We start from the raw sequence: 288,358 nt of genomic DNA on the forward strand, positions 1-288,358 counted from the left end.
GCTGCCTCCTGTATGCTCCACACTGCGGATCCAGCTAGGGCGTAGGCATCCTCCCTGACTGTGAATGGAACCCTGACTTCCAGGTTCACATGTTTAAACTAGAGGCCCGGTAAACAAAATTCATGCACTCAGGGGGATCCCTCAGGCCAGCCTTTGCCCTCTCGCAGTCCAGGAGCCCTCCGGGGATGTCTGACTGACAAAAGTAAATAACACTTATATCCACAGAAAGAATTATACAGAAATGTTTGTACCAGCTTTATTAGAAATAACCAAGTATTTATTAAAATGGACAACATGATCGTGATATATTCAAAGATAAGAATATCTACCAGATCCCTAGCTGGTTTGGCTCTGAATAGAGCATAGGCCTGCAGACTAAAGGGTCCCTGGTTCAATTCTAGTCAAAGACACATACCTTAGTTAAAGACTCCTTCCCAGCCTGGTCACGGCTGATGCAGGAGGCAACCAATCGATGTGTTTCCTTCACATCAATGTTTCTCTCTGTCTTTCCCTCTCTCTTCCACTCTCCGAAAAAAATCAATGGAAAAATATCCTCAGGTGAGGATTAACAACAACAAAAAGAATATCTATGAAAAAAAAAAAGCCGAAACCGGTTTGGCTCAGTGGATAGAGTGTCGGCCTGCTGACTGAAAGGTCCCAGGTTCGATTCCGGTCAAGGGCATGTACCTGGGTTGTGGGCACATCCCCAATAGGAGATGTGCAGGAGGCAGCTGATCGATGTTTCTCTCTCATCGATGTTTCTAACTCTATCTCTCTCCCTTCCTGTCTGTAAAAAATCAATAAAATATATATTTTTAAAAAAATGAGTTACTAATATATCTTTAAAATGTCTCCAAGAATTCATGAAATAAAAATTAAAGTAGAAAAATAATTAGAAAAAGCGAAGTTCTCTATTAAAATGGAATGTAAATCCATGGTTACTAGGAAAGGTGTGAAGAACAGGGACAGATTAAACGAAGTCATGAAGTAACTACAGTCACAGATATGGTCAGTATTGAGTATAATGATTGTTTCAGTTTCATGCACATGTCAAGATTCATGAAACACTATACTTAACTCGTGCAATTTACTCATTATAGCTTTTCAAAAATGGTTCAAGATAAAACCAATGTACGTTCACCTATTTTGGAACAACAGGTTTTTCAACTCTATATTCAATCCATATTCTTCTGCCCTGTGTGGAAGAGTATCATCTCAGTGACAGAAAATGTAACGAACAATGAAGAACTTTCACCCAAACCCACTGGAATGTTGACTGGGTCACAAAAGCCACATCTCTGGCCTAAAGACAGCCTTTGTTTTACTCTTAGTTTTGCTGCCAGGGCACCAGTGGCTCTAGTGGGAACATCTAAGAGGATACAGGAAGCCATAAAACCTCTTGATTATAATCAATGACAATGACTGCTCCACAGAAGATAAACAAGCCTGGAGTCCCGGAGATTTGTGTATCCACGGCTCTTATATTCTTTTCCTCGAAAAAATTTCTCGGTGAAGGTTTAGATGAAGATCATTCCATCCAATGGGCTGCAGTCTGGTCCAACAAGAATTAGGTCAGTGATTCTGCAGTGAATGGGTCCCCCTCACTGTGATGGTCCTCCATCGAGTGCCCATCACCCATGCTATTGAAGACATTAGGCACATGGCCCTCTGCAACACCTGGGGAAAAGAATCCCTTCAAATGTCTTAGCATCCCTTGAGAACAAGAACAAAATTCACACTACTCCCAGACATACTTGAGGTTGTCACAGCTACCACCTCTGTGGAGTGATCTCTGTGTCTGAAAGCATCCAGCTTCACATGAGGATCAGAGAATCCAGTGTTTACTGGGAAATTATGGGCAACAATGTAAATTTAGCAAAAACTGCTGAGGTAATTTCTGTACCATAGTCTTCCCTCAAGGGCAAAAATGTTTGAGACCTCATAAAAGTTTTTCACCTCATCATACTTGGAGAACCATGATCTCCTTGTAAACTAACCCATAGAATCAATACAACACCCAACATTAAAGAAGTCTTAGGAAAAAGCCTTCAGTATTTTCCAAAGACAGAGACCTCAGACTGGCAGTTCTCCATTGATGACTTAGGTACTCAAGAAATTCATCATTAGCATCTAGGGAACATGTGTCCCTGAATATGGCAGTTCTTCTGGAACATTATGTTCACTGCGGCCAACAGTATTCAGTCCTATTTGGCAACTTATGACAGGGAAACAAGGAAAAACTAAGGGCTGAGGTATTCCTAATTTTCTTCATCAAATTAGACAAGAGATTTAGCTTCCCTGGGCACATGAGGATGGTGATTGATGGCATCTGTAGGGGCCTTATACATGGTTCAGGTGAAATACCTTCAGCAACAGAAATAGGAAGTGACATACACCTGATAACACGTCTCTGTATGTTTGAAAGTGCAACATATATACATATGGATCCAATAGAAATACTAACAAACACAAGTACAAAAACAGTTGGAGGACTTTACCTAATGTAGGTGATTAAATGTATGAGACATAATTCAGACTGAGACTTCACATATTTTCTTATAAAATTGTTAAGTCCTAACTAAGAAACTATATTTACTACACACCTAAGAAATTTTTCACAGTTGGACTCTTTTATGCAGAGGGAATTTACAAATTTGGCTGAGAGGTATCTCACATTAATTGCACTTATAATGGCTTTCTCTAGTATGAACTCTCAGATGATTCTGAAGACCTTTGATACTTGTAAAAGATTTCCCACATTCACTGCATTTGTCAGGCTTTTCTCTTGTGTGAACTCTCTGATGATATTGGAGACCACTGATACTTTGAAAAGACTTTTCACATTCAGTGCATTTATAAGGCTTTTCTCCTGTATGAAGTCTCTTATGTTTATGAAGGTCAGAGTGATTGCTAAAAGATTTCCCACATTCACTGCATTTATAAGGCTTCTCTCCTGTGTGAACTCTCTGATGACGACAAAGTTTACTGTTACAGATAAAAGATTTCCCACATTCATGGCATTTATAAGGCTTTTCTCCAGTGTGAACTCTCTGATGAATACGAAGATTGGTGCTGTTGGAAAAACATTTTCCACATTGATTGCACTCATAAGACCTTTCTCCAGTGTGAACTCTCTGGTGATAATGAAGTAAAGTGCTAGTGATAAAAGATTTCCCACAATCATTGCAGTGATAAGGCCTCTCTCCAGTGTGCACTCTCTGATGACGACGAAGATCACTGTTCCAGGTAAAAGATTTCCCACATTCACTGCATTGAAAAGGCTTTTCTCCTGTGTGAACTCTCTGATGACAGTGGAGACCACTGATTCTTGGAAAAGACTTTCCACATTCAGTGCATTTATAAGGCTTTTCTCCTGTATGAAGTCTCTTATGATAATGAAGGTGAGAGTAATATGTAAAACATTTTCCACATTCACTGCACGCATAAGGCCTTTCTCCAGTGTGAACTCTCTTATGAGAATGAAGGTTAGTGCTGGTGATAAAAGACTTCCCACAATCATTGCAGTGATAAGGCCTCTCTCCAGTGTGCATTCTCTGATGACGACGAAGTTTACTGTTCAAGGTAAAAGATTTCCCACATTCACTGCATTGAAAAGGCTTTTCTCCTGTGTGAACTCTCTGATGATAGTGGAGACCACTGATTCTTGGAAAAGACTTTCCACATTCAGTGCATTTATAAGGCTTTTCTCCTGTATGAAGTCTCTTATGATAATGAAGGTGAGAGTAACATGTAAAACATTTTCCACATTCACTGCACGCATAAGGCTTTTCTCCAGTATGAAGTCTCTGATGACGACGAAGGTTAGAGTTACTGGTAAGAGTTTTCCCACATTCACTGCATTGATAGTGTTTTTCTCCTGTGTGAACTCCCTGATGATATTGGAGACCAGTGCTACTTGTAAAAGACTTTCCACATTCACTGCATTTATATGGATTTTCTCCAGTGTGAACTCTCTTATGATGACAAAGGGCAGTGCTGCAGGTAAAAGATTTCCCACATTCACTGCATTTATAAGGCTTTTCTCCTGTATGAACGCTCTGATGATTGTGAAGGAGAGAGTTAGTTATAAAAGATTTTTCACATTCACTGCATTCATAAGGCTTTTCTCTTGTGTGAACTCTCTGATGAAAATGAATGGCAGTGTTTCTTTGAAACGTCATCCCACGTCTCGAAATAGCACTTGGACTGTCCCTGGTCTGAGTAGCCTTTAGGTGGAGATGTCCTAACCTTGTAAGGACACCCTGTCCAACCTCCTCACATGTGAAAAGATTCTGGGACACATTGAAATTGCAGCTGTTTGCAAGTGAATTCCTTTCCACACCCCTAATGAAAGTCTTCTCTCTAACATGCTGCTGGTGAAAGTTTGCATTGAAATAAAACCATTTTGCACACGATCCACACCTCAACGGTATCTGTCCGTATTGGGTGCCCTGTCCCTCCATCAAGTGGAAAATGTTTCCCAAGACTAGCCCACAACTGTCACAAGGATGGTTCTTCTGGGAAGACAAGGCTACCTTGGGATTCCTTGCCTGTGACACTCTTACAGTAACCTTCTGTTCAGTCAGTGCCTCCGCTTTCTTTGCTCTACAACAGCAACCTGAACAAAAGAAAATGAAGGTGAAGTACATGTTGACCTGATAAAATTAGAATATCTTCACCACAAATGTTTAGTTGTCATGACTAGGCCTGATGCCATAGAAAGATTTTGAAGATGAATGAGTTAGACTCTGAGGAAGATGCTATTATACATAACATGGCCCCAAAAGACAGTCGATGATGATAATCTCACCAAGTGAGGGAAAGAAGCACAAGATGGGACACAAAGAAGAAAGGAAGGCTCTACTCATTGTTCTTGCACAAACGGTTTCCTTAAGGACTTTACATGCTGGCCATGTGAGTCTGTGTAGAATAATTTAAAGCTGCTCAAAGCCATAAAAATTAATTGTATTAGAGCACATGATGTTGAACGTCAATAGTACAACAGGCTTGCACTATAAGGTACTGCAGGCATGGACCCACATTGGTATGCATTAAAGAGAGACCTGTGAAAGAGGCAGAGGTGCAATGTCCAGAGAGGTGAAGGTTATCCGTGGGCTGGGAATCTGAGTAGAAATGATCACGATTAATAACACATTGTATGCGGGAAACGTATTTATACGTTTTGTCCTTTTTTTCAAAATATTTTCAATACATCGGAATTTTTACATATTTTATTACTTTTATTTCAATTTCTAGTGAGTTTTTCAGTATTTGTCTGTTTAAAATTTAAGAAAAATAATTGAGTATACATTTTATAGTAAATCACAAAAAGTTTCATTGGAAAAAAATATGTAAAACTAAAGTTATCGTAATTTTACTGAACGTTGCCATTTGCGCAAAAAATTAGCAAAAATGACCCGCGCCACCTGTTAGCGCGCAATAAAAACTACCTGCAAACAATGTGTTAAAACTGAGTAGTTGGCAAAGTATCAACAATAAACACAAAATAGCATAACTGGGTGAGGAATGGGAAACTATAATAAAACAGAAAAGTTTTATGGTCAACACTGTGGTAGAACAACAAAGGACAAATGAGATCACAGGCAAAAGATCTATATGAGTGACATCAGCAAGATGGCAGGATCAGAGCTATGAGCATCTTCCCTATCCCACTGTAAGTAGACAGCGTTCCATGAACAAGGACCCCATAGGAAAATGGGAATAAGAGTACCAAGAAGACAAATAGTATTATAGACACAAATAAAGGAGAACTGTACAGAAAGGATGATTGGAAAAGAATGCATGAACAAAAATATTTGAAGACACAGAAAGTGAAAAAAAAGGGTCAGAGTTACCTCCAGCAACCACTGTGCGTCTGCAATCACCGACCATAATGGTCTGTTTTTCAAAAAAAATACTGGAAATTTTTGTGTTTAAAAACCACAGAATGCCTTGACCAGTATGACTCATTTGGTTGGAGCATCGTCCTGTGTACCAAAGGGTCAAGGATTCAATTCCCAAACAAGGCACATATCAGCATGTGGGTTCCATTTCCAGTTAGCTTGTGTGCTGAAGTCAGCCGAATGATGTTTCTCCCTCACACTGATGTTTCTCTCTCTCGCTCTCTGTCTCTCTCTCTTTCCATCTCTTTTCCACTCTATCTGAAATCAATAATAAATAAATAGAAAAGAATATCAAGGTAGCCAAACATAAAAAAGAACTCAAAAAAGTGTAGACACAGCCCTGACCTGTTTGGCTCAGTGGATGGAGCATCAAACTGTGGACTCCAGGGTCCCAGGTTAGATTCCAGTCAAGGGCATGTACCTTGGTTGCGGGCACATCCCTGGTGGGGCGTGTGCAGGAGGCAGCTGGTCAATGTTTCTGACTCTCTATCCCTCTCCCTTCCTCTCTGTAAAAGTCAATAAAATATATTTTTTAAAAAGTTTTAAAAAAAGTCTAGAGACAAAGTAAATAAGAAGACAACTTATCAAAAATCATGTAAAAAAATTCAGAAAATGCAAATCTAAGAGGAAATTTTATATGGATAAATGACTACATTATGAAAAAAGATCTCAAAAGACCTAACCTGCCATCTCAGGAATCTAGAAACAAAACAAGAAAGTAAAACAAAAGGTAGGAAAGGAATGAAACTATAAATATTTGAACAAGCATCAATAAAAGGGACATAAGACAAAATAAAAGAACACCCAACAGGTACTTTTCTAAAAAATACAAAAATTGGCAAATCTTGAGCTAGAATAAAGCAAATAAACACACAAACAAAAATAAGCCTCAAAGAAATGAAGAAAGAAGTGAAAGATAAACATTACACGTGACACTATGAACCACAAAGCTTCGTGATAGATGTTGATGATAGGAGCCAAGATTACCCTCCAGAGAGAAATTTGTCAAGATCCCATATGAGCTTCTGAAATTAATAAACAAATTTAGAGCCCTGACCAGGTAGCTCTCTTGTTGAGTGTGTGGTCCTGATGCACCACGGCTGTGGGTTTGATCCCCCATCAGGGCACATGTAGGGGACAGTTAATAAATGCTTAGATGGGTAGAACAGCAGATCAATGTTTCCTACTCTTTCTCTGTCTCCCTTCCTGTCTCTAAAATCAATAAATAAAGGCTGCCCAATACGGCTCAGTGATTGAGCATTGCATCGACCTATAACATAGGCGATCACAATTCCATTCCTTGTCAGGGGACATGCACAGGTTTCCAGCCCAATGTCCAGTTGGGGTGTGCAGGAAGCACCTGATCAATGACTCTCTCTCATTATTCATGTTCTATCGCTGTCTCCTTCTTTTCCTCTCTGAAATCAATAAAATATATTTTTAAAATTAATTAATTAAAGAATAAATAAATAGCCATGGCCGGTGTCACTCAGTGCTGAGAGTGCCTGCGTATACACTGGAAGGCCATGAGTTCAATTCCCAATAAGATGCAGGTATGTGAGTTTCAGGTTCTATCACCCCTCTTAGTGGGGGCACATGTGGGAGGCAACCAATCAATGCTTCTCTCTCTCTCTCTCAGCCTCTCCTCTCTCTGCCTCTCCCTTTCTCTCTCTCTCTCTAAGGAAAAAAAATCACTGCAAAAAATATTCTCACTATTTAGATGAAGATAAAAGAAGAATAAAAAATTGAGTTCAGAAAAGTTACAGAAAGATCCAAGATGGCGGTGTAGCAAAGGCCTATACTCGCTGCCTCCCACAACCACATCAAAATTACAACTAAAATACAGAACAACCATCCGCCAGAACCGCTGGAAAGCTGGCTGAATGGAAGTCTTAGAACTAGATAAGTGGTAGAAAGTAAAGAGGCTTGGAAGGTGCTGGTCCTGTACCGATGTGGGCCACTTTTTTAATTGGGAGGGAGGTCGTCTCTGCAGAGGTCACCTGGAGGAGCAAGGGGTCCCAGTACCACACAAGACACCCAGCACAGGGTCCCAGAGGTGGGGAAAAAATGTCCCTACTGGCAGTAAGAAATACAGGCTATAAAAACCAGTGCGGACTGGGCCTGCATGACACAGACGCTGCAGGAGACCCAGCTGCTGCTCTTACAATGCCAGCAGCACAAACTGAACTTACAAGCTCCGGCTTCTTCTGACCTCCAGGGCCTGGCCAGCCTCGGGGGGTGGGGCGGATCAAGACACCTATGAGGAGAAACTGGACTGACTGGCAACAGTGGCAGGAATTCAGGGCGGCTTTCTCCCAGACTGAGGTGCTCGCAGAGGTCATTAGACCTATGCTGGGACATCCTAGGTCTCAGGTCTGTCTGACAACCATTTCTGTTTGCTCCGCCCTGGTGATTCTCTGAGACCTCACCCCATCCAATTTACAACCCCACCCAAGCTGTGTGCAACAGCTTTGGTATAAATGGCCTGTCCTTGCTCAAGTAAAACCTGTCAAACAAGTTGTAGTTAGGTCAGGGAGCCCCAAGCCTATCAATAAAGGGCCAAGATGTGGCACCAGCACTAGCCTTCCTTGCTTCACAGCTGAGCTTCTTGGGGGCACTTCCAAACCTGATACAAAGAGGAGAATCTGCAGATCTCTCTGTAGATCTTGCTCAGTGGCTCCAGGTAGAGGCTGACTTTACACCTCCTTGGAGACTTAAGAGCCAGTGTACCCAGTGGTCAGGTTCATACCATACCAGCTTACAACACTTCAAATCTATAAGCGCCACAGTCAAGGGGAAGACTCACTGAGCACCAAAAGCCCCACTGAAGCCAGTTCTGCTCCACAGGGGTGTCTCCTGCACAGCAGATCTCCCAATGTAGTCACAGTGACCCCCATAGATGCTAAAATCCTCAACATAATTCTGGCAAATAGAATCCAGCATTACATTAGAAAGATCATACAGCATGACCAAGTGGGATTTATTCTGGGGATGAATGCATGAGATACAATACCTGCAAATCAATAAATATGATATATCATATGAACAAACAGAAAGAGAAAAATCACATAATCATACTAATTGACACAGAAAAAAGCATTTGACAAAAATCCAACACCCTTTCTTGATAATAAAAACTCTCAGCAAAGTGAGGGTACAGGGGTCTACCTCAACATAATAAAAGCCTTATATATATTACAAACCTACAGCTAACATCATAGTCAACAGGCAAAAGCTAATATCATTTTCTCTAAGAACAGGAACAAGACAGGAATGCCCACCTTAAACATCCCTGTTTGATATACTGGAGTGCTAGCCATAGCGATCAGACAAGAAGAAGAAATGAAAGGCATCCAAATTGGAAAAGAAGAAGTAAAACTGTCATTATGACAGTTTTCGTGAAAAACTACTAAATATAATAAATGCATTCAGCAATGTAGCAGGATACAAAATTAACACCCAGAAATCTATGGCTTTTTTATACACCAATAATGAACTCACAGAAAGACAAACAAACAATTATATCTACCACTGCAACAAAAATACTAAGATACGTAGGAAGAAACTTAACTAAGGAGGTAATAGACCTGTACTCCGAAAACTACAGGAAATTGAAAAAAGAGATAGAAGACATTAAACAAATGGAAAAATATACCGTGTTAATGTATTGTTAAAATCAATATTTTAAAATGTCCATACTACCCAAAGCAATCTATATATTCCATGCAATCCCCATTAAGATACCAACAGCATATTTCAGAGACCTATAATAAACTCTCAAAAATTCATATGGAATTTAAAAAAAAATAGTCGAAGCAATCTTGAGAAAGACGAACAAAGCTGGTACTGGCACAACAAGAGACATATAGAACACGGCAACAAAACAGAGAACCCAGAAATCGACCCAAGACATTTTGCTCACTATGTGACAAAGGAGGGAACAGCACACAATGGAGTCAAGACAGTCTCTTCAATAAATAGTGCTGGAAAATAGGACAGATACATGCAAAAAAATGAAACTAGACCACCAACTTATACCATACATAAAAATAAACTCAAAATGGATAAATGACTTAAACCTAAGATATGAAACTGTAAAAATCTTAGAAGTATCCACAGGCAGCAAAATAACAGACATATGTCCTAGCAATATCTTTATTGATACAGCTCTGAGGGCAATGTAAAGTAAGGAAAAAATAAACAAATGGCACTACATCAAAATAAAAAGCTTCTGCACAGCAAAAGAAACCATCAACAAAACAACAAGAAAGCCCACTGCATGGGAGAACATATTTGCCAATTACATTTCAGATAAGGGTTTCAACTCCAAAATTTACACAGAACTCATACAACTTAACAAAAGGAAGATAAACAATCCAGTCAAAAAATGGGCAAAGGACCTAAATAGACACTTTTCGAAAGAGGACATACAGAAGGCCGAGAGAAATATAAAAACATGCTCAAAGTCACTAATCATCCGAGAGATGCAAATCAAAACAACAATGCGGTATCATCTCACACCTGTCAGAATGGCTACTATCAACAAATCAACAAACAACTGCTGGTGAGGATGGTGAGAAAAAGGAACCCTCATGCACTGCTGCTGGGAATGCAGACAAGTGCAGCCACTTGGAAGACAGTATGAAGTTTCCTCAAAAAGTTAAAAATGGAACTCCCCTGTGATCCAATAATCCCACTTCTAGGACTATATCCCAAGAAACCAGAAATACCGATCAGAAAGGGTATATGGACCCCTATGTTCATAGCAGAACAATTTACAATAGCTAAGATTTAGAAACATCCTAAGTGCCCATCAGCTGACGAGTGCATTAAAAAACTGGTACAGCTACACAATGGAGTACTATGCTGCTGTGAAAAAGAAGGAACTCTTACCATTTGCAACAGCATGGATGGACATGGAGAGCATTATGCTAAGCGAAATAAGCCAGTCGGAGAAAGATAAATATCACATGATCTCACTTATTTGTGATCAATGTGGGGAAAAGGAGGCATATGTACTGCAATAGGTAATACTTTAAACAATACAGAATTTTTAAAAAAGAAATACGTTGAAAATATCCATAGTACACAACGCAGTCCATAGTACAGAATAAATGCAATCCTGAGGATAATTCCTATGTTATTTTACAAAGAAATGAAAATAGAATCTTGAAATGTATGGAATTAAAAAACTCGAACAGCAAAGGAAATCTTGAACGAAAACAAAGCTGGTGGTATCACACTTTCTGACTTCAATTTATTACAAAGGGAAAGCAAGCGCCCTGTCTGGTTTGGCTCAGTGGACAGAGCACCAGTCTGGGAACTGAAAGGTCCCAGGTTCGATTCCAGTCAAGGGCACATGCCCAGGTTGTGGGCTCGGCCCCCAGTGGAGGACTTGCAGGAGGCAGCTGATCCATGATTCTCTCTCATCATGGATGTTTCGATCTCTCTCTCCCTCTTCCTTCCTCTCTGAAATCAATAAAAATATATTTAGAAAAAAAAAGAGAGAGAGAAAGCAAGCAAACAGTGTGTTGCAGGAGAAACATAGACACATATATCAACAGAACAGAACAGAAAACAGAAATAAAACCAGGCACATACTTTCAAGTAATTTCTAAGAAAGCTGAAAGTCACAGAAGAAAGCAAAGACAGTTTCTTCAATGAATGGTGCTGCTAAAAATCAGGATTTTCTGAATGTGACACCAACCACCAGAAAAAATAGAAAACATAAACAGTCCAGATTGCAATAAATAAAGAAAAAAAGCTTCTTCACAGCACAACAGCAATAATGAAATGAAAGGAAATCTAGAGAACAGAAGGAAATACTCCCAAATCATATGAAGGAATAGCTTGGAGAGATTGTGGATTCAGTTCTGATCAGCACAATAAAGAGAACATTGCAATATAGACAGAAATTCACACAAATAGGTATAGTTCCCAAGGAATAATAAAGGTATGTTAATACCATTCTGCAAGCTAATAACAATGCAATGACTGTCTGAAAAGCAAACTCTATATAATTTCATTAAAAATACTTTATTTCTGCCCTAACTGGTTTGGCTCAGCAGATAGAGCGTTGGACTGAAGACTGAGGGGTCCCGAGTTTGATTCCGGTCAAGGGCATGTACCTGGGTTGTGGGCACATTACTAGTGGGGGGTGTGCTGGAGGCAGCTGATCGATGTTTCTAACTCATCAATGTTTCTAACTCTCTATCCCTCTCCTTTCCTATCTGTGAAAAATCAATAAAATATATTTAAAAAAACCTCCCTTCTTCTCTGTAAAAAAAATAAATTGAATATATTTTTAAAAAATAAATAAAGTATTTTTTTAAAATATATTTTACTGATTTTTTACAGAGAGGAAAGGAGAGGGATAGAGTTAGAAACATTGATGAGAGAGAAACATCAATCAGCTGCCTCCTGCACACCCCCCCCTAGTGATGTGCCCAGAACCAAGGTACATGCCCTTGACCGGAATCAAACCTGGGACCCCTCAGTCCGCAGTCCGACGCTCTATCCACTGAGCCAAACCAGTCAGGGGAAAAAATACTTTATTTCTAAGCAGTTGTAACAAGCATCTGAGCTTGCTAGAAACATGGTGGGAGTAGACCTGCTGAATGCAGGGTTGCCAAAAACATGGAATTTGTAGAAAAGCAGGTGTGGGGGACTAATATTTGCAAAGGACAATTAAGCACATGCAAAAATATGTGTTCCTGTATGTCATAAGCAATTAGTATATAAAATATACAAGGTAGTCATAAGAATGTTTAACCAAAAAATACACTTAGTAAATAGGATAAGGAAGTAGAGACAATTCTTCGAAAACTATGTACAAATGACCAACAGGAATATAGAAAAAGCTTTCCTCACTGATCAAAGTGGAATCCCTTAGGCTTCTTGCAACATTACCAACCACAAGTCCTTCCCTGTGAATTTAGTACAGAGGGGAGTATTGGGACTTCAGGAATAGAAGGGAGCAGCAGAAACAGACCAACCCTCCCCAGGACAGCAACTACCCAGGAAACTGGAATAATTAAGCAGTACCACAGTCTACATGGGAGGACAGAGCACACCCTGGGGGATGGGGCCTGGGAAATAGAAAAGCCAAGTGCAGTTCACTGGTGAGAGTGAGGGTCTTACCCAGGGAAGATAGAAGTTCAAAGTTCTCCAGCATCACATTCAGGTACAGCTGTCTCTGACCCTCATCAAGGAGGCTCCATTCCTCCCTGGAGAAGTACAGGGCAATGTCCTCAAAGGTCACGCCAACCTGTCAGGATGGAGACAATTGAAAGCAGAGCTGTCTCTTTGAGAACCTGCCATCCTACTCCTTACACACCTTCCCCCCCTCAACCTCCTCCAGGGCATCCGGTTACTGTGGACACCAAGACCTAACGCCAGTGGAGGCTGCTCTCTCATCACAGTCCCATTACTCACTATATGGCCCGCAGCAGAGCAGCCTGATTGGGTTGGAAAGTTTGGAGGAAGGGAGGGGAGCAAGCAATGCCATTTAAGGTCTGGGCGATGCCTGCAGGGCCCCAGCCTTCCTGCCAAGCAACACCACTGCAGTCTCCTAGATCCTGCCTCCAATACAAAGCCAAGCGTTGGTTTATGCTTCACCTTTAAGTCCCCACAGCTGATCCCGAGGACCATCAGCTCACACTTCCTCCAGATGTGCTCACCACTGGGTAATGTTCATCCCCTTCCCATGTTCAGACCCCAGGTTCACTCCCTCAGCTCTGCCCACTTCCGGCTCCAATGCCACTGGATCTCGCTGGACTCACCCATGAACCTGGCATATGGCGTGTAGAGAGCTTGTAGTCCAGCCGGATCCAGGACCACCCCAGGCCCCTGACGGACCCACAGCCGGGAAAGCCCCGAATGAGGCTGTGCCGTCCTCCCTGCAGCCTCTGCTCTTTCCGTCAATACTCACAGCCACATCCTCAGGGACCTTCAGATGCAAGTCACCCCCGTCCGCTCTGCCCTGCACTTGCTGTGTCCTCAGAAGCCACAACAGTCCTCTCTCCCCTCCACCTTCCTCACGGTCCTCCACGCGGGACTGAGCTGCAGGACGGGACAGGCGCCCTCCCCAGGCTGTGGTGTCTGTGTGAGGAGGCGGTGAGGGCCTGGGGGACTCGAACTCACCTCAGCCCGTCTCCTCAGCGGGGGCGCCGCCATTGCGCTCTGTGAGCTGAGCGGGGCGGAAGCGGCGGGAGTAGAAGCCGCTGCAGGAATGGCGGTCCCTGTCTCGGCCCTGGCGTGGGTCCGGGTGGCCTCTCGATGCTCCAATCCCACGTGTGAACTGTGAGCACCACTGCGGCCTCTCACCATTAGCTGTGAGGCGGGGAACACCACTCTCGAGCCTTCTCCAGGGGACTCTGCACCCAGAAATGCCTCACCGCCTGAAACAAAAACCTGTGAAGACAAAATCCCGCCAAGAGCACGACCAGTCCCGCCCTACGGAAGCAGCCAACCGGAAATGCCTTCTCTGAGCCCCCATTGGTTCAGCCTGATGGCATTCAATGCTTCGTCTTGTGGGTAACGTAGTTTCTAGGCTCCAAGGCCAGGAACCTGTTACAAGAGTGGATTTAGGGGCAAATAGCCCCAAAACACACCAAGTAAACTAGGTGTCCTCTAGCGCTTTCATGAGAGGTGATTTCTAGAGCAAGTTTGTTTCTCGTGCACCTGCTTGGCTTCCTTTAGCTGATAGTTTTGCATATCTTTCTTCAGTACCAGCTCTTTCTGAATGGCAGGCGTTGTTTCTTCATTCAGAGCATTTGGCATGTGTCTCCTTCAGGACTTATGTAGCTGGGGAAGGTTGCTCAAGTCTCGAGCTGGCTCTAACCTGCTTCCATTGAATCCATTATACAAAGTTAATGCCAAAAAATAGACACTCATACATAAGACCATCTGCTTCTGATGTCATCTGAAGTATCACCTCTGCCTGGACTGCAGTGAGGATAAGATGGCCAAGAGACAAGTGAAAAAATGCTCCAAGTGACTGATCATCAGAGAGATGCAAATTAAAGCAACAATTAGGTATCACTTCACCACTTTCAGAATGGCTGCCATCAACAAACCAACAAAGGACAAGTGCTGGCAAGGATGTGGAAAAAAGGCACCCCTAGTTCACTGCTGGTGGGAATGCAAACTGGTGTAGCCATTATGGAAATCAGTATGGAGTTTTCACAAAAAATTTAGTATGGAACTGCCACTTAATTCAGCGATTCCACATCTAGGAATATAGCCTAAGAAACCTGAAACAATCATATAGAAAGTATGCACCCCTATGTTCATAGCAGCACAATTTACTATAGCAAAGGTCTGGAAACTGCCCAAGTGCCCATCAATAGATGGGTGGATAGAAAACTGTGGTACATTGATACCATGGAATACTATGCAGCAGTGAAAAATGAAGACTCTCTTACCCTTTCACACAGCATGTAGGGACCTGGAGACATCATGCTAAGTCAGTCAGAGAAAGACAAGTATCACTTCATATCACTCATCTATGGAATCTAATTAACAAAAAACTGATGAGTGGAGTGAATTCAGGGACATGGAAGCATGGAATTGACTATGGAATCTCAGAGGGTAAGTGGGGAAGGGTGAAAAAAAAATCCTCAGGTGAGGATTAAACACACATGCACACAAACAATAAAAACAGAGTCAGCTGAGACTCGACCATTCTCTCCTGGTCTCTGAACGCAACTGGAAAGCTCTAGCTTGCTGGGTTCTGGGTCTGCTCTACATTTGTGTTTATAAATCTGTCTTCTGTCCGTTGAGTCCCTGGAAATGCTGATACCCCTCCATGGAACCTTCTCCTGCTTCACATGAGTGAACTGCTTTTGGTGTAGTTGTAAGGAATGTCCAAACCTGTGGAGAATTTTTATAAGTTTATCTGACCCAAGTAGGTGACATTTGACAGGATGGAAAATAACAACAGTTTGAGTAATACGCGGGAGAATGGCAGTTTTGCACCTTTTTTATACGTTAGATTCTAAGGAGTAGATATAAGGGGGTTAAATAAAATTGACCTTTGCAACACACAGACACACACACACACACACACTCACTCTCACAGGTAGGACATAACTACCCCTGAGACTCACATTTACTTAGAATTTTTTAACTTCAAATCATCCTATATGGTTCCTTTTGGCCTCTGAGTTTGTAAGATTCACCATGCCATGCCAGGCTCCCTGAGCTTGCTAAGTTTAGTATCTGCCATCATTTTTGTCCATACCGGGGTTAGAACCTGTGGGTTGAGGAGAAAATTCAATGAGTGGTTTATTCATTCTGGGACCCATTGCTGACGTCCTTCAGAACACAATGCTCCTACTATTGCTAGTGTCACTTTATTTGGTCTCCCTGAAGTAGTCACTCTTTAGGTCAATAGAGCCTTAGGTTCTACATGTGGTCGAGGCATTTGTAAGGACAAGAAACAGATCTGTTTCTTTGCTGTGGCCTTCCACAATTTATGAGAAGCACTTGCTAATTAAACCCCAAGATTGTTGGCTCCTCTGATTCAAACAGCTCCTCTGAATAAACTGCTGAACAAGATTAGCTACTTTCAAGGCTAAATTCTTACATACCCCTCCTTCCTGCTGTTGTCACGCCTCAGGGATAATCTGCACCAAGGGGTCTCTAGTTAATAGAAAGTTTCCTTCCCTCCACCTCTTCAAGCAAGCCTCTTTTGAACTCTTCATAACTTTTTCTCTAGTCATATTTTATAGGCTTGGGAAAAATACTGATAAGACACCTCCCTATACATCTGCCAGACTGTCTCCTGGAAAGCAAACTGTAATTTTTTTTAAAGACAGCCCCTCATATCTACTCAACTTCAGCAAAGCCCCAGGCCCCTGCATTCCTTCTCTCTTAGAGCCACTGATGAAAAGCAGAACCCAGCCTTTCTCCCTTGCCCTGTATTGACAACCAATACTTGGCCCTTTCTTCTCTTGGAGAGGAAAACAGACTTCCTCCCAGCACGGCTTCTTTTAGGTGTAAATTCTTCCACAGCCCGCACCACCTGCCAAACCCTAGCAGTGTTCCTTTTTTCTAAGGAGTTAAATGGGTGAAAATGAGGGAAATGACATTGTAGAGGCAAAATAATATTTCCTTCTTGTTTTCTAGGCTCTTTGGTCGGCCTCGTAATTACATTGATACAATACAGGTTAACAGGGGAAAACAATCAACAAGTTATTAACATTTATAGCGCCCATATACATGGAAACGACTCAGAAAAACAGAAACTGGCCAAAATGGCAAACACCATCATCTGAAAAGTCACCTTCACCTACAGTCAAAAAATATTGTGTGTGGAGAGTCAGTTAGGGTGGACTGTCAGGAAAAGCACAGTAAGGACCTCAGTTTTGGCCCAGTGTGCTGTGCACTGCGGTGAGGGCTTGTACTCAAAGGGACTCTGTTCCAACCCAAAGACCGAGGGTGTAGACACAGGAGGCTGGGAAGGAGGACGGGGGCCCAGAACATGATCCGGGCTGCAGGGAAAGCATGGTGAGAGCCATTGTCTCATTCAGCCCGTAGGGATATACAGGATGGAATCACATGGCAGTGGCTCCTATGCATGAACAGGAGGTGAGCACCCGTCTAATGAGACCAGGATCATGTAGGACTCCAGCATCACTTCCGAATATTAGGTCCCCAAATACATGTCCATATTCTCATCTCCTGCAGGGTGAATATCAGTGTCACATAGGAACACCATTTGAAGGGTCAAACTGAGGCATGAAATTCATCACAGTGGATGGGATCACAGCATGACACCCAACATGTGGACAAAGGTGCAGAGACAAAGCCCTAAATACCAAGGTCTCCTGAGGGTCATAGTCTGTGCTGGGATCACAGGGGAGGCAGACAAACAGCAGCTCACTCTGAAAGCAGGTTCCCCTGGAGAAACCACTGCAGCTGAGAAATGATGGCGTTCCCCTGAACACGGGGAGGCCAAGGGTAAGTGCTCTGAGGTGTAAAGGGAATGGGTGGAAACGCATAACTGCAACCATGGAAACAGGAGCTGCAGCTGAGCCACCCTGGTCCTCAGACTGTACCTGCTCCAGTGAGGGCTGCACATCAGTGGTAGAGACTGTGTCCGATGCTGGAGAAAATAATGGTTAAAATCCAGCTCCTTGAATCTGACACTTGTCTGTGGTGTAAACGAGGGGAGCTGACTTCATTTCTCAGATACTGAATTTTTTTTAGTAATTTGATATGAGTTTCCACTTGCCTAGGTTGTTGTGAGAAAAGAGAAAACCCTCAAAAATCTAACCCCTGGAACCCTGGCAATAAGTACTCAACTTGTTACTTTTATTGATCTGGGAAGGCCAAAGTAAGCGCCATCAATCATCTGCATGTCACATTCAGCCAACTGAGACTCAGGGAGCTCTAGGGAGTCTGCTGGACATTCCCAGGTGGGGCCACCACAATGACACCTGAGTGCCCACAGAACCCGCCTCCCTGTAGCAGAGTCAGGGCTTCTTATAGGTCCCATCTTATACAATAAAAGCCTAATATGCAAATTATCTGCTGAGGCAGTCATTGACCTTGTCCCCTCAGGCAGTCATTGACCAGGAGTTCAACTGTCCAGGAGTTCAACTGCTTGATATGACGTGTGCTGACCACTAGTAGGCAGCACAGAACATATTGGGTGGCAATGGAGGCACTGACAGCCTCAATGGACACTGACAGGGGGACCCCAGTGGGATGGTGGAACAGGCGGAGCAGGGAGCGCGTGGCTCCAGGCCAAGGCCAAGTACCAGGCGGGCTGCAGGGCTGCAAGGCTGGAGGTGGGAGGTGGAGCTGAGGCTGGGGGTGCAAGCTAGGGCCCAATCTCCACAGGCCACCCCTAGGGACCCCACTTGTAGAAATATTTCGTGCACTGGGCCTTTAGTTTCTTATAAAATGCACTCAAAGACCAAAGTGCGTGTGGACATTGGGGGAGTAAGAAGTACCTGGCCTGAGAATGTCTCTGCAGGGAAAGGCTGGAGTTGCCAGGAGAGAAAGAGATAGAAACATCCCTAGCCAGTTTGGCTCAGTGTATAGCATCAGCCTGCAGACTGAAGGGTCCCAGGTTTGATTCCGGTCACGGGCACATGCCTGGTTATGGGTTCAGTCCCCAGTATGGTGCATGAAGGAGGTAGCCAAGCAATGATTCTCTCTAATCATTGATGCTTCTATCTCTCCCTCTCTAAAATGAGTAAAATAATATTTTTTAAAAAGAGACAAAATATAAACATCAATGATGAGAGAAAATCATTGATTAGCTGCCTCCTGCATGCCCCACATTGGGTATCTAGCCCGGGGTGCAGCCATGTTCCCTGACTGAATGGAACCGTGACCTCCTGGTTCATAGGTCCACATGGAACCACTGAACCATGATGCCGTGCTCTCAACATTCATGTTTCTATCTCTCAGCCCCTCTCCCTTGCTCAATGAAATCAATAAAAATTGTTTAAGTAAATTAATATATTTATTAAAAAAGAAAAAATATTAAAACATATTCCAATACAAAAAAAAGTTTACTTCATAAAATGAAAAAGGAACAAAATAAGTAAAATTCCAATATCCATCTCTATTGTTTGACTGTGTTTTATCTGAAGAAAATTGCCAAAACTCACAGCACATTATACGCAGAACATACAGTAAGGTATTTTAACAAATATACAGACTCAACAAATACACATCGGAAAAAGGCTCACCATAAATTCCTAGAAAACATACAATAAAAAGTGATGTAGAATGACAAAATTACAGAATATGTTTATATAAAAAATGCTTGATCGAACAAAATACTTTCTAGCATGTGAACACCTCACACACTAGTGGAAAAATGCAAAAAGGTACAATCAGTTTATTTTTAAATAGTTTATGGATTTTTAAACATATATATTTATTGACTATTAGAGAGAGATAGAAAGAAGCACAAGTGATGAGAGAGAATCATAGATTGGCTGCCTCCTGCACATGTCACACTGGGGTTTGAGCCGGCAACTTGGGAATGTGCCCTGACTTGGAATCGACCCATGACCGCCTGGTTCATAGGTCAAAGCTCAACGAATGAGCCAGGCAAGATGGGCACTTTTATTAATATTTGGAGAAAGGGCAAAAAAAAAAAAAAATTTGGAGAAAGGGAGAGAAACACGATACGAGAGTACAACATCGACAAGGCTGCCTCCTGCACACCCCATTCTGGGGAGCTAGCACACAATCCACACACAAGCCCAGTAATCCAAAGTAGTAACTCTGCTGTGCATGGCATCACACCTAAACACATAAGCTACAGCATCCACGATGGCATATTCAGTTTAGATCACACAATGTTAATCTTTGTAAATTTTAACATTTATATACAGATCAGGCACAGAATTTTTGGTAAAGGTAAATGAAACTTATATCCATATATAAAATTATACAGTAATGTTTGTACCAGCTTTATTAGAAATGACCAAATATTCATAAAAAATGGATAAACTATTGGTGATATATTCAAAGGCAAGAATACTTATCAGGAAAAAGATGACTTACTAATATATCTTTAATACATCTCCAAGAATTTATGAAACATAAAACATAAAAATCCTTAGAAAAATGCAAAGTGACCTATTAAAATGGAATGTCAATCAATGGTTACTTAAGCTGTGAAGCCCAGAGGCACATTTAAGAAAGTCATGAACCAAGTTCACAGTGACAAATATGGTCAATATTATGATTACAGTGATGGTTTTAGTTACATTAACACATCATGATTTATGAAACAGTATACCTAACCTGTACTTTACTCATTATACCTTTTTAAAAATGATTCAAAATTTGAGAATGTGTATTTTCAACTATATTGGAAAAACAGGTTTGGCAAATCTATATGCAATCCACCTTCTTATGCCCTCTGGGACAGGAAATGTAATAAACAATGAAGAACTGTCACCCAAACCAACAAGAATGCTGTCTGGGTCACAAAAGCCACATCGCTGGACTAGACACCCTTTGTCTTTGTCTTTGTTTTTCTGCCAGCGCACCAATGGCTCTGATGGGAACATCTGAGAAGCTATAGGAAGCCACAAAACCTACTGATTATACTGAATGACAATGTCTGTGTTCGAAGAAGATAAACATGCCTGGAGATCCTCAGATCTGTGTACACACCGCTCCTATAGTCTTTTTCTCAGAACCATTCTTGCATGCAAGTCAAGAAGAGGAACATTCCATCTAATGGGCTGTAATCCCCTACAAACTCATCAGGTCAATGTTTCTGTAGTGAAATGGTTTCCCCTAACTGCTAGCGTACTCCAATCAGTGACCATTAGCCATGAAATTGTAGGCTTTAGGGCACATGACCCTCTGCAAGACCTGGGCAAGTGTATGGGCATCCCTTGAGAAACAAGAAAAAATTTCACGCTGCTAGGAGATATACCTGAACTTGTCACAGCTACCTCCTTTTTAGAGTGATCTCTGTGTCTCAAAGCATCCATCTTCACATCAGGACTAGAAAGTCCAAAGAGTTTCCTAGAAAAATATGGGCATCAATGTACATTTGGCAAACACTGCTGTGGAAATTTCTATACCATACCTTTCCTTCAACGTCAAAGAATATTTGAGACTCCATAAGTTTTTCACCTCATCATGCTAGGAGAGTTCAGATCCCGATATAAACTAATCCATAGAGTCATTAGAACACCCAAAATTAAGGAAGTCCTAGGAAAAAGCCTTCATTATTTTGCAAAGAGTCCGAAGACTGGCAGTTCTTCCACTGATGACTTAGGAACTCAATAAATTCATCACTGGCATTTAGGGAATGTGTGTCCCTGAAAATGGCAGGCCCTCTGCCACATTATGTTTACTGGGGCCAACAGTAATTAGTCCTATGTGGCAACACAAGACAGGGAGACAAGAAAGAACTAAGGGCTCAGGTATTCCTCATTTTCATCAACAAATTAGACAACAGACATAGCTTCGCTGGGCCCATGAGGATGGTGATGGATACCATCTGTAGGGGTCTTATACGTGGTTCAGGTGAAATACCTTCAGCAACAGAAATATGCAGTGACATAGATCTGGCAACATGTCTCTGTATGTCAGAAAGTGCAACATAGATACATATGGTTCCAGCATAAAAACAAATACAATAGCAAAAACATAAGGGAATTTTACATATGTAGGTGATTAAATGCATGAGATACAATTCAGACAAATGAGACTTCACAAATTTTCTTATACTATTGTTAAGACCTAAGAAACTACATTTCCTACACATCTAAGTAATTACTCACATTTGGACTCATATGTGCAGAGCAAATTTAGAAATTTGGCTGAGATATCTCTGTCATTTGCAAGCATAATGGCTTTCTCCAGTTTGAACTCTCTGATGATAGTGGAGACCATTGCTACTTTTGAAAGATTTCCCACATTCATTGCATTTATAAGGCTTTTCTCCACTATGAACTCTCCGATGACGATGAAGGGCAGTGTTCCAGGTAAAAGATTTCCCACATTCACTGCACACATACGGCCTTTCTCCAGTGTGAACTCTCCAATGAGAAGAGAGCTCACTGCTCCGGGTAAAACATTTCCCACATTCACTGCATTTATAAGGCTTTTCTCCAGTGTGAAAACTTTGATGATAATGGAGGCTACTGCTATTGGTAAAACATTTCCCACATTCACTGCATTTATGAGGTTTTTCTCCAGTGTGACCTCTCTGATGTCGATGAAGGAGAGAGCTCGTGATAAAAGATTTCGCACATACACTGCATTTGTAAGGCTTTTCTCCATTGTGAACTCTCTGATGATAATGAAGGTAACTGCTAGTGGTAAAAGATTTCCCACATTCATTGCATTTATAAGGGATTTCTCCAGTGTGAACTCTCTGATGACGATGAAGGTGAGAGGTCGTGAGAAAAGATTTCCCACATTCACTGCATTTATAGGGCTTTTCTCCGGTGTGAACTCTGTGATGACGATGAAGGTAACTGTTACTGGTGAAAGATTTCCCACACTCACTGCATTTATAAGGCTTTTCTCCGGTGTGAACTCTCTGATGACAATGAAGGTCACTGTTACTGGTAAAAGATTTCCCACATTCACTGCATTTATAAGGCTTTTCTCCAGTGTGAAAACTCTGATGATAATGGAGGCTACTCCAATTGGTAAAAGATTTCTGACATTCACCGCATTTATAAGGCTTTTCTCCAGTGTGAACTCTCTGATGACGACAAAGGTCACTGATGGTGATAAAAGATTTTCCACATTCACTGCATTTATAAGGCTTCTCTCCAGTGTGAAAACTTTGATGATAATGGAGGACACTGCTACTGGTGAAAGATTTCCCACATTCACTGCATTTATAAGCCTTTTCTCCAGTGTGAAAACTTTGATGATAATGGAGGCTACTCCAATTGGTAAAAGATTTCTGACATTCACTGCATTTGTAAGGCTTTTCTCCAGTGTGAACTCTCTGATGACGACAAAGGTGACTGATGGTGATAAAAGATTTCCCACATTCACTGCATTTATAAGGCTTTTCTCCAGTCCAAACTCTCTGATGATGATGAAGATTACTGCTGCCAATGTCTTCCTCACATTCTTTTCTGGTGTAAAAATTTTTTCTCCTTTGAAACATCAAACCACCCACAGGAATATCATTTAGACTGTCCCTGGTCTGATCAGCCTTTAGGTGGAGATGCCCTGACAAGGAAAGTGTGCCCTGCCCAGCCTCCCCACAGGTGAAATGATTCTGGGACACACTGAAATTGCAGCCATTTGAACGTGACATCCTCTCCACACCCCTAATAAAAGTGTTCTCTCTCACATGTTGGTGGTGAAATTTTGTACTGAAATAAAATAGTTCTGTACATGCCCCACACCTCAACAGTATCTGTCCATGGTGTGTTCCCTGCAGCTCAGTCAATTGGAAAATCTTTCTCAAGACCAGCCCACAACTCTCACAGGGGTGGCTCTTCTGGGAAGACAAGGCTAACTTGGGATTCCTTGCCTGTGACACTCTTACAGAAACCTTCTGTTCTGTCGGGGCCTCCACATTCTCTGCTCCACAGCAGCAACCTGAACAAAGGAAACACTGGTGAAGTACACGCTGTCCTTACGAAATCAGAATATCTTTAAGAAAAGTGTTTCTCTGTCATGACTAGGCATGATTCCATAGAATGATTTCCAAGACAAGTGAGTTGAACTCTAATGAAATAGCTGTTATATATTACCTGGTCAATGATGAAAATCTCACCAAAACAGGAACAAAAGCTTAGGGTGGGAAACAAAAAAGAGAGGAAGGCTCTACTCATTGTTCTTCCACAAACGGGTCCTTTTAGGACCTTTCATGCTGGAGACCTGTGTCTGTGTAGGATAATTTGAATGTGCTCAAACCCATACAACACAATTGTATTGAAGCACAAGGTGTTCAAGGTCAATATAATAATACGTGTGTACTCCAAAGCTCTGCAGGCATGGACCTATGTTGCTTTGCAGTAATGAGGGACCTGTGAAAGGGGTACAGGTGCAACATCTAGAGAGGTTAAAGTTATCTGTGGGCTTGGAATCTAAGTAGAAATGGTCATCATTACCTCTGAGGAGTTCGCAAAGTGTCCACAATAAGCCAGTAGAAGGAGAATTGGGTGAGAAATGGGTCATGGAAACAAAATACTTTTGAACAAAATGGGTTCCTAGTTATGACTTTAACAAAGCCCTGGTGTCAAAACCTTTCCCACTGGCCTTCACTAAGGCCAGACTGCCTCTGGGTCCACCCTGCCATTCATCAGGTCATGTTTCTTCTGTGATGTACCAATGATTCTTCCCCATGAATCCCAACGGAGTCGAACATGGGATTCAGATGATATAAATCCAAAAGAAAAAAACCAAAGAGATGTATGGTGAGCATTGTGGAAGAACTACAAAGCGCAACAGATCACAGGGAAAAAAATCTGTGTGAGTGACATCAGCAAGATGGCTGAGTAAGAAATGTGATAATCCTTTCCGCTCTCAGAACAAGTAGACAGCTATCCATGAACAAAAACAACTACAAGGGGTTAAGAATACAGTGAAACCCTGGCTGCTTTTGCTCAATGGTTGGAGCGTTGGCCTGCAACCAGAAGGGTCAAGGGTTTGATTCCGTGTCAAGGTTACACACTTGGGCTCAGTTTAGCTCCTTGCCCCGCCTGGTGGGTGCGAGAGGCAACCAGTCAATGTGTCTCTCTCACATCAATGTTCCCCACTCTGTCCCTGCTCCCTCCTTTCCACTCTCTCTGAAATGCACCGTGGTTAAAAAAACAAAACAAAAAACAGCCTCGCCCTAACCGGTTTGGCTCAGCGGATAGAGCGTCGGCCTGTGGACTGAAAGGTCCCAGGTTCGATTCCGGCCAAGGGCATGTACCTTGGTTGCGGTCACATCCCCAGTAGGAGGTGTGCAAGAGGCAGCTGATCGATGTTTCTCTCTCATCGATGTTTCTAACTCTCTATCCCCTCTCCCTTCCTCTCTGTAAAAAATCAATAAAATATATTTTTAAAAAAACACACACAAAAAAACAGCCCTGACTGGTTTGGCTCAGTGGATAGAGAGTCAGCCCGTGGACCTAAGGGTCCCAGGTTTGATTCCGGTCAAGGGCATGTACCTTGGTTTCAGGCACATCCCCAGTGGGTGTGTGCAGGGGGCAGCTGATCGATGTTTCTTTCTCATCAATGTTTCTAACTCTCTATCCCTCTCCTTTCCTCTCTGTGAAAAATCAATAAAAAATATATATCAAAACAAAATAACCAAACAAACAAGTGAGGATTAAAAAAAAAATGAGTGCAATTAAGACCAAAAAGAATTGAGTAGGACCCCCCCCCCCCCCCAAAAAAAAGGCTGAATTACAAAGAGATGACCAGAGTGGGTTACCAAACATATTTAGCAAAGGTCAATGTGGGTGCCCTGTCCAGAGGCCATGGGATGTTCAAGGCCAATCTGAGCTTGGGAATCTTTTTCAGAGTGTTCAAGGCTAATTTGCTATACACAGTCACAAAAGCAAGGACATAGCAAGCTATTCTAGTCACAGTGCAGGCATGCGCATCTATAACCCAAAGACTAAGTCACTATTTGGAAAGAAGCCTCTTTTGTCTAAGTTGATACATAGTATGTTACTGACCAGCCAGTAGGTAGCTGCTTGGTTGGATTACTGTGTTTTCAATGGTTGGATTACTATGTTAGCAGGGGCCCCTTAGTATGGCTCTTAGGCTGGGTCCTATGTTGGGGGCTGCTTTGTAGGAAAGATGTATTGTTAACTAGCCAGTGTGCAGCTCACTACTTTATAGACTACTTCGCCGGACTTTACTTGGAAGAACTGTTTTGTCTAGCAGTGGTTCTCAACCTTCCTAATGCCGCGACCCTTTAATACAGTTCCTCATGTTGTGGTGACCCCCAACCATAAAATTATTTTCGTTGCTATTTCGTAACTGTAATTTTGCTACTGTTATGAATCGTAATGTAAATATCTGATATGGAGGATGTATTTTCATTGTTCGCGACCCACATATTGAGAACCACTGGAGTGGCTCCTTGGTAGCAATGGCTACTTGGACTGCAATAAAGACTCTCTTATATACCCACGACTTCTCATATCTTCTTCTCCATCTAATACCCGGCGTCCATAAAGGTCCAGTTCCTGGCAGAGAAGGACCTGTGCTCTCACAGTCAAAACAAGGGTCAGAGTTTCCTCTATCAACCACTGCACTTGCACTAATGCTGACCCTAGTGGCCTGCTCTGTGAAAAACCCTGGATATTTTTGTATTTACGAATCACAGAATTCTGTGAACTCCCCAAGGTCTACTTAATCAGCGGACCCCATAATATTTATCAGCATGCATCCCCAGAAGAAATCCCTTTGACAACAACCTATCCCAGCAATAAAATAAAAAAACAATATGTCCCCAAAGTATCTGCCACCAAAGACTCTAAAACCGTCACTTGTCATTAAAAAAAATAATAATTTGCTGCCGTTGTCGGTTTGGCTCAGTGGATAGAGCGTCAGCCTGCGGACTGAAGGGTCCCAGGTTCGATTCCGGCCAAGGGCACGTGCCTGGGTTGTGGGCTCGATCTCCAGTGGGGGACTTGCAGGAGGCAGCCAATCAATGATTCGTTCTCATCATTGATGTTTCTATCTATTCCTCTCCCTTCCTCTCTAAAATCAATAAAAATATATTTTAAAAATAATAATAATTTGCTGCCAAAGCCACTGTGGACCCATAGACTTTTTGTTATTCTAACCTCAGCTCATGGAGCTTCAAGGGGACTAGGCTACTGGGATTTTCTCAAACCTGAAACAACACTCCACCCTGTCAAAACCCTTGATTCCATATGCCGATGAATGTATTTCTTGAGCTAGAATTGGTCCTAGAGTTCAAAGGAGTAACTGCTTCATCGAATGTGTAGACATCAACACCAGACGAAAAACAAGGACACCATCTACTAACCAATACCAAATAAATGGAGAGCACATACAGTGCTGATAAAGATGCCAAAATATTTACCTTTAAAAATGTTTGCGAGCTACAAGAGAACACAAATGGCAAAAACATAATGAAGAAATGAACACAGAACAAAAGGAGACTATCAGATAGACAGAAATCATAAAAACGAATGAAAGAGAAATGTTGCTGTTGCACAATTACAATGAATAGAATGAAAAATGCAATAAAGAGTATCAAAAGCAGGCATAAAGAATATGTGCTGTCCACGACAGGTCACTAGAAATCATCCAGATGGAAAGAAGAACAATAAATTTAAAGAATTCAGCAAATTAAATTAAGTAAAACCATAAAGTTTACCTGTAATTAGCATTATGGGAATCCCAGGAAACACTAAGGGTGTTTGTCATGGAACGAGACAGAGAGAGAGAAAAGTGGGAAAAGAAGAGGGTAGAAAATTTATTTTTTAAAAATAAGCTGAAACCGACTTCCATAATCTGAAAAAACAAATGTTAACAATCAAGAACATGCACTCTCACAGGTCCCTGTGTGAATTCAATGCAAACTGTACTTCCTCAAGAAATGTTATAGTAAGATGGGAAACCATAAAAATCTTAGAAGAATCCATAGGGAGCAAAACAGCAGACATATGACCCAGGCAGTGGTTCTCAACCTTCTGGCCCTTTAAATACAGTTCCTCATGTTGTGACCCAACCATAAAATTATTTTCGTTGCTCCTTCATCACTGTAATGTTGCTACTGTTATGAATCGTAATGTAAATATCTGATATGCAGGATGGTCTTAGGCGACCCCTGTGAAAGGGTCGTTCGACTGCCAAAGGGGTCTCGACCCACAGGTTGAGAACTGCTTCCTTAGAGGTTTGGCTCAGTGAGTAGAACATCCGCCTGCAGACAGAACAGTCCCAGATTCGATTCAGGTCAAGGGCACATGCCCAACTTACCGGCTCGATGCCCAGTAGGGGGCATACAGGAGGCAGTCAATCAATGATTCTCATCATTGATGTCTCTCTCCCTCTCTCTCTCTTTCTCTCTCTCCTTTCCTCTCTGAAATCAATAAAAATATATATTTTTAAAATAACATTAAAAAAAATTGCAGGCATATGTCGAACCATTATCTTTACCAATACAACTCCTAGGGCAATGGAAACAAAAGAGAAAATAAACATATGTGACTACATCAAAATAAAAAGCTTCTACACAGCAAAAGAAACCATCAACAAAACAACAAGAAAGCCCACTGCATGGGAGTACATATTTGCCAATGTTATCTCCGATAAGGGTTTAATCTCCAAAATTTATAGGGAACTCACACTACTTAACAAAAAGAAGATAAACAATCCAATCAAAAAATGGGCAAAGGACCCAAATACATATTTTTTGAAAGAAGACATAAAGAAGGCCAAGAGATATATGAAAACATGCTCAAAGTCACTAATCATCGAGAGATGCAAATCAAAAGAACAATGCGGTACCGTCGCACACCTGTCAGAATGGCTATCGTCAGCAAACGACAAGTGCTGGCGAGGATGTGGAGAAAAGGACCTCTTTTGCACTGATGGTGGGAATTCAGATTGGTGCAACCACTGTGGAAAATAGTATAGAGTTTCCTCAAAAAATTAAAAATGGAACTCCCATTTGACCCAATAATCCCACTCCTAGGAATATATTCCAAGAAATCAGAAACACCAATCAGAAAGGATATATGCACCCCTATGTTCATAGCAGCACAATTTACAATAGCTAAATTTGGAAACAGCCTAAGTGCCCATCAGCAGATGACTGGATTAGAAAACAGTGGTACATCTACATGATGGAATACTATGCTGCTGTAAAAAAGAAGGAACTTTTACCATTTGCAACAGCATGGATGGACCTGGAGAGCATTATGCTAAGCGAAATAAGTCAGTCGGAGAAAGATAAATAGCACATGATTTCACTCATTTGTGGTGTCTAATGAACAACATAAACTGATGAATAAAACTAGAGCCAGAGGAAAAAAAGTATTTTAGAATATAAGAGAAGTAATCCTATTAGTTGCAGATTTTTAATATTTCCTACAACTTTTATGATATCATACTCTGTTAGTACAGTTTTGGTAATATTATTATACTTAAAATCCTTTATTTCTTGAAATTTTAACTTTCATTGCATGTAATATTATATGTAAGATCATCTTTCTTAAATAATTGGTGTTTATTGCATGTAATATTATTATATTTTAGATCGTTTTTTGAGATATTAACGTTTACTGCAAGTAACATCATTATATTTAAGATCATTTTTCTTGAAATACTAGGGTTTATTGCATGGAAAAAAAAAAGACACGTTAACATGCAAGGGTCAAAAATCAAAAGGCAAAGAGAATTGTGAAAACACAAAGAAAACGGGAACTCCTCTCACACAGGGAAACAACACAGGAAGGGTATCAGTAGATTCCTCTGAAGAAACCTTGCCTACTGGGAGAAAATAAGACGATGTATTCAAAACACTCAATCAAAACCATCAACAATTTATCTACAGAACCTGATCTTCAGAAATAAGTATTTTCCAAGAAACACAAAAGCTAAGGAAGTTCATTGCCACTCAACCTGACTTTTAGGCATGCTGACAAAAGTTCTTCAAGATGAAAAAAAAAAATACTAAGTAGAAACATGAATACATAGGAAACTATAAATCTCACTAATAAAGGTTGAGAACAGAAGAAATTCACAATACTGCAACACTGCATGGGTGGAATGAATGCACATTATGTAACTCTATTAAAAAGTTAAAAATTTAAACTAGTAAAAATAACAAAGTTGGCATTGTGTACCATAATACCTACACGACATGAAAAGATTTGACTTGAGACGTCATAAATCTATAAAGGAGTGTGTGGTGGAGAGTTCAAGGGGAGTTTTATATGCAATTGAAGGTGTTATTAAGATGAAATGGACTGCAAAGAGTATGACTTGTTTTATGTTGGTGTCTTGAAAAACACAAACACTATGCAATAGATATACAAAAGAGAGAGGGGCCAAATCACTGTACAAAATCATCAAATCACAAAGGACGACCATAAGACAGGAAGACAAACAAAGGAACTACAAAAGAGCCAGAAAGGATGTAGAAGTGGCAACATCTGCTCCATAAACAATTTCCTCATTCAAAATGCAGAGAGTCACTGAAGGGATTTAAAAAAGGGGAAACCGGATGCAATATACGCCGAATACAACCGGCACTAAACCTTTATGGACCCAAATAGGTTGAAAATAAAGAGACGAAAAAACCCAGAGCTGCAATTCTGGGAACCTAAGATCCTGCTCCTTACACATCTTCCCCTCACTCAACCTCCCCCAGGGCTCCCCATGTTTGTGCTGTCTCTAGGCCCTAATGCCAGTGCTGCTCTCTCATCACAGTCCCATTAGTCGCTGTTATGGCCCTCAGCACAGCAGATGGGTTAGGTTGTGACACCAACCACCAGGCAAAAAAAAGAGAATATCAACAGTCCAGACTAAAACAAAGGAAACACCATCTAAGCTCTGGTCCATGCCGTAGGGCCCCAGCGTTCCTGCCAAATCACGCCACGAAGACAAAGCCAGACCTGGGTTTATACTTCACCCATTAGTCCCCACACCAGCCCTAGCTGGTTTGGCTCAGTGGATAGAGCGTTGGCCTGTAGACGGAAGGATCCCGGGTTCGATTCTAATCAAGGGCACATGCTCGGGTAGCAGATGCCATGGGGGCGTGCAGGAGGCAGCCGATGGATGATTCGCTCTCATCATCGATGTTTCTATGTCTCTCTCTCCCTCTCCCTTCCTCTGAAATCAATAAAAATATATATTTTTTAAAAGTCCCAATACCAGGTCTCCGGGACCATCCGCTCACACTTCCTCCAGATGTGTACACCACTGTGTAATGTCTAACCCCTTCCCATCTTCAGACCCCAGGTTCACGCCTCAGCCAACACCTTCCTGCTCCACAGCACAGGACCGCTCTGGACTCACCCATGAACTTGGCACATGGCACCCAGAGAGAGCTTGTGAGGGTTCAGAAGGATCTACCACAACCCAATTCCTGGTGGACCCCACAGTCTGGGGAAAGCAGGGCATGCGGCTCTGAAATCCTCCCTGCCCGCCTCGGACCTTGGTTTCTACACTCAGCACCCACATCCGCAGGGGGATTTCAGATACGAGTCACCCCTGTCCACTGAGCCCTGCATTTCCTGTGTCCTCAGAAGCCACAACACTCCTCTCTCCCCTCCTCCTCCCTCAGGGTCCTTGGCGGGGACCTGAGCTGCAGGACGGGACAGGCGCCCTGAGCCCAGGCTGCAGGGTTGAGAATAAGGAGGCGGTGAGAGCAGGTGTGGGGGGCGGGGGCCGCGAACTCACCTCAGCTGAGCAACTGGGCAAGGCCATTGCCATTGGACGCCGTGCGCGGACCCAGGCAGGAGAGGCCAGAGAGGTGAGTAAGAAGCAGGGGCATCGGAAGGGGATAAAGGGGCCTCTGTTCCGTCACGTACGTGGGTAACCCGGTGGCGTCCGAGAATTTCACTCCCACGTACGGACTGAGCCGGTGAGGACTCGGGCCTCCTCCCTCCCAGTATCCGCCACTGTCCCCGCCACCTGGAACCTTCCGCCCCGACCTGGAGTAGATTCTGGGTGAAGACCAATAGCCGCCTAGAGAGCACCGGAAGCCCCGCCCCTGCGCGTTGTGACGCAGGGGAACGCCTTTTCTGACCCTTCATTGGCTAAGCTGGTGGTAGTCCTCACAAGGCCTTCTGGGTAATGTGGGTTCCAGAGTCCCAAGGTGGTGGTCAAGGGTTTTCTCACATCAGGCCAAGGGAAAACGTGGACATGGGCTGGTAGGGACCCGGGAAATGACCGTCTGATGGATTTAAAAAGGTGTCATTTTTTCCTCGTGAAGGGACTGGAGTCCTTGTTTAGGAAAACACATTATCTGTGAGCCCAATACAGTGCGTCATAATAAAGACATGTGGCTGCATTAGAGTCTGATAAGTTTTATCACACAAAACACCTTCTTACACCATCGTATACGTACGTGACAAATATAACACAAGAATGTAGGTCAGCCCTATTCACTTTATTTTTTTTATTATTATTTTTTTAAAATATATTTTATTGGTTTTTTACAGAGAGGAAGGGAGAGGGATAGTTAGAAACAGTGCTCAGCTGCCTCCTGCACACCCCCCACTGGGGATGTGCCCGCAACCAAGGCACATGCCCTTGACCGGAATAGAACCTGGGACCTTTTGGGCTGCAGGCAGATGCTCTATCCACTGAGCCAAACCGGTTAGGGCAGCCCTATTCACTTTAACTCAGTGTTTAGAGTGTGGACCTGCAGACTGAAGGGTCCTGGACTCGATTTCAGCCAGTGTTTGTACCTCGGTTGCCGGCTCTATCGGGATGTGGTCTTGGTGAGTGGTGGAGGCTACCAATCTATGTGTCTGTCTCTCATTACCAATGTTTCTCTCTCTGTCTCTCACTCTTCTATTCTCTCTAAAGAAACAAAGGGGGAAAAAGAACGTAGGACATATCTTTGAAATAAAAAAGAACTAATGTGTATAATATAAACTTTGAATAAAAATACTGTTTAATTTTTACTTGAACATCACTTAAGATAAACTTTTGAAATAGTGTGAGAATTGAATAGGTTTTTTTCTTTTTCTTTTTTCTTTTTTTTTAAATATATTTTATTGATTTTTTACAGAGAGGAAGGGAGAGAGATAGAGAGTCAGAAACATCGATGAGAGAGAAACATCGACCAGCTGCCTCCTGCACATCTCCCACTGGGGATGTGCCCGCAACCCAGGTACATGCCCTTGACCGGAATCGAACCTGGGACCCTTCAGTCCGCAGGCCAACGCTCCATCCACTGAGCCAAACCGGTTTCGGCTAGGTTTTTTTCTTAATGTGAAAATGTCACTGTAATTATCATAGTGAAAGATAATTTTCCCTTACAGACATATTAAAGATGTCAGCTAAGTTGATATGAGGCATTCTCAATATGTTAAGATTACACAAATATTCACAAATTATACTTAGAGTAAATGAAAGACATATTCATCATGAAAGGTGATCTATGTATATATAGCTCAAAAACCTTAAAATCACATGAAAGTCCCAGCTGGCTTGGCTCAGTGGACAGAACGTTGGCCTGCAGACTGAAGGGTCCTGGGTTCAATTCCCCTTCAGTAAGGGGCGTGTAGGAGGCAGAAGATGAGAATCATTGACTGGCTGCCTCCTGCACGCCCCCTACTGGGGATCACACCCACAACCCAGGCATGTGCCCATACTGGGAATCTAACTGTGACCTCCTGGTTGGGTCATGGGTTGAAGCTCAATCACTGAGCACACTGGCCAGGCATAACTAAAAAATTTCAATTTCTACTGTGGTATTCGTTACAAGAACCTAGATAGGTGGTAAAATTTGTTAAAACTATATGTAAAAAGAAACCATAAATGATAAAACTGGAAATTTAGAGATAAAGATGAAGGCCAGCAGGACCAGGAGTGAGGGGGTGTGAGTAAGGGAGTGAAAGGGGAGTGTGTAGACCTGTGGTGTGTGTGTGTGCGCATGTGTGTGTGCGTGACAGTTACTAGTAGATCTCGTCAGAGTCTAAGGGGCTGGCAGACCACGCTCTCCTAGACAAGGAAGACCTGTTACCGCCACAGGCACTCCCCGGGCTGTGCAGCTCTGGCACAGAAACCACGCCATCTTAAAGGGGAAGCTGTTGCAACTAGGCACCCAGCCTCACCACCAACCAGACTGGCCTTGGACACCCTGCAGCCAGTCAGGCCAAAGTCGTGCTGCCTTACCTGCAGACCCCGGGACTCCCACCTCCCCAGCTCCAGGGCCCCTCAGTGAGTTGCTGAGTGCATGCCTATCTGACCAAGGTCGCGCTGCTTCAACCACAGATTCCCGGGACTCCCGCATCCACGGCTGCTGGCTCCTGGACCCCATTGTGATACTCAGAGTGAAACCACCCAAGCCAGAGTCCCGCTGCCTCACCAGCAGACTCTGGGACACCCGTCTTCCCCGGCTACCAGTTCTAGAACCTACAGGGAACTCATACAACTTAACAAAAGGAAGACAATCCAATTAAAAAATGGGCAAAGGATCTAAGTAGATACTTCTCCAAAATGCACATAAAGAAGGCCAACAGGCATATGACAAAACGCTGTCACAAATCATCCAAGAGATGCACATTAAAAGAACAATGAGGTACCACCTCACACCTGTTGGAATGGCTATCATCAACAAATCAACGAATGACAAGTGTTGGCAGGGATCTGGAAAAAAGGGAACCCTAGTACATTGCTGGAGGAAATGCAAACTAATGCAGCCTCTGTGCAAAACAGTTTTGAATTTCCTCAAAAAATCAAAAATGGAACTACCATTTGACCCAGTGATTCCACTTCTAGGAACATATCCCAAGAATTCAGAAACACCCATCAGAAAGGACATATGCACCCCTATGTTCATAGTAGCACAATTACAATACCTCAGATTTGGAAAAAGCCTAAGTGCCCATTAGCAGATTAATGGATTAAAAAGCTGTGGTACATCTATACAATGGAATACTACGCAGCTGTAAAAAGAAAGAAAGAAAGAAAAAAAGAACGCTGACCATTTGCAACAGCATGGATGGACCTAGAGAACATCATGCTAAGCAAAATAAGCCAGTCAGAAAAAGCTAAGTATCACATGAGCTCACTCTTATGTGGAATCTAATGAACATAAACTGATAAACAAAAATATAACCAGAGACTTGGAAACATTGAACAAACTGTCAAACCTCAGAGGGCATGCAGGGGAGGCTGGAGAGGGGCGGGCAGCTCAGGGGAGAAATCAACCAATGAACTCATATGTGTATATGCATAACCCATTGACACAAACTATAGGGTGGTGAAGGCTTGGGGTCCGGGGAAGAGTAATGGGGATAAAGGGACATATGTAATACTTTCAACAATAAAGGTTTATAATTAAATTTTTCAAAAGGCATATGGGAACCTTTAAGTAAAGGGTAATAAATGGAGATATTGTGGTAATCATTAAAAAATAAAAGCAGAATAGTGTTATTTGAATGGAAATTGAATTTCTAAACTCTACATATTTGAAGCAGACTAGAATTATCCAATTCAATATAAAATTTTTATCTTTGTCAACGTAACTAGGGCTACAAAAATTCAATTAAAGGTGAGATTTGCCCTAGCTGGTTTGGCTCAGTGGATAGAGCGTTGGCCTGAAGATGGAAAGGTCCCAGGTTTGATTCCAGTCAAGGGCACATGTCCAGGTTGTGGGCTCGATCCTCAGTAGGGGGCATGGAGGAGGCAGCTGATCAACTATTCTCTCTCATCACTGATGTTTCTCTCTTTCTCTCTCTCTCTCCTTCCTCTCTGAAATCAATAAAAATATATTTTCCAAAAAAGGGGATAAGATTTTACTATGGGTTGAAACAGAAGCAAAAAGAAACAGGACATCAGGTTCTGCTGTATATGAGTGGAGTAAAGCTCTAGGACCACCTCCAATGGAATTATCTAAGAACTGTGAAGATTCAATAAAAATGATCTGTGAAAGAAAACAAACAAAAAAAACCCCTGGAGATTCAGCCCTGGCGGGTGTGACTTGGTTGGTTGGAGCATCATCCAGTACACCGAAAGGTCACAGGTTCAATTCCCAGTTAGGACACACACCCAAGTTGTGGACAGGGTGCCTATGGGATGCAACGTTCTCTACTCACATCAATTTTTCTCTCTAAAAAAATCAATTTAAAAACCATATCTTTGCCCTGGCCGGTCTGGCTCAGTGGACAGAACGTCGGCCTGTGGACTCAAGGGTCCCAGATTCGATTCCGGTCAAGGGCATGTACCTTGGTTGGGGGCACATCCCCAGTGGGGAGTGTGCAGGAGGCGGCTGATCAATGTTTCTCTCTCATCAATGTTTCTAACTCTCTATCCCTCTCCCTTCCTCTCTGTAAAAAATCAATAAAACATATTTTTGAAAAAACAACAAACCATCTCCTCAGGTGAGGACTAAAAAACATACAAACAAATGCCCTGGCTGGTGTGGTTCAGTTGGTTGGGCATTGTCCCATTCTCCAAAAGGTCACCAGTGGGATTCCTAGTCAGGGCACATGAAGGAGGGAACTGAGTGATGTTTTTCTCTTTCCCTCACACAATAAATAAAAATATATTTAATAATATAGATTTGTTTTTTAATCCTCACCTGAGGATATTTTGTCTGACTTTCAGACAAAGTGGAAGGGGAAAGAGAGACATCAACCTGAGAGAAACACATTGATTTATTGCTTACCACCCAGGCCCCAACTGGGACTGGGTATCGAACCCGCAACCTAAGTACAAGCCATTGACTGAAAATAGAACCCATGACACAGGGCCTCAGCTGATGCTCCAATCATTGCACACACTGGGAAGGGCAGCAACTCATTCCTTTTATTTTTATTGACTGGATATAACTGATACATTACATTGTGTAAGATATTTTTAAAATTTTTAAATCTTTTTTTATTTTCGTTTTTTCATTGTGTAAGTTTAAGGTGTACAATGTGTTGCTTTGATACACTTATACATTGCAGTACGATTGCCACTGTAATGTTAGCTGACACGGCCATCACCTTACATAATTACCATTTTTTGGTGGCAGGCACATTTCATATCTACTCTTTTAAAAATTTCTAAATACATAATATATTATTAATTATAATTACTATGTTGTTCATTAAATCCTCAGGACTAAGAGGAAGTTTGTATCCTTTGACCAACATCTTGCCATTTCCCTCACCCTCAGCCCCTGGTAACCCCATTCTACGCTTTGTTTCTATGAGCTGAGCAAACTGGCCAGCGCCCAAAAATTGTTTTAATTTTGTGCCCCAGAGACTTTTGCCCTCTAGGGCAATGTCCGTAGTTTTACACATGTCAGTTTGGCAGTTTCTTACAAAACAAAACAAAACAAAAAGTATAAAATCCAACCACCACATTCTTTGGTATTTACCAAAATGAGTTGAAAATGTAAGTGCGTTCAGAATTCTGATTACAGATGTTTATAGCAGCCACAGACAATGGAATATTATTCAGCACTCAAAAGAAATGACCTATCAAGCAATGTAAAGGAGAAATCATAAATGCCTATTATTAAGTGAAAAAAGCCGATATCGTAAGCCAATATTCCAACTGTATGACATTCTAGAAAGGCAAAAGTAAGAATACAGTATGCGTGACTGGCATGGCTCAGTGGTTGAGCATTGACCTATGAACCTGGAGGTCACAGTTTGATTCCCAGTTGGGGCACATGCTCAGGTTGTGAGCTTGATCCACAGTGTGGGGTGTGCAGGAGGCAGATGATCAATGCCTCTACGTTTCTCTCTCCCTTCCTTTCTGAAATCAATAAAAATATTTTGAAAAATAATAATCACTGGTTGCCAGGAGTTGTGGGGAAGGGACAGATGTATCAGAACCAAGAGGCTTTTTAGAGCAGCCAAACTAGTCTATGTGATTCTAAATGGTGGCTATGTCATTATACATTTGTAAAAAGCCACAGAATGCACAACACCAAGAGTGAACACAATAATCCAATTCTGCACTTTGGGTGCTAATGCTCGAATATGTTAACTCATTGTAACAAATGCAGCATTCTGGTGCAGGAGGTGGACATGGGGGAGTTTTGCATGAAAAGGACAAATAGGAGGCTTAGGGTATTTCTAAATACTTTGCACTCAATGTAGCTGTAAATCTAAAATTGCTCTAAAATACAGTCAAATCTATAGTTACACACACACACACACACAATTTAGCAGAAAACAATCATTAGAGACATTTCTTGTAACCTTGGGTTAGGCAAAGAATTCTTAGACTTGTAACCAGACCAGGAAAGAATTAAAGTAAAATGATAAATTAGACTTGTATCAAATTTTCCACATCAAAAGACATGATAAACCAAAAAAATAAAAATAAAACTCAGCCACAGGTGAAGAGAATATATTTGCAAGTCATAATCTGATACAGGAGTTCTATACAGAATACATAAATAACTTCCAAAATAATTTAAGAAAACAAACAACCCATTCACAAAACGAGGACAGACTTGAATACACAGTAAAGAAAACAAATGACTGTCTATAAGCACGTGAAAAAATTGTCCTATGCACACATAGGAGACTGGGAAGCATGTGGGTCCAGAACAAGGTCCGATATGCAGGGAAAACATGGTGAGCACCGCTGTCTCAAAGGAGGTGCAGAAGTAGAAGACAGAATCACATGGGCAGTGGGTCCTTAGCTTGAAAAAAGAGGTGAGCACTTGCCAATGAGACCAGGATCCTGTAGGTCTCCTTATCACTTTCGAATATTACGTCCCAGAATTCCCGTCCAGGTGTCCCCTTGCCTGTAAGGTGTCAGTGCCAGCTACAAGCATCACGTGAAGAGTGGAACTAAGGCATGAAATTCATCACGGCGGATGGGATTAGAGCCTGACACCCGAAGCGGGTGAAAGAGCGGACTCGACTCAAGTTACCGAGGTCTCCTGTGGGTCAAACTCTGTGCTGGGATCAAAGGAGAGGCAAACTGCAGCTCACTCTGAAAGAAGGTTCCGCTGGAGAAACCCCTGGAGCTGAGAGATGCTGCTCCACTGAAAGACTGAGGTGCTCCGACATTTTAGGAGAATAATCCTAACTGCAACCATGGCAACAGCAGCTCCAGTTGAGCCTCCCTAGTCCTAACAGCGTACCTGCCCCCGTGGTAGAACTTGTCCCTGGTTCTGGAGCCAGAATCCCGGGTTGGAATCCAGCCTCTATTTCTGACACTGGTCTGTGGAATAAACTTTGGAGAACCGACTTCATTTCTCTAATCCTGGATTTTCCAGCAACTCGGTATTAGTTTCACACAAGGTTGTTGTGAGAATCAAGAGAGGAAATGCTCCAAAAGCTAACCTCGGAATCCTGGTATCGACAAGTACTCACTTTGTCACTTTTATTTCTAATATTTGATTATTTACAATAAAGCTGCTACAAACATTTCTGAGAGAGGAATGGAGAGGGAGAGACAGAAACATTGATTGGTGGGGATCAGTGAACGTGAGACATTGGTGGGGATCTCTAGATACTTTGCACTTAATGTTGCTGTAAATCCGAAATTGCTCTAAAAAAAGAGTCATACCTATAGTCACACACACACACACACACACACACACGCGCACACAATTTTGCAGAAAACAAACACTGGAGATATTTCTTGTGACCTTGTGTTGGGCCAAGAATCCTTAGACATGTAACCAAACCAGTAAAGAATTTAAGAAAAATGATAAATTGGACTCCCAAAGGCCAAGGTAAGTGCTATCATAACCTTCATGTCAAATTCAGTAAACTGAAATTCAGGGAGCGCTGGTGAGTCACCTGGAGAGAACCTCAGGGCCTACGGCACCTGCCTCTCTGCTGGTGGGTCAGCAGGTTGTCTTGAGCTCCATTTCTTTCTCAAACACACCGCAAAGTAACGGTGCTCCTCAGTACTGGAGGAGTGAGTGACGCCCAGCCTGAAAGGTCTTAGCAGTCAGAGGCTGAAGTTGCCAGAGCCCAGCTGGCTGCAGGCAGATGTCAGACTGTGAATGGGCACCTTCGCAGCTGACCGCCTCTAACGGCTCAGGAGGAGGCCACAGACCTTATGGGTATAAGAGGAGAAGACTGAGGCCCACAGAGAAGAGGACATGTCCCAATGATATTCGGGAATTTGGGATTCAAATCCAAAATGAATGACCCAGGGCATGGGGAGTCTGATCACTGCCCCCCTATTTCCTTCTGCAGTGGCTTTGGGACTCCCAAAATACCCTGCCCACCCTGATGCCACCTGGTCCTCCTGAGAGACCTGTTCCAGTGAAAGAAGCCCCATGACAGGAGACCAGGAAAAAGGGGGGATTCTATAAAGCAACAGGTTATTACATTATCAAGAGACTGGACTTCTGAAAGTGTGATTAAAAAGTGTCCACTGCAAGTGAGTCGGTGTGGCTGTGTTTGTGTGTCGACCCACGCACCAGGAGGTAACGGGTTCGATTTCCAGTCAAGGCACACGTAGGCTGAAACCATAGTAGGGAGCATTCAGGAAGCAGCCAATGGATGTTTCTCTTTCTCATCCATGTTTCTCTCTCCCTCTCCATTCCTACACTTGATCTTGGCCAAAAGGCTGAGAAGCGATCCCCTCTCCATTCCTTTCTCAGAAATGTTTGTAGCAGCTTTATTACAAATAGTCAAAAATTAGAAGTAACCATATTTAATAAACGAATATAGCAAATTAAAAATTAAAACAAAAAAAGAAAAAGAGGGAGCAAGGGCATTCCTTCATTTTGCTCATGACTTCAAGAGATTGCTTGTCTCCTTGGCTCCTACCCAACAGTACTGCTGTGATTCCCTTTCTGACAAGTGGCCTCAGCGCCTGGGCTGTGGTATAAATCTCCAAACAATTATGCAACATAAATAAAAGCTGAAAAAAATGCTGATTCCCATCATATGAAACTTAGAAATTGCAAAGATATCTATTAAAATGGAGTATAAATCTATGGTTACTCGGAAAGCTGTGAAGGGCAGAGAGATTGATAAAGAACATGAAGTAAATTCAGAGACAGATATGGTTGGTATTGTGACTATGGTACTGGTTTCAGTTGCATGCATGCGAAGACTCATCAAATATACCTGACATTGCATTTACTAATTAGACCTTCTTCAAATTGGCGCACGATTTTCTTTTTAATTGTATGTCCAACATTTTTTGAAAAAAACCGGTCTGCCAACTTGATATTCAATCTCTGTTCTCATGCCCCGTCAAAGAGTCTTGCCTAAGTAATAGCAAATATAGCCAACCTAAAGGACTTTGACCCAAACCATCACAAATACTGGCTGGAACACAAAACTATATCCCTGGGACTATATATACACATGTCCTATCTTTCTTTTTCTGCCAGGGCACCAACGGCTCTGACATGAATGTCTGAGAAGCTACAGAAACACACAGAAACGTTTGATTATATTCAATGACAATGACTGCATCCACAGAAGATAAACATGCGTGGAGAACCTCAGATCTGTGTACATGCCCCCCTGCAGTCTTTTCCTCAGAACATTTCTGGATGCACGTTTACAAGAGGCAAATTCCATCTAGTTGACAGCACTCTTTTCCAACAGAGTGTAGGCCAGTGGTTCTGTAGCAGTCATGGGTCCCCTCTCCCCTATGGTCCTCCAACCAGTGACCATCACCCACAGAATTGTAGATACTAGGGCAAAAAACCCTTTACAAGACCTGGGCAAGAAATTCCCATCAAAAGTATTGGCAGCCTCTGAAAAAAACAAGAAAAAATTAATGCTGCTTCCAGGCGTAGTTGAAGTTGTCACAGCTATCCCCTCTTTGGAGTGATCTTTGGTTGTCTAGACTCACGGAATCCAGGCTTCACATGAGGACTGGAGAGTCCACAGTCTTTCCTAGGAAAGTATGAGCAGCAATGCAAATTGGACAAAAATTGCAGAGCTAATTTCTGCACCATATTGTTCATAGGGAAAGTTAGAAACTCCCATAAAAGTTGTTCACCTCGTATGCTTGTAGAGCCCAAATATGCTTATAAACTAGCTGACAGAATAAAGAGAACACCAAGATTAAAGACTTAGAAAAAAAGGCCTTCAATATTTTTTAAAAAATATTTTTATTGAGTACTAGCCAACTTGGCTCAGTGGATAGAGCGTCAGCCTGCAGCCTGAAGGGTCCCAGGTTCGATTCTGGTCAAGGGCACTTGCCTGAGTTGCGGGCTCAATCCCCAGTAGGGGGGTGTGCAGGAGGCAGCCAATCGGCGATTTTCTCTCATCACTGATGTTTCTGTCTCTCCCTTCCTCTCCCTCCCTCTCTGAAATCAATAAAAATATATTTAAAAATATATATATATGCATATGTGTGTGTGTGTGTGTATATATATATATATATATATATATATATATATATTGATTTCAGAGAGGAAAGGAGATAGAAACATTGATGAGAGAGAATCACTGACTGGCTGCCTTCTGCACACCGCACAATGGGGATGGAGTCAGCAACCCAGGCATGTGCCCTGATGGGAATCGAACCCTGACCTCCTGGATCACAGGTTGATGTTCAATCACTGATCCATACTGGCGGGGCGTGGCCTTCAATATTTTACTAACGAAATGAACATGAGTCTGGCAGTTCTTTCATGGGTGACTTGGACACTCAAAAAGTTCATCACTGTTAAATGGAAAAAGTACGTTATTGGGAAAGGCAGTATTTGCTAGCTGAACTCAGGGGATGTTCTTTGGGGACAACACTGAGTCAGGTTCATATGCCAACTAGTCAGAGTGAAAGCAATGCCCCAGATGGTATGGCTCAGCAGCTGAGTGTCTTCCTAGGAACCAAGAAGTCCCCCTTTTGATTTCCAGTAATAGACATCCTGGGCTGCGCGCTGAATCCCCAATGGGGGTGTGCAGGAAGCAGCCAATTGATGATGTTCCTTTCTTATTGTTGTTTCTCTCTCTCTAAACCTCTTCCTTCCTCTCTAAAAATCAATGAAAACATTTAAATAATTTTTTTTAAAAAGCCCAGGCCTGTTTGGCTCCGTGGATAGAGCGTACACCTTCGGACCGAAGGGTGCCAGGTTCAATTATGGTCAAGGGCACGTAGCTCGGTTGAAGGTTTGATCCCCCTCCCTAGTAGAACTGCATGCAGGAGGCAACCAATTGGTGTGTCTCTCTCACATGAATGGTTCTGTCTCTTCCCCCTCCCTTCCATTCTCTCTTTAAAAAAAAAAAAAAAAAAATCAATGGCAAAATAGCCTCGGGTGAGGATTAAAAAAAAAAAAAAAAAAAAAAAAAAGAATGAGACCTTCTAAGCCAGCCACGGGCAAACTATGGCCCTCCGGCAGTTTGAAATGAATAAAACTAAAAAAAAAAAAAAAAAGACCGTACCCTTTTATGTAATGATGTTTACTTTGAATTTATATTAGTTCACACAAACACTCCATCCATGCTTTTGTTCCGGCCCTCCGGTCCAGTTTAAGAACCCATTGTGGCCCTCCAGTCAAAAAGTTTGCCCACCCCTGTAAGCTCAGGCAGCTCCTAATTTTCTCAAATCAAAGAAGTTACCTCCCCAAATACACTAATATGATGACTCATGCAATCTCTGGGTACCGGTGAAATAGCTTCAGCAACAGAAATATGCAGTGACATAGATCTGGCAAGACATATCTGGCTAAATTACAAAATGCAACCTGGACTCACGTTTTTTCACATGAGCAAAATTCATAGTGAATCTCCCTACAGTTGATGGTTGGATATATGAGAAAAATAAGGCTTCATGAAGAGTTTCATACAAAATTGTTAAGACTGAACTAAAAATCTGTACATTTCCTACAAATCTAAGACCTCCCTTTCATTGAACTCTTTAGTGCAGAGAAAGATTAGAATTTTGGCTAAATGATTTCACACATTCACTGCACTCATAAGGCCTTTCTCCAGTTGAACTCTGATGATCACAAAAGCCATGGATCCAGGTAAAAGATTTCCCATATTAACTGGACTCATAAAGCCTTTCTCCACTGTGAGATTTCTGATGATAACGGAGGCCATTTCTACTGGCAAAAGATTTTCCACATTCACTGCACTGGTAAGGCTTTTCCCCGCTGTGAATTCTCTGATGACAACGAAGGGTATAGATCCTGGAAAAAGACTTCCCACATTCACTGCACTCATAAGGCCTTTCTCCTGTGTGAAATCTCAGATGATAACGAAGGCCAGTGCTACTGGTAAAAGATTTCCCACATTCACTGCACTTATAAGGCTTTTCTCCTGTGTGAAATCTCCGATGATAACGGAGGCCAGTGCCACTGGTAAAAGCTTTACCACATTCACTGCATTCATAAGGCCTTTCTCCAGTGTGAACTCTCTGATGATGATGAAGACCAGTGAACCCAGTAAAAACTTTTCCACATTTACTGCATTCATAAGGCCTTTCTCCTGTGTGAAATCTCTGATGGTAACGGAGGCCATTGCTACTGGTAAAAGATTTACCACATTCATGACACTCATAAGGCCTTTCTCCAGTGTGAACTCTCTGATGATAACGGAGGTAGTAGATCCTGGTAAAAGATTTCCCACATTCATTGCACTCATACGGCCTTTCTCCTGTGTGAAATAAATGATGATAACGGAGGCCAGTGCTACTCATAAAAGTTTTCCCACATTCACTGCACTTATAAGGCCTTTCTCCATTATGAACTCTCTGATGATAATGAAGGCCAGTGACCCCGATAAAAAACTTCTTACATTTATTGCACTCAAAAGGCCTTTCTCCTGTATGAAATCTCTGATGATAACGGAGGCCATTGCTACTGGTAAAAGATTTTTCACATTCATGGCACTTATAAGGCCTTTCTCCAGTGTGAATTCTCTGATGACAACGAAGGTAATATATCCTGCTAAAAGATTTCCCACATTCACTGCACTTATAAGGCCTTTCTCCTGTGTGAAATATCTGATGATAACGGAGTCCAGTGCTACTGGTAAAAGATTTCCCACATTCACGGCACTTATAAGGCTTTTCTCCAGTGTGAAATCTCTGATGATAATGGAGTCCAGTGCTACTGGTAAAAGATTTCCCACATTCACTGCACTCATAAGGCCTTTCTCTACTGTGAAATCTCTGATGATAACAAAAACTAGAAATTCTGCTAAAATATTTTCCACATTCACGGCACACAAAACCCACTCTTCCAGTATGAACATTCCTATCCTGAACAAACACGCGGTTGCAGCCAATGGCTTTCTTATACTCTTTCCTAATGTAATAATTTTTAGTCCTTTGGAGGGTCACCTCACATGTTGAGATTTCATTTGGCCTGTCCCTGGTCTGAGCAGCCTTTGGGGGGAGATGTCCTGACCCAGTAAGGATGCCTTGCCCAACTTGCACACAGGTTACATGCTTCTGGGACACGTTGAAACTGCAGCTCTTTGCAAGTGAGATCCTGTCCACACCTCTAATAAAAGGCTTCTCTCTAAAGTGCTTCTCCTGGTGCTGGTGAAATGTTGCACTGAAAAAAAATCGTTTTGCACATGCCCCACACCTCAATAGTACATGGATCTGCTGAGTTTCCTGCAGCTCAATCAAGTGGAAAATGTTCCTCAAGACTAGTCCACAACTCTCACAGGGGTGGCTCTTCAAGGAAGACAAGGCTAACTTGGGATTCCTTGCCTGTGACACTCTTACAGAAATGTTCTGTTCAGTCAGTGCCTCCACATTCTCTGCTCCACAGCAGCAACCTGAACAAAAGGAAACGCTGGTGAGGTATATGTTGACCTTAGAAAAAAAATAGTATCTTCACCATAATTGTTTATCTGTCATGACCATGATTCCATAGAATGATTTTTAAGAAAAGTGAGTTAGACGCTGAGGAAATGGCTGGTATACATTACTTGGCCCCAAAGGTCAGTCAATGGTGAAAATCTCACCAAGGGAGAAACAGAAGCACAGGATGGGATACAAATAAGAGAGGAAGGCTCTACTCATCGATCCTCCACAAACAACTTTCTTTAGGACTTTTCATGCTGGGGACCTGAGTTTGTGTAGAATAATTTGAATGTGCTCAAACCCATAAAAGTCAATTTTACCAGAGCACATGATGCTCAAGGAGAATACAATAATATGTGTGCACTCTGAAGCTCTGTAGGCATGGACCAACGTTGGTTTGCAGTTAAGAGAGACCCGTGAAAGAGGTAGCAGTGCAGTGTAGAGAGGTTAAGGTTATCAATAGGCTGGGAATCCAAGTAGAAATGATCACTATTAGAACTGAGTAGTTGGCAAAGTGTTAACGATAAGCAAGAACAAGTAGAATGGGGTGAGGAATGGGCAATTGCAACAAAATACTGTTGAACAAAATGGGTCCCTACTTATGACCTTAATAAGCTCTGCCATCGAACCCTTTCTAATAGCCCTTCATCAAGGAAAAACATGCCTCTGAGTTCAACCTGACATTCTTAAAGCCATGTTTCTTCTGTGATGCATAAATGATTCTTGCCCTTAAATCCCAGTTGAGCCATTACATGGGATAAAGACAATAGGAATCTTAAAAGAAACACTGAAAAGGATGGTCAACACTGTGGTAGAACAACAAAGCACAAAATAGACCACAGCAAAAAGACCTATGTGAGTGACATCAACAAGAGGGCAGAATCAGAGATATGAGAATCGTTCCCCATCCCAGTGTAAGTAGACAGCTATCCATGAACAAAAACCCCACAGGAAACGGGAATAATAGTACAATGAGTACGTACAAACAGTAATACAGAATACAAATAAAGGAGAACTAAACAGAAAGGATGAGGGGAAAGACTGGGTGAACCAATATATTTAAAGATACTTATGGTCAAAAACAAGGTCAGAGTTGAATCTATCAGCTACTGTGTTTATGCTATAATTGACCCTAGTAGCCTATTCTTTGAAAAATACTGGAAATTTTGTTTCTAAAAACCACAGAAAAGGCCCTAGCCAGTTTGGCTCGGTGGATAGAGTGTCAGCCTACGGAATGAACAGTCCCAGGTCCTATTCCAGTCAAGGGCACATGCCCCGGTTGCAGGTTCAATCCCCAGTAGGGGGCATGCCCCTCTCTCATCATTGATGTTTCTAACTCACTCGCCCTCTCCCTTCCTCTCTTAAGTCAATAAAAATAAACTTTAAAACACACACACACACACACACACACAGGAAGCCCTGGCCGGTGTCACTTAGTTGGTTGTAGTATTGTCTTGCGTACAGAAGGGTCTGGGGTTCAATTCCCGGTCTGGGCACATATCAGGATATGGGTTCCATTTCTAGTTTGGGTGCGTGAAGAAGGTAGCCAACTGATATATCTCCTCACACTGATGTTTCTCTATCTCTCTCTCTCTCTGTCTCCCTATCTCTATTCCGCTTTATCAGAAATCAATAATAAATAAATAGGAGTTTCAGGATAGCCAATTACATTACATCTGACACTATGAACCACAATACATCATAAGAGATGTTGGCAGATGACATGACCTTACATAGAGAAAATTATCAAGATCCTACTATAAAATTCTGAAATTAATAAGCAAATACAGAGCCTTGGCAAGGTGACTCAGTTGGTGAAAATATGTTCCCAATGCATCAAGGTTGTGGATTCAATCCCCCATCAGGGCACATGCAGGGGGACAGCCAGTGAATGAATAGAAGGGTAGAACAGCAGATCAATGTTTCCCTCTTTCTCTCTGTCTCCCTTCCTATGTCTGAAATCAATAAATAAAGCCCAGAGATGAAAAATGGCGGCAGAGAAGGAGGATGCTGCACGGACATGCTCCCAGGAACAAGCTGGAATTACAACTGAAATATGGAAAGGCTTCCTGAATAATCAATAGAAAACTCGCAGGAGAGAACCCTGATACCCAAGGGCCGAAGGTGGAGAACACACAGAGACTGCAGGAAGGGCAGAGACGCAAAAGTGCTGGCTGGGCATCCACAAACTGTAACTGAAGTCCCAGAGAGATATCTCAGCTGTGGGGGGATGCCACTGAGAACTCTGGGATCTAATCCCTAAGCTGGGCTCCCCAGCAGAGAGCACCAAAACTGAGGAGGGTACCCACATATAACATCTAGCTGTGAAAAGCAGTGGGGTGGTGTCTGCCAGGAAGTTACAGCTGAAAACTCAGGCATCCTCTTAAAGGACCAACACACAAAAATTCCCTGTGGAGCCACCCACCTAGTGCTCTGGCAGAGGGCATGTGCAGTGGACTGGAGCTGTGAGAGCAGAAGCCAGGCCTGGGGACTCAGAGGATAGAGCTCAGAAGGCATACAGACCAAGTTCCCTGGACTGAGTCACTCCCTCACTCAGGGAACGACATCTTTCCCACACAGACATTTGCCTTGCCTGGGGGGAAGACAATAACAGTTAGCTCTAGCCAGTTTGGCTCAGTGAACAGAGCGTTGGCCTGAGGACCAAAGGGTCCTGGTTCAATTCCCAGTGAAGGGCACATGCCCGGGTTGTGGGCTCGACCCCCAGTAGGGGATGTGCAAGAGGCAGCCAAGCCATGATTCTCTCTCATCATGGATGTTTCTTTCTCTCTCGCTCCCTTCTTTTCTGAAAGCAATAAAAATATTATTTTAAAAAAGAAGTAACAGCCTCCAGGCTGAAGCAACTGCCCCACCCTGTTGAAAAAAACTCTCACCACACCTGAAGGACAATTGCCTGTTGGCAATTCAAGTCAGAATCCTATCAGTCTGAAGGCAGAGGCATTTCTGGAGGCTTTGAGTCTTTGCCTGATCCAATTAGTCAGAAACAGCCTGCACTGTCCTGCACTAGAGATTGAGAGAAATAGAGGATCTACCTAAAACATAGTCACAAACCCAAACAGACAACCAACATGAGGAAACAAAGAAACAACCCACAAATGAAAGAACTAGTGAATTCTTCAGAAGAAGAGATAAATGAAGCAGAGATAAGAAATTTATCGGAAACAGAATTGAGAGTAATGATGTTAAAAATGCTCAACAGTATGAAAAAAGATATAGTAACTATGAAAAAAGAACAGTCTGAGATAAAGAATGACATAACGCAAATAAAGAACACATTGGAAGGAATACATAGCAGATTAGGGGAAGCTGAGGATCGAATCAGTGAATTAGAAGACAGTTGAAAATATCACTCAATTAGAGAACCAAAAAGAAAAAACAACTAAAAAACAGGAGGACAGGTTAAAGGAGCTGTGGGACAATGTGAAACATAACAATATTAGAATAGTAGGTGTGCCAGAAGAGGCAGAAAGGGAGAAAGGAATAGAGAAGGTGTTTGAAGAAATAATCGTAGAAAACTTCCATATCCTGGTAAAGGAAAAAGTCACACAAGTTCAGGAGGCAGAGAGAACCCCAGGCAAGAAGACCAAAACAAACCCATGCCCAGACACATCATAATTAAAATGCCAAAAATTAAAGACAAAGAGAGAATCTTAAAGGCAGCAAGAGAAAAGAAAATTGTTACCTACAAAGGCTGACACCTGATTTCTCATCAGAAACTCCTCAGGCCAGAAGGGAATGGCATGAAGTACTCAAGGTAATGGAAAGCAAGGATCTGAGACCAAGTTTACTATATCTAGCAAGGCTATCATTCAAAATAGACAGTCAAATAAAGAGCTTCCCAGACAAAAAAAGGCTCAAGGAGTTCATCAACACCAAACTAGCATTACAAGAGATTCTAAAGGGATTGCTGAGAAGAAGAAACACAGAGAGAAACCTAGCCATACAGAATTAAAATGGCTATAAGGTACCTTTCAATAATAACCCTAAATTTAAATGGAATAAATGCTCCAATCAAAAGGTGTAGGGTAACTGAACGGATACAAAAACATGACCCAACTATATGCTGTCTACAAAAGACCCACCTCAAAACAAAAGACACACACAGGATGGAAGTGAAGGGAAAGAAAAAAATTTTTCCATGCAAATGGAAAAGAAAAAAAAAATCTGGAGTAGCAATACTCATATCCGACAAAATAAACTTTAAAGCATCATGCTAAGCAAAATAACCCAGTTGGAGAAAGATAAATATCATATGATCTCACTCATTTGTGGAATATAATGAACACCTAAATTGATGAACAAAAATAGAACCAGAGGGGGAAAAATATACTAGAATATAATAGAAGTAATCCTGTTATTTGCAGATTTTTAATATTTCCTACAACTTTTGTGATACCATACTATGTTAGTACAGTTCAGGTAATATTATTATACTTAAAATTCTTTTGTTCTTGAAATATGTTTATTGCATGTAATATTACTATATGTAAGACCATTTTTCTTAAATAATTTGTTTATTGCATGTAACATCATATTTAAAATCGTTTTTCTTGAAATATTAAGGTTTATTGCATGTGACTTTATATTTAAAATTGTTCTTCTTGAAATCAAAAAAATTGGAAATAAATAAATAAAGGCCAACCAGTATGGCTTGGTGATTGAGCATCAACTCATAAACTAGGAGGTCACTGTTGGATTTCTCGTCAGGGCACATGCACAAGTTGTGGGCTTGGTCACCAGAGGTGTATAGGAGGCAGCCAATCAATTATTTTCTCTCTTAATTGATGTTTCTCTCTCTCTTTCCCTTCCTTCCACTCTGAAATCAATTAAAATATATTTTAAATATAAATAAATAAATAAGAAAAAAATTTAAAGAATAAATAGCCCTGGCCATTGTGGCTCAGTGGTGAGAGTGTCGGCCTGCGCACTGGAGAGTCATAGGTTCAATTTCCAGTCAAGGGCAGGTACCTGGATTGCACGTTGGATCCCTGCTCCCAATAAGGGCACCTGTGGGAGGCAACCAATCGATGTGTCTCGGTCACATCAATGTTCCTCCTTCTCCCCCCGCCCCCCTACCTCCTCTTCCTTTCACTCTCTCTCTTTAAAAAAAATAATAAAAAAAAATCAATGGTAAAAATATTTTCACTATTCCAGTGTGAATTAAAAAATAATTAAATTCAGCCCTAACCAGTTTGGCTCAGTGGATAGAGCATTGGCCTGCGGACTCAAGGATCTTGGGTTCAATTCTGGTCAAGGGCATGTACCTTGGTTGCGGGCACATCCCCAGTGGGGAGTGTGCAGGAGGCAGCTGATCGATGTCTCTCTCTCATCGATGTTTCTCTCTATCCCTCGCCCTTCCTCTCTCTAAAAAATCAATAAAATATATATTTAACTAAATAATTGATTAAATTCAGAAGTTTCACAATGCAAAAATCAACATGCACACATTAGTTCCACTTCTACAAACGCACAATAAAATCTTATGATAGAGAAATGAAGATATTCAAATTTACAATAGCACTGAAAACAATGAGATACTCAGGAATAAATTCAACCAAAATGATGAAACGTCTGTATATTGAACACTGTATGACAATGACGGAAGAAACAGAAGAAAATCCAAATAAGTGGAAAGACATCTTGTGTTCATGGATTTGAAAATGAAGTATCTTGCTCTAGCTGGTTTAGGTCAGTGGAGAGAGCATCAGCCTGAGGACTGAAGGGTCCCGGGTTCGATTCCAGTCAAAGGCACATGCCTTGGTTTCAGGCTCGATCCCCAGTGGGGGGTGTGCAGGAGGCAATTGATCAATGAATCTCTCTTATCAATGTTTCTATCTCTCTCTCCCACCCTCTCTATTCCTCTCTAAAATCAATAAAAATATATGGGGAAAAAAAGGAAATGAAGTATCATGAAGATTTCTACAATATGCAAGCAATCTACATATTAAATGCAATCCTGATGATAACTCCAATGGTATTTTACAAAGAAATGAAAAGAGAATGTTGAAATGTATAGAACCAAAAGACCTCGAATAGCAAAAGCAATCCTGAGGAAGAACAAAGCTGGTAGCATCACACTTCCTGAATTCAATTTATTTCAAAGGAAAAATAAAGAAACAGTGTGTTACTGGAAAAACATAGACACAGAGATCAATAGAACAGAACAGATAGCCCTACTAACCAGCTTGGCTCAGTGGATAGAGCGTCAGCCTGCGGACTGAAGGGTCCCAGGTTCGATTCCGGCCAAGGGCACATGCCTAGGTTGCGGACTTGATCCCCAGTAAGGGGTGTGCAGGAGGCAGCCGATCAATGATTCTCCCTCATCATTGATGTTTCTCTCTCTCTCCTTCTCCCTTCCTCTCTGAAATAAATAAAGAAATAAAAAAGAAATAGAACAGATAACACAGAAATAAATCCAGGCACATAGGTTCCAGTAATCTTTGTCAAAGCTGCAAGACATAGAAGAAAGGAAAGATAGTTTCTTCAATGAATGGTGATGGTAAAAATGGATATTCATATGTAAAACAACAAAACTTGACACCACTGATAAAATTTAACTCAACCTACATGACAGAATTAAATGTCAGCCCTAAAACTTAAAACTCCTCAGGACAACCTAGAGAATACATTTTGGAGATATGTTTTGGACAGGATTTTCTGAATGTGACACCAACCACCAGGCAAAATAGAAAAAATAAACAGTCCAGATTGCAAAAAAAAAAAGCTTCACAGCACAACAGCAATAAACAAAATGAAATAAAGGCAATCTAGAGGATGGGGGAAAATACTCCAAATCCTATTAAGGAATCACTTGGAGATATTGTGCATTGAGTTCAGATCAGCACAATAAAGTGAATATTGCAATACAGACAGAAATTCACACAAATAGTTGAAATTTCCAGTGAATAATAAAGATATGCTAACACTATACTACAGGTTAGTAACAACACACTAAATGTTTCAAAAACAACAACTCTATATAACTTAAAACATACCTGATTGCTAAACACTGGCAACCAGCATTTGAGCTTGTTAGAAAAATGGTGGCACTAGACCTGCTGAATGCAGGTTTTCCAATAACATGGAATTTGCAAAAAAGAGAAGAGGGGGTGGGCAATATCTACAAACCACAATTAGGCACATGCAGAAATATGTGTTCCTATGTGTAATAAGCAATTAACATATAAAATATACAAGATAATCAAAAGACTCTTTAACCAAAAACTATAGTTAATAAACACGATAAGGATGTAGAGACAATTCTTCAAAAAATATGTACAAATGACCAACAGGAATATAGAAAATGCTTTCCTCACTGATCAAGGTGGAATCTTTGAGGCTTCCTGTAACACTACCAACAATAAGTCCTTCCCTGTGAATTTAGTGCAGCGGGGACTATTGGGACTTCAGGAATAGAACGGAGCAGTGGAAACAGACACACCCTCCCCAGGACAGCAACTACCCAGGAAACTGGAAAATCAAGCAGTACCACAGTCTACCTGGGGGGACAGAGCACACCCTGGGGGATGGGGCCTGGGAAATCTCAAACCGAAGTCCAGGTCACTGGTGACAGTGAGGGTCTTACCCTGCGAGGATAGAAGTTCAAAGTTCTCCAGCATCACATTCAGGTACAGCTGTCTCTGACCCTCATCAAGGAGGCTCCATTCCTCCCTGGAGAAGTACAGGGCAATGTCCTCAAAGGTCACGCCAACCTGTCAGAATGGAGACAATTGAAACCAGAGCTGTGTTTTCTGAGAAGCTGCCATCCTACTCCTTACACACCTTCTACACCTTCAACCTCTTCCAGGGCCTAACTCTAAGGCTGGCTGATCTCGGGTCAAGTCCCATTAATCACTATTACTGCCCTCAGCAAGAACAGCTAGGCTGGGTGGGAAGAACTGGGAGACAGGAGGGGAGGGAGCAATGCCATTTAAGGTCTGGGCGATGCCTGCAGGGCCCCAGCCTTCCTGCCAAGCAACACCACTGCAGTCTCCTAGATCCTGCCTCCAAGACAAAGCCAAGTGTCGGTTTATGCTTCACCTTTAAGTCCCCACAGCAGGTCCCGGGACCATCAGCTCACACTTCCTCCAGATGTGCACACCACTGGGTAATGTTTATCCCCTTCCCATGTTCAGATCCCAGGTTCACTCCCTCAGCTCTGCCCCCTTCCTGCTCCAATGCCACTGGGTCTCGCTGGACTCACCCATGAACTTGGCATAAGGCGTGTAGAGAGCTTGTAGTCCAGCCGGATCCAGGCCCACCCCAGGCCCCTGATGGACCCACAGCCGGGAAAGCCCCGAGTCTGTGCCGTCCTCCCTGCAGCCTCTGATCTTTCCGTCAATACTCACAGCCACATCCTCAGGGACCTTCAGATGCAAGTCACCCCCGTCCTCTCTGCCCTGCACTTGCTGTGTCCTCAGAAGCCACAACACTCCTCTCTCCCCTCCGCCTTCCTCACGGTCCTCCACGCGGGACTGAGCTGCAGGGCGGGACAGGCGCCCGCACCCGGACTGTCCTGTTCGGTGTGAGGACGCGGTGGGGGCTCGGGGGACACAAACTCACCTCGGCCCCGCGCCTCAGCGCCGGCGCCGCCATTGCGCTCTGTGGGCGGATCGGGGCGGGAGCAGCGGGAGCAGCAGCGGCTGCGGGCAGGGCGGTTCCTGCCCCGGCCCTGGCGCAGGCCCCCAGGGAATCGAGGCGGAGTTTAAAATCCTTGTTTGTGCTGTGAGGATCGGGACTCTACCGCCTTCTCCGTTGGGATATCTTCACCCGGACTCAGCAACCCGGAGGCTGATTCTCGGGAGAAAATAGGCCGCAGTGAGGAAGACGCCGGAAGTCCCGCCTCTGCGTCTGAGCTGCATAGGAAACGCCTTTTCTGACCGCTCATTGGATAAGCTCGGGTGCCACTCGTGGCGTTCCTGGTAACTTGCCTAATAAGAATCCAAGGCGGTGATCTAGGGTTTTTCCATCCAACTCCAGGAGGAAAAAAACGGAGGGCCTAAGAAATGGCATCTCCTGCCCTAGCCAGTTTGGCTCAGTGGATAGAGCCTCGGCCTGCGGACCGCAGGGTCCCGGTTGGATTCCGGGCAAGGGCAGGTAGGTACCTAGGTTGCAGGTTCCTCCCTGGCGGGTTCCAGGTCTGGACAAATGCAGGAAGCAACCAATCCATGTGTTCCTCACACATTGATGTTTCTCTCTTTTTTTCCCTCTCTCTTCCACGCTTTCTAAAAATCAATGGAAAAATATCCTCAGATGAGGATAAAAAAGAAAGAAAGCAATGTCATATCCTATGAAAGAGACATCTTGAAAATGCCTAAAGAAAGTTGTCATTTTTTTTAAATTGATTTTTTAGAGAGGAAGGGAGATGGAGGGAGAGAAACATCAATGATAAGAATCACCAATCAGCTGCCTCACTCACTCCCCCTACTGGGGATGGAGCCCACAACCTGGGCATGTGCCCTTGACCAGAATCGACCCTTCGGTCTGCAGGACTATGCTCTATCCACCAAGCAAAACCGGCCAGGGCAGTTGTCATTTTTTTCGTGGTGAAGGACTGGAGTCTGTGTTAGTGAAAACACATTATCTGTGAGCCCAATACAGCCACTCACAATAAAAGAGGTATGCCTGCATTGCAGTCTGGAATAATTTGTCACATAAATAACCTACTTACATCATCAAATATGTGACAAATATAACACAAGAATGTAGGACCAGCCTTTCAACTGAGATGTATAATATAAACTTTAATTGAAAATCTATAATTTAGTTATAATTTGAACTTCAATTACAATAAATAAATTTTGGCTCTGGCTAGTGTAGCTCAGTTGGCATTTTCTCATTTCATTGATGCTGGAATAGCAAAAGCTCTCTCTCGCAGGCACCTATAAAATATTGTAAAATACAAAGAGCAAAATAGTAAGTAAAAAATCTCAAAGCTGCCCTAATAGGTTTGGCTCAGTAGATGGAGCCTCAGCCTGCAGACTGAAGGGTCCCAGGTTCGATTCCGGCCCACGTCACATGCCTGGGTTGCGGGCTTAATCCCCAGTAGGGGGTGTGCAGGAGGCAGCCAGTCAGTCATTCTCTCTCATCATTGATATTTCTTTTTTTTTTTCTTTTTTTTTAAAAATATATTTTATTGATTTTTCACAGAGAGGAGGGAGAGGGATAGAGAGCCAGAAACATCGATGAGATCGATCAGCTGCCTCTTGCACACCCCCAATTGGGGATGTGCCCGCAACCAAGGTACATGCCCTTGACCGGAATCGAACCTGGGACCTCTCAGTCCGCAGGCGGACGCTTTATCCACTGAGCCAAACCGGTTCGGCAATCATTGATATTTCTATCTCTCTCTCCTCCCTACCTCTCTGAAATCAATAAAGAAATATATTATTTTTTTAAAAAGTGTGGGAACACACATCTGTGCCAAGAGGAAGTGAGAGGAGCTGAGCAATGCCCTTGCAGCCATGAGGAAGGCAGCAGCTAAGAAGGACTGAGCTCCACCCCTGTGTGTATAAAAGCTGTTCAGAAAAAGAAATCATAGGCTGAGGATTACAAAAAAAAAAAGCAAGTGTTCATTTTTTTGGGCACAGCATGAAAAATTGAAAAAATATTAGAACTATCCCAATATAAAAAATATTTATTGCATAAAGAAAAAAAAGGCCACATGATCTCACTCATTTATGGATAATAAAGACCATTATAAAGTTATGAACAAAAATAGATACAGAGGCAGAGCAGCCTCGAACCGACTGTCAAACTACAGCGGGAAGGCCGGGGAGGGTTGGAGGGCAGGAGGGGAGGGTAAGAGATCAACCGAAGGACTTGTATGCATGCATATATAAGCATAATCAATGGACGTAAGACACTGGGGGGTAGGCGAGGCTAGGGGATTGTCAAGGGCGGGGAAAAAAGGAGACACATGTAATACTCTTTGTAATACTTTAAGCAATAAAACAATTTTAAAAAAATAAAAAGAAAAAAAAGGCACGAAATGAGTGAAATTCCAACACACATTTTTGTTGTTTCCCTGTCCCTTTGATTAAAAAAAAATGCCAGCATCCATCGATTAGGCAGAAATGGGACCAGACTTTTTACCAAAGAGACAGTGACAACAAGTGCACATATAAACGTCCATCATTGAGGTTACAGATGAACAGGCAAATAGAGATACACTGTGCGAGGTCTGGGAGAGGCCCAAGCACAGGAGCGTCTGTCCCCATGAAGTTAGGGTGCACCACCCTCCCCACACTCAGATGTATTCACTCACCTGAGAGATCTCTGAATAGCCTCCTATTGGAAGGTTTATGAATCCTTCCTCAATAGGTATTATTGATCATGAACTCTATTTCTAAACCCTATTACCTGTTATCGCTTGGAAATTTACAAGAGTTCCAGGTGCTTTGTACCAAGAGATCAGTATGTATTGTCTATATCTCACATTGTCAAATAGCCTATCTCAAAAGGATACATGCTAAATGACTCAATTTTTCTAATATTCCAGAAATGACAAAAATTATGGGTACAAAGAGAACTGTGACACCAAAAACTAGGGTTAGGGCAAGGATGTGACTATGAAAAAGAAGCCGGGCCTGCGTGGCACAGTGGTTGAGCATCAACCCATGAACCAGGTCACGATTCGATTTCCAGTCAGGGCATATGCCTGTGTTTCAGGCTCGATCCTCAGTAGGGGGTGTAGGAGGCAGCCTATCAATGATTCTCTTTCATCATTGATGTTTCTATCTCCCTCTTCCTCACTCTGAAATCAATAAAAACATATTTAAAAGAAGAGGTAGCCCTAATTGGTTTGGCCCAGTGAAGATAGCGCCGACCTGCAGATGAAAGGTCCCAGGTTCAATTTTGGTCAAGGGCATGTACCTTGGTTGCGGGCACATCACCAGTATGAGATGTGCAAGAGGCAGCTGATCGATGTTTCTAACTCTCTATCCCTCTCCCTTCCTCTGCAAAAAATCAATAAAATATATTTTAAAAAAGAAAGGAAAAAAGAAAAAGGTAGTCTGAGGGAGTTTGTGATAGCAACATTTTCTGAATTTTGCTGTGGTTACAAGAATCTACGTGTGATAAAAACCAAATAAAAATGAGTGATAAAACTGGAGATACAAATCAATCCTATAGTTAAGAGCACTGTAACAATTTCACTTTACTCTACTTGAGAATGAACTGTGACTATGTAAGGTTTTACCTTTGAGAGTAGATAGTTATATGTGGGTCTTTTTTGTTTTTGGTTGATTTCAGAGAGGAAGGGAGAAGGGGAGAGAGATAGAAACATCAATGATGAGAAAGACTCATTGATTGGCTGCCTCCTGCATGCCCCTACTGGGGATCAAGCCCGAAACCCAGGTATGTGCCCTTTCTGAGAATCGAACCCAGGACCTCTTGGTCCATGGGACGATGCTCAATCCACCAAGCCACCACAGCCAGGCCAAGAATGGATAGTTATATGAAAGGCATGCAGGAAATCTCAAGAGATAACCAAGATGGCGGCATAGGTAAACACCGGAGACTGCTGCCACAAACAACCACTTCAAAAATACAACTAAAAGACGGAACAGACATCACCCAGAACCACAGGAAAGCTGGCTGAGGAGAGACTCTTCAACTAGAAGGAAAGAGAACAGCATACCGAGGCTCAGAGGAGGCGCAGTGTGGAAAATTTAAAGGTGCGGAGGTGCGCGCCCAAAGCAGGCTGGTGGCTGAGGGCACAGTTGTCGTTTTCAATCAGGAGGGAGTCTCAGACTCTGGGCTCCAAATCCGGGCGAGTCTCTAGGGACTCAGACTCAAGATGGGAGAAGCGGGATTGTCCAGCATCAGTTGGAATCTGAGGGCAGCCTTCTCTCCGAGGTTTGCAGTGGCGGCCGGGGTTCTGAGAAGCAGAGCCTCTGGGAACGGGACTGAGAGCAGCCATAACTGCTCCCTCCACCCGCCCTGTTGATCCCGCCCCGCCCAAGCCCTGCGCAGAGCCATTTGCTGGATCGCCTCAGGCAAAGGCTAGATTAGCACCTTCCCAGAGGACAGAAGTTTTCCACACAGCTGATTCTCACAGCCGGTCAGCCTGGTGGTCAAATCCCTCTAGTATTAACAACAACAATCAGGGCTTAACTACAACAAGACTGAGCACAAAGACTACTTAGGGGGTGTACCAAGAAAGCGTAAGAAATGCGGAGACAAAAAAACAGGACAAAACTATCAAGGGAGGATATTGAGTTCAGAACCACACTTTTGAGGTCTCTCAAGAGGCTTCTAGAGTCTGTCGATAAACTTGATGAGATGTACAGGAAATCTAATGAGACCCTCGATGGTATGATAAAGGACCATCTAGAAAGTAAGGAAATCTCAAGAAAATTTCAGTTTTTGTGATTCTAAATTTATAGTTATAAAAACTGACATCTATATTAATTTTATAAACCACTTTGTTACTTATAAACTTGGTCAAACACAATATGTTGTTATCCTTATAAATGAATATATTCATTTTGTTTTCAGTTATTCTGAAATAACCCAAACATAGAACTAAAGAAGTGCAAAATTTAGTTACATAATGAAACAGGCACAGAACACACCAATGTTGTATTTATTAAAATTTTACTCATGCTGAGAGGAATTGTCACTGTTTAAAACTTATATAATCAAAGGCAAGGTGAGTAGAACTATTGCTGATGGTGTCCTGCCCACAATGGCTTGTGAAGTATATTTTCTGTTCAGACTTGTGACAGAATGCTTTTTCATTCAAGGCTTCTCTTCTTCATTTGCGAAAGACCACCAAATTGAATGTGTTCATGAGTTATTTCTGCATGGATTTGTGGCAAATAAGGCAACATGAATTATGCAATCTATGCCACGTTCCTGCCAGAGAAAAGTATTTCTCTAGTGTAAACTGACATCTATTGAGGTCTTACTTTGGGGCAGATGCTTTCAAACAATTTGAAATATTCATACATTCGTCTTGATAGGGACTACTTCCCAGTAAGAATTTCCTACTGTCATTCACAGGATTTATGTCAAGATAACTTTTATAGACATATAATGTGCTAAAATATTTTCATCAAGGCTGATTGTATCACTTGTTTTGTAAAATTTTTTCCCTATAAAATATGAGGTAATTGACCAAGAAAGACAGTACCACATTCTTTGCAGTAACATATTCTTTTTTCCCTATCTCTCTTTTTGCATCAAGTTATTCTTCATTGCATACTATTATCTTGAGGGCCTACAACTGACAACAGGCTTACCCCAAAGCAACTACCTATGAAATCTCTTATGTTTAACAACTGACAAGTGGTCAAAAGCTGTCCCACAATTGCTACACTCTTAGGGCCTCCCGACTGTGTTTTCTTTGATGAACATAGAATCCTGAGTTTGTAGTGAAAGTTTTACCACATTAATTACATTCATAGGATTTCTCTCCCATGTGAATTCTCTGATGGATGAGATCATTGTTAATAAAAGAGAATTTTGTACATTTAGTACATGCAAAGGAAGTGTTTCCTGAGTGAAATCTCTGATGTTTTACAAGGCATGTCTTTCTTCTAAAGCAGTGGTTCTCAACCTTCCTAATGCCGTGACCTTTTAATACAGTTCCTCATGTTGTGGTGACCCCCAACCATAAAATTAATTTCATTGCTACTTCATAATTGTAATTTTGCTACTGTTATGAATCGTAATGTAAATATCTGATATGCAGGATGTATTTTCATTGTTACAAATTGAACATAATTAAAGCATAGTGATTAATCACAAAAACAATATGTAATTAGCCCTGACCGATTTGGCTCAGTGGATGGATCGTCGGCCTGCGGACTCAAGGGTCCCGGGTTCGATTCCGGTCAGGGGCATGTGCCTTGGTTGCGGGCGCATCCCCGGTCGGGGGTGTGCAGGAGGCAGCTGATTGATGTTTCTCTCTCATCGATGTTTCTGGCTCTCTCTCCCTTTCCCTTCCTCTCTGTAGAAAATCAATAAAATATATTTAAAAAAAAAAAAAAAACAATATGTAATTATATATGGGTTTTCCAATGGTCTTAGGCGACCCCTGTGAAACGGTCATTCGACCCCCAAAGGGGTGACCCACAGGTTGAGAACCACTGTCCTAAAGCCTTCACCACAATTATTACATGTGTGTAGGGCTGCTCTGTAGCATGAGTTTTGCTCATGTACACACAGAATCTATATATACTAGAGGCCCGTTGCAGGAAGATTCCTGCAAGAATAGGGCTTACTGTGGCTGGAGAAAAGCAGAGAAGGGAGCAAAACCCACTGAGGCGGGCTTTGCTCCCGCCCCCAGCCGCTCCAGCTTGGTGGGTTTGCACAACCCGCCCCCAGCCGCTCAGTCTTGGTGGGTTTGCCCAACCCGCCCCCAGCCACTGCTGCTGGGTGGGTTTGCCCAACCGGCCCCCAGCCACTGCTGCTGGGTGGGTTTGCCCAACCAGCCCCCAGCCGCTCAGTCTTGGTGGGTTTTCCCAACCGGCCCCCAGCCGCTCAGTCTTGGTGGGATTTCCCAACCGGCCCCCAGCCGCTCAGTCTTGGTGGGTTTTCCCAACCGGCCCCCAGCCGCTCAGTCTTGGTGGGATTTCCCAACCGGCCCCCAGCCGCTCAGTCTTGGTGGGATTTCCCAACCCGACCCCAGCCGCTCAGTCTTGGTGGGTTTTCCCAACCGGCCCCCAGCCGCTCAGTCTTGGTGGGATTTCCCAACCCGACCCCAGCCGCTCAGTCTTGGTGGGTTTTCCCAACCGGCCCCCAGCCGCTCAGTCTTCGTGGGTTTGCCCAACCCGACCCCAGCCGCTCAGTCTTGGTGGGTTTTCCCAACCGGCCCCCAGCCGCTCAGTCTTCGTGGGTTTGCCCAACCCGCCCCCAGCCGCTCAGTCTTGGTGGGATTTCCCAACTGGCCCCCAGCTGCTCAGTCTTCGTGGGTTTGCCCAACCCGCACCCAGCCTCTCAGTCTTCGTGGGTTTGCCCAACCCGCACCCAGCCTCTCAGTCTTGGTGGGTTTTCCCAACCTGCTCCCAGCTGCTGCGGCTTGGTGGGTATGCCCAACCCGATCCCAGCCACTGCTGCTGGGTTTCTCCATCTGCCTCCAGCCGCTGTGGCTGGGTGGGTATGCCCAACCCACCCCCAGCTGCTCAGGCTTGGTGGGATTTCCCAACCCGCCCCCAGCCGCTCAGTCTTGGTGGGTTTTCCCAACCCGCCCCCAGCCGCTCAGTCTTGGTGGGATTTCCCAACCTGCCCCCAGCCGCTCAGTCTTGGTGGGTTTTCCCAACCCGCCCCCAGCCACTCCATCTTGGTGGGTTTGCCCAACCCGCCCCCAGCCACTCCATCTTGGTGGGTTTGCCCAACCCGCACCCAGCCTCTCAGTCTTGGTGGGATTTCCCAACCCGCCCCCAGCAGCCCCATCTGGATGGGTTTTCCCAACCGGCCCCGAGCCGCTCAGTCTTGGTGGGTATGCCCAACCCGCCCCCAGCCGCTGCTGCTGGGTTTTCCCAACCCGCCCCCAGCCTCTCAGTCTTGGTGGATTTGCCCAACCTGCCCCCAGCCGCTCCATCTTGGTGGGTTTTCCCAATCCGCCCCCAGCCGCTGCTGCTGGGTTTTCCCAACCCACCCCATCTTGGTGGGTTTTCCCAACCCACCCCCAGCCGCTCCATCTTGGTGGGTTTGCCCAACCCGCCCCAAGCCGCTGCTGCCTGGTTTTCCCTCCCACTCCCAGCCGCTGTGGCTGGGTTTTCCCAACCCACCCCATCTTGGTGGGTTTTCCCAACCCGCCCCCAGCCGCTCCATCTTGGTGGGTTTTCCCAACCCGCCCCCAGCCGCTCAGTCTTGGTGGGATTTCCCAACCTGCCCCCAGCTGCTCAGTCTTGGTGGGATTTCCCAACCTGCCCCCAGCCGCTCAGTCTTGGTGGGATTTCCCAACCCGCCCCCAGCCGCTCAGTCTTGGTGGGTTTTCCCAACCCGCCCCCAGCCGCTCAGTCTTGGTGGGATTTCCCAACCCGCCCCCAGCAGCCCCATCTGGATGGGTTTTCCCAACCGGCCCCGAGCCGCTCAGTCTTGGTGGGTATGCCCAACCCGCCCCCAGCCACTGCTGCTGGGTTTTCCCAACCCGCCCCCAGCCTCTCAGTCTTGGTGGATTTGCCCAACCTGCCCCCAGCCGCTCCATCTTGGTGGGTTTTCCCAATCCGCCCCCAGCCGCTGCTGCTGGGTTTTCCCAACCCACCCCATCTTGGTGGGTTTTCCCAACCCGCCCCAAGCCGCTGCTGCCTGGTTTCCCCTCCCACTCCCAGCCGCTGTGGCTGGGTTTCCCCTCCCGCCTCCTGCCTCTGCAGCCTTGGCTCCTTTACTGTGTCCGCGGTCTCTACTTTGCTCCCTTCTATAGCCCTTGGCTTCCATGTTGTCTTCAGTCTTCGCTCAGAGCCGGTATTTGCAAATTAACCGCCATCTTGGCTGACAGTTAATTTGCATATACTCACTGATTAGCCAATGGAAAGGGTAGTGGTTGTATGCTAATTACCATGTTTTTCTTTTATTAGTGTAGATAGAAAAGCCTAAGTAACTGAACGATCGGTTGCTATGATGTGCACTGACCACCAGAGGGTAGATGCTCAACGCAGGACTGCGCCCTGGTGGTCAATGAGCTCCCACAGCCAACCTCCCGCAGCCCCAAAAGGCCCTGATCACCGACCATGCCGAGGGACTCCACCTGAGCAGGAATTCGTGCACCAGGCCTCTAGTATTTTTCATAATGAAGCCTTTCATACATTCATTGCACATAATTTCTCTTAAGTATGAGTTTGCTGATGTAAAGTGAGGTCAGTCTTCATGGTGAAGCCTTTTCCACACAAATTACATATATAGGGATACTCTCCTGTATGTTTCAGCTGATGTCTAATGAGATTTTGCTTCGCTGTGAAACCTTTCCAGCACACACTACATACATACGGTTTCTCTCCTGTATGAGTTCGTTGATGTACAATCAATTGCATTTTCACTGGGAAGCCTTTTCCACATTCACTGCATACATAGGGCTTCTCTCCCGTGTGCATTTGCTGATGTACAATCAGACAACTCTTCACAATAAAGCCCTTTCCACATTCATTGCACGCATACGGTTTTTCTGAAGTATGACTTCGCTGATGTACAGTGAGATCACGCTTCATGGTGAAACCTTTTTCACACACAACACATACATAGGGTTTCTCTCCAGAATGCGTTCGCTGATGTCCAATAAGACAGTGCTTCATTGAGAAGCCTTTCCCATATTCACTGCATAAAAAAGGCTTCTCTCCCGTGTGAGTTCTCTGATGTGTAGTGAGATTAAACTTTGTAGAGAAGGTTTTTCCACACAGATTGCAACCATAGGGTTTCTCTCCTGTATGAGTTCGCTGATGTGCAATAAGACAACTCTTCTCAATAAAGCCTTTTCCACATTCAGGGCATGTATAAGGTTTCTCTCCTGTATGGGTTTTCTGATGTATAGTGAGACTAAACTTTGTAGAGAAGGTCTTCCCACATAGACTGCATCCATGGGGTTTCTCTCCTGTATGAGTTCGTTGATGATAAATGAGCCGAGACTGTTTGAGGAATGCTTTTCCACATTCACTACACATAAAAGGTTTCTCTTTCATGTGCATTTTCTGATGTCTATTGAACTGGGATGTCTTGAGGAAGGTTTTGTCACATTCAGTATATTCATACTGTTTGAGTCCCCGGTGTATTTTCTGATGTTCAGTAAGCCTGGATTTTCTGAGAAAGGCTTTCCCACACAGACTGCACCCATAAAATTTCTGTCTAGTATGAACTCTCTGATGATCAGTGAGCTGAGACATCTTCAGAAAGACTTTCCCACTTTCAATGCACACATGGGCTTTCTCTACATTGTGAGTTTTCTGTTGCTGAATGACCCAGGATTGATTATTAATGAGTTTGATACTAACTGGCAACATGATTTCAGTGTAAAATTGTTCATGGTTAGCATGAAGAATACATATTCCATCTCCCTTCAACTCCACAGAATTCTTTAAGTTACAGCTTCTATTTTGGCTTTCAAAATTTTCATTTGATTTTAAAGGCTTTTCACTTATCTCAAACAAATCATTGCAATTTTGCTTGAATAGAGAATGATCTTCACTCTGATTAACAATATCTGCTAACATACCATGTTCACAGCCTCGGTCCACACTCTTCTGAAGGTTTCGGATTTGCAAGTGATGCTGCAGAAGATCATCAACCTTCCTGAGTTCTAGGACAGAAGAGAACAGGGAATCATTCTGGAATCCCTCACAATCCTTGTTTGAAATAAAACTGTTTTGTAAAAAGCCGTCATGTGAAGTAACTATTTAGTGACAATCCTATATGATATAAAATAAAAAATATATTTGATCTTTATACATAGTTCTTCACATTGAGGTGGTGAAACCACTACAAATTCCTAAGTGACAGAAGTATCTTTTGTTCTACAATAAAAACAGCTGAGTTTATGCTAATGAGATGAGAGCACAGGGCTCCTACATACTCTCAGGATAGAGTTAGTCACTAGAAAGACCAAGTGATTTAATGGTTGGACTTCCAGCCCTACTAACTGACCTCATAGAAGGGAGAAAAGGCCTAGAGATTAAGGCTCTATGAAAATTCTTAACTAGATCAGTTTCTGGGTTAGTGAATACATCCTTGTGCCCACTGGGTGGTTGGTTCACCTTAGCTCAATAAAGACAGAACCTCCTATATTCAGAAATATTTCAAACCTTGTCCCATGTACCTATTCATCTGTATCTTTTATTAAAAAAACCCACTAAACCTAAGTATTTCTCAGAGTTCTGTGAGCTGCTCTAGCAAATTAATTTAATCCAAGGATGGGACTCATGACACCTCCAATTTATAGCCAGTTGGTCAGAAGCACAGGTGACAAAATGGACTTGTCACTGACATCTGAAGTGGGACTTGACTTATGGCACGGAAGTCACAACTTGTAGTGTCTGATCCCATTTCTAGGTAGATAGTGTCAGAACTGAGTTAAATTTGTAGGAAACCCAGGTTTAATAATTCTAGGTACAGACACATGAAGCAAAGTAACAAAGGCAATCATAGTCTGTGTGACATGGTGAAAGGAACAATGGAGATGGGGGAGGTGGGTGAAATCAGGATTTACAGGGTAGAGCAAAAGTAGGTTTACAGTTGTTCCTATGTGAAATGAAACAGTATTCTACAATAATAACATAAGAATAAACTCTGTGTTTCGCTTAGTCGCCACTGTACACCTACTTTTGCCTACCGTGTATTTAAAGAGAAGACAACGCCTTAGCTGGATTGGCTCAGTGGACAGACCATCGGCCTGCAGACTGAAGGGTCCTGGGTTTGATTCTGGTCAAGGGTTCATGCCCAGGCTGCGGGTTCGATCCCCAGTAGGGGGCGTGCAGCAGGCAACTGATCCATGATTCTCTCTCATCACTGATGTTTCTCTCTCTCTCTCCCTTTCCCTTCTTCTCCGAAATCAATAAAAAAATATATTTTTAAAAATAAAAAATAATAAATAAATAAAAGACATCGATGTTTCCTTCTGTTTCTCCCCCTCTCTTCCTCTATCTCTGAAAACCAATGGAAAAATATCCTCAGGTGAGGATTAACAGCAACAACAATTAAAAAAAAAGCGGAATAAAGGGAAGATGATTTCTGCTCTCTCACAAATTGGGAAATCAGAGACCAGCCTCCATGATGATGATTAAAATACACAAAAAGAAAGTGTACATTACACTGAAACCAGTTCAGCTCAGTGGATAGAGCATCAGCCTGCAGACTGAAGGGTCTCAGATTTGATTCTGGTCAAGGGCATGGACCTGGGTTGCGGGCACATCCCCAGTGGGAGATGTGCAGGGGGCAGCTGATCGACGTTTCTCTCTCGTCGATGTTTCTAACTCTCTGTCTCTCTCCCTTCCTCTCTGTAAAAAATCAATAAAATATATATAAAGAAGAAAAAAGAAAGAAAAAAAAAAGAAAGTATACATTAGACAATATTGAGGGAGAAGTCCATTTGGGAGCCCATGTCACAGAACAGAAAAAGGTTCACTCATGCGAATAGAGGAAATCTTAAGAGTGAGGAGAACTGAAAATTAAGAACCTTGGAGGCAGCGGAGTGAAGAACATGAATGAGCCGTGAAGAGCAGGTTATCACGGGGACACAGCATCCAAGGTGGACTGGATGTTACGGAGGGAAATCACTATTCCCATCCAGGGCACGAAGGCCCAGTAGCAAGAAAAAAACGATGAATTCCAAATTCCATCTTTCTGGAGAGGCCTGGAAACTAGGATTTCATAGCAAGAGAGGTGCTAACACAGGCAGAGACACCCTGACCATGGACAAAAAGGAGGAAGATCTGAGAATCCCTGGAGGAAGAAAACTATGCAAACAAAAACAAGAGGAATATAAAATAAGCTTTTTATCAGACAATAAAAAAAGGGTATGTTTTCCTCTAAACTTCTACAAAGAACAAGGGTTCTCATATGTGGAGGGGAGGTTTGAGTTTCCTCATTCACTGTCACAGCTCTGACGCGGCCTCTGACCGGAATGTGACTTCCTGGCCGCCCGCCTTGCTGGTTCTCACCCCCTCACCTGGAGAGACTGGACACTGGCGTCCACGCTGTACTGTCCACGGTTCTTCCCCTCGTTCCAGCTTGGAGAGCGTGTCTGGTTTGCTGGCTCGATACCCTGCTTGTGGACAAGGACAGAGACTTAGACATGTTATCTCGGGGTGACGTATGTCAAGAAGGGAGAATGAGCCCTGGCTGGTGTGGCTCAGTTGATAGAAGGGGTCCCAGGTTCAATTCCAGTCAAGGGCATGTACATGGGTTGTAAGCTCCATACACGGTCCGGTCAGGGTACATGCAGGAGGCAACCAATCGATGTCTCTTTCACGTCGATGTTTCTCTCTCTCTGTCTTCTCCCCTCCTTGCCACTCTCTCTAAAAAATATCCTCGATGCTCTAACCGGTTTGGCTCAGTGGATAGAGCGTCGGCCTGCGGACTGAAGGGTCCCAGGTTCGATTCCGGTCAAGGGCATGTACCTTGGTTGTGGGCACATCCCCAGTGGGGGGTATGCAGGGGGCAGCTGATTGATGTTTCTCTCTCATCGATGTTTCTAACTCTCTATCCCTTTCCTTTCTTCTCTGTAAAAAATCAATAAAATATATATAAAAAATAATAATAATAAATAAATAAATAAATAAATCCTCGGGTGAGGATTAACAAAAAAGAATAAATAAGGGAGAATGGTACGTTGCAGGGAATGAACAGGCTTTCCATCAGTAACACAAAGACTTTTCTCTCAGGAGAAGGGACATAATACCCTCCTGTCTGCAGCAAGAGAAGGATCTGCGATCACACCATGTCAGTGAACTGGAGTCATTCTGAGCAGTTAAGCAGCTGAGAAAGGAAAAACAGGGCACCAGCTGAGTGACACAGGGGAGCTGTCCTCACCCACTGACACCAGGTGGCTGTAGGTCTCCATCATCACGTCCCTGTACAGGTCCTTCTGCTCGGGGCCCAGGAGCTGCCACTCCTCCCAAGTAAAGTCCACGGCCACATCGTGAAATGCCAGGGGTTCCTGTAACAACACCGTGCTGTTTAATGGGGTGATGTCCTTTAAAATCTCAAGCAGGGGTGGGGCCTGGCCGGCCCTCCAGCCATATAAGACCCGAGAAATCATTTAGTCAGGCCTTGCAAGGCATTAGGAGCGAGTTAAGTAAAAGTGTGACCAAATATAGCAGGCTAATTTTTAAATTGACAATTAACGGAGGCCCCTGAATGATGTTATAAATATCCAAAAGGCCCTCAGCAAAAAACAACATTCCCCACCCCCGACTTAGATGCTATGGGCGAAATGATAGTTTTCTTGCTCATTTTCACTCTATAAGCTGCATCTATTCAGCAAGTGGGGCTTTATTTTCTGTACAGTTGGATAATCACATTCCTAGTAAAATACAGGGTGGGGGAAAGTTAGGTTTACAGTTGTTCACATGAAAAATAATACAATAATTAATAAATAATAGCACAGGAATAAACTGTGTTTTCTGCACGCACAACTGTAAACCTAACTTGGCCCCATCCTGTGTTTTGTAATTGTGCATTCAGATATTCATGCATTCAACCAGTTATGTTTCTATAATGTGACATAAAATATTCTTGTGAACCTAGAAACACCACAATCACATATTTTTTTTAAAATGTTTTTTATTGATTTTTAGACAGAGAGAAAGGGAGGAGAGAGAAACATCGATGTGAGAACCATACACGGATCCACTGCCTCCTGCACCCCCGCTTCTGAGGATCCAGACTGAAACCTGGGCATGTTCCCCGACTGTGAATCGAACCGGCAACCTTTCTGTGCATGGGATGCCGCCCAACCAACTGAGCCACACCGGCCAGGGCCACATTCACATATTTGAGAGACAAGATATACACATATACGTATACTTCTCAGATTAACGGAGGTGGTTTTTATAGATTTCTACAAATTCTTTAATGAAGAATGGAAAGGATTAAAAAAAACCCAATCACCTGAGCCTGGAGCATTTCCTTCTGTTCTCTGAAAAGAGCTGGCAAGGGCGAGGCCCTGCCTTAGTGTGTTTGGGGTCTGCTCTGTATTTCTGTAGAGAAATCCGTCTGCAGTCAGGGGTGTCACGGAAATGCTGATACCAACCCTGCAGCCTCCTCCTGCTTCACATGGTTCTATTGCTCCCGGGGAGTCAGGCCTGTGGACGGAGGAGAGAATCCCACGGGTGGTACATTTCCTCTGGGCCACGATGCTACACTGCTCGGAGCACTCACCTCACACAAGGCCACAGTATCGCTATTGTCCCTTTATTTATTTATTTATCCTCACCTGCGGATATTTTTCCATTGATTTTTTAGGGAGAGTGGAAGAGAGAGGGAAGGACAGAAACATCCATGTGAGAGAAACACATCAATTCCTTGCCTCCTGCACGTGCCCTGACCAGGGCCCGGGCCAGGGAGGAACCTGCAACCAAGGTACATGTCCTTGGTCAGAATCGATCCTGGAGGGTAAGTGGGAGACCTGGGAAGTGACATCCATGCCCGCACCAGGCCTCAGGATCAGGTGACCGTCAGGAAAATCACTGACACAGAGCAGAGCATGTGGATGGAGAGGGTCTGGGCACTGTTTCCCTTGAAAGCAAGAAATATTGAGAAAAAACTTTAATAGTCTTAATTAAAGTCTATTTAGGAGTTTATTAATTAAATAAACGGAAAGATGGACTGTGAAGATGACTCAGAAAACCAAACAGATTAAAGATGTCACGTCCCCCAAATGTATATAAAGACCCGACGAAATCCCAATTAAAATCCCTGACAGCTATATACATCTTTAAAAACAGGTGAGCCCTAGCTGTAGCTGGTTTGGCTCAGTGCTTAGAGCATTGGCCTGCAGACTGAAGGGTCCCAGGTTCAATTCCGGTCAAGGGCACATACCCAGGTTGCAGGCTCCATCCCCAGTATGGAGTGTGCAGGAGGCAGTCAATGATTCTCTCTCATCATTGATATTTCTCTCTCTAACTCTCCCTTCCTCTCTGAATTCAATAAAAATATTTTTTTTTAAAAAACAGTTGAAAGAGTTGCTCTATCAGTTATGAGGGCTTCAAGTCACTTTAATTACGACAGCACCATGTTAGCACAATAGACAAATCAGCCAAAGAACAGAATGAAATGCCTGTGAACAGACAGACTCACATACAGATAGAGACATAATGACACAGGAGAGGAGGGCAGGGATGTCTTTTTAAAAAACATCTCAGGGACAATCAGATATCCACGCTGGAAGTGGGGAGAGACTGAACCCCGCTTTGGAAAACACACAAAAATAACTTTGTAGGCCCTGACTGGTTTGACTCAGTGGGATAGAGCGTCGGCCAGCCGACTGACGGGTCCCAGGTTCGATTCCGGTCAAAGGCGTGTACCTTGTTTGCAGGCACATCCCCAGTAGGGGGCGTGCTGATCGATGTTTCTCTCTCATCGATGTTTCTAACTCTCTATCCCTCTCCCTTTCTCTCTGTAAAAAATCAATAAATTTTTTTAAAAAAATCACTTTGTAGACAACTATCAGTCTCAAGAGGAGAGGCACATCGTAGGCCTTTACCAGTAAGATACAGGAAAATTTCTCAATGTGTTAAGCTATGGAAAGATTTCAAACAGGCCGTGTAAAGTGCGCTATAGAGCTAATTACAGTCACTGGAATGTAAAAGGTATGACTTTGGAAAACATTTCAGCATCATCTCTTTAGACTGAAGTTACACACAGCATTTTCACACTGAGGTAAACATCTAAGATATTTTCTTCCTCCCATCCCACCCCCCAGAACAAAGTAAGGGCACCTCTGAACCAGAAGCCATGTACTAGGATTTTCAAGGCAGCAGTATTCCTAACAATGCAGACTGCAAATAACAGGGCTCTAATGAACAGTAAGAAAAGCTGCCATCCACTCAGACGAAGGCAGGCCATGGGGGTAAGACAACCTTGGCCCAGCTTTGTAAGCTAAGAATGCTTTCAATGTTTTTAGGTTTTATTTTACATGTTTTTGATATTTTTAAGGAGAGTTTATTTAGGATGCCACACAGATAAAAAAAAAAAAAATTGCCAAACCGGTTTGGCTCAGTGGATGGAGCGTCGGCCTGCGGACTGAAGGGTCCCGGGTTCGGTTCCGGTCAAGGGCATGTACCTTGGTTGTGGGCACATCCCCAGTGGGAGGTGTGCAGGAGGCGGCTGGTCGATGTTTCTCTCTCATCGATGTTTCTAACTCTCTATCTCTCTCCCTTCCTCTCTGTAAGAAAATCAATAAAATATATATTATAAAAAAAAAAAAAAAAAAAAAAATTGAGCCAGTTGAGCTGTGTGGGCTCAGAAACAAGTCATAGAGGCCAAAGGAAGGGCCCTTGGGCTTAGGAGAGAAAGAAAGGCACAGGGAGCTCCAAGGAGGAAAAGCCTAGGGGTGCTCCCCAGAGAGAAAGCACCTAATGGTGTTTTTAAATGATAAAAAGAAAAATAAACAAACAAAAACCACACCTTTTTGTGAAGTATATATGAGAGACAGTCTGTGGCTTGTAGCTCCTAAAACAATTACTGTGTAAATATTGTAGAATAGGGTATCCTGACCCTCATTACAGAGCAAAAAAATATACACCTGTGTACTGAGCAAAAGAAGGCTGACATTGAAAAATGCATAATGGCCTGGCCTGGCCTGGCCTGGGTGGGTCAGTGGTTGAGCACTGAACTATGAACCAGAAGGTCAGGGTTAGATTCCCAGTCAGGGCACGTGCCTGGGTTGCAGGCTGGATCCCAAGTGTGGGGCATGCGGGAGGCAGTTAATCAGTGATTCTCTTTCATTATTAATGTTTGAATGTCTCTCTCCATCTCCCTTCCTCTCTGAAATCAATAAACGGTATATTTTTTAAAAATGCATAATGTAAGATTGATGGATACAGTTAAAAATGGGTAAACTAAATAAACTATAAAGATCAAAGATCAGGAATGATTAATTACATGATAAAATTATAAAGAAAAGCTTAAAGTGCTTGGTATGGAGAAGCAAATGGTAATTACCTGTGGGCGAGAAGATGTAATATAATTGGGGGGGGGGGGGGTCTCACAGAACACGGCTAGGGTGTTAGAGTGCTGTTTCTTACATATGCAAACAGTACACATATACATACAGGTAAATATTGCTTTTACACTTTTTAAGTTGCAGATTTTTTAAGTTAGCAGTTCAGTGGAAGAGCTCAATACCAAAATCTGGTCCTTAAAAGAATAAACAATCTAGACTACAAATGACAGTTTAATGAACAGTAAGAAAAATTGCCATAAGGCAGTTTTTAGTGAGAAGGGCGGAAAGAAAACTGGCGCTAACAAAGAATATAAACAATTAATGGGAGACATAAAACACATTTAAGAGGTTTCTTGAGTCTTAAAGAAGAATATAAACATATATACTGATGTCATTAAATTTGAAATCCTGGATGAATCATGATTTCATGATCTTACCCTCCTAGAAAGTGTTAACTCCAGACACAGTGGCAGGTGAATTTTCTGGATAGACAACAGGGCACCGTTGTTCACTACAACACCAATTTCCTGTTTTGTATTGGAGAGGTGAGCAAATGCATTGAGATAAAAATAAATTATAAACATTAAGAAGGAGGACAGAAAATTGATCTTCAGATGATATAAAAAAATATATATTTAAAATAATAAATAAATAAATCTATACTAATAAAAGAGTAATATGGTAATTAGGCCGGGAGACCTTCTGGACGTCCTTCCGGAAAAAAGCCATGATGGCGGGGCCAAGGCAGAGGTGGATAGGGGCAATCAGGCCATCAGGGGAGGGCAGTTGGGAGCAATCAGGCTGGCAGGAGGGGTATTTGGGGCAAGCAGGCTGATGGGGCGGGGGGGGGGGGGGGGGGGGGGGGGGGGGACAGGTGGAGTTGAGCTGGCTGTTTAGGGAGAGGGAGTTGGGGGCAATCATTCCGGCAGGGGCAGGCAATTAGGGGTAATCAGGCTGGAAGGGGGGGTGGCAGTTGGGGTTGATCAGGCCAGCAGGCGGAGTGGTTAGGGGCGGTCAGGTAGGCAGGCAGGTGAGTGGTTAGGAACCAGCGGTCCCGGATTGAGAGAGGGATGTCCTACTGCTGGCAGTAGGACATCCCCCGAGGGGTCCCAGGTTGGAGAGGGTGCAGGCCCAGCTGAGGGACTCCCCCCCCCCCCCCCCGCCCCGCCACCCCCTGCATGAATTTCATGCACCGAGCCACTGGTAAATGAATAAATAAAAAGAGAAAATGTCCCCCAGAGACCACCAGGCACATTTTCACTTACACAGTTGGCTAGAACGACATGCACCATGTACTCCAGTTCATTTCACAGTAACTCAGTCACTAGCGATGGGAACTGGAGCCACTGCGGTTGGCCGAGACCGACCAGGACTTACTAATACACTGGGATGCGGGTCACCTTGCCAGCGGGATGGGCATAACATTCAATGAAAATCCTGTCAGCAAAGCAGGAAGTGTGAGTGTGTGTCAGGCAAAGAGGCAACAGGTGGAAGCAGGTGCAGGTGAGCAGCGTGCACAGGGACGGACAGGTAGTCCCGGCTTTTGAGGGTCCCCGGTCTGGGGGTGTCCAGGACTCGGTTCTGCGCTTGTAGCTCAAAAGCGACCACAAAGGACGAGTGTCCCATGGACGAGGCTGGATTAGCCAAACTCCCCGCAGCTGTGAGCCAACCCCTGGATAATGGACTAAATAAAACGCAGGGCTTCTAGCTACCTGCCTGGGCTCTGCCGCCTTCTCTGCGGTTCACATCTAAGCTACATACCCCCTACAGTAAGGGCACATCGGAGCCGGAACACACGGACAAGAATGGTCACAGCAGCCCTGACCGGTGTGGCTCAGTGGATAGAGCGTCAGCCTGCGGACTGAAGGATCCCGGGTTCGATTCTGGTCAAGGGCATGTACCTTTGTTGCAGGCACATCCCCAGTAGGGGGCGTGCAAGAGGCAGCTGATCCATGTTTCTAACTCTATTCCTCCCCTTCCTCTCTGTAAAAAGCCAATAAAATATATTAAAAAAAAAAAAAAGAAAGAAAAGAATGTGTCCATACAACACACGTTCATCAACAACAGGAAACGGCCTCAACCTCCAGCCGGGACGAACCTCCACCCGCACCAGCCCGGGTCCTGGGCGACCACAGCTCCGCCTCCCCCGACGCTCGGGAAAGACACGCACCCCCCCTTCCCCCCCATTAAACCCAAACCCGGACCCGACGCCCCCACACGGCGACTCACACGCCGGCCCCCACTTCACGGAGCCCCTCGGGAAACCCCGCGCCGGAACCTGACTCCGGGATCAGCCGAAACGCCAGCCACGTCCCTCACAGAGGGACCCGCAAAGGCCACGGCGGTCGGGACACGGCCGTCCATCTCTCCCGACCCCCGAATCGCCGGGGGACCCCAAAGGGACCCCCACCGCAGGGGGGGGCGTCACACCTGCTTCCTCACAAACACCTGGGCGCTCCCCCCACCCCACCCCCGCCGGGAATCCCACGGGTCTGGCCACACCCCTTCCACGCTGTGACGTCACGTGCTCGGTGAGAGACAAACCTCACAGGAGACAAACATTTTTTTATAAACTTCAAAGGACGGGAGCTCACTGACCTGTTTTCCTCCAGCCCCACGGGAGCGTCCGAACCTTATATTCCCGCCATCGGATTTGTCCGCTGCAGGCGGCGCTCAGCTATTGCGTCATCCAGCGGCGGCGACGAGCGGGGAGCTGAGGCCTTGGCAGAACCGCGAGCCACTTCCGCGTTCCCCTCCCGGCAATATGGCGGCGCCCTGTGGCCGCGACGCCGCAGCATGGGGGCCGCCATGTTGGGAGGCCTGACTGCCGTACAGAAGGCAAAGCCAGGACCTTGGAGCCAGGGGCCAGGGATGGCGGGCAGGTGAGGAGCTCACGAATTTAATCTCGTTCCCAGGCACTTCGACTGTTGTGGAAAGTGAGTGTATTTTCGGAGACTCAAGCTTGGGAGGCAAATTGCGTTGGGCGGTCTGAGCAAAGAAGTGATTATCACCGCAGCTTTCTTCTTTCTCTCTCTCTCTCTCTTTCTCTCTCTCTCTCTCTCTTCCTTTTTTTTTTGAGAGAGAGAAAGAAACATTGATGAGAGAGAGGTCGAAAGATGGGTTGCCTCCCGTACGCCCCCACCAGGATTGCACTCACAGGAACCCAAGCCCCACCTTTCCTGGTGCTCTGGACCCTGCTCCACCTGAGCAGCCCCATCCAGGTCATGCCTGCAGGTTCGGGAGGGGCCTTTGTAGCTGTCTTGACAGGCGAGCATCATTGGCTGGCCGGGTGCATGTTTAAAGCTTGTTCGTAAATATATTTTTTTTTAAAAAAAAAAAAAAGCCCTAACCGGTTTGGCTCAGTGGATAGAGCGTCAGCCTGCGGACTGAAGGGTCCCGGGTTCGATTCCAGTCAAGGGCATGTACCTTGGTTGCGGGCAAATCCCCAGTAGGGAGTGTGCAGGAGGCAGCTGATCAATGTTTCTCTCTCATCGATGTTTCTCTCTATCCCTCTCCCTTCCTCTCTGTAAAAAATCATTAAAAATATATTTTAAAAAAATAGTTTGGCCAAACCGGTTTGGCTCAGTGGATAGAGCGTCAGCCTGCGGACTGAAAGGTCCCAGGTTCGATTCCGGTCAAGGGCATGTACCTTGGTTGCGGGGCACATCCCCAATAGGAGGTGTGCAGGAGGCAGCTGGTCGATGTTTCTCTCTCATCGATGTTTCTAACTCTCTATCCCTCTCCCTTCCTCTCTGTAAAAAAATCAATAAAATATATATTAAAAAAAAAAAAAAGTTTGTTCGTACCCGCAGCAGCTCAGGTGGCTATCAATGATAGACGTCAGTGCATAGGTATTCATCTCCAACAAGGCGAGGGGGACAAGGAGAGTATGGCATTCACGCTAGTGTTTGTCTTGATAAGTCGCTCTGAGTTGTTTACTGAAGTTCAAATCCTTATCTATGAGGGACACACGCTTCAGGGCAGTGGGGAATGTGTTTTTAATATCATACTTTAAATTTCAAGGAAAGTTAGCTCAAACATTTTAAAACTTGTCTAACATTCTTTAAGCAGTTTTAAACATTTCTATATTTTACTACAAGTTTGTGCAACATTTTTCTAAAAACAACAACAACGTAAAAAACCACACAAGTAGCCCTGGCTGGGTTTTGCTCAATGACTGGAGCGCGGGTCTGCAGACCAAAGCGTGATGGGTCTCTATTCCTGGTCAAGAGCACCTGGGTGGCAGGTTCCAAGCCAGGGGAGCGTGGGAGGCAACCAATGGATGTGTCTCTCATGTGGACATTTCTCTCCCCCTCCTCCCTCCCTCCCACTCTCTCAAGAAATCATTGGGTGAGGATTTTTTAAAAAAACACAAAATATCCTCGGGTGAGGATTTCAAAACATGCCAAAAACCAAACAAACAAAAAACATTTCCAAACAACAGAGAATAAAATCCTGTAAAGAGAAAAAGTCTGGTATATACAATTATCCAGTAAATGCAAACCAACAGGAAGCTTGTGGTGGGAAATTTCTTGCAGGAGGTGATTTTTAAAACTGAAACATACTTCATGATTATGTGAATACATAACTTAAAAAAAATACATTTTTATTTATTTCAGAGAGGAAGGGAGAGGGAGAGGGAGATAGAAACATCAATGATGAGAAAGAATCATTGATCAGCTACCTCTTGCACGCCCACCACCTGGGCATTTGCCCTTGACTGGAATCAAACCCGGGGGATTCTTCAGTCAGTGGGCCTACTCACTGTACACTGAGCCAAAGCGGCCAGGGTTTAAGCATAACTTTTATGCTACTCTAGTTGTTATCTTTCTAGTATCCAAGATGCTATTATAGCAACTTAATATTTTTAAAATATATTTTATTGATTTTCCACAGAGAGGACGGGAGAGGGACAGAGAGTTAGAAACATTTATGAGAGAGAATCATCAATCAGCTGCCTCCTGCACACTCCCTACTGGGTATGTGCCCACAACAAGGTACATGCCCTTGCCCGGAATCGAACCTGGGACCTTTCAGTCTGCAGGCTGACGCTCTATCCATTGAGCCAAACCAGTTAGGGCACAACTTAATATTAATTACATATACCAGAAGGCATCCGTAAAAAATTTATAATATGGAAACATGTTTATGAGAAATTAAAATAAGATTAGATCAAATCTGTTTCATCCCATATAATAAAAGGCTAATATACACATTGTCCCCTCAGGTGGGAGTTCGATTGCTTGCTATAACATGTGCTGACCACCAAGAAGGCCCCAGATAATGGCTGGCAACCAGAGAAGGTAGGCCCTGGCCGGTGGCAGGCAACCACTAGGGACCCTACCTGTGCACGAATTTGATGCACTCAAGCATGGGGCTCTAGTTATACTATAATTGACACAAATTAGACCTATTTTTAACAAACATTTTATTTTTGCAAATCCTATCTAATAAAGTGGGGAATATGCTAATTGATCATCACACCATCACAAATATGGCAGTGCCCATGGCCAATAAGGAGGGAATATGCTAATTGCTGTCACACCCTCAAAAGATGGTGGCACCCACAGCCAATAAGGAGGAAATATGCTAATTGACTGTCATACCCTCAAAAGATGTCGGCACCCACAGCCACAAGATGGGGCAGGCATGTGGCAAGGCCAGGCCCACCTGCTTCGGGAGTCCCCCAGTCCCCTCAGCCTGCCAGCCACCCAGGGCTGGCCTGAGGCACAGGCAAGCCTTGGATGGTGACTGTCCAGTTGAACAGGGTCTGCCGAGGCTGAGGTAACCAGGGCTGGCCAAGGCTGAGGCTGTCAGCAGTGGCAGCAGCAGAAGTGTGGTGGGGGCATCACCTTCCCCTGATCCCTCCTGCCCCTGAGGGCTCCCAGACTGTGAGAGGGGGCAGGCCAGGCTGAGGGCCACCCGCCTCAAGTGCATGAATTTTCATGCACCGGTCCTCTAGTTTTTATATAAAATTCACAAGGTACTTCTTTTTCTTTTTTCTTTTTAAAAAAATATATTTTATTGATTTTTACAGAGAGAAAGGGAGAGGGACAGAGTCAGAAACATTAATGAGAGAGAAACATTGATCAGCTGCCTCCTGCACACCCCCCCACTGGGGATGTGCCCACAACCAAGGTACATGCCCTTGACTGGAATCGAACCTGGGACCCTTCAGTCCTCAGGCTGACGTTCTACCCACTGAGCCAAACCGGTCAGGGCCATAAGGTACTTCTGCAAAGAGTTCCCATATAACTTCATTTGTCTTCCTGTCATGTGAACATTTAATAGAACCATGCTCCATTTGTCAAATTGAAAAATTAGCTGGTATCATATACAACCAAATTACAGTCTATTCGGATTTCACAAGTTTTTCCAGTTCAATCCTTTATGTGTCCCAGGATTCAATCCAAAACACAATATTGCATTTAGAAGTTGTTTCCTTAATTATCTGTCCTGTGACCATTTCTCAGTCTTTTTCTCACTTATGACCTCAATTATTTTGAGGATTACTAACCAGGTATTTTGTCTATTCATCCATCCTTTGGGTTGGTCTAAGGTTCCCTCACTAAACAGGGGATATGCATTTTGGAATTGAAGTCTCTTTCTCATACCATATTCAAGGGTAGAAAACATCAAAATGACTTAACATTGATCTCCTGGTAAAGGTAATATTTGTCAGGCTGGAAATAGGAAACCAATTCTGACTAAAAAAAAAAAAACCATCATACAGCCGAAGCCGGTTTGGCTCAGTGGATGGAGCGTCGGCCTGCGGACTGGAAGGTCCCAGGTTCGATTCCGGTCAAGGGCATGTGCCTTGGTTGCGGGCACATCCCCAGTGGGGGATGTGCGGGAGGCAGCTGATCGATGTTTCTCTCTCTTCGATGTTTCTAGCTCTCTGTCTCTCTCCCTTCCTCTCTGTGAAAAATCAATAAAATATATTTTTTAAAAAACCATCATACAGGGCTGCTATCAACAGGTTTCAACACTTGTATATTGTATTGGTATTGATAATATTTGCGAAAGGATGAACATATATGTACGTGAAGCAGAATAGAGATCCGACAAAGAAAAACTAACACGCATCAAACATACTCAACTGTTTGACAAAGGTACAAAGTCTATTCAATGGAGGAAGAATACACTTTCCAACAAATGATGCTGGAACACTCAGAGGTCCATAGGCATAAGTAGGTACATAAATACTTGGAGTCTGAACAGATTCATCAGGCAAGTTTTATCTCATTAAAGACTGGTACCAACGCTCTCTTTTCCACCACCAGTCCGCCGCCATCATGGGTCGCACGCACGCTCCCGGGAAGGGCCTGTCCCAGTTGGCTCTGCCCTAAGGCCGCAGCGTCCCCACCTGGCTGAAATTGACCTCTGAAGGAGCAGATCTACAAACTGGCCAAGAAGGGCCTGACTCCCTCAGAAATCGGTGTGATCCTGGGAGACTCGCATGGCGTTGCACTAGTACGTTTTGTGACGGGCAGTAAGATCCTGAGAATTCTTAAGTCTAAAGGGCTTGCTCCTGACCTTCCTGAGGATCTCTACCATTTAATTAAGAAAGCAGTTGCAGTTCGAAAGCATCTTGAGGGGAACAGAAAGGATGAGGATGCTAAATTCTGTCCGATTCTGATTGAGAGCCGTATTCACCGATTGGCTCGATATTATAAGACCAAACGAGTCCTGCCCCCCCCCCCCAATTGGAAATACGAGTCATCCACAGCCTCTGCACTGGTTGCATAAAATATCTATGTACTCGAGCAATTAAATCGTTGTTTAACTAGAAAAAAAATAAAGACTGGTACCAAGGACATAGAATTCTTAAAAGTCAGCAATTTTTAAAAATGAGCAAAGACCTTGAACAGACATTCTTTTAAAAATAAGCAGACGGGACTCGGCCAGCGTGCCTCAGTTATTGAGCATTGACCTATGAACCAGGAGGTCACAGTTCAATTCCTGGTCAGGGCACATGCCTGGTTTGTGAGCTGGGTCCCCAGTGTGGGGTGTGCAGGAGGCAGCCTATCAATGATTCTCTCTCAATATTGATGTGTCTAACTCTCTCTCCTCTGAAATCAATGAAAATACATATTTTTAAAAGCAGATGGGAGCCCGGCCAGTGTAGCACAGTGGTTGAGTATCCACCTATGAACCAGGAGGTCACGGTTCGATTCCCAGTCAGGGTACCTGCCTGGGTTTCAGGCTCAATCCCAAATAGGGGGCTTATAGGAGGTAGCTGATCAATGATTCCCATCACTCATGTTTCCATATCTCTAGCTCCCTTCCTAAGATCAATAAAAATATGTACTTTTTAAAAAGCAGATGGGAATTAAGCATAAGAAAAGATGTTCAACATAATTTGCTATTAGGAAATTACAGGTTAGCACTGCGAGTGATATAAGTACCCAGATATTTGAATGGCTAAAATTAAAAAACAGAAAATATGAAATGCTGGTGATATGGTAAAGAAACAGGAACTTTTATTTGTCAGAGACAATGCAAAAAAATACAGCCATTTTAGAAGATAGGCAGACTTTTGAATGTATGTTCATAGAAGATTTCAATTTTTAGAAAAGCAGTCTAAATTTTTTTTAATGAAATGGACTGACGCGAAGAATTTTAAGAAATCGTTGTGTTTACTTGTGTCCAATAAACATGAAAGCAAACATCCAAGAGTAAACTTTGTGGTAAGATTTTTTTTAAATGCAATCTTTACTCATAGACACAATACTTAATCAAGTTGAACTACTCTGATTTGTGAGAACATTGAGAAGAGTAGATGTAGGAGACAAAAAAAAATATTTTTGAGAGAGCGGTGGGGGGAGACTTCAGTTTGTTCCATTTATTTATGCAGTTATTGGTTGATTTTGGTATGTGCCCTGACCAGGGATTAAACCCTCAACTTTGGCATATTGGGACAATGCTCTATTTGGGATACCCAGCCGGGACAAGACAAAAAAAAAAATTTATAGGAGTTTACTTGATCCAAATTAACATCAGATGCCATGGAGCAAGATCCCAAATGGTCTAGGACAGTGGCCGGCAAACCGTGGCTCGCGAGCCACATGCGGTTCTTTGGCCCCTTGAGTGTGGCTCTTCCACAAAATACCGACTTCTGCGCATGGGCCACGAAGTTTCAATCGCACTGTACATGCGCGCCCACACGTGGTATTTTGTGCAAGATCCACGCTCAAGGGGCCAAAGAGCCACATGTGGCTCACGAGCTGCAGTTTGCCGACCACTGGTCTAGGAGTCACATTTTTAATAGGAACCTTGATAAAGGACTTGGACTTGAGCAACTGCAGATGTTTCCAACATCCAAAAGCTGAGCTTCAAACCATCCACTAGCCTGGGGCTATGGGTCTCAGAACTTCAGACTCCTTTGTTCTCAAACCCGGAGACACCCTGTACTCCCCAAACAGCAACCTCACATTCAATCAGAAATTTTTCACAGAAACTGTTGTCCAATGATATTCCTCCCTGCTTAGATCCGTTTGGATTTAAATAGCTACCAGTCTTCCAGGATGAGCGTTTTTTGGCAGCTATTTCATACTAGTAGCCCTGCACACGAATCCGTGCGTGAGTAGCTCCCTGCTGACAAAATGGCTCATTGGTTCACATTTTCCAGTTTTCCTTCACCAAGCCTAGCAGGGTTGACATAAAAGACCTTAAGCCCTGAGTATCAGACCTTTTTTTTTTTTTTTTTTTTTAAATATATTTTATTGATTTTTCACAGAGAGGGAGAGAGATAGAGAGAAACATCCATCAGCTGCCTCCTGCACATCTCCCACCGGGGACGTGCCCACAACCCAGGTACATGCCCCCGACCGGAATCGAACCCGGGACCCCTCAGTCCGCAGGCCAACGCTCCATCCACTGAGCCAAACCGGTTTCGGCAAGACCTTTAGTTGTTAATCTCTTCAGACTAAGATTTAACCAAAAACCCCCACACTGATGCTCAGATTCTTCAGTGACTGATTAAAATGAAACTCCCAAACACCAACATTCACACGCATTCCTGCTTCACTGACTTCACAGGCCCCTCACTCCGGATTCACATAGAATCAGGCTCACGAGACCTAAAGCCTGGGAGACTCCACCCCCAGCTGCCAAAGGCTGAACCCAGGCACCAAACTATTTCCAATTCGGTGCTCTCTCCCCAAGTACTTCTTTAGCTGTTGCTAGGGACACCAACGGGCCAGGAGATGTGGATGTCCAGGGCTCTGAATCATTTCTGGAAGTCTGAATTCTGACCTCCCACAGGTTCTAGGTCCTCATCCAGCAAAATCTGAAATTTCTGATGGGAGTGGCCATAACTGTTGGTATGCCTCTGCCCAGTGGGAGGAAGGAGAGATGTCTTATGACCATGCCAGTGCCTTTCTCTCTACAAGACATGGTCTCAAGTGCAGAGCTACTACTTAAGTTTTTAGAGGCTGGAACCTATTGAAGGCCAACTAGACATGGGATGCATTGTATTCATCAATTTCAACAGAACACAGAGTTTATGTGGGCCGCAAAAAAACCCAAAAGTTCAACTTTCATAGAAAAGTAGGTTTATTTCGCTAGAGACATGCTGAAAACAAAGGGCTGAAATAATCGTTAAAATAATAGAACATTGTAATAACAATTAGTATTTTCTCTTGAACATGAACTTACCATTCACTGAATAACTGCACAAATTAATAAGCATAATGCAAATACTCCTATTTTTCTTGTTCTCCGAAAGCAAAATATTTCCTGTTGCGCACACCAAACAAGTCAGTACAAGACTAATGACGTGGCAGTTGGCTGCTGAAATATTCGTTGCTAGTATTAGTGGAGAGAAATGGTGCACCTGCATGTAAGGTGCATAAGGGAAGTGAATGCAACATGATTATAGTAATCAGTCATTAGGGAATGTTGTAGTTCGTTATTAATAATTATGTATAACAGGATATTGTAAAAATTAATTTATGAAATTTTTATTAAAACGTTTCTTACATACCATTATATTGGCTGGGCCGCAAAAACATTCGTTATGGGCCATATGTGGCCCAAAGGCTGCGAGTCTGACATGCTTGCCTTAGAGAGCTTGGGGCTGGATCTTAGGTTGAATTCACTTGGTTTTGGAAAAACCTGCAATTCCATCTTGTGCCTCTCCTGTTCTCTCACTATTGCTACCATCACAACACGGTGGTCACTAGGAGAATGTGTGTATTAAAGAGGGGAGTTCCCTGAATCAGGAATTCTCCACACCAACTGATATCCAACATGTTAGCTCAATTTGGACACAATAGGGTCAGTTGCCACAGCAGTGGTTCTCAACCTTCCTAGTGCCATGACCCTTTAATACAGTTCCTCATGTTGTGGTGACCCCAAATTTCATTCTTTCAAATTGAACATAATGAAAGCATAATGATTAATCACAAAAATAATATGTAATTATATGTTTTCCGATGGTCTTAGGCGACCCCTGTGAAAGGGTCGTTTGATCCCCAAAGGGGTCGCAACCCACAGGTTGAGAACCGCTGGGGTAAGGGCTCAGTACCACAAAAAGCTCCCTCGCCATTTCATATGTAGTAGTAGCTCTCCAGGTTATCTACAACTTCTGACTTGGCTTCAAATGAAGGTTCCCACAAACCCTCAGGGAAAAATGTACTTACATTTACAACTTTACTAAAGGATATCTTTTCTTTTCTTTTAAAACATATTTTATTGATTTTTCACAGAAGGGAAGGGAGAGGGATAGAGAGCAAGAAACATCAATGAGAAACATCGATCAGCTGCCTCCTGCACACCTCCTACTGGGGATGTGCCCGCAAGCAAGGTACATGCCCTTAGCAGGAATCGAACCTGGGACCTTTCAGTCCGCAGGCAGACACTCTATCCACTGAACCAAACTGGTTAGGGCTAAAAAATATCTTTAATCCCTGGCCGTTTTGGCTCAGTGATAGAGTGTCGGCCTGAGGACTGAAAGGTCCCGGGTTCAATTCCCCGTCAGGGCACATGCCTGGGTTTTGGGCTCAATCCCCAGTGTGGGGCGTGCAGGAAGCAGCCCATCAATGACTCTCTCTCATCATTGATGTTTCTCTCTCTCACACACTCCCTTCCTCTCTGAAGTCAATAAAAATATACTTTTAAAAAAAGAATAATTTAATTTACAGATGAACAACCACATGAAGAGATACACTGTGAGGTCTGGAAGGGTCTCAAGCACAGGAGCTTCTGTCCTCATGAAGTTATGGTGCATCACCCTCTTCATACTTGGATATCTTCACCCACCTGGAAGTTTTCCAAACCCCTCCTATTGGGATTTTCATGGAGACTTTCTTAAGTATGCATGATTGATCATTAACTCCATTTCCATACACTCACCCTTCTCTGGATGTGTGGGGCGGAGATGAAATTTCCAACCAGAGTAGCCTCAATAAAACAAAAGATGCTCCTGGTCTATTATCACTTGTGATCTACAAGGGTTTCAGGAGCTCCATGCCAGGAACACATATGTAAATATGTATTTTCTATATCAGACAAGGTCAAATAGCCAATCTCAAAAGTGTACTGCTGAATGTCTCCATTTTTCTAATAGTCTATAAATGACAAAAGTATTGATACAAAGAGAGCTGTGATTCCAGAAGTTAGGGTTGTGAAAAGGATGTGATGGTGGGGTCTGTGACAACAAAAATTCTGAATTTGCCGAAACCGGTTTGGCTCAGTGGATAGAGCGTCGGCCTGCGGACTGAAAGGTCCCGGGTTCGATTCCGGTCAAGGGCATGTACGTTGGTTGCGGGCACATCCCCAGTAGGAGTGTGCAGGAGGCAGCTGGTCGATGTTTCTCTCTCATCGATGTTTCTAACTCTCTATCCCTCTCCCTTTCTCTCTGTAAAAAATCAATAAAATATATTTAAAAAAAAAAAATTCTGAATTTCTACTGTGGTATTGGTTACAAGAATGTACATAGGTGATAAAGTTTCTCAAAACTATATATACCCCTAGCCAGTTTGGCTCATTGGATAGAGCATCAGCCCCTGGAATTAAGGGTCTTGGGTTCAATTCCAGTCAAGGGAATGTACCCTCGTTCCAGGTTCGATCCCCGGCCCTAGTTGAACACATGCATGTCTCTCTAAAATCTATGTTTCTCTCTTTCTGTCTCTTTCTCTGCCTTCCACTCCCTAAAAATCAATGGAAAAATATCCTCAGGTGAGGATTAACAACAACAAAAATAATAAAATTTGTAACAAAGCAAAAAAACTATAAATAAAAACAAGCAGAAAGGAGTGCAGGTTAAAAGTGGAGATACAAATAAATCCTGTAGTTAACAACACTGTAACATTTTCACTTTACTTGATAATGAACTGTGAATATGTAAGGTTTTACCTTTGGGAATAGATACATGAAGAGAATTTAGACAATCTCTAGAAAATAGCAGTTATTCAAATGGGACTACATCAAAATAAAAACCTGCACAGCAAAAGAAAACATCAAGAAAACGAAAATGGAGCCCACTGTATGGGAAAACATATTTAGCAATGATACATCTGATAAAGGGTTAATATCCAAAATATATAAGCAACTCATACAACTTAACAAAAGAAAGACATACAATCCAATTAAAAAATGGACAAAGGACCTAAATAGACGCTTCTCCAAAGTGGACATATAGACAGCCAAGAGACATATGAAAAAATGCTCAAAGTCACTGATCATCAGAGACATGCAAAGTAAAACAATAAAGTATCACCTCATACCTGCCAGAATGGCTACCATCAACAAATCAACAAATGACAGGTGCTGGTGAGGATGTGAAAAGGGAAGCCTAGTACACTGCTGGTGGGAATGCAGACTGGTGCAGACATTATGGAAAATAGTATGGAGTTTCTTAAAAAAATTAAGTATGGAACTGCTATTTGATCCAGTGATCCCACTTCTAGGAATATATCCTAAGAAACCTGAAACACCAATCAGAAAGACTGTATGTACCCCTATGTTCATAGCAGCACAATTTACAATAGCTAAGATATAGAAACAGCCCAAATGCCCATCAGAGGATGAGTGGATAAAAAATCTGTGGTACATTTACACCATGGAATACTATGCAGCAATAAAAAAGAACAATCTCTTACCCTTTGAGACAGCATTGAGGGACCTAGAGAGTATCATGCTAAGTGAAATCAGTCAGTCAGAGAAAGTGTCACATGATCTCACTCATATGTGGAATCTAAGTAACAAAATAAACTGATGAGCAGAGTAGATCCAGAGACATGGAAGCAGAGAACAGAGTGCAGAATCTCAGAGGGAAGGCGAGTGGGTGGGAGGTAATCAACCAAAGACCTTGTATTTATATATGCATAACCCAAAGACACAGATAACTAGGTGATAAAAGCCTGGGACGGGGTTGGGGGCAAGCTGAAGGGGTTTAATGCGTGGTGGGGGAAAGGGACATATGTAATAGAGTACCTTTTGTGATTCCATTTATTTGAAATTCTAAAACATATAATACTATGGTTTTAAAAATAAAAAAGGAAAGAAAATGGCAGTTTGGATTTTGAACTTAATTCAAAATTAAAAGTTATAAATAACATCATGTTTATATTAATTTTATAAACCTCTTGATATTACTTATATACTTGGTCAAACACATTAAAATGTTATCCTTAAAAATGAATATCAGGCCATAACCGGTTTGGCTCAGTGGTAGAGCGTCGGCCTGAGGACTGAAAGGCCCCAGGTTCAATTCTGGTCAGGGGCATGTACCTTGGTTGCGGGCACATCCCCAGTAGCGGGTGTGCAGGAGGCAGCTGATCGGTTTCTCTCTCATCGATGTGTCAAACTCTCTGTCCCTCTCCCTTCCTCTCTGTAAAAAATCAATAAAAATATATATTTTTAAAAAAATGAATGTTTCATTTTTAAGTGCTTCATGTATTTTGAAATAACTGATAGAACTTAGGAAGTGCAAAATTTCATAACATAATGAAACAGGCATAGACCACTCCTGCGTTGTATACATTAACATTTTTATTCATGTTGACAATAATTGTAACTGTTTAAAAGTTATAAAGTCAATGGCAAGGCAACTGAAATTATGGCTGAAGAGCTCAGGGCACATGCCTGGAATGTGGGCTCAACTCCTAGTAGGGGGCTGTATGGGGAGCAGCCGATCAATGCTTCTCTCTCATTACTGATGTTTCTATCTCTCTCTTCCTCTCCGAATATATATATAATGTATTTAGAAATTATAGCTGAAGGTATCCTGTCCCTAATTGCATGTGTGGTTTAGACTTGTGATAGAATGCTTTTTCACTCAAGGATTCTTTTCTTCATTAAGTTATTGGAAGTTTTGCTAAAGTCCACCAATTGAATGTGTTCATGAGTTATTTCTGCATGAATTTCTGGCAAATGATAAGGGAACATGAGTTACTGCAAACCATGCCATATCCCTACCAGAGAAAATTAGTTGTCTAGTGTAAAATGACATCTATTGAGGTTTTACTTTGGGGAAGATGCTTTTCCATACTTAGAAATATTCAGTCATGATTTCTGATGATCACATATCGTAAGTTCTACTTCCCACTAAAGAATTTCCTATTCTGTCACATTCATAGGACTTATATCAAGATAAACATTTTAGACATATAATGACTGAAAATATTTTCATGAAGGCTGATTGTATCCAAATTGTTTTGTAATTTCCTTATATAAAATCAGGAAAATGACCAAGGAAGATAGTACCAGATTCTTTGCAGTAAGTTATTCATTTTCCCCCCAACTTTCCTGTTGTACTAAGTTATTCTTTATTGCATAATATTTTTTGTATACTATTATCTTGAGGGCCTACAACTGGCAACAGGCTTACCCAAAAGCAACTACCTCTGAAATCTTACGTTTAACAATTGACAAGTGGTCAGAAGCTTTTCCACAATTGCTGCACTCTTAGGGCCTCCTTCCTGTATGTTTTCTTTGATGAACATAGTCCTGAGTTTGTAGTGAAGTCTTTCCCATATTAAATTCATTCATAGGGCTTCTCTCCCATGTGGATTCTGATGGGTAATGAGATCATTTTTGCTGAATGCAAATTTTCCACATTCAGTACATGCACACGAAGTCCTTCTTGAGTGAAATCTCTGATGGTGCATGAGGCATGTCTTCTTCCTAAAGCCTTAACCACTTTTATTACATGTGTATGGCTTCTCTACAGTATGAGTTTGCTGAAGAATACCCCCAGTATCCTCTTTTCACATTCATTACATATATACAGTTCCTCTCCATATGAATTCACATTTGTGCAATGAGCATGTTTTTCCCAGTTAAGCCTTTGCCATACTTCTTGCACATAGAAACGTTATCTCCCATCTGAGTGTGCTGATGTACACTGACATGAGTCTTTGGGGTAAAGATTTTCCCCAATTCATTGAACATACACAGTTTTGCTTAAGTATAACTTTGCTAATGTAAAGTAAGATCAGTTTTCATGGTGAAGCCTCTTCCACTACATTCCTGAGGCTTGTTTCTTGTGTTTTAGGTGATGATTGATTAGATTACGTTTTACTGTGAAATCTTTCCCACATTCACTACATATATAAGGTTTCTGTCCTGTATGAGTCCACTGATGTACAATCAGTTGCCTTTTCTGTGGGAAGCCTTTCCCACAATCACTGCATACATAGGGTTTCTCTCCTGTGTGTATTCGCTGATGTACAATCAGACGACTCTTCACGATGAAGCCCTTTCCACATTCACTACATGTATATGGTTTTTCTGAAGTATGACCCCGCTGATGTATAGTGAGATCACGCTTCATGGTGAAGGATTTTCCACACACACTGCATACAAAGGGCTTCTCTCCAGTATGAGTTCGTAGATGTCCTATAAGGCAGTGCTTCATTGAGAAGCTTTTCCCACATTCACTACATAAAAAGGGTTTCTCTCCTGTATGAGTTCTCTGATGTACAATCAGCTGTATTTTCACCGAGAAGGCTTTTCCGCATTCGTTACACACGTAGGGTTTCTCTCCTGTGTGTATTCTCTGATGTATAACGAGAGCACGCTTCACAATAAAGCCCTTTCCACATTCATTGCACATATACGGTTTATCTGAACTATGACTTCGCTGATGTACGGTGAGATCACGCTTTGCAATGAAGCCTTTACCACACACACTACATACATAGGGCTTCTGTTCAGCATGAGTTCGCTGATGTCCTATAAGGTACTGCTTCAATGTGAATCCTTTCCCACATTCGCTGCATGTAAAAGGTTTCTCTCCTGTGTGAATTCGGTGATGCCCTATCAGATGACTCTTCTTGACAAAGCCTTTCCCACATTCACTGCATGTATAAGGTTTCACTCCTGTATGAGTTCTCTCATGTACTGTGAGACTAAACTTTGTAGCGAAGGTCTTCCCACATAGATTGCATCCATGGGGTTTCTCTCCTGTATGAGTTCGATGATGTACAATAAGACGCTTCTTCTCAATAAAGCCTTTTCCACATACACTGCATTTATAAGGCTTTTCTCCTGTATGGATTTTTGTATGTTTATTCAGAATAGATTTTGTACGGAAGGTCTTCCCACATAGATGGCATTCATGGGGTCTCTCTCCTGTATGAGTTAGATGATGGGCAATAAGATGGTTTCTCTCAACATACGCTTTTCCACATTCACTGCATTTGTAAGGTTTCTCTCCTGTATGCATTTTTTTATGTTTATTTAGATTAGACTTTGTACAGAAGGTCTTCTCACATAGACTGCACCAATAGGGTTTCTCCCCTGTATGAGTTCTCTGATGACAAATGAGCCAAAACTTTTTGATGAACTCTTTCCCACATTCACTGCACATATAAGGTTTCTCTCCCATGTGAGTTTTCTGATGTCTACTGAACTGTGATTTTTTGAGGAAGGTTTTGTCACATTCAGTGCATTCATACTGTTTGAGTCCCGAATGAATTCTCTGATGTTCGGTGAGCCTGGATTTTCTGCTGAAAGTTTTCCCACACTGACTGCACCCATAAGGTTTCTCTCTTGTGTGAACTCTGTGGTGATCAGTGAGCTGAGACATCTTCACAAAGGCTTTCCCACATTCAGTGCATACATGTACTCTCTCTAGGGTGATCTGGGACTTCTTATTAATGGGTTTGGTACTGCCAGGCAATGTGATTTCAGTGTAAAATTGTTCTTGGTTAGCATGCACAATGCATGTCCTATTTCCATTCAACTCAATGGAATTTCTTAACTTACAGCTTTTGTTTTGGTTTTCAAAATTTAAATTTGATTCTATAAGTTTTTCACTCATCTCAGACATATCATGATTTTGCTTTAATAGGTAATGACCTCCGCTCTGATTAATACTTGCAGACATATTATATTCACAGCATCGTTCCACATTCTTCTGAATGCTTCGACTGCGCAGGTGATATGGCAGAGGATGATGGATCTTCCTGCGTTCTAGGACAGAACAGAAGTGAATCATTCTGTAATCTCTCATAATCCTGGTTAGAAATAAAACTGTTTTAAAAAAGCCTTCATGTCAAGTAACTATGTAGTGACAATTTTATGTTATGTAAAATAAGAAATATACTTGTCTTCATTCATAGTTCTTGACATTGAGGTTGTAAAACCCTTGTAATTTCCTAAGTGATAAAAGTATCTTTTGTTCTCCATTAAAAACATCTGAGTTTATGTTGATGAGGTGACAGCACAGAGGCCCTACATACTCTCAGGATGGAGCTAATCACTATAAAGACCAATTGATTAGATGGTTGGACTTTCAGCTCCTGCTACTGACGTCTGGAATAAAAGGGCCTAGATATCAAAGCAAGATAAAAACTCTTACCCAAATCTGATAAGCTTCGGGGTAGTGGCATACCCATGTGCCCAGTGAGTGGTTCACCTTAGCTCAATGGGGACAGAAACTCTTATATTAACCGTTTGAGTCCCAAGCAGCGCGATCGCGCTGCTTGGTATTTCTCGACATAAAATAAAACAAGCGCTATCACGCTGTTTGGGTCTTTTCGTACTCATTTAGAGAAAGCGCGGTTGAGCTGTTTGGGATTCTTTGACAGTGTTTTTTCAATACCCCCTGGGACTCAAACGAATCGTATGTTTTCTCAACATAAAATCTCAGCAGCGCAATCGCGCTGCTTGGGACTCAAACGGGTAAGGAATCCTTCAGAACTTGCCGTATGTTCCTATTCATCTGTATCCTTTATAATAAACTAGTAAATATAAGTATTTCTCAGAGTTCTGTGAGCCACACTAACAAAGTAACTGCATCCAAGGAGGGCTCATGAGAACCTCCAATTTAGAGTCAGTTGTTCAGTAACACAGGTGATAGTCTGGACGTGCAATTGACATCTGAAGTGGAGACAGTCTTAATGAGACTGAACTCTTAATGTGTAGGATCTGACACTATCTCTAGGTGGATAGTGTCAGAATTGAGTTAAATTTGGAGGAAACAAAGGTGTAATAATTGAATGCATAGACTTCTAAAGCAAAGAAATAAAGGCAACCACAGCCTGTAAAAAAATGGTGAAAGGAATAATGGAGATGTAAGTGATGAATGAAATCAGGATTAGCAGGCTGCAGCAAAAGCAGGTTTACAGTTGTTCATACTGAAAAATGATACAATTATTAATAAATAATAATACAAGTTTACCCAGGGGTCCTCAAACTTTTTAAACAGGGGGCCAGTTCACTGTCCCTCAGACCGTTGGAGGGCCAGACTATAGTTTTAAAAAAAAAACTATGAAAAATTCCTATGCACACTGCACATATCTTATTTTGAAGTAAAAAAACAAAACGGGAATACAATATTTGTATTTGCATGTGGCCCGCGGGCCGTAGTTTGAGGACCCCTGAGTTTACCATTATAAACCCACTTTTGCCCCACCCTGTATTTAAAGAGAAGACAAGGTTCACTGATGGACTGAATGGGAGAAGCAGGAAGACATTAATGACAATCTGGACTAAAAAATGACTCCAGCCCTAACTGGTATTGCTCAGTGGATAGAGCATTGGCCTGCAGACTAAAGGGTCCCAGGCTCGATTCCTGTCAAGGGCATGTACCGTGGTTGCGGGCACATCCCCAGTAGGGGGTGTGCAGGAGCTGGCTGATTGATGTTTCTCTCTCATCGATGTTTCTAACTCTCTATCCCTCTCCCTTCCTCTCTGTAAAAATTCAATAAAATATATTTTTAAAAAAGTGAGTCCAGCCCTGGCTAGGGTGGCTCACTTGGGTGGGTTGTAGGTTCATTTCCTAAGCTGGGCATATGCCTGAGTTGTGGGTTCCATCCCCGGTAAGGGACGTGCAGGAGGCAGCCAATCAATGTTTCGCTCTCACATGGATGTTTCTCTCTCTCCCTCTCTACCTCAAAACAAAACAAAACAAAAAATCAAAATGTTTTTAAAAGAATGGCTCCAGGAATTATGTGGCCTGAGCTACTGGGAAGACGGAATGCCCATTAAAGAAATGAGGAATATGATTGAAGTGCAGAATGAGGGGCAAATCTAGAGTGCATGGTGAAACAAATTTTAAGATGATGATTACATATCCAAGTACAAACATGTCCTATCTCCATTCAACTCAATGGAATTCCTTAAGTTACAGCTTTTGTTTTGGTTTTCAAAACTTAAATTTGATTCTATAAGTTTTTCACTCATCTCAGACATATCATGATTTTGCTTTAGTAGGTAATGACCTTCGCTCTGATTAATATTTGCAGACATATTATATTCACAGCATCGTTCCACATCCTTCTGAATGCTTCGACTGTGCAGGTGACGTGGCAGAGGATGATGGATCTTCCTGCGTTCTAGGACAGAACAGAAGTGAATCATTCGGTAATCTCTCATAATCCTAGTTAGAAATAAAACTGCTTTAAAAAAGCCTTCATGTGAAGTAACTATGTAGTGACAATCTTATGTTATGTAAAATAAGAAATATACTTGTCTTCATTCACAGTTCTTGACGTTGAGGTTAACATGAAAATGTTAAAGGCCTTATCTAGCCCAACCAGCATGGCTCAGTGGTTCAGCATCCGCCTATGAGCCAGGAGGTCACCATTTGATTCGTCAGGGCACATGCCCGGGTTGTAGGCTCCTTACCCACTGAGGGCATGCAGGTGGCAACTAATCAATGATTCTCTCTCATCACTGATGTTTCTAACTCTCTCTCCCTCTCTCTTCCTCTCTGAAATCAATAAAATATGTATTTTTTAAAAAGGTCTTATCGGAAAATAGCAGTGTGGATCCCATCAATATATACAAGTTCTTCAAAGAAAGAGTCCTAAATGAGACTGTGTTTCAAAACATGTAGAATAAAAGGTGAAAGCACAGGTAGTGCTTTGGAATTCTGCTCCTATGGTTGTAGGACTGAGGCCCTCAGCTCCCAGAGTCCACATGCTCTTTCCTCTTTGCTTTAAAGCTAATGGGAAACCATCTCTGCTATTTCTTCTTGTCTCTTAACTTTAAAAAGATCACAGATGAGGTCAGGTGATTTTGCACATTTCTGATGTTGTCAATCCTCACTGGAAGATATTTTTCCATTGATTTTTAGAGAGTGTGGATGGAAGGGGGGCGGGGAGAGAGGGGGAGGGGGAGAGAGAGAGAGAGAGAGAGAGAGAGAGAGAAATATCCATGTGACAGAGACACATTGATTGGTGGGTCCTGCACCCACCCTAGAGGGCAGGGGATTAAATCTGCAACCCAGGTATATGTCCCTTGGGAATCCACCATGACCCTTCGGTGCAAGGGCCAAAGCTGTAACCACTGGGCTCCACCAGCCAGAGCTGATTTAGCTCTTTCCATGAGACACCTGGATTCTTTCCTGTGTACCTTTTATTTTTGATAATATTAATATGTACTGTTGTACTGTCACATATTGTAACCATGAATATAACAGTACATTACTCTCCCTGATAATTTCTACCTTCTGTACTATAGGCAAGGTTGTCCATTTAAAAAGTTAGCCCCACCTGGTTTAGCTCAGTGGCTACAGCGTCGGCCTGCAGACTGAAGGGTCCCAGGTTCGATTCCAGTCAAGGGCACATGCCCAGGTTGTGGGCTCAATTCCCTGGTAGGTGTGCAGGAGACAGCCAATCAATGATTCTCATCATTGATGTTTCTATCTCTCTCTCCCTCTTCCTCTCTGAAATCAATAAAAATATTTATAAATAAATAAATAATTAGTGAACTGACCAGTGTAGCTTAGTTGGTTGAGCATCATCCTTTGCACCAAATGGTCACCAGTTCAACTCCCGGTCAGGGCACACACACATGTTGTGGGTTTGATCCCCAGTGCACATAGGAGGCAACCAAATGATGTTTCTCTCTCACATCGATGTTCTTTCTCTCTCTCTCCCCCTTCCTTTCTCTCTATCTAAAATCAACAAGAAATATATTTTTTAAAAATTCAAAAATTAGTTAAATAATGCTATTCCTCTACTCGAAAGTTCTCACGGGTGTCTCAACTTATTTGGAATGAAAGCAAGGTCTTAAATGGTCTCCCAAGGCAATGCGTGACCAGTATCTCAGAACTTCCAGCTGCCACACCACTGTCATTATCTCCAGTCATTTTCCCTCTTGCTCATTACTGGCTATGCAGACAAGTTTCTAGAACAGCCGTGGGCAAACTACGGCCCGTGGGCCGTTTGAAATCAATAAAACTAAAAAAAAAAAAAAAAAAGACCGTACCCTTTTATGTAATGACTAGAGGCCTGGTGCACAAAAATCTGTGCACTCGGGGGGGAGAGGGGTCCCTCAGCCCGGCCTGTGCCCTCTCGCAGTCTGGGACCCCTCAGGAGATAATGACTTGCTGGCTTAGGCCCGCTACCGGGTGGCAGAGGGCAGGCCCAATTCCTAGGTGCAGCCCTTGGTCGGGCTCAGAGCAGGGCCGATTGGGGAATTGGGGCGCCACCCCATCATGCACAGAGCAGGGCGGATCGAGAGGTTGCGATGCCACCCCTAGTCACACTCAGGGTAGGATCGATTGGGGAGTTGGGGCACCGCCCCCTGCCACACTCAAGGCAGGGTCGATAGGGAGTTGCGGCGCCACCCCCGTCACGAACACAGCAGGGCCCATCAGGGGGATTGGGGCTCCGTACCCTGTCACACACAGAGCAGGGCCAATCAGGGGGTTGGGGAGCTCTCCCCTATCAGGCACAGAGCAGGGCTGATCAGGGGGTTGGGGCACCTTCCCTTGTCACAAACAGAGTAGGGCAGATAGCGAGGTTGTGGCCCCGCCCCCTGTCACACACAGAGCCACAGGGCGATCGGGGGGGGGTTTGGGCGCGCTGCCCTGTCATGCTGATCCCGGTGCCGGGAGGCCTCGTGGCTCCGCTGATCCTGGTGCTGGGAGGAACATTACCCTTTTACTATATAGGATAGAGGCTTGGTGCACGGGTGGGGGCCGGCTGGTTTGCCCAGAAGGGTGTCCTGGATCTGGGTGGGGGTCCCCACTGGGATGCCTGGCCAGCCTGGATGAGGAGATGATGGTTGTTTGCATATGGTCACACCCCCTTCAGGGTGGGGGTCCCCACTGGGTTGCCTGGCCAGTCTGGGTGAGGGGCTGAGGGTCGTTTTCAGGCTGGAGGGTGACTGAAGCTCCCAACCGCTCCTTTTTTCCTTTTCTTTTTTATTCTGGGCCAGCTTTAGCTCTGCGGCCTTGGCTGCTGAAGCAGGTTTCTGGCCTTTGTTTACCTTCTGTATTTGATACAATGTTGCGGTCCTGCTGGCTGAAGCCTGGCTGACTAAAGCAGATTTCTGGGGTTTGGTTTAGCTTCTATATTTGTTACAATGTTTCTTAGAGTTGCAGCTCAGAGGCCAGCAAGGCAGGCGGGGAACCTGGCTTCCTCCATCACTAAAGCAAGCAAGCCTCCCTGTTCGCTTCAAGCTGCCTGGCTGCCGGCCGCCATCTTGGTTGGCAGTTAATTTGCATATCTCCCTGGTTAGCCAATGGGAAGGGTAGCGGCTGTACGGCTAATTACCATGTTTCCCTTTTATTAGATACGATGTTTACTTTGAATTTATATTAGTTCACACAAACACTCCATCCATGCTTTTGTTCCCGCCCTCCGGTCCAGTTTAAGAACCCATTGTGGCCCTCGAGTCAAAAAGTTTGCCCACCCCTGTTCTAGAAGCTCCTCACACAAATCCAGATATAACTCCTTGAATGTCCCATAGTCTCATATTTGAAAATCTCCAGGGAGCTGACTCACATCCCTCATCCATGTGCTTAAAGGCAACCTATCAAAGAGCCATTCCACTGCTAACAGCCCAGTAGTAAGAAAAAAGTGATGTCGAAAGAGGACATAAGGAAGGCCAAGAGACATGAAAACATGATCAAAGTCACTAATCATCTGAGAGATGCCAATCAAAACGACAACGGAAAAAAAGAACAACGACAATGAGGTACCATCTCACACCTGTCAGAATAACTATCATCAACAAATCAACAGCCCTGATCGGTTTGGCTCAGTGGATAGAGCGTTGGCCTGCGGACTGAAGGGTCCCAGGTTCGATTCCAGTCAAGGGCATGTACCTTGGTTGCGGGCACATCCCCAGTGCGGGGTGTGCAGGAGGCAGCTGGTTGATGTTTCTCTCTCATTGATGTTTCTAACTCTGTATCCCTCTCCCTTCCTCTGTAAAAAATCAATAAAATTTAAAAAAAAATCAACAAACAACAAGTGCTGGCGAGGATGCGGAGAAAAAGGAACCCTCGTGCACTGCTGGTGGGAATGCAGACTGGTGCAGCCACTTGGAAGACAGTAGGGAGTTCCCTCAAAAAACTAAAAATGGAACTGCCATTTGACCCAATGATCCCACTTCTAGGAATATGTCCGAAGAAACTAGAAACACCAGTGAGAAAGGATATATGCATGCCTATGTTCATAGCGGCACAATTAACAATAAGTAAGATTTGGAAACAGTCTAAGTGCCCATTAGCAGATGAATGGATTAAAAAACTGTGGTATAGCTACACAATGGAATACTAAGCTGCTATAAAAATGAAGGAACTCCTAGCATTTGCAACAGCTTGGATAGACCTGGAGAGCATTTTGCTAAGCGAAATAAGTCAGTCAGAGAAAGATAAATATCACATGATCTCACTCATTTGTGAATTATAATGAACATAAATTGATGAACAAAAACAGATCCAGAGACAGAGAAGCATTGAGCAGATGCTCAAACCTTGGAGGGAAGGCAGGGGAGGGTGGGGGTAGGTGGAGAGATCAACCAAAGGACTTGTATGCAAGCATATAAGCATAACCCATGGAGGCAGACACCAGGGTGGGTGAGGGCATGAATGGGAGTGGGGTGGGGGAGCAATGGGGGGATAAGAACACATATGTAATACCTTGGTCAATAAAGAAAAAAAAATGAATTCAAAGTTCTGTCTTTCCAGAGAGGCATAGAAAGTGGAATTGCATAGCAGGAGAGGTAATAACACAAGCAGACACTATGACTGAAACAAAAAGGAGGAAGATCTGAGAATCCCTGGAGGAAGAAAACTACATAAACAATAACACGAGGTGGATAAAATAAGCTTTTTTAGCAGAAAATAATAAAGGGGTATATTTTCCCCTAAACTTCTAGAAAGAAAAAGGGTTCTCATGGGTAGAGAGGTAGTTTGAGTTTCCTCATTCACTGTCACAGATCTGACGCGGCCTCTGACTGGAATGTGACTTCCTGCCTCCCACCTTGCTGGTTCTCACCCTCTCACCTGGAGAAACTGGACAGTGGCGTCCACGCTGCATTGTCCACGGTTCTTCCCCTCGTTCCAGCTTGAAGAGCACGTCTGGTGTGCTGGCTTGACACCCTGCTTGTGAACAAGGACAGAGACTTAGACATATTATCTTGGGCTGGGCTCTGTCAAGAAGAGAGAATGTAACATTTCAAGGAATGAACAGGTTTCCCATCTGTAACACAAAGACTTTTCTCTCAAGAGAAGTGACATAACATCCTCCTGTCTGCAGCAAGAGAAGTACCTGAGATTCCACCATCTCGGAGAACTGGAGTTATTCTGAGCAGTTACGCAGCTGAGAAAGGAAAAGCCACTAACAGGGCACCCGCTGAGTGACCCAGGGGAGCTGTCCTCACCCACTGACACCAGGTGGCTGTAGGTCTCCATCATCACGTCCCTGTACAGGTCCTTCTGCTCAGGGCCCAGGAGCTGCCACTCCTCCCTGGTGAAGTCCATGGCCACATCGTGAAACGTCAGGGATTCCGGTAACAACTCCATGTTGTGTAATGGGGTGATGACCTTTAGATGATATGGAAGAAATGTTAGTTTTTCTGCGAATGTCACTCTATAAACTGCATCTATGTAGCAACTGGGGTTTTATTTTATATATAGTAGAATAATTACATGCCTAGTAAAACACAGGGTGGGGCAAAAGTAGGTTTACCGTTACTCAAGTGAAAAATCTACACTAATAAAAGAGAAACATGGTAATTGGCATACGACCGCTACCCTTCCCATTGGCTAATCAGCGTATCCTTATGCAAATTAACTGTCAGCCAAGATGGCGGCCGGCAGCCAGGCAGCTGGAAGCTAACAGGAGGCTTGCTTGCTGTGGACTCCAACGTTCCCCACCGGCCTCTGAGCTTCAGTTGGAAACATAGTAACATTTATAGAAGATAAACAAAACTCCAGAAACCTCCTGTCAGTCAGCCGGGATCTCAGAGCTGGAGCCACAACATTGTTTCGAATACAGAAAAACAAAGGCCAGAAACCTGCTTTCAGCCGAGCCTCAGAGAGAAAGCCGGCTCTCAGCTCCAGTGACAGCCATAGAAGGTAAATAAATGCCAGAATTAAAAAAAAAGAAAAAAAGGAGAGGTTTGGAGCTTCAGTCGCCCGCCAGCCTGAAAACAGCCCTCAGCCCCTCACTCAGGCTGGCCAGGCACCCCAGTGGGGACCCCCACCCTGAAGCAACAAGATGGCGGCTAATTTGCATACTGAAGGCAGGCGGCAGCAGGCAAGGCTGTCTGCGGTCTGGGACCCGGATCTGTGACCCTGCCGGGCGGGATCAGCGGAGCCGAGAGGCCTCCCGGCACCAGGATCAGCGTGACAAGGGGCCAGCGCCCAAACCCCCTGATCAGCCCTGCGGCTCTGTGGGTGATAGAGGGCGGCACCCCAACCCCGATTGCCCTGAGGCTCTGTGTGTGACAGTGGCGGCGCCCCAACCCCCCGACGGGCCCTGCTCTATGTGAGATGGGGTAGAGCCATACCTCCCCATTGGCCCTGCCCTGAGTGTGACAGGGTGTGGCGCCTCAACTACCACCCCCCCCCCCACGGGCCCTGCTCTGTATGTGACAGGGGGCGGTGCCCCAGCTCTCCTATTGGCCCTACTCTGTGCGTGACAGGGGGGAGCTCCTCAACCCCCTGATTGGCCCTGCTCTGTGTGTGACAGGGGGCAGCTCCCCAACCCCCTGATCAGCCCTGCTCTGTGCATGACAGGGGGGAGCTCCCAAAACCCCTGATTGACCCTGCTCTGTGTGTGACAGGGGGCAGCTCCCCAACCCCCTGATCGGCCCTGCTCTGTGTGTGACAAGGGGGAGCTCCCCAAACCCCTGATGGGCCCTGCTCTGTGTGTGACAGAGTACGGAGCCCCAACCCCCGATGGTCCCTGATCTGTGTGTGACAGGGGGCAGCAGCCCAACCCCCTGATCGGCCCTGCTCTGTGCATGACAGGGGGTGGCACCGCAACTTCCCTATCGACCCTGCCTTGAGTGTGACAGAGGGCGGTGCCCCAACCCCCCAATCGGCCCTACCCTGAGCGTGACTAGGGGTGGCATCACAACCTCCCCATCCGCCCTGCTCTGTGCATGACGGGGCGGCGCCCCAACTCCCCAATCGGCCCTGCTCTGAGCCCGACCAGGGGCTGCACCTAGGGATTGGGCCTGCCATCTGCCACCCAGGAGCAGGCCTAAGCCAGCAGGTCATTATCTCCTGAGGGGTCCCAGACTGCCAGAGGGCACAGGATGAGCTGAGGGACCCCCTCTCCCCCCGAGTGCACAAATTTTTGTGCACCGGGCCTCTAGTTTATATATATAAAACCCCAAGTGACAGGAATGACCAGAACGACAGGTCGTTATGAGGCGTACAGCGGGGGGTGGGGCCAGCAGCCAACCTCCTGTGGCCCCCTTCCCCCGGCTGGCCATGCCCACATTGGCCCCTATCCGGGCAGGGCTGTCCGGACCCCAACCACACACAAATTCATGCACCAGGCCTCTGGTAATTCTATAATTGCTCTGGCCAGTAGTTTGATAAGCTTCATTTTCCATGCAAGGAGAGGCCAGAGGTTCAATTCCCTGCCAAGGTACATGACTGGTTGAGGGCCTGATCCCCTGTAGGGACATGCAGGAGGCAACTGATAAATGGTTCTCCCTCATGGATGTTTTTTTCTCTCTCTCTCTGATCAATGAAAACATAGCTTAAAAATATTGCCAAAACCGGTTTGGCTCAGTGGATAGAGCGTCGGCCTGCGGACTGAGGGGTCCCAGGTTCGATTCCGGTCAAGGGCATGTACCTGGGTTGCGGGCACATCCCCAGTGGGAGATGTGCAGGAGGCAGCTGATCGATGTTTCTCTCTCATCGATGTTTCTCACTCTCTATCTCTCTCCCTTCCTCTCTGTAAAAAATCAATAAAATATATTTAAAAAAAAAAAAAAAAAAAAAAAAAAAAAAAAAATGATACCATAATCCTATCTAATAATAGACAAATAGGGTAATTAACTGTACCTCTGCTACGCTTCCCATTGGCTAATCAGGGCAATATGCAAATTAACTGCCAACCCAGATGGCGGCCAGCAGCCACGCAGCTGAAGCGAACATGAGGCTTGGTTGCTCCAGTGATGGAGGAAGCCAAGGTTCCCCACCTGCTGCGTCCCGGCTCTGAGCTCCTGAAGCAAAAGCTCCAAAAGCAACACTCTTTCAATTATAGAAGCTAAACAAACCCCAGATACCTGCTTTCAGCAGGCCGTGGCCTCAGAGCTGGAGCCGGCTCTCAGCTCCAGTGACAGCTATAGAAGGTAAATAAATCCCAGAATAAAAACAAAAAGAAAAAAAGGAGAGACTGGGAGCTTCAGTCGCCTGCCAGCCTGAAAACGGCCCTCAGCCCTTCACCCAGACTGGACAGGCACACCAGTGGGGACCCCCACCCTGAAGGGGGTGTGACCAACCTGAAAACAGCCATCAGCCCCTCATCCAGGCTGGCCAGGCACCCCAGTGGGGACCTCCACCCTGAAGGGGGTGTGACCCAAGCGGGACCCCTACCCTGATCCGGGACACCCTTCAGGGCAAACCAGCTGGCCCCCACCCTTGCACCAGGCCTCTATCCTATATAGTAAAAGGGTAATATGCAAACTGACCCTAACAGCAAAAAGACTGGGAATGACTGGTCACTATGACACACAATGACCACCAGGGGGCAGACGCTCAATGCAGGAGCTGCCCTCTGGTGATCAGTGTGCTCTCACAGGGGGGAGCTCTGCTCAGCCACAAGCCAGGCTGATGGCTGCCAGTACAGCGGTGGTGGTGGGAGCCTCTCCTGCCTCCTCAGCAGTGCTAAGGATGTCCGACTGCAGCTTAGGTCTGCTCCCCGCAAGCAAGTGGACATCCCTGGAGGGCTGTAGGGCTGCCAGAGGGATGTCTGATTGCTATCTTAGGCCAAATCCCTCTGGGGAGCAGGCCTAATGCAGCAAGTGGCCTATGGATGGAGAAGAGAATCCCAGGGGTGGTGCACTTCTTCTGGGCCCCGATGCTACGCTGCTCTGAGCACTCACCTCACACAAGGCCACAGGATCGCTAGTGCCCTTCAAATGGTGTCAGGAAGTAGGTATTCTTCTGGCCAGGAGAGCCTTAGGTCCCACCTGTGTGGCGGCACTCCTTTATCCTGTGGAGGGTAAGTGGGGTGCGTGTCACAGGAGACCTGGGAGATGACATCCATGCCCGCACCAGGCCTTAGGAGCAGGTGAGCGTCAGGAAAATCACTAACACAGAGCAGAGCATGTGGACGGAGAGGTTCTGGGCACTGTTTCCCTTGAAAGTTTGTGTGCCTCTTCAAACATTTCTGCACACATTTCAGCCGGAAACCCAGTTCACTGGGCAAGCTCTCAGCTCTCTCTCATAAGCAAAAATGTTACTATCTTAGGGGTTTTGAATATAAACAAAAGTACCCAAGATGGTAAACGAACTGGAAGGCGGTAAATGAATTTGAAGTTCTTTAAGATCCTGTATTGTTAGAAGAGAGAATAAAGTACAAATTAAAACAAGAATTTAACAAAGTTCCAGGTTGTATGCAGTCTCTAATGTCAGAATAAAAACTAACAGTTGTCTTAAAGTACATAATTTACATGCTAGAGGATGGGGGAAATATAATTTTAAAACAACACCTGAGCCCTGGACAGTGTGGCTCAGTTAGTTGAGCATTATCCCTAGGTGGGGTTTTCCTTCCCCTCACTCTCATACACGACTGGGAAGCAGAGTGAGAATTCAGGATCTCCACTAGCTTCAGCTTCTCTTATCGCCCTTTGAAATTTAGACCTGGAGCTCATAGGAGCCGGAGGACTTGGTTTAGGCTTCCTTTCTAATTTAGGGAGCCTGTTTTGAATGGGAGGGCTTTTCTCCTCTCTACTAACTGGAAAGGACCAAGGGTCATGTTGATGATATTCATTCTCCTTTCGATCAGTAGGTATAGCAAAATTGCTCTTAGATTGACCTGGAGACAATAATGATGTGTCCTCTAGGTGGAACCGAGGGACTATTTAAAGTTTGAGAAAGTTCAACCGTTTCTGCCTCTGGTGCCAAGGTGTCACGAATTAAATTCCAGAGGTAAAAAAGGGACCTTCTCAGATCTATGGAATCTGTAATAAGTCTTTTTTTTTTTTTTAATATATTTTATTGATTTTTTACAGAGAGGAAGGGAGAGAGATAGAGAGTTAGAAACATCGATTCAGCTGCCTCCTGCACATCTCCCACTGGGGATATGCCCTTGACCGGAATCAAACCTGGGACCTTTCAGTCCGCAGGCCGATGCTCTATCCACTGAGCCAAACCGGTTTCGGCTGTAATAAGTCTTTAATTGCTCTCCTACTTCAGTCCAAGTTTCTAAACAGTTCCTTCCTCAGGAAACCATGAACAGACTTCTTGTATAAAACGTTCTGTCTGACTGGAAGTAACCTAAACTCTTCTGGTAGCAAACATATGTTTTAAAAGATCAATACAGAGTCTTCTTTCTTTTGACTCAGTATGGCCCACCTTCTCAATCTAGGTTCTGTACTATCTATCCTCTATAGGGGGGTCTGCAGCATCCGACGATGGAGTCCTATCAATCCTGAGTGTGGGGGGGGCTTACCTAGGGGAATCCTGTTCGGATGCCAGATGTTGGGGTCCTGCCCCAGCAGGTCGAGGGGTTCCCAAAGGTGTGGGCGAGTCCGGGAAGAAAGAAGGACACGGAGACAGCCTTCAGTTGATAAGCAGCTTAGCCAGGTTCTAGCCAGGTTCTCTAGCCAGGTTTGGTCTTTATTCTCCTGTTACATCTGTATTTATACAAGTTGATTTTAATCCTATCCATTCTATTCCAAAGTTTAGGGCATTTCTTATCTCCATTCCAAGGTTACTCTATTGTTCTGTTAAGCTACAAGGAAATAACTGAAGGAGATTATCCTAAGTAAAGATTATGTAGCTGAAGCATGATTGTTCCTAGTTAAAGTGATTAACTACCAGCCTGGCACTTAGTTAAGGGATTTTACGGATTTATTCCCTTCCTTAGTCCTGTTAATCCCTAACTCCAGGGAAAAAATTCCCACCTGGGGAAACAACCTTTCTCAGAGAGGTGACCTTGGTTAAAACACATAGTGCTAAGAAGGGGAGCACACATATTAAGAACAGTGTGCCATATACGCCAGGTCCCTTGAAAGAGCTGTGCAGATGTTTCTTCCCTGCAGCAACTGTGTGAAGCAGCAAGGATGGACCAGCTTCCGGCAATTGATATTTCAATCGCTCTCTCTCCTGCTCCCTTCCTTTCTGAAATCAAAGAATATTTTTTAAATAGTAAAACAAAACACTTTTTTTTGTGAAGCATATGTGAGAGACATTCTGTGGCTTGCAACTTCTAAAATAATTACTGTGTAAACATTATAGAATAGGGTTACCTGACCTTCATTACACAGCAAAAAAGTATACACCTGTTTTTTAAAATATATATATATATTATTGATTTTTTACAGAGAGGAGGGAGAGGGATAGAGAGAAACATCAATGAGAGAAAAACATCAATCAGCTGCCTCCTGCACACCCCCTACTGGGGACGTTCCTGCAACCAAGGTACATGCCCTTAGCCGGAATCGAACCTGGGACCTTTCAGTCCGCAGGCCATCGTCTATCCACTGAGCCAAACCGGTTACTGCATACACCTGCTTTTTAGGAAGATGCTGAAAGCTAAGAAGGAAGCCCCTGCCCCTCCCAAAGCCAAAGCCAAAGCAAAGGCTTTGAAGGCAAAGAAAGTAGTGTTGAAAGGCGTCCACAGTCACACAAAAAAGGAGATCTACACATCACCCACCTTCCGACAGCCAAAGACACTAAGGCTCTGGAGGCAGCCGAAATATCCTCAGAAGAGCGCGCCCAGGAGAAACAAGCTTGATCACTACGCCATCATCAAATTCCCCATGACTACTAAGTCAGCCATGAAGAAGATAGAAGACAATAATACACTAGTGTTCATTGTGGATGTCCAGGCCAACAAGCACCAGATCAAACGGGCTGCGAAGAAGCTCTATGACATTGATGTGGCCAAGGTCAAGACCCTGATCAGGCCTGATGGCGAGAAGGCATATGTTCGACTGGCTCCTGACTATGATGCTTTGGATGTTGCCAACAAAATAGGAATCATTTAAATGGAGTCCAGCTGCCTAATTCTAAATATAAAAATTTCACACTGTAAAAAAAAAAAAGTATACACCTATGTACTGAGCAAAAGAAGCCTGACATTAAAAAATGCATAATATAAGATGACTGATACAGTCAAAAATAGGTAAACTTGGAGAGACCAAGATGGCGGCATAGGTAAACACCGGAGATTGCTGCCGCAAACAACCACTTGAAAAATACAACTAAAAGATGGAACGGACATCACCGAGAACCACAGGAAGGCTGGCTGAGGAGAGACTCTTCAACTAGAAGGAAAGAGAACAGCATACTGAGGCTCAGGGGAGGCGCAGTGTGGAAAATACAAAGGTACGGAGGTGCGCGTGGAGCCGGCTGGTGGCTGAGGGCGCGGTTGTCGTTTTCAATCAGGAGGGAGTCTCAGGCTCTGAGCTCCAGATCCAGACGAGTCTCTAGGGACTCAGACTCAAACAGGAGAGGCGGGATTGTCTGGCATCAGTTGGAATGTGAGGGCAGTTTTCTCTCCGAGGTTTGCAGCGGTTGCTGGGGTTCTGAGAAGCAGAGCCTCTGGGAACAGGACTGAGAGCAGCCATAACTGCTCCCTCCACCCGCCCTGTTGATCCAGTGCGACCCGCCCCGCCCAAGCCTTGCGCAGAGCCATTTGCCGGATAGCCTCAGGCAAAGGCTAGATTAGCACGTCTCCAGAGGACAGAATTTTCCCCACTGCAGATACAGGTGATTCTCACAGCCAGTCGGCCTGGTGGTCAAATCCCTCTAGTATTAACTACAACAATCAAGGCTTAACTACAACAAGACTGCGCACAAAGACCCCAAAGGGGTGCACCAAGAAAGCATAAAAAATGCGGAGACAAAAAAACATGACAGAAATGGAGGATATAGAGCTAAAAAATGCAATTTTGAGGGCTTGCAATAATGTGCTACAAGGTGCCAATAAATTTGATGAGAGTCTCACGAAATCTAATGAGACCCTCGATGCTGTGATAAAGAACCAACTAGAAATTAAGCATACACTGACTGAAATAAAGAATATTATACAGACACCCAATAGCAGACCAGAGGAGCACAAGAATCAAGTCAAAGATTTGAAATGCGAAGAAGCAAAAAACACCCAACCGGAAAAGCAAAATGAAAAAAGAATCCAAAAATACAAAGATAGTGTAAGGAGCCTCTGGGACAGCTTCAAGCATACAAACATCAGAATTATAGGGGTGCCAGAAGATGAGAGACAGCAAGATATTGAAAACCTATTTGAAGAAATAATGACAGAAAACTTCCCCCACCTGGTGAAAGAAATGGACTTACAGGTCCAAGAAGCGCAGAGAACCCCAAACAAAAGGAATCCAAAGAGGACCACACCAAGACACATCATCATTAAAATGCCAAGAGCAGCCGAAACCAGTTTGGCTCAGTGGATAGAGCGTCAGCCTGCGGACTGGGGGGTCCCAGGTTTCATTCCGGTCAAGGGCACGTGCCTGAGTTGCGGGCACGTCCCTGGTGGGAGGTGTGCAGGAGGCAGCTGGTCGATGTTTCTCTCTCATCGATGTTTCTAACTCTCTATCTCTCTCTCCCTTCCTCTCTGTAGAAAATCAATAAAATATATTAAAAAAAAATAAAATAAATAAAATGCCAAGAGCAAAAGACAAAGAGAGAATCTTAAAAGCAGCAAGAGAAAGAGACTCAATTACCTAGGGAATACCCATACGACTGTCAGCTGATTTCTCAATAGAAACTTTGCAGGCCAGAAGGGAGTGGCAAGAAATATTCAAAGTGATGAATACCAAGAACCTACAACCAAGATTACTTTATCCAGCAAAGCTATCATTCAGAATTGAAGGTCAGATAAAGAGCTTCACAGATAAGGAAAACCTAAAGGAGTTCATCACCACCAAGACAGTATTATACGAAATGCTGAACGGTATTCTTTAAGAAGAGGAAGAAGAAAAAGGTAAAGATACAAATTATGAACAACAAACATGCATCTATCAACAAGTGAATCTAAGAATCAAGTGAATAAATAATCTGATGTACAGAATGAACTGGTGATTATAATAGAATCAGGGACATAGAAAGGGAATGGACTTTCTTGGGGGGGAAAGGTGTGTGGGAGATGCGGGAAGAGACTGGACAAAAATCGTGCACCTATGGATGAGGACAGTGGGTGGGGAGTGAGGGCGGAGGGTGGGGCGGGAACTGGGAGGAGGGGAGTTATGGGGGGAAAAAAGAGGAACAAATGTAATAATCTGAACAAAGATTTAATTAAAAAAATAAAAAATGCATAATATGACTGATACAGTTAAAAATAGATAAACTTAAACTATAAGGATTGGGGGTGATTAATAACATGACAAAACTATAAAGGCCTTAAAGTGCTTGGTGTGGAGAGCAATAGTAATTACCTGGGGGTGAGAGGATGTAATATAATCAGAGGGCACACAGAACACCACGGGGTGCTGGAGTGTTGTTTCATGAACATGCATGTCAATACGGCTTTCATACTAAGTTATGAGTGAGGCTGGGTTCGTCTCTCCGCTGCTGTCAGCCAACCCCTAGATAAGGAGCTAAGAAACAGGGCTTCTGCCCTAACCGGGTCGGCTCATTGGATAGAGGGTTGGCCTGTGGACTGAAGGGTCCTGGGTTCGATTCCGGTCAAGGGCACGCACTTGGTTTCCGGCACATCCCCAGTGGGAGTGTGCAGGAGGCAGCTGATGGATGTTTCTCTCACATTGATGTTTCTAACTCTCTATCCCTCCCCTTCCCCTCTTTAAAAAGCCAATAAAATGTATTTAAAAAAAAAAAAAAAAAGAATGCTCACAGCAGCGTCCTTCATAGGGGACCCCTGTCTCCCCCGATCACCAGCTCCTCCCTCGCCCAGGCCTGACGCCTCAGCGTTGGCGCGCGGTCCAGAGCACCGGGAAGGTGGCAGTTTCTATTGGGAGTGAGGACACATGCCCTGTTTCGGGTTCGATCGTGGGCCTACAGGAGGGAAGCCACCAGTGGGTCTCTCTCACAGCAATGTCTCTCTCTCTCTCAAAATGAATGAATGAATGAATGAATGAATGACAAAATCTATACTAATTAAAGGGTAATATGCTAAATAGACCGGGTATCTAGGCAGTTATAGGCAATCAGGCCGGCTGCGAACCACAGGTTCATCAGCAGCAGGAAGCGGCCTCAGCCTTCAGCCGGGAGGAACCTCCACCGGCACCAGCCGGGGTCCTGGGCGACCACAGCTCCGCCTCCCCCAAACTCCGGAAAGACACGCACCCCTCTCCCCCTCATTAACCCCAAACCCGGGCCCGACGCCCCCACACGGCGACCCCCACCTCACGGAGCCCCGCGGAAAACCCCGGATGAGCCAAACGCCAGCCGCGTCCCTCACAGAGGGACCCGCAAAGGCCACGGCGGGCGGGACACGGCCGTCCATCTCTCCCGACCCCGAACCGCCGGGGGACCCCAAAGGGACCCCAACCGCAGGCGGGAGCGACATACCTGCTTCCTCCCAAACACTTTGGCGCTCCCCCTCCCCCCCGCCACGCGACCCGACCGCCGCCGGGAAACCCGCGGATCCCGCTGCACCCCTCCCACCCTCTGGCGAACCTCACAAGGAGGCAAAACATTTTCTATAAACTTGAAAGGACAAGAGCTCACTGACCTGCTTTCTGCGAACCACCGGGTGGGCCCAGGCCGTTATACTTCCGCGAACGGATTCGGCTGCTGCAAGCGGCGCTCAGATATTGCGTCATCCGGCGGCGGCGGGCGGGGACCTGAGGCCTTCGCAGAACCGTATTCCCCTCCCGGCAAAATGGCGGCGCCCTGTGGTTGCGCCGCCGCATGGGGGCCGCCATGTTTGGAGGCCTGATTGCCGTACAGAAGGCAAAGCCTGGGACTTAGGGTCCAGTAGCCAGGGATGGAGGGAAGGTGAGAAACTCAGGAATTGTATCTTGTTTCCTAGCACTTTGACAGTTATGTAAAGTGAGGAATATTTTCAGAGCTTGGGGAGGCAAATACGAAATGAGATAAATTGTCTTGCGTGGTCTAGGCAAAGAAGTCATGTGACTGCAGCTTTTTATGTTATGTTATTTATTTATTTACTAGGGGCCTGGTGCACGAAATTCGTGTCGGGGAGGGGGGCTCTTCAGCCTGGCCTACACCCTCTCCAATCCAGGACCCCTCAGGGGATGTCTGACTGCCGGTTTAGGCCAGATCCCTCTGGCAATCTGGGACTGCTGGCTCCTAACCACTCACCTGCCTGCTGGCCTGATCGCCCCTAACTGCTCTCCCCTGCCAACCTGATCACCCCTAACTGCTCTCCCCTGCCAACCTGATCATCCCTAACTGCTCTCCCCTGCCGGCCTGATCATCCCTAACTGCTCTCCCCTGCCAACCTGATCATCCCTAACTGCTCTCCCCTGCCGGCCTGATCACCCCTAACTGCTCTCCCCTGCCGGCCTGATCACCCCTAACTGCTCTCCCCTGCCGGCCTGATCACCCCTAACTGCTCTCCCCTGCCGGCCTGATCACCCCTAACTGCTCTCCCCTGCCTGCCTGATCACTCCTAACTGCTCTCCCCTGCCTGCCTGATCACCCCTAACTGCTCTCCCCTGCCTGCCTGATCACTCCTAACTGCTCTCCCCTGCCTGCCTGATCGCCCCTAACTGCTCTCCCTTGCCAGCCTCATTGCCTTTAACTGCCTCTGACTTGACCCACCGTAGCTTTGTCCAGGAAATACCCAGTTTATTTAGCATATTACCCTTTAATTAGTATAGATTTTGTCATTCATTTTGAGAGAGAAATTGCTGTGAGAGAGATCCACTGATGGGTTGCCTCCTGTATGCCCCCCACAGGAATCAAACCTGAAACAGGGCATGTGTCCTCACCCAGAATCAAAACTGCCACTTTCCCGGTGCACTGGACAGCACGCCAACAAAGCCACTATACAGGCCATGGCTGCAGATTTTGTTTTCCAGTTTGTACAACAGATTTCTAAAAAAAAAAAAAACCACAAGTTGCCCTGGCCAGGTTCTTCAGTGGTTAGAGTGTGGGCCTGCAGACCAAAGGTGGTGGGGGTTCCATTCCTCGTCAAGGGCAGGTCCCTGGGTTGCAGATTCCCCAGCCCTGGTAAGGGGGACATGTGGGCGGCAATCAATGGATGGGTCTCTCACATGGATGTTTCTCTCCCCATCCCCCTCCCGCTCCATTGCACTCTCTCTAGAAATCATTGGGTGAGGATTTAAAAAAACACAAAGCCCTAACCGGTTTGGCTCAGTGGATAGAGCGTCGGCCTGGGGACTCAAGGAGCCCAGGTTCGATTCTGGCCAAGGGCATGTACCTTGGTAGCGGGCACATCCCCAGTAGGGGGTGTGCAGGAGGCAGCTGATCGATGTTTCTCTCTCATCAATGTTTCTAACTCTCTATCCCTCTCCCTTCCTCTCTGTAAAAAATCAATAAAATATATTTTATAAAAAAAATTTAAAAAAATAAAAATAAAAAAATAAAAAAACACAAAATATCCTTGGGCGAGGATTTAAAAACCCACACACAAAAAAACCCCCAAGTTTTCAAACGACAGATAATAAAATCCTGCCAAGAAGAAAGGTTATACATCAGGTAAATGCAGACCAACAGGCAGCTTGTAGTGGGAAATTTCTTGCAAGAATTGGTTTTTAAGAACTGAAACATATTTCAAGATTACATTAATGCATAACCTCTATGTGACTCTAGTTACCATCCTTTTAGTTCACTCAGGATGTTATTATAGCCACTTAATATTAATTACAAATATGTATACATAAAAAATGTATAATATAGCTCTAGCTGGTTTGGCTCAGTGGATAGAGCATCAGCCTACAGACTAAAGGGTCCCGGGTTTGATTCCGGTCAAGGGTACATGCCAGGGTTGTGGCTTAATCCTCAATAGGAGGCATGCAGGAGGCAGTCAGTCAATGATTCTCTCTCATCATTGATGTTTCTATCTCACTCTCCCCCTCCTTTCCTCTCTGAAATCAATAAAAATATATCTTAAGAAATGTATAATATAGAAATACATTTGAGAAATGAAAAGAAAATTACATCTACCTATTTCATCCAGTTTTATTGTATTATAATTGCCACAAATTAGACCTATTTTTAAGAAGCTTCTTATTTTGTCAAAATTTTATATTTACACAAAGGCCACAAGGTACTTCTGCAAAGAGTTCCCCTATAACTTCATTTGTCTTCCCGTCATGTGAACATTTTAGATAACCATGCTACATTTGTCAAATTGAGATATGAACTGGCATAATGCACAACCAAATTACAGATTCTACTCGGATTTCACAAGTTTTTCCAGTTCAACCCTTTATCTGTCCCAGGATTCAATCCAAAACACAATATTGCATTTAGAGACTGTTCCTTAATTACTAGTATCTCTGCTCTGTAACCATTTCTCAGTCCTTTCCTCATTTATGGCCTCAATTATTTAGAGGATTACTATCCAGGTATTTTGTATATTCATCCGTCCTTTAAGTTGGTATAAGGTTGTTACGGCCAAAGGTGATCCTGAGTTGGGGGGGTGAAAGGATTGAGAAAAGACAGACAAGAGAATGAAAGCTGGGTCTCGGTGGGACGCTGCTCCCCAATGAGGAGACAGCGCCAGCACCCACAAGCCCTGTCTTTATTTTATAGCAGATGCCACGAGGCGAAGTAGGGGTGTGAGCAAGTTGTTGACAGCATTCTCGTGAGTTCCAACCCTACTCAACTACATGCACCTGAACTCTAGCACAAGGCACGTGGGGCCACGTGTTTGGACCATAGGTTCAAGCTTACAACCACAGCTGTTGGGTATAATTGTGCTGGGAGGGCCCTGCCCTCCAGCTGGGACTTGCACGTGGCAATGAGAGGACCCTGTCCTTTCATTAGTCCTGAGGATTGAACCTGGCCAAAATACTGTAGCCGCGCCCCACAAAGGTTCCCTCACTAAACAGGGGTTATGCGTTTGGGAATTGAAGTCTCTCATCATACTATATTCAGGGATAGAAAATACCAAAATGACTTAACATGGATCTCCTGGTAAAGGTAATATTTGTCAGGTTCCTAGACTGAAAATAGGAAAACAATTCTGACTAAAAAGAACCATCATACAGGGCTGTTATCAACGTATTTCAACACTGGTATGTTGCTTTGGTATTGATAGTATTTGTGAAAAGATGAACATATATGTAGGAGGAACAGAATAGAGAGATCCAACAAAAAAAAACAACATACATCAAACATACTCAGCTGTGTATGCAAAGGTGCAAAGGCTACTCAATAGAGGGAAGGTCGAGCAAAATGGCCTCCTAAGCCCTGTCCTGTTTGTAATGGAAACTACGGGAAGTCCCAGGGAACCAAACCAATGACCCAACTGGTCCAGCAGGACTGACAGGCCCTGGAGCCTCCCTATCTGGCTCCCCATAGGACTCTGAACTCCTCCTAGGAGCCCCAGGTAATCCGCCTCCATACTGGAGCCACTTTCTCAGCACTCTCGAACCCCGGTCAAACAGCCTCAGAGGCTGTGATCTTCACCGGTGTGTCTGGAAAGCCGATAAAGAGCTATTTTTCTGAGCCTTTAGGGTGTAGCTGGGGTGAGCTGTTCTTTTCCCAGGCCTTCCTGATTATGCCAGAAAGCCCTGCGTCCCTCCTGGGCAAGATACCTTAGCTGCCTGGGGATGACATCTAAAGACCTTGCAGAAAGCTTAGAAGAAATTGCCCAGAGTATTGACGCATTACAAGACCAGATGGACTCTAGCGAATTTTGGTTACCCTCCAAAATTAGAGAGGACTTGACCTTCTCACAGCTGAGAAAGGGGGGACTATGCCTATTCCTAGAGGAAGAATGCAGTTTTTATGCCAACCAGTCTCCCATAGTAAGGGATGGAGCTAAGGAGTTAGTCGATAGAGCCTCAAAGGTCTGACAACTTTCAGAATCTTGAGGCACCTGGCTACAGAATATTAACTGGGCCTCCTGGCTTTTACCTCTAGCTGGATCCCCTCTTTATGCTCGTCCTGACACTCAACTTTGGGTCTTTCTTGTTAAACCCTCTAATACACATTTTTTCTTCTTGCATAGAGGCTAAAAAGCTCTAAATGGTCCTGCAGATGGAGCCGCAGATAAAAGTCACATCCTTCTTCCCTGCACCTCTAGGTCGCTCACCTCCCATGGGACCCTGACAGCTGCTTCCACTTAACGCCCCTACTCAGCAGGAAGCAGCCAGAATCATTGTCGACCCTGTTCCCAACAGCAGTTGGGGTTTCCTAATCAAAGGGGGAACTGAGAGGAGTTGGAGACCAGATAGGCAGTGAAGGTAGGACATATAGGAAAACAAATGTGTACATGACTGTAAAGCCGAGCTCCAAACCACTAGGATGTTTATCTTGCAAGTGCAGAATACTGTGGAAAGGTCAAAAGAAGGGGGAGGAAAAAAGAAAATACGGGGATCAGTGAGTGGGCTTTGAAACTGTTCCTAGGCAAGGCAGATAGAAGGAGCCAATCAGAGAGTGACACGGATAAACAAAGAGTGAGTCTATGGTGGATAAAAACCCGTGGACAAGTGAGCTTCAGTGGGTACCCTTTCTTGGGTCCCCTCCCTGTGCAGGGAGTTTATGTCTGCTTGAATAAATCCTACACCCCTTGCTTAAATCTTCTGGTCTGCAATTTTATTCTTCAACTTTGTGAGACACGAACCCAGGACGAACATCAGCTCATCATTCAGTTATCAGCATGAAAAATGGAAAAATATTTGAACTATCACAATATGAAGACTTGTTGCATAGAAAAAGGCATGAAATTAGTGAAATTCCAACATATATCTTTGTTGTTTCCCTGCTCCTTTAATTAAAAAATTGCCAGAAGTCATAGACAGTTACAAGTGATCATTTTACCATGGTTAAAGTAATAACAAATACACCTCTAACTACACATTCATCATTGAGGTTACAGATGAACAGACAGATTTACACTCTTCGAGGTCTGGGAGTCCCAAGCACAGCATCTGTCCCCATGAAATTAGGGTGCATCACCCTCCCCATAACTGGATGTCTTTACCCACCTGGAAGATCTCAGAATATCCAGCTATAGGGATGTTTATGAATCCTTCCTCAAATAGGCATGATTGACCATGAATTGTACTTCCAGACCCTCTCCCCTGTTATCACTGAGAAATTTACAAGGGTTCCAGGCGATTTGTACAGGGAACCAGAGGCAGAGACCAATATGTATTCTTACAAGTTCAAATAGCCCATCTCAAAAGGATACATGTCAAATGACTCAATTTTTCTAATATTCCACACATGACAAAATTAGATACAAAGAGAGTGATGATGCCAAAAACTAAGCGCAGGACAAGGATGTGACTATGAAAAGGTAGTTGGGCCAGTGTTACTCAGTGGTTGAGTATCAACCCATGAACCAGGTCACGTTGATTCCCGGTCAGGGCACTTGCCTGGGTTTAGGCATGATCCTCAGTAGGGGGTGTGCAGGAGGCAGCCAATGAATGATTCTCTCTCATCATTGATGTTTCTATCTCCCTCTCCCTTCTGTTCTCTGAAATCAATAAAAACCTTTAAAAAAAAAAAAAAAGAATGAAAGATAGCCTGAAGGAGTTTGTGATAGCAAAACTTTCTGAATTTCTACTATGGTTACAAGAATCTACATGTGATAAGATTTCCTTAAATTTATACATTAAAAACAGACAAAAAGGAGTGTTTGCTAAAACTGGAGATACAAATAAATCCTATAGTTAAGAGCACTGTAACAATTTCACTTTACTTGAGAATGAACTGTGACTAAGGTTTTACCTTTGGGAGTAAATAGATAGATGAAGGACATTTGGAAATCTCAAGAAAATTTCAGTTTTTGTGATTCTAAGCTTATTTCAGAACTAAGTTTTTTTTTCAAAATTAAGTTTTAAAAACTGTCACATTTATATTAATTTTGTAAACCACTTTATACTACTTATAAACTTTATCAAACACATTAAAATGTTATCCTTATAAATGAATATATTCATTTACATGTACTTCAAGTATTCTGAAATAACCCAAAAATAGAAAGAAGTGCAATATTTAATTACAGATTTAAACAGGCATAGACCACTCATGTGTTGTATATATTAAAATTTAATTCACAATGAGAGTAATTGTCACTGTTTAAAATTTATAAAGTCAAAGGCAAGGTGAGTAGAAATATTGCAGAAGGTATCCTGTCCACAATGGCTTGTGAGGTATATTTACTGTTCAGACTTGTGACAGAATGCTTTTTCATTCAAGTCTTCTCTTCTTCATTAAGTTATCAGAAGTTTTGCTCAAGTCCACCAAATTGAATGTGTTCATGAGTTGTTCATGGATTGATGGCAAATGATAAGGCAACATGAATTACTGCAAACCATGCCATATTCCTGCCAGAGAAAAGCATTTCTCTAGTGTAAACTGACATCTATTGAAGTTTTACGTTTGGGGAAGATGCTTTCAAACAATTAGAAATATTCATTCGTTCATGATCTCTGATCACATACGATAGGGTTTACTTCCCACTAAAGAATTTCCTACTGTCACATTCATAGGATTTATATCAGGATAAACTTTTTCGACATATAATGTCCTAAAATGTTTTAATCAAGGCTGACTGTATTTAATTTGTTTTGTAATTTCTTGATATAAAATATGAGGTAATTGATCAAGACAGTACCACATTCTTTACAGTAACTTAATTCTTTTTTCCCCCCATCTCTGCTTTTGCATTAAGTTATTCTTCATTGCATACTATTATCTTGAGACCCTAAAGTTGGAAACAGGCTTTCCCCAAAGCAAACACCTATGAAATCTCTTGTTTAAAAATGACAAGTGGTCAAAAGCTTTTCCACGATTACTGCATTCTTAGGGCCTCCCTCCTGTATGTGTTCTTTGATGAATATAAAAGTCTTGAGTTTGTAGTGAAGGCTTTCCCACATTCATTACACCAATAGGGGTTCTCTCCCATGTGATTTCTCTGGTAGGTAATAAGATCATTTTTGCTGAATGAGAATTTTCCACATTCAGTACATGCAAAGCAAGTATTTCCTGAGTGAAATTTCTGATGTTGTACAAAGCATATCTTCTTCCTAAAGCCTTCATCACAATTCTTGCGTGTAGGGCTTCTCTGCAGCATGAGTTTTGCTGATGTATATCTAGTATACTCTTCATAATGAAGCCTTCCTCATATGTACTGCACATACAGTTTCTCTTAAGTATGAGTTTGCTGATGTAAAGTGAGGTCAGTTATCATAGTGAAGCTTTTTCCACACAAATTACATACAAAGGGCTTCTCTCCTGTATGTTTCAGCTGATGTCTAATGAGATTTTGCTTCGCTGTGAAACCTTTCCAGCATACACTACATACATAAGGTTTCTCTCCTGTATGAGTCCGTTGATGTACCGTCAGGTACATTTTCACTGGGAAGCCTTTTCCACATTCACTGCATACATAGGGCTTCTCTCCCGTGTGCATTCGCTGATGTACAATCAGACAACTCTTCACAGTGAAGCCTTTCCCACATTCATTGCACACATACGGTTTATCTGAAGTATGACTTCGCTGATGTACAGTGAGATCACGCTTCATGGTGAAGCCTTTTCCACACACGACACATACATAGGGTTTCTCTCCAGTATGCGTTCGCTGATGTCCAACAAGGCCCTGCTTCAATGAGAAGCTTTTCCCACATTCACTGCATAAAAAAGGCTTTTCTCCCGTGTGCATTCGCTGATGTACAATCAGACGACTCTTCACGGTGAAGCCCTTTCCACATTCGTTGCATGTATACGGTTTCTCTGAGGTATGGCTTCGCTGATGTACAGTGAGATCGCCCCTCCTGGGGAAGCCTTTTTCACACACAACGCATACGTAGGGTTTCTCTCCAGTATGAATTCGCTGATGTCCAATAAGGCACTGCTTCATTGAGAAGCGTTTCCCACATTCACTGCATAAAAAAGGTTTTTCTCCCGTGTGAGTTCTCTGATGTTTAGTGAGATTAAACTTTATAGAGAAGGTTTTGCCACATAGTTTGCAGCTATAGGGTTTCTCTCCTGTATGAGTTCGCTGATGTCCTATGAGGCGGTGCTTCACAGAGAATCCTTTCCCACATTCACGGCATGTATAAGGTTTCTCTCCTGTATGAGTTCTGTGATGCTCAATAAGATTACTCTTGTTGATAAAGCCCTTCTCACATTCACGGCATGTATAAGGTTTCTCTCCTGTGTGAGTTCGGTGATGCTCAATAAGATGACACTTCTTGGTAAAACCTCTTCCACATTCACTGCATATATAAGGCTTCTCTCCAGTGTGAGTTCTTTGATGATAAACGAGAAGAGACTTTTTGATGAACGCTTTCCCACATTCACTACACGTATAAGGTTTCTCTTTCATGTGACTTTTCTGATGTTTATTGAACTGGGATGCCTTGAGGAAGGTTTTGTCGCATTCAGTGCATTCATTCTGTTTGAGTCCCGTATGTATTTTCTGATGTTTAGTGAGCCTGGATTTTCTGTTAAAGGCTTTTCCACACAGACTGCACCCATAGGGTTTCTCACTAGTATGAACTCTCTGATGATCAGTGAGCTGAGACCTCTTCATGAAGGCTTCCCCGCATCCAACACATACATGGGCTTTCTTTACATTGTGAGATTTCTGTTGCTGAGTGACCTGGGATTGATTATTAATGGGTTTGGTACTGACAGGCAACATGATCTCCAAATTAAATTGTTCATGGTTAGCATGAAGAACAGATATCCCATCTCCCTTCAACTCCACAGAATTCTTTAAGTTACAACTTCTGTTTTGGTTTTCAAAATTTAAATTTGATCTTAAAGGTTTTTCACTTGTCTCAAACATATCACAATTTTGCTTGAATAGAGAATGATCTTCACTCTGATTAGTATCTGCTAACATACTATGTTCACAGCCTCGGTCCACTCTCTTCTGAAGGCTTCGGATTTGCACGTGATGCTGCAGAAGATCATCAACCTTCCTGAGTTCTAGGACAGAAGAGAACAGGGAATCATTCTGGAATCTCTCACAATCTTTGTTTGAAATAAAACTGTTTTGTAAAAAAGCCGTCACATGAAGTAACTATTTAGTGACAATCCTATATGATGCAAAATAAAAAATATATTTTGTCTTCATGCATAGTTCTTTTTTAAAAAAAATACATTTTATTGATTTTTTACAGAGAGGAAGGGAGAGGGCTAAAGAGTTAGAAACATTGATGAGAGAGAAACATCCATCAGCTGCCTCCTGCACATCTCCTACTGGGGATGTGCCCGCAACCAAGGTACATGCCCTTGACCGGAATTGAACCTGGGACCTTTCAGTCTGCAGGCCGACGGTCTATCCACTGAGCCAAATCGGTTAGGGCGAAATGTCCAATTCTTGACCACGGTGCCGAATTGATGTCCCTGGACTCTCAGCAACACTCTCACGAACTGCTTCGATGTTTTGTGTTGAACGACTTGTTGAAGGACAGCCAGAGTGTTTAAGATCACTAATTGATCCAGTTTCCCTAAATTTTTAAATTAATCTCTTCACAGTTGATGAAGTTAAATCACTATTCCGACCATATTTTGCATGAAAATTGCAAACTGTAGCTGCCAAACCTTCATTATTTATTTATTTTTTTTTAAATATATTTTATTGATTTTTTACAGAGAGGAAGGGAGAGAGATAGAGAGTTAGAAACATCGATGAGAGAGAAACATCGATCAGCTGCCTCCTGCACACCTCCCATTGGGGATGTGCCCGCAACCCAGGTACATGCCCTTGACCGGAATCGAACCTGGGACCTTTCAGTCCGCAGGCCGACGCTCTATCCACTGAGCCAAACCGGTTTCGGCACCTTCATTATTTTTAAAATGTTGCTCAACAATGAAAACGCGTTGTTCTTTCGTGTAGCGCTCCATTTTTAAAAAAATATATTTTATTGATTTTTTCCAGAGAGGAAGGGAGAGGGATAGAGAGTTAGAAACATTGATCAGCTGCCTCCTGCACACCCCTCACTGGGGATGTGCCCGCTATCAAGGTACATGCCCTTGACCGGAATCGAACCTGGGACCTTTCAGTCCGCAGGCTGATGCTCTATCCACTGAGCCAAACCGGTTAGGACTAAATGTGTATATATATATTAAAAAAATAATTGTAACTGTAAGTATAACACTCCGCTCCCCTCCCTGCGAATGCTTACCTTCCACACCACAGGCAAAGTGGTACATTTTAAGAATTAGTGAAATAAAGCCACTCTGGCAAAAGTCCCCACTGGTTTCTCAACTCATGTGGAATGAAAGCAAGGTCTTAAATGACCTCCCCAGGCAATGCGTGACCAATATTTCAGAACTTCCAGCTGCTGCCCCATTTTCCATTTTTCCCTCTTGCTCATTAGAGCCTAGGCAGACAAATTTTCAGAATTTCCACAACCACATTCCAGGTGCAACTCTTTGAACTTCCCACGGTCTCACATTTGGAAAACTCCATAGACCTGACCTATATCCCTCATCTATGTGCTTAAAGGCACCTTACCATAGAGCCATTCCGTCTGGTAACTGCTCAGTTCCAGGATGAACACCCTCTGTGTCACCAAGTGTGTTAATTTTCCTTAGAGCCATGGTTCCCTAAATATATGTTAACTACTGATTACATAGTACTTCTACTGAGAACAAAAGCCATGGGGAGAATAGGGACAAGGTCTGTTTATTTCTATCTTTTCCTTTAGTGTTCTTAGCTTCAAAAACATTTGGCTATCAGAATGCAAGCTTTAAAAAAAATAAAGCAGCCCTGACTGGTTTGGCTCAGCAGATAGAGCGTCGGCCTGTGGACTGAGGGGTCCCAGGTTCGATTCCGGTCAAGGGCATGTACCTGGGTTGCAGGCACATCCCCAATAGGGGGCGTGCAAGAGGCAGCTGAATCGATGTTTCTCTCTCATCGATGTTTCTAACTCTGTATCCCTCTCCCTCTCCCTTCCTCTCTGTAAAAAAATCAATAAAATATATTAAAAAAAAAAAAAAGCAATCACATCAATTGCAGGACACAATCATAGGTATGGAACACATTAAAGAGAGTTTAGAAATAGGACAGAAACTTTCTGATCAAGATAATAGCAGATCCCAGAGGTCACTAAAAGAGAAACTGCAATTTCATGTGATAGGAAAGTTGGTTATCTGCAACTAAGAGTCATCAGAAAATGATGGGAAAGCAATCAATTCTATTTTCACATCCTGGAAATGAATAATTGGAAAATGCAATCAAGAAACCAATTCCAGCCGAAGCCGGTTTGGCTCAGTGGATAGAGCATCGGCCTGCGGACTGAAAGTTCCCAGGTTCGATTCCGGTCAAGGGCATGTACCTGGGTTGCGGGCACATTCCCAGTGGGAGATGTGCAGGAGGCAGCTGATCAATGTTTCTCTCTCATCGATGTTTCTAACTCTCTATCTCTCTCCCTTCCTCTCTGTAAAAAATCAATAAAATATATTAAAAAAAAGAAAAAAGAAACCAATTCCATTCACTACATAAGAAAAAAGAATATTATATATAGGAACAAATTTAAGAAAGGCCAGTGTCAAACTTTTATTCTGAAACTTATGAAATGTTGTTGGAAGAAATTAAAGATCAAATTAGATAGAAAAACAACCAATTACCCTAATTAGGATGCAGAATATGCTTAAGATAAAATTACTACCCAACTCAGATATAGATTTAATGTAATCCCTATCAAAATACCAGCTGCTTTTTTTTGCAGAAATTTACAAGCTGATTCTAATATTACAATGGAAACTAAAGGGTTCAGATGTTAAAACTGTCTTGAAAGAGAAGAACAGAGTTGGAGAATTCACTCTTTGCAATTTCCAAAATTACTACAACGCTGTAGGAATCAAAACCACGATTAGAATATATACATATAAAATGTTCCAAAATTGATTGTGGTAATAACCATCACCAACTATATAAATATACTAAAATCTAGTCACCTATATATATGTTATATATATATTTTTCTAATTCTCACCTAAGGATATGTTATTATTGATGTGAGAGAGAGAGAGAGAGAGAGAGAAATATCAATGTGAGAGAAACATCGATTGGTTGCTTCCCATTCTGAGCCCCAACCAGTGGTCTAAACCTCAACTTTTTTTGGTGTACAGGGTAATGCTCCAGTCAACTGAGCAGCCCATCCAGGGCTGACTGTATATTTTAAATGGGTATATTGTATCCTATATAAATTAAATCTAAGTAAAGCCATTAAAATATGATATAGAAGCAAAAGTTTTAGGAAGGTTAATAGAGTGATAACATCTAAGAATAAAGACAAATCTAAATTAGGAAAAATAAAATGGAAGTCACTTGAAGCAGACAGAAGTTATGACCTAGTTTGGGCTGTAACTCACATAGGATGATAAGGTTTTTTTTGTCATCAAATGAAGGAGTAGAGACCTTTAAGAAGGGAGCTCAGCTCAGCACATAGGGAACAAGCCAGGTGATGCCAGGATGGACAGAATTACTGGTAAAAATGTCTAGTGCTGAAAGAGAAACTAGACTTAAAAAAAGGAATAAAGGGAAGATGATTCCTGCTCTCCCACAAAATGGGAAATCAGAGGCCAGCTGCCATGACGATGAGTAAAATACTTAAAAAGAAAGTATACATTAGACCAGGGGTGGGCAAACTTTTTGACTCGAGGGCCACAATGGGTTCTTAAACTGGACCGGAGGGCCGGAACAAAAGCATGGATGGAGTGTTTGTGTGAACTAATATAAATTCAAAGTAAACATCATTACATAAAAGGGTATGGTCTTTTTTTTTTTTAGTTTTATTCATTTCAAACAGGCCAGATCCGGCCCGCGGGCCGTAGTTTGCCCACGGCTGGGTTAGACAATATTGAGGGAGAAGTCGATTTGGGAGTCCATGTCACAGAACAGAAAGAGGTCACTCATGGGAATAGAGGACATTTTAAGAGAGAGGAGAACAGGGTGTGAAGAACCTTGGAGGGAGAGGAGTGAAGAATGACATGAGCCCTGACCGGTTTGGCTCAGTGGATAGAGCGTCGGCCTGCGGACTGAAAGGTCCCAGGTTCACAACCCAGGTCAGGTTGAAACGGCCCCGGTGTGGTAGGGACGACCCCGGTGAGGTTGAAACGGCCCCCGTGAGGTAGGGACGATCCCGGTGAGGTCGAAACGGCCCCCGTGAGGTAGGGACGATCCCGGTGAGGTCGAAACGGCCCCCGTGAGGTAGGGACGACCCCGGTGAGGTTGAAACGGCCCTGGTGAGGCTCAGACGGCCCTGGTGAGGTTGAGACTACTCCAGTGATGTTGGAACAAATAAAGGGGACCAGTATGGACTGATGAACAGGGGTAGATACAGAAGCAGAGCAACATTGAACAGAATGTTAAACTACAGTGGGAAGCCTGGGGAGGGTTGGGGGGGGGATTAAGAGACCAACTGAAGGACTTATATGCATGCATATGGGATTAACCAATGGACACAAGACATGGGGCGGGGGGGGGCGGGGGGTAGGGGCTGGGGGAATGTCAAGGGGGGGGAAAAAGGAGACATATGTAATACTCTTTGTAATACTTTAAGAAATAAAAATTATTAAAATAAAAAATAAAAAAAATAAAAAAGAAAGGTCCCAGGTTCAATTCCGGCCAAGGGCATGTACCTGGGTTGCAGGCACGTCCCCAGTAGGGAGTGTGCAGGAGGCGGCTGATCGATGTTTCTCTCTCATCGATGTTTCTAACTCTATTCCTCTTCCTTTCTCGTTGTAAAAAAAATCAATAAAGTATATTGAAAAACAAAATCAAAACAAAATCACAATTGTTAGAAACAAACAAACAAACGACATGAATGCGCCGTGAAAAGCACATGATCACGGGGACCCAGCATCTAAGGTGGATTGGACGTTATGGAGGGAAACAGGGCACAAAGGCCCAGTAGCAAGAGAAAAGCAATGAATTCCAAGTTCCGTCTTTCCGGAGAGGCCTGGGAAGTGGGATTTCATAGCAAGAGAGGTGCTAACACAGGCAGAGACACGCTCACCGTGGACACAACAGGAGGAAGATCTGAGAATACCAGCGGGGAGAAAACTACATAAAAACAAGCGGAAGATAAAATAAATAGGGGTCAGAACTCGAGAGCGACAAAAGGCGTATGTTTTCCTCTAAAATTCTACAAAGAACAAGGGTTCTCCTATGTGGAGGGGAGGTTTGAGTTTCCTCATTCACTGTCACAGCTCTGAAGCGGCCTCTGACCGGAATGTGACTTCCCACCCGCCCGCCTTGCTGGCTCTCACCCCCTCACCTGGAGAGACTGGACAGTGGTGTCCATGCTGTACTGTCCACGGTTCTTCCCCTCGTTCCAGCTTGGAGAGCGCATCTGGTTTGCTGGCTCGAAACCCTGCTTGTGAACAAGGACAGAGACTTAGACATGTTATGTCGGGCTGGGCTCTGTCAAGAAGGGAGAATGGTCCATTTCAGGGAATGAACAGGTTTCCCATATTATACTGGGCAGGGATCTGTCAAGAAGAGAGAATGAGCCCAGGCTGTTTTAGCTCAGTGGATAGAATGTCAACCTACAGACTGCAGGGACTCGAGTTCGATTCAGGTCAAGGGCACGTACCTGGGTTGCGGGCTCGATCCCCAGTAGGGGGTGTGCAGGAGGCAGCCGATCAATGATTCTCTCTCATCGATGTTTCTAGCTCTCTATCCCTCTCCTTTCCTCTCTGTAAAAAAATCAATAAAATAAAATAAAAAAAATATAAAACAGGGGTCCTCAAACTACGGCCTGCGGGCCACATGCAAATACAAATATTGTATTTGTTCTCGTTTTGTTTTTTTTTACTTCAAAATAAGATATGTGCAGTGTTCAGAGGAATTTGTTCATAGTTTTTTTTTAAACTATAGTCCGGCCCTCCAACGGTCTGAGGGACAGTGAACTGGCCCCCTGTTTAAAAAGTTTGAGGACCCCTGCTCTAAAAAATATCCTCCCACCAGGCTGATGTGGCTCAGTGGTTGATTGTTGACCTATGAACCAGGAGGCCACGGTTTGATTTCCAGTCAGGGCACATGCCCGGGTTGAGGGCTCGATTCCCAGTAGGGGATGTGCAGGAAGCAGCCAATTGATGTTTCTTTCTCATTGATGTTTCTACCTCTCTCTTCCTCTCCTTCCCTCTCACTCAAATAAAATAATAAAATAAAATAAATAAAATAAAATGATAAAATAAATAATAAATAAATAAATAAAATATAAAATATAAATAAAATAAATAAATAAATAAATAAAATAAAAAACAAAATAAAATAAAAAATATTTTTAAAAAAATCCATCCTTGCATGAGGAATAACCAAAATGAGAAAAAAGAAGGGAGAATGTAACATTATAGGTTCCCCATCAATAACACAAATATTTTTCTCTCAGGAGGGGGGACATAATACCCTCCTGTCTGCAGCAAGAGAAGTACCTGAGATTCCACCATCTCGGAGAACTGGAGTTATTCTGAGCAGTTACGCAGCTGAGAAAGGAAAAGCCACTAACAGGGCACCCGCTGAGTGACCCAGGGGAGCTGTCCTCACCCACTGACACCAGGTGGCTGTAGGTCTCCATCGTCACGTCCCTGTACAGGTCCTTCTGCTCGGGGCCCAGGAGCTGCCACTCCTCCCAGGTGAAGTCCACGGCCACATCGTGAAACGTCAGGGATTCCGGTAACAACTCCATGCTGTGTAATGGGTGACGTCCTTTAAAATCTAAAGCAGGTGTGGGGCCTGGGTAGCGTGGCTCAGTGATTGAACCTCGACCTATGAACCAAGAGGTCAGGATTCAATTCCCAGTTGGGGCACATAAACTGGCTAAGGGTTCAGTCCCCAGGGAGGAGCGTGCGGGAGGCAGCTCATCCATGATTCTCTCTCATCATTTCTCTCTCTCTCCCTCTCCCTCTCTCTGAAATCAATTTTGTACGGCCCAGGAATGATGTTATAAATATCCAAAAGGCCCTTGGCAGAAAAAGGCTCCCCACCCCTGCTACAGGTGATATGGATGAAATGTTAATTTTTCTGCTCATTTTCACTCTATAAGCTTCATCTCTTCAGCAAGTGGGGTTTTATTTTATGTACAGTTGGATAATCACATTCCCAGTAAAATACAGGGTGGGGCCAAGTTAGGTTTACAGTTGTTCACATGAAAAATAACGTATTAATAAATAATAACACAGGAATAAACTATGTTTTCTGCACGCACAACTGTAAACCTAACTTGGCCCCATCCTGTATTTTGTAATTGTGCATTATACATTCATGCATTCAACCAGTTATAAGTTTCTATAATGTGACATAAAATATTCTTGTGAACCTAGAAACACCACAATCACATATTTTTAAAAAATATTTTTTGCCCTAGCCGGTTTGGCTCAATGGATAGAGCGTCAGCCTGCGGACTAGGGGGTCCCGGGTTCGATTCCGGTCAAGGGCATGTGCCTTGGTTGCCCAAACATCCCCAGTGGGGGGTGTGCGGGAGGCAGTTGATCGATGTTTCTCTCTCATCGATGTTTCTAACTCTCTATTCCTCTCCCTTCCTCTCTGTAAAAAATCAATAAAATATATTTTTAAAAAATTTATTGATTTTTAGACAGAGAGAAAGGGAGAAGGAGAGAGAGAGAAACATTGATGTGAGAGCTATACCTAGATCCACTGCCTCCTGCACCCCACTTCTGAGGATCCAGCCTGAAACCTGGGCATGTGCCCTGACCGTGAATGGAAATCCCAACATATCTGTGCACAGAAAGCCGCCCAACCAACTAAGCCACACCGGCCAGGGCCACATTCACATATTTGAGAGACAAAACATATACATACATATGTATACTTTTCAGATTAACGGAGGTGGTTTTTATAGGTCTCTACAAATTCTTTAATGAAGAAAGGGAAGGTTAGCACTGGCTGGTTTGGCTCAGCGGATAGCGTGTCGGCCTGTGGACTGAAGGGTCCCAGGTTCAATTCCCGTCAAGGGCACATGCCAGGGTTGTGGGCTCGATCCACAGAAGGGGGTGTGCAGGAAGACAGTCGATCAATGATTCTCTCTCATCGTTGATTTTTCTCTCTCTCTCTGCCTCTCCCTTCTTCTCTGAAATCAATAAAAAAAAATATATATATATATATATATATATATATATATATATATTTTTTTTTTCAAAAAGGGAAAGGATGAAACAAATGCAATCACCTGAGCCTGGAGCATTTCCTTCTGTTCTCTGAAAAGAGCTGCAAGGGTGAGGCCCTGCCTTGGTGCGTTCGGGGTCTGCTCTGTATTTCTGTAGAGAAATCTGTCTGCAGTTAGAGGTGTCACGGAAATGCTGATACCCAACCCCGCAGCCTCCTCCTGCTTCACATGGTTCTATTGTTCCTAGGGAGTCAGGCCTGTGGACGGAGGAGAGAATCCCACGGGTGGTACATTTCCTCTGGGCCCCGACGCTACGCTGCTCGGAGCCCTCACCTCACACAAGGCCACAGGATCGCTAGTGTCCCTTCAAATGGTGTCGGGAAGTACGTATTCTTCTGGCCATGAGAGCCTCAGGTCCCACCTGTGTGGCGGCACTCCTTTATCCTGTGGAGGGTAAGTGGGGTGCGTGTCACAGGAGACCTGGGAAGTGACATCCATGCCCGTACCAGGCCTCAGGAGCAGGGGAGCCTCAGGAAAATCACTGACACAGAGCAGAGCATGTGGACGGAGACGGTGTGGGCACCGCTTCCCTTGAAAGCAAGAAACGTTGAGAAAAAACTTCAATAGTCCTAATTAAATAAACAGAAAGATGGACTGTGAAGATGACTCAGGAAAGCAAACAGTTTAAAGTGCTATGTCTCCCAAATGTATAGAAAGACCCAATGAAATCCCAATCAAAATCCCTTACTGAGAGCTCTACACACCTTTCAAAACAGGTGAAAGAGTTGCTCCATCAGTTATGAGGGCAAGTCACTTTAATTACGACAGCACCACGTTAGCACAATAGACAAGTCAGCCAAAGAACAGAATGAAATGCTGTGAACAGACAGACTCACGTACACATCGAGACGTGGTGACACAGGAAGCTCTGCAGAGAGGAGGGTGAGGCTGTCTTTTTAAAAAAAACGGCTCGGGGACAATCAGATATCCACGCCAGGAGTGGGGGGGATGGGGAGAAGAAGATCGAACCCCACCTCAGAACACACACACCAATCACTTTGTAAACAACTCTCAATCTCAACGGGAGGGGCACATCACAGGCCTTTAAGATACAGGGAAATTGCCGAAACCGGTTTGGCTCATGAATAGAGCGTCGGCCTGCGGACTGAGAGGTCCCGGGTTCGATTCCGGTCAAGGGCATGTACCTAGGTTGCGGGCACATCCCCAGTAGGAGATGTGCAGGAGGCGGCTGATCGATGTTTCTCTCTCATCGATGTTTCTGACTCTCTATCTCTCTCCTTTCCTCTCTGTAAAAAATCAATAAAAAAAATATTAAAAATAAAAAGATACAGGGAAATTTCTCAAGGTGTTAAGTCTGTGGTCGGCAAACTGTGGCTCGAGAGCCACATGTGGCTCTTTGGCCCCTTGAGTGTGGCTCTTCCACAAAATACCACGTTTTTTAGCAAAGGCCAGCTTAGGAGTACCCTAATTAAGTTAATAACAATGTACCTACCTATATAGTTTAAGTTTAAAAAATTTGGCTCTCAAAAGAAATTTCAATCGTCGTACTGTTGATATTTGGCTCTCTTGACTAATGAGTTTGCCGACCACTGTGTTAAGCTATGGAAGGATTTCAAACAGGCCACGTGCAGTGCGCTGGAGAGCTCATTACAGTCGCTGGAGGAAATGCAAAAGGTACAACCACTTTGGAAATCATTTCAGCATCATCTATTTAGACTGAAGTTACACCCACCCTAGGCCAGTGATGGCGAACCTTTTGAGCTCGGCGTGTCAGCATTTGGAAAAACCCTAACTTAACTCTAGTGCCGTGTCACATATAGAAATTTTTTGATCTTTGCAACCATAGTAAAACAAAGACATATATTTGATATTTATTTTATATATTTAAGTGCCATTTAACAAAGAAAAATCAACCAAAAAATGAGTTCGCGTGTCACCTCTGACTGGGAATTGAACCAGGATCACCTTTGAGTCACGCTGGTAAAGCTGTTTGTACATGTACATGCATGTCAATACTGCTTTCATACTGAGTAAGTTGTAGATTTTAAGTTAACAATTGAATGGAAGAGCTCAACAATACCAAAAGCTTGTCTTCCAAAAGAACCAGTAAAATATAAGCATTTGTAGTGAGACGGATGAAGAGAAAACTAGTGCACGCAGAGTATTTAGAAATTCAACAGGAGACATAAACCCCATTAAAGAAGCTTTTTTAGTTTTAAAGACTACTATAAATGCATTTACTTCATCAAATTTTGAAATCATGGGTGAATTGTAATTTTATGATCCTACAGAAACTGTTAACTCCCGACAACGTAGCAGGTGAATTTTCTGGATAAGCAACAGGGCACAGATTTCCCAAGACAACCCCAATTTCCTAATTTGTACTTGACAGCTGAGCCAATGCTTTGAGACAAGAATAAATGATACACATGAGAAAGGAGGGCAGAAAAGGAATGTTATATTCAGATACTATTTCATCCACATGGAAAAAAAGAGATTCAAGGAATTACTTATTTAAAAGAGAAAATGGCCCTGGCCGGTGTTGCTCAGTGGCTGGCCAGCGCCTGGAGGGTCCTGGGTTCGATTTCCACTGCAGGGCAGGTATCCAGGTTGCAGGCTTGACCCTGTCCCTGGTCCAGGGTGCCTCCCACAGTGATATATCTCTTCCCCCTCACCCCCCACTCTCTTCCTCGTCACCTTCCCTTCCACTCTCTCTAAAAATCAATGGAAAGTATTTCCTCACTTCTTGGGTGAGCGTTAAAAAAGAGAGAGGCCCCAATCGGTTTGGCTCAGTGGATAGAGCATCGGCCTTCGGACTGAAGGGTCCCGGGTTCGATTCCGGTCAAGGGCACATGCCTGGGTTGCAGGCTCGGTCCCCAGTGGGGGGCGTGCAGGAGGCAGCCGATCCATGATTCCCTCTCATCATTGATGTTTCCATCTCTCCCTTCCTCTCTGAAATCAATAAGTATATTTTAAGCCCTAACCGCTTTGGCTCAGTGGATAGAGCGTTGGCCTGAGGACTCAAGGGTCCCGGGTTCGATTCCGGTCAAGGGCATGTATCTTGGTTGCAGGCACATCCCCAGTAGGGAGCGTGCAGGAGGCAGCTGATGGATGTTTCTAACTCTCTATCCCTCTCCCTTCCCGTCTGTAAAAAATCAATAAAATATATTTTATATATTTAAAAAGAGAGAGAGAAAATATTCGCCCCAAATAAGCAGATTTTTACATTCATACACTTCAAAGTGTTAGGGTCACAGGAGGAGGACCGCCCGAGGCCAAAGGGGTAAGGGATTAGGAGGTTATGACGTCACCTGCATAACCAGATGGGCTGAGCCCAAAAATGGCGCCAAAGACGGGGAGTCGGAGGTTTTCAAAGGACCCTGGGCGGGTCGCAGGGGAGAGGTGATGTGGTCTCAGCGGCCTGAAGGTCGGTCCCCGGGGAGGCATCCATGCAATTATTATTATCTTCTTTTCCATGCAATTATTTGATCGGCCTTCACACAAAGGACAGGAGCTCACTGACCTGGCAGCCGCACGGGAGCGTCCAGATGTGACACTTCCGGGAACGGACTCGGCTGCTGCAAGCGGCGCTCAGATATTGCGTCATCCGGCGGCGGCAGGCGGGGTCCTGAGGCCTAAGCCGAACCACGAGCCACTTCCGCGTTCCCCGCCCGGCAATATGGCGGCGCCCTGTGGCCGCGCCCCCGCCGCACGGGGGCCGCCATGTTGGGAGGCCTGACTGCCGTACAGAAGGCAAAGCCGGGACCACGGAGCCAGGAGCCAGGATGGCGGGCAGGTGAGCAGCTGGCAGGTGAGCAGCTCGCGAATTTAATCTCGTTTCCTGGCACTTCGACTGTTGTGGAAAGTGAGTGTTTTTTCAGAGATTCAAGCTTGGGGAGGCAAATAAGCGAGTTAAATTGCGTTGGGCGGTCTGGGCAAAGGAGGCTTAGGACAGCAACTTTTTTTTCTTTTTTTTTCCCCAGAGAGGGAAGGAGGGAGGGGTAGAGAGGGAGAGAAGAGGGGAGAGCAGGGGAGGAGGAGGGAGGGGAGAGAAACACGGATGAGAGAGAGAGCGCGGACCCTGTACCTCTGCACAGGGGCTCAAACCCCAAACCAACCTGCTCAGGTGCCCTCACCGGGAATCGAACCCAGGACCTGTCCTGCGCCCTGGATGGTGCTCCAACCGGTGGAGCCACACCAGTCAGGGCATGAATGCAGCTTTTATTTTACAGTTTGTACATTTTTTAAGTTTAAATTCTTTTATTGTTTATTCCATGAGTCCCCCATTGACCTCTCCCCGGCCACCCCCGACAACATTAAAAAACAAACAAAAAAACAAGTTTCTTGAGCTCAGTTGTTGCTATAGCAGCAGAGAATAAAATTCTGCAAAGAGGAAAAAGGTCATACGTCTAGTAAATAGACACCAACAGGAAGCTTCTGGGGGAAATTTTCTTGCAGGAAGTGGTTTTTAAGAACAGAAGAAGATTTCGAGAAACTGGCACAGAGTGAGGCCGGCCGTCACCGCCCAGGGAAAAAGCTGCTGGGAGGGGGGCCTCGGAGACAGGCCTCCAACAGTGAGGCCAGCAAAGGTCTGGAGCCCATGAGAAAGGCACAACCAGGTTTGAGAATCCAGAAATAATGTCTGTTGTGTTTTGGCCAAGGTCCCAAGATAAGCCAAAGGGAGAAGTCTTTCTAGCAAAAGGTGCTGGGATAATTGTGTCTCTATTTCCAGAAAAAGAAAATTGAGACCCTGACTCCAACCGTAAACATAAATGAACTCAGAATAGATCGTAGATTCAGCGGAACAGCTGAAACTATGAAATTTAGAAAAGCAGACGGGAGGGAGGCAATCTTCCTGAACCCAAGTTAGCAAAAGAATTCTGAGAGAAGACAGTAATAGATGAGCCATGAAATAAAAGTAAAACTTGATTAAAATGTAAAATGTTTGTATTTCTAAGCACAAAGTTTAAGAAAGTGAAGAATGGAGCCAGAGATTGGGAGAAAAAAATTTCCACATCACACATCCGGTGAAGGACTTGCATTCAAAATATATAAAGAATTTGCCAAACTCAATAACAGCCAACAACCATCCAATTAGTTCCTGTATGAGGTCATGACATTTTCTAATAACTCAATTGTGGTGATGATGGCACAGCTCTGACCTTCCTAAATGTTAGTAAATTGTACAATTACTACACGAATATTATATATATCTCAAAATGGTGAATCTTGGTTCATGGGTCAACACTCAACCACTGAGCCACACCAGCCAGGACAATTAATTTTTTTCAAAAAAAAAATAATTTGAATAATAAGAGGATCATAATATAAACTGAACATAATTTTCCCTGGCTGATTTGGCTCAGTGGATAGAGTGTCAGCCTGCGGACTGAAGGGTCCCAGGTTCAGTTCTGGTCAAGGGCACATGCCTGGGTTGTGGGCTCAGTCACTAGTGGGGGTGCAGGAGGCAGCCAATCAATGGAAGCAGCCAATCAAAGGTTCTCTCTCATCATTGATGTTTCTATCTCTCCCTCTCCCTTCTCTGAAATATATATATATATATATATAGAGAGAGAGAGAGAGAGAGAGAGAAATAAACTGAACTGTAATTGAATTTAGTTTTTCATGTATATTCCATGTTTTTTTATTTTTTGTTTTTTTAAAAATATATTTTATTGATTTTTTTACAGAGAGGAAGGGAGAGAGATAGAGAGTTAGAAACACCAATGAGAGAGAAACATCGATCAGCTGCCTCCTGCACATCTCCTACTGGGGATGTGCCGGAAACCTAGGTACATGCCCTTGACCGGAATCGAACCTGGGACCCTTCAGTCCGCAGGCCGACGCTCTATCCACTGAGCCAAACCGGTTTCGGCTATTCCATGTTTTTTTAAATAAAAAGTTTATTTAGAGACATAGAGGTAGAAGTAGTGAGCTGTGGAAGAAATAGGCTTCAGGAAACAAATTACAGAAGCATAGGGGGCCCATGGAGTTTAGGAGACCAGAGAGAGAGCTATGCGTTGAGAGAAGAAAGTGGGGGGGGGGGGGGGGGGGGCGGGGAGAAGGCATAGCATGCTCCAGAGAGTCACCATGATACTTTACATTTATGTGACTCTAGTTACCATCCCACTAGTTCACCCATGACTTTATTATATTATAGCCACTTTTATATTAATTACATGTAGATATACATAAACATTTTGTAATATGGAAATATGTGTGTGAAAAATTACAGTAAAAGTATATTCTATCTGTTTTCCCCAGTTTTACTGTAATATAATAAACATGAATTAGACTTTAATAACTTTATTTTGGGAAAATTTATATTTACATAAAAATCACAAAGTACTACTACAAAGAGATCACATATAACTTCATTTGACTTCCCCTCATGTGAACATTTTGGATAACCATGGTACCTTTGTCAAACTGAGAAATTAACATTGGTATAATACACAACCAAATTACAGATGCTACTCGTATTTCACAAGTTTTTCCACTACCATCCTTTTTCTGACCCAGGATTCAACCCGAAACACAATATTGCATTGAAACACCATGTTTCCTTAATTATCTCTATTCTGTGACCATTTCTCCATCTTTTACTCACTGACGTCCTCAATCATTTTGAGGAATACTAGTCAGGTATCCTATATAATAAAAGGCTAATATGTAAATCGACGGAACGACCAGTGGCTATGACACGCACTGACCACCAGGAGGCAGATGCTCAACGCAGGAGCTGCCCTCTGGTGGTCAGTGCAGTCCCACAGTTCCCGCTCGGCTAGAATCCAGGCTGACTGCTGGTGAGTGCAGTGATTGGTGCAGGCTTCTCCACCTCCCCCTGCTCCTGAGGGGCAATCCATAGGGGCAGCAGCCACCTCTCTCACCTGTTGTTGGCACTGTCCCCAATCACTGCTGTGCTGCCGTCAGTGGGTCAGCATGTGGGAGCAGTGGTGGGAGCGGGATTGCCTTCAGATGGGGGGTTGCCACAGCAGGAGGGGCAGGGGGCATGGGGAATGGGCCGAGACCCACCCCTGAGACCCGCCCCTGTGCCCACTGCAGCCTCAGCCTTGAGGCCCACATTTTCCATTCAAGCTGCATGAATCCGTGCACTGGGCCCCTAGTTATTAATAACTAATTACAATGGTATCACACACAGGCAGGCCCAGGTGTCAGGGCCTCCAAAGGATCAGCCCATATGTGCATGGAACCCCAGATGCTTCCTCCCGTTACCCCAGTACATTGACCCCCCCAAAAGTTCATCCATCATTTAACCCCCAAACAAACCCGAGTCACATAGAAAATTCACCGACTAACACCACTCTGCAGTTTGAAATTGCGCAGCCCCACAGAGAGTTAGCAGCAAAAAAATGGCAAAATGTGCCCTCGGGACTAAGACATTTATATCTGAAGGTTTTTAACCACAAGAGCAGGTCCTGACTGAGGCCACAGGCACCCTAGTCTCACAATACACCCTATTGTGGACACCTTAGGGCTCCCCTGCAATGCCACTCGCATCACCCAACTTGGACAGGCCCTCTCTCCCCTCTGTGCACCCAGAGACCCAGACACTGACCTGACTCCACAGATCACCAGGACCCACCAACAACTGCACTAAATTTACGGAACTCTGCTCCTTTCCTCATTACCCGCCAAAGGTCTCAGGCATTTTTGCAGACAATAAGACAACTGCATTTCCGGGTTTTCCACAGGTAGGGGAGGGCAGTTGGGGACGATCAGGCCGACAGGGGAGCAGTTTAGGCCGCGGGATCGGGGCCTAAACTGGCAGTCGGACATCCCCCAAGGGGTCCCAGATTGGAGAGGGTGCAGGCCAGGCTGAGGGACACCCCCCTCCCATGCACAAATGTCGTGTACCAGGCCACCAGTGGAAACATAAAAAAATGAGATTGTAAAATTTATGCAGCAACTCTGGGAAACAGTACAGATTCCTTAAAAATTAAAGAAGAGATCTACCATACAGCCCAGCAATTCCACTTATGGTATTTATCTAAAGAAAACAAAATAGCCGAGACCAGTTTGGCTCAGTGGATAGAGCGTCGGCCTGCGGACTCAAGGGTCCCAGGTTCGATTCCAGTCAAGGGCTTGTACCTGGGTTGCGGGCACATCCCCAGTGGGAGATGTGTAGGACGCGGCTGATCGATGTTTCTCTCTCATCGATGTTTCTGGCTCTCTATCTCTCTCCCTTCCTCTCTGTAAAAAACCAATAAAATATATTTAATAAAAAAAAAAAAAGAAAACAAAATATCTCAAAAAGATATCTGCATAACTGTGTTCATTACAGAACTATTTACAATAGACAAGAAAAGGAAACAACCTAAGTGTTAATCGATGGACTAACGGACAAAGGTGTGTTATGTATGTATGTTATATATACACTAGAGGTCCAATGTATGAAATTTGTGCAAGAGTAGGCCTTCCTTCCCATGGCTGCCAGCACCTGGGACCTGGGACCCGGGACCCAGCACTGCCCACCCGCTGCAGCCTGCTGGTCAGTGGCCTGAACCTCCCTCTTTGGGGCAGTCGTGGAGCTCCCCCCACCCCCTGATTGATCACCCTGTCGGCTGGTGGCCTGGGCCTCCCTCTGTGGAGCAATCATGGGGTGATGGCCGGGCCCCCAACCAATTGCATTGCACCCACCTTGGCTGGCCTGGCACCAGTCAGTGGGTATCATAGTGTGGTTCCAGATGGTCGTCTGGACGGTCGTCCTGCTGTTGGGCCATTCAGTCGATTTACATATTACACTTTTATTATATAGGATTATATACCTATGTACATAATGGGATATTATTCAGCCATGAGAAAGCAGGATATCCTGACATTTGCAACTCATGCTTGGACCTTGAGGATATTATGCTAAGTGAGATAAGTCAGAGAAAGACAAATACTGCCCTGACTGGTTTGGCTCAGTGGATAGAGCGTCGGCCTGCAGACTCAAGGGTACCAGGTTCGATTCCAGTCAAGGGCATGTACCTTGGTTGCAGGCACATACCCAGTGCGGGGTATGCAGGAGGCTGCTGATCGATGTTTCTCTCTCATCGATGTTTCTAACTCTCCATCCCTCTCCCTTCCTCTCTGTAAAAAATCAATAAAATATATTTAAAGAAAAGACAAATACTGTATGATCTCACTTATATGTAGAATCTAAAACAAAACAAACTCACTGATACAGAGAAAAGATTGCTGGTTGCCAGAGGAGTAGGGATGGTGGGGATGGTCAAAAGGTACAAACTTCCACTTAAAAATAACTCCAAAAATAACAACAAAAACAATAATAATATAATGTTGATCATCATTAGCCATTAGGAAAATACAGTTAAGCTCAAGATCAAATACTACTACATGCCTATTGGAATGGTTAATGTAAAATGTAACGACAACACCAAGTGCTGGGAAGGATGAAGAGCAATTAAATCTCACATATGTGGCCCTAACTGGTTTGGCTCAGTGGATAGAGCGTCGGCCTGCGGACTGGGTGTCCCAGGTTCGATTCTGGTCAAGGGCATGTACCTTGGTTGCAGGCATACCCCCACTGGGAGGTGTGTGGGAGGCAGCTGATCGATGTTTCTAACTCTCTATCCCGCTCCCTTCCTCTCTGTAAAAAATCAATAAAATATATATATTTTAAAAAATCTCACATATGTGGCTAGTAGAATGGCCAAAGTAGAAGACACTGAACATACCAAGTGGTGGAGAGGATGTTGAGCAACTCAGACTTCACACATTGCTGGGAAGAATGTAAAATAGTACAGCCATTCTGGAAGAGTTTGGTAATTTCTTATAAAGCTAAATATAACTTAGCAAATATCCCAATAATCATTACCTGTATATGTATTGTAGAAGAATAGACGTTTACATTCACACAAAACACTGTACGCAGACTTCATAGCATCATTATGATTTATAACAGCTGAAACCAGGAAACAATACAAATCTTTCACGAGTTTGAATGGCTAAACAAACTGGTATATCCAGTGTATGTATGTACTCACTAATAAAAAGAAAACTATTCTCAACTCAATTAAGAGCAATTTGCCAAGTGACAAAAACACGAAATGCTTACATGATCCCCATTAGTAAAACATTATAAATTTGTATAAATAAATACAATTGATTTATATAAAACGTATAAAATCCAATTATAAAAATGATTCCTATAACATTCATGAAATAACAAAATTAAACTGATGGAAAACAGGTCAAGTGCTTGCCAGAGGTAGGTTTAGATAGAGGATATGAGCCTAAAAAACATTAGGACGGGGGAGTCTGTGGATTAAGCAATTTTCCATCATGATTGTGGTTATGTGGCTCTATATAAGGTAATAAAGCTTAGAATTACAAACTTAAAAAAAAATACATGTAAAGTCTAATAGAATCCAAATAAGGTTAAGAGTTTCATTTACAGTATACTACCAATGTCATTTTTCTGGATTCAATAAAAAATGGTTTTATCAGATGTTTTTACTGGGAGTAGCTTGGTAAAGAATACTAGGAAAGTCTATGGACTGTTTTGCAATTTCTTGTAAGTTAAAATAATTTCGTAAACATTTTATAAAAATAACTTTGAAGGTGGTTTTATAAAATATTTGGCCATACTTATAAACTTGATTGGGTAAGTATAAATATGTTATATTTATAAATTTAAAATGTTTTCTTTTAAACTATTGCTGTTTGATAAATTTTCAATTAACTTTCAAGCCAAAGAAAGGTGAGAGCTAATCGTATGAGGTCATAGAACACTCCTATGTTGCATTTAACACTAAAAATTAATCAGGAGTGAGGAAAGCACACTAGTTTTTATCAGGTGAATTATCTAATGTAAAATGAAATGAAGTTAGACTTATATCAGAGAACACTCAGCCCAGCTGATGTTGCTCAGTGGTTGAGTGTTGAACTATGAACCAGGTCATGGTTTGATTCTCATTGTTGTGCCACCTCGATTCCAGGTAGGGGGCGTGCAGGAGGCAGCTGATCAATGATTCTCACTCATCATTGATGTTTCTCTCTCTCTCTCTCCCTTCCTCTCTGAAATCAATGAAAAAAATATTTAAAAGAAACGAAGCATGCTGAAGTTTGAGGACCATTGGTACAGATTCAAAATAGAAACCACCACCACCAGTGGTGTAGCACAGTTTGGTCTTTAAAAAACAAAAACAAAAACCCACTCAAACATTATCCCTTTTCATAGAACTTCTTTCTTTTGTAAGTTCTCTGATATTTACTAAAAGTGCTCTAAATTTAGCATGTTCATAAAGCCTTAACTTCTATATGATTTTCAAACAATGGGTTAGAATGCATCAGTGAAATTGTCAATACAATGCAGTTCTCTTAAAGTTTGTGTCCAGTGTGAACTGTGACTCTCACTGAGGTCTTCTTTCTGGGTAGAGGCTTTCCCATGGTTACCACATTTCTTTGTTTTTTATCGTTTGTCTGTTTTTCATACTTCTACGAACAATGAACACACCGATGATCTATGACAATCCCTGATAATAAAGTCTATCTTCCCACGGAAAGCTTTCCTCGTCTCTGTATACACAGAATTTGTCTCAATATGCACTTTTCATACGTATATTGAAGCCAGAAAGTTTTGTTGAGGCATATAACGAAGCTGGAAAGGCATCTTCACACTGGACGTATCAGAGTTTTTCCAACATGTTTTCACTGACAGAAAATGTGAGGTAAGGATCACTCAAGGCACTACCACAGTCACTGTCCTCACCAAGCTAATCTCCCGGGTAAATTCCTTAATCTCCTCAGGGCACACGTTTGACAACAGGCATTACCATGTTTGCATTCTGATCTGCTGGAAACACTGATGTTTAATGAGGTCCCGGTTGTCCCAGAAGGCATTCCACAGAAATTGCATGAATAGGTGTGTTGTTCCGCATGACTTCCCTCACAGGTAGTGACCGTGACCCTCCATTAGAAGAATTTTCAGCTTGAGTGAATCTACCCATTTCTCGGGTGTGCGTCTTCTGATGTTTAACAAGGTGTGACAATTGGGAGAAGGCTTTCTCACAGATGCTGCACTCGTAGGGTCTCTCTCCTGTGCGAGTTCTTTGGTGGACACTGAGGACTGACTTTGTGGCGAAGGCTTTCCCACACGCCTTGCACTCGTAAGGTTTCTCTCCTGTGTGACTTCTCTGATGGGTCATGAGGCCATACTTGTGAGAATATTGTTTTCCACACTCACCACATACAAAGGGTGTCTTTCCCGTGTGACATCGCTCATGTTGCCTGAGGCTTATCTTCTGGCTGAAGGCCTTCCCACACTCACTGCATCCGTAGGGTTTTTCTCCTGTGTGAGTCCGCTGATGTATGATGAGGGTGCACTTAGTGGTGAAGCCTTTTCCACATTCCTCACATATGTACAATTTCTCTCCTGTATGAGTTCGCTGGTGTATAGTAAGCTTGCGCTTCACGGCGAAGCCTTTTCCACACTCACTGCACACGTAAGATTTTTCCCCCGTGTGAGATCTTTGATGGACAATGAGGTTACTCTTCACAGCGAAGTCTCTTCCACATTCATCACATACGTAGGGTTTCTCTCCAGTGTGTGTGCGCTGATGTACAACAAGATAGTGCTGCATGGTGAAGCCTTTCCCACACTCGCTGCACACGTAGGGTTTCTCCCCTGTGTGGGTTCGCTGATGCACAATTAGATTGCTCTTCACAGTGAAGCCTTTCCCACACTCGTTGCAAACATAAGGCTTCTCTCCACTATGTGTTCGCTGATGTGCCATGAGGTAGCGCTTCACGGTGAACCCTTTCCCGCAGTCACTGCATATGTAGGATTTCTCTCCTGAATGGGTTTGCTGATGTCTGGTGAGACCAGCGTTCACAGGAGAGCCCTTTCTGTATTCGTTGGTTATAGAGAGTTGGTCTCGTGTTTGAGTTTTCTGATGTTGAGTGAGAATGACATTTCTGGAGGATTTCCATGAATCACACCCATGGCTTTTCTCCCCTGTATGAATGCCCCCATGGTTAATGAGCTGAGATGTCCTGATGCAGGCTTTCTCACCTTGGATGCATGCTTGGGATTTCTCTATTTTATGAGTCTTCTGATGCTTAGAGACTTGTAATTCAGTGCTGATGTGTTTTTCACTCTTAGGGATTTCCGTTCCAGTGTACAACTGTTCATGATTATCATGTAGAAAGGATTTCTCATCTCCATTAAACTCAACGGGGTTCTTTACTTCATATCTTTGCTTCTGGTTAATTAAACTTGATTTCAAAGCGTTCCTACATAATTCCAACATACGATTACGCATTATGGCTATATTGGTTCTGCTCAGATGAAAAGTATTTCTAAGTGCATTCCTTTCATGGCATTGTTGGATGCTCCTCAGAACTATTTGGTTGTGAGAGTGCTCTTGCAGACAACTGTCAACTTTCCTGATTCCTAGTAGAGAGAGAATAACAAATTTCTTAGAATAAAAGTGCTTGGCCCTGGCCAGTGCTTCTCAGTGGTTAGATTCAGCCTGTGCACCGAAGGGTTGCAGGTTCGATTCCCAGTCAAGGGCTGGTACCTGGGTTGCAGGTTCAATCCCCAGCCCCAGTCGGGGTGCATGTGGGAGGCAACCAATCTAGGTGTCTGTCTCACATCGATGTCTTTCTCTCTCTCTCTCTCTCTCCTTCCCTTCCTCCACTCTCTATAAATCATGGAAAAAATATCCTCGGGTGAGCATTAACAAAAACAAACCAACAAAAGAATAAAAGTGCTTAAAAGATGATGTGGTGGGGACTGGCTCTTCATTGTCGACCATCCTGTCCCATAAAGATGTTAAGGTGAAGAAGTATCAGATCCAAGAAGAAAAAAAGAGTATGTTTAAAGCAAAACAACCACAAAGAGAAAGAGTTCGCCGAAACCGGTTTGGCTCGGTGGATAGAGCGTTGGCCTGCAGACTGAGGGGTCCCGGGTTCGATTCCGGTCAAGGGCATGTACCTGGGTTGCGGGAACATCCCCAGTAGGAGGTGTGCAGGAGGCACCTGATCGATGTTTCTCTCTCATCGATGTTTCTAACTCTCTATCTCTCTCCCTTCCTCTCTGTAAAAAATCAATAAAATATATTTAAAAAAAAAAAAAGAGAAAGAGTTCTTATCTCGGGAGATCCCTATGTGGAGGAGCTATTTAGCTATCCTCAGACACCCTCAGAGCTGTAAGCACTTCTCTTTTTTTTCTCTCTTTTAAAAAAAAAAAAATTTTTATTGATTTCAGAGAGGAAGGGAGAGGGAGAGAGATAGAAACATCAATGATGAGAGAGAATCATTGATTGGCTGCCTCCTACACGCTCCACACTGAGGATCAAGCCCGCAACTTGGGCATATGCCCTGACCGGGAATCGAACCTTGACCTCCTTGTTCATAGGTCGACACTCAACCACTGAGCCATGCTGGCTGGCCTTCTCCTACAGTGGTTCTCAACCTTCCTAATGCTGCGACCCTTTAATACACTTCCTCATGTTGTGGTGACCCAACCATAAAATTAATTTCGTTGCTACTTCATAACTGTAATGTTGTTACTGTTATGAATCGTAATGTAAATATCTGATATGCAGGGTGTATTTTCATTGTTCGTGACCCACAGGTTGAGAACCACTGAACTAGAATATGACTTCCAGGGCCATTCCCTAGCTGGTTCTCACTCACTCACCTGGACAGCTTCCAGAATAGATTTCATCCTCTATTCGTGGTTCTTTTCCATGTTCTAACTTGGACAGAGCATCTGGTTTGGCAGTGTGATACCCTGATCAGGAGAAATGACACAAGACATAGATACAGTGACTTGGATACGGCCTAGTATGTGAAGAGGGGAAATATTACAATTTCTCATATGCAAAGTAAAAGTTCTCTTTCAGAATAGAGGAGATTATACCCCTTTGTTTGGGGCCAGAGGGGAGATTGGAAATCTGCTGACTCTTCACAGGACCACAGTGACTACAAAGCTTTCATCGAGTACGAGAGCAGTGGTTCTCAACCTTCCTAATGCTGCGACCCTTTAATACAGTTCCTCATGTTGTGGTGACCCCCAACCATAAAATTATTTTCGTTGCGACTTCATTGCTGTAATGTTGCTACTGTTATGCATCGTCATGTAAATATCTGATATGCAGGATGTATTTTCTTTGTTACAAGTTGAACATAATTAAAACATAGTGATTAATCACAAAAACAATATGTAATTATATATGTGTTTTCTGATGGTCTTAGGCGGCTCCTGTGAAAGGGTTGTTCGACCCCCAAAGGGGTCGCGACCCACAGGTTGAGAACCGCTGGACTAGAGTAAAGGCCAGTGACCGGGCACCTCTACGTGATGCAGGGAGCTGTGCTTACCCAGTGAGACCAGATTGTTATAGTTCTCCAGCATCACGTCCCGATACAGTTCTTTCTGCACAGGGTCCAGCAGCTGCCACTCCTCCCAACTGAACTCCACAGCCACATCCTCCAGTGTCAGCAATTCCTGTAATAACATGGTCCTGTTTACTGTGGTGTCTACTCTCTTTACTAACATGGAAAATGCATGAGGACAGTTGTTCTAGTTTCTACCACATAGCCTGTATCTATATACTTTTCTCAAATATATTTTAGTAAAAACAAAATCCTATCTTTCTCTTTATATATGTAGTTTAGCACGTATTTCCAAATACTAATGTACAAATAACATTGGGAGGAAGAAAATATTCCTACATTACAATAAAACTCCACATCCAGAATTTACAAGACAAGTGTTTTTAATAAGTATTAAGAAATAACAGAGCCCTAGCCCATTTGGCTCAGTGGATAGAGCATCGGCCTGCAGACTAAAGGGTCCCAGGTTCGATTCTGGTCAAGGGCACATGCCTGGGTTGCAGGCTCAATCCCCAGTGGAGGGCATGCAGAAGGCAGCCAATCAATGATTTTCTCTCATCATTGATGTTTCTATCTCTCTCTCTTTCCCCCTTCCTCTCTGAAATCAATAAAAATATATTTTTAAAAAATAATAAATAAAAAACAGAAATTATACACGGTATGTCTAAAGCCAAATAGACCATTAAAGTTGACTAGGATGATTTTAGGGGGAAAAAACTTATAATAAAAAAACATACACACATATATATACTAATGGACAGATGAATAGTATATTCAGTACACTGTAGTGACCCAGAATATATAACTGAAGATGCAGCAGAGGGAGAAGAGAATAAAAACATAAGGAAGAGGTTATTAAATAATCTGGGTTGCAGGCTGGATCCCCAGTAGGCGGTGTGCAGGAAGCAGCCGGTCAGTGATTCTCTCTCATCATGGATGTTTCTACCACTCTCCCCCTCTCCCTTCCTCTCTCTGAAACCAATTTTAAAAAAGAGTATAGCATCAACAAATGTAATGTATGCCTACTTATAGTTTCTAAAAGAGAAGAGTAACGTAGAAGCAGTATTCAAACATCTAAAAGCTGAAAATTTTCAGTACTGATTAAACACTGCTAACCTCAGATTCAGATATCCTAACAAATTCCGAACAAAATGTCTATACCTAGCCACATCAGACTGAAACTATACTACAAAAAAGGCAAAGAAAAACTCTTAAAAAGTGTTGAGAGACAAAAGGCAGTTTACGTAAAATAGAAACAATAGAAATCAGAAAGAATGGGGTATTATGTTCAAAGTTCTGACTTGTGTATCCAAAAGGCCAGACACGAAGGCCATTTGGTATTGAACATGTGACTCTTTCATGGAGCGTTAGCTCCTCCCAGCCACCATGTGACAGTGCTCAAGAGTATTGCCTCCGAAACCGGTTTGGCTCAGTGGATAGAGCCTCGGCCTGCGGACTGAGGGGTCCCAGGTTCGATTCCGGTCAAGGGCATGTACCTGGGTTGCGGGCACATCCCCAGTGGGAGGTGTGCAGGAGGCAGCTGATCGATGTTTCTCTCTCATCGATGTTTCTGACTCTCTATCTCTCTGTAAAAAATCAATAAAATATATTAAAAAAAAAAAAAAAAGAGTATTGCCAATCAGGAGGCTCGCCTACACTTCGGCATCCAGAGTTGTTATTGAGGCTTCATGATAAATGCACGATTTACTGAATTACTGACCTCGTGGATGGACTCAATCTCCAGGTCCTTCCCCTTCCTACAAGTCACGCAGATGTCCAATGGCTCAAAGCCACTGCCCTCTAATCACCTGGTTGGTTCCTGGCACTGAAACAACCTCTGTCTTGAGTCACCGCATTAGCACAAACGGTAAAGTGTGGTCCCAGTGGCCCAGAATGAATAGCTCATATCACACAGGTAATTTAGAGGATTTAGAGCAACTTCCCAGGAATCCGAGACAAATGTCAGGCAAATTCCTTATGACCTTCTAGATACTCATCCCCCTGTGCAGTCCCCTTCCCTTGAGCATGGGCTGGCTAATAAATTGTTTCTAAAAAAAGTATATAGCGCAAGTGGTGAGATGGCACTTTTACAATTAGGCTATATATACATCCATCTTGCTATGGGCATCAATCTTTGATGATTTTGATGAAACAAGGTGGCATTCGGGGAGGCTCACATGGCAAGAAGTTAGAGCGGTCTACCTCGGCAGACAGGTATGAACTGAGGATCTCGTTTGATCAGCCTTTCTGGAAATGAGTTCTGCCAACAACCAAGGAAATGAACTTAGAAGTGCATTGTTCCCCACTTGAGTCTTCGGATCACACTTTACTCTGGCTTATAGCCTCATGAGTGACTAAAGCAAAGTATACAGCAGTGATATGGTTTAAAAAAAATAAAGTTGATCTTTGTCCCTGGTTCCTGGGACACATAGGCCCTAAAAGCTTAGAATCTCTAGAGAGGTAAATATTTTTTAAATATGTTTTCATTAATTTTTTAAAAATAGATTTTTATTGATTTCAGAGAGAGACAGAAACATCAATGATGATAGAGAATCACTGATCAGCTGCCTTCTGCACGCCCCACACTGGGAACCCAGTCCACAGCCCTGGCATGTGCCCTTGACCGGAATCGAACCCAGGACCCTTCAGTCCGCAGACTGACGCTCTATCCACTGACCCAAACCAGCTCGGGCAGTTATGTACTTTTTGTATGCTAATGACTCAAGGGGGCAGAAGGGTTGGTTAGCTTTGGGATAGGGACTGGTTGCCAGAGGAACAAAACATTGATTAAAGGATTGGAATTTTCAGCCCCACCCCTCAAACCTACACTGAGGAGAGAGGGGCTGGATATTGAGTTCAAGCCTAATGGCTAATGATTGTATCAATGAAGCCCAACAAATGAAACCTCCATAAAACCCTCAAACCACAGGTTTGGCAAGCTTCCAAGCTGGTGACACACTGAGGTGCTGAAAGAGTAGCACAGCTCAATACCTGGCCCTCGCCCTAACCGGTTTGGCTCAGTGGATAGAGCATTGGCCTGCGGACTGAAAGGTCCCAGGTTCGACTCCGGCCAAGGGCATGTACCTTGGTTGCGGGCACATCCCCAATGAGGGGTGTGCAGGAGGCAGCTGATTGATGTTTCTCTCTCACCGATGTTTCTAACTCTTCTATCTCTCTCCCTTCCTCTCTGTAAAAAGTCAATAAAATATATTTTTAAAAAAATACCTGGCCCTCTGCATCTCTTCCATGTCACTGTTCCTGCGTTGTATCCTTTGTAACAATCCTATCAACGTTAAGTAAAATGCTTTCTTGAATTCGGTGAGTTGTTCTAGCAAATTACCAAACCTGAGGAAGGGCTTGTGGAAACCCCTGGTTTACAGCAGGTCACTCGGACCTACAGGAGGCCCAGGACTTGGGACTGGCATCCGAAATGGGGGGCATTCTTGCAGGTCTGAACCCTTAAATCTCTGTCATGTTATGACCTACTCAATGTCAGAGAACTGGAACGCACACATTTGGCGTCAGGAGGAAAAAAATGTTCTCATTTGATGTGAGAAGTGTTGTGGGTAAAAACAACATGAAGCAGCTAAGCCATTCCAATATTACCGACACACAGAACGTGTGAGATAAAAAACATGTGTTTGAAGTTGCTACGTTTTGGAGTACAGTGGGGCCTTGACTTACGAGTGTCCTGACTAACGAGTTTTTCGAGATACAAGCCGTCTCTCGGCCGATTTTTTGCTTTGAGTTGCGAGCTAAAATTCGGGTTACGAGCCAGCTTCAGATACCCCACTGCTAGTGGGCGCAGCGAACGTCACAGTGAACACCACAACATCAGCCCAGCATCACGTGTCTCACTCGTTCACTTTTTGATTTGACATACGAGTAATTTGAGTTACGAGCTCCGTCACGGAATGAATTAAACTCGTAAGTCAAGGCCCCACTGTACTTGGTTAGGTACCTGTCTGGGAAAAACTTACTTCTGTTTTCCTTTCCACGCTAACACAGAACACTTCTGGGGCCAGATGTGTGGGTTTTCCACACCAAGAAATTCTGGCACTCACTGCCGGGAGTTAGTGCGGATGTCACAGGTTAAGGGTTCATTTCCGCACGATTGTCCACACTTCAGACACCAATCTTAAGTAGTGGGTCTCCAGGAAACCCACTGTCCGATTGACTACAGATCTGAGGTTCCCGTAACCTTCTCCTTGGGTTCAATCATTTGCTAGCACAGCTCACAGAACTCAGAGATACTGGAGGCAAAGTGACAGCTGACGTGACCCATGGAAGCCACCACATCACACATTATGTTCCAGTATTAGTCATTTAGTATGACCCCCACAAACAATATTTTCCTGGTCTCACTTTGTCCTAATTTCAAATTTAGAGTCTAAGTTAATTTATCCAGAACCCAATTATCCCAATTTATCCTTTATTTAGTTGATTTTTTAAAAATATATATTTTATTGATTTTTTACAGCAAGGAAGGGCCAGGGATAGAGAGTTAGAAACATCGATGAGAGAGAAACATTGATCAGCTGCCTCCTGCACACCCCCTAATGGGGATGTGCCCGCAACCAAGGTACTTGACCGGAATCGAACCTGGGACCCTTCAGTCTGCAGGCTGACGCTCTATCCACTGAGCCAAACCAGTTAGGGCTATTTAGTTGATTTTTTTTTTAATGTCACCACATACCTGTAAGAAAACAAAGGAAAGGTAAAAGAAAGAAACAATTACCTGGGCTCCCATCATTTTCTTCTGTGCTCAGGAAATACTGAGTTACATGGATTCTATGTATGTTGTGTCCTCTGCATCTGCTGTGAAGTTCTTAGAGTTAGACATCTAGGTATCCAGTTAAAGGTGTCCCCAGAAATGATGGTATCCAAGTTTAAGAGCCTCCTTTTTCTTCCTTCATTCCTTTACTTGATGCTTCTTACTATTGGGTAGCCAGGACCTGTGGGCTGAGGAGCAAATTGACTTTGAGTGGACATTCCTTCTGGGCCCAGATGTTGTCACTGTTACCATATACTTTGCTTAAAGAAAGAACCCCGATATTCTTTTTAAATATATGTATATATTTTATTGATTTTTTACAGAGAGGAAGGGAGAGGGATAGAGAGTTAGAAACATCGATGAGAGAGAAACATTGATCAGCTGCCTCGTGCACACCCCCTTCTGGGGACATGCTTGCAACCAACGTACATGTCCTTGACCGGAATTGAACCTGGGACCCTTCAGTCCGCAGGCCGAAGCTGTATCCACTGAGCCAAACCAGTTAGGGCAGGACCCCAATATTCCGGTGTCCCAGAAGCTTTCTCCCTCTAGGACAATGTCCATAGTTAGACATTTGTCAGTTTGGCAGTTTCTTTCAAAACTAAACATACTCTTATAAGATCCAAAAAGCACATTCCTTGGTATTTACCAAAATCATATGAAAATTTATGTCTACTCAGAAATCTGATTATAGATGGTTATAGCATCTTCAGACAATCAAATATTTCTCAGCAATCAAAGGAAATTAGCTATCAAGCAATAAAAAAAAAAAAAGCAGAGCTGGTTCCTTGAAAACATAAACAAGACTGGTGAACCTGTAGCCAGATTCATCACGAAACAAAGAGAGAAATTTAAATAAATAAAATCAGAAATGAAAGACAAGTAACAACTGACATCACAGAGATACACAGGATTCTAAGAAAATATTATGAACAACTATATTGCAACAAATTGGACAACTGGGTGAATTGGATAAATTCCTAGAAATATATAATCTTCCAAAACTGTATCAGGAAGAATCAGAAAATCTGAATAGACCAATTACAACTAATGAAATCAAAGCAGTAATTAAAAAATACCTCCCACTGGTGGGAATGCAGACTGGTGCAGCCACTGTGGAAAAATTTAAAAATGGAACTCCTATTTGACCCAGTAATACCACTTCTAGGAATATATCCCAAGAAAACAGAAACACCAATCAGAAAGGACATATGCACCCCTATGTTCACAGCAGCACAATTTACCATAGCTACGATTTGAAAATAGCCTAAGTGCCCATCAGCAAATGAGTGGATTAGAAAACCATGGTACATCTACACAATGGAATACTAGGCTGCTATAAAAAAGGAATTCTTACCATTTGCAGCAGCATGGATGGAACTGGAGAGCATTATGCTAAGTGAAATAAGCCAGGCAGTAAAAGAAAAATAGCACATGATCACACTCATTTATGGATAAAAAAGAACATTATAACCTAATGAACAAAAAGATAGATACAGAGGCAAAGAAGCATCGAACAGACTGTCAAATTACAGTGGGAAGCCTGGGGAGTGTTGCGGGGAGGGAGTAAGAGATCAATCAAAGGACTTATATGCATGCATATAAGCATAACCAATGGACACAAGACACTGGGGGGTGGGGGGGTAAGGGCATGTGCTGGGGGGTACGGGAGGCCGGGGGAAGGTCAATGGGGAAAAAAGGGGACATATGTACTACTATTTGTAATACTTTAAACAAGAAAATAAAATTTAAAAATCAAAAAAAACCCTCCCAGAAATCAAAGTCCTGGACCAGATGGTTTCACAGATGAATTTAAACAAATATTTAAAGAAGAATAACACCTATCCTTCTCAAACTATTGAAAAAATTCAAGAGGAGAGAACACTTCCAAGCTCATTTTATTAGGCCAGCATTATCCTAATAACAAAACCAGAAACACACACTACAAAGTAAGAAAATTACAGGCCAATATCCCTTGTGAACATAGATGCTAAAACATCAACAAAATATTAGCAAACTGGATCCAGCAATACATTAAAGAGATCATACACCATGATCAAGTGGGATTTATTCTAGGGATGCAATGTTGGCACAATATTAGCATATCAATAAAAGTGATACATTACATAACCATAATGAAGGATAAAAATCACATAATCATATCAATAGATGTAGAAAAAGTATTTGATAAAATCCAGCATCCATTTATGATAAAAACTCTCAGCAAAGGGATCAAAACTCAACATAATAAAGTCCATACATGACAAACCCATAGCCAACATCATACTCAATGGGCAAAAACTAAAAGTGTTTCCCTTAAGATCAGGAAGAAGACAGGGATGTCCACTTGCACCACTCTTATTCAATATAGTACTGGAAGTCCTAGCCACAGCAATCAGACAAGAAGAAATAAGTCCTAACTGGTTTGGCTCAGTGGATAGAGCGTTGGCCTGCAGACTGAAGGGTCCCAGGTTTGATTCTGGTCAAGGGCATGTACCTTGGTGGCAGGCACATCCCCAGTAGGGAGTGTGCAGGAGGCAGCTGATCAATTTTCTCTCTCATCGATGTTTCTTTTTTTTAAATATATTTTTTATTGATTTTTTACAGAGAGGAAGGGAGAGAGATAGAGAGTCAGAAACATCGATGAGAGAGAAACATCGATCAGCCGCCTCCTGCACATCCCCCACTGGGGATGTGCCCGCAACCCAGGTACATGCCTTTGACCGGAATCGAACCCGGGATCCTTCAGTCCGCAGGCCAAGGCTCTATCCACTGAGCCAAACCGGTTTCGGCCGATGTTTCTAAGTCTCTATCCCTCTCCCCTCCTCTCTGTAAAAAAATGAATAAAATATATATTTAAAAAAAAAGAAGAAATAAAAGGCATCCAAATTGGAAAGGAGGAAGTAAAACAGGCATTATTCACACATGACATGATACTATATGTAGAAAACCCTGTATACTCCACCAAAAAATGACTAAAACTGATAAATGAAATCAGTAAGGTAGTAAGATGCAAAATTAATATTCAGAAATCAGTGGCATTTTTATAGGCCAGGAATGAACTATCAGAAAGAGAAATTAAGAAAACAATCCCACATACTACTGCAACAAGTGAAAATAAGGTACCTCGGAATAAATTTAACCAAGGAGGTAAACGACCTCTACTTGAAAAATTATAGGATACTGAAGAAAGAAACTGAGGAAGATACAAATTAGTGGAAACATACCCATGTTCATGGATAGAAAACATTAACATCATTAAAATGTCCATACTACCCAAAGCAATATATAGACTCAACACGATTCCTATTAACATACCAATGGCATATCTCACAGATCTACAACAAAATATTCCAAAAATTTACATGGCCTCATAGAAGACCCCAATAGCCTTAGCAATTTTGAGAAAGAAGAACAAGGTCTCTCTCCAAGGCCCCCTTTTCTCTGACTTCCCAGTGAGCCAAAGCTGCCCCGCTTAGGCGCTCACCTGTTGCTTCTTCTATAAGCCCTTCCTTGGTTCGCTGTCTCCAGCTTTATAATAAAACTTTCTCAAAACAAAAACCCCTGCTCCTCCACTTCACTCCAAGGTTCCCTCTTGAACCCTTTTTGGTTCCAGTCCGGACTAGGAACTCGCCCCTCAGGCATCAGTGGGACAGGACACAGATTTTTAGGGCGGACCAGCACTGGAAGGAGTGACATTGCTTTGGGTTAACTGGGGGCGGGCATCCTTCCGGTCTGTTTCCGGGAATCCAGGTTTGAGGCGGAACATAACGATTCTGGGGGCCCCGACCTCTCAACAGTGACGACCCCACCAGACGTCTCTACGACGAGCCCTATATTAAACCCCAAACATGCCCCAGAAACCAAAGGGGGCACCCCCAAACCCGGGCTTCTCTGCCACTGAGCACGGCGTCCGTTGACAGACTTTCCGCCCCCGCTCTCACCCGCCGAGTCCCACAAGCGGAGCGACCCCCGTGGACCTCACACCCAGAGAGAGTCGGGTTCCGGGGGGTGACTTCTTCGCACCCTCAGTCCCTGCCCGCCCCGTCACCAACGGCCAGATCCCTTAGTGATGGAATCCGAAAAGATCCCCAACCACAACGGTCCACACGCTCGCGTGTCACGGAGCTCCGCCAGCCGAGAATCCGAGCCCAGAGCCCGACTCACCGGATCCCGCGCCCCTCCGGACACCGCGGGCAGGGACTGAAGGCTGAGCCCACGTCCGAGGCCGCTTCCCATTCGCGGTTCCTAAGGACGCTCACCGGCAGGCACCAGGGAGTCCCGCGACAAGCGCCCTGCGACTCCGGACTTCCTAGTTCCAACTGTGGGCCCCGCTCTATGACGTACGTGGCCACGCCCACCCCGGCGTTTGTGACCCGAGCGGCCGTAACGGCTGTGGGAAGAAACGGCGATCATTCCTGGCCACCGCGATGCTGTGACCCCCTCGCTGGACGGACGGTCCGCATTGCCGTGTTGTCTGTAAGGGTTTAAAGGCGGTGCCTATCCGAGGGCCATGAGGCGCGCTCCTCCCGCTGGGGAACAAGGAAAGATGGCGGCGCCCTCTGCGCACCGTGTAGCTGAGACTGGACGCTGGGCGCCATGGGCGCGGCCATCTTGGACGAGGGCAGGTGTCCGTACGGCAGAGTTGGCTGAGGTGTCGGATGCTCTCGGATGCTTGTAGAAGCCGAGATATCGCCGGAGAGGTAGTGGGCACAGAGTTGACAAAGGAGCGGTCATTTATTTATTTATTTTTATTTTTTAAAAATATTTTTTTTATTGATTTCAGAGAGGTAGAGCGAGATGGAAACATCAATGATAAGAGAGAATCATTGATCCGCTGCCTCCTGCACGCCCCTCTACTGGGGATCAAGCCTGAAACCCGGGCTTGTGTTTTTTTTTTTTTTTTATAAATATATTTTATTGAATTTTTACAGAGAGGAAGGGAGAGAGATAGTTAGAAACATCGATGAGAGAGAAACATCAATCAACTGCCTCCTGCACATCTCCCACTGGGGATGTGCGGGCAACCCAGGTACATGCCCTTGACCGGAATCAAACCTGGGACCCTTGAGTCTGCAGGCCGACGCTCTATCCACTGAGCCAAAACCGGTTTCGGCTCGGGCTTGTGTTCTTGCCGGAACCGAACCCAGGTCCCTTCTGTCCACAGGCGGATGCTTTATCCACTGAGCCAAACCGGCCAGGGCAGAAGCGGTCATTGAAAGGCTTAGGTCTGCCGACAGGGCGATTGTGTGTGGCGTGGATAAGGCATTTGTAGTTTAGAAGGAAGTCCATCAAAATGATGAAACCCTCGTGGGAGGGGACACATAGCTTCCTCTAGTGCAGAAAGGGATGAAGTGACAAAAATCAATGATGATGGTGGGGCATTTGGGAATATGAAATTATGAGATGACACAGTTATCATACTTTGCACAGTTTCCAACTAAAAAAGGGCACATTTTAAAATGTTATTTTTACGCAGGAAGTGATGGGTCTATAATTAGAGCAGTGGTTCTCAACCTTCCTAATGCCGCAATCCTTTAATACAGTTCCTCATGTTATGGTGACCCCCAATTTCATTGTTACAAATTGAACATAATTAAAGCATAGTGATTAATCACAAAACAATATGTAATTATATATGTGTTTTCCGATGGTCTTAGGCGACCCCTGTGAAAGGGTCGTTCGACCCCCAAATGGGTCTCGACCCACAGGTTGAGAACTGCTGAATTAGAATCTTTGAGTAGATCCTTTACAGAAGGCAACCTGGATCTATTTAAAATTTTTCATTTTCTTTGACCCAGCGATTCTAATTACAGCAGGTTATTTGGTTAAAAAGAGATATGTTCTATTAATCACAGCTGGCCTGGTGCCACTGGGTGGCCTGGTGCCACTGGGTGTCATAGCGTGGTCCCGGGTGGTTGTCCAGATGGTCGTTCCGCTGTTCCACCGTTCAGTCAACTTGCATATTATGCTTTTATTATATAGGATTATGATGTTCTCTCTTTGAGTTTTTAAAATTATGTTTGATGGTTGAAAGCCAAAATGATAACTTTACCTGATTTGGTTTTCAGTGTATGTAGGACATCATTTACTGTTAGGGAAGTGGAAGTTAAGACCATCATTAAATACTACCACACAGCTGATGGGATGGTAAGAATCAAATATGACAATGCCAGTGCTAGGAAGGACATGGAACAACTGAAGCATTCACACATTGCTGGTGGGGATGTAGTAAATCAGTACAGCCACTATGGAAAAGTTTGGCATTTCTTGTAAAGTTAAACACTAACTTAGCATAAGACTCCTCAGTGCTTATCCCAGAAAAACAAAATTGGGTACATAAATGTTGATAACATCTTTATTCATAACAATGAAATGCTGGAAACAACCCAAACATCCATCAACAGTGAACAGATTAACAAATGGTACATCCATACTGAGAAATACTACTCAGTAACAAAAAAGGAAAACTTTATACACCCAACAAAGTGGATGGATCTTAAGAGCAATTTGCTGAGTGGGGGGAAAACAGCCCATCTCAAAGGTTACGTACATTCCATTTTAAGAAATGATAAAGGCAGACTGGGCTCTGTTCCTCAGCTGTAGGCTATCCAAGCACCTGTCGCCCACCGTATAATGTTCCTGTGCCGGGCTAGGCGGTCCTGCGCCAGGACTTAGCTCCGCGTAGGGCGAAAGGACCCGCGAAGCCGAGCACAGGGAGAGGGAGAGAAAGAAGCATCAATGATGAGAGAATCATCAATTGGCTACCTCCTGCATGCCCCTCCACTGGGGATCAAGTCTGCAACCTGGCCATGTGTCCCAACCAGGAATCAAACTGTGACCTCCTGGTTCATGGATTGATACTCAACCACTGAGCCACACCAGCCGGGCTTAAAAGGCATTTTTGACTTAATGGTATTTTCAATTTACGGTGGCTTTATAACCCCATCATAAATGAAGGAACGTCTATATTCAGAATAATGTTTTTAAAAGAAAAATTCCAGAAAAACCTGAAAAAATGGCGGAGGCTTAGACGGACGTGTTGGTCCTTCGTCCCGGAGCAGATAGGGGCGAGCAGCTGAAACGGGTAACAACCAGCCCGATCAAGCTGGGGAGGTTCAGCTGAGAGACAGTCTGCAGCCAGGAAAGACAGAGAACTCCTGAAAAATGCGGATGGTTAGAGATTGAGGCTGAAACTTCCCCCTGGGCGCCAGCGCAGCGGCGAGACCACGCCATCTTGGGAAGCGGTTACCTACCGGCATCCAGAGATCGGCTACTAACCCAGCGGCTACTAACCCGGAGGCGGCGACTTGCGGGCGGCGCGACTGCGGGAGCCCAGAGGAGGCCTGCGCCCCTCCACGGAGGGGCGGACACTCCTGGGCGGCCAGCAGAGGCACAGCGACCACGCCATCTTGGGAAACAGAGCTGCTTGAGACTAGGATCCTGGCCTCAGCACCACCCAGTCTGATCTCAGACGCATACCAGGACCCTGCAGCCACTGGGGACAGAGACCTGTGACCACAGCTACAGACCTGCAGACACGGAAAGTTCGGAGATCCCTGCTGCAGATCCGTGAGTAGCAGAGCCCATCCCCCCTTCCCCCAGGATCGCGGGCAGTGCCAGAGTAACTAACTGATAGACCTACCCCTTGCCGGGGCCTCAGCGCTGCAGAAACTTTGGCCTGAAAGTGCGCAAGCACCTTAGAACTGATCCTATGCGCACTTCGGGCTTCAGAGCCCTGGGCTGGGAGCAAAAACGCGCACAGCACCAGGAACTAATCCTGTGCGCACTGCTGGCATCAGAGCCCTGGGCTGGGAGCAAAAACGCGCACAGCACCAGGAACTAATCCTGTGCGCACTGCTGGCATCAGAGCCCTGGGCTGGGAGCAAAAACGCGCACAGCACCAGGAACTAATCCTGTGCGCACTGCTGGCATCAGAGCCCTGGGCTGGGAGCAAAAACGCGCACAGCACCAGGAACTAATCCTGTGCGCACTGCTGGCATCAGAGCCCTGGGCTGGGAGCAAAAACGCGCACAGCACCAGGAACTAATCCTGCGCGCACTGCTGGCATCAGAGCCCTGGGCTGGGAGCAATCGCGCGAACGGGAGTTTGTCCGCCTAGCACAGGCCCAGAAACCCCGTTTCTCAGGGCAGGAGGCAGCACCAAGCACCAGTGACTTGACTGTGTTTCTTATCACCTGCGCCTGAGATCCTGATTTCCTGTGCATTCATACTAAGAGCCAGTGAATCCAATTCCTGGTGCAAGGGCACACAGGGACCCTGATTCTCAAGGTGAGGTTGCGCGAAGCAACAGAGACTCTGATACTGAACTCTTGGGGAACTCTGACTCCTGGCGCAAGCTAGGGGGCTCTGCTCTGGTGCTAAACACGCGTCAGGGGGGCCTCTATTTCAGCACAGTGCAGGCAGGGTCCCTAATTCTAAGGGCACGCGCGAGGCCACATTGAGTGTTGGCAACACTGACACAGAGCGAGCCTGGTTCCCACCAACCAACAACAACCACACATCTTAGTGTCAGAGCTCTTCAGTGACACTAGGGTGGTGGGAGCCTCCCACTGCGCACGGCCCAGGCCCACGCAACTCAACCTTTGAACCATCAGGAGATAATCAGAATGAAGAGACGACACAATACCCAGAGGAAAGACAATGAAGAATCACCAAGAAAGGAAATTAATGAAGCTGAAGCGTGCAACATGACAGAAAAAGAATTCAGAATGATGGTTGTACAATTCATTCACCGGATGGATGAGAAAATCAACAACCTATGCAAGAATCAGGAAGAAATGAAAAGTGATATAGCTACAATCAAAAACACCATGGAAAGTTTCAACAGCAGACTAGAAGAAGCAGAAGACCGAATTAGTGAGTTAGAAGATAAGGCAGAGAAACAAGCTCAATCTGAACAGCAACTGGAGAAAAGAGTTAAAAAACAGGAGGAGAGCCTAAGGGAGCTTCAGGACAACATGAAACGAAGTAACATACGCATAATAGGGCTGCAAGAAGGACAAGAAGAGCAGCAAGGATTAGAAAATCTATTTGAAGAAATAATGACAGAAAACTTCCCAGATATGGGGAAGAAAAAAGTTACACAAATACAGAGAGTCCCAGGCAAGATGAACCCCAAAAGACCGACACCAAGACACGTCATAATAACGATGGCAAATGTACAAGACAAAGAGAGAATCTTAAAGGCTGCAAGAGAGAAACAGAGAGTTACCTACAAAGGGTCCCCCATCAGATTATCAAACGATTTCTCAACAGAAACACATCAGGCCAGAAAAGAATGGACGGAAATCTACAAAGTGATGCAAAGCAAAGGACTGAATCCAAGAATACTCTATCCAGCAAGGCTATCATTCAAAATTGAAGGGGAAATAAGAAGCTTCACAGACAAAAAAAGGCTAAGGGAGTTCATCACCACCAAGCCAGCAATGCAAGAAATGCTAAAGGGACTGGTGTAAAAAGAAGAAATAAAAAGCCCAGAAAGAAAGCAGCCACAAAAAAATAGAAATGGCTACAAACAAGTACCTTTCAATAATAACTTTAAATGTAAATGGACTAAATGGTCCAATCAAAAGATATCGAGTGGCTGAATGGATAAAAAAACATGACCCATACATTTGCTGTCTACAAGAGACCCACCTCATTAGAAGGGACTCACACAGACTGAAAGTGAAGGGATGGAAAAATATCTTTCAGGCAAATGGAAATGAAAAAAAAGCTGGGGTAGCAATACTTATATCCGACAAAATAGACCTCAAAGTGAAGGCCATAACCAGAGATAAGGAAGGCCACTTCATAATACTAAAGGGATCAATACAACAAGAGAATATAACCCTGATAAACATATATGCACCCAATGCAGGAGCACCCACATACATAAGAAAACTCCTGGAAGGTATCAGGGGAGAGATCGACAACAATACAATCATAGTAGGGGACTTTAATACACCACTAACATCACTGGATAAATCCGCTAGACAAAAACTCAGCAAAGAAACAGCAATCCTAAATGACTCACTAGATCAGATGGACTTAATTGACATCTTCAGAACACTTCACCCCACAGCTGCGGAATATACATTCCTCTCAGGTGCTCATGGGACATATTCAAAAATAGACCACATATTGGGTCACAAGCAAAGTCTCCACAAATTCAAGAAGATTGAAATCATAAAAAGCATCTTCTCAGACCACGATGGCATAATGTTAGAAATAAACCACAATAAAAACAACCCAAAATACTCAAACACTTGGAAGCTGAATAGCATGTTATTAAATATTGATTGGGTTACCGATGACATCAAAGAAGAAATTAAAAACATCCTGGACACTAATGACAATGAAAACACAACAATCCAAAACCTCTGGGACACAATGAAAGCAGTCCTGAGAGGGAAGTTTATAGCTCTACAGGCCTACCTCAAAAAACAAGAAAAAATGGTAGTTAATCATCTAACTCTACAACTCAAAGAATTAGAAAGAGAGCAACAAGAAAAGCCCAGAGTGAGCAGAAGGAAGGAGATAATAAAGATTAGAGCAGAAATCAATGAAATAGAGACCAAAAAAACAATACAGAAAATCAATGAAACCAAGAGCTGGTTCTTTGAAAGGATAAACAAGATTGACAAACCCCTAGCCAGGCTCACCAAGAAGCAAAGAGAGAGGTCCCAAATAAACCAAATCAGAAATGATAGAGGCGAAATAACAACAGACCCCAAAGAAATACAAATGATTGTTAAACAATACTACGGACAACTCTACTCCAACAAACTAGACAACCTGGAGGAAATGGACAAATTCCTAGAAAAATACAACATTCCAAAACTCAATCAGGAAGAATCTAAAAATCTCAATAGGCCAATAACGATGGAAGAAATTGAAGCAGTCATCAAAAAGCTTCCAGCAAACAAAAGCCCAGGACCAGACGGCTTCTCAGGGGAGTTTTACCAAACTTTTAAGGAAGAACTGAAACCTATCCTCCTCAGATTACTACAAAAAGTCCAAGAGGATGGAACACTTCCAAACACATTTTATGAAGCTAGCATCACCCTAATACCAAAACCAGGTAAAGACAACACAATGAAAGAGAATTACAGGCCAATATCCCTCATGAACATAGATGCCAAAATCCTCAACAAAATCTTAGCAAATCGGATCCAGCAGTACATCAGAAGGATCATACACCATGACCAAGTAGGATTTATCCCAGGGATGCAAGGATGGTACAACATCCGTAAATCAATAAACGTGATACATCACATAAACAAATTGAAAGAAAAAAACCACATGGTCATATCAATTGATGCAGAAAAAGCATTTGACAAAATCCAACACCCATTTTTGATAAAAACTCTCAGCAAGGTGGGAATAGAAGGATCATACCTCAACATAATAAAAGCCATATATGACAGGCCCACAGCCAACATCATACTCAATGGACAAAAACTAACACCATTTCCCCTAAGAACAGGAACAAGACAGGGATGTCCACTCTCTCCACTCCTGTTCAACATAGTCCTGGAAGTATTAGCCATTGCAATTAGACAAGAAGAAGAAATAAAAGGCATCCAAATTGGAAAAGAGGAAGTAAAACTGTCCTTATTTGCAGATGACATGATATTATACATACAGAACCCTAGAGACTCCATCAAAAAACTACTAGACTTAATACATGAATTTGGCAATGTAGCAGGATACAAAATTAACCCCAAGAAATCCGAGGCATTTCTATATACCAATAGTGAACTTTCAGAAAGAGAGATTATAAAAACAATCCCATTTACCATCGCACCCCAAAAATTAAGATACCTAGGAATAAACTTAACTAAAGAGGTAAAAGACCTCTACTCAGAAAACTATAGGACGTTGAAAAAAGAGATAGAGGAAGACATAAACAGATGGAAGAACATACCATGTTCTTGGATTGGTAGAATCAACATCATTAAAATGTCCATATTACCCAAAGCAATCTATACATTCAACGCACTTCCCATTAAAATACCAATGGCCTTCTTCAAGGATCTAGAACGAACTCTCCAAAAATTCATCTGGAATAAAAAAAGACCCCGAATAGCTGCAGCGATCCTGAGAAAAAACAAAGTAGGTGGGATCTCAATGCCAGATATCAAGCTGTATTACAAAGCCACTGTTCTCAAAACTGCCTGGTACTGGCACAAGAACAGACATATAGATCAGTGGAATAGAATAGAGAGTCCAGAAATTAGCCCGAACCAATATGCTCAATTAATTTTTGACAAAGGAGGCATGAACATACAATGGAGCCAAGATAGTCTCTTCAATAAATGGTGTTGGGAAAATTGGACAGATATATGCAAGAAAATGAAACTAGACCACCAACTTACACCATACACAAGAATAAACTCAAAATGGATAAAGGACTTAAATGTACGACAGGAAACCATAAAAATTCTAGAAGAATACAAAGGCAGCAAAATCTCAGACATATGCCAAAACAATTTCTTCACTGATACAGCTCCTAGGGCAGTTGAAACTAAAGAGAAACTGAACAAATGGGACTACATCAAAATAAAAAGCTTCTGCACAGCAAAAGAAACCATCAACAAAACAACAAGAAAACCCACCTCGTGGGAAAACATATTTGCCAACGTCATATCTGATAAGGGCTTAATCTCCAAAATTTATAGGGAACTCATACAACTTAACAAAAAGAAGATAAACAATCCAATCAAAAAATGGGCCAAGGATCTAAATAGACACCTTTCAAAAGAGGACATTCAGAAAGCCAAGAGACATATGAAAACATGCTCAAAGTCACTAATCATCCGAGAGATGCAAATCAAAACAACAATGAGGTACCATCTCACACCTGTCAGAATGGCCATCATCAACAAATCAACAAACGACAAGTGCTGGAGAGGATGTGGAGAAAAAGGAACACTTGTGCACTGCTGGTGGGAATGCAGACTGGTGCAGCCACTATGGAAGGCAGTATGGAGGTTCCTCAAAAAATTGGAAATGGAACTCCCATTTGACCCTGTGATCCCACTTCTAGGAATATATCCCAAGAAACCAGAAACACCAATCAGAAAGGATATATGCACCCCGATGTTCATAGCAGCACAATTCACCATAGCTAAGATCTGGAAACAGCCTAAGTGCCCATCAGTAGATGAATGGATTAGAAAGCTGTGGTACATCTACACGATGGAATACTATGCTGCTGTAAAAAAGAAGGAATTCTTACCATTTGCAACAGCATGGATGGAACTGGAGAGCATTATGCTAAGTGAAATAAGCCAGTCAATGAAGGAAAAATACCACATGATCTCACTCATTCATGGATAATAAAGACCATTACAAACTTTTGAACAATAATAGATACAGAGGCAGAGCTGCCTCAAACTGATTGTCAAACTGCAGTGGGAAGGCCAGGGAGGGTTGGGGGGGAGGAGGGAGGGGATTAAGAGATCAACCGAAGGACTGGTATGCATCCATATAACCATAACTAATGGACATAAGACACTGGGGGGTAAGGGAGGGCAGGGGTCTGTCAAGGGCGGGGGGGGAAAAAAGGACACTTATGTAATACACTTTGTAATACTTTTAGCGAAAAAAAAAAAAAAAAAAAAAAAGAAATGATAAAATTAGAGCTATGGAGTACTGATCAGTGGTGGCCATAGGTCAGGGTTGGGGGACAGTGTGTGTATAAAGGGGTAGCAGGTGGATGTATCTTTGTGTTGGTACAACAATTCTGCATCCTGATTGTGGCGGGATTTACAGATATCTATACATGTGATAAAATTTCTTAGACCTCAACACCAAAAAACAAAACAAAAAAAAAACCTCACACAAGTGGAAGCATAAAAAAACTAGTGAAATCCAAATAACGTCTATAGTCTACTTAACAGCATTTTATTGGTTTTGAAGTCATTTTACTGGTTTTGATGATGTATGAGGTTCTATTACTGAAGAGGCTGAGTAGAGGTCCTCAGGAACTTTGTATGATTTGTAATTCCCTGTGAGTCTAAAATCATTCCAAAACAAATTTCAGAAAGATCATATTTAAGATGTTTTCAAAACTTATAAACTTGGATAAATACATCCAACGATGTGGAATTCTATTTATGAGTATATTTCTTTTACTTCTGAAGTACACAGTACATTGAAAGAGATGAATTTAGAGCTAATCATATAATGATACGAAGTGGACACAGAACACTCCTGCTTGTATATAACATTAACATTTATCAGTGTTGAGAATTGCCTACTTTAAATTTATGGAACCATTGAGTATATGGTTCAAGGTATCCTGTCCCAGAATGGACATCAGTTATATAATAAGTTTAGACTTGGCTTAGAAAACTCAAGTAGATATCATTTTTACAAAGCTTTCTTCATGAATTCTCTGATATTTTGCTGGAGTCACTCTACATTAAGTGTGTTTCCAGCAGTTTTATTGCTGTATGAACTCATGAGAAATGATTAATTCTGCCATATTCTTTGCCATCTAAAATTATTCTCCAGCATGAATATCAGGCAACTTATTGAGGTTTATTTCTAAACAAAGGCTTTCCCATGACCATCATGTTACTACTGTGTACGAGCTCACTGATGATCTATTGTGATCACTAATGAGATAGTCTTTATTCCCACAGCAGGCTTTCCTATTGTTTCTATGCATGTGATTTATATTAGCATATACTTGTCAGACATATCATTACCTGCAGCGAGTGTGGGAAAAGTTATTTCATGTGAGAAATGTTTCCTCAAGACTTTCTGCATTTTTCTTATGTATTAATTTTGACGTACAGTGTAAGGTAATTTATTACCTAAGGCACTAGCACATTCTTTGCATTCATTAAATTTCACTCCTATGCAAATTCCATAATTTCCCATGAGTGAAAGTCTAGCAACAGGCTAATAAAGTACACTGTATATTCAAGTATGCTAGGAGCACACTGCACTGAACTCTCATGGTTTGACTTTGTCCCTTGCACGAGTTCACTTGTAAGTACATAATCCTGCAAAGGATTATGTACCTTGACTACACATTTTGTGTATTAATAAGGCTTGACAAATGAAAGGTTACCCCAATCACTGAATCCATAGAGTCTGTCTTTTATTTTAGAAGTTCTTTCATATACCGTGAGTGCTGAATTCATGTTGAAGGCTTTCTCAGACTAACTGCATACATACACTTTGTCTACTGTGTCACTTACCTGGTGGGTCATGAGATCAGTACATATAAAAGAAGTCTATCTTGTGTGAAGTCTTTAACATTGTACAAAGGCATATTATTTTTCCTGAAGGTGTGACCATATTCATTGCATTGTTAGGGTTTGTTCCCATTATGAGTTCTATGATGTACAAGGAGATTTCTCTTTGAAGAGAAGCGCTTCCCACATTCACTGCACACAAACGGTTTCTCTCCTGTGTGAGTTCGTTGATGGACGATTAGACGACTTTTCACAGCAAAGCCTTTCCCGCATGCACTGCACGCATAAGGTTTCTCTCCAGTGTGGATTTGCTGATGTAAAATGAGCTCAGTTTCCATGGCAAAGCCTTTTCCACATTCACCACACATATAGGGTTTCTCTCCTGTATGAATTTGCTGATGTACGAGGAGATAGCGTTTCATGGTGAAGCCTTTCCCACATTCACTGCACGGAAAGGGTTTCTCCCCAGTATGAGTCCGCTGATGTACCGTAAGGTTGCTCTTAAAGGCAAAACCTTTTCCACATTTATTGCATATATAGGGTTTCTCTCCAGTATGAGTTCGCTGGTGTAACATCAGCCCACTATTCACGATGAATCCTTTCCCACATTCACTGCATCTGTACGGTTTCTCTCCAGTATGTGTTCGCTGATGTACAACCAGCCGACTCTTCAAGGGGAAGCCTTTCCCACACTCACTGCAGGTGTAGGGTTTCTCTCCAGTATGCGTTCGCTGATGTATGATAAGCATGCTCTTCACCGTGAAGCCTTTTCCACATTCGTCACATACGTAGGATTTCTCTACCGTATGATTTCTCTGATGCACAATGAGGTTACTCTTCCTGGTAAAGCCTTTTCCACATTCACTGCACACATAGGGTTTCTCTCCGGTGTGAGTTCGCTGGTGTTCAATCAGACGGTTCTTCATGGTGAATCCTTTCCCACACTCATTGCATACGTACGGTTTCTCTCCTGTATGATTTCGTTGGTGTATGAGGACATAGTGCTTCGTGGTGAAAGCTTTCCCACAGTCACTGCAGGTGTAGGGTTTCTCTCCAGTATGAGTTCGCTGATGTATGATGAGCCTGCTTTTCCCAGTGAAGCCTTTCCCACATTCACCACAGACATAGCATTTCTCTCCAGTATGATTTTGTTGATGTACAATGAGATTACGCTTCCCTGGGAAGCCTTTTCCACATTCCTTGCACACATAGGGTTTCTCTCCAGTGTGAGTTCGCTGGTGTTCAATCAGACAGCTCTTCATGGTGAAGACTTTGCCACAGTCACTGCATATAAAGGATTTCTCTCTTTCATGAATTTTCTGATGATCATTGAGCCTGGACTTTCTGGAGAAGACTTTTGCACACAAACTACATCTGTAAGGTTTCTCTCCTGTGTGAGTTCTCTCGTGATCAGTGAGCTGAGACTTCTTAGCAAAGCTTTTTCCACATTCACTGCACACGTGGGCTTTCTCTACCTCCTGAGTTCCCTGATGCTTAATGACCTGGGACTTATTGCTAATGGGTTTTGCACTGACAGGGAATTTAACTGCAAGATGAAAATCATGTTTGCCATGCCGAAACGATTTTCCATCTCCATTCAACTTAGCAGCGTTCTTAGTTTCACAGCTGTTACTCGGTTTGACTAAACTTAAATTTGATTTCAGAGTTTTCATGTAGAAGTCAAACACACCATGATTTTGCCTGAAAGGAAAATGCCTTTTCCTGTGAGGAACAGTATTTCCAAATATATCTTGTTTGTGCTTTTGGTCCATACCTTTCAACATTCCTTGATTTTCCCAGTGACCCTGGAGATAGTTATCAACTTTTCCAGTGTCTAGGAAAGAAAACAATGAATCTTTTTTATAATCTTGTTTGGAATTAAACTTTTAATTAATTAATTAATTAATTTTTTTAATGGCACTTTAGTGACAACCCTGTGGTAACACTATAAAAAAATACACCACGTGTAAGTGTTCCTTATTTCTTACACATTGGTAAAAACACCATACTATAAACAAACCAAAAGGAAAAAGCGGTATACCACTAAGGGTACCACTAAGGTAGTTGACAATTAATGTAGATTTTGCTGCTTTTGGACCTTTCAAAACATGGAGAAAGTAAAATCCAAGCAAGTCATTTTTGCACAGCAAAGGACAAGGTTTGGAGGAATACCTTTCCACAGAACTTAGAAAGACCCAGATCCCAGAGGTGGAAAACTAATCCAGATGATGAGGGTTGCATTTGTTCAGACCAAAATTACTTATTGAATGGCTCCCTGTACCAGGTATTGTGCTGGTGGTTTGGAATATATATACAATAGACCTTACTTTCACTAATCTTAAATCTAGTTAAAAATCTAGGGAAAATCGAAAAGAAAAAAAAAAGTAAGGAGTTGGAGATTATTAAACATGGACTAAAGGAGCAATGGAGATGGTGGAAAGTGGAGGAAATCAGGATATAGTTGCATAAAGAAATGGCAAAGTTGCCCTAGCTGGTTTGGTTCAGTGGCTAGAGCATTGGCCTGCGGATTGAAGGGTCCTGGGTTCAATTCTGGTCAAGGGCACATGCCCAGATTGTGGGCTTGATCCCCAGTGGGGGACGTGCAGGAGGCAGCCGATCAATGGTTCTCTCTCATCATTAATGTTTCTCTCCCTCTCTCTCCTTCTCCCTTCCTCTCTGAAATCAATAAAAATATATTTTTTAAAAATGTGGAGATAATCAACATATACTGATATTCAAGACGAGAGAACTGGCTCATATGTTGGGAGGACATGTAGTATGAAAGATGATAAATGTACAAACCAAGGTTTTAGACATTCCAACATTTAGGGTTTTGGGATTCTTTAAAGTCCCCTTAGACGCACTGAATTCTGACTATGGAGTCAGAGAAAATACTGACGGGGGTGTAAAGAATAAACATATTACCTAGCAAGTAAGACTATAAGGTCTTCAGAATTTGGATTAAAGTGAATTGAGACAGACCCTCACATCATAATCCTGTTCCTAAATATGCCTTTCTCTAGACACCAAGCAAGTAACACCACCAAGAAACATTGCGTGGAACTCATATAATCACAACTCCAGCCTTTAGCTGAGCTGTGTCATATTATCATATGTTCCACTGATAACAAAATAGGGCAACAGTGATTGATAGGAAATTTTGCAGCTGGCCAGTGTACCTCACAGTCGTCTTCAGAAGCTCAAGTGCTACATGGGATATGGCAACTGTCACCTTTTTGCAATCACATTCAGCGTTCAGTACAAAAGTCAGACCCAACATTTTCCCATTTTAGTGTCCCTGATATATTTGTTCCCTCACTTGCCACCAGCATCTATTTCAGTAATTCTATATTTATGTCTCGTTGGCAACAGTTAGGTTGTACTAAAGGACTAACTTCCTCCTTAAGATCTAGGTTGTGTTAGTTTTGTTTTTTTGTTTTTTTAATACATTTTATTGATTTTACAGAGAGGAAGGGAGAGAGAAAGTTAGAAACATCGATGAGAGAGAAACATCGATCAGCTGCCTCCTGCACGCCCCCACTGGGGATGTGCCCACAACCAAGGTACAGGCCCTTGACCGGAATCGAACCTGGGACCTTTCAGTCCGCAGGCCGACGCTCTATCCACTGAGCCAAACCGGTTTCGGCGGTTGTGTTAGTTTTATCTTCAATATTTCTTAGAACGTCTGCTTGTTCCTTACTATTGCTATACTACTAAAATCAGGTAAAAGGAAAGACAATGTAGTTACAAAAATACAAAACCAACCAACTCTCCACCATGCTACTTCAACTCATATGAAATCCAGTCAGTCATCCTGGCTGCCTCCTGCAAGCCCCCAACCACTGGGGACCCAGCCCACAACCCGGGCATGTGCCCTTGACCGGAATCGAACCTAGGACCTTTCAGTTTGCAGGCTGACGCTCTATCCACGGAGCCAAACCGGCTAGGGCCATCCTGGCAATCACCGTGCACATCTACACGAATACTCCATTTATCCAGGTTTCCACTCCACTCTTTTCCCTGCAGAGAGCTTCTAACAGTGGCTGTCATTTGCCTGACTTTAGGCCACTCTTTTGATAGTCAACCCCATGGCCTAGCATGTTTCCTCATGTGTTTCATGCCTTCATAACTAATTCCTAGCATCATCTTCCTAATTAAAAATGTAGACATACCTGGTATATAGGGTGAACTTGGCGGGTACCTGAGCATTGCTGATGTGAGTTCTCCATGGTGATACCAGCCAGTCCTTGTAGCCAATTGGCCTGGGAGTAAATCTCTCCCCTTGATGTGCCAACAACGATCAAGGCTCAACTACAACAGGAGAGTTCACACAGCTCACCTCGGGGACAAACCTGAAGTGACAGCTCACGTGACCGGGGAGGCTGCACCACCGGGTCCTACAGGGCACCTACTACCTAAGGCCACTCTACCAAGACAGGAGGCGCAGCAGTTCTACGGAATACACAGAAACAAACGTAGGGAGGCCGCCAAAATGAGGAGACCAAGAAACAGGTCCTAAATGAAAGAACAACAAACTTCTAGAAAAAGGAACAAAATGGAGACAGGCTATCTACCAGCTGCAGAGTTCAAAACACTGGTTATGAGGATGCTCAATAAACTTACAGGAAGAGTAGAGGAACTTATTGAAAACTTTAGCAAAGAGATAGGAAATATAAAAATGGAGGTAGAAAACACACACACACACACACAAAAAGAACCAGTGAGAAATGAAGTGGGAATTTCATAGCCAGGGAGGTGGAACAGAGAGAGACACTGTGACAAGGTACAAAGAAGGGGTAGTTCATAGAGTTCAAGGAAGGAGAAATCTAGCAAACAAAAATCAAGATGTTCAGTAAAATAAGCGAGGATCAGTTCTCACAGAAAAGAGGGGGAAAAGGTTTATGACCCTTTAGTTATTAAAATATATTTTATTGATTTTTTTACAGAGAGGAAGGGAGAGGGATAAAGAGTTAGAAACATTGATGAGAGAGAAACAACATCGATCAGCTGCCTCCTGCACACCCTCTACTGGGGATGCGCCCGCAACCAAGGAATCGAACCTGGGACCCTTCAGTCGGCAGGCCGAAGCTCTATCCACTGAGCCAAACCAGTTAGGGCAGTGTATGTCCCTTTAAACACCTACAGAAAAGTTCTGCTATGGAGAGGGATATGGGGGCACTGTTTCTGTACCCTCAAACACCCCTCCCCCCGCCCAGCCTTCTCTGACTAGAATAGGACTTCTGCAGTAACCCATGAGGGGAAGCAGATTTTGTCATCTAAATATTGCTTACTTTAAGCTGGCTATTTTCAAGAAAAGAAAGACACAAGAAAAAGCTTTGACATTGGCCCTCACTGCCTGTAAGAATTTAGATAGAGGGCTTGCTCCAGGAAGGGCGATACCATCACAGATAACTACAGTTTAATATGAACTAGGTGTGATAGACAGGGAGGAACCTAGCAAGGCCCCCCCCTTTTTTAAAAATTGTTTAAAGTTTTACATATGTCTCCTCCCCCCGATTGACAACCCCCCCACCCAGTCATTCTCACCCCAGCAAGCCCCCACCGCCCCAGTGTCTGTGTCCATTGGTTACGCTAATATGCATGCATACAAGTCCTTTGGTTGCTCTCTAACCCCCCTGCCCCCACTTCCCCTGCCATTTGTCTCTGGATCTATTTTTGGCGAGGCCCTTTAATCCTACTCCTCTCCGGGTCCCATTGTTAAAGATGCCCAGCAAACATTTATTTACCAAATATTGGCTCTGCCATCTCCATGTGGATTGACTTCCTCTCCTTTGAAGCCCCAGATCACAACCCTGCCCTCCACATTATCGCTACCTCAGCTGCCTGATTTGTCCTTGGGCCCCATATTCTTATAGAGCCCCTGTATGTACATACATAATCAATTCGGTTATTTCCTCCTTTTAATCTGTTTCATGTCAATTAGGTTATTAGCCCCTCCAGAAGAACTTAGAAGGGTAAAAGGAAAATGATTCTCCTCCCCCACACCTGCCTTGTTGGTTCACACCCACTCACCTGGACAGACGAGTCTGTGCAGTTCATTGTCTATTGTCCACGGTTCTTCCCCTAGTTCCAACTCGGAGAGAGCATCTGGTTTGCTGACTTGATACCCTGTTCATAGGAAACAACAGAAGACTTGGGTTGGGAGAATGTTATGTTTAAGGGACGAGACAGTTCGCACATGTCAGACTTTGCTCTCAGGAGAGGGCGCACGTGACACGGCGATTTATGTCTGGTCTCTGTGCGGGTTCTGGAATTTTCCTGTGAACAGCATAACAGGAGCATCTTTTCCGTCCCTGACACTAGAACTGCTAACACGCCTGGGCTCTTCAGAGTGATGAGTGCCTTCTGTGTGCTAAGGAGATGACTGGTGGCTGGAGGCCGTAGATAGCTTCAGGGTGGGACTGATCCGGGAAGACAAAGACATGACTAGAGGGCTGGAACCTTCAACTCCAACCCTTCTCCTCATTGTGGAGAGGGAGAGGGCTGGAGATGGAATGAATCACCAGTGGCCAAGAATTTACGCAAGCATGCTTACATCATGGACTTTCCCTAAAAATCCCTAAATACCTGGATGGGAGAGCTACCAGCTTGATGACCACATTGAGATTCGGGGAGGGTGGTGTGCCTAGAGAGGGCATGGAAGATCCACACCCCTTTCTCCACACTTTGCCCTAAATATCTCTTCCAAACCAGTCTGGTTCAGTGGATAGAGCGTCGGCCTGCGGACTGAAGGGTCCCAGGTTCGATTCCGGTCAAGGGCATGTACCTTGGTTGTGGGCTCATCCCCAGTAGGGAGTGTGCAGGAGGCAGCTGGTTGATGTTTCTGCCTCATCTATGTTTCTAACTCTCTATCTCTCTCCCTTCCTCTCTGTAAAAAAAAAAATCAATAAATATATTAAATACCTCTTCCATTTGGCTGTTTCTAAGTGTTGTGTTTTTTTTTAACTTTATAATAAACTGATAATGGTAGTAAGTGCCTTCCTGAATTCTAGGAGCCATTGTAGTGAACTATTAAACCTGAGTCGGCATGGGTGTTGTTGGAACACCAAATTTACAGCCAAGTTGGACAGATCTATAGCCAAGATGTACCCTGGATACATAATACTTGTGACTGGCATCTGAAGTGAGGGTGGTCCTGTGGTATGAGCCCTTAAACCTGTGGAGTCTGATGCTACCTCTGGGTATTAGTGTCAAAACAGAATTGAATTGAGCTGCAGGACACCCCGTTGGTACTTGGATAATTTACTGCTGGTGTAGAAAATCCCCACACAGTTGGCATCAGTTGTGTTGGTGGAGCTTCTAGTATATTATATGTCTTTATCTGGAACCAGAGGCGGCACTGAGAACCTGCCATTCAGAGCACTGCAGTGACTCCCAAGTATACGCAGCTGGGAAAGGAAAGACCACTGACCAGGTGCCCTCTGACTAACACACGGGAGCTGTCCTCACCCACTGACAAGAAGTGGCTGTAGGTCTCCAACATCACGTCCCTGTACAGGATCTTCTGATCAGGGCCCAGGAGCTGCCACTCCTCCCAGGTGAAGTCCACGGCCACATCCTCCAGTGTCAGCGGTTCCTGTAACAACATGGTCCTGTTTACTAGGGACTGTTTTTCTTTTACTGGCCATAAATAATATAAAGGAAGTTGTCCTGTTCATATTAACTACACTTCTGACACCAATTATAATGTGAATGTGGTTTAAAAAAATTTCTTTAAATTTGTATTAGAGAGAAAGAGAGAGAAGGAGAAGGAGGAGGAGGAGCAGGGGAAGGGGAAGGGGAAGGGGAAAGGAGGGGAAGGGGAAAGGGAAGGAGGAGGAGGAGGAGGAGGAGGAGGAGGAGGAGGAGGGAGATAGAGATCAATTTGTTGTTCCACTTATTTATGCATTCATTGGTTGCTTCTTTTATGTTCCCTTACAGGGGATCAAACCCACAACCTTGGCATATCGGGACAATGCTCTAACCAACTGAGCTAGCTGGCCAAGGCTCAATGTATATATTTCTTATTTCACAAAAGGTTAACATATTAGATACACTGGGGAGATAATTAGTAAAGTAGAATATGCATTTTAAAAATATATATTTTATTGATTTTTTACAGAAAGAAAGGGAGAGAGATAGTTAGAAACATCGATGTGAGAGAAACATCGATCAGCTGCCTCCTGCACACCCCCTGGGGATGTGCCCGCAACCCAAGCACATGCCCTTGATCGGAATCGAACCTGGGACCTTTCAGTCCCCAGGCCGACGCTCTATCCACTGAGCCAAACTGGTTTCGGTGGAATATGCATTTTTTAAAATAACCCAAAATGAAGCAGCCCCAGAAAGGAAATATAAAGGAGAGTTTAATAAATATGATTAGAGCAAGGTCTAGCATAGGCCTGTATGCAGTTTTTGGAAGAGATTATACGGAAACAGAGAAGTGATACGAAGATCTCAAGAATGAGGAAATGTCAGAACTGATTAAACTTCCTGTAACTCAGACTCAGTACCCAGCAAAGCCAGGCACGAAATCTGCATGTAGATACTTCCGGCTGAAACGACAGCATGCTAGCTGCAAAAAATCAGATTATGAAAACAACCAGGAAGGAAAGATAAATTACTATCAAAAGAAAAACAACATTCACTGAAATAAAGGCAACAGAAACCAGAAAAAAATGTGAGAAACATATTTGGTCTTTGTCCCTGGTTCCTGGCACAGTTTCTCTTTCTTTCTTTTTTTAATAGATTTTTATTGATTTCCAAGAGGAAGGGAGAGGGAGAGATAGAAACATCAATGATGAGAGAGAATCATTGACTGGCACGCCATCTACTATGTACCTGGGTTGCGGGCACATCCCCAGGGGGTGTGCAGGAGGGGGTGTGCGGATCGAGCCCGCAACCTAGGCAGGTGCCCTTGACCGGAATTGAACCCGGAACCCTTCAGTCTGCAGGCTGACACTCTATCCACGGAACCAAACTGGCTAGGGCACGGCACAGCTTCTAAAACTCTTGGCCTCTCTGACGAGTGTCTTCTGCATGCTAATGAGATGACTAGTGACTGGGGGTTCCTAGATGGCTTCAGGATGGGGGACTGGAGGTTGAGTTCACTAATGGCCAGTGATTTAATCAACCATGCTTACATCATAAGCCCCCTAAACTACAGGTCTAGAGAGCTTCTGGGGTGGTAAACACACTGAGATGCTGGCGGGGTGGTGCTCCCGAGAGGCCCTCTGCACCCTTCCCCAGGCCTTACCCTTCGCATCTCTCCCAGGTGGCTATTCCTGAGCTGTGGCCCTTATCATAAACTAGTGAAGTGCTTTCCCAGGTTCTGTGTGTCATTCCAGAAAATTACCAATCCTGAGAAGGAGGTTGTGGGTCCCCCAGATTTAGAGCTGGTCATCAGAAGTAGAGGTGACAACCTGGGACTTCCGAATGGCACCTAAAGTGGGGTCAGTCTTGTGGGACTTACCACCTAACCTGTGGCACCGGACGCTGCCCCCAGGTAGTCAGTGTCAGAACTGAGTTGAATTGTCGGTGTCCCAAGAGTTGCAGAATGGGTAGATGTGAGAAAAATGCCCACACATTTGGTGTCAGAAGTGCTATGAATAAAAACACCCCAGAAAGCCCCAAGCGGTTTGGCTCAGTGGATAGAGCGTCAGCCTGCGGACTGAAGGGTCCCGGGTTCGATTCCGGCTAAGGGCATGTGCCTGGGTTGCGGGCACATCCCCAGTTGGGGGTGTGCAGAAGGCAGCTGTTCGATGTTTCTCTCTCATCAATGTTTCTAACTCTCTATCCCTCTCCCTTCCTCTCTGTAAAAAAATCAATAAAATATATTTAAAAAAAAAAAACAGCCCAGAAGTGTGGAATATCTTCAATGCCCTGATCCTGTGGTTCTGCAGCCTAAGCTCAAGTGTCACCAGAAAATAAATTGAGACCTGCTTGTCAACCGAGCAGCCAGAGAGGGAAAAACTATGGGACACTCCTTTCCATGTTATTGCAGACATCACTACATAGAAAAGAGAGCACACTTGGTAGGGGCTGCAAATTCTTAACACTGCTGATCTGACCACATTTTGAGTTATTTCATGTGAGGTGCAGACTCATTTGGAAAAATGAAAACTTAGGTTCAAATACTTTTTTCCTGTTTTAAAGTGCTAACCATAAACTAAGGTAACCTACGAAAGGAATAGAGAGAGGAGAGTATGAAGTATGTTCACATCAAAGCCAAAAAAAAAAAAAATCACAGAAAATCAATAACAAGCCCTGGCTGGTGTGTTCAGTGGTTAGAGCACCGGCCCGAGCACTGAAGGGTCGAGGGTTTGGTTTCTTGTCAAGGGCACGTGCCTGGGTTGCAGGTTCTATCCCCAGCCCAGTCAGGCGCATGTGGGAGGTAACCAATCGATGTGTCTCTCTCACATTGATGTTTCTCTCTCACCCCCTCCCTCCTTCCCTTCCACTCTCTGAAAATCATTTGAACAAATATCCTTAGGTGAGGAATAACAAAACCAAGAAAAAGAAAGAAAAGAAAAAAAGTTTTGTGAGAGGAAAATTTAAAGCACCTGCATTACAAAGATATCATGGACAAAGTTAAAAGAAAACTAATAAGCTAGGAAAATATTTTTTTAAAATATATTTTATTGATTTTTTTACAGAGAGGAAGGGAGAGGGATAGAGAGCCAGAAACATCGATGAGAGAGAAACATCGATCAGCTGCCTTCTGCACACCCCCCACTGGGGATGTGCCCGCAACCAAGGTACACACCCCTGACTGGAATCGAACCTGGGACCTTTGAGTCCGCAGGCCGATGCTCTATCCACTGAGCCAAACCGGTTAGGGCGGAAAATATTTTTAATAAACAAAATGATCAATATATACTGGATAGAAATCATACTTATTAATCAGTAAGAAGATATAGTTTTTTTAAAATGTAAAAATGGTAAGGACAGGCATTTCACAAGAGAAAAAAATTCAACTGACCACAAAATACACGAGGATTTCAACCTCACCTGTGCTGAGGAAAATGAAAAATAAGGGTAAAGAATATTGGGCCATTCAGATTGCTGAAAATTATGAAATTTTATAATGTCCTATTAAGTACTGCAAAGATTTAAGGCATGGATGATCCCACATATCACATACTATGTAGCAGGCACGCATCTAAATGCTTTACATGGTGCATTTCATTTTTTTTAGTATGACTGTGGACAAATGGAATCTTATATCTAGATAACATCCACCAATCAATTACTGTCATTATTCTTTTAGATGCTTAAATTATACTAACATAGGCCAACAGGTCATGTTCTTTGAAGTATGACCTTGATACATAAATGTATCATTGATACATTGATGTCACAGTAGGTGTGTTAACTACTCAGATATGTACACAAACCCACATACATTGGTAAATAGGCACATATATGTAGATGCACATATAGGTCTAGTGACAGAAAAACACACTAGCAAACATTTGTTAAAGCAGTATGAGCATTGTCTGATACATTAACGTTTCAGGTTCAATCCCAGTCTGGGCACAACCAATGAATGTGTGAATGAGTGGTACAGCAAATTAATGTGTTTCTCTCTCTCTCTCTCTCTCTCTCTCTCTCAGAACGGCTACAGCGTTTGGACAGGTTCAAGCCTGGTACTAATGAGAGGGCACGATCCTCTCGTGGCAAAGCCACGTGTAAGTCCCAGCACAATTATAGCCAAAGGCAATGGTTGTAAGCTTGACCTTAGGGTCTGAACCTATAGCCCCACTTGGCTGAGTGATATCGGCTGTGGGAGGTGCAGGAAGTAAACAAAGCTTGATCAGGTGCATGTAATTGAATAGATTCGAAACCCATGAGAACATTGTAAACAGCTTCACCACGCCCTTACTTTGCCTCGTGGAATCTGGCTATAAAATAAAGACTCGGGCCGAACCGGTTTGGCTCAGTGGATAGAGCGTCGGCCTGTGGACTCAAGGGTCCCGGGTTTGATTCGGGTCAAGGGCATGTACCTTGGTTGCGGGCACATCCCCGGTAGGGGGCGTGCAGGAGGCAGCTGATCGATCTCTCTCATCGATGTTTCTAACTCTCTGTCCCTCTTCCTTCTTCTCTGTAAAAAATCAATAAAATATATTTTAAAAAAATAAATAAAATAAATAAAGACTCGGCTTGCAGGCCGTGGCACTGTCTCTCTCCATCAGAGAGGGTAGCGTCCCACCCAGACTCAGCTTTTTTCTCTTGTCTGTCTTTTCTCCATCCTTCACGGCTCCCTCTCAGGCTCACCGAACCTGGCTGTGCTGGCGGGACACATACAGTGCGCAACGTGGGGCTGAGTGTGGGCAACGGGGTCTGAGTTCAGGTTCGCCCATGGCCATGCTGGCTCGGCACACTCTCTCAAATAAATCAATAAATTAAAAAAATTTTTTAAAAGAAAGCCATGCAATCCTCCCATTTTCCTAGGCCATTTAGGTTTTATTACTGGATAAACCCAGACACAAAGCCGAGTGCTCTGAGTGACTTTCCTTGGTTCCTGATAAAACCGTGTTCACTGAGTTTGCTTGTTCTCTTCCCTAATGGGTCTGTGAGGAACCCTGGAATAACCAGCAGTACGAAATCTGCCTCTGCTTTTATTCGAAGTTCAAAAACACACTGTCCACCCATCACCTCTAGAAAGAATGTAACGTTTTTCCTGAGACCTCAGTGCCATGAAATATTGACACTCCCTGAGGAACCCTCTGCTGTCTCCTCACAGTACATGACACATATCATATAACCTGGCATGATTCTCGTGTCGGCTGCCATAGACGTTAGACACAAGCTGAAACCCAGAGGATCCTTCAATTATGTTACATGTTAACATTAGTCATTTACTCAGAATCATATGAATACTATATTTTTTATTTTCTTTCTTTTTGTTTTGTTAATCCTCATCCTAGGATGTTTTCCATTGATTTTTTAGGGAAGAGTGGAGGAGAGAGGGAAAGACAGAGAGAAATATAGATGTGAGAGAAACACGATTGGTTGCCTCCTGGGGAGGAGCCGACAACCAAAGTATGTGTGCCCTTGACCAGAATCAAACCTGGGACCCTTTGATCCATAGGTGGACGCTCTATCCACTGAGCCAAACAGGCTAGGGCATGAATACTATATTCTTGATCCTACTTTGCCATGATATTGGAGTTAGATTCAGAGTTTATTTCACTCTGGGTACTGAACTAATTTTTACAGGCCACCACAAATCCATTAGGGAATAAAGGAGAGAATAAAACAAAGGTCACCTGGGCCTGGGTCATTTCCTTCTGTTTGGGGAAATGGCCAGTAGCTGATATACTCGTCTTTGTCTTCTCTTGATATGTCCTAAATTTCTAGTTAAAGATCTCACTCTCCAGTTGAAAGTGTTCCCAGAAAGGACAACATCGAGGTCCTGGAACCTCCTCTTTCTTCATTCTTTTCTTATCTCTTGTCAAAACCTATGGGATGAAGAGCAAGATTACGTTCAGGGTTACATTCCCCTTGCTACGCACTCACCTTAACACATGGTCCCCAGGATTTTGGCTCTTTAGTTAGTTCCCTGGAGATCACACCTGAGGTAATGAAACGTAAGACCCTGAAGATATAAGTAGCTCGAATGTGAAAGAGAAAGTGGCAAAGGAGCACAGTGCAGCACTGTGCCTCAGTGGCAGGTAATTTTCAGAACAATTATAGAAATAAGGTCGTACGGACAGTAAGGAACTGTAAATCTTTCCTTTACCAGTGGTTCTCACCCGTCTGGCCCTTTATTTTTTTATTTTTATTTTTATTTTTTAAAATAAATGTTATTGATTTTTTACAGAGAGGAAGGGAGAGGGATAGAGAGTTAGAAACATGGATGAGAGAGAAACATCGATCAGCTGCCTCCTGCACACCCTCTACTGGGGATGTTCCTGCAATCAAGGTACATGCCCTTGACCGGAATCGAACCTGGGACCCTTCAGTCCGAAGGCCGATGCTCTATCCACTGAGCAAACCGGCCAAAGCAACCTTCTGGCACGTTAAATACAGTTCCTCATGTCGTGACCCAACCATAAAATTATTTTCGTTGCTACTTCATAACTGTAATGTTGCTACTGTTATGAATCATAATGTAAATATCTGATCGGCAGGATGGTCTTAGGCGACCCCTGTGAAAGGGTCGTCCGACCGCCAAAGGGTTCTCGACCCACAGGTTGAGAACTGCTGTGCCAGCTGGTGTGGCTCAGTGGTTGAGTGTCAACCTATGAATCGGGAGGTCACGGTTCCATTCCTGGTCAGAGCACCTGCCTGGGGTTGGGGGCTTGATCTCATGTGGAGGGTGCAGGAGGCGGCCAATCAGTAATTCCCTCTCATCATTGCTGTTTCTATCTCTCTCTCCCTCTCCCTTCCTCTCTGAAATCAATAAAAAATATATCTAAAAATACATTTTTAAAAATCATAAAAGCTTTAAAAAAGTCTTTATATACCCTGTTTATATACACACTTCATTGAGGAACAATGAACACAGGGGAAAAGGAGAGAGATGGAATAGAAGCTATAAATACAAATTTTTAAAAGAATTAAAAAAAGGTAAGTACTGAGAAAATAGCCGTTGTATATTCATACATAGAACCTGAAAGCAAATTGACAGTAAACTTGCAGGAGGAGGATGAAAACAGACTCTTAAATGAAAAGCTTATTAATTTTAAATATGCTGAATGGTTCACCTACCCCCAAAACTTTTGTTTCTGTGGGCTGAAAGGAATGGGATGATGTGGTGGAGAGACTTGGTCCAGGAGCCTGAGCCTCCAAGCCTTTGGCCGTCACACATCTCAGCACAGAAGACAGTGCTCCCCCTCCTACCCCGCCCCCACGACCCCCACGGGGGTTAATACCCAAACCAGACCAGATGCCCGCGTACACTGACCTCCCCTAACGATTCCCCCATCACTAGCTCCGAGTTACTACACAGCCGGACCCGGACGGGACGCCGTGTCATTGACAAACTCCAGCCCGCGAAGACCCTGAACCCTGACCCCTGGGTCGTTGATCTGACCACCAGCGACGACCCCCCCATGACCGACCCCAAAGACACCCAGGAGATCCCTCCGTGCTCCCCGCGCGGCGCTACCTTCACCGACTCACAGGGGCTGCCACCCACCCAGCAGCCGCCGGACACACCCACGCACGGACCGGACTCCCTCCGGGGCCCGCAGCGACCTCTGGAGGCCTCACTCACTTCCCTAAACTTCTCCCTTCTGGCCTCTGCTCCTGAACGTCCGGCGAAGGCGCTGGGGGTTTCTGCTGCGTTTCTATGGAGAACGGAATACGGGTTCCTGGCGTTTCCTTATGACGTAATGTACCCGCGCCGCCGCCGCCTCGGCACCCTGGGGGCCGCCATCTTTGCACACCTGACGTACAGAAGGCTTTTGCTCAGCGGCCGGCCCGTCGGCCCTGATAGGAATGCGGAGAGGTTTTCGGAGGCCTGAGGTCACAGAAGGCCCGTGACGTGGCGGTAAATTCATTTGCTGGAGGGGACAGTGAACGAAGCCTACTTTCCAAAGGCCGAGCGGCCGTTACGCCTCAGCTCGGTGGGAAAGGAAAATAACTTCTGGACACCTCAGCCACTAGCCTAATTGCGAGGAGATTTAGAGGCCGCATAAAAAACGTAAGCTCGTTTGACGAAAAAGCCGGCGGGGCGCTAAAACCGCGTGGGGTTGGCGCCGGGAGGCAGGGGCGCTGTGGGCGCGGCCATCTTGGGGGAGAGCGGTGTCCGTACAGAGCGGAGGGCCGCGGGGCTCAGCGCGCAGCCGGCAGGTGGCGGTGCATGTGGAGGAGGAACCAGGTGTGGAAAGTGAGGCGGTCAGGGGGCCGGCGATCACAACGTGAGCGGAAACCAAGGACGTGGAGGCTCCTTCCAGCCTCATTCTAACCGCCCGAGCACAGAACATGCTCCATACATCCCAAGCAGGCACCCAACTGCCTGGTCACCACAGATTGGTCTGTATCTTATGAACAGACTCCTACAGTATGAACTCTTTTTATCTGCCTTGTTTCACACGACATAATTGGTTTTTTTTTATTGAATTTTTACAGAGAGGAAGGGAGAGGAATAGAGTTAGAAACATCGATGAGAGAGAAGCATCGATCAGCTGCCTCCTGCACACCCCCTACTGGGGATGTGCCCGCAACCAAGGTACATGCCCTTGACTGGAATCGAACCCGGGACCCTTCAGTCCATAGGCCGACGCTCCATCCACTGAGCCAAACCGGTTAGGGCAACATAATTGTTTTGAAGTATCCATAAGTTTGTTCCTCTTGTTGCTCAGTATTCCACTGTACGGGTAGTCCAAAATGTGTTTAATCGTTTATCAGTGGGACTTTCAGGTTGCTTCCAGGTGGTGGTTTTTTGGATATTGCAAATGGCACTTCTAGGAACATGCAAAAAATAAAACGACCTCAAAGAACTGAATCTCCCACAGTCGTATGCACCCGTATCACCTCAGCAAGAGGTCTTTGCCAGCCATGTGCAGGCCTGCTACCCATTTCTAGCCCTGCTTCAGCTCCCATTTCTAGTGGCTGCAGCTCTGAGCCAGAATACTCTCCCTCACCAGGAGGCACCCGAGATCCTGAGAGGGCGGGCTGTGGCACCGACATCAGGTTCATCTACTTGCTCACATTATGTTCAACCCCATAGGCCCTTATAATTCTCAACAGGTTCCGGATAAAAGAATGGAGCCACAGGTCAAAGCAGGAAGTCAGTTGCACCTTCTGACTCCTCCATCAATAGTACTATGTTGGTTCAGTGTCTGAAGTGAGATGCTAGAACTGTCCTTGCTTATGCCCTTGGCCTATCCTACGTCACCTTTACAAGGTGATTCGTGTAAAACACAAATCAGTCGTGAAATTCACCTGTTCTCAATTATCTAATGATTGCATCCCAGAATAAGTATTGAGATGGCTAAATTCAGGTGATTAAAATATTTGAGAGTGAATTTACCCAATAATCCTGGGCTTGTGATATAAATACAAGACAGCGATTAAATTTTCCTATTTCTTTTTTTTTTTTTTTTTTTTTTTTTTTTTAAATATATTTTATTGATTTTTTACAGAGAGGAAGGGAGAGAGATAGAGAGTTAGAAACATTGATGAGAGAGAAACATCGACCAGCTGCCTCCTGCACATCTCCCACTGGGGATGTGCCCGCAACCCAGGTACATGCCCTTGACCGGAATCGAACCTGGGACCTTTCAGTCCGCAGGCCGACGCTCTATCCACTGAGCCAAACCGGTTTCGGCAAATTTTCCTATTTCTTGAAATTTCTTATTTCTTGTTCTCTAAACAGGACTCAAGGTGTTTTAGCAGGACATCTTTATTAGATCAAGAGAATGACTGAGTAGAGCAGGGGTTCTCAACCTTGGCTGCACATTAGAATCACCTGGGAATCTTTTTTTTTTATATATATATTTTATTGATTTTTTACAGAGAGGAAGGGAGAGGGACAGAGAGCCAGAAACATCGATGAGAGAGAAACATCGACCAGCTGCCTCCTGCACATCTCCCACTGGGGATGTGCCCGCAACCCAGGTACATGCCCTTGACCGGAATCGAACCCGGGACCTTTCAGTCCGCAGGCCGACGCTCCATCCACTGAGCCAAACCGGTTTTGGCCACCTGGGAATCTTTTTAAAATCCTGATTTCTGGGCCTCATCCTCTGGAAATTCTGTTTCTTTGTTATGGGGTGAGACCACAACATTAGTAACAAAGAAACAGAATTTCCGGAGGATGAGGCCCAGAAATCAGGATTTTAAAAAGGTTCCCAGGTGATTCTAATGTGCAGCCAAGGTTGAGAACCACTGGGGTAGAGGAAAGAGAACAAGAGCCCCACTCAGAAGAGTAAGAAGGAATGAAAAAAAAGATAGGAAAATCACATGTCCAATGAAGCACATCACAGAGAAGATGAGATCTTTGAAATGACGGCAACTCTTAAAAATGATAAGCCTGTGAACAATAAAATACAAATAAGCTTCTTCTACAATATATCCCAAGGGGATGTTTACCTCCTTTATTTCCCATACTTTCCTCCAATTGAACCAAAGAGATCATACTTTTACTTATCCTGAGAATCCTAGTCCTTTTATATTCAGACAGACACTGAGTTTCTCAACACGCACACTCTGTATAGGAAGAAAACACTATCATCATATACCTGTCCCTCAGTTCATATCTTACTTCATGAAATGACAACTGCAGATAATGTTTACGTTTCAGAGCTAAATCTCTCTTGAAAGACATTCTTGTTCTACTTCTGGTGAATCAGACTCTCTTGGATCTTCCAACTGCACCATCTTTTTGTTAACTCCCTACTTCATAACTGTTCTTTTTTTAAAAAAAAACTTTTATTGATTTTAGAGAGGAAGGGAGAGCGAAAGAGATAGAAACATCAACGATGAGAGAGAACTATTGATTAGCTGCCTCCTGCATGCCGCCTTCTGGGGATAGAGCCTGCAACCCGGGCATGTGTCCTGACCAGAAATTGAACAACGACCTCCCGATTCCTAGGTCAACACTCAACCACTGAGCCACACCGGCCGGGCACAACTGCTCATTCTTAAACTACTTTATTAAATATTCATCTTTCTAAATTGTTAGAAGATCATAAACTTAAAAAAAAAAAAGAAAAAGAAGGTGGAAGAAATTTTCTTGTAGGGAAGATGATTTTCATTCCTTGAACAAAAAGTCTGAATTCAGTCACGAGTGTCTGTGGAGACAGTAAAATACATGGGACAAGTGTGCAAATCAGAAAACATTAAGGGAGATGTGAATTTAGGAGTCTTTATAGAGAATAATAGCTTAACTTATTAGAATGGAGGAAAGATGTAAGAATTATGAGAACAGAGCAAGAAATGGAAAACAGAACCTTTGGACAATTTCAGAGAGGGGCAAAGACAAGTGTCTTAGTTCGTTCAGGCTGCCGTAACACAAAACAGCAGGAATTTATTGTCCACATTTCTGGAGGCTGAGAAGTCCAAGATCAAGGCACCAGCAGATGCAGTGTCTGGTGAGAGCCTTCATAACCTAATCACCTCTCAAAGGCCCCATCTCCTAAAACCATCACCTTGAGGTTAGGATTTTAACATATAATATTCAGGGGACACCAATATTTAGTCTATAGCAAGAGGCTAAGAAACATATAAACACAGAGATCAGGTTGCGGTGTGGGCATAGCATTCCACATGGGGTTGAATGTTGGGAAGGGAAATCACTATTTCCCAAATGCTTTCGTTAAAGATGATGCTCAACTCTCTGTTTGGAACGAGGCCTGGAAGGTGGACTTTCATAGCAACGGAGGTAGGAGAAATAGGAAGAGGCGCGGTGGCAATGAACAAAAGAGATGAGCTGAAAGAAAAAAAAGTACTTGTCAAACAATAAAAATCCAAGATGTACATAAACAGGGACCAGATGGGATCAGATCTCAGGAGAAGAAAAGGGTGTATTTCCCTCTAAACTCCAAGGAGCTGCTGTTTAGCTTTCCTCACTCACATCGTGGCACCTTCTCCGACTGCCTAGCATATGCCTTCCCTGGCCACCCGTCTTGCTGGTTCTCACCTGGACAGGTTCCACTGTGGGTTTTGTCTTCTATTGTCCAGGGTTCTTCCCCTCATTCCAGCTTGAAGAATGTGTTTGGTTTGCTGGCTTGATACCCTGTTCATAGGAAATGACAGAAGACCAGCACATGACATTGGGCTAGGCCAGTGATGGCGAACCTTTTGAGCTCGGCGTGTCAGTATTTGGAAAAACCCTAACTTAACTCTGGTGCCGTGTCACATATAGAAATTTTTTGATCTTTGCAACCATAGTAAAACAAAGATGTATATTTTTGATATTTATTTTATATATTTAAATGCTATTTAACAAAGAAAAATCAACCCAAAAAATGAGTTCGCGTGTCACCTCTGACAGGCATGTCATAGGTTCGCCATCACTGGGCTAGGATGTCAAGATGGGAAAATGCTACATTTGAAGGATTCTACAGTTTCACATCTGCAAAGTGGAGGCTTTTCTCTCAGGAGAGGGAACATGATAAACTCTTTTCTGGAGCCAGAGAGGGGTCTGAGAATCTATCACTTGAGAGCACTACAGAGACTCTGAAGCAGCTAGGAGGAGAGGCCATTGACCAGGGACCCTCTGAGTGACACAGGGGAGCTGTCCTCACCCACTGACACCGGGTGGCTGTAGTTCTCAACATCACGTCCCTGTACAGGTCCTAATCGGGTCCAGAAGCTGCCATTCCTCCCAGGTGAAGTCCAAAGCCACATCTTCAATTCCCGTATTAACACGGTCCTGTTTAATTGGAAGTGTTTCGCTTTTATTGACATACAGAAGGGATGTAAAGGAAGTCATTCTGCTTATTTCCACCATACAGGCTGCATCAGTACAAACAGTTTAAAAAGTAAAAAAAAAAAAAAAAAAAAAAAAAATTGTAGGAATGAAGGAAAGTACTATTAGAATATTCTATTATAATTCAGTCTTCAACAAATTAGATATTTCTAAAATGCACAGCCATTACATCCTCTAGCTAACCATCAATCATATATCTGTATATGTGCACCAATTGGCCAAACAGGATACATATGTGGGTGATATAAAGATTAATAAAACACAGTATTACAATTAATTAAGGGCCTTCCCAGGCTTGGTGGATCAGAATGGTGGCAGAGACAACAGTTATTCAAATACAACATGTTCAATAAGTGGGTTTAAAATGTTGTAAGGAGCCCTAACCGGTTTGGCTCAGTGGATAGAGTGTCGGCCTGCAGACTGAAGGGTCCCAGGTTCGATTCCGGCCAAGGGCATGTGCCTTGGTTGCGGGCACATACCCAGTAGGGAGTGTGCAAGAGGCAGCTGAATCGATGTTTCTAACTCTCTATCCCTCATCCTTCCTCTCTGTAAAAATATCAATAAAATATTTAAAATAAATAAATAAAAAAAATAAAATGTTGTAAGGAATAAAATATTTTAATATGTCTAAAGAAAAGGAAACTAAAGAGACAATCAGGTGCATACACATGCATGTTAAAATCACATTAGCCTGGCCAGCATGGCTCAGCGGTTGAGCGTTAACCTATAAACCAGGAAGTTACAGTTCGATGCCCAGTCAGGGCACGTGCCTCGGTTGCGGGCTCAATCCCCAGTGTGGAGCGTGCAGGAGGCAGCCGATCAATGATTCTCTCTCATCATTGATGTTTCTATCTCCTCCCCCTTTCCCTTCTTTTCTGAAATCAATAAAAAATATATATATATTTTAAAAAGCACATTGGAGGTATTGAAAGGGATAATCAGTGAACTAGAAATTATCCAGAATAGTTGGGGTTCATTCCTAGTTCAAAGCTAGAGATTAGCATCAGCCCAGAGAAGAGGCATAAAGGGCAGTGTCCAGCTGTCCTCCCCAAGGGCGTCATGGGCCTTGTTCCTCTCTCGGTCGGCACAGGCGTGTGGCAGTAGGTGGGGAGTTCTGCCAGCTGGGGAAGCCCAACTGAAACCGATGTCCAATCTTTATTGGGACTCAATCATGTGAGTCCCACTGTGCCTTAGTCCCCAGCCCCTCCAATTTCCATGTGACACCATATAATCCATAGCCCCCACCTTAAATCACATTAAATCACATTGGGGCGTGTAGCTTTTACCTTTATCTTTTGATTTCAATCTCTTTCCTTTCTATGATAAACGTAACCTTGAGGACAGCAAGTTTGCTGAGAGTCCTCCTCACATATTATCAACCCTGAGGGAACCTGCAATACAGTAGGGAACGTCCTTGTTTGCTAATATATACATAATGTATAAATAGTAAGTATATGCATATATGTTGCCTTTACTTTTTAAAAAATTATCCATTCATGGATACATTTTAAAGATAAGATTCCAATGATTATTATTATTATATGTATCTCATATATATAGTAAGAGTCAAATGATTACATATATACATATATTTAAATGAATAACTGATTATGAACTAATTCTCTAGGCCCTTTTCCTCCCCCAGAGTATAGAGGATGAGGTTGAAAGTTCCAAACTTCTGCCTGGCGGGGCTCAGTGGTTGAGTGTTGACCTGTGAACCAGGAGGTCATGGTTCGATTCCGGTCAGGGCACATGCCTGGATTTCAGGCTCGGTCCCCCGTGTGGGGCGTGCAGGAGGCAGCCAATCAGTGATTCTCTCCCATCATTGATGTTTCTCTCTCTTTCTCCCTCTCCCTTCCTCTCTGAAATCAATAAAAATATATTTTTTCAAAAGTTCCAAGCTTCGCCAAACCGGTTTGGCTCAGTGGATAGAGCGTCGGCCTGCGGACTGAAAGGTCCCAGGTTCGATTCCGGTCAAGGGCATGTACCTTGGTTGCAGGCACATCCCCAGTAGGGAGTGTGCAGGAGGCAGCTGATCGATGTTTCTCTCTCATCGATGTTTCTAACTCTCTATCCCTCTCCCTTCCTCTCTGTAAAAAATCAATAAAATATATTTTTAAAAAATAAATAAATAAATAAATAAATAAATAAAAGTTCCAAGCTTCTAATTATAGCTTGGTCTTTCTTGTAACCAGCCCCCATCAAGGAATCACCTTATTAGAACAAAAGCAGCTCTATCACCCCCATCATTCAGGAAGTAAAACTATATATATATAGTACTATATATGTAGATATATAAATATATTTAAGTAAATAAAATTATATATATATATACATATATATAACATATATATAATGAACTTAGACTTACTTGAAAGACTGAAGGGAAAGTAACATTCATCAGGTCTGTCCCAGCAGCACAGGGGTCCTGGGCCTCCATAGCTTCAGCCTTTCAACCACAGACACACATGGGCCTCCCCAGATACTGACCATATCCCCTGTAGTCAGACCTGGAAAAGACACCACTGTTTACTGATGACGTGTGAGCTCCAGTAGTAAGCCCGATAAAAATTTCCAAACTTGAATGGCATTTATTGACAAATACCACGGACAAATATGGGCTGAATTGTGTTCCCCAAAATCCATATGTGCAAGTCATAACTTCCAGTACCTTAGAATGTGACTGTGTTAGGAGACAGGGTCTTTTTTTTTTATTTATTTTTTATTTTTTTGTAGGAGACAGGTTCTTTAAAGAGGTCACTAAGTTAAAATGAGGTCGTTAGGATGGGACCTGATCCAATCTGGTGTCCTCATAAGAGATCAGGACACAGACACACATTAAGGGACAATCATGTGAAGACAGAAGATGGTCATCTACAAGCCAACGAGAGAGGCCTCAGAAGAAACCAACCTTGATGACACCTTTGATCTTGAACTTCCAGCCTTCAGAGCTGTGAGGGATAAATTTCTTTTAAGTGACCCAGTCTGTAGTACTTTGTTATGACAGCCCTAGCCCACTAATACAACCACCCCCAACTCTAGTTTTCCATCACTGAGCCATACGAGGCAGAGTGACCCCAGGAAAACCCTAAACCCTGATCTCAGTACTCGCAGTTTTGGCCACATACAACTGTATGCAGTATCTGGCTACAGGTACTAAGGAGAAAAGAATGATGACTTGTAGACAGTAAGTCCTCACTTAATGTCATCGATAGGTTGTGACTTTAAGCCAAACAATATCTACTGAAACAGATTTTATTTACCACAGGTTCATATAAATAAACAAGAGTTAAGTCCAATGTTATAAAGGACCCTGAACAAAACATTATTCAAGGACCCGCTGTGCAAATGTTCCCCTATAATACATGAAGATGGAAATAGAGCATTTGAGAACTAAATAATTAAATATACAGTTAATGTCTGACAAGCAGCACACTTCATAACAGCTATAATTTTTATGAGCCATAGCCAGTTTTTCTCAGTGGATAGAGCATCGGCCTACGGACTGAAGGGTCCTAGGTTTGATTCCGGTCAAGGGTATATGCCTGGGTTGCTGGCTCAATCTCCAGTGGGAGGCGTTCAGGAGGCAGCCAATCAATGATTCTCTCTCATCATTGATGTTTCTATCTCTCTTTCCCTCTTCCTTTCTCTCTGGAATAAAAATATATTTAAAAATAATAATAATAAAAGAAAATGAGGGGTAAAGCAGTAGACGATACAAATTGGTATGTTCTTCTTAAAGAGGTCAATCTGAAATTGTCTATACCATGAACATTTATTTACCTGCAATGCCAACCTCTGAAAGGTGAGTTCCGCACCTGGTCCTCAGGCCTCAGGGAAGTCCATTCCGGGACCCTGACTGACGATTTCAGTGAGAAAGACACTGACTGCCATGATAGGATGTGCAGACTTGCAGGACAAGAAGTAAAGAGGATGAAGTCTGAGTTGAAGAAGCCACTTCTGATTCTTTGCTGAAGAGCACCTGAATGCATTCTCTTAGAGGCCATTACTTTGCAAATGTCGTTCTCCAGGGTATCCCGTGTCTACAACAGTGCCTGGCACAGTGCAAACACTCAGATAAACATGTTGTCATGAATTACTCGAAGACCCAGAGTTGGGAATTCAATTATGAGACAGCCACTTCATGGCAAATTTCTTTTTTCCCTTATAAGAAGGACTCACTGTTTTTTAAGCTGGGTATCTTTACTGGATCAAGAGAAAGAATCCTGAGTATAGAAGGGACAAGGACTCCATTCCCAGGAGAGTGAGGAGTGATATAATTTGTTTCAATTCATCACATCAGAGTAACTGGGATCTTTGAAATGGTAGCAACTCTTAAAAGATCAGAGACCTGTGGACAAATGGAAGTGTGTCTCTCTAAGACATCCAAAGGATTTCACCTTCTGTCCTCCATTTTTAGTGAAATTATTTTCTTCCATTAATTGGGTTTATTCTCCAGATCCTATTCCTTCTCTGATCTGCTCCCTTTTATATTCTGACAGGAGCCTTTTTCCAGGATTTTTTTTTTTTATGTTTCTTAGAATACTGATCCTTATTAAAAAAAATTAAAAAATGAAAAAAATAACTTTAAAAAATTAAAAAGAGGGACAAAAAAGGAATACCGATCATTAGACTTTCTTTCCAGCAGCTCCATCCTTTCAGTGACAAAAATAATCTGGATTAGTTCATTAGCTCATTCATTCATCTTTCAATTCTACACATAATTCATTTCTTTTTTGCTATGTTCTGGGAAATACACCATCATCTATAAACTATATCAAGGAATTTATCATCTGGGTAGAAGGTAAGACATGAACATTTTTTAAAAAGTACCCATACTCTATTTTATGTGTGTACCAGTAAAATGAATCCCTCCCTCCTCCAAATAACAAAATGCATCCTGAACAAGAAATTATCAGGATCCTTTGTTCCTTTCGCTATACTAGTATATCCTTTTCAACTAACACAAAGTGTATATGTCCTCTGATTATACTTGCTGAAGAGTAAAACTGCTATATGCATGAAATCTACCTTTCAAAAAATTGCTAGCAGCCAAAGCTAGGAAGCCAGAGAGGGAGGAGAGAGGGAGGAAGAAAGGGGAAAAAGAGAAAAAGAAAAAATTGCTAGCTCAAAGGTAGCAATAACTTTTTTAGTTCATCACCATCATCTATAGGTCCTAGAACAGTATCAGATAAAGGAAATGGTTGTTAATGTTTTTCTGAGTGGTGCACGCACAGGATGGGAAACTATCTTTTGGGCTAAAGCGTGGCTGACAGGTTATTCATGAGTTTTGAGCTCTGTTCCCGGGTAATGTTTATAAAGTTAGCGCATCCAAACATGCTGTTATACTGTAGAAATAAATGTACCGTTTCCTTTTGAAGGATTTCAGTCCTCTAAAATACAAATGGGATAAATTTAGAACTGAAGAAATGCAAGAGCTAACCATATAATGTTCCTACGTGAGAAAATAGATTCATGCCCCAATAGGGGGAGGGTGCAACACAGACAACCTCCTTTAAATTAAGGAGTCCTGCCCTAGCTGGTTCGGCTCAGTGGATAGAACTCTGCAGATTGAAGGGTCCGGGGTTGGATTCCGGTGAAGGGCACATGCCTGGGTTGTGGGCTTGATCCCCAGTAGGAGGCACCTGATCAATGATTCTCTGTCATCATTGATATTTCTCTCTGTCCTCCCTTCCTCTCTGAAATCAATAAAAATAATTTTTTACAAAAGCAGCATTAGCCCTAGCCAGTTTGGCTCAGTGGATAGAGTGTCGGCCTGCAGACTGAAGGGTCCCAGGTTGGATTCCGGCCAAGGGCATATGCCTGGATTGTGGGCTGGATCCCCAGTACGGGGCGTGCAGGAGGCAGCTGATCAATGATTCTCATCACTGATGTTTCTATCTCTCTCTCCTTCTCCCTTTCTCTCTGAAATCAATAAAAATACATTTTAAAAAAAGCATTAAATTAAGGAGTCCTCACAGACATATCAACTAGGAGTTTGATTCAAGGTATATTGTCCTACAATGTACACTGTGTCTATTATCTGATGTATAATTATGTTAGAATTGTGACGCAAGTCCCTAAAGTCTTCTTCATTTTCACAGGCCTTATCTGCTTCATGCATTTTCCGATATTTTGCCGAAGATGTTCCACAGTTAATTGTCCTCAGAGTTTTATTTCTTGGGTTTCCTCTGCCAGTGGGTGAGGCAGACAACCCTGCCACCATCACTGCCTTCAAAGGTCCAACAATTTCTCTCCTGTGTAAACCCGCTACCACCTACTGAAGTCTTATTTCTGGAAAAGGATTTCCCACGGTCATTATATTTCTACCAACCAGAAGCTCACTCATGACATGTGACACATGAAGCAGCACAGATAAGGCCTACGAAAGGCTCTCCCAGTCTGTATGCACACTTGTCTTAGCAGACACTTGTAAGCCATATAACGAGCTAGAATGTTTTATTCAAGAGTCTTCCGCCTTGATTGCATCACAGTTTACTCCTGTGTGGTTTCTGTGACATACAATATGACATAATTGGCCACTGAAGGTACTCCCACATTCCCTGCGTTCATAAGGTTTCTCTGTGCCAATTCTGTTATCTGCGGAGGCTGCGCCTCTGGCACCTGGCGGTCCCACAGTGGCCACGTTCCCATCCGCTAGGAACCCACTGATGTGTAATGAAATCTGAGCTGCCACTGAAGGCGTCCGGACAGTCACTGCATCAACAGGGGTTTTCTCCTGTACTCTGTCACTCGAGTGAGCTGAGCTGTGACTCTTGGAAAAAGGGTTTTCCAACTTGACGGAACCTACGCATTTCCCTCTGGTGTGCAACATTCCCTTATGGTACACCAGGCATGACAGGTGGGCGAAGGCTTTCCCACAATCGGAGCACCCGTAGGGTCTCTCTCCTGTATGAGTTCTTCGATGTCTATTGAGGCACGACTTATCTCTAAAAGCCTTCCCGCAGTCACTGCACGTATAGGGCTTCTCCCCTGTGTGAATTCTCCGATGGTTAATGAGACCTGACTTGTGTGAACAAGACTTGCCACATTCGGTACACACAAAGGGAGTCTTTCCGGTGTGAAATCTCTGATGTGATATAAGGCAAGTTTTCTGGCTGAAACCTTTTCCACACTCAGTGCATACATAGGGTTTCTCTCCAGTGTGAGTCCGTTGATGTATTAGGAGATTGCCCTTCTGGATGAAGCCTTTGCCACATTCGTTGCATATATAGGGTTTCTCTCCCGTGTGAGTTCGCTGATGTACAATGAGATTGCCCTTCTGGATGAAGCCTTTCCCACAGTCACTGCATATAAATGACTTCTCTCCTGTGTGAGTTTTCTGATGGGCATTGAGCTGTGATTTCCAGCGAAAGGTTTTGTCACATTCCGTGCATTCGTAAGGTTTTTCTCCCGTGTGAGTTCTCTGATGTTCAATGAGCCTGGACTTTCTGGAGAAGGCTTTGTCACACAGACTGCATCCATGCGGCTTCTCTCCTGTGTGAACTCTCTGATGATTAATGAGCCGAGACTTCTTGATGAAGCCTTTTCCACATTCATCGCAAACGTAGGGTTTCTCTCCTGTGTGAGTTTTCTGATGAGTGAGCAGCCGTGATTTCTTGGGGAAGGCTTTGTCACATTCGGTGCACTCGTACCGTCTCTCTCCTATATGAGTTTTCTGATGTTCAGTGAGCCTGGACTTCCTGGAGAAGGCCTTCCCACATACGCTGCACCCATGAGGTTTCTCTCCCGTATGAACTCTCTGGTGATCTATGAGGCGAGACTTCTTGATGAAGTCTTTCCCGCATTCACAGCATACATGGAGTTTATTTATCTTCTGAGTCCTTTGCGCCTTAAGGGATTGGGAGTTTGTGTTTACAGAATTAACACATTCAGGAAATTTTATTTCAGTATGATGTTGCTCATGCTTTGCATGTCCATTAACCTCAACTGGGTTCTTCACTTCACAGCTTCTGTTCTGGTTGACCAAACTTATATTCGATTTCAATGCTTTCCCATGCAAGTCAAATGTATCATGATTTTGCCTTAAAGGAAAATTACTTTTACTCCAATGAATGATGTTTCCAAATGCATTATGTTCATGGCACTGTTCTGTTCTCTTTAGACATCTTTGATTTTGCAAGTGCTTTTGTAGGTGACCATTGTTTTTCTTGATTTCTAGGAAAGAAGAGAAGAATGAACCTTTCCATGAGCTTAGTATGGAATAAAACTATTTTACTAACAGCTTTGTGAAGACTGACGCTTTATTGATAATGCTGATCTCAGTTTAAAGAAACTCCAAGCAAATGTGTTTGTTATCACTTAGACAAGGTTAAAATACAATAATATAAACAAAGAAAATAAAAGGTAAAAACAGTCATTGTATAAATAAGGTATAATTCATTCCAAATGAGTAAATACAGTCCTAGCCGGTTTGGCTCAGTGGATAGAGAGTTGGCCTGCAGACCAAAGGGTCTCGAGTTCGATTCCGGTCAAGGGCACATACCTTGGTTGCAGGCTCCTCCCAGCCTGGGCCCTAGTCCAGGCTGATGCAGGAGGCAACCAATCGATGTGTTTCTCTCACATTAATATTTCTCTCTGTCTTTTCCTCTCTCTTCTACTCTCCCTAAAAAAAAAATCAATGGAAAAATATTCTCAGGTGAGGATTAAAAATAAAAAGGGGGGCCCTAGCTGGTTTGGCTCAATGAACAGAGTGTCGGCCTATGAACAGAAGGTCCCGGGTTCGATTCCGGTCAAGGGCACATGCCTGGGTTGCGGGCTTGATCCCCAGTAGGGGGAGTGCAGGAGGCAGCCGATCAATGATTCTCTCATCATTTATGTTTCTATCTCTCTCTCCCTCTCTGAAATAAAAAAAAAATTTTTTTTAAATGAGTAAATAGCCCTAATCAGTTTGGCTCAGCGGATAGAGCGTCGCCATGCAGACTCAAGGGTCCCAGGTTCGATTCTGGTCAAGGGCATGTACCTTGGTTGCGGGCACATCCCCAGTAGGGGGCGTGCAAGAGGCAGCTGATTGATGTTTCTCTCTTATCGATGTTTCTGACTATCTCCCCTCCTCTCTGTAAAAAATCAATAAAATATATTTAAAAAATTGAGTAAATATAAATTTGTTTGCTTTCTAATGACCCCGTAAAGCATGCTGGGATAGTAAAATCAAATCAAATTACTATTAGCACTTGAGCACAGAGATAGATATATGTTTTAAAATGATGTGGGACACATTCAGACATCCATAAATCCTGGTTAAATGATGAATATACACCAAGCCTTATGCTGGTCATGAGCATATAGAAACAGTCCTTATTTTCACTGAACATACATTCTGGTTAGGGGAAAGTGAACCAGCAAGCAATGATAAAGGAGACAGGTACAAGCTGTGGAAAGTGGCTTGAGGGAGCAATGGAAAGCACAGTGGAAGAAATCAGGATATAATCTGGAGAGAGGAAAAAGATGAGGCTCACTCATAGTTTCAATACAGGGCAGTTAATACGTATGAGGAATCAGGTAACATTCCTAATTATTTGACTTGGGGCACTGAATAGGTGGGTAGTGCCTTTTCATTAAATTTTTTTTTAAAATTGATTTAAGAGAGAGAAGGGGGAGAGAGAAACATTGAATGGCTGCCTCCCCCATACACCCCACCTGGGGATTGAACCCGCAGCCCAGGCATGCACTCTGACCGGGAATCGAACCTGACACCCTTTGGTGTGCGGCCGACACTCCAACCAACCAAACCGAACCGGCCAGGGCGGTGGGTAGTGCCTTTTCATGAGAAAAGGAATATTATTGAAGTTCACAATGTGGGGAAATCAAGTGTGTACTTCCAAAGCACATCAACCTGCGGGTGGCCTTTAGATACCCAATACAGACACGAAGAACTCAACTGGATACAGAAATCTTGAGAAAGGTCTTAACTGGAGATAGCAACGTGGGAATCATTAGTTGTAAATATTATATTAGGTCAGAGGACTGAATGAGATCATTTTTTGAGAAAGTGTATAGACTGAAAGATAAAGGCATGGGATCAAGTTTATAGTTAATGTAACATTAAGAGTTTGGGTTTTACACTTCTAGGAATATATCTAAGGACAATATAAATCAAACTTGCAAACCTCATCATTCTACCCAATTACTAACAAAATCCACAACAGTTGGCCTGGAAATAAAAGTTCCATTACCAACAACTACCCCATTTATCCATGTTGACACTCCACCAGTTCCCCTACAAATACCTTCTAAAACTGGCCTTCAAGTGGCAGGTTTCAGGCCAATCTTTTGACAGTGCACATTTCTGACTTGATACCTTCATTCTTTGTCCTTCATCTTCATTTTGTCCTAGACATGCCTCCTATCTATCACACTATCATTCCCCCGTTCTATGTCACTGTAAACAGCTTCCCCTAAATCTCTAAGGTATCCCGTCTTTACTGTTCATGTTGACTTGACACAGCCCTGAACTGTAGCAAAAGCTGAACATCTACCTATTACATGCAGACTGTATTTGTTACTAAAATCTTACTCCTAAAATGTATGACTTTATTTCTCATTCAATTCAACCTCTTCTGGCACATATTAGGGCTGTGGTTCACCAACTAGGATCAAGAGGGCCTGTTTTCAGCATTATACATAGACTAGCCAGGCCGTAATTCCAACGCTAACAAAAACACTCTCAGAAGAAGAGGTCCTTCCTGGTACATGTATTGAGAAACCATGCACTGACCGGCCGGTGTGGCTCAGTGGTTGAGCATCGACCTCTAAACCTGGAGGTCAGTGTTCTATTCCGGTCAGGGTACATGCCCAGGTTGCAAACTCAATCCTCAGTGCAGGGGGCAGGAGGCAGCCAATCAATGATTCTCTATCATCACTGATTTTTATTTTTTATTTATTTTTTTAAAAAAATATATTTTATTGATTCTTTACAGAGAGGAAGGGAGAGAGGTAGAGAGTTAGAAACATCGATCAGCCGCCTCCTGCACATCTCCCACTGGGGATGTGCCCGCAACCCAGGTACATGCCCCCGACCGGAATCGAACCTGGGACCCCTCAGTCCGCAGGCTGACGCTCTATCCACTGAGCCAAACCGGTTTCGGCTGATTTTTAAAAATATATATTTTTATTGATTTCAGATAGGAAGGGAGAGGGAGAGAGAGAGAGAGAGAGAAACATCAATGATGAGAGAGAATCATGGATCGGTTGCCTCCTGCATACTCCCTACTGGGGATTGAGCCTGCCACCTGGGCATGTACCCTTGACCGGAATTGAACTCAGGACCCCTCAGTCCGCAGGCCGACACTCTATCCACTGAGCCAAACCAACTAGGGCAATAAAAATATTTTTTAAAAAAAGATATTCGGGAGCTGACCACCCCTCACCCTCTCTACCCACGTGCTCTGCTTTGTACTACAAATAGGCTCCTAACTGGATTTCAAACTTCAACCTCTGCCTGCTGCCATCGACTTTCTACAAAGTAGCCACAGGGATCATTTTAAATATAAATTACATCCTGTCACTCCTCTACTGAAACCTCTCAAATGTTTGTTCATCTCATTATTTATATATATACTTATATATATATTTTTAAATATATAAATCATTAATTTCAGAGAGGAAGGGAGAGGGAGACAGAGATAGAAACATCAATGATGAGAGAGAATCATTGATCGGCTGCCTCCTGCACACCCCACACTGGGGACCGAGCCCGCAACCTTGAGCATGTGCCCTGACAGGGAATCGAACCGTGACCTCCTGGTTCATAGTTGGATGCTCAACCAATGAGCCATGCCAGCCGGGACACCTCATTACTTTTAAAAATCAAGTTCCTCAAATGTCCTACATGACCTGTTCACTCCAAAATCTAGCTCCCACCACATCGCCCTTATCTCCATGTTATCTCCATCACGGTCCCTCTGGCCCACCCCACTGTATTCACACAGGCTTCTTTGAGGCTCTTCCTGGGCCTTTGAATCTGCTATTTTGTCTACTTTGGAACGCAATTCACTCAACGGACCTGCTCGCATCCCTCATGTAGTTGCTTAAAGGCATTTCACCGAAGAGGCATTCCCCGTCCCAGATGACTGAAGACCTAATAGATTCCTGGCTGCTAACAGAGCTCCCAGCCCCCTCACACACTATTCCCTTTTGCTGTTTGATTGATCTTCTCAGCACTTTTCACCTCGCCACATCTTATTTATATAGACTTATTTTGATGAATTTTATGTCTTCTTCTTTTAGAATAAAATCGCAAAGCATTATCTTGGAGGCAGTGTTCATGGCTGGCAGCGCCAGCGTGTAACAGGATATCCAACAACATTTAGCGCAAACAAAAAGGATTTAAAGCAATGGACCAAGAAAAGATTCTCATGTGTGGAAAATACTGTGGAGGCTCCTTTAAATATAGTTGACCCTGAGTTTAGCGGGGAAGGAGGGGAAGCAAACTGTATAAGCAAGATCACACCATATGATGGAGGTCACTGACAAAAGAGACATGTCCATCTTATATGACTGGCATGGCTGTGATTAGCTGGGAGTAATGATATCAAACGATCATAAGGAAAAGGAAAGCTTTAAGAAAATGAATCCAGCCCTACCTGGTTTGGCTCAGTGGATAGAGCGTCAGCCTGTGGACTAAAGGGTCCCAGGTTCGATTCCAGTCAAGGGCATGTACCTTGGTTGCAGGCACATCCCAAGTAGGGGGTGTGCAGGAGGCAGCTGATTGATTTTTCTCTCTCATCAATGTTTCTAATTCTCTAGCCCTCTTCCTTCCTCTCTGTAAAAATCAATAAATATATTTTTTAAAAAAAGAAAAGAAAAAAGAAAATGAATGCAGCCCTGGCTGTTGCTGCTCAGTGGTCAGAGTGTCGGCCTGTGCACCGCAGGGTCTCAGGTTCAATTCCGATCAAGGGTTGCAAATTCCATCCCCGGCCCAGGTCGGGGAGCAAGCAGTAGGCAACCAATTGATGTGCCTCTTTCACATCAAGGTTTCTCTCTCCCTCCCTTCTTCCCTTTCACTCTCTCTAAAAGTAAACAGAAAAAATATCCTTGGGTGAGGATTAACAAAAGTAAGTAAATAAATAAAATAAAATCCTAACCCCCAATCAAAGATGGGGGCGGGTGTTAGGAAGGGAAAACCACCTTATCCAACGGGGCGAGAAGGGGCTGTAGTCAGAAGACAGTGCTAACATCACACATCTCTCCTCGAACAGAGGCCATGGAAGGTGGAATTTCCGAGCAAGAAAATGAAGGAACAGGTACTGTTCCTGGGGGAAGCAAGATGGTGAGACTGAGAATTGCAAGAAAAAGCAGGGCGGGGGGCAGGGGTGGGGGGACAATCAAGACCTCAATGGAACAAACAGGGATCAAGTCCAAGAAGAGGCCTGTTCCTCTAAACACCTACAGAAAGAGAACTCCTTTCCTTTATGGGTGGTTCGTGCAGGCTCTGTGTACGTGTCCTCAGACACCTCACGGCTGTGACACCTCTGAACGAATGGACCAGGACTTCCCCGGCCGCCTTCCTTGCTGGCTCTCTCTCACTCACCCGAGCAGATCCCACTGTGGAGTCCACCTTCTCTTGTCCATGGTTCCCCTCGTTCCAATCTGGACAGTGTGTCTGGCTTGCTGGCTGGATACCCTGTTCATGGGAAGTGACAGAAGAGACAGGCTCTTTGACACGGCCTTTGGTGTGCTAACACAGAAGAATGTTATACCTCAGGAACTATGCAGCCTGCAGTTCAGCAGAGGAAAGGCTGTCCTCTGTACTAGGGCACATCATACCCTCTAACCTGGGGCCAGAGAGGGGACTGAGACTCATCCACTACTTCAGAGCATCACAGACACTCCAGACCTTTCAGAAGCCATGAAAGGCCACCCCTCTGAGTGACACAGGGGAGCTGTCCTCACCCAGTGACACCAGGTGGCTGTAGGTCTCCAACATCACGTCCCTGTACAGGTCCTTCTGCTCAGGGCCCAGGAGCTGCCACTCCTCCCAGGTGAAGTCCACGGCCACATCCTCCAGTGTGAGTGGATCCTGTAATAACAGGTCCTGTTTAATAGGAGTGTTTCTCTTGTTATTGAAAGGGAAGGAATGTGAAGAAAGTTGTTCTGCTCATTTTAACCATATGGGCTACATCTATATTAAGTGTTTTGATTTTTTTAAAAATATATTTTTATTGATTTCGGAGAGGAAGGGAGAGATAGAACCATCAATGATGAGAGAGAATCATTGATTGGCTGCCTTCTGCACCCCCCAACACTGGGGATTGAGCCTGCAACCCGGGCATGTGCCCTTGACCGGAATAGAACCCGGGACCCTTCAGTCCACAGGCCAATACTCCATCCACTGAGCCAAACCAGCTAGGGCTGTTTTGATTTTTTTTTTAAACTACATTGTTATAGAAGCAAAATCTATCCATATTCAACATCAATCTCTAGTAAACTATTCTGTAATCATGCAGTCAACCATCATTCTACAAATCAAGTATTTATGTAATAAGTAGTCACTAAATCCTTTCTCAAACCAGAAATATTTGCATTTGCATTTAATATATATGTATATATATTTTTAAAGGCACATATTTGCCAGGCACTAAATATATACTACTAATATCAAGGTAACTAACACATATTCCATTCCTACATTTACTGTCAATCTTGATAGCCATCATCAGAATCATCCAGAAAAAAAAAAAATGTAGACAGTATAATTACAAGACACTACATATTAAACAAATATATTTTATACATTAGGAGAAATAAAGCATTTTCCCAAAACATCTGTCTAACATCTAAGAACAGGAGACTATTCAAGTCATTAAGCAAACTAAGAAAGTAAACAGCAACCTTCAAGAAACACAAATATAGTCATGTGCTACATAACAACGTTTCGGCCAACGACGGACCACATATACAACGATGTGTGGTTGGAAGGTAATAAGAGATGAGGCAGTAGGAAGTGGCTTTGAACACAGGAAAGTGTTCTACCTTAGAGAGGAGGATGTACTAAAGAAAAGCCTCTGGGACCCCAACCTTCGCAGACAACAGTACTTTCCACACTGCCTACTGCCAAACCTGACCTCAAACACCAGCTCAGCCACGTGGTCACACAGGGCCTTTGAGTGCCATGCAATCCTTCCATTTTCTTAGGCCACTGAGTTTTTGTTTCTAGATTAATCCTCACTGCAGTATGGCTGGGTCGATGGGTCTCACTGTTATGGTCCCATGAAAACCTGTGCCCGCTGAGCTCTCGTGGTCTGTTCTCAAAGGGATCTCTGAGGAGCCCCACATTGCATTAACAGGAAAGCTGAAGTTAACGACACTGTCTAATATCTCAGCTCTAGGAAGAACCATAAACAATGTCCTCCCCAGCTGGTTTGGATCAGCGGAGAGAGTGTCAGCCTGCGGACTGAAGAGTCCTGGGTTCGATTCCAGTCAAGGACACGTGCCCGGGTTACGGACTCGATCCCCAGTGTGGGGCGTGCAGGAGGCAGCCGATCAATGATGCTCTCTCATCATTGATGTTTCTCTCTCTCTCTCCCTCTCCCTTCCTCTCTGAAATTAATTTAAAATATATTAAAGTATTTTAAATGACCTAAAACCTAAATGTCAAGAAACATAGAGTGACACCCTCCAAGGAAGGGCCTGCTGTCCCCTCTGTCAGTGAACAGCCTGTTTTCACCATGGCTCTCTGGCCGTGAGGGCTGTCAGAGATGTTAGACAGAAGGTGACAGCTCATGGAACCCGTACGATGCTCCAGTCACACTATGCTCCAACATTAGTCATTTAGGGAGGCTCCCGGGAACAATACATTCCTCATCCTATTTTGCCTTAATGTTGAAGTTAGGGGCTAAATTTATTTCTGCACAAATCGTGCTGTTCCATTTAATTCAATCGTGTTTTCAAGTCCTCCAGAAATCAATCACAGAATGAAGGAAAGAATAAAACAAACCCAGAGTCACCTGGTCCTTAATCATTTTCTTCTGTTACCGGGAAATGGCCGGGAAGATGGACGCTGTGTCTTTGGTCTCTTCTTGAGCTGCTCAAAATTTCTGGATAGAAATCTTAGACTCTGGTCAGTGGTGTCCCCACAAATGACGACATCCAGGACCTGAGACCTCCTCCTCAGGGCACCTGGTAGATCTTGTTCCTCGAGCCGGGACCTGCGGGCTGAAAAGTAAATTCGCTTTGAGTGTACACTTCCTCTGGGTCCAGATGCTGTCCCTGCTACTGTCACTCAGCTGATTTCAAGGCCGTCTGTCCCTTTATCTGTTGCTCTGGAGGCTGTTACCCTCTGGAGCAATAAAACATAAGATTCTGAAGGTGTGGGCAGTATGTGTTCCTTCTGTGAGGGCAAAGGAGAACCAGCACAATGCGATGCCCCCACGGCAGGGGACGTCTCACACATATATTTTTGGACAGAGACATATAAAAGGCGAGGATCCGGACACCTATTTCTTTAATATTACATGTGTTCATGTATCGGTTCAGAAATCTCTGTACAACTCATTGTAAACACACTTCAGTGTAAAGACAAATGTACTAAGTCAAGCATTTTCACTAATCATTATGTGATACAAAGGAAAACAGACAGAAAAAAAGTTAAAGCATATAGAGCAAGACTATTGTTTGTGGATATATACACACTTTGTAACAGGATAGAACATGCATTATATAAGACAAGTTCAAGACTGTGGTTATTTCTGGGGAGGAAAGAAGGGGAGGGACTAAAGGATATCACTTAAATTGCATTTGCATCAGTTTATCTCTTTAAAAAGTACCAACGTGTGTGTGTGTGCGTGCGTGGGTGTGTGTGTGAGAGAGAGAGAGAGAGAGAGAGAGAGAGAGGACTTTATGATGGGAAATCCCTTAGAATGGAAATGACAGAGCAGGCAGCTCCAAGAACCCTTCCGGTAACAGCAACGTCAAAACATCAAGTGAGAAAAATCCAATACATCCTACATATGTCCAGTGAAACCATATACATACTTTCTCTAAAGCCAAGAGCAAGGCAAGGATGCGCAGTATAACCCACTATTATCTATTACCATTCTGGAAATGAAACCCCACTCACTGGATAAAGAACCAAGTAAGAATAATCAATAATAGAGAAGAGGAAGCAAATGATAAGGCATTCCCTAACATGATTAATCAAGAGTCAGAGTTTCAGAGATTTGAGTAAACATGTATCAAAAATAACTTTTAGCCCAATCAGCATGGCTCAGTGGTTGAGCTTCAACCTATAAACCAGGAGGTCACCGTTTGATTCCCAATCAAGGGACATGCCCAGGTTGCAGGTTCAATTCCCAGTGTGGGGCGTGCAGGAGGCAGCCGATTAACAATTCTCTCACATCATTGATGTTTCTATCTCTCTCTCCCTCTCCCTTCCTCTCTGAAATCAATGGAAATGTCTGGCAGTTCATCCAACGATTAAACATATTCAGTGCTCACCTCACTGGACTCTTCTTTTTTTTTTCTTTTCTTTTTTTTTTTCAGAGAGGAAGGGAGGAGAGAGAGAGATAGAAACATCAATGATGAGAATCACCTATCGGCTGCCACCTGCATGCCCCACCACTGGAGATGGAGTCTGCAACCCGGGCATGTGCCCCAACCAGGAATCAAACCATGACCTCCTGGTTCACAGGTTGATGCTCAACCACTGAGCCAAGCCGGCTGGGCCACCTCACTGAACTCGTAATTGTGAGCTACTCTGCTCCCCATGATTTTATTATGAAAAATTTCAAATATATAGCAAAGCTTAAAGAATTTTACATTTGAATACCTATATGCCTATCACATAGGTTTTATCATGCCTTTGTTTCCTTTATTATCTATCTATCTATATGTTGCTCCTCTACTCATAAGTAATCTATCTTTAGTCTTTAAGGTGGAGGAAATATTTCAATGGCAAACACATGCAAAGCTGATGTAAAACTATTATTTAGGCCTATTAACTGATTGAGAGGGAGAGAGAAACATCGATTTGTTGTTCTACTTATTTATTCATTCATTTACCATATGATCCAGAAATTCCACTCCGGGATTATATCAGAGAAGTAAAAACATGCCCACACAGCCTTAACCAATTTGACTCAGTGAACAGAGTGTCGGCCTGTGGACTGAATGGTCCCGGGTTTGATTCCAGTCAAGGGCATATGCCCGGGTTGCGGGCTGGATCCCCAGAAGGGGGCGTGCAGGAGACAGCCGATCAATGATTCGCTCTCGTCACTGATGTTTCTATCTCTCTCTCCTTCTTGCTTCCTCTCTGAAATCAATAAAAATAGACTAAACAAACCAACAAACATGCCCACACAAAAGTTTGTACGCAGATGTTATAGCAGCATTATTTATAAGAGCCCAAATGTGGAAACAACCCAAATATCCACCAGCCGATAAAGGGATAAACAGAACGTGCTTATCCACACAATGGCACAGTATTGAGGCATAAAAAGGAGTCCACGCTACCACATAGATAAACCTCCAACACATGATGCCGAGTGAACGAAGCCAGTCACAAAAGACCACGTTATATGCATTTATATGAAATGTCCAAAACAGGCAAATCTATAGAGACCACAAAGAATGCGGCTGCTTACATATGGGGGAATGGAAGGACAGAGGTGGTAACTAGAAGGCACATGGTTTCTTTTTGAGGTGGTGAAATGTTTGAAATTGACTGTGCTGATGGTTGAATATGACTATGACTATACTAAAAACCGCTGAATTGTACAATTTAAACGGGTAACTTGTGTGGTATATGACTAATAGAACTGTTATTTTTAAAAAGCTCTTAATAGAACTCTCATCATATGCTTACTGGGAGGTTTAGGGGGAAATGTATAAATGTTTGCAACTTACTTTGAAATACATTTTTTTTAATGTAAAAAGATGGGTTAAGGACAAGCAGAGTTGTGATACATGGATAGATATGTAGTAAAGGAAACACAATAAAATCATGATAAAACCCAAGCATATAGGTATTCAAATGTACAATTCTTTTTAAAAAATTTATTTTATTGTGTGGCGAGCCGGCGCGGCCATGGCATACTCAGCCCCAGGGCGCCTTATGTGCCATGCCAGCTCAGCCTGGTCAGTGACCTTGAGTGGGGGCGGTGAAAGGCTTAGAAAAGACAGACAAGAGAATGAAAGCTGGGTCTCGGTGGGACACTGCTTCTCTGATGGAGAGACAGCACCCACAAGCTGGTCTTTATTTTATAGCAGATGCCACGAGGCAAAGTAGGGGCGTGATCAAAATGTTTACAACATTCTCCTGGGTTTCAATCCTACTCAACTACATGCACCTGAACTGTATCACTCAGGCACCTGGGGCCACGCGTTCGGACCATAGGTTCAAGCTCACAACTACAGCTTTTGGCTATAATTGTGCCGGGAGAGATCTGCCCTCCAAGCTGGGACTTGCACGTGGCCATGAGAGGGCTGTGCCCTCTCCTCAGTCCAAGGCTTGAACCTATTGGATCCAAAACACTGTAGCTGCACCCCACATTATTGATTTTAGAGAGGAAGGGAGAGGGAGAGAGAGATAGAAACATCAATGATGAGAGAGTCACTGATCAGCTGCCTCCTGCACACGCCACACTGGGGATTGAGCCACAACTCGGGCATATTCCCTCATAGGGAATCGAACCGTGACCTCCTGGTTCATAGGTCCACGCTCAACCACTGAGCCACACCGGGGTACGGTTCAAATGTACAATTCTTTAAACTTTGCTATATATTTGAAAATTTTCATAATAAAATCATGAGGAACAGGGATGCTCATAATAGTAAGGGTTCAGTGAGGTGAGCAGGAACAAAATAAAATAACTTAATTGCTCTTCTATGTAACAGTAAATTTAAAGAAAAGAACAAAAAAGGTCAAAAGTAAAAAAAAAAACACCACCATTCACAATGGTAAAAAATTTAAAAGTCAAGGTGAAGATGAGGGACAGGGAGCCACATTCTTAGTAAATGCAGAATCCTAACCTGTTCTTAAAAGTGACGACTGAATATTTAAGTATTTAAGCTCCATCTAAATGAATGTACACATTGAGTGATTCCAGTCATAATGGCATGGATTTGCCTCTTGTTATACTGTTAACAGAAATTTAATATATATATATATATATTTAAAGAAAACATTTTGTTTGTCATATGAATATTTATGATATGAAATTAAGTGATGAGGCAAATTATCAGAGATTTGTTGGAATTGTGCAAATCAAGCATAGAAAAATGAAGACTAGCCCTAGCTGGTTTGGCTCAGTGGATAGAGCATCCGCCTGGGCACTAGGGGAGGGTCCCAGGTTCAATTCCAGTCAAGGGCACAGGCCCAGGTTGTGGGCTCATCCCCAGTAGGGAGCATGCAGGATGCAGCCGATCAATGATTCTCTCTCATTGATGTTTCTGTCTCTCCCTTCCTCTCTGAAATCAATAAAAATATATTTTAAAAAAAAAAGAAAAGAAAAATGAAGACTAAAACAAACATCTATGAACAGTTCAACAAAGGTGACCATTGGGGAACTGAATTGGGGGAACTGAGTGCTATTTTACTTGTGCTATAATGATGCTAAAAGGAAATATTTACGTGTGTGTGTGTGTGTGTGTGACGCACAAATTTGCAGGAAGGGCAAAATCCTCATTTTAGTGGCAGCCTGACTTTTTCAGATGCGCTTTGAATCGTCCACCTCCTACAAGCTTTCAGGTCAGGATGATGCGGTCGGGGGCGGGGGGGAAGCCCAAAGCTTTGCAAAGAAGGTACGTTTGCAACTCACCCCACCCACCCACCACCAGCTTCGGCTCTTACAAACCCCCCCAACGCATGAAACATCTGGACCTTCCCAAACACTGGTCACTTGTCCATCAGCATCATCGCGAGCCCAGACCCCGGGTTGCTGACCGTGACCCCGGCTCCTGTCATTGAGCCGCATCTTAGACCCCCAATGCGATCAGACACTGCCTTCCCGATCAAAACCCAGTCCCCACCGCAGTCCTCGGTCACGCAGACACCAACCAAGCCATGGCCACGGACCGTCAGCCGGGCACCTCGCCGGCCTTTCCCTACTGCCCCCAGCATCCCGCAGGGCTGGCCCCACAGGCACCCCAACCACAGACTCCCGCTGGCTGCATCCCCCACCCCGCAGACGCCACGGCCCTCCCACCCGCACTCAGACACCGCGATCCTTCCATCCTGTACCTCCGAGAGCTCCACACAGAGACGGGGTCTCCGCGACCTTCCACGAGCGGCACCTCCGTGAATTCTTTGCCGCGTGCGTCCTCGCGCAGCCTACGCGCCGGTCTGCGGCGACCGAACAGAGTCGGAGGCATTTGTGCGGCGCACCGTCGCCTGGACTTCCGGTTTCCACGGAGAAAATGTCCGCGCCCGTTTCCTCCTCGCATCCAGGGAGCGGCCATCTTTCCACCACTTGACGTACAAAAGGCGAAATAGCCGTTTGGACCCGAACCGCCAGCGAAGGCTCGGGACGGCGAAAAGCCACCGAACGGCTTCATTTCTCGGCGCTTTAAAACCCCGTAAACAAACGGCATTCACTTTCGGAAGCTCGAACTGGCGCCAGGCAAACGGGGGGCGGGCCGCGTCCACCGCAGCAACCCGGGGAGAGAAGCTGTCCGCTTTGCACAGAGCACGATTCCGAAATGACACCGCGGGCGCAGCCATCTTAGAAGTTAGGTGTCCGTACAGAGGAAAACGACTTTTCCGCGGAGTTAGAAGAGCCAAGATGCAGGCTGAAAGGCAAATACCCCGAAGATGGTTTTGGCGGGAAGATTTAGGGGACAGAACAGGGTCTTCAGAATCACTCACTGGGGATAGCTATAAAAACAGACACACACACATAAACACACTCACACACACACACACGCCCCCACCCCGCACCCCCCTCCCGGACTGGAAGAAACAGCTTCCAGTGATGCCAATACTGAGTGGGTCTTTTTGAGAACTAAAGGCCAGGATTTCTGGAAGGCATAAATAACTCCACAGAGAATAAAAAGTTATGCAAGAATGGAAAAGTAGTCACAGTACGGGGTGTCCCCAAAAATGTATTCAATGGCCCTAGCCGGCTTGGCTCAGTGGATAGAGCGTCAGCCTGCGGACTGAAGGGTCCCGGGTTCGATTCCCGCCAAGGGCACACGCCTGGGTTGTGGGCTCGATCCCTAGTAGGGGACGTGCAGGAGGCAGCCAATCAATGATCCTCTCTAATCATTGGCGTTTCTATCTCTCTCTCCTTTTCCCTTCCTCTCTAACATCAATAAAGAAATATATTATTAAAAAATGTATTCAATGTACTCACACTTTTTTTCTGATAGCTCAGTTAATGCCTTTTTCTTTTCAGATTTAACCCATTGGAATTAATAACTATTCAGTGTATACATTTTGGGGAGACACCCTATATATTACATGGCTGAGCTATAAATCGTATGTAATAGCCATCATAATGTAAACACTACATCTGATTTTTTAAAAATTGTGGTAACGCAATAAGTAAAACTTTTCCCACGTTCTGTGAGCCATTTTAGCAAATTACCAAACTGAGGAGGAGGTCATGGAAGTCCCTGGCTTATAGCCAATCCATCAGGAATACAGTAGGCCCCACCTGGCAAGTGGCATCTGAAGAGGGGGTGGGTAGCACCATTGTAGGATTGGGCCCTGAACCTGACTCAAGGAAGGCATTGTCAGAATTGAATTGAATTGGACACACACTTGTTATCATAGATAAATAGAGAGTTGCTTGGTGTGGGAAAAAAAAACCCATGCATTTGGTGTCAGAAATATTATAAGATAGAAAAACAGTTCTCATTATGCAGCTCTTTGGAATACAGGCTGGCAGTTCCTCAAACAGCTAAACACATTTACTATTCTGTGATCCAGCAAGTTCACTCCTAAGTTTACATCCACGAGAAATGAAAACATATGTCCACACAAAAATGTGTACATGTTTATAGAAGCATTAACTAAAATAGCCCCCAAATAGAAACAACTCAAATAGCCACGAACTGATGTAGAGAAAAATAAAATGCGCCATATCCATACAATGGAATATTATTCAGGTGTAAAAAAATGAAGTCCAGAAACATGCTGTAACGTGGATAAACCTTCAAACTTTATGGTGGTGAAAGAAGTCAGTCACAAACACTGCATTTTATGACTGCACTTATAAAATGTCCAGAGTAAGCCAATTCATAGAGACAGGAAGTAGATTAGTAGTTACTTAAAGGTGGGGCGAATGGAGCTAGAATGGCGTGGCATCCACCTATGAGGCAGCAGGTCACAGTTCGATTCCCAGTCAGGTCACATGCCCAGGTTGTGTGCTTCATCCATGTGAAACTTGCAGGAGGCAGCCAATCAATGATTCCCTCTCATCGTTAATGTTTCACTTTCTCTCTCCCTTTCTCTCTGAAATCGATAAAATATATATATTTAAATATATTGTATTGATTTTTTTACAGAGAGAAAAGGAGAGGGATAGAGAGTTAGAAACATTGATGAGAGAGAAACATCGACCAGCTACCTCCTACACACCCCCCACTGGGGATGTGCCTGCAACCGAGGTACATGCCCTTGACGGGAATCGAACCTGGGACCTCTCAGTCCGCAGACCGACGCTCTATCCACTGAGCCAAACCGGTTAGGGAAAAAAAAAAAAATTATATATATATATATATATATATATATATGGAATATAAAAAAAGGTATAAATATCCAGGATATGATTAAGAAAATGGTAACCAAGCTAAAATAGAAAAGGGGGAAATAATAAACAATTTATAAAGTAAGAAATAAAACTAAGATTTTTACTCACCTTTAAGATGGCAAAGCTTAAAAGATTGATAAGGTGGTGAGAAAATAGGCATTCAGATAGATTTAGCCTTTCTGTCTTTTTTCTTTTTTCACATGTGAAGTGAGAGTGAAATGTATGTCCACAATCTATAGCTTTCAGAGTGTTAATGAAACAGTTCCCTGTTCAAAAAATGTGTATATACTAAATAAAAATTAGCCATTAGCTTTAAATAGTTCTTGAGGGAGGACGGATAGCAGTCGGTAAAGTGTATTCGTGACTAGAACATTTTTGGACAACAATCTGGAATTTTTCATTCTCTTTTACTTAACAATGCCGATGTTAATAATTTCTTCACTAGAAACTATAAATGTGAAAAGATGTGAGATAAAGACTGCACAGAAATTTCTACCAGAAAATATTTCTGGTCTTCTATTTTCCCCACGTCACAGACCTTCAGCCTCCCTCTTACCTCTGATCCTCACCTTCTTCCTCAGAGGTGTCCCCTAACCTTCACCACCAATTCTGGCTGAAGAAGATACTTTCATTCAACTAAGTTTGTTTCCTCTGTGCCCACAGGAGGCGTCCCGCCTTCCTCCTATTACCTTGGCTTTTCCAAACCCTATTCTGTTCTCCAAAAGCATCCCTGCCAGTCGCTCTACCTGCTCCCAGCTGCCCAAAGGACGCCTCCCTGTCCTGTACGGACACGTGACCTTTTCCAAGATGGCTGCGCCCACTGTAAAGTGCGTGCGGGTGTGTGTGGGGGAAACAGAGGGGGGAAGATTCTGTACGAACCAGCAGAAAGCGGAGGCGGCCATGTTTATCCTCCTGCGCCTCGTTTCCGCGGGGACGGGTTAGAAAGGGTGCGTCACCCCTTGTGACGTAACGACGGACGTCATGACGCTTGCGAGGGAACGTTCCGCGGACACCTGGGGCAGGAAAGGCGGTTGTACGGCAGGTCTTCCATGATGGCGGCTCTCACAAAAACTCCCTAAGGGGCGCCGCCATACTTCGTCGTAGTGTCTTCGTCTCAAAGCCCTTAAAGCGGGAACAGAATCTTCGTCTTGGGAGGTCGCCCAGGGGGTGGTTGGCAGCCTGCGGACTCTGATGTCAGGGAAGTGAAACCTGACCAGGGAGGTGAGTCGGAGGCAGAAGTGAGGGACCATGGCCCTTCCCACCCAGCTGGTGCGGGAAGGACCTATTAAGCCTGTGTGTGTGTGTGTGTCTCAGTTTGGTGTTTAGGGTTTGTGTGGAGATTTGGGGTTCGTGGTAGGGGAGGCCTGTGGGGAGCTCTTGAGAGGAGCAAGCCATTGTAGGGCGGGGGATGCATTCCATGATCGAGGGGCAGGATGGTGAGAAATGGTGCGGGCCCCGGGATGGTCAGGGATTGGAGTGGCTCGGGTTAGCCTTTGTTGGGGGAGGTCAGTGGCTGGGAAATCTTGGAGGCAAATGATCAGCATGACCTAGGGCGGTGATGGCGAACCTTTTGAGCTCGGCGTGTCAGCATTTGGAAAAACCCTAACTTAACTCTGGTGCCGTGTCACGTATAGAAATTTTTTCTAGTATATGTGCTGCTGAAGCGAGCACTAGAAATTTTTTGATATTTGCAACCATAGTAAATCAAAGACATATTTTTTGATATTTATTTTATATATTTAAATGCCATTTAACAAAGAAAAATCATCCAAAAAAATGAGTTCGCGTGTCAGAGGTGTCAGAGGTTCGCCATCACTGACCTAGGGGTTGGGTTAGTGATTGGGAGGCAGTTGGGTGTGTGTGTGTGTGTGGGGGGGGGGGGGGGGCGGAGTTCATTGACTGGGGGTGAATGTCGGGAGGTCATTGATTCGGGTGTCCATGAAGGAAGTCAGGAATTGGCCTGTGAGAATGTCTGAAGATCAGTTCTTAGGATGGCCTTGGGGACTGGAGCATCCCTGGAGGAAGGTCAGGGACCGGGGAATCATTGGGATTTAAGTCAGTGATTGTGAGGGTTTGCTAATGGGAGTGTCCATAGGGGGAGGTCAGTGACCACCTTGGTAAGATCAGTGGGGTTGTTTTTTTAGTCCTCACTGGAAGATATGTTTTCATTGATTTTGAGAGACAGAAAGAAACATCGATGTGAGAGAGAAACATCGAGCTCAGTAGGCGTGGCTCAGTGGTTGAGTGTCGACTTAAGAACCAGGAGGTCACGGTTCCATTCCCGGTCTGGGCGCGTGCCCGGGTTGCGGGCTTGATCCCCAGTGTGGGGCGTGCAGGAGGCAGCCCATCAATGATTCTCATTATTGATGTTTCTATCTTTCTCTCCCTATCCCTTCCTCTCTGAAATCAATTATATATATACTAGAGGCCCGGTGCACAAAAATTTGTGCACTCGGGGCGGGGGGGGGGGGGGGGGAACAGGGGGTCCCTCAGCCCGGCCTGTGCCCTCTCGCAGTCTGGGACCCCTCAGGGGATGACCACCTGCTGGCTTAGGCCCGCTCCCCAGCGTATTGGGCCTAAGATGGCAATCAGACATCCCTCTGGCAGCCCGGCAGCCCTCAGGGGATGTCCACTTGCCAGCAGGGAGCAGGTCTAAACTGCAGTCGGACATCCTTAGCGCTGCTGAGGAGGCAGGAGAGGCTCCCACCACCACTGCTGTACTGGCAGCCATCAGCCTGGCTTGTGCCTGAGCAGAGCTCTCCCCTGTGAGAGCGCCCTGACCACCAGAGGGCAGCTCCTGCATTGAGCGTCTGCCCCCTGGTGGTCAGTGTGTGTCATAGTGACCAGTCATTCCCAGTCTTTCTGCTGTTAGGGTCAATTTGCATATTACCCTTTTATTATATAGGATGATTTGGAATGGAAACAGGAGCAGTGGAAAAGGGAGCCTGCCCAAACTATCACATCGTATCTGTGACACTCAGAGTTGCCTCATTAGAACAAAGACACTCATGTTGTTCTTATCACATACGAACTTACGTGATAAGGATTTTAGGAGCCCTGTGTCAGATACCAGGGGCAGGGACCAATATATATATTTTCTATTATCTCATACTTTCCCTTTCAATAAACACTCACATTAACAGGGCTGTTATTATAGGAATTGCTGATACTGGAGGATGTGGCCGTGGACTTCATCTGGGAGGAGTGGCAGCTCCTGGACTCTGAGCAGAAGGACCTATACAGGGACGTGATGATGGAGAACTACAGCCACCTGGTGTCAGTGGGTGAGGACAGCTCCCCTGTGTCACTCAGAAAGCCCAGTCAGTGGCCTTTCTCATCTTCTGAAAGCTCTGGGCTGTGATACTTAGTGCCCTCCCTGGACTCAGATGAGAAGGTATAATTTCTCTTCATCTTAGAGGGAAGCCTTTAATTTGCAAACATGCAAATTGTGCAGTCCCTAAATGTACCATTCTCCTAGCATCACAGATTCCCAATTCAATCTGATGGGCCTAAGTCTTCCATCATTTCCCATGACTAGGGTATCAAGTCAGCAAACTAGATGCTCTCTCCAGATTGTAACAAGGAGAAACACTGTGGACATTAGAAGATGAAATCCACAGTCAAACCCACCCAGGTGAGTGAAAGAACTAGCAAGAAGGAAAGGCTGCCCTAACCGGTTTGGCACAGTGGATAGAGCGTCGGCCTGCAGACTGAAGGGTCCCAGGTCTATTCCTGTCAAGGGCATGTACCTTGGTTGTGGGCACATCTCCAGTGAGGAGTGTGCAGGAGGCAGCTGATCGATGTTTCTAACTCTCTATTCCTCTCCCTTCCTCTCTCTAAAAAATCAATAAAATATATTAAAAAAAAAAAAAAAAAAAAAAGAAGAAGGAAAGGCTGTGGAAATCACTGTCTAGTCCAGTGGTTCTCAACCTGTGAGTCGTGACCCCTTTGGGAGTCAAACGACCCTTTCACAGGGGTCACCTAAGACCATCAGAAAACACATATATAATTACATATTGTTTTTCTGATTAATCACTATGCTTTAATTATGTTCAATTTGTAACAATGAAATTGGGGGTCACCACAATTAAAGGGTCGCGGCATTAGGAAGGTTGAGAACCACTGATCTAGTCATTTAGAGAAGGTGTCACAGTGGTGAGGGTGTCTGAGGCTATAGAAACAACTAGTGTGTGTCCCTGTCCCCACTCAAGAGCTCTTCTATGTAGGAATCTAGAGGAAAACTTACCCCTTTATCTCTTGGAACTTATCCTTATTTATTTCTTCTTAGATGTCACCTCTCCTCCCCATGACTGGAATTGAAATCAGGACCTTTCAGTCCTCAGGCTGACACTGTATCCACTGAGCCAAACCAGCTAGGGCTTGGTACAGAAGTTTTCAGTTGGAGAGGGTGAACTCGTTCCAGAGATGGATGGTGGCACTGGTTGCACAACAAAGTGAATGTACATATTAAAAAATAAAAAAGTGAATGTACATAATGCCACAGCACTGTACACTTTCAGATGGTTAAAATGGTCTATTTTATCTTATGTATACACTAGAGGCCCAGTGCACGAATTCATGCATGGGTGGGGGCCCTCGGCCTGGCCAGAGATCAAGGCCTATGGCGGGGAGGGGGCTGGCCCAGGGGAGGGACTCTGGGAGGTTGGCCAGCCACGAGCGGTTGGTTGGCCAGGCCTGCCCCCGATCGGGTGGTGGGGGGAGGCAATTGAGGGCGGGGCCAGCCAGGGGAAGGCCTATCAGGGCCCAGATCAGGCTGGTTGGCTGCCGCAGTGCATGTCATAGCAACCGGTCATCCCGCCATTCGGTTGCTGGGCTTTTATATATATAGAAGATATATTATTAAATATATTTTTATTGATTTCAGAAAGAAAGGGAAAGGGAGAGAGAGATAGAAAACATCAATGATGAGAGAGAATCATTGATCGGCTGCCTCCTACACACCCCTCACTGGGGATTGAGCCCACAGCCCAAGCATGTGCCCTTGACCAGAATCGAAACTGGGACCCTTCAATCTGCAGACCGACGCTCTACCCACTGAGCCAAACCAGCGAGGTATATCTTATGTATATTTAACTGAAAGTTAAAAAAAAAAAAAGATTAGGCACATTTATACTTAGAACTTCTATATTAATATCATACGTTTTCTACTAAAGCATCAGCCTTCCTAAGGTGTTTTTGCAAAAGCTTTATTCCATATGATGCTCATGGAAGCATTCACGGTTCTCTTCTTTCCTAGAAATTGAGGAAATTGATCATCTGCAGTGGCACTTGCAAAACTAAAATATGCTAAAGGCAATGGAACAGCATGCATTTGGAAGTACTGTTCTGCAGAGCAAAAGTCATTTTCCTTTAAGGCCAAACAATATATTTGATTTAGATGGGAAAAATTTGAAATCATATTTAGATTTAATCTACCAGAGTAGAAGCTGTGACATAAGGGAGCCTGCTGAACTTAATGGAGATGGAACATCCTTTCTCCATGCAAATCACAAGCAAACTCATACTGAAATGAAATTCCACAAAAGTAGCAAGCCCATCAGGACTAAGTCACAGTCTCTTAAAATTCAGGAAACACACAGAAGAGAGAATGCCTATGAATGTACTGAAAGTGGGAAAGCCATCCTCAAGAAGCCTCAGCTCATGGAACATAAGATAATTCATACAGGAAAGAAACCCCATGGATGCAGTGTCTGGGAAAACCTTTTCCAAGACGTTCAAGCTCACTGAACATCAGCACGCTCACAGTGGAGAGAAACCTCATGCGTGCAAACCCCATGCATGCAGCGAGTGTGGGAAAGCCTTTCTCAGGAGATTTCAACTTACTGAACATCAAAAGAGTCAAATGGGAAATAAACCCCATGTGTGCAGGATGTGTGGGAAAGCTCTCTGTAAAGTGTTTCTAGCTCTCTGTAAAAAGACAGTAAAATATATTTAAAAAAATTATGAACCCTTCTGCATGGCTGTATGAGCATAGAGAGAAACGTGACCGGATGACTACTCTGAGCAACTTTAAGCTCACGGGTGTGGGGTCCCCTCCCCAGAAAGGTAGTATTTGTTCTCAGAAAGGGGAGTTCCGAGGGCCTGAGAGTCCCTATCAGCATTGGGAATATTGGAGCAAATATTTCCATGACTAGTCCTGTCGCACTGAGTTCCAACTTCCCGACCTTCAGGCTCCTTTCGGAACCGCCTTTCCCTGTAAATCCTCTGAGAATGACTTTTGGTGACTTGGTTGTGGCTATTCAGGATACACAGGATCTTTTTTTTTTTTTTTAATGTATCTCAATTTATCTTGCAACATAAGATGCAAGTAATACTTTCTCATTGTGCGTTGTGGTTGCCATTATTTTTGCCCCGGTTCCTTACACCCTCCCTGTCTCTCATCACAAAGCAGACGAACAGACGCTCTCCTCCTGCCACCTCTGCTCCGCACCCAGTTCTAGTCTCCTCATCCCCATTTTTCCGCCCCCACCCCCAAAGCACGTTGCAGCGGTTCTCAACCTGTGGGTCGCGAACCCTTTGGCAGTCAAACGACCCTTTCACAGGGGTCGCCTAAGACAATCCTGCTATCAGATATTTACATTTCGATTCATAACAGTAGCAACATTACAGTTATGAAGTAGCAATGAAAATTTTTTTTTGCTAAAAGTATTACAAAGGGTATTACATATGTGTCCTTTCCTCCCCCCCCCACCCCCCGCCCTTGACAGTCCCCTGCCCTCCCTTACCCCCGTGTCTTATGTCCATTAGTTATGCTTATATGCATGCATACAAGTCAACGAAAAGAATTTTATGGTTGGGTCACAACATGAGGAACTGTATTTAAAGGGCCAGAAGGTTGAGAACCACTGGAGTTACCGGTATCTTTTCCATAAACGTTCCCCAATTCTTTGCTCCGAGCCGGTTCGTTACTGTAGGGACCGAACGTTCCCAATATGGCCGGGCCTGTCCAGCGTTTTCCAAAGTGGCTGCTCGGCGACGTGGGCGCGGCCCTTTTCTGCGGAGGCCCGGCCTGTGATTGGCTTAGCTCTCGGGTCTGTTCGGAAGACTTCGGCGGCCGTGACAGGCTACTGAGCATGCGCGCCGAAGCTAACAGCCGCTGGAATGGCCCTCTCTCCGTACGGAGCTTACTCCAAAATGGCGGCGCCCAGTCGAAGATGGCCGTTCTCAGCACAGGGTAACGGGACTGTGCGCGGCCATATTGCCCAGAGGGTATTTTTCCACCGGGACCAGAATCGGCGTTTGTAGGTAGATAGCTCACTTCCAGGGTGTTATGGAGGCAGTGTCATAGCGCGAAACTAGCACCAGCCAACAGGGGAGGGGAAGCGGAAGTGGCGCGTCCCCCAGGTAAGGTCACAATTCTCCCTCCAGGTCGCGTTCGATTTCTGCAGGCGGCGTCTGGAACGATTCGGCGCCGTGGGAATTCCGTGACGTCAGACGTGCTTTGTGGCGGTTATTGGGGGCGGGGCGGGAGGTGTCTGTCTGGCGGCTTCGTCCTTCTGGAGTTGGGGGGCTTGTCCCGCTTCAGCGTTGAGGGGAGCGGGTTGCGGAAGCGACGGGAGAGAGTGAGTGACGGGTCTGCGGCGGGTCGTGGAGAGGGAGGTTGGGGTGGTATCTGACCGCGGGGTGTGGTGGATGAGGACAGGGGTTGGGGGTCAGTCGCCTGGGGTTCTCGTGGCCGGAGCTGCAGCATCCGGGGGGCCGTGGTCCTCGTGGAAGTCGGTGCCGGGGGAGCCGTGAATGGGCGCGTCGCCACGTGCGGGGTGGGAGCCGGTAGGGACCCTCGGGAGAGGTCGGTGGGGTTGGGACGTCAGGAGGCTTCAGGTGGACACACATTTGGGTGTGTCCTAAACATCGGGGTGCTGTTCCCCAACGCTTTAGTCCGAAAAATGTCAAGATACAGGAAAGTCAGAATAGCAAAATGACCACCTTTACACCTGCCATTTATTTAGGCCCATGAATTGTTAAAATCGTGCTGTAAACTTTTGCGTGTCAGTCGGTGTACACACACATCTTGGAAGCACGTTAGTTCTTGGTTTTATGCCAATTCTGCTACTTGTTTGTGTGACTGGGTAACTTCTAAGACTTCGTTTTTCCACTTACATCATATCTACTTTACAGGTCCTCAGGAGCCCCACCTCCATGACCTCACAAAGGGCTCATTTCCAAATAATATCAAATTGAGGATCAGTATTGCAACATACGAATTTGTAGCGCACAATAGTAAGTCTCTTAATACAGGTAGGTACTTGACAAAAAATAGCTATTCAAGTATATACCTTTTTAGTGGGAGTTTTTCCTATTTATAACAATTCTATTAACTTTTTTTTTTTAAATATATTTTATTGATTTTTTACAGAGAGGAAGGGAGAGAGATAGAGAGTTAGAAACATCGATGAGAGAGAAACATCAATCAGCTGCCTCCTGCACACCCCCTACTGGGGATGTGCCCGCAACCCAGGTACATGCCCTTGACCGGAATCGAACCTGGGACCTTTCAGTCCGCAGGCCGACGCTCTATCCACTGAGCCAAACCGGTTTTGGCTCTATTAACTTTTTGTAATACGTATTCTACATATTCTCTGCGTGAGTTTATGTTTGAAATTAAATGGAGATCGCTACTTTTTATCACATTATCATTAGATGCTTGTCATCAATAAAAAGCAGAGAATAAGAATCACCTTCAATTTACTAACTTTAAGCTGTCTGTAATGTTTTGAAATGTATTTTCAAACTGAATTATGTATTATGGATTTTTAAAAATTGGTTTTAGAAAGGGAGAAAGGGAGAGAGAAACATCGATGTCAGAGAGATATAGCAATTAGTTGCCTCCTGCACGTGGATCGAATCTGAAACGTAGGTATATGCCCTGACCAGGAATTGAACTGGCAACCTTCTGTTGCAGGGGATGGAGCTCCAAACAACTGAGCCACACTGGCCAGAGCTGGATATTATTTTTAAAAAATATATTTTATTGATTTTTTATAGAGAGGAAGGGAGAGGGATAGAGCGTTAGAAACATCGACCAGCTGCCTCCTGCACACCTCCTACTGGGGATGTGCCCGCAACCAAGGTACGTGCCCTTGACTGGAATCGAACCTGGGACCTTTCAGTCCGCAGGCTGACGCTCTATCCACTGAGCCAAACCGGTTAGGGCTGGATATTTTTTTAAATAATTTATAAAAGTAGGTCAGATTAAATGCATATTTCAAAGGCTTCTGATTTAGTTTTATCAAACTTACCCAATAACATTCTATTATGGAATGCTTCCACATACAGTATACCAGGTTTTTCTGTATGTGTAGTGAGAGTGGGTATACCATCCTTCTGTTTATTTTCTAAGATGATAGCCCCATTTTGGCTTGTTGACCATCTTTTGGGTATAGAAGGTGCCTCATTGTGGTCTCTGTATGCACTGCTCTCATTACTAACATGGTTGATCATTTTTTCACATGTTCATTGGCCTATTTTAAACTTGAGATGCTTGTTTTTTCTTTACTGATTTTTAAAATGTTTTTATTGACTTTTAGAGAGAGAGAAAGGTAGAGGGCTAGAGAGAGAGAAACATCAATGAGATCCGTCTGCTCCCTTCACACACCCACTACTGGGGATGGAGCCCACAACCCGAGCATGTGGCCTGACTGAGAATTGAACTGGTGACCTCTTGGTTCCTGGGTCTACGCTCAACCACTGTTCTACACCAGCCTGGCTCTTTACTGATTTATAGAAACAGTAACGTATTTGGAATAGTACTATTTAAAAAAATTTTTTTGATTGATTTGAGAAACATCGATTTGTTGTTCCACTTATTTATGCATTCATTGGTTGATTCTTGTCTGTGCCCTTACCAAGGATTGAACCTGGAATGTTGGCATATTGGGATGTTGCTCCAACCAACTGAGCTACCTGGCCTGGACCTGGAGTAGTAGTCTTTTGTTACTTATTTTGTATTTAACAATTGGCTGGCCTTTGTCCCCAGTTCTTTTCTTTTTTTAAAAATATATTTTATTAATTTTTTACAGAGAGGAAGGGAGAGGGATAGAGAGTTAGAAACATCGATGAGAGAGGAACATCGATCAGCTGCCTCCTGTACACTCCCCACTGGGGATGTGCCTGCAACCAAGGTACATGCCCTTGACCGGAATCGAACCTGGGACCCTTCAGTCCACAGGCCGACGCTCTATCCGCTGAGCCAAACCGGTCAGGGCTGTCCCCGGTTCTTGAGAGGTGGCCTCTAAATTGTTGGAATGTCCTGAGTGATAGGAGTGTCTGTGTATTCATGGTGGGACCTGATAGTTTGTGCTGAGGTGACACCTGGTGGGTGCATAGATATAGATAGTTTAGATGGGGCTGTTTATGCCCAAAACACCAATCACGGTGATTAGAGATTTGGGGTTTTGAGCCAGGTAATATCAGTCCAACCTCCAGGAGAATAGGATGGCTGGAGGATGAGACACATGGCAGTGATTATTTAATCATGTTTATTTAGTGAAACTAATAAATACCATAGCCATTTGAAACGTGAGCTTCTTTGGTTGGGAATAGCCTGCATACTGTTACACACAGATATGCTGGATGAGTCATGTGTCCTGGCCCCAAGGAGGAAGGACAGTGGAAGCTTCTGGTTTGGGATCCTTTCAAACCTCACTCTGTTTGTGTCTCTCAGTTAGAGTGGTTAGGATCTGTATCCTTTCGCTACAAGAAAACTGTCATTTTGTACATTTTTCCCTCCCGGTACCTAATAGGTTTTTTGGTTATTGTAAATAATGCGTTTTTTTTCTTTTAAATACTTTTGTGTTTGAACATGACATTTCAGTGAATATTTGTATTGATCTTAAAGCAATTCCATAATGGCAGTTTTGTTTGTTCTTTTGCAGTTTCATTTCTTCAATTAATTTTTCCCATTTTACTGGTCAGGGTTTCATTCGTGGTACATTTTTGTATGTGTGCTGCCAAAGTGAGCACATAGTACATTTTTGGGTAAAGATTTTCAGAGTGGTTATCATTGTCATGTCCCTAAGCTTAAAGTAATGGTATGGAATTTTTGTAGATACTATTTATCAAATTAACAAAGTTCTGCCGAAACCGGTTTGGCTCAGTGGATTGAGCGTCGGCCTGCGGACTGAAGGGTCCCAGGTTCGATTCCGGTCAAGGGCATGTACCTGGGTTGCGGGCACGTCCCCAGTAGGAGATGTGCAGGAGGCAGCTGATGGATGTTTCTCTTAATCGATGTTTCTAACTCTCTATCTCTCTCCCTTCCTCTCTGTAGAAAGTCAATAAAATATATTAAAAAAAAAAAAACAACAAAGTTCTAGTCTATTTCTAGTTAAGTAAGATTTTTAAAAATTGTGAGTGGGTATGCTATTTTATTACCTGTCTTTTCTTCATCTACTGAGATGGTTCTTTTTTTTTTTAAACATATTTTATTGATTTTTTACAGAGAGGAAGGGAGAGGGATAGAGAGTTAGAAACATCGATCAGATCAGCTGCCTCCTGCACACCCCCTACTGGGGATGCGCCCGCAACCAAGGTACACGCCCTTGATTGGAACCGAACCTAGGACCCTTCAGTCCCGAGCCCGACACTCCATCCAGTGAGCCAAACCGGCCAGGGCTGAGATGGTTCTTATTACACTATCCTTACACTCCTGAAATGAAGTCAGCTGTGCATTGTATAATGCTTTCTATATATCTGTGGATATGCTTTCCTAATATTTCATTTAGGGTTTTTATAGCCAAGTTCATAAATGAGATTGGCCTATAAATTTCTCTTTCATATTGCCCTTAAATTTAGGTCTGTTTTCTTAAGTTCTTTTGCTTCTTTGCATGTCTGGTAATTTTTTTAAAAAATCTTATTTTTTTAATTGATATTTTTAGAGAAACTAAGGGAAGGAGACAGAGACAGATTTGTTCCACTTATTTATGCATTCATCGGTTGCTTCTTTTTAAAAATATATATTTTATTGATTTTTTACAGAGAGGAAGGGAGAGGAATAGAGAGTTAGAAACATCGATGAGAGAGAAACATCAATCGGCTGCCTCCTGCACACTCCCTATTGGGGATGTGCCTGCAACCAAGGTATATGCCCTTGACCGGAATCGAACCTGGGACCCTTGAGTCTGAAGGCCAACGCTCTATCCACTGAGCCAAACCAGTTAGGGCCATCGGTGGCTTCTTGTATGTGCCCTGACTGGAGATTGAACTCGAAACCCTGGTGTATTGGGAGGATGCTCCAACCAACTGAGCTATCTGGCCAGGGCCAGGTAATTTTTGATTGGATGTCAGATATTATCAGTTTTACATTGTTGTTTGTGGGATTTTCTTTTATTCTTTTAACTACTTTTTTTTTTTTTTAAATAGGAAAAGGTAGAAATTTATTGGGAAACAAGCACAGACTCCCACGTTGGGAGGGGGAGAGAGACCTTAACTACTTTTTAAAAAAATATATATATTAGCCGAAACTGGTTTGGCTCAGTGGATAGAGCGTCGGCCTGTGGACTGAAGGGTCCCAGGTTCGATTCCGGTCAAGGGCATGTACCTGGGTTGCGGGCACATCCCCAGTAGGAGATGTGCAGGAGGCAGCTGATCGATGTTTCTCTCTCATCGATGTTTCTAACTCTCTATCTCTCTCCCTTCCTCTCTGTAAAAAATCAATAAAATATATTTTAAAAATATATATATATATTTCATTGATTTTTTACAGAGAGGAATGGAGAGAGATAGAGAGTTAGAAACATCGATCAGCTGCCTCCTGCACACCTCCTACTGGGGATGTGCCCGCAACCAAGGTACGTGCCCTTGACTGGAATCGAACCTGGGACCTTTCAGTCTGTAGGCCGACACTCTATCCACTGAGCCAAACCAGTTAGGGCCTTTTAACTACTTTTGATGTTTGCTCTGGGTCATAGTTAAGTTACTTCGAAACAGTTCAATTCTTCCTTTTTTGAATTTTTCTGAGTTTCTTTCAGCCATACTGATGACAGACGTAAGGGAGCAAGATCCGTGCTCCTGATAATATTGCAGCTCAGTTGGATTCTTTGGAGGCGTTCTTTTAGCTTTGTTAGGTGGGGCCAAAACAGTCTTTTGTGTAGGGTTACTTTGCCCCTGCTACTGAGGCAATTTCCTCAACCCCCGCCCCACCTCACCCTCCATGTATTAGAAGGTCTTTTCACCCTGGCTAGTGAAAACACAAATTATTTCTGATCTTGTGTGAGCTCTAGGAATTGTTATGCCTTCTCCTTTTAATGGTCTTGGTAGTTTCTTTTTTGTTGTTTTTTTGTTTTGTTTTGTTAATCCTCACCCGAGGATATTTTTCCACTGATTTTTAGGGAGAGTGGAAGAGAGAGGGAAAGACAGAGAAACATCGATGTGAGAGAAACACATTGGTTGGTTGCCTCCTGCACAAGCCCTGACCAGGGCCCAGGCTGGGGAGAAGCCTGCAACCAAGCTACGTGCCCTTGACCAGAATTGAACCCAGGACCCTGTAGTCCGAAGGCCAATCCTCTATCCACTGAGCCAAACTGGCTAGGGCCTTGGTAGTTTCTTCACAGTTCATTAATAGTTAGCCAGAGACATAGGGGAACCATCTGCACACCTAAAGAATGAAATGAGTTTTGTTTTCTCTCTCTCCCTCCCCCTTCCTTCATCTACTTCATCTACTGAGATGGTTCTCACTACGGTGTCGGGTGAATTTCCCGCCAAAATATAAGATGGCGGTTCGCATACGCAGGTAGGTATCTTTGTGAACGGCAAACAAACAAATATTTGGTAATACGCAGTTACAATCGGCCCGAGTTTACACGTTTCCCGCACTCCACCGCAAATCTATATGAACGGAGTTAAGACGGCTCCCGCGGAGTACGCGCAATTCACGCGAGCCGACTTAACTCGTTTCCCGCAATCCAAGTGTTCTTATTACACTATCCTTACATTCCTGAAATGAAGTCAGCTGTGCATTATATATCAGTGTATATGGTTTCTCCTTTTTTTCTCTCTCCCTCCCTCTCTCTCTCTCCCTTTACCCTGATGTTCTGCCTGCAAACTTACCATCTTTGCTTCCTCAGACTTTGAATTCTGTGTCATTAACTCAACAAGACTGCCAGACTTTTGGGGGGTTCCTTCTCCCTGTGTTATGGCCTGGAAAGTCTCTCCAGCATACAAAGAGGGTTTGTTTGTTTCTCCTCTTCTCTGATTTCTATGTCTGAAAATAGTTGTTCCAGATATTTTCCCTAATTTTAAAAAGTTGGTTAAGATCAAGGATGATTCTTGCAATTCACCCTGGGATCAGAGGATTTATTGATAATGAGGGTTTGTGTTTTATCCTTGCTCCATGAGTTGCTAGTTGGGTGGCTTTTAGCTAGGTGCTTGACCTTTTCTTTCTTGGTTTTCTCTGAAGTGGAATAATTATAGTCTGTATCTTATAGGGTTATTGTGAGGGTTCAGTGAGAAAACATCCTTAAAATAGTTCCTTGCTTGTTGAGGAACTTGCTTTTATTAACATTTTCACGCCACACAAATCTTTCCTTGACTCCATAGATGCTGGCTTCCTAGAAAGAGGCAGTTTCTGTAAATGAAAAAAGGTAGATCTCAAGTCCAGAAATTACTCCCTGCAGAGGCTACCCTTGAGGAGACACCCGTATCAGGATTTTAGGGGAGATACTGAAAGTGGTGGCCACTTCCTGAAAGCTGTTGAAATGACTCAGTCCCAGGTGAGCTTGTTATTTCCCACTTGGTTATCTAGATTTCTGGAAGTTTATAAAAATGTGTACCATCAAAGAGAACATATATAGACACGTTGTGGCTGGGAGACATGTGCGTGGATTGGGAGACAGAATAAATGATTCAGAGTAGCCATCAGGAAGGAAGATTTATCTGTGAATCTTGCAAAGTGCTAATAATTAGAACATTGCCACATCAAGCAGTAGGATCCAGAACTGAGTTGCAGATTTTCCTGTGGTAATACTGGAAACCTTCACAAGAGAATAAAAACATGTTACAAGATTTACTTTGTAGATATGGAGGAAGCACATGTATTCCTTGAGATCAGTAAATATTTCCTGACATTAAGTGTGAAGAAATGTCTTTGATGGATCTTCCTCTTCCATTTTTCTTATCTGGAATGTAGACCCTGTTATCTTCCCAAGGAAATGTGGGAGATATAAAAGGCACAGCATGAAAACTGTAAAAGCCTTTTACCTATAAAACGTAGATAATAACAGAGCTTACATAAGGGCTGTTATACAGATCATTGTGTTAATATTTGTAAAATGTTTAGAATGATGCACAGCACACAGTAAAAACTCTGATTGTAAATATGATTTAATATGTAGCACAATCAATTTCTAACAGGCAGTTCTGAGCATAGCATACTTTTGCATATGAACAGCACTGCGGTGACTACCAGTGTCTGTAGGAAATACATACACTTGCTCCAAGACCCGTTTCTGCTAGTTACCTAGCCATCTGTTCTCACCAGCTTCTTCTCCTGTCTCACTGACCTATTTGCAGTTCCTTGAGCCCAAATAGATTAGAAGTTGTATGACATAGGGCCTTGCTTCATTTCCAGTTTTTATTGTAAAACACATAGTAGGTAATATTCAATGCTCCTAACGTGGTTGCAGATGATTTTTATGTAATTCAAAGTTTTAACCTTTTATGTTGGGTGAATGAATGAATGAAGAAGTGAATGAAGAATGCACAAAGGGAGGACAGTTTCTAATTAATTCAGCTCAAAGGTGTAAATCAAAATTAAAAATATTTATGAGTTTGCATAGTATAAATAATCAAAATATCCTATAATTATTTTATATATTTCTTTATATTAACTCCAGACTAAAAAGGATTGTGTTATAACAGGGCATATTGTCGTTCAGTGATGTGGCTGTATATTTCACCTGGGAAGAGTGGCAGCTACTAGACACTGCTCAGAAGACTCTCTACCGGGATGTGATGTTAGAAAATCATAGCAACCTAATGTCATTGGGTAAAGACAACTTTCCTAAACATCTCAGCAAAGGCCCATGAATTGCCTGTCTTTTCTCCATTGCTACAATGTATGGATACTCATATTCTCAGTGATTTTGAACTTGGACTGATACAGGACTTATTTTAAATTAGAACTTATTTTCTTTATGACCAGAGAATGACAGTACTTACTTTTTTTTTTTTTTTAAATATATGTTATTGATTTTTTACAGAGAGGAAGGGAGAGAGATAGAGAGTTAGAAACATCGATGAGAGAGAAACATCGATCAGCTGCCTCCTGCACATCCCTCACTGGGAATGTGCCCGCAACCCAGGCACATGCCCCTGACCGGAATCGAACCCGGGACCTTTCAGTCCGCAGGCCGACGCTCTATCCATGAGCCAAACCGGCTCCGGCGACAGTACTTACTTTTATTTCCAAACGAAAAGTTTCTATTTTGCTGAGATTTAAACTATACATTCTCTGAAACAGGATTTTTCCTCAGCTCTCTGTGATTACTTGATAGGTTATCAAGCTACCAAGCCAGAAGCAATGGTTTGCTTGGAAAAAGGAGAAGAACGAGGAATAGTAGAGAGAGAATTTCCAAATCATTTTAATCCAGGTAAGTGAAATCAAAGTAATAGTTGGTTATTGGTGTGGGACCCTTGTTATTTTAATATTTTTTTCTCAGAGTCTCTGAACCTTTAGAGGTTAGAGTAAAAAAAAGGTATTTTATATGAATTTTTCCTGCTTCTCTTACCACCCTTCTATATATGACTATTTTTCTAGCCACCTAGGAGGTGTACCTCTTTTATCTACCCTGGGTCAGATCTTTGCCTATTTCATCTGGTCTTTTCTTATTTGCTTAGTTGTTTTTCTATTGAAGCTTAGTAGGCACAACCAGCCTCCTCCACCTCTTATCTATATTCATATAACTCTTATATGATGCTTTCAAATATTCCTAGGTTGTTGCCAAGCTTAATGACACCCATGTATTACCGGTTCTTTTATTGAATGCCTCAGACTTATATTGTGCACTTGCTATATAGACTTCTTCATTCTCTTTGACTAGTGACTTGAGATTTCATCACCCTCCATGTTATGATAATGGTAGAATTCATTGTTTTTTTTTCCCCCCCTAGAAGTAATGTGGCAAGTTTATGATTGGTATCAGGAAGACACTGAGAAGGATGAACCTGCGGAGAAAGATCATGAAAATTATGCGTTGGGCAAAATACTTTCTCTTAGCCACAACTTTGTTCCATTTAAAGAAAAATCCTATAAATGTATCTCAAGAGAAGTAACTTTGGAACACAATTCAGATTCAAATTTTCAGAGTAAAAACCATGCGGACATGAACTCTGATAAGTTAAATGGTCCTGGGAAATCATTTTTCCATACTCTACATGAAACCTCTCACATTCATCCCCAGTACTATGAACCAAATTTGCATGTGAAGGTTTTCAGACTGGTGACAAATCCTAAAAGACATCGCAGAATTCACACAGAGGGGAAACATTATGAATGCAGCGAATGTCCAAAGTCTTTCAGGTATAAGTCAAAGCTCATAATACACCAGAGAACTCACACGGGAGAGAAACCCTACGAATGCAAGGAATGTGGGAAAGCTTACAGTGAGAAGACTAAGCTCAGGTTACATTGCAGAACACACACAGGAGAGAAACCTTTTGAGTGTAGTGATTGTGGGAAAGGTTTTACGCAGAAGTCAAACCTGATTATCCATCAACGAACTCACACAGGAGATAAGCCCTATGAGTGTAAAGAATGTGGAAAGGCATTCTGTAGTAAGTCTCAGCTTGTTGTTCACCAGAGAATTCATACAGAAAAATCCTATGAATGCAGGAAATGTGGAAAAGCCTTCACTAAAAACTCACACCTCCTAACACATCAGAGAACTCACACAGGAGAGAAACGTTACGCATGCTGTGAATGTGGAAAAGCTTTTGTATATGCATCACAGCTGATTGTACATGAGAGAAATCATACCGGAAGAAAACCTTATGAATGTAAGGAATGTGGGAAATCTTTTAACAAAAAGTCACACCTCATAAGACATCAGAGAATCCATACAGGAGAGAAGCCATATGAATGCAGTGAATGTGGAAAAGCTTTTATAGACAACTCGCATCTTATTGTTCATCAAAGAACTCATACAGGTGAGAAGCCTTATGAATGCAGGGAATGTGGGAAAGCCTTTAATAAAAAGTCATCCCTCATAACACATCACAGAATTCATACAGGAGATAAGCCTTATGAATGCACTGAATGTAAAAAAGCCTTTATAGACAGGTCACATCTCATTGTCCACCAGAGAACTCATACGGGAGAGAAACCCTATGAATGCAGTGAATGTGGGAAAGCTTTTATAGACAACTCACAGCTTATTGTTCATCAAAGAATTCATACAGGAGAGAAGCCTTTTGCGTGCAGGGAATGTAGAAAAGCCTTTAGTTATAAGTCCTCCTTCATAGCACATCAGAGAATTCATACAGGAGAAAGGCCTTACGAATGCACTGAATGTAGGAAAGCTTTTATATACAAGTCACATCTCATTGTCCATCAGAGAACTCATACAGGAGAGAAACCCTACGAATGCAGTGAATGTGGAAAAGCTTTTGTACGAAAGTCAGTGCTCATTGTACATCAGAGAACACATACAAGGGAGAAACCCTTTGTCTGCCTTGAGTGTCGAAAAGCCTTTAGCAGTATGGCAATGCTCAGTACACATCAGCTGATTCATACAGGAGAGAGGCCCCATGGATGCAGTGAATGTGGAAAAGCTTTCCGCCAAAAAAGCCATCTTATTATCCATCAACGATGCCATAGTGGTGAGAAATACTATGGATACATTCCATCTAGTGAGACCTTCAGCTAGAAGTTACAGCTCATTAGGCATCAGAGATGTCACACAGGAGAAAAACCCTATCAGTATACTCAGTGTGAGAAAGCCTTTTTGTGTGAAATCATACAGCAATGTCCATCAGAGAGGTCATGCAGGACAAAAACCTTATCAATGTAATGAGTGGGAATACTTTGTCAAGTTCTTTCTCACTTCACATGAAATTCATACAGAAAAAAAATCTATGAAACACATTAACTGCTGGAAGATGTTAGTGAGATGTCAAATTTCACTGAATATAAAAAAATCACAGAGACACACTACGCATGTGGTGAAGGAATATTTTTCTATTACTTTTGACCTCTGCAAGTTTCAGAAAACTTAATCAGGAGAGAAATCTTTTAAATGCAGTGAATATAGGAAAATTATTTGCCACCAACTTAGCCTCATATTTCATTAGAGAAAGGCAATATGTATGCATGAGTTGAAAAGTCAAAATCTTTTTTTTTTGTGGTTAATCCTCACCTGAGGAAATTTTTCCATTGATTTTTAGGGAGAGTGGAAGAGAGAGGGAAAGACAGAGAGAAACATCAATGTGAAAGAAACATTGGTTGGTTGCCCCCTGTATGAGCCCTGACCAGGGCCCAGGCCCGGGAGGAGGCTGCAACCAAGGTACATGCCCTTAACTGGAATTGAACTTGGGACCCTTGGGTCTGCAGGCTGATGCTCTATCCACTGAGCCAAACTTGGCTAGGGCTAAAATAATTTCTTTAGAAAAATCCCATTATACACCACACAGAAATGAAAACTTTTTGAGTGCACAAAAGGTTTTGATAGGTCATCATACAATTTTCAGTTTTTACAGGAAAAAATCAATGTTGTGAATCCTGGAATATCTTCCAAACAAATGAATTTTCATACCAAAGAATGCAGATGACTGAAGACTGTAATAAGAGATGCCTCTGGCATTTAATTCAAACTTATTGTGCATCAGATATTTATTAAGGAGAGTTAATGTAGTATAATAATGGTTGGAAAGATTGTTTATGTAAACAACTTTATAATAGAAGTTCTAATCCTGTATAGAAAATGTACTACAAAGTAGTCAGTTATGAAGATCAGATAACTCCAGCATGCAAAATAACACTTTATGTTCGGATATATTGGATAGTCAAAGCAATAAATTAAGAAAGCTCATTGATGTATGTATTTTCTTTATTTCTGAGTATTTTTGTACAACATGTATATACTCATTTCCAGATTTCACAAGTTGTGTACCACAAAATTCTTGTTAAAGTTTGTATGTGTAGTATCCACCAAAAAAATGCCAACATTGTAAATTTTTGTACATCATATAAATTGCAAAGGAAGTAATTAGGCTTAAGGTTGAAGAAGACTGTAACATAATGCCATACACATAATGCCATATTTACTGTTTACTGGTATATGTAAATGGAACTGGTATTTCTTTTCAGCCCTTCGGAATAATAAATTTTTAAAAATTGTTATTTGGTTTTCACACAGGGAAAAACACTCATTAAAAATAATTGAGATTTAAGAGTGATGAGTAATCACAAATTTTCTTTCCTGAACTGAGTCCTGAAAAACTGTAAGCAGCTATTTTTAAAGAAATAAAGACTAAAATGTCACCTTTTTTGGTGGTGTTGCTCATATGAGGAATGTGGCTTAGAACATGAAACCTAGTTTATTAGTTTCCTAGGGCTACTATAAGTACTATAAGCAGAGTGGCTTAAAACAAAAGAAAGTTCTGGAGGCTAGAAGTCCAAAATCAGGGTGTCATTAAGGTCATGCTTCCTCTTAAACCTTTTGGGGAATCCTTTTTTTTTTCCTTTTTCTTTTTTTTAAATATATTTTACTGATTTTTTTACAGAGAGGAAGGGAGAGAGAGAGAGAGTTAGAAACATGGATGAGAGAGAAACATCAACCAGCTGCCTCCTGCACATCGCCCACTGGGGATGTGCCCGCAACCAAGGTACATGCCCTTGACCGGAATCGAACCTGGGATCCTTCAGTCCACAGGCCAACGCTCTATCCACTGAGCCAAACCAGTTACGGCTGGGGAATCCTTTCTTGCGTCCCAGCTTCTGGTGACTTGCTGGCAGTTTTTGGCATTCCTTAACTTGCAGCTGCATGAATCTAATCTCTGGCTTCGTCATCACCTGCCATTTTGCCTATATGCCTCTGTGTCTTCATTTGACCATCTTATAAAAACACCAGTCATTGGATTTGGGACCCACCCTAGTCCATTATGACTTCATCTTAACTAATTACATCTGCAACTACATTATTTCCAAATGCAGTCACATTGTGAGGTAATGGAGGTTAGGACTTAAACGTACTTTTGGAGGGAAGGTATATTGGTTCTGATACCAGTATTTTTCTGGGGGATGAGGGTAGTTTTCCACACCAACAAACTATTCTCAGACACCAGCGGGTGCCCAAGAATTCAGCTCTTTTCTGACACTATCTACCTGGAGACAGCGTCAATTTCACAGGTTAAGGGTTCTGCTCCACAAGACTGCCCCCTCCCTTCAGATGGCAGCAATAGTCCCAGGCTCTTACCCATGCTTCTGACCAAGGACTACAAACTGGAGGTTTCAATGACCCCCTCCGACTCAGAATGCCAACTGAAAGTACAAGTTACCTGTACTACTGCCCCACTGGCTATAAATCAGAGTTTACACACCCCTCATCTGGTTTGTTTCATATGCTAGACTGGCTCACAGAACTCAGAGAAACATGTTACTAAGTCACTAGTTTATTGTAAAAGGCTTTAACTTAGGAACAACCAGATGGAAGAGGCATAGCACAAGCAAAATGGAAAGCAGCATGAAGCTCCCATGTCCTTTCCTCCCATTTCCATGTGTTCCACCTGGAAGCTCTCCAAACCTCCTCCTCTTGGGTTTTTACATGGTCTTCGTTTCATAGCCATGATTGATGACATCACTGCCATTGACAACTGGTTCCGTCTTGAGCCCTCCTGGAGTTGGGCTTGTGTGGAACTGAAAGTTCCAATCCTCAAATAACAATGTTGCCTCCACTGGCAACCAACACCCATCCGTAGGTGGTTTCCAAAAGTCACCTCAATAACGTGATAAAAGACACACTTATCACTCTCAACACTTAGGAAATTCCAAGGGGTTGGGAAGCTGTGACTCAGGAATTGTAAAATTTCACTTGGGTTCTTTTCTATTGCATTTATTTCTCCACTGAGAACCTGAGAACTCTATTTCAAGAGTGGTGATGTGTATGCTTCATGAAATACTGTTATCATAGCCACTTTTAAGTCTTTTCTCTGGTGGTCCTAATGCTTCAATCTCACAGGTTTGTCATCTGATGATTGTCTTTCCTCCTTATAATTGGTCAGATTTTCCTGGTTCTTTGTATGTAATTTTGTGTTGCATCCTGAATACTTTGATTATAACGTTGTGATAGTCCGTCCTATTACAATCCTCTGGAGAATGTTAATTTTGTTTTAGAATGCAATCAACCTGATTATATTCAAACCAGAAATCCTTCTGTGAGTAGTGGGACCAATTTAAATTTTCAGTGCAAGTTTCACAGTCCTTGTGATGCTCTTTGCGTGTGCTCCTCACATGAACCATTTGGAGTTCATTTAGGTTTTAGGTACTGGTCTATTTCATAGTAAAGTTTTACTTTATAACTCTTCTTTTAAAAAGAATATTTTATTGTTTTTTTACAGAGAGAAAGGGAGAGGGATAGAAAGTTAGAAACATCGATGAGAGAGAAATATTGATCAGCTGCCTCCTGTACACCCCCCACTGGGGATGTGCCCACAACCAAGGAACATGCCCTTGACCGTTATCAAACCTGGGACCTTTCAGTCCACAGGCCAATGCTCTATCCACTGAACCAAACCAGTCAAGGCTTTATTATGCTTCTTATTGTGCTTTTCACATGTCCTGAGTCTGGACTCTGGGATTTATGTCACAGAATTAGAGGATTACCCTTCTTTAGCTTTTTTCTTTTTCATATTTCCTCCCCCAACGTTTCTGGTCCCCTGAGACCTCCTTTACTAGTACTTGCTAGTACTCTGGCTAGAATGATGGAGTTCTTTCATTGTTTTAGTCTTCCATGATGTCAGGCAGTTTTGCTCTAGGCCCACCCAAGGGCAAAGCAGTGATATAAAAGATAAAGAAAAAAAAAAAAAGGATTTCCTCCAGGCTTTTTGCAAAAAAAAGAAAAGGGAGTGCTTTTCCAAGTGTTGCTATTCATAGAGATGAATTTTTCTCTGGGGGGGCGGGGTTAGGTGCCCATACCATTGCCACTGTTGTGACAGTGTGGTTTTGAGATGAGTAAGTCTTAAGCCAGAACCAAGCTAAAAAAAAAAAAAAAAAGAGAGACAAAAGAAAATGCAGATTCCCATCACACACTTCCAGACTCGTGGGAATTACTTTTCTCTGTCCTCTGGCCATTGTAACTAGTTTCTCTTAGTGTCTTTGCTTTTTATTCCAGCTGCACAGTTCCCCAATTTGACCTTATTCAAGTCAAAGGTGGGAGATAAAGAAAAATGAGGAAACTCACTGTTTACTCTTTTTTGTTTTTTTAATTTCACACTTTCTTCTCCAGTGTCCTTGTACTTATTTATTTTTAGAGCCTCCAGGAAGTTATTATATTTTAAGTGTTTTTAGTTGTAATTAGTGAGAAACTGTATTGACCTTACTCAAGCATAACTGGCAAGAGATGTCCCATACATTTATTTTCAGGTGACACACTATTGCTGCATTTCTAGGTACTTGATCATGAAGTTGGTCCTGTTCACATATTGATGGACTTGGTTGCTAATAATTTGTTCATCAATTTTACATTTATGTTCATGAGGAATCTTAATCTGAAATTTCGAAGGGAGTTTTAATTGGATATTATTACACTCAAAGATTTTCTTAGTTGTATCTTTTACCACATTGTAGATGTCACCTTATGTTATATATGCTTGCCCTGAAAATCCCAGAATTCCTTGTATATTTCTTTTCATTCCTTCTTAAGTGGCTAATTCTTTTCAGAACTCATCTTCTTATAGAAATTCCTTGTCAACTGCAGACAATAGCAATCAAGGTAAACAACTAATATTTTGTTTTCTCTCTTTTCACTTAGGAAGTTCCAACTGTTTTAAGATCTCTGCCAGAAACTGTAGCCCACTGCACAGCACACTCTTTGGGAGTCAGGATCACTCGGGATAGATGGCTTTCAAGCACATATTTTCAGACCTTAGTCTGCAGAAGAATCAACTGAGTAACCCACTGGAAATGGAGATTCATGGACCATCCAGGTTCAGAGAGGCCCTGTGGTAGGCTCAGGAATCTGGGTTTTCCATATAAAGGGTGTCCCCCAAAATGTATATACACTTTTACAAGCTGACAGCTCAATTTAAAAAATGAAGTGCATATTTTCTTTATTTAAATCTTCACCTGAGGATATTTTTTCCATTGATTTTTATTTTTTTAAAATATATTTTTATTGATTTCAAAGAGGAAGGAAGAGGGATAGAGAGAGAGAAACATCCATGATGAGAGAGAATCATGGATCGGCTGCCTCCTGCAACTCTCCTACTGGGGATCGAGCCCATAACCCAGGCATGTGCCCTTGACCGGAATCGAACCTGGGACCTTTGAGTTCGAAGGCTGATGCTCTATCCACTGAGTCAAACCAGCTAGGGCTCCATTGATTTTTAGAGAGAGTGGAAGAGAGAGGGAAAGACAGAAAGAGATATCAATGTGCTTGAAACACATTGATTGGTTGCCTCTTGCACACGACTTGAGGTCAGAGAGGAGCCTACAACCCAACCAAGGTATGTGCCCCTGACCCGAATGGAACTAGGGACCCTTCCGTTCCCAGGTGGATGCTCTATCCACTGACCCAAACCAGCAAGGACTGAGATGTATTTTAATAAACACAGCCTTTATAATTATTCAGTGTGTGTATATACATTTTTTTGGGACACCCTATATACACCAGATCTTGCTGTAGGCCGACAATAAGCAGGTCACATTAACATGACAAATCGTATTTGAGCCTGAGTCTCCACTTTGTCATTGGGGAATCACGAAATTCCCTTCTGCAAGTTGAAGAGGAATTTAAATCACGTACTTAATGTGAATCACCAAACCACAGGTGGGTGGAGCATTCAGGTGAAGTCCCTTAGATCTCTGATTTTCCAGGATGTTCACAGGCTAAGGTTGGGAGGAAGACTGGCTGGTTGGTTGCAGAGCCCACCAGATGAGGGTAGGTTTCTCAGTAGTTCCTATGGCTAGAGATGAGAAGCCACATTCCCGATATGGGCTCCCATTCTCTGCCACTGGCCCCGGTCCTAGAATTGGCCCAGTTTCTTGGCCAAAGTCCAGAGCGCATCGCATCTGAGCTCTGCCGAACCCCACTTCCCATATTGAGAAAAAAGCCCGTCCTCTTCGGTGGCCTCTGCCTCTTACTGGACCCAGTGATTCCTCGCCTTTTCCTGCTTCCATGACCTCTACTCCCTAAAATCTTAGAATTTTGTTTTCTTTTTTTTTTTTTTTAAATATATTTTATTGATTTTTTACAGAGAGGAAGGGAGAGGGACAGAGAGCCAGAAACATCGATGAGAGAGAAACATCGACCAGCTGCCTCCTGCACACCTCCCACCGGGGATGCGCCCGCAACCCAGGCACATGCCCCTGACCGGAACCGAACCCGGGACCTTTCAGTCCGCAGGCCGACGCTCTATCCACTGAGCCAAACCGGTTTGGCCGAGAATTTTGTTTTCTTTAAAAAAAATATTTTTATTGATTTCAGAGAGGAAGGGAGAGGGAGAAAGAGATAGAAACATCAATGATGAGAGTGAATCATTGATTGGCTGCCTCCTGCATGCCCCCAACTGGAGATCAAGCCCTCAACCCGGGTATGTGTCCTTGGCGGGAATGGAACCTGGGACCCTTCAATCCACAGGCCGATGCTGTATCCACTGAGCCCAACCGGCCAGGGCGAGAATTTTGTTTTCTTTAAAAAAAATCCTCGCTGGAGCCGGTTTGGCTCGGTGGATAGAGCGTCGGCCTGCGGACTGAGGGGTCCCGGGTTCGATTCCGGTCAGGGGCATGTGCCTGGGTTGCGGGCGCATCCCCAGTGGGAGATGTGCAGGGGGCAGCTGATTGATGTTTCTCTCTCATCGATGTTTCTAACTCTCTATCTCTCTCCCTTTCTCTCTGTAAAAAATCAATAAAATATATTTTTAAAAAAAATAATTAAAAAAAAAATAAATAAAAAAATAAAAAAAAATAAAAAAAATCCTCACCCGAGGATATGTTGTTTTTTACAACTGAAATCAGAAAGAGGAAGGAGGGAGGGGGAAGGACGAGGGAGGGAGGGAAAGATCATCCATTGCTCCCCTACAAACCCTGACTGGGAATCATCTGCAATCTGGGCGAATGGGGACCCACTGAGTTACCCGACCAAGGCCCCTGGAATTACTTTCAAAGCACGTACCTACCATGTCGCTCCGAGAGCGCGGTGTCTTTTACCAGGTCTTCCCTTCCCTCGGTTGGAGAACGCATCCTCCGCTGTAGGGACCACCACGCCGGCTCTAGGCCGTGGTCCAAAGCGTCACAATAGGTGCGGCCGTTGCTAAAGGGCGGGCGCAGCCGTGGCGCCGGGTGCGTATGGGCGGGGGTTGGAGTGCTACTGAGCATGCGCAAGGCCCCTGGCTGGCTGCGGAGGCGTGGCCTTCGGGCACGTCTCCCAAGATGGCCGCCCCCACTCCGACTTCACGAAGGGAGCGGCCATCTTACCCACCGAGTGCCGGCGGGAAAGAATCCCGCGCTTTGGAAGGAGGCCACGCTTTTCATCAAACCGCCCCTGCTGAACATGAGAGGAGGCCTGACACTGTGTGTGTGTGTGACCGGAAGCGGAAGAATGTTGGGAATTCTTTGAAAACCTGCCGGGTCGCGCTGAGGAGTGTGTCGTTGCTCGGAAACCGGTGAGGCCCGTGACAAACTGCTCGGGGACGTTGGTGGCGTCGGTACTCGCCGAAGGCAGCCTGGGGGCGTTTGGCGGTTGGCTGAGGAGGCGTCTGATGGTGGTGAGTTACCGGAGGGGCCGCCTGGCTGTGAGTGGCCATGTCAAGGGAGTGGGTCATTTTGAGGGTCAGTGTGCGGCGTGAGCCTGAGGCGGCCGCGGGTCACTCCTCGGGAACTTCCGCTGTGTCTTGTGGCCATTTGGGGCGGTGACCCTTTGGGGCGGTGACCCCTTCAGTGTGATGGGCCGGGAGGTCCAGTCATTTGAGCCCACAGGTTCCGATCATGGGAACAGGCTTTTGGGAGCTGTAGTTCTCACAGTTGACAGAATGTAGTCTGTCCTAGCCAGCCTTCCCCTCAAGGCCCATTTTCTTTTTTTCTTCTTCTTTTATTTAAAAAAATATTTTATTGATTTTTTACAGAGAGGAAGGGAGAGGGACAGAGAGTTAGAAACATTGATGAGAAACATCAACCAGCTGCCTCTTGCACACCTCCCAATGGTGATGTGCCCGCAACCCAGGTACATGCCGTTGACCGGAATCGAACTCGGGACCCTTCAGTCCGCAGGCCGACGCTCTATCCACTGAGCCAAACCAGTAAGGGCTCTTTTTTTTTTTTTAATGTATTTTTATTGATTTCAGAGAGGAACGGTGAGGGAGAGAGAGAGATAGAAACATCAATGATGAGAGAGAATCATCCAGAGGCTGCCTCCTGCAGGCCCCACAGGGAGGATGGAGCCCACAACCCAGGCATGTGCCCTTGACTGGAATCGAACCCGGGACCTTTCAGTCCACACGCTGAGACTCTATCTCCCGAGCCGAACAGGCTAGGGTTCTTGTCTTACTCTTTCTATGAAAAATGAAGAGACTTTGAAGTTTCGATTTTGTGGTTTTTATAAGATATTTGGTCTTCACGGTTCCTGACTCAGAGCTCCCCAAACCTTTGGCATTTAAGTGTGAAGAGGGATAAAGTGTTAGGTTACTGAGGTGACCTTTGTGCCCCACACTAGGATGGAGGCTGTTGCCAGGAGAACCAACCTCCTGATTTGAAGGTTGGACCTTCTCCACTCCCACCTCCACCTCTACCTCTAGGGAGAGGGGACGAGACTGAGGTTGAATTCCTCACCAGTGTTCCAGGAATTAGTCAGTCATGGCTACTGAAGCCTCCATAAAAAAACAAGTGGAAGGAAAGGGAGGGAAACATCGATCCATTGTTTCCCTACAAGCCCTGATTGGGAATCAAATCTGTAATCTTGGCATATGGGGACCAACTTCCCCAGAAATCTTTCACGTTGCCTGGCCGCTGTGGCTCAGTAGTTGAGCATTAACCTATGAACCAGGAGGTCACCGTTGGATTCCAGTTCAGGGCACCTGCCTGGGTTGCAGGCTGGATCCCCAGTAGGGGGCGTGCAGGAGGCAGCCGATCAATGATTCTCAACATTGATGTTTCTATCTCTCTCTTCCTCTTTGAAATCAATTATGTGTGTGTGTGTGTGTGTGTGTGTATAAGAAAGCTGCCCTGACCAGTTTGGCTCAGTGGATAGAGCATCGGCCTATGGACTCAAGGGTCCCAGGTTCAATTCCGGTCAAGGGTATGTACCTTAGTTGCAGGCACATACCCAGTAGGAAGTGATTGATGTTTCTCTCTCATCGATGTTTCTAACTATCCCTCACCCTTCCTCTCTGTAAAAAAAAAATCAATAAAATATATATTAAAAAAGAAAAAAAGAAAGCTTCCACGTTGGGGGGCCAGAACACTTCCACTTCTATGTGGCGTGAGTGCTGGGCCTCAAGCTCCAGGTGAACAGAACCCCTGTGTTCAAGAACTCCACCTCTGTATCTCTTCTTCTGGCTTTTGATTAGTGTTTTTTAATACTATGCTTTGTAAGAAATCAATTTAGTGAGTAAATGGGGTTACTTGAGTTCTATGAGCTGTTCTAGCAAATAAATGGAACCCAAGGAGGGGTTTGTTGGAACCTCTTTCTATCCAGTTGGTCAGAAGGGCAGTTAAAGGACCTTAGCACCTTAGCAGCGTATGGGACTGAGCCCTTTACCTGTGGAATTTGATTTTGTCTCTGAGTAGATAGTGTTAGAATTGAGTTGAATTCTCAGATACCTTGATGATGGTGGCAAGAAATTACTGTTGGTATGGGGAAGCTTCCACACACACGTTGGAATTGGGTCTGGGGACCCTCTTATCAGAAGTGATTAGATAATCTGCAATAATTTGTGTTATGAAAGTTGGGGCTTCTGACTGTTTTCCTCAAGGTTTTTGTATGTTTCACTTGAGTATTTTCTTTTTCTGGTTAGTACACAGGCAGTGAGAAACAAGCCAGTTGCCCCAAAATATACTACCTAAAGACAACTATTGTTAAAATTTGTGTATGTTTCTTATTTTAGACTTTTTACTCTTTTAAAAAGTTGTTAATTGAATAATATCGTATCACTTGAGGTTATCATCTATGCATGACCCATCTTACTAACTCTGTTGAAAATACTTTCTTAAAAAAACACTTCTAGTATTCTCTCCATTTTACTGTGGATGGACATTGGAATTGTTCCTCATTTTTGTCTATTATGGTAAAAACTGTGCTGCTGTGAACATTCTTGTGTTCATATCCTGGTTTACAAATGTCTCTGAGTTTTTCTAGGATATTTACTTAACAATCATGTTGCTAGGTCATAACCATCAACCTTACTAACCAATGCCATGTTTTTCCTACACAAGTTGTTCTAATTAGCATCCCTCTTAGCAGTATGTAGAAGCTGTCTTTGTTTGCAATCCTTGCCAACCCTAAGTATTGTCAGATATTTTGCTTTTGGTCCATCTAATGGGGCTTTAATTAGTATCTTACTGTATTTTTAATTTACATTTCCCTGATTATCAATAGGACTGAGCCCCTTTAATATGTTTTCTGGACATTGGATTTCTTTTTTATGACATGCCTCTTTAAATCTTTTGCCCAATTTTTATTGAACTCTCTGCCCATTTAAAAATTGATTTATTAGTTCTTTATATGGATACAATGAATGTGAGAAAGCTTTTGCATGAAAGAAGGACCTCATTTTACAGCAGCAAACTCACATAGGAGAGAAACCTCAGGGATGCAGTGAATGCAGAAAATTTTTCTCACAGAAATCACAACTGATCGTATACCAGAAGATTCATTCAGGAGAGAAAGGTATGAGTGCAGATTTTATTTTAAATCACAGAACTCACACAGGTGAGAAACCCCATGGATGTCGGAAATGTGGAAGAACTTTGTTAAGTTTAGTCTCACTTTACATCTGGAAAAACATACAGGAGAAAAGCCCCATAAATACAGTCAGTGTTAGAAAGCATATATCCGCAGGTCATAGCTTATTGAGCATCAGAGAACTCACTGGAGAAAAACCCTATGCATGTAAAGAGTGTCCAAAAGCTTTCAACTGGAAGTCAGAACTCACTTTACATTGGAGAGTTCACACTGGAGAGAAGCTTTACTAATATGGCAAATGTCAGAAAACCTTCAGCAGCGATCGCACTAGAGAACACACAGGAGAGAAACACTACAGATGCAGTGATTGTGAGGAAGTTTTCACACAGACGGCACAACTCATTGTACATTGGAGAACTCATACAGGAGAGAAACCCCATGAATGCAGTGAATGTCAAAAATATTTGAGCTATAAGTCAACACTCTTCATACAGCAGAGAGCCAATACAGGGAGAAACAACAATACTCTATATATGTAGTGAATGAGGGGAAGCTTTCATCTGTAAGCCTGATCTAAAAAGACATCAAGGAACCCACGAGGAGACAGACCCTATGAAGTCAGTGAATATGGGAAATTCTTTAATGTCAAGTCACACCTCAGAAGACATATTAATAAAAGAAAATGTCATGCAGCCAAAGATGTCATATAGGAGAGAAATGACATGGATATATAGAAGAAGAAAGCACTCAAGAAGGTTATTCCAACATGAGATTATGGGCGTATAGGAAACTATTATTACACACACAGAGAATAAAGAAAAGTTTCACTCAGATGTTTACTTTCCTAGAGAATTAAAATGAGAGAAATCAGTAATACAGTAAATACATATAAAATCTACAGCTATAACTTGCAGCTTATTGTTCATCAGGAAGTACATACATGAGAGGAACTGTAAATTCAATAAAACTATGAAAGTTCACACAGAAGTCATAGCACAGTTATGCAAGAGAAAGACAATACTATGAAAGTAGCCATTTTGTGAAAACTTCCTTCTAGAAGTATACATTATTTTATTAATATGTTTTTATTGATTTCAGAGAGGAAAGGAGAGGGAGAAAGAGAGAGAAACATCAATGAGGAGAGAGAATCATTCGTTGGCTGCCTCCTGCATGCCTCACACGGATGAAGCCCACAATCCTAACACATGTCCTGACCAGGAATCAAACCGTGACCTCCTGGTTCATAGGTCAATGCTCAACCATTGAGCCATGCTGGCCGGGCCAGAAGTGTACATTATTTTATATCAGAGAAAAGCACAGGAAAGAAGCTATACACAAGACAGATATGTTGCAATATTTTCATTGAGGAATCAGATTTCAGATGCATCAGAATTTATACTAAATTATATACGAGTAATAAATGTGAGAAAAATTTTATTAAAAGTCACAAGCGTGTGATATTAGAAAATTTACACTTAAAAAGAACTCTGATTTCCATGAGTGCTTGAAAGCCTTCTCTGATTATGAAAAAAAAGTCTACAAATGATATATATATATAAGAATGCAAACCTATGAATGTAATAAATGTGGGGATGACCACCCCGTGAATGTAACTTTATTGTATATAAGATAACATTTAGGAAAAATTAAGCCAGGTAAATGAATTAGGGAAATCATTTCCTCTAGAAATAATAAGTAAGTCATGTTCTTCTGTGAGTCCCAAGTTGATAAAAATATTTCAGCCCTAGCTGGTTTGGCTCAGTGGATAGAGCGTCGGCTTGTGGACTGAAGGGCCCCAGGTTCTGGTCAAGAGTACATACCTTGGTTGCAGGCTCTCAGCCCTGGTCAGGGGCATGCAGGAGGCAATCAATTGGTATGACTCTCTCACATCAGTGTTTCTCTCTGTCTTTCCATCTCCCTTCCACTCTCTCTAAAAATCAATGGAAAAATATCCTTGGGTGAGGACTTAAAAAAATGTATTTCGAAGGGTTTTTAGCCCTAACCGGTTTGGCTTAGTGGATAGAGCGTCAGTCTGCGGACTGAAGGGTCCCAGGTTCGATTCCGGTCAAGGGCATGTACCTTGATTGCGGGCACATCCCCAGTAGGGGGCGTGCAGGAGGCAGCTGATTGATGTTTCTGTCTCATCGATGTTTCTATCCCTCTCCCTTCCTCTCTGTAAAAAATCAATAAAATGTATATTTTTTTAAAAAGGGGCTTTTAGTATGAAGGAAAGAGGTCTGTTCATGGTGGGACAGGAGACTCAGCGTGTGAGTAAATGGAATGATCAGAACAAAAGATGAAGTTACCAATAATTTTATCCATGGCTACGTGTTTTTTTTCCCTGTGAATATCATGGAACTTGCATTTTTGTAGCTTTTTGACTTTTGTATGTAAGCACGGTATTTATAGGCATGCAGTGGATACATGTATTATAATTATTTGGAAATGATTGTAAAATTACAGAAAAGTTGCAAAAATAGCACAAAGAATGCTTCATTCAGAGTCCCCGATTTTTAACATTTTACTACATTTGCTTTCTTATATTCTCTCTCCATCTTTACATCCATATTATTTTGTTTTTCTGAACCATTTGAGAGTAAGTTTCAGACAGGATGCCTTTGTAGTGTGTGTTTACTAAGAACAGGGACATTCTCCAACATAATCACAGTATAGCTATTAAAATCAGGAACTTTGGCGCTAACCGGTTTGGCTCAGTCGATAGAGCGTTGGCCTGCGGACTGAAAGGTCCCAGGTTCGATTCTGGTCAAGGGGATATACCTTGGTTGCGGGCACATCCCCTGTTAGGGGGTGTGCAGGAGGCAGCTGATCGATGTTTCTCTCTCATCAATGTTTTTAACTCTCTATCCCTCTCCCTTCCTCTCTGTAAAAAATCAATAAGATATATTAAAAAATAATCAGGAACTTTGATCCAATACTATTGTCTAATTTAGAGGTCTTATTCGAAGCGTGTCAATTCTCTAATACAGTGGTTCTCAACCTTCCTAATGCCTCGACCCTTTAATACAGTTTCTCATGTTGTGGTGACCCCCAACCATAAAATTATTTTCGTTGATACTTCATAACTGTAATTTTGCTACTGTTATGAATTGTAATGTAAATATCTGATATGCAGGATGTATTTAGGCGACCCCTGTGAAAGGGTCATTCGACCCCCAAAGGGAACCCTTTAGTCCGAAGGCCGGTGCTCTATCCACTGAGCCAAACCAGCTAGGGCTGGTTTGTCTTATTACTGACAATATGAATTGTGGTCAGTTGTTGGGCCTGCTTGGTTTCTCCACTCTAAAGCTACTGTTTCCCCCTTAGAAATTATTAATTGCAGAGATAATTTGAGGCTGTGTAAATGCCATGCTCCTCATCAGACCTTTGTTAGTTTTACCAACCACTGATTATTCTTACCTGGTTCATTATTATCATGATGACTACAAAATAGTGATCTTCTTAACTATTCTATATATATCTAATATTTCGTATTCTGTAAGGAAGGGCTTTTCTCTTTCCGCCATTTATTTGCTTATTTGTTTATTTTTTTAATGTCACTATGGATTCAAGAGTTATTTTATTCACTGCTTTATCATCTTTGCTGTCATTGTTTTAAGCTCGTATTTCCTCATATTTGGCCAATACAAGTCCTGTCAAATTGCATACAATTATTCAACAAAGAAATTTATGCGATTTTTTTTTTTTTAGTATATATACTTTCCACAAAAAATTTTATACTTTCTGATTGGTGTTTTGAGCTTCTTAGGATATATACCCAGAAGTGGGATTGCTGGGTCAAAAGGCAGTTCAGTTTTTAACTTTTTGAGGAAATTCCATACTGTGTTCTACAGTGGCTGCACCAGTCTGCATTCCCACCAGCAGTGCATAAGGGTTCCCTTTTCTCCACATCCTCACCAGCACTTGTTTGTTCATTTATTGATAGTAGCTATTCTGACAGGTGTGAGGTGATACCTCATTGTAGTTTTAATTTACATTTCTCGGATGATTAGTGATGTTGAGCATCCTAATATATATAAAGAGCTAGGTGCTGTCACGACCGAACGGGTGACCAGTCACCATGAAGTGCTTGGAGCACCTCTTGGTCCACCCCCCCCTTCCCCGTCCTCCATCCCCCCGAGCCGCTCACCATGAGAGCGGGCTGGTGGCAGGGTGAGACTGGGGACTGTTGAGCAGCGGTGGCGGGCTGCTTCTGGGGTGGCTGTGAGCTTAGTGGAGCATAACCTGGGCAGCAACAAGTTTCGCGAAGCAAGCAGTTGCAGGGTGCGGGGAGCCTCCCGGAGCAGTGGCAGGGAGTTAAATGGAACGTTCAGTGGCGAGCTTCACTGGGCAGCAGGAAGCTTCGCGGAGCAGTCGTGGGGTTCAGGGAGCAGTTGAGGAGCTGCGAGCATCACAGAGCGTGGCTGGGCAGGGAGCTTCACATAGTGTCACAGGGTGGCAGAGGCCATGCGACAGAGGCCAGGTTAGGCCTAGGGACCCTAACCATGCACGATTTCGGTGCGCTGGGCCTCTAGTATTTTCATATGTCTATTGGCCATCAGTACGTCCTCTTTGGAGAAGTGTCTATTTAGATCCTATGCCCATTTTTTAATTGGATTGTATGTTTTTTGGTGTTGAGTTTTATACGTTCTTTATATTTTTTTGGATATTAACCCCTTATCAGATGTACCATTGGTGAACCTAATCCACATTTTAAAAATACTCCCCAAGCAATCCTGCTGGAGTATTAGTTGTAGATCAACATGTGGGAAACAGGTACCTAGATGGTGTTTGGAGCTGGGTGAGTCCTGAGATGGGAATGTGAGGAAAAAATATCATTGGCCAATCCTTAGTGTCTCCAAATTAGAAAACATTTACACTTTGCTCGGATTTTCTTTATCTAGTAGCAGTGGTAATTCTTAGGGTGGGATGAGATAACAGGAGAGAACTCCAGACTCTTCCTGTATGTTCTCAGCTGAAGGGGACTTCCTGGATTTAAAAGTACAAAGCTTCTATTCCAGTGGTTCTCAACCTTCCTAATGCCGTGACCCTTTAATACAGTTCCTCATGTTGTGGTGACTCCCAATTTCATTGTTACAAATTGAACATAATGAAACCATAGTGATTAATCACAAAAACAATATGTAATTATATATGTGTTTTCTGATGGTCTTAGGTGGCCCCTGTGAAAGGGTTGTTCGACTCCCAAAGGGGTCGCGACCCACAGGTTGAGAACCGCTGTTCAGAGACACATAGAAATCACTCTGGGGTGGCTCACAGGGAAATTAATCAAGCATTCCTAGAGGTTCTCTCCCAATGAGGTCATGAAGCTGAGGCTGAGGCAAGACTTCCATTTCCTTGCTTTGCGTTTTAGCCACAAGGTGGAGCTCGGTTTCTGATAAGTTTGTTTTCATTAGCCCTGGACATACCGAAGCCAGTCAGCCAGGATTGTTTGCTAAGGCTGCCTTTGACCCGTCTGCTCTCTGTCCTAGTAAGTGCAAATGTAGAGAATTGCAGTGTTGATATGAATGGGTTGCCTGCTTCAAGCGGCCTGAATCCAGAAGCTATGAAGCTCTCCTGGTATTAAGGAAAAAGGAGCTAAATTTGATGGAACTATTTTTTTTTTAAATGTGGACTAGAACAAACCCAAGGGGAAAAATGGATAAAAGATAAACATGAAGATCAATACATTTTTGTAAAAGAAACAACCATGTACCACCAGCAAGTGAAGACATCAGTACTCCACAAGCCATCAGCCACAACCTGCTTTTCCTAATCACTTTTCCTCCTTCCTTCCACTTGTAACCACTATCTTGACTATTGTGGTGACCAATTCATCACTTTTCCTTTATAATTTTACTACATAGTGACATATCCCTAACCTGTATAGTGTAACTTTTAAAAAATATAAATGGAATTATGCTATTTATACGCTGTTGTGTCTTATTTTCTCAAGATGATATCTAAGATTCATTTGTATAGATGTAGGGTTTTTTTAATTAAAAAATATATTTTTATTGATTTCAGGGAGGAAGGAAGAGGGAGAGAGAAATAGAAACATCAATGATGAGAGAATCATCAATTGGATGCCACCTGCATGCCCCCTACTGGGAATCGAGCCCTCAACCTGGGCATGTGCCTTTGTGCCAGCAGTGGCAGCAGCAGAGATGTGATGGGGGCGTTGCCTTCCCCTGATTGCCAGGTTGCCTCCCATCCCTTAGGGCTCCTGGACTGTGAGAGGGGTCAGGCTGGGCTGAGGGACCCCCCCCCCCCTCCAGTGCATGAATTTTATGCACTGGGCCTCTAATATATATATATATCTTTTTTTTTTTGCCAATAAGTTAGGAAAATATTTTACACAATAAAGGACAATTTGTGAGTGATTATTTGAAGAAAGTAAGAAAAGAGGCTGAGTACCATTATGGATTGATTTTATTTCAAAACACAGTCATCAGTCAACAGCCAGAGTACTTTATTTGAAATAGAAAGTCAAAACCTGAGGTGGTCATAAAAATTTAAACAGAATGAGGATTTGTAAAAATTGTGGGCATGGGGATAAGAGTTCACTGGACATGGCTCAATTCATGACATGAGTGTAGAGGTAATTTTAATTGGACATCAAAGATTCTCACTTGACACCTGCATGATACTGTTTATTGTTTCATTAATTCAATAACTACGTATTAAGTATCTATCACACATCAGACACTATTTTACACTTTGGTTATCATGATTCATTAGAGAACAGTACAGACCAGATCCCTGCCCTCAGAGAGCTTATATTGTCATATGTAAAGGAGGCCATACCATTTCTGTAAATAGTTATACTGTTTCATGCCAATAAATTTGATAGTTTGTATGAAATGCTAAATTTTTTGAAAGTCACAGTTGATTAAAACTGACAGGAATAGAAAAATCTTGAGATTCTAACCACTACTCAAGTAACAGACCCTGTTATTAAACCGTTCTCATAAAGAAAACCCCAGACCCAAATGGCTTCACTGGTAAATTTCTCTAAACATTTATAAAGATATAACACCAGAGAAAAGAATCAGGGAATCACTTCCCAGCTCTTTCCAGGAGGCCAGTATAAGTTGGTGTAAAACCTGACACAGGCATTAGAGGAAAGCAAAAGAATAGACCAATCTTCACATAAACATGAATGCAGAATTCCAAACCAGTCAAGTAAGATTTATTAGAAATATATAAAATACATCATGAGCAAGTCTGGTTTATTCTAGGAATACAAGGCTACTTTAACATTCAGAAATGAATATAATCGCTGAGCCAGCGTAGCTCAGAGGTGAGCGTCAACCTATGAGCCAGGAGGTTATGGTTTGATTCCCAGTCAGACCACATGCCTGGGGTGTGGGCTCAATTCCCAGTCAATGATTCTCTCTCATCATTGATCTTTCTACCTCTCTCTCTCTCTCTTACTCTCTGAAATCAATAAGAATATAATAAAAAATATAATTTATGATGTAAATGAAAGGAAAATATAATATGGTCATCTTAACATATTTAGAAATGCATTTGATACAATGCAGTAGCGATTCATGATTTAAAAAGGATTCACTCTTATAAGCTGAGTATAGAAAAAGAATTCTGTAGTCTGATAAGAAATGCTTACAAAACAGCCATAGCAAATATCTTACTAAATGGTGAAGTACCAAAGTTGTCCCCTTAATATACTCTCTCATGTAAGCTTTATAGATTCCCCATCACTCTTTCTCTTCTCTACCCTTGTAATCTTTACCACCTCCACTAACCCCAGGGTATATGCTGTGGTGCCAAAGCCAAAAATGACAGAAATAATACCCGTAAGTCCATTTCTTCCGACCATTCTGAGGGCACCAAAGTAGTTGTCATGATGAGTGGCTCATTGTGGCCCAAGGTAATATGAAGCTGGAACCGGGATCAGGGTAGGAACAGGCAGAGCTTGAAAATGTCCCCCTGCCTCCTCACATTGCCTGTAACTCAGCCTCTGCAGGAGGTGAAGCAGATTTGGTTGTTGTATCACTGGCTGGGGCTGAGTCCTCGGTCAGGGCCCTCTCCAGGCTGGCAGGCAGAGAGTGGATCAGTGTCTTTCGGAAGTCTTGGCCAATGAAGACATAGAGCATTGGGTTGAGGCAGCTGTTGAAGAAGGCCAAGGATCTCACTGGGTTAAGCAGGATACCAAGGACTTTGTACTCATTCCGGAACAATATCTCTCTGAGCCAAACTGTGTGCAGAAGGGCAGCCAGTTGAAAGGGGAACCAACAAACAAAGAAGGAAGCCACAACAGCAGTGAGAACCCTTAAGGAACGGCTGGAATTAAGCATACGTTTTTTAGAGAGCTTGACAGCAATGAGCCCGTAGCAGATAGCGACGATGGACATTGGCATAGTGAAGCCAATGACAAACCGGACGACCCCTCTAGCTGTCAGCACGGTTAAGATCACCTTCAGCAACTTTTGAGGGGTGTCAGCCCAGTGCGCAAAGTTGAAAGAACAGTACACATTCCCACTGACATTTACTGTAGTCTGGAAGATGAAAATTTGCGAGGTAAGAACTAGTGCAAGAATCCAGGGTACAATGATCAGTTTTGTAGCCAGAGTTACAGTGCGGTGGTTCTGGGCCCAAACTGGGTGCAGGACGCAAATACAGCGATCCAGAGCAATGAAAGCAATGAGGAAGACACTTCCAAACAAGTTAATGTCCACTACAATGTAAATTAACTTGCATAGGAACCAGCCAAAAGGCCATTGTTCTTTCATGATACTTGTCACCATGAGGAATGGTAGAGTGGCCAGGAAAGAGAAATCAGCTAAGGCCAGGTTCAGGTAACACAAGGTGGTGACTGTGCGTGCCATCCGGAATCCAGCCACCCAGATCACAAGCCCATTGCCCAGGATGCCGAGAACAAAGGTGATCCCTTGAATCACCAATGAGATAATCTGCAGAACAGTATAGCTGGTAGACTCATGGAGCATCTCACCAGATCTATTCAGAGAGATGGAGAAGTTGGCTTCCATCTTGCCCGCACCTGAAACATTTCAACAGTGGGAATTTATCAGCTGTGAAAACATCAGACCAACATCAACTTTCACTATAGCTTCCTCTCCAAACAGGTACCCACTCTACTGAACCTTGTGGCTAGTCACTATAAATTTGACAGACTCTTGGCTGTTCCTTTGGGAAAGGACAGTTCTCCATATTTCCATAATTACTAGTATGCATTCTACCAGTTAGGCTGATTACTTAACTAAGAGTGTTATAAGGCTCCTGTCCATCAGCAGAATCCTGAGCTGAGGGTGTATAAACAATAGAAAATTGATAGAAGGCATCTTCAGCACAGCGAGGAAGCACTAGACTCAGAGTGAGTATGGTCACAACTCTTCCACCCATGACTCAATGCATAGATGCTGGCAAGCTCAGCATCCTCTTCCAGCCCCAGGTTCTCACTGACTCCCTGCTTCTATTCCTTTTCCTGTGAGAAACTTTGACCTAATATGGTGTTCGTCTCACCACAACTCCCCTCACTTGGCTCTTGAGCAACGGTTCTCAACCTGTGGGTCACGACCCCTTTGGGGTTCCAATGACCCTTTCACAGGGGTCGCCTAAGACCATCGGAAAATACATATATAATTACATATTGTTTTTGTGATTACTCACTATGCTTTAATTATATTCAATTTGTAACAATGAAATTGGGGGTTACCACAACATGAGGAACTGTATTAAAGGGTCGCAGCATTAGGAAGGTTGAGAACCACTGCTCTTGAGTATTGCATTGGTGAATATGTTGTTAGTCTTAGAGTGTGGTTTGAGTTTATAGTCGAAGAGGATCTTGAATAGTTACTGGTAATATGTAGTAATATGTTACATCCTGTGGCTTCTGTGCTAGAAGAGCTCAGAGAAGGGGGCCCTGCTCTGTATTCAACCCTCTGTTTTTTATTGTCTGTTTGATATGCAGCTCTTCTCCATTTGGGATGCAAAGAATTTTCACCCACTGTATAGCTTTAGTGTCTGTGACATAAAGAATATGAGATTAATAAATTTAGTTAATATTTGTGGGGGTTTTATTAGAGACCAGGCATTATATTTAGTGGTGATCTAGTTACCTATGTAGGGATCTAGTTTGATCTTCATCAACTCTATATCGTCCATGGTTTCTAGTTTTCATAAGAATAAATTGATATTCCGAGGAATTAGAAGACCTGTGGAAGTCACTTAGCAGGCAAGGGCTAGAGGAAGGACTTGATCTGTCTTCAAGTCCTTCCTTCACTACACAGCTGTGACAGACATTGCTGGATTCTGTTCCAACATCTGTTCCCCCATTTTTCTTTGCTAACCAAACCCAATTTTGAAAACTTTTCAGGGAAGATGTCTCTCAATTTTGGGGGTGCCTATGTACATTTCATACTTGTAATAATATTGCACGACATCCATTTTGAGCCCTCTTCCCCAAGGGGAAACTGTGTCCCAAGGGTTTCAGCAGTTTGTTCACCATCACGAGCCCAGCCAGTCAGTATACAACAAGCTTTGAAAAACAGATTTGAACCAATTCCAGAGCCACGGCCTTTTCCTCTGTAAATACTGCCTTTTAAGGATCTTCCCAAGATTACCTGGAGATGACCATAACCTAGCATGACAATTTGCCTCAATCCTCCGTGTTCATTCTTCTTTCCTTCTTTTGTCTTCACTCATCACTTTTACCGAATCTTCTATGGGATATTGCTTAATGGAGTGCAGGGTTTCTCAACCTTGGCAACACTAACATTTGGGACTGGATAATTCTTTGTTGTGGCGGACTGTCCTGTACATTGTAGGCTGTTTAGCCGCATCCCTGGCCTCTAGATATTACTACATATTATCGAATAGATGCCATTAGCAGCATCCTTCTGTTGTGACAACCAAAAGTCTCTGCAGACACTGTGAAATGTCCCCTGGGGGAAAGTCACCCCAGTTGAGAGTCAGTGTTATAGTGTAGTGCTGGGCTCAGGACTTAAGTCAATCTGTATTCTAATCTCCTCTCTGACACCTGCTTTGAAGGTCTGTTTCCTCCTTACAGAATGATGTGATTTTGTGGTTAGTGTGGTTTGTAGGTGAAGATTAGATGAGAATAGACATGGAAATATTTTAGGCTGAACCGACTGCCTTTAACATATGGGAACTCTTGGTGCTCACCAGCCTCTGTCCTGTGTCCTGAGATTCAGTCCTGGTTTATACATTGTGGAAGCTCAAATTCAGGTCAAGAACAATGCTCATAATAACCGTAATGACTACTTATGACATTTTCACGTGCCAAGAGCTCCTCTTTTAACTCTCACCACAACTCTCATGGCTTTTGAGGATTACATGCATGAATATGTTTAAAGCACCAAGAATATTTTGCGACTTTGTAAATATGGAATCATAGTGGCTGTAATTAGTATAACCATTGTACAGATGAGGAAGTGAAGTCTTAAACTGGTTACATTAATTGTTTGAAACTTCCATTTAGAAAGAAGTAGAGCCCGCGTTTGAGCTCAGGCAGATGGCTTCCACCAGAAATGTGCTCTTAACTTACTCCCACCTCATATTCCTTAAACAGGGTCATTTTCTTTCTACCCACCCACTCAGCACCTCACAGCTCATTCAGGAGCTAGAATGTACTCAATAATGTCTAAAAGATTGGTTTAAAATATGCGGATACAACAGGGAAGGATGATTGTGCAATGGCAGGTGGAGAAAGGTCATTGAGGTAAAGTTGTGAAATTATGAGCCCACTCAATAAGGGTGGAGGAGAGCCTGTGTTCCACAGACGGTGCACGGATGGATTATGATGGCTGCTATTTGGTGACTCATAAAAGGTGTCCTTCACAGTACAGTTTATCAACTCTTGTGAAGCCATCCTTGCTTTTGATAAATATCATCCATCCATGGTCCTGGCAGAGGAAGTGACCTGCCCAGTGTCTAAATTATTAAGGGTAACTGGATTTATGACCACAGATTTCAGAAATTTCCTATTAGTTTACTGTTTCTTCATCATGTTCTCATTTTCATGCTTTGAAATAATTGTTTCAGTTCTGCTTTCTCCTAAAACTTCTTTTTTTTTTAAAATATATTTTATTGACTTTTTTTTTTTTACAGAGAGGAAGGGAGAGAGATAGAGAGTTAGAAACATCGATGAGAGAGAAACATCGATCAGCTGCCTCCTGCACATCTCCTACTTTGGATGTGCCCGCAACCAAGGTACATGCTCTTGACCGGAATCGAACCCGGGACCTTTCAGTCCGCAGGCCGACGCTCTATCCACTGAGCCAAACCTGTTTTGGCTCTCCTAAAACTTCTTAACGTTTTCTCAATTCCCGCTCTCACCTGATGCCCTTGCCTCATATTTTAATGAGACTATGCTAGTAATTATTTATGAACTTTTTAGCCTTCTTTCAAGCAAACCCTGTAATTTACCCGCATCTGTTTTAGTGAATAGAGTTCTTATTCATTCCAGTTCATACAGTGAGTAAATCAAGAGTTCTCGTTCATTCCCTCTTCAAGTTTGCTCTGGATCCCTCTCGCTGTCTCACCTTTCCAAAAATTACTCTCCAGCAGTATCACTATTCTTTTCTGCCAAAACATCCCCAGGATTTTCTTTCTACTAAATCATTCTATGCCACAAACATGATCATATATCCCCTTCCTTCACAAAGCAACCGACCTTGACCCATGTTCCTTCCGGCTTTAGCCCTGTGCTCTCAAGAAAATTCTTTCAGTGAAGTTTGTCACCTCAGCTTTTCTCCTAAACTTCTGAGAACTGACTTAGGTCCTGAGCACTCCATAGACTGTGCTCCCCGTAAGAAGGCCTGTGGCCTCCATGTCACCACTCCAGTGGTGCCTTCTCAGTTCTTACCCTGATATCTCAGTGATGTAGGATGCCATAAATCCTTTCCTCCTTCTTAAACCACATTTCCATATGCCTTTAGAATAATCAGTGGTTCTCAACCTTCCTAATGCCGTGATCCTTTAATACAGTTCCTCATGTTGTGGTGACCCCAACCATAAAATTATTTTCGTTGCTACTTCATAACTGTAATTTTGCTACTGTTATGAATTGTAATGTAAATATCTGATATGCAGGATATATTTTCAGGGGTTGAGACCCACAGGTTGAGAACCGCTGCTTTAGATGATAAAATGTACATACAACAAACTCTTGGTTGTCTTTATAGACCACCTCATCTCAGACCACTTTACTAGCTTTATTTTTTAACATTTTTTATTGATTTCAAAGAGGAAGGAAGAGGGGAGACAAAAATAGAACCATCAATGATGAGAGAAAATCATTGATCGGCTGCCACCTGCACGCCCCCTACTGAGGATCGAGCCCACAACCCAGGCTTGTGCTGTTGACTGGAATCGAACCCGGGACCCTTCAGTCTGCAGGCCAATTCTCTATCCACTGAGCCAAACCGGCTAGGGTCAATTTATTAGCTTTTTCTCCTTCCAAACCTCACATTGCCTAGATCAAAGTCTTAATTCTTCCATCCTCCCAAATCTGTCCCTCTCAATATTCTGTTTATTTGGAACTTAAGCACTCAATTGTTAAATCTCTACCAGTAAATCTGACACATCCTTGAATCCCCTTTCCATGACCATCCCATCCAAGTCAATCAATTCTGTCTACTAAGTAACTGGAACAATTTTTATCACCATTCACTTTTGTCCATAGACCTTGTCTGGTTGCATATTTGAACAGACCTTCCAAATACCTTGTTCTTGCCTCTGATGCTGCGTCCCCCACACCCAATCCATTCTCTCTCTACATAAAAGCCAAATGATATTTTATAAACACAAATCATACCATGACATTATTCTTTTCAACACCCTCCAATGGCTTCCAAACTCCTAACTCGAGCTTATCAAGTTCTCCTAGATCTGGGCTGTGTATTCCTCACATACCTACTATCCTCTCAGACAGTGTTATGGATCCACACTGAATTCCTTTGATTTCTTGAACATGCCACGCTTATTGCCATATCAGGACTTTTGCATCCTCTCGTCCTTCTGCCTACTTTTCTCTTCTATTCAAGCTTCTCGCATCTGGCTCTTTCTGAATATTGCTATCTCAGCTTAGATATTATATTCTCAGAGAGATCCCGCCTGATGCACAGTGCAAAGCAGCTATTCCAGGAACAACCAATATCATCAGGGACTGTCCTAGTTTATTTGTCCATTCATTTGTTTTTTATTCAAAATACCCTGCACATTAGTACATATGCTATAGAAGACTACATATTTCATTCAATGCTATATCCCTATATTTATGTTGTCCAATAGAACCAGAGTTGTGAGCCTCATCTGTGACTTTCAATTTTGTTAAAGTAAACAGAATAAATTTTAATAATATATATTTTTAACTCAACACATAGAGACTATCATTTCAGCATAACCAATCTGAGAATTTTCAATGAGATATTTTCTCTTCCTCTTTTATATTAAGTTTTTGAATATATGAAATTCATTTTTTACTACACTCATCTCAGGTCAGACTAGCAAGAACTCAATAGTCATCTGTGGCAAGTGGATTCTTATTGGACAGTCCAGCTCTAGAGCTCAGGAGGTATCTGCCACATAATAGATACTCTCATAACAATTTTTAAATTCTCAGGCTTGGAACTTACCACGAGCAGCGACCGGTTCCTGTGGCCAGTTCCTGTCTTCCTGTGGAGTAACTCAGGGAGGAGGGCTTCAAGCAGATGCTTTATTGAAGGACAAGGGGGAAGGACAATGGGGCTCAATCAGTCATGTGACAGGAACTCAGAGCTTCTTGCAATTTCCATAAAACACTCTGGATATGTTGTCAGCTTATTCTTAAATATCAAGGGTCAAGGATGTTTTGTGTTCAGGCCCTTTCTCTTCCAGAGATTCAAGGAGATGAAAGAAATAATTGCTGATGTGAGAGGAATTGGAGGCAAGCAATAAAATACAGTTATTGGTTTAAAAAAAACCTTATTTCTGCACTCAAACAACACTTCAGACACCATAGGTGTGGGTTTGTTCTGTACTGAAACATTCTCCAATTCTCTGTGGATCTGACCTGGGTGTTCTATAATCTAATTCAGTCTGACACTGTCTGGAATTAGGGCCAGATCCTATAAGGTAAAGGACTCAGTGCTATAAGGCTACCCCACTTCAGGTGCCACTTGGGAGTCCCAGGTTGCCAATTGTGCTTAAGACTGACCAGCTGTAAATCAGAGGTCCCCACAGTCCCCTCCTCAGGTACAATTATTTGCTAGAATGACTCACAGAACTCAGGAAGGAATTTACTTATGTTTAGCATAAGTAAACATACAACAAACAAAAATAATGAACACAACATTATGTTGTATTCATTATTAAGACTACAACTCCAGTCAAAACCAGTTTGGCTCAGTGGATAGAGCGTCGGCCTGCGGACTGAAAGGTCCCAGGTTTGATTCCGGTCAAGGGCATGTACCTGGGTTGCGGGCACATCCCCAGTAGGAGATGTGCAGGAGGCAGCTGATCGATGTTTCTCTCTCATCGATATTTCTAACTCTCTATCTCTCTCCCTTCCTCTCTGTAAAAAATCAATAAAATATATTAAAAAAAAAAAAAAAGAGTACAACTCCAGAACAGCCAAATCAAAGAGATGCATCGGGCAAGGTATGGGGCATGTGTGTGCACAGAGTTTTCATGTTCTCCTGGGGGCATCACCCTCCCAATACCTTGTAGTGCAGCAACCCAGAAGCTCATCAACTCTAATTGTTCAAGAGTTTTATGGAGCTTAATATCCTGCGCCTTCCCAACTACTGTTTCCAGATGTCAGTGTGTTGATCTGAAATTTTGGAAGCTTTAATGGCTTGATCCCACTGAGGCTACCTAGGGAGATCCTCACTCACCTCATTAACATAAATTTGGTGTGATCTAAAGGGACGCCTCATGATAAAAAGACACATGTCATTCAGAAAATTGCAAGTGTTTAGATGCCCGATGGCAAGGACCAGGGACAAAGACCAAATATTTTTTTGCACTTGAATCTGTATTTTGAGTTTATCTTTGGCCAACGCATCAGGATGTTCTGTTACACATTAGATGACAATGTGTGAGTGATTAGTTGCAGAAACCAAGAAAAAAGGCTGTGAACTACTGTAGATTGATTTATTTCAAAGCAAAGCCATCAGTCAACAGTTAGCCAGAGTACTTTATTAGAAACAGAAAATCAAAATCTGAGGTGTTCATAAAAAGATAAGCCACTTGAGGATTTGTAAAAATTTTGGGAATGGCAGTGAGAATTCAGTAAACAGTCCCCCATTCATGATGAATTCAGAATTCATTTTAATTAGACATTAAAGGTCTGCAGTTGATACCTGGATGATGCTATTATTCATTGAGTCATTAATTACATAACTCTTTGGGTATCTATCACATGTCAGGCACTATTTTACACATATGGTTTTGGGGTCCATTCATGAACAATAAAGGCCAAACCCTGCCCTCAGATAGATGACATTCTTATTATGTAAAGATACCCCTGCCGAAACCGGTTTGGCTCAGTGAATGGAGCGTCGGCCTGCGGACTGAAGGGTCCCAGGTTCGATTCCGGTTGGGGGCATGTACCTGGGTTGCGGACACATCCCCAGTGGGAGATGTGCAGGAGGCGGTTCTCATCGATGTTTCTGGCTCTCTGTCCCTCTCCCTTCCTCTCTGTGGGAAATCAATAAAATATATTTAAAAAAAAAAAAAGATACCCCTACCAAGTACTGTAACACAGTTTTCATACTGTTTCATACCAATAAATTTGGCTATTTGGAAAAAAAATGACTAAATTCCTTGAATGTCATAGGTTACCAAAACAGACAGAAGAGGAAATAGAAAGTCTGAATAATCCTATAATTATTAAAGAAATTGAACCTGTTAGAAGTCTTCTTGTAAAGAAAACTCAATATCCACTTGGGTTCACTGGTGAATTTCTCTAAACATTTATAAAAGATATAACACCAGAGAATAGTATTGGATGAATCACTTCCTAGCTCTTTTTACATCATGGGATGTAAAACCTGACATGGATATAAGTGGAAAGTAAAAAAACATGTGCATCTTTACATATAAATATAAATGCAGAAATTCCAAACCAACCTAGAGTGGTTTGGAAATATATAAAGTATATAATGTATACATAAAGTATATATATATACAGTATATATATACTGTATATATAAATATAGTATATATAAATACAGTATATATATATATAGTATATAATGACCAAGTGTGGTTATTCTATGAATTCAAAGGTAGTTTAACAATGAATATAAAATGAATATAGTTTTTGATGGTGTAAGTAAAATAATAAAAATAATATGATCATCTTAATAGCTGCAGAACATGCATTTGATACAATCCAGTAGTAATTTATGATTAAGAAAAGAAGAAAACGGTTAGTAAATTAGGAATAGGAAACTTCTGTGGTCAGATAAAAAATAGATAAAAACAATCTACAGGAAACATCTTACTTCATGGTGAAATACCAAAGTTTTCCCTTTAATACACTTTCTCATCTAGCTTTACAGACTCCCCATCACTCTTCTTCTCATCCCTGTACTCTTTCCCACCTCCACTGACCCTGGGTATAGGCTGAGGTGCCAAAATGAAAAATGAGAGCAATAATACCCGGATGTCCATTTCTTATCTCCAAATCAGGGGGCACCAAAGTATTTTTCATGATGAATGTTTCAGTGTGGAGAAGAGACTATTCATTGATGTTACCACTGCCAGATTGTGTAGCTGCATTCAGGCCAGAACAGAAATTGCTTCCCAGAAACCCCCTCAGAGACAGTCCAACCCCTCCCAACACCGCCCCCCCCCCCCCCCCCCCCCCGCCCGCAGGCTGGTTTCTGGGACTGGCCCTGGGAGTGCCCTAGGCAAGTCTGTAAGGCAGTTTTTCCTTATCTGAGGTGGGTCATTCTCCAGTACCCATCTTCCCTGTCCTATAAACTCCTTATCACCTGCCCTGTGGCAGGGAGGACATCCGTGTCATCTTGCTGCCTCCCAAGAAACTCTGAGTGTAATAATGGGGCCCTCAGTCTCTTTCTACAGTCTCCTGGCCAGGGAAATTTTACCTAACGCTCAGTATGACCTAAGGTAAGATGCAGCTGAAAGAGGGAGCAGGACAGGAGCAGGCAAAGCTCATAAATGATCCCAGGCACCTCACATCTCCTGTAATTCGGCCTCTGTAGGAGGTGAAGCCGATTTGGTGGTTGTGTCAGTGGCTGGGGCTGAGTCCTCAGTCAGGGCCCTCTCCAGACTGGCAGGCAGGGAGTGGATCAGCGTCGTTCGGAAGTCTCTCCCCAGGAAGACGTAGAGCATTGGGTTGAGGCAGCTGTTGAAAAAGGCCAGGGTGCTTGTTAAATATACTAGGAGATGAATGATGTCGTACTTTCCTTCATGTACTGCTCTGGCACAGAGTTTATTCAGAAGAAGACACAGTTGGAAAGGGAACCAGCAAATGAAAAAGGAAGCTCCGACAGCAGTGAGGACCCGCAAGGGATGGTGGGACTTACTCATGCTCTTGTTTCGGATTTTGGCTGCAATGAGCATATAGCAGATGGCGATGATGGACATCGGTAGAGTGAAGCCAATGACAAACCGGATGATCCCTATGATTGCTTCTGAGGTAAAGTACCTCTGCAACTTCTCTTCTTTACCGATGTCACCCCAGAAGTCAATGTTGAAATCACAGTATATATCCCCGTTCTCATCCCTTAGTGTAGTAAAGAAGATAAGAACTGGCAAGCTGAGGAGTAGAGCAAGAATCCAGGGTACAATGATCACTTTTTTAGCCAGACTTAGAGTGCGGTTGTTCTGGGCCCAGACCGGATGCAGGACACAAATACAGCGGTCCAGAGCAATGAAAGCAATGAGGAAGACACTTGCAAAAAGGTTTGTGTCACCCATAATGTGAAATAACTTGCATAGGAAACAGCCATAAGGCCATTGTCCTCTCATGGCATTTACAACCATGAAGAATGGCAGAATGGCGCTGAAGAAGAAGTCGGCTAAGGCCAGGTTCAGGTAGCACAAGGTGGTGACTGTGCGTGCCATCCGGAATCCAGCCACCCAGATGACAAGCGCATTGCCCATGATGCCGAGGACACAGGTGATCCCTTGCATCACCAATGTGAAGATCTCTGGAGCAGTGTAGCCAGTTTCCATCCTGCCCACACCTGAAACATCTCAACAATGGGAATTTGTCAGCTGTGCACCATCTTACAGCATTTCTGTTCAGGCCAACAACTTCCACTAGAGCTTCCTCTCCAAACCTTCTCTCCTGAACCTTGTGGCTAGTCACTAAAATTGGACAGACTCTTGGCTGTTCCTGTGGGAAAGGACACTTCTCTATCCTATATAATAAAAGCTAATATGCAAATTGACTAAACGGCAGAACAACCGTTTGTTTTTTTGTTTGTTTTTTTTGTTTTTAATATATTTTATTGATTTTTTACAGAGAGGAAGGGAGAGAGATAGAGAGTTAGAAACATCGATGAGAGAGAAACATCGACCAGCTGCCTCCTGCACACTCCCACTGGGGATGTGCCCGCAACCCAGGTACATGCCCTTGACCGGAATCGAACCTGGGACCTTTCAGTCCGCAGGCTGACGCTCTATCCACTGAGCCAAACCGGTTTCGGCAGAACGACCGTTTGTTGTGATGCACATTGACCACCAGGGGCCAGACGCTCAATGCAGGAGCTGCCCCCTGGTGGTCAGTGCACTCCTACAGGGGAGCACCACTCAGCCAGAAGATGGGCACATGGCTGGCTAGCTCAGCAGCGGTTGCAGGAGCCTCTCCTGGCTCTGCAGCAGCGCTAAGGATGTCTGACTGAAAGCTTAGGCCTGCTCCCCATGGGGAATGGGCCCAAGCCATCAGTCGGACATCCCCCAAGGGCTCTTGGACTGCTAGAGGGTGCAGGTCAGGCTAAGGGACTCCCCTAAGTGCACAAATTTCGTGCACATGGTCTCTAGTCTATGTATATAAAAGCCTAAGCGACCATCCAGCCGTCCGACCAGTAGCTATGATGTGCACTGACTACCAGGGGCAGACAGTCAATGCAGGAGCTGCCAAGCTGCAGTGACTTGGCAGCTGCGGTTCTTGGGTGATGGACCTGGAACCATAGAGGAGGGAGCTTGATTCTGGAGTGCATCGTTTGAGAACTGCCCTCTCACAATCCAGGACCCCTCACAGGATGTCAGAGAGCTGGGTTTGGCCTGATCACTGCAAGCCAGGCTGTGGGATCCCACTGGTACACAAATCTGTGCACCGGGCCTCTAGTATTCCCATAATAATTAACATACATTCCACCTATTAGGCTAATTACTTAGCCAAGAGTGTTACAAGATTCTTGTCCCTCAGCAGAATCCTGAGCTGAGGATGTATAAACAACAGAAAATCAATGGGAGGCATCTTGGGCACAGTGAGGGAGCACTAGACTCAGAGTGAGTATGGTCACAACTCTTCCACCCATGACTCAATGCATAGATGCTGGCAGACTCTGCAACCTCTGCCAGCCCCAGGTTCTCAGAGACTCCCAGCTCCTGTTCCTCCCTTGTGAGAATTCTTGACCTATTGATTGATTCGTCTTTAAAGTTTTAGAGTGTGGTTTGAGTTTATAGCTGAAGAGGATCTTAAACAATTACTGGTAATATATTTTAACATGTTGCATCCTGTGGAGTCTGTGGTGGTGGTGGTCAGTGAAGGGGCCCTTCTTTACATTCAACCCTTTGCTTTCCATTGTCTGATATGGAGCTCTTCTCTGTTTGAGATACAAGGAATTTTTACTCATGGTAGAGCTTTGGCATAGGGAATATGAGACTAATAGGTTCAGTTAATATTTGTGGGGTTCTTATTAGAAACCATGTATTATATTAAGTGGGGATCATTATAATTGTTGACACAACAAGGAAGGATGATTGTGCAATGAAAGGTGGGAAAAAGCCAATGAGGTAAAGTTGTGCAGTTATGGGCCCACTCGCTCAATGCAGGGTGGGGGAGAATCTGTGTTCCAGATGGTACTCAGATGGATTATACTGGCTGCTATTCGGGGACTCATAAAGGGTGCCATTTACAGTATAATATTTCAACTCCAATGACAACATCCTTGCTTTTGGGTTGGTATCATCATCCATGGTCCTGGCAGAGGAAGTGACCTGCCCAGTGTCACAGTTGTGAAGGGGCACCCCTGAATTGATGAACGCAGATTTCACATGGAAAATCAGCAGGCCCATGTTATTTTACTCTATCATGTTTGCATTTCCATGGTTTCAGTACTTCTCTTTTCTCAAACTTATTTTTTTAAAATATGTTTTTATTGATTTTAGAGAGAGGGTATGGAAGAGGGATAGAGAGAAACATGAATGAGAGACAAACCTTGACTGGCTGCCTCCCGCATGCCCTGAACTGGGGATCTAGCTAGAAATCTGGGCATGTCCCTGACAGGGAATGGAAGCGGTGACCTCTTGGTTCATGGGTCAATGCTCAACCACTGAACCACCCTGGCCTGGCTCTCTTTAAACTTCTTAAACTCCTCCCCATTCCTGCTCTAAGCAGATGCCCTTGCCTCATATTTTAATGAGTAAATGGTAATAGTTGTTTGTGAACTGTTTAGCCTTGTCTCAAGCAAACCCCCCTATCTATCTGCACCTGTGTAGTGAAGAGAGTTCTTGTTCATTCCCCTTTCATGTTTGCTCTGGATCTCCCCATGTCTCTCACCTTCTCAACAATCCCCCTTCTGCAGTGTCACCTTTTTTTTCAGCCAAAACATCCTCAAGATTTTCTTTCTACTGTCTCATTCCATCACACAAACAGGATCATATCGCCTCCCTTCACAAAGCAACTGCCCTTGGCCCATGCTCCTTTTCAGCTCCAGCCTATGTTCTCTCAAGTAAATTCTCTCGGTGAAGAGTATTCACAGCCAAACACTAGAAGGCAGAGTGTCTCCACTGTCACCTCAGCTTTACTCCTAAACTCACTGCGAATTGACTTGGTCCTGAACACTCACAGACTGTGCTCCCCTTAAGGATGCCCCCAGCCTCCATGTCACTCCTCCAGTGGTGCCTTCTCAGTTCCTATCTGATATCTCAGTTACATGGGACCCATAAACCACTTCCTCCTTCTTAGGCCAGTTGATGATAAAATGTACACGCAACACAATCTTGGTTGTGTTTGTAGCTCAATAGGCCACTTCACCTCAGTCTTATTTACTAGCCTTTTCTCCTCCCAATCCCAAGGTTGCCTCGGATAAACCAAAATTCCTTGATTCCTCCCAAATCTACCCCTCTCAATATTCTGTGTCTGTTTGGAATTTAAGTACTCAATTGTTCCATCTCCAAATCTAACACATCCTTGCACCCCCTTTCCATGACCATCCCATCCAAGTCAATCAAGTCCCTCTACAAAATACCTGAGTCCAATGTGGAATGGTTTCTCTCATCATAACTCTTGTCCGTGTCTCTTATCTGGCTGCAGATCTGCACTAACCTTCCCAATTGCTTGTTCTTGCTTCTCATGCGGTCCCCACCCAAATCCATCCTCTAGACATAAGCCAAAGGATCTCTTAGAAACACAGATCATACCATGACATTATTCTGCTCAACACCCTCCAATGGCTTCCAAACTCCGAACTCAAGCTCACCAAGCCCTCTTGAAACTGCACCATGTACCCTTCAGAATTCTTATATCCACTGTTGTCTTACACCCTGTGATGAATCCACACAGAATTCCTTTGATTTCTTGAATGTGCCAAATTCATTGCCATCTCAGGGCTTTTTCAGCCTCTGTTCCTTTTGCCTACTATGCCCCTCCTTTTAAGCTTCCCACATCTGGCACTTTCTGAATATTGCTATCTCAGCGTAGATATTATATTCACAGAGGTGTCCAGGCTGACTCACAGTGCTAAGCAGCTACCCCAAGAACAGCCTGTATCACCAGGGACTGTCCTTGTTTATTTGTCCATTCATTTACTTTTTTAAAAAAATACTCTCTACATTCGTACACACGCAACAGAAGATTCATTCAATAGTAATTCATTCAATGCTATATCTCTATAGTCATGCTGTGAGCCTCATATGTAATATGATATTTTAAAAGTAAAAGAAATAAGTTTTAATAATTTATTTTATTTAACTCAACACACAGAGACTATCATTTGAGCATAACCAATCTGAGAATTTTCAATGAGACATTTTCTCTTCCTTTTTCATACTAAGTCTTTGAATATCAGAATTCATTTTTTACTGCAGCTCATCTCAGGTCAGATTAGCAAGAACTCAATAGTCATATGTGGCAAGTGGATTCTTAATAGACAGTCCAGCTCTAGAACTCAGGAGGTATCTGTCACATAATAGATGCTCTCCTATCAATTTTTAAATTCCTAGGCTTGGTACTTACCACCAGCTGAAACTGGTTCATGTGGTCAGTTCCTGGCTTCCTGTGGCAGGAGGGCTTCAGCAGATTCTTTTATGAAGAACAAGGGGGAGGGACAATTGGGCTCAACCAATCAGGTGACAGATACCCAGATCTTCTTGCAGTTTCCATAAAACACTCTGGATATGTTGTCAGGGTACTTTATTTATTTATTTTTAAAATATATATGTATTAATTTCAGAGAGGAAAGGAGATGGAGAGAGAGATAAAATCATCAATGATGTGATTCATTAGTCAGCTTCCTCCTGCATGCCCCCTACTGGGGATTGAGCCCGCAACCCAGGCATGTGCCCTTGATCGGAATCGAACTTGGGACCTTCAGTCTGCAGGCTGATGCTTGATAGAGCACTGAGCCAAACCGGCCTAGGCGGGGTACTCTTTTTAGAGCCTTCGTGTCTGAATATTTCCCTCTCCTCCCACCTGCTGTGGGAGACAGGAGTTCAGTGCTCTAAATATCAAGAGTCAAGGGCGTTTTGTGTCCGGGCCCTTTCTCTTTTAGAAATTCAGGGAAATGAAAGAAACAATTACTGATGTGAGAGGATTTGGAGGCAAGCAGTAAAAAACATTTAATGTTTAAAAAAAACCTTGTTTCTGCACTCAAACAACACTCCATCTCCTTTCCTCTCTGAAGGAAAGGAGACACCATAGGTGTGGGTTTGTTCTGTACTGAAACACTCTCCAATTGTCTGTGGACCTGAACTGGGTGTTCTACAATCTAATTCAGCCCGACACTGCCTGGAATTAGAGTCAGATCCTACAAGGTAAAGGGCTCAGTGCTACAAGGCTACCCCACTTCAGGTGCCACTTGGGAGTCCCAGGTCGCCAATTGTACTTAAGACTGACCAGCTGTAAATCAGAGATCCCCATAGTCCCCCTGCTCCCGTACAATGGTTTGCTAGAATGACTCACAGTACTCAGGAAGGAATTTACTGGTACTTGTTTAGCAGTTCATTATTAAGAATACAACTCAGAAGAGCCAAATCGAAGAGATGCATTGGGCAAGGTATGGGGGATGTGTGTGCACATAGTTTTCAAGTTCTCTCTGGGGCATTACCCTCCCAATACCTTGATGTGTTCAACTACCTAGAAGCTCATCAAGTCCTGTTGTTCACGAGTTTTTATGGAGCTTAATATCCTGCACCTTCCCAGCTGTTGTTTCCAGAAGTCAGTGTGTTGAGCTGAAATGTAATCACTTGGTACTCTAACATAACTCATTAGCATAAATTCTGGTGTGATCCGAAGGGACTCCTCATGATAAAAAGATAGTTCTAGCCCTAGATAGGTTGCCTCAATGGATAGAGCGTTGGCCCTTGGACTCAAGAGTCCCAGGTTCCATTCTGGCAAAGGGCCTGTACCTTAGTTGCAGGCTCTATCCCTAGACCTGGTTGGAGCACATGTGGAAGGCAACCAGTTGATCTCTCTCTCTCCCTCTCTCTCCCTCCCTCCCTCTCCCTCTCTCTCTCTCCCTCCCTCTCCCTCCCCTCTCCCTCCCCTCTCCCTCTCCCTCTCCCTCTCCCTCTCCCTCTCCCTCTCCCTCTCCCTCTCCCTTCCCTCCCCCTCCCCCTCCCCCTCCCCTCCCCCCCCTCCCTCTCCCTTTCTTCCATTCTCTAAAAACCCTCGGGTGAGGATTAACAAAAATAAATAAATAAACAAAATTAACAGAAGCATGCAGGAAACTTTTAAAAAATAAATAAAAGACACTTCTATCATTTAGGAAATTGCAAGTGTTTAGATGCCCTTTGTAAGAACCAGGGACTCAGACCAAATTTTTTTTTTTTTGCATTTGAATATTTATTTTGAGTTCACCATTGCCAATGCATCAGGATGTTCTGTTACACATTAGATGACAACGTGTGAGTGATTAGTTGCAGAAACCAAGAAAAAAGGCTGTGAACTACTGTAGATTGATTTATTTCAAAGCCATCAGTCAACAGTTAGCCAGAGTACTTTATTTGAAACAGAAAATCAAAATCTGAAGTGTTCATAAAAAGATAAACCACCTGAGGATTTGTAAAAATTTTGGGAATGTCAGCGAGAGTTCAGTAAACAGGCCCCCATTCATGATGAATTCAGAGTTCATTTAATTAGACGTTAAAGGTCCTCAGTTGATACCTGGACGATGCTGTTATTTATTGAGTCGTTAATTATACAACTCCTTCTTGGGTGTCTATTACATGTCAGGCACTATTCTACACGTATGGTTTTGGGGTCCATTCATGAACAATAAAGGCCAAACCCTGCCCTCAGATAGATGACATTCTTATTATGTAAAGATACCCCTACCAAGTACTGTAACACAGTTTTCATACTGTTTCATACCAATAAATTTGACCATTTGGAAAATATGGCTAAATTCCTTGAATGTCACAGATTACCAAAACAGACAGAAGAGGAAATAGATGGTCTGAATATCTGATGGTTATTAAAGGAATTGAGTCTGTTAAGAAGTCTTCTCAGAAAGAAAGCCCAAGACTCAACTTGCTTCACTGGTGAATTTCCCTAACATTAATTAAAAATATAACACCAGAGAATAGTACCGGAGGAATCACTTCCCAGCTTTTTCTTTTGATGTAAAACCTGACATGGATATAAGAGGAAAGTAAAAGACCAGACCCATCTTTACATAATCATAAATGCAGAAATTCCAAACCCATCTAGTGAGATTAATTAGAAATATACAAAATGTATCATGACCTACTGTGGTTATTCTATGAATACAAAGGTAGATTAACATTCAAAAAGAAATATACTTTGTGATGGTATAAGTAAAATGATAAAAGTAATATGATCATCTTAATAGCTGCTGAATATGCATTTGGTATAGTCCAGCACTTATTCATGATTTCAAAAAGAAGCAATCCATTAGTAAAGCAGGAATAAGAAACTTGTTTTCAGATTAAAAAACAGATAAAAACAAACCTACAGGAAACATCTTACTTCATGATGAAATGCTAAAGTTTTTCCCTTAATATACTCTCTCATCTAAGCTTTACAGATTCCCATTCATCTTCCTCTTACTATCCCTGTATTCTTTCCCATGATCACCAGGGTATAACCAAAAATAAAAGCAATATACCCTGATGTCCATTTCTTTCCCAAAATCAGGGGTCACCAAAGTATTTTTCATGATGACTGATTCATGTGAGAAGAGGCTATTCACTGATGTGATCGCTGCCAGACTGTCTGGCTAGATCCAGCTAGATTCAGGCCAGAGCAGAGATCACTTTCCAGAAAGTCCCTCAAAGACAGTCCACCCCCTCCCAAAGCCCTTGGCATGCTGGTTCCTCAGATGGCCCCTCACTGTGTTTTGGGCAAGTATATAAGGCGTTTTCTTCTTATCTGAGGTGGGTCATTCTCCAGTACCCCCATCCATCTTCCCTGTCCTATAAACTCCTTATCACCTGCCCTGTGGCAGGGAGGACATCCGTGTCATCTTGCTGCCTCCCAAGCTGAGCCTTGTATGTATGTTCCCTTAAGAAACTGAGTGTAATAATGGGGCCCTCAGTCTCTTTCTACAGTCTCCTGGCCAGGGAAATTTTCCCTAACGCTCAGTATGACCTAAGGTAAGATGCAGCTGGAAGAGGGAGCAGGACAGGAGCAGGCAAAGCTCATAAATGATCCCAGGCACCTCACATCTCCTGTAATTCGGCCTCTGTAGGAGGAGAAGCGGATTTGGTGGTTGTGTCAGTGGCTGGGGCTGAGTCCTCAGTCAGGGCCCTCTCCAGAATGGCAGGCAGGGAGTGGATCATTCTCTTTCGGAAGTCTCTCCCCAGGAAGACGTAGAGCATTGGGTTGAGGCAGCTGTTGAAAAAGGCCAGGGGCCTTGTTAGAGATGTCAGGAGAAGAATGATGTTGTACTTTTCTTCAGATACTGCTCTGGCACAGCGTGTGGCCAGAAAAAGACACAGTTGCAAAGGGAACCAGCAAATGAAAAAGGAAGCTCCGACAGCAGTGAGGACCCGCAAGGGATGGTGGGATTTACTCATGCTCTTATTTCGGATTTTGGTTGCAATGAGCCCATAGCAGATGGCGATGATGGACATCGGTAGAGTGAAGCCAATGACAAACCGGTTGATCCCTATGATTTTTAATGACGTAACCAGCTTCTGCAACTTCTCTTCTTCGCCGATGTCACCCCAGAAGTCAGTGTCGAAACTACAGTATATATCCCCGTTCTCATCTGTTACTGTAGTAGAGAAGATGAGAACTGGCAAGCTAAGGATTAGAGCAAGAATCCAGGGTACAATGATCACTTTTTTAGCCAGACTTAGAGTGCGGTTGTTCTGAGCCCAGACTGGGTGCAGGACACAAATACAGCGGTCCAGAGCAATGAAAGCAATGAGGAAGACACTTGCAAACAGGTTTGTATCTATCATAATGTTATATAACTTGCATAGGACCAGGCCATAAGGCCATTTTGCCCGCATAGACAGTACAACCATCAAGAATGGCAGAGTGGCGCTGAAGAAGAAGTCGGCTAAGGCCAGGTTCAGGTAGCACAAGGTGGTGACTGTGCGTGCCATCCGGAATCCAGCCACCCAGATCACAAGCCCATTTCCCAGGATGCCGAGGACACTGATGATCCCATACGTCACCAATAAGAAGATCTCCGGAGCAGTGTAGCCAGTTTCCATCCTGCCCACACCTGAAACATTTCAACAACGAGAATTTGTCAGCTGTGCACCATCTTACAGCATTTCTGTTCAGGCCAACAACTTCCATTAGACTGAGCTTCCTTTCCAAACCCGCTCTCCTGAACCTTGTGTCTAGCCACTAAAATTGGACAGACTCTTGGCTGTTCCTTTGGGAAAGGACACTTCTCCATATTCCCATAGTTATTAACCCTTTGCGGTCCAATTTTATTTTTGGAATTCAAGCAGTCTGGTCCAAATTAATTGACGGGATTGATTGTTGAACCGGTGTGCGGTGTCAACCTGAGTCTTGACATTGGACCTGCTACTAGCGCCTGGTCTGTTGAGTCAGCCTCAATGTTGGACCAAAAAGGGTTAACATACATTGCACGTATTAGGCTGATTACTTAACCAAGAGTGTCACAAGGCTCCTGTCCATCAGCAGAATCCTGAGCTGAGGGTGTATAAACAACAGAAAATTGATGGGAGGCATCTTGGGCACAGTGAGGGAGCACTAGACTCAGAGCGAGTATGGTCACAACTCTTCCACCCACGACTCAGCGCATAGATGCTGCAACCTCTTCCAGCCCCAGGTTCTCACAGACTCCCAGCTCCTGTTCCTCCCCTGTGAGAATCCTTGACCTATTGATGGATTAGTCTTTAAAGTTGTAGGGTGTGGTTTTGAGTTTATGGCTGAAGGCCATCTTGAACAGTTACTGGTCATATATTATAACATGACATTCTGAAGAGTCTGTGCTGGAAGAGGTTAGTGAATTCGGCCCTTCTGTTTTCCATTGTCCCTGTTTCCCATGGAGCTCTTCTCTGTCTGAGTTACAAGGAATTTTCACCCTTGGTATAGCTTTAGTATCTGTGGCATAGAGAATATGAGAGTAATAGGTTTAGTTAATATTTGTGGGGTTCTTATTAGAAACCATGCATTCTATTAAATGGCATTGTTATATATATCCAGTTGACTTACGACTTACACACAACTCTATTATCGTCATTATATCTAGTTTTCATAAGAATAAATTGATATTCAGAGCAATTATGAGACCTCGAGGGTCAGTTAGGTAGTAAGTGGTAGAGGTAGGACTTCAGTCCAGCTTGATCTGACTTCTAGTCCTTCCTCTACTACACTACTGTGACATTCATTGCTGGATTCCTTCCCAATATCCATTTCTTCATTTTTTTCTTAAAAAATTTTTTTTAATGCTCACCCAAGTAGATATTTTTAAAATATGTTTTTATTGATTTGAGAAAGAGGGGAAGGGAGAAGGAGAGAGAGAAACATTATCTATCAGCTGTCTCCTGCACGTCCCCTACTCGGGATCAAGCCTGTAATCCAGGCATGTGCCCGGACTGGGAATCTCACCAGTGACATCTTGGTGCATGGGATGACACTCAACCAACTGAGCCTCACGGTTGGGCTCCCACATTCTTCTCTGCTGACCATACCTCAATTATACTTAGTTTCTCACTCTTCAGGGAAGATGTTCTTCTCCATCTTTGGAGGCAAACCCTGATAGTCTTACTGGTAGCTGGAATTTGCTTTACTTTGCAAAGAAGTATTTTAGCAGTGGAACATGACCAAATCCTGTACAATAACACGAGGGGAAGATATCTTGGGGAGCTTTTGGCATACATTTTCTTGCTCTTAGGAAAGGGAATCCACAAAAATATAGTAGTATTTGCCTCTGGACCAGGACTCATTTGTGACTGTTGCCTCCAGATTCAACCCAATATCTGTGTGACTTGTCTATTCCACCTATCCAAGTTCCTCATTCTGTGGTCTGAGTTTTATCAGAAACATCCAGGGTGGCTGTTGAAATGCACATTCATGAATCCATCCTCTAATCTCATTGCATAACATCTAGAGCAGCTGTTCTCAACCTGTAGGTCGCTACCCCTTTGAGGGTCGAATGACCCTTTCACAGGGGTCGCCTAAGACCATCCTGCATATCAGATATTTACATTATGATTCATAACAGTAGCAACATTACAGTTATGAAGTAGCAACAAAAATAATTTTATGGTTGGGGGTCACAACATGAGGAACTGTATTTAAAGGGCCAGAAGGTTGAGAACCACTAATCTAGAGCAATTTTGTATGGCCTCAAAAATTGAGAATCATCTTAGCTTAGGCTAATTTGCCTCCTGCAGAGACATACCAATTTTTGAGCACTGATGTATATTTAGTACTTGTAATAATATTGCAAGCCCAGCCAGCATGGCTCACCACTGGTTGGGTGTCAACCTACAAACCAGGAGGTTGAAGTTTGATTCCCGGTCAGGGCACAGGCCCGAGTTGTGGGCTCGATCCCCAGTGGGGGGCGTGTGAGAGCAGCTGATCAATGATTCTCTCTCTCTCCCTTTCTGAAATAAATTTAAAAAATATATAAATAATATTGCAAGACATCCATTATGATCCCTTTTTCACCAGGGGGAAATCATGGTCCATGGGTTTCAGCAGTTGTTCACCGTCATAAGCCCAGCTAGTCATTGGAGACAGCAAGCTTTGAAAACCAGATCGAACTGATTCCAGAACCACTGCCTTTGCCACTGTAAATACTGTCTTTTAAAGGTCCCTCCCCCAATATTACCTGGAGATGACCATACCCTAGTATGACAATTTGCTTCATTTTCTTTTCTTTTTTTTCGTTCTTCTTTTGTTCCTGTTTTCACTTAACAACACTTCTACCCAGTTGTCTATGGGATATTGCTTTACGTAGGGCAGGGTTTCTCAATCTTGGCAACATTGATATTTGGGTGGATAATTCTTTGTTTTGGGGGACTGTCCTATACTTTGTAGAATGTTTATCCACCTCTCTGGTCTTCTTCTGCAAGAACCTAGTAGCAACCCCTTCTAGTTATAAGTGTCAAATGTCAAATGTCCCCAGGGGGTAAAATCACCTCTAGTTGAGAATCAGTATTATACTGTAGTGTTGGTCACTGGAGTTATGTCAATCTGTATTCTAATCTCCTCTCTGACACCTTGCCCAATATGAGTTTTTAGTTAGTGATATCTCTTCGAACTACAGTTTGCTCCTCTACAGAATAGGGTGATTTTCTGGTTAAGCCAATTTTTAGGTGAGGATTGGATGAGGATAGACATAGAAATATTTTAGGGTGAACCAAATGTCTGTAACACATGGGGACTCTTGGTGCTCACCAGCCTCTGTCCTGTGTCCTAGAACACAATCCTGGACCATACATTGTGAAAGCTCAAGTTCAGGTTAAGAACAAAGGTCATGGAGAAACCAAGATGGCGGCATAGGTAAACACCGGAAATTGCTGCCTCCCACAACAAATTCAAAAATACAACTAAAAGACAAAACGGACATCATCCAGAACTACAGGAAGGATGGCTGAGTGGAAATTCTACAATTAGAAGAAAAGAGAAAAGCACACTGAGACTCAGAGGAGCTGTGGAAGTAAAGTTCAGAGGTACAGAGGTGGACGTGGCAAGAACTGGCCACTGAGGACGTGGCTGTCTTTCTGAATCGGGAGGGAGTCACAAGCCCCCGACTGTTCTGAACTCCAGTTTCGGGTGAGTCTCTGGGGACCCAGACTCATATGGGGAGAAACTGGACTGTCTGGCAGCGGGCAGAACTCGGAACTCGAGGGTGGCTTTCTCTCAGAGGTGCTTGCAGTGATTACCGGGACACTGAGACGGGGGGGCCCCTTAGGGAAGGGCTGAGGATCAGACATAGCTGCTTGCTCCGCCTTGTTGATTCCCTGAGACCCCGCCCCACCCAAGCTGTGGCAGAGGTTTTTGCATATGAATGCCCTGGCCCTTTGCAATCTGAAAATTACCTAACAAACTACAGCTGGGCCAGACAGACCCAGAACTTCCAATAGAAGGCCCAAGGCCCCGCAGCAGCTTGCATTGCTTCACAGCTGGGCCTCATTTGGGCACCTCCAAACCCCAAACAAGGAAGGGGAATCTGCATATCTCTTCGTAGCTCCTGCTGGGTAGCCTCAGGCAGAGGCTAAATTAGCACCTCCTTAGATCCAAGAGCCAGTGTACCCAGTGGTCAGAGTGGTACCATCCAGATTACAACTCCTCAGATCCATAAGGGACACACTCAGGGGGCAGACTCAGTGAGCACCAAAGCCCCACTGAAGCAAGTCTTGCCCCAGAAGGGTGTCTCCAGCTCAGAAGTTCTCCCACCGTAGACACAGCTGATTCTCACAGCCAATTGGCCTGGAGGTCAATCCCTCCCAGTGTTACCTACAACAACCAAGGCTTAACTACAACAAGACTGTGCACAAAGCCCACAAAGGGGTACACCAAGAGTGTCCACCTCAGGTAATTTGGGAGGCTGAGCCACTGGGCCCTATAAGACACCTAGCACACAAAGCCACTCTACCAACACAGGGAAGCATAAAAAATGCGGAGACAAAGAAACAGGTCACAAATGATAGAAATGGAGGAAAGCAAACAACTGGATATAGAGTTTAAAACCACAGTTATAAGGTTTTTCAAGAATTTTCTGGAAACCGCCGATAAATTTAGTGAGACCCTGGAGGATATGAAAAAAGACCAACTAGAAATTAAGCATACACTGACTGAAATAAAGAATAATATACAGAGATCCAACAGCAGACAAGAGGATCGCAAGAATCAAGTCAAAGATTTGAAATACGAAGAAGCAAAAAATACTCAACCAGAAAAGCAAAAAGCAAAAAGAATCCAAAAATATGAAGATAGTGTAAGGAGCCTCTGGGACAACTTCAAGCGCACCAACATCCGAATTATTGGGGTGCCAGAAGAAGAGAGAGAGAGCAAGATATTGAAAACCTATTTGAAGAAATAATGACAGAAAACTTCCCCTACCTGGTGAAAGAAATAGACTTACAAGTCCAGGAAGCACAGAGAGGACCACACCAAGACACATCATCATTAAAATGCCAAGAGCAAAAGACAGAGAGAATCTTAAAAGCAGCAAGAGAAAAACAGTCAGTTACCTATAAGGGAGTACCCATACGACTGTCAGCTGATTTCTCAACAAAAACTATGCAGGCCAGAAGGGAGTGGCAAGAAATATTCAAAGTGATGAATAGCAAGAACCTACAACCAAGATTACTTTATCCAGCAAAGCTATCATTCAGAAGTGAAGGTCAGATAAAGAGCTTCACAGATAAGGAAAAGCTAAAGGAGTTCATTGCCACCAAACCAGCATTATATGAAATGCTGAAAGGTATTCTTTAAGAAGAGGAAGAAGAAAAAGTTAAAGATAAAAATTATGAACAACAAGTACATATCTATCAACAAGTGAATCTAAAAACCAAGTGAATTAAAAATCTGATGAACAGAGTAAACTGGTGAATATAATAGAATCAGGGGCATAGAAAGGGAGTGGACTGACAATTCTTGGGATGAAAGGGGTGTGGGGGTGCAGGAAGAGACTGGACAAAAATCGTACACCTATGGATGAGGACAGTGGGAGGGGTAAGGGCAGAGGGTGGGGTGGGAACTGGGTGGAGGAGAGCTATGGGGGGGAAAAAGAGGAACAACTGTAATAATCTGAACAATAAAGATTTAATTTAAAAAAAACAAAGGTTATAATTATTGTATTAACTACATATGAACATCTTGTATATGCCAAGAGCTCCTCTTTTAACCCTCAGTAAAAGTCCTCTTATATGGCTCTTGAGGATTGCATGTGTGAATATGTGTAAAGCACTAGCATACTCTGTGACTTTCAAAATATGGAATCATGGTAGTTATAATAGTATAACCATTGTACTGACCAGGAAGTGAAGACTTAAACTGGTTATATTAATTTTTTGAAAGCCCCCAGTTAGTAAGAGGTAGAGCCTGAATTTGAGCTCAGGATTCCACCAGAAATTTCCTCTTAACTTTCTCCCACCCCATACTTCCTCTCTAGGGTCAGTTCTCTCTACCCACCTAGTCGACACCCTACAAGGGCCTCAGAGGATATGATGAGCTCAACAATCTCTTAAATTATTGGTTTAAAAATGTTGATACAACAAGGAAGGATGATTGGGCAATGATGGTTAGGGGAAAGGTCAATGCGGCAAAGTTGTGAAATTATGGACCCACTCTCATTGCAGGGTTGGGGAGAGCCTGTGTTCCACGCATGGTGCTCAGATGGATTATGATGGCTGCTATTCGGTGACTCATAAAAGGTGTCATTCACAATACAGTTTATCAACTCCAATGACAACATCCTTGCTTTTGGATTGGTGTCATCATACATTGGGCAGAGAAAGTGACCTGCCCAAGATCAGAATTGTGAAGGGGCACCACTGAATTTTTGACCACAGATTTCACATGGAAACTCAGCAGTTTCTTGTTATGTTCCTCTCTTTCTTCATTATGTTTGCATTTTCATGCTTTGAAGTTCTGATTTCTCCTCAGACTTCTTAACCTCCTCCCCATTCCTGCTCTCAGCGGATGCCCTCGACTAATATTTTAATGAGAAAAGGGTAATGTTTGTGAACTTTTTAGCCTTCTTGCAAGCAAACTCTCTAGTCTGTCTGTACCTCTTAGTGAGTGACTCAAGAGGTCTTGTTCATTCCCCCTTGATGTTTGCTCTGGATCCCTCTCTCTGTCCCACCTTCCCAAGAATTTCCTATCTGCAGTATCACTTATCTGCCAAAACTTCTCCAAGATATTCTTTCTACTAGACCAGTGGTCGGCAAACTCATTAGTCAAAGAGCCAGATATCAACAGTACTTCTTCAAAATAGACTCGCCCAGGCCGAAAGCCGACTTCTGTGCATGGGCCATGAAGTTTCAATCGCACTGTATGCGCGCCCGCACGTGGTATTTTGTGGAAGAGCCACACTCAAGGGGCCAAAGAGCCGCACGTGGCTCGCGAGCTGCAGTTTGCTGACCACAGTACTAGATCATTCCATCAAACAAACATGATCATAGCCCCTCCCTTCACAAAGAAACTGTCCTGAATATTCTCACAGTGAAGAGTATTCACAGCCAAATGCTAAAAGGCAGTGTCTCCACTTGTCACCTAAGCCTTTCTCCTAAACTCACTGCAAATTGACTTAAGTCCTGAGCACACCACGGACTGTGCTCCCCTTAAGGAGGCCTATGGCCTCCATGTCACCACCCAGTGTGCCTTCTCGGGTCTTATCCTGATATCTTAGTGACATGAGACCCATAAACCACTTCCTCCTTCTTAAAACACATTTTTTATGCCTTTAGATGGTAAGATGCACACACTTTGGTTGTCTTTATAGCTCCGTTGGCCACTTCAGCTCAGTATTATTTACTTTCTTTTTCTCCTTTAATTTTTAAAAAACATTTACTATTGAAAGTATTACAGATGTCACCCCTTTTCCCCCCCTAACCCCCTTCCACCTGGTTCCCACCCCACCCCAGGCCTTTACCACCCTATTGTCTGTGTCCATACATAGTGCATATATGCATATAAGTTCTTTGATTAATCTCTCCCAGGTCCCCCTCCTTTCTTCCCTCTGAGGTTTGTCAATCTGTTCCATGTTTCCATGCCTCTGGTTCTAATTATTCATTTTCTTTTATTCATTGGATTTCTTGTTCATTTATTTTGATTTTTAGATTCAATGGTTGAGATATGCATTTATTGACATTTTATTGTTCTCTTTTATATTTTTTTTATTTCAGAGAGAGAGAGAGAGAGAGAGAGAGAGAGAGAAACATCCATGTGAGAGACACATGGATTGGTTGCCTCCCACACCCACCCCTACCAGGGCCGGTGAACCTGCAACAGAGGTACCCTTGTCCGGGAATCAAACCCATGACCCTTTGGTCCACAGTCCTATGCTCTAACCAGTGAGACAAACTGGCCAAGGCTGAGTTGTAAATTTTGATGTGGCTGTGAGAGGAGGCGAGTACCACTTTCACCTATGCTGCCATCTTGACAGAAGCTTCTTTCTCCTCTAAATTTAACTCTAAATGTTGTGGTGCTCCTGCCTCCTCTGTTCTCTACTTGTTCCATAGGCAATGTCATCCGGTCTCATAGCTTATAACATTTTACTCATAACTTCTGATTTATGTAATCAGCCTTGGCTTCTCCGCAGAGTTCTCGCCTGATATGTAACCATCTGACGCTTGACATCTCCCTATGGCAGCGGTTCTCAACCTGTGGGTCGCAACCCCTTTGGCGGTTGAACGACCCTTTCACAGGGGTCGCCTAAGACTATCGTGCATATCCGATATTTACTTTACGATTCATAACAGTAGCAACATTACCGTTATGAAGTAGCAACGAAAATAATTTTATGGTTGGGTCACAACATGAGCAACTGTATTTAAAGGGCCAGAAGGTTGAGAACCACTGTCCTATGGGAATCCCATAAGCACCCCAAACATAACATTGCCTAAACCCAACTCTTAGTTCTTCCGTCCTCTCATATCTGTTACTCACCCAATATTCTGTGTCTATTTGGAAACAAAACATTCAGTAGTTGAATTTCCAAATGTAGTACTTATTCTTGATTTCCTTTTCCCTGACCATCCAATCCAGGTCAATCAATTCTATTTACAAAGCAACTGAGCTGACACCTGGAATCATTTTTATTTTTATTTTTATTTTTTATTTTTTAAATATATTTTATTGATTCTCCACAGAGAGGAAGGGAGAGAGACAGAAAGTCAGAAACATCGATGAGAGAGAAACATCGATCAGCCGCCTCCTGCACATCCCCCACTGGGGATGTGCCCGCAACCCAGGCACATGCCCTTGACCGGAATCAAACCCGGGACCCCTCAGTCCGCAGGCCGACGCTCCATCCACTGAGCCAAACCGGTTTCGGCTGGAATCATTTTTATTACCATTATCCTTGTCCCTGGTCCTTGTCTGACTGTTTATTCACACTAACTTTGTAAATAGCTTTTTCTTACCACTGATACTGCACCTCCCCCCCCCCCTTTCCCCACCCATTCTCCAGACATAAGCCAAATGATCTTTTATAAACACAAATCATAGCATGACATTATTCTGCTCAACACCCTCCAAAGGCTTCCAAACTCCTAACTCAAGCTCACCAAGCACTCGTGGGTCTTCCCTGGGTAACCCTCAGACCTCACACATCTGCGGTCCTCTCTCACCTGCTGTCCTCTCTCACACAGTGATGGATCCACACTGAATTCCTTCTATTTCTTGAACATGCCAACCTCATTGCCATCTCAGGGCTTTTGTACCCCCTGTTCCTTCTGCCTACTATGCTCTTTCTTTCAAGTTTCCCACATGTGGTTCTTTCTGAATATTCTTAGCTTAGATATTATATTCTCAGAGAGGTCCTTGCTGACCCACAATGTAAAGCAGCTACCCCAGGTACAGTCTGTCTCACTAGGTACTGTTCTTGTTTGTTTGTCCATTTATTTTTATTCTAAACACCCTCCACATTAGTACATATGCTGCAAAGATTCCCAAGTTTTTTCAGTACTGTATTTCTACAGTCACTCTGTCCAATAAAAACATAAATGCAAGCCACTTATGTGACTTGCATTTTTTTTACAAAGTAAAAGAAATCAATTTTAGTAATATATTAATTAATTTTATTTTTTTCTTTAAATTATTTTAATTGATTTTGAGTGGGAGAAAGAAAATCATCCATCAGCTGCCTCCTGCATGCTACCCACCGAGGACCAAGCAGCAACCTGGGTATGTGCCCTGACCAGGAATCGAACCGGCAATCCCTCAGTGCATGGGACGACACCCAGCCACCTGGGCCACACTGGCAGGGCTACATTAATTAATCTTTTTTTAAAAAATATATTTTATTAATTTTTTACAGAGAGGAAGGGAGAGAGATAGAGAGTCAGAAACATCGATGAGAGAGAAACATCGACCAGCCGCCTCCTGCATATCTCCTACTGGAGATGTGCCCAAACCCAGGTACATGGCCCTTGACCAGAATCGAACCTGGGACCTTCCAGTCCGCAGGCCGACGCTCTATACACTGAGCCAAACCGGTTTTGGCTAATTAATCTTAATAGTATTTTTATTTAACCCAACATTTCAAAAAATATGATTTGAACATGTAACTAATATACGAATTACCACTAAGATATTTTGTATCATTTTTGTACTAAGTCTTGAATATACGAAATTCATTTTTGACTACAACACCTCTCAGGTCAGACTAGCAAGAACTCAATAATCATATGTGGCAAGTGGATTCTTATTGGACAGTCCAGCTCTAGAGCTCAGGAGGTATCTGCCACAGAGTAGATATTCAAATAATAATTTTTAAATTATCAGGCTTCCAACTCACCACCAGCTGAGACCCTGTTCCTGTGGCCAGTTCCTGTGTTCCTGTGGAGTCACTCAGACAGGAGCTTCAGCACTTTATTGAAGGGCAAGGGGGAGGGACGATGGGACTGGAATCAGTCAGGTGACAGAAACTCAGAGCTTTTTTCAGTTCCCGTAAGTCTCTCTCGATATAGCGTCAGCATGCTGTCCTTAGAAACTATATGTCTGAATATTCCCCTCGCCTCCCACCTTCTGTGGGAGACAGGAGTTCAATGCTCTAAATATCAAAGGGCTGGGTGTCCTGGCCCTTTCTCTTTCAGAGATTCAGGGAAATGAAAGGAACAAGTACTGAGGTGAGAAGAACTTGAGGCAAACAACAAAAACCAGAGATGATGGTTAAACAACAAATTGTTTCTCTACTCACATACCACTTCTGTCACCAAATGTGTGGGTTCGTTTTCCATCGAGAAATTCTCCAGTTCTCCGTGGACCTGAACTGGGTATCCTACAATTCAGGCTGACACTGTCTATCTGGAATTAGGGCCAGATCCCACTAGGTAAGGGGCTCAATGCCAGAAGGCTGCTCTCACTTGCGTTGACAATTGCAAATCCCAGGTTGCGAACTGTACTTCTAGTTGAGCAGCTATAAGTCAGGCACTGCCCTGACCCTCTCCTTTGGTTTGATAATATGCTAGAATGGCTCATAGAAATCAGGAGGACAAATTACATGTCTGTCAGGTTATTATAAAGGGTACAACTAAAGAAAGCTAAATGGAAGAGATACACAGGGCAAGGTATGGGGGGAGTGTGTGCACAGACCTTCCATTTTCTTTCTGGGAGCACCAGCATCCCTACGTTGATGTGTTCACTAACGTAGAAGTTCATCAGATCTCATTTTTCAAGAGTTATTATAGCCTAGCTGATGTGGCTCAGTGATTGAGCATTGACCCATGAACCAGGAGGTCACCGTTCAATTCCTGGTGGGGCAGATGCCAGGGTTGTGGGCTTTATCCCCTGGTAGGAGGCAACCGATTGGTCATTCTCTTTCATCATTGATGTTTCTATCACACTCCCCCCTTTTCCTTCTTCTCTCTGAAATCAATAACAAATTATTTTAAAAAGAGTTATATTATAGAGCTTAGTCTCCAGTCTCTCTCCCACCTCCCCTTCCCAGAAGTTGGTGTGTGAGGCTAAAGGTTCCAAAGCTTTCATCACTTGGTCCCGTTGAGGCTATTCAACTCACCTCATTAACCAAAATTCTGGTTTGACCAAAAGAGCTCCTCATTGCCCTGGCTGGTTTTGCTAAGTGATTAGACTGAGCATCATCCCATTCATCAAAGGGTCATGGGTTCGATTGCCAGTCAAGGGCACGTACCTAGGTTGCAGGTTAGATATCCAGCCCTAGTTGGGGCACATGTGGGAGACAACCAATCAATATGTCTCATTCACATCGATGTTTCTCTCCCTCTCTGTCTTTTCTCTTTCCCTCTCCACTCCCTTACACTCTCTCTGAAAATCAATGGAAAACAATATCCTCAGGTGGGGATTTAAAAAGGGGGGGCTCCTCATGAATAAAATGAGACCCTTCCATTCATTACTCAAGAAATTCCAAGGGTTTTAGTCTTGTCCCTAGAACCTGGGACAAAGACCAAATAGGTTTCTTTTTTAAACCACAGTTGTGCTAAAATAAACAATAATCAAGAACACCCACCCAGCCAGCATGGCTCAGTGTTTGAGGGTCCACCTATGAACCAGGAGGTCATGGTTCGATTCCTGGTCAGGGCACAGGCCCAGGTTGCAGGCTCAATCTCCAGTAGGGGGTGTGCAGGAGGCAGGTGATCAATGAGTCTTTCTCATCATTGATGTTTCTCCCTCTCCCTTCCTCTCTGAAATAAATAAAAATATGTATGTAACAGAAAAAAGAGAACACCCAACACCATCACCAAGATTGATCTTCTAACCTTGCTCCTGAATGAGATAATTTGTGAGTCTGCGGAAAGGGCCCTTTCTGAGTTTTAAGTCCCATCACAGTTTACTATAGTGTTGTTCTCAAACCCAGTGGGTACAACCACGGAGAAAAGTGGAGAGACAGAAAACAAGCATCCAAGAGAAAGAGATAAAGACAATTTTTAAAAATATATATTTTATTGATTTTTTACAGAGAGGAAGGGAGAGAGATAGAGAGTTAGAAACATCGATGAGAGAGAAACATCGATCAGCTGCCTCCTGCACGTCTCCCACCGTGGATGTGCCTGCAACCCAGGTACATGCCCTTGACCGGAATCAAACCTGGGACCTTTCAGTCCGCAGGCCGACGCTCTATCCACTGAGCCAAACCGGTTTCGGCAAATTTCCCCCCCCCCCCCCCTCAAATCACTGTACAATTGGATGTTTTCAGGTATAAGTTACAGCAAACCTGTGGATCACTTAAACCATGAAGACATTTATTATTTTTAAAAAATTGGAAGGAGGAAGGTTCTTGAGTCTGAATAAGAATTGAGTTGCCCTAGCTGGTTTGACTGAGTGGATAGAGACCTGTGGACTGAAGGGTCTGGGTTCAATTCCAATCAAGGGCACAGGCCCGGTTGCGCGCTGGATCCCCCCTAGGGAGCATGCAGGAGGCAGCTGATGAATAATTCTCATCATTGATGTTTCTATCTCTCCTCCCTTCATCTCTGAAATCAATAAAAATATATTTTTTAAAAAATTAAGTTAATCCTTCCTCTCTATTATCCTATTGGTTTTTTTGGTGTTTGGTTTTTTGTTTTTTTTTTTGTGATTCCTTGAACATGTCCACAAAGTGGCTGCTACTGTTCCAGACATCACATCTACATAACCTTTGAAGCCAGAAGGGAGGGAATTGGGCAGAAAAATAGACTCTATTCACATACCCTCTCATTTAATGAAGAAGGAAAATCTTTCTAGAGGCAAATAAGACCTCTTCTAACCTTCCATTGGCAGAACTGAGTGACATACCCATCTGTAGCTCAATCCCTGGTAAAATTAAAAACATTCTTGGTTGACTGAATTGGCTTAAGGTGAAGGTATATGCCACCTGAATAAAATGGAGTTCATTTATCAAGGAGCAAGGGGTGGTAGAGATTAACCAGTCATGGAATCTACGCTGGAGAAACTGACCAAGTGTATGGAGATATTAGAGAGTGAAGTGCTTAGTTACCAAAGAGTGGGGTATATGTAGTGATAGGGAGATTCTTGGGTCATTATGGGACCCCCCCGAAAGAAACAGCTAACTCATACTGACAGGGTTTAGGGTCACTTCCTGGAGGAGGTAACGCCAAGGCTGAGAAACTCAAAGAGAAGAACGAGAATTGCATTCCAGGCCGAGGGGAGTGAGAGTTCACAGGAAAGGCCCAAGAAATAGGTTACATTTGGTTATTGTGCCCACAATAACCACTACTGAGGATGTGCCCACAACCAAGGTACATGGCGAAGCAGAGAGCAGTAAGTGATGAGTCTGTAGAAGGTGACAGGGTCATTGCTTAGTGGGTCTTGAATGCTACAAGAAGGACTTGGAATTTCTCCTTCGGAAAATGAAAGGCCATTTAAGCAGGACAGGGATTTGTTGGGTGTGTGCTTCAGGTGGAAGAATGTTCTAGATCCTGCAAAGGGATGGGGTTGAGACTGTCCCAATTGGAGGCAGAGATCCAAGAGTGGAGGATGTTGCAGGAGATCAAGGTCAAGCTGCTGGAGAGCCACCAGGTCAGGAATAGTGTAATCGGGAGGAGATGTGGTTTTGGGAGAGATTGTCCAGGCTTACCTACTGGCCTTGGAGACTGGATGGCTATAGGGAATGAATAAAGAAGGAGGGCTCTTTTGTTTGTTTGTTGTTGTTAATCCTCACCCGAGGAAATTTTTCTATTGATTTTTAGAGAGAGTGGAAGGGAGGGAGAGGGGAGAGACAGAGAAACATCAATGTGAGAGAGACATTGATTGGTTGCCCCCACACATGCGATGGAATCTGCAACCCAGGTATGTGCCTTTGATGAGGAATTGAACCCATGACTCTTCCGGGGACGGGCCGATGATCTAGCCATGGAGCCACAGTGGCCAGGGCAGGAGGACTCTTTATGAATCCCACATTTTTTTAAATATATATTCTATTGATTTTTTTTTTACAGAGAGGAAGGGAGAGGGAGGGAAAGTTAGAAACATCGATGAGAAACATTGATCAGCTGCCTCCTGCACACCCCCTACTGAGGATGTGCCCACAACCAAGGTACATGCCCTTGACAGGAATCGAACCTGGGACCCTTCAGTCCGCAGGCTGACGCTCTATCCACTGAGCAAAATTGGTCAGGGCATGAATCCCACATTTCTTGATTGCGGTTCCAGTTATTATTAGTACATAATAAGCCACTTAGAAACATAGTTATGTAAAACAACTGTGTAGGGAGAAACTCAGTTCTTCCCCACTATGTCTGTGTGTGTGTGTGTGTGTGTGTGTGTGTGTGTGTGTAAATATTGGGGCAGAAGCATCTATATGTACACAACAACCATTTTATTGGGTTAATAAATTGTGTAGGCTGCAAATTAGAATCAGGCACAGGAGAGATGCCTGTTTCTAGCTGAAGACCCAAAGGTTTGGGGGTGACTTGAAGGGGACCGACTAGAGTCATCTCAGGCTCCTTCATTCACGAGTCTGTGCCTCAGTGGGAATGACTCAAACATTTAGCGAGGCTGGGACTGGGATGACCCACACAAGCCCTCTGAAGCATCCACTGAGCAAAATTGGTCAGGGCATGAATCCCACATTTCTTGATTGCGGTTCCAGTTATTATTAGTACATAATAAGCCACTTAGAAACATAGTTATGTAAAACAACTGTGTAGGGAGAAACTCAGTTCTTCCCCACTATGTCTGTGTGTGTGTGTGTGTGTGTGTGTGTGTGTGTGTGTAAATATTGGGGCAGAAGCATCTATATGTACACAACAACCATTTTATTGGGTTAATAAATTGTGTAGGCTGCAAATTAGAATCAGGCACAGGAGAGATGCCTGTTTCTAGCTGAAGACCCAAAGGTTTGGGGGTGACTTGAAGGGGACCGACTAGAGTCATCTCAGGCTCCTTCATTCACGAGTCTGTGCCTCAGTGGGAATGACTCAAACATTTAGCGAGGCTGGGACTGGGATGACCCACACAAGCCCTCTGAAGCATGGTGGCCTCGGGGTAACCAGAGTTCTTGCACGATGGCTGCCTTCCTGCAGAATGATTATTCCAGGAGAGCCAGTAGAAGCTTCATGACCTTTTCTGACCTAGCCTCGGTATTCATGCGGCATCATCCCTACCTCATTCCATTGGTCAAAGTAGTCCCAACCCCACCCAGACTCAAGGAGAGAGGGAAGAGGCCCTAGCTCTCAGTGGGAGAAGTGCCAAAGGATTTTGTGGCCATTTTCTTTAAAATCACCACACTGTTGTAATTTGATAGATTTGAGGGCCATCACGGAGATGGAATTTCATGAGGAGAAGCAGAATGTTAGTTTTCTAGGGCTGTCATAACAAAGTACCACAGACTGTGTTGCTTAAACAAAAGTTATTTCTCACAGCTCTGAAGGCTGCAAGGTTGAGATTAGGGTGTCAACAGGGTTGGTTTCTTCTGAGGACTCTTCGTGGCTTGTAGATGGTCATCTTCTTCCTGTGTGGTCACATGGTTGTCCCTTTATGGGTATCTGTGTCCTAATCTCTTCTTACCAGGACACCGGTCAGATTGGATCTGATCCCATCCTAATGACTTTATTTTATCTTGTGATCTCTTTAAAGACCCTTTCTCTTAACACAGTCACATTCTGAGGTACTGGTGTTTAGGACTTCAACTTATGCATTTGGGGGGAGGGGGGCGGGGAGAGACACAAATCATTCCAAAATACAGACTTATAGGAGAAGGTAATGAGATCAAATTCTAGAGATGGGCCTGAAGGGACAGAGGAACCCATGATGTCTGGAATGTAAGAGCAGAGTCTGAGCTGGAGACAAGTATTTGGAGACTATTAACTGAGGTGTGGTTGAAGCCTTGAGTGTGAATAGTTTCACCCAGAGAGACTGTAAAGCAAGATTAAGAATTTTTTTTCTAGTGTATAGGTAATCTTTATTGCACAAGAATTCATGCTAAGTGCTTTGCATGAAATAGCTTATTTGTTTTGCTCAAAAAGTCCTCTGTAGGTATTATTCTGAATTCATCGATGAGGTGATTGAGGTTCAGGGAAGTTAAATCAGGGTCACATCCACCTGTTTTTATACGACCCGAGAGGCAGAAATGGATTTTACATTTTTTAATGGCTGAAGAAAACCAAAAGAAGAATATTCAGTTGGTGGAGTGTCGTCCCGTGCACCAGGAGGTCGCCGGTTCAATTCGTGTTTTTTTAAAAAAACATATTTAAAAATAATATTCTATGAGGATATATAAAATCCACACTTGTGTCCTTAAATAAAGTTTTATTGGCGCACAGCCATGCTCATCATTTACATATTGCCTATGGCTGTATTCATGCTATAACAGCTGAGCTGAGGAGTTGTGATGGAGACTCTAGGGCAGTGATGGCGAACCTATGACACGTGAACTCATTTTTTTGGTTGATTTTTCTTTGTTAAATGGCATTTAAATATATAAAATAAATATCAAAAATATAAGTCTTTGTTTTACTATGGTTGCAAATATAAAAAAATTTCTATATGTGACACGGCACCAGAGTTAAGTTAGGGTTTTTCAAAATGCTGGCACGCCGAGTTCAAAAGGTTCGCCATCACTGCCCTAGGGCCTGTAAAATGTAAAATATTTACTATCTGGCTTTTTACTGAACACATTTTGCTGACCTCTGGGTTGAATGACTCTACCAGTTGCAGAACTTTTCAAGGGCAGACCTGGGTGTCCAGCCCGGACAATCTGGCTTCCCGTCTCAGGCACCCTCATTTACTGCGACATAGCTATTCACATAGCTATATGAAACCTTGGTTATAATTTAAAAAGCTAATTTATAAAGTAATTAAAGTAGATATCTTTATTTACAAAAGCAAAGCAAGTAAATTTAGTAAACTTATATGTCTGATTCATAAGACGCAAACGCTGCCCTACCTCCAGCCTACTGAAAACGCAGGCCGTTAGAGGCTTCTGCAATTAGAATTCCGTCTTAAAATTCTGCTGTTGGATTTTAAGAAACATTTCGTTACTTTATCTTGCCCTCCTTAGAGTCCAGAACCCTTATAACATTTAAAATATATGTATATAAGTAAAATATAGTTTTAATTTTTATTTAATTAAAGCTTTCCATGCAATTTCAAGTATATTAGATTGGCTAAATTTAAAATATTTCCTTTAAGACGAGAGAACAAATTCCTTTTTGGATGACTCCAGGCCCTTGGAGTTCTCCAAGAATCATCCCTCGGTTATAGCCTTGAAATTTAACCTGGAAATACCATCAAATATATATTTAAAGATTATATACTTTTTATAATTATTAAAAGATATTAATGAAATTTAAACTGTTTTTTGTATTAAAAATTTAGTTGGGATTATAGAATTAATCCTCCTTTTTAATTAGACCAATGAGCAACTTATTTTGAATTCCTAATTATTTCAGAGAAAACACAAAAATTATTTTCTCAAAATTTCTATACTTTAGGCATTTTGTTATTACAACTATATAATTTCTCCCAATTTAATTTGAATTCTAAGAAGCTTCAGATTCAGGAGGCAAGTTAAATACTCAGCATTTCTCAGATTAGTAATACATTTATATTTTAAGGATGTATTACCAATAAAATACAAGCCATATTCAATTAACAGATTAAATTCTATCCTCTAGATTTTTTTTAAATGAGGTAAACTCAGGTTAATATTTCAGTATTTTTGTCATTTTAAAATATCTAGATATTTAATAATTTTTATTATTTAATTCAGCAATGTTCTAAAGTCTTAAGTTACCAAAGGCTTTGGAAAACTATGTTTCTGGTGAGAAGGCAGGGGCAGGGGATTTAAAAGCGCCACTTTTTTCTTTAGAGATAAGGTTTCCGTTGCCCTCACAGGCTTCTCTGGCTTCTCCCCTTCTACAGGGAGAAGGGTGATTGGCCCTTTATCATCAGCACATTATCACTGAAAAGCTTTACCACAAAGTCTAATTTGCTTATAAGCTTTCTGCACATTAATTTAGCTGATTTTGCACATCATTATACTGTCCCAGTCCTGCTAACATTTCATAAGATATTTGAGCATTCAGCCAGGTTTATCCTCCTTAGTCTCTTTAAAAATCTTTGGCAAATGAGATACCGTGTTCCACAAGGAGAAACAGTTTAGTTGGAGGCAAGTTTTTCCCCTGCTGCTGAGCTTTTTTCAAATGTTGACCCATTCTTTACCAACATTCAAGACCTAATGTACCTTCTTCAGGAAACCAAGAGTTATGTTCTATAATAACATGCAAAAACTGTAAGAGATTACCTTCTGAAACTTTAATTCCTTAAGCATACAAATCAAAAATCTACAATAAAGTTTCTTACTTTTTAAGCCAAATTCTGCCCCAGTAGCCTGGCTAAGGAAATGTTCCCACCCTACTTACAGATCGGGACTTCTGCAGCTGATCGTGGGCTTTTGTGTGCAGTGAAATATCTCCCCACCTATACGGTGAATTCTTTCCCACCTCTTTCCTCCATTTATTTGTTTATTTTTTTAAAAAACGCACTTTTGGATCTCTCGGGTGGAGTCTTCAGACAGCTGGTGCTGCAGTCCCCAAGACCATCCTTCTGTCCTCAGTCATGGCTTGTAATCTGGTCGCCAGCAACCTGAATCTCAAACCTGGGGAGTGCCTCCGAGTGCGGGGCGAGATAGCCCCCGACGCCAAGAGCTTTGCGCTGAACCTGGGCAAAGATGACAATATGTGCCTGCACTTCAACCCTCGCTTCAATATACATGGAGACATCAACACCATTGTGTGTAACAGCAAGGATGGCGGTGCCTGGGGGGCTGAGCAGCGGGAGTCTGCCTTCCCCTTCCAGCCGGGAAGTGTTGCAGAGGTGTGCATCTCCTTCGACCAGGCCGACCTGACCATCCAGCTGCCAGATGGATACTCATTCAAGTTCCCCAACCGCCTCAACCTGGAGGCCATCAATTACCTGACAGCTGAAGGTGACTTCAAGATCAAGTGCGTGGCCTTTGATTGAAGGCAGCCAACCCATAGCACCCAATAAAGGCAGCTGCCTCTTCCCCCTGAAAAAAAATAAATAAATAAATAAAAATAAAAATAAAAAAACGCACTTTTGAGGGCTTTCAATAATTTGCTAGAAACTACCGATAAACTTGATGAGAGCCTCAAGAAATCTAATGAGACCCTCGATGTTGTGATAAAGGACCAACTAGAAATTAAGCATTCACTGACTGAAATAAAGAATATTATACAGACACCCAACAGCAGACCAGAGGAGCGCAAGAATCAAGTCAAAGATTTGAAATGCAAAGAAGCAAAAAACACCCAACCGGAAAAGCAAAATGAAAAAAGAATCCGAAAATACGAAGATAGTGTAAGGAGCCTCTGGGACAGATTCAAATGCACCAACATCAGAATTATAGGGATACCAGAAGATGAGAGACAGCAAGATATTGAAAACCTGTTTGAAGAAATAATGACAGAAAACTTCCCCCACCTGGTGAAAGAAATAGACTTACAGGTCCAAGAAGCGCAGAGAACCCCAAACAAAAGGAATCCAAAGAGGACCACCCCAAGACACATCATCATTAAAATGCCAAGAGCAAAAGACAAAGAGAGAATCTTAAAAGCAGCAAGAGAAAGAGACTCAATTACCTACAAGGGAATACCCATACGACTGTCAGCTGATTTCTCAACAGAAACTTTGCAGGCCAGAAGGGAATGGCAAGAAATATTCAAAGTGATGAATACCAAGAACCTACAACCAAGATTACTTTATCCAGCAAAGCTATCATTCAGAATTGAAGGTCAGATAAAGAGCTTCACAGATAAGGAAAAGCTAAAGGAGTTCATCACCACTAAACCAGTATTATACGAAATGCTGAAAGGTATCCTTTAAGAAGAGGAAGAAGAAGAAAAAGGTAAAGATACAAATTATGAACAACAAACATGCATCTATCAACAAGCGAATCTAAGAATCAAGTGATTAAATAATCTGATGTACAGAATGAACTGGTGATTATAATGAATCAGGGACATAGAAAGGGAATGGACTGACTATTCTTGGGGGGGAAAGGGGAGTGGGAGATGCGGGAAGAGACTGGACAAAAATCGTGCACCTATGGATGAGGACAGTGGGTGGGGAGTGAGGGCGGAGGGTGGGGCGGGAACTGGGAGGAGGGGAGTTAGCGGGGGCGGGAAAAGAGGAACAAATGTAATAATCTGAACAATAAAGATTTAATTTAAAAAAATGTCACTATGGATTCAAAAGTTATTTTATTCACTGCTTCATCATCTTTGCTGTCATTGTTTTGAGCTCATATTTCCTCATATTTGGCCAATGCAAGTCCTATCAACTTGGCTTCTGTGTATTTTTTTAATCCTTACCTGAAGATGTTTTTTCATTGATTTTTAGAGTGGAAGAGAGAGAGAAACATCAATCGGTTGTCTCCCGCACCCACCCGGATGCTCTGACCATTGAGCAACACTGGCCAGGACAACTTCTGTGTATTTTTGACACGTTCCAACCATTTTGTGAATACTTTATTTTGGTCCAGGTGCCTTTATTTTCCTTGCCCCAGTGCTGGAATCACTGATTTCTCCAAGGTGTCCTAGGTTTTTAAGATGCAGAATTGTATTTAGAAACAACATTCAGGGTGCTAGATATCCCCCTTGCTACTGAGGTCATTGCTTTTTAGGCTCAGTGGACAGAACTAGGAATCACACTCCTATATATATCTGTGTATGTATATAACCATGAATCACACTGCTAATTCTCATTTAAATCCAACACCTTGGACTCATCCTAGTCTTCCCCCTCTCCATGTTGTTCCTCTATTCTCCAACAGTGTCAAGATCTTTCTCTCATTATTCTAAGAATATTTACTTATTTTCTCAGCCCCTAGAATACACAGAAAGGAATTTTAGAGTAGCTAATCCATACTTTGTGAAAAACTTACTCACTAGAGTTAATTTTCATTTATAGTTATTTTTTTTCCCAAGTGTTGGGGTGCAGAGTTAAAATACAGTGTTGAAAAGTTACTTTGACATTTTCCAAAATCACTTTGGTGTGGTTATGAATAATATATAGTTAAATTAGTTATTTTATATTTATATTCTATTTTAGAAATTTTCTACCCATGCTTGTTTATATTTATTTTTGTATGCAAAACATTAGCATGGCTCCAGATGTCAAAACTATGCTGAAAGTTTTGTATAATTTTGTATACAAGTATTCAACAAAGAAATTCATGTGATTTTTTTTTTTTAGTTTATATACTTTCCACAAAAAAATTCATACTTTCTGATTGGTGTATCGAGATTCTTAGGATATATACCGAGAAGTGGGATCACTGGGTCAAAAGGCAGTTTCATTTTTAACTTTTTGAGGAAATTCCATGCTGTTTTCCACATTGGCTCTACCAGTCTGCATTCCCACCAGCAGTGCACAAGGGTTCCCTTTTCTTCACATCCTTGCCAGCACTTGTTGTTTGTTGATTTATTGATAGTAGCTATTCTGACAGGTGTGAGGTGATACCTCATTGTAGTTTTAATTTACATTTCTCAGATAATTAGTGATGTTGAGCATCCTAATATATATAAAGAACTAGGTGCTGTCACGACCAAACGGGCGACCAGTCACCATGAAGTGCTTGGAGCACCTCTCAGTCCTGCCACCTGCCCTAGCTCCTGAGCTACTCACCATGAGGGGGGCTGGCGGTGGGGCGAGACTGGTGACTGTTGAGCAGCTGTGGCGGGCTGCTTTGCGGGATGGCCATGAGCTTAGCGGAGCAGTAACCTGGGCGGCAGCGAAGCAAGCAGTTGTGGGATGGGGGAGTTTCATGATGCGAAGTAGTCCCGGGGTGTGGGGAGCCTCTTGGAGCAGTGGTGGGGCGGGGGGAGTTTTGCAGAGCGTCAGCAAGCTTTGCGGAGCAGTAGAGGGGTGAGGGGAGCCTTGCGGAGCAGTTGTGGGGTTCGGGGAGCAGTCGAGGGGCCACGAGCATCACGGAGCATGCTGGGGCGGGGAGCTTCACATAGCGTCACAGGGTGGCAGAGGCCATGTGACGGAGGCCAGGGTAGGCCTAGGGACCCTAACTGTGCATGATTTTGTGTGCGCTGGGCCTCTAGTCCTATCTAATAAAAGAGAAACATGGTAATTAGCCATACCTCCGCTACCCTTCCCATTGGCTAATCAGGGCGATATGCAAATTAACTGCCAGCCAAGATGGCGGCTGGCAGCCAGGCAGCTGGAAGCTAACAGGAGGCTTGCTTGCTTCAGTGACTGAGGAAACCAACGTTCCCCGCCTGCCTTGCCGGCCTCTGAGCTTGCAGTTTGAAACATTGTAACAAATATAGAAGCTAAACAAAACCCCAGAAACCTGCTTTCAGCAGGCCGGGATCTCAAAGCTGGAGTTGATACAGTGTTTCGATTATAGAACCCAAACAAACCAGATACTTGCTTTCAGCAGCAGAAGCCTCAGAGCTGGAGCCAGAGCTAAAGCTGGCCCAGAATAAAAAAGAAAAAGAAAAAAAGGAGCGGTTGGGAGCTTCAGTCACCCGCCAGCCTGAAAACAGCCCTCAGCCCCTCACCCAGACTGGCCAGGCACCCCAGTGGGGACTCCCACCCTGAAGGGGGTGTGACCAGCTGCAAACAGCCATCATCCCCTCATCCAGGCTGGCCAGGCACCCCAGTGGGGACCCCCACCCTGATCCAGGACACCCTTCAGGGCAAACCAGCCAGCCCCCACCCGTGCACCAGGCCTCTAACCTATATAGAAAAAGGATAATATGCCTCCCAGCACCGGGATCAGCGGAGCTGCGAGGCCTCCCGGCAACGGGATCAGCATGACAGGGAGCAGTGCCCAAACACACTGACCGCCCTGCGGCTCTGTGTGTGACAGGGGGCGGGGCCACAACCTCCCTATCCACCCTGCTCTGTTCGTGACAGGGGAAGGCGCCCCAACCCCCTGATCAGCCCTGCTCTGTGCCTGATAGGTGGGAGCTCCCCAACCCCCTGATTGGCCCTGCTCTGTGTGTGACAGGGTGCGGTGCCCCAACCCCCGCCCCTCCCCCCCCCCCCCCCGCCACGGGCCCTGCTATGTGTGTGACGGGGTAGAGCCATAACCTCCCCATCAGCCCTGCCCTGAGTGTGACAGTGGCAGCACCCCAACCCCCTGATCGGCCCTGCTCTGTGGGTGATAGAGGGCGGCGCACCAACTCCCTGGTCCGCCCTGCTCTGTGTGTGACAGGGCACGGTGCCCCAACTCCCCTATCGGCCCTACTCTGTGAGTGACAGGGGGGAGCTCCTCAACCCCCTGATGGGCCCTGCTCTGTGCATGACAGGGGGGAGCTCCCCAACCCCCTGATGAGCCCTGCTCTGTGGGTGACAGGGGGGAGCTCCCCAACCCCCTGATGGGCCCTGCTCTGTGCATGACAGGGGGCAGTGCCCAACCCCTGATTGGCCCTGCTCTGTGCGTGACAGGGGGCAGCGCCCCAACCCCCTGATTGGCCCTGCTCTGTGCATGACGGGGTGGCGCCGCAACCTCCCCATTGACCCTGCCTTGAGTGTGACAGGGGGCAGTGCCCCAACCCCCCAATTGGCCCTACCCTGAGCGTGACTGAGGGTGGCATAGCAACCTCCAATCCGCCCTGCTCTGTGCATGACAGGGGGTGGCGCCCCAACTCCCCAATCGGCCCTGCTCTGAGCCCGACCAGGGGCTGCACCTAGGGATTGGGCCTGCGCTCTGCCACCCGGGAGCAGGCCTATGCCACAGGTCGTTATCTCCCGAGGGGTCCCAGACTGCGAGAGGGCACAGGCCGGGCTGAGGGACCCCCCTTCCCGCCCGAGTGCACAAATTTTTGTGCACCGGGCCTCTAGTATTTTCATATGTCTATTGGCCATCAGTATATCCTCTTTGGAGAAGTATCTATTTAGATCCTTTGCTCATTTTTTAA

At 43.5% G+C, this 288,358-nt stretch overlaps 12 protein-coding genes and 3 pseudogenes across 22 annotated transcripts; 5 read left to right on the plus strand and 10 right to left on the minus strand.

Annotated features, from left to right (window-relative positions):
* Positions 1–268: 268 nt before the first annotated feature.
* Positions 269–13,089, minus strand: LOC138999674 (zinc finger protein 665-like). The gene is made up of 2 exons (XM_070401862.1): positions 13,044–13,089; positions 269–4,618 (listed from the first exon to the last, which is right to left on the minus strand). Exons 1-2 carry the CDS (start codon positions 13,075–13,077, stop codon positions 2,676–2,678), a joined length of 1,977 nt encoding a protein of 658 aa, XP_070257963.1. The 5' UTR covers positions 13,078–13,089; the 3' UTR covers positions 269–2,675.
* A 6,330-nt stretch (positions 13,090–19,419) lies between these two features.
* On the minus strand, positions 19,420–27,840 carry LOC138999676 (zinc finger protein 345-like). Its single transcript, XM_070401864.1, has 2 exons — positions 27,721–27,840; positions 19,420–23,969 (listed from the first exon to the last, which is right to left on the minus strand). The coding sequence occupies exons 1-2, from the start codon at positions 27,731–27,733 to the stop codon at positions 22,234–22,236; spliced, it is 1,749 nt and encodes a 582-aa protein (XP_070257965.1). The 5' UTR covers positions 27,734–27,840; the 3' UTR covers positions 19,420–22,233.
* An 8,813-nt stretch (positions 27,841–36,653) lies between these two features.
* On the minus strand, positions 36,654–54,387 carry LOC138999675 (zinc finger protein 256-like). The gene is made up of 3 exons (XM_070401863.1): positions 54,306–54,387; positions 53,329–53,455; positions 36,654–45,697 (listed from the first exon to the last, which is right to left on the minus strand). The coding sequence occupies exons 1-3, from the start codon at positions 54,336–54,338 to the stop codon at positions 43,950–43,952; spliced, it is 1,908 nt and encodes a 635-aa protein (XP_070257964.1). The 5' UTR covers positions 54,339–54,387; the 3' UTR covers positions 36,654–43,949.
* Positions 54,388–59,314: 4,927 nt separating this feature from the next.
* LOC138999677 (zinc finger protein 432-like) lies at positions 59,315–72,822 on the minus strand. The gene is made up of 6 exons (XM_070401865.1): positions 72,780–72,822; positions 69,288–69,481; positions 68,208–68,334; positions 67,345–67,443; positions 64,897–64,980; positions 59,315–59,547 (listed from the first exon to the last, which is right to left on the minus strand). The coding sequence occupies exons 2-6, from the start codon at positions 69,300–69,302 to the stop codon at positions 59,483–59,485; spliced, it is 390 nt and encodes a 129-aa protein (XP_070257966.1). The 5' UTR covers positions 69,303–69,481; positions 72,780–72,822; the 3' UTR covers positions 59,315–59,482.
* Positions 72,823–79,628: 6,806 nt separating this feature from the next.
* LOC138999715 (small ribosomal subunit protein uS15-like) lies at positions 79,629–80,144 on the plus strand (annotated as a pseudogene).
* Positions 80,145–87,180: 7,036 nt separating this feature from the next.
* LOC138999467 (zinc finger protein 615-like) lies at positions 87,181–129,982 on the minus strand. 9 transcript variants are annotated; one of them, XM_070401579.1, is made up of 8 exons: positions 108,876–108,915; positions 103,674–104,344; positions 102,496–102,550; positions 102,103–102,212; positions 98,416–98,578; positions 98,039–98,137; positions 93,018–93,131; positions 87,181–90,765 (listed from the first exon to the last, which is right to left on the minus strand). In XM_070401579.1, exons 5-8 carry the CDS (start codon positions 98,555–98,557, stop codon positions 88,811–88,813), a joined length of 2,310 nt encoding a protein of 769 aa, XP_070257680.1. In that variant the 5' UTR covers positions 98,558–98,578; positions 102,103–102,212; positions 102,496–102,550; positions 103,674–104,344; positions 108,876–108,915; the 3' UTR covers positions 87,181–88,810. The 9 variants fall into 9 exon arrangements, with proteins under 9 accessions (XP_070257680.1, XP_070257683.1, XP_070257681.1 ...); XM_070401582.1 differs by having other exon boundaries at positions 103,674–103,857; positions 108,876–108,912; XM_070401585.1 differs by having other exon boundaries at positions 87,182–90,765; positions 98,039–98,134.
* Positions 104,749–105,213, plus strand: LOC139000324 (large ribosomal subunit protein uL23 pseudogene; annotated as a pseudogene).
* Positions 116,387–181,467, minus strand: ZNF614 (zinc finger protein 614). Of its 3 annotated transcripts, XM_070401590.1 has the most exons (6): positions 181,381–181,467; positions 175,058–175,249; positions 169,257–169,383; positions 167,820–167,915; positions 161,965–163,620; positions 136,330–139,129 (listed from the first exon to the last, which is right to left on the minus strand). In XM_070401590.1, exons 2-6 carry the CDS (start codon positions 175,070–175,072, stop codon positions 138,267–138,269), a joined length of 2,757 nt encoding a protein of 918 aa, XP_070257691.1. In that variant the 5' UTR covers positions 175,073–175,249; positions 181,381–181,467; the 3' UTR covers positions 136,330–138,266. The 3 variants fall into 3 exon arrangements, with proteins under 3 accessions (XP_070257689.1, XP_070257691.1, XP_070257690.1); XM_070401589.1 differs by lacking the exons at positions 161,965–163,620; positions 167,820–167,915; positions 169,257–169,383; positions 175,058–175,249; positions 181,381–181,467 and adding exons at positions 141,101–141,193; positions 141,781–141,907; positions 146,534–146,757; positions 150,737–150,828 and having other exon boundaries at positions 136,330–139,849; XM_070401588.1 differs by lacking the exons at positions 136,330–139,129; positions 161,965–163,620; positions 167,820–167,915; ... (1 more) ...; positions 175,058–175,249; positions 181,381–181,467 and adding exons at positions 116,387–118,252; positions 123,556–123,651; positions 124,827–125,100.
* On the minus strand, positions 180,374–203,469 carry LOC138999471 (zinc finger protein 613-like). Its single transcript, XM_070401591.1, is given in 10 exon segments — positions 180,374–181,170; positions 181,381–181,476; positions 181,988–182,115; positions 184,544–184,682; positions 185,956–188,739; positions 188,741–190,350; positions 195,725–195,817; positions 196,087–196,213; positions 198,141–198,348; positions 203,372–203,469. Coding segments are annotated over 5 exon segments (1,917 nt in total). The 5' UTR covers positions 198,156–198,348; positions 203,372–203,469; the 3' UTR covers positions 180,374–181,170; positions 181,381–181,476; positions 181,988–182,115; positions 184,544–184,682; positions 185,956–188,667.
* Positions 203,470–209,205: 5,736 nt separating this feature from the next.
* LOC139000326 (zinc finger protein 649-like) lies at positions 209,206–213,082 on the plus strand (annotated as a pseudogene).
* Positions 213,083–213,141: 59 nt separating this feature from the next.
* On the plus strand, positions 213,142–226,336 carry LOC138999473 (zinc finger protein 84-like). The gene is made up of 7 exons (XM_070401593.1): positions 213,142–213,248; positions 214,023–214,142; positions 219,565–219,630; positions 220,437–220,609; positions 221,757–221,883; positions 222,392–222,487; positions 223,008–226,336. The coding sequence occupies exons 4-7, from the start codon at positions 220,595–220,597 to the stop codon at positions 224,759–224,761; spliced, it is 1,992 nt and encodes a 663-aa protein (XP_070257694.1). The 5' UTR covers positions 213,142–213,248; positions 214,023–214,142; positions 219,565–219,630; positions 220,437–220,594; the 3' UTR covers positions 224,762–226,336.
* Positions 226,337–243,903: 17,567 nt separating this feature from the next.
* Positions 243,904–244,956, minus strand: LOC138999732 (N-formyl peptide receptor 2-like). The gene has a single exon (XM_070401947.1). The coding sequence runs from the start codon at positions 244,954–244,956 to the stop codon at positions 243,904–243,906; it is 1,053 nt and encodes a 350-aa protein (XP_070258048.1).
* A 9,175-nt stretch (positions 244,957–254,131) lies between these two features.
* On the minus strand, positions 254,132–255,136 carry LOC138999811 (N-formyl peptide receptor 2-like). The gene has a single exon (XM_070402043.1). It carries the CDS (start codon positions 255,134–255,136, stop codon positions 254,132–254,134), a length of 1,005 nt encoding a protein of 334 aa, XP_070258144.1.
* Positions 255,137–263,032: 7,896 nt separating this feature from the next.
* On the minus strand, positions 263,033–264,037 carry LOC138999743 (N-formyl peptide receptor 2-like). The gene has a single exon (XM_070401961.1). The coding sequence runs from the start codon at positions 264,035–264,037 to the stop codon at positions 263,033–263,035; it is 1,005 nt and encodes a 334-aa protein (XP_070258062.1).
* An 18,920-nt stretch (positions 264,038–282,957) lies between these two features.
* Positions 282,958–283,476, plus strand: LOC138999594 (galectin-1-like). The gene has a single exon (XM_070401761.1). It carries the CDS (start codon positions 283,017–283,019, stop codon positions 283,419–283,421), a length of 405 nt encoding a protein of 134 aa, XP_070257862.1. The 5' UTR covers positions 282,958–283,016; the 3' UTR covers positions 283,422–283,476.
* The last annotated feature ends 4,882 nt before the right edge of the window (positions 283,477–288,358 follow it).

Source organism: Myotis yumanensis, unplaced genomic scaffold (genome assembly GCF_028538775.1).
Source record: "Myotis yumanensis isolate MYYU_CA2020_CCGP unplaced genomic scaffold, mMyoYum1.0.hap1 SCAF_23, whole genome shotgun sequence".
Classification (NCBI taxonomy): domain Eukaryota; kingdom Metazoa; phylum Chordata; class Mammalia; order Chiroptera; family Vespertilionidae; genus Myotis; species Myotis yumanensis.

Excerpts from the sequence above, each read along its gene's own strand:
- LOC138999811 (XM_070402043.1), bottom strand. The coding sequence starts at position 255,136 with ATGGAAACTGGCTACACTGCTCCAGAGATCTTCACATTGGTGATGCAA.
- LOC138999732 (XM_070401947.1), bottom strand. The coding sequence starts at position 244,956 with ATGGAAGCCAACTTCTCCATCTCTCTGAATAGATCTGGTGAGATGCTC.
- ZNF614 (XM_070401590.1), bottom strand. Across the intron at positions 167,916-169,256 it reads CAGCCACTTCTTGTCAGTGG|GGTATCAAGTCAGCAAACCA; the intron begins GTGAGGACAGCT and ends TCCTATGAACAG. Across the intron at positions 163,621-167,819 it reads GCACAGACTCGTCTGTCCAG|ACACTGGAAAAGTTGATAAC; the intron begins GTGAGTGGGTGT and ends TTTCTTTCCTAG.
- LOC138999677 (XM_070401865.1), bottom strand. Across the intron at positions 67,444-68,207 it reads CAGCCACCTGGTGTCAGTGG|CAGGGTATCGAGCCAGCAAA; the intron begins GTGAGGACAGCT and ends CTTGTCCACAAG. Across the intron at positions 59,548-64,896 it reads GGACCGAGGCTGTGAACATG|AAATAACTCATGAACACATT; the intron begins GTATGTTAGCAG and ends AAATCCATGCAG.
- LOC138999473 (XM_070401593.1), top strand. Across the intron at positions 221,884-222,391 it reads TAGCAACCTAATGTCATTGG|GTTATCAAGCTACCAAGCCA; the intron begins GTAAAGACAACT and ends ATTACTTGATAG. Across the intron at positions 222,488-223,007 it reads TCCAAATCATTTTAATCCAG|AAGTAATGTGGCAAGTTTAT; the intron begins GTAAGTGAAATC and ends TTCCCCCCCTAG.
- LOC138999675 (XM_070401863.1), bottom strand. The coding sequence starts at position 54,338 with ATGGCGGCGCCGGCGCTGAGGCGCGGGGCCGAG. Across the intron at positions 53,456-54,305 it reads CGCTGAGGCGCGGGGCCGAG|GTTGGCGTGACCTTTGAGGA; the intron begins GTGAGTTTGTGT and ends CCATTCTGACAG. Across the intron at positions 45,698-53,328 it reads TGAACTTCTATCCTCGCAGG|GTTGCTGCTGTGGAGCAGAG; the intron begins GTAAGACCCTCA and ends CCTTTTGTTCAG.
- LOC138999674 (XM_070401862.1), bottom strand. The coding sequence starts at position 13,077 with ATGCTGGAGAACTTTGAACTTCTATCTTCCCTGG. Across the intron at positions 4,619-13,043 it reads TGAACTTCTATCTTCCCTGG|GTTGCTGTTGTAGAGCAAAG; the intron begins GTAAGACCCTCA and ends TCTTTTGTTCAG.
- LOC138999467 (XM_070401583.1), bottom strand. The coding sequence starts at position 98,557 with ATGGAGTTGTTACCGGAATCCCTGACGTTTCACGATGTGGCCATGGAC. Across the intron at positions 98,138-98,415 it reads CAGCCACCTGGTGTCAGTGG|CAGGGTGTCAAGCCAGCACA; the intron begins GTGAGGACAGCT and ends CTTGTTCACAAG. Across the intron at positions 90,766-93,017 it reads AAATATTAATCAGAGCGAAG|AACGCAGGAAGATCCATCAT; the intron begins GTCATTACCTAC and ends GTTCTGTCCTAG.
- LOC138999594 (XM_070401761.1), top strand. The coding sequence starts at position 283,017 with ATGGCTTGTAATCTGGTCGCCAGCAACCTGAATCTCAAACCTGGGGAG.
- LOC138999743 (XM_070401961.1), bottom strand. The coding sequence starts at position 264,037 with ATGGAAACTGGCTACACTGCTCCGGAGATCTTCTTATTGGTGACGTAT.